The following is a 267,668-nucleotide window of genomic DNA, read 5'->3' on the forward strand; positions in this document are numbered from 1 at the left end:
GGGGAAGCAAGTACCTTCCTCTCCGCGTGTGTTTCGTTCATGGTAGATATCCTCGTACTTCATTTTCTCCACCTCCCCTCACTCTTCAGATGTATGCATGTGTTAACGCGTCTAATGGATGTGGCCAATGAGAGAGACTGTATAAGCAGGTACTGGGTGGTTCTGAGGGCTGTACTGATTTCTTGCCTGAAATGAATATTTCTGGCAATGAGATACTGAAGTTTTCGAGTGTACGTGCTACGGCAATAGACACACACAATAGAAACAATAGACACAATAAAAACACACTTCTTGGACAGAGATACGCATAATATCTGGGACCACGTGTTTCTTAATACTCTACCCCAAGAAATTAAATAAATGAGGAACGGACCAAAGCTTAAAAAAAGTACAATGTAAAACAAATTATGTTCCTCCGTACAATAAATATTACCGGCACTTATCTTACTTTGTTGTTTTATTATGTAAGTAACTATTATTTATCACTATCATCTAAAATGTCATTTTATTCACATTTGCTAACCATCAGGAATGTAGTTATATGGGACTTTAAATAAAGAAAATGTATTTGAAATTCTTTTTACGTCGCACCGACACAGATAGATGTTATGGCGACGATGGGATAGGGAAGGACTAGGAGTGAGATGGAGGCGACCGAGGCCTTAATTAAGTTACAGCCCCAGTATTTGCGTGGTGTGAAAATGGGAAACCACGGAAAACCGTCTTTAGGGCTGCCGACAGTGGGGTTCGATCCCAATTGACAGCTACGTCACCCAAACCGCGCTGCTACTTGCTCGGTAGTTCAAAGATTAAAAAAATGGAAACGTATCTACATTTTTGCGTACAACTAAGTTGTTTCATTTTTTACAATTGTTTCATAATTAAATAAAATGTGTAGGCCTACATTAATAAATATTCTTGTATTTCCGGTAAATATTCTAATGGCGAAGGAAAAATAATGTAAATAACTCTTGACTTAACAGGAGCCATGCGTTTAGACTATTTCCCATTCGCAATAAGCCCCTTTATAGCCACTTGTTATTTAAATGATTATTTTGTGACCCAATGTAGGCCTATGTAGTGTATAAAAGCACACGTACAAGCTTGCTAATGTGCGATTCACTGAAATGTTCATAGTTTCTTTCATACTTTATTGTGAATAACTAGCTGATATACTCGTGCTTCGCTACGGAATTCTACATTGTATACAGAATTCTAGGTTAGGCAGTGTACACCTTGTGAGCAAGATTAGGCTATATTATATTGTATAGAATTAACGTTACCCTAGAAACGCGACGAGGAATTCACCAAGTCTTTTCTCATATGAAGACTGGGTTAGGGATTTTTCATTGTAATGGTAGGCCCGCTTGCCTACCATCAGTCACAATCAGGTTGGGGAGTCTTCATTATAATGGCAGACACTCACTCTCCACCTGCTTTTTTACATCCTCAGAAAGACTGTCTTTGTGGTTTTCCCAAGTGAAATGAACATAGGTCATTACAATGACGTCAGTAGGAATGGCGCGATTAAAAGCAATATAAAATACTCGATCAAATGATAAAACACGCATTTTCTCTTTTTTAACGAACAGTACTACGCTGTCGATCTAACAATTCAAAGTTCCAGAGCTGGAATGACCAAGCCGCAGACAGCCGTGATCCGTGAATACTCTTAGACTGTTTTCTGGGGGGGGGGGGAGGCGTCGAATAGTGCAGAGTGCCAGGGCAATCTGTTTCCTAGGAGTACCCGATGAGCCGCAAAATTCATTTCACTACACTAGGGGGTGGGGAATCTATCTGACTTGGAGGCAAATTTTTCTTCCAAGCCAGAGAAGAAAACCCCTCGACACTGCTAATTTGGAGTAGAATTTAATAAAAGTGAAGAGAAAGATCCTTTTCTTAAGAAACGGCTCTTTTCAGGGTTGCATTTTGAATTATTTAGTGAACTGTGGTGCTGTAATTTGGAATGGCCCTAAATTGTAATTCTAGACCAGGTCATACTACTATTACTAATTGAGCCTCTGTCGAATGTGCACACTGCTCATTCAAAACAGCGCGTCAGAGTAGGGATCGAATAGCTGAAATACTATGATGAACCAGTGTGTTACGTACCAGTAGTATCAGACAATGTATGGACCAGAGGAATGGCATGCTAAAGAAAAACGTTTTCTAACTCCCCAGTTATTTCCCGCCAATATTTAGTCAGGCTGTTATACTCGGTACGCATCAGTAATCCCATCTACCGGAGTTGAGGGCGCCATAAGAGACAAAGAACATCACAACAAACAATGGTCAATGTAATGTTATTGTTGATCAATGTTGTGCGCTCTCGATATTGTAGGCCTTCACATTTAGTTTTCTTCCGTCTCTGAAATACTACTCGTATCACAGTCGGTACGGTAAAACTGAATAAAACATAAATGATCGGAAATTGTATTCTCTATAACTTTTGTTATGTAGTCCTTGTCTATAGGACCAATAACATAGGTATTTAAAAATTAAATTTTAAGCACCTACCCTAAATTACCATTTCATCCAGGGTCAGTAACATTGTTTATAGCTTAGACTATAGTTTCTTTTTCCCCGACTCTATATACCGATTTTCCTTAAATTCTGTTCACCCATTTTCTCATGGCTCGGCGTTGATGTGGATTCAGCAACAAAAATCGAAATTCATGAATGTGTGTGTTATCATAACCGGTACGGTAAAAGTGTATAAGACATAAATGATCGGAAATTTAATTCTATGTAACCTTAGTTATGTAGTATTTATCGATAGGACCACTAATAATATAAATATTTGGGAACTGAATTTTAGGTCTTCCCCTAAACTACAATTTCACTCAGCGTGACTAAAATGATTTATAGCCTAGATTCTAGTGGCTCATCCCCCGACTTTACATACCGATTTTCATGAAATTCTCTTCAGCCGTTTTCTCGTGATGCGTGTACATACATACATACATACATACATACATACATACATACATACATACATACATACATACATACATACATACAGACAGACAGACAGACAGACAGACAGACAGACAGGTCGGAAAAGTAAAAAGTGCATGTCTTTGTTACTGTGGACATGAGCGATAGAGAAATACCATTCTTTTCAAATTCTGAGCAATGTACAAACAAAATTCTTATATATATATATATATATATGGAACAAACAGAAGTAACAATAACTGAAGTGATGTAGGAGAGAATAAAGTGTAAAATAATGGTTCCACCATCCGTAACCTCGGTAGCCTACTAATTGGGTAAAATTTTCAGATGAATATTGTATCTCTCGTTGATTTTATGAATGTTATTGTTTTTTTTTTTTTTTTTTTTTTTGTCCAGATTCAACTCCGGTGAGACATAGTGTTTACAGTGCATTTGTCTTCTGGAATGGACTAGATCAAATTTGTTACTTTCATTGAAGTGTCTCAGTTTCATCCTTTACTTTGACAATATGAAACTGACTGAGGTATGAGGAACTTTACAATCTCCATTCTGTATGCAGCCAGTCCCTGTGATGAACGGTGAGAAAGTGTCCCTCATAAAGTTGGCTGGTGTATGCATTTCAGTGGGCCTGGCAGACTGTTACGTAAGTAGGTAAAAGCACATTTTGGCTTGCTGACGAAAGCAACGGGAAATTACCTCACTTCTTATTTCCCTAACATTCCTCCTCTTCATTGATGCCGAGGCTATGATAGCTGAAGTTGGACCTGCTGAGGTTCCAACCAGCTTTCAGGCTGAAGCCTAAACATTTATTGTAGTATGGTAGTACTGTTTGTAGTAGAGAAAAATAACTTTCGAGATCCTCGATAACCTGTTCAAAGAATGAGCAAAACACAAACTGCCTCCCTCTTGTAACCTGGCCTGGCATGTGTATAAGCATCTAGTTCTTGTGTTCATAATGATCGCGACACACGACTTTTAAACTGCTGCGGTCGGTGAGGCAGTGGCTTGTAGAATGCTGTGTCACGGTCGCAAGCGGATGTCCTCCACTCGCCGGCGATCACTATGACGACGAAGTCAAGTGACTTGTGATTGGCTCTCAGAGTGCGGGGCGTAAAATCTGATCCGTGACGTAATTTTTAAGTGCGAATGACTTAGGACAAGCTTGCGATGCTAACGCCATTGCGAATTGAAGTACAATGCGGTTAGCAGTGTATCTGACTCTGTGCTGCTGTGCCGCGGCTCTGCAGGAAGGTAGGTCTGTTTACTTCTGGGCTACAAAAATAACAAAACAAGGATTTTATCTTTAATCATTTCACAATACAAAATCGGCTGAATTATCAGAATTAATCAAATAACTCTTAACCAGAGCAGACGTCAAACCGCACGGCCAGAGTGTAACACTGTTTACATACATTTTTTGCCAGTGGTTTAACGTCGCACGAATACAGAAAAGGGTTTAGGCGACACAAGGATGGGAAAGGACTAGGACTGGGAAGGTGGTGCATGCAGCTTTAATTAAGACACAGCATCCAACATGTTTCTGGTATGAAAATGGGAATCCACGGAAAAATCATCTTCAGGGCTACCGACGGTGTGGTTCGACCCACCATCTCGCGAATATAAACTCACAATTACGTATCCAACTTGCGCGGTTGTATACATACATAAACGCGATTTGTGGTAAAGGGTCCTCATAGACCAGCACTCTTTTTTTTTTTTTCTGTTACTGATTCGTCGTATTCATTAGTTTTATGTGGTACCTATCCGATAATCAAAATCTGCGGTAATAATTAGAGCTGGGGATTTTAGGTGCTGCACTTTAATTCTTTTTCGCTACTAACAAGCCCAGATTAACTTCTTTTGCAAAGAAAACATAAAATGAACACCCCTAACTGTGTTTTAGTTGCACATTTTTGCACCTTTTCTCAATGCTAGCACCTTTTTGCACCTTTTCCCCCCGGGAGAGAGTTGGTCGTGCGGTTAGGGGCGCGCGGCTGTGAGCTTGCATCCGGAAGATGGTGGGTTCGAATCCCACTGTCGGCAGTCCTGAAGATGGTTTTCCGTGGTTTCCTATTTTCACACCAGACAAATTCTGGAGCTGTACCTTAATTAAGGCCACGGCCGCTTCCTTCCAACTCCTAGGCCTTTCTTATCCCATCGTCGCCATAAGACCTATCTGTGTCGCTGTGACGTAAAGCCACTGGCAAAAAAACCACCTTTTCTTAATGTCAGCTTCTTTTTCCACTTGTTTAAGACTCTTTTGGGCTCTTTTGCCGCATTTCATTCCTAAAGAAATTAAATAAGAAAAGCCGTCCCTCTGTATGCACTACTAATCGGGAGCTTAAGTATGAACCTGGTACAAACTATTAGCTTGCCGCCCTTCGTCAGCTGCTTATCTGCCAGCCTTGTTATTGTGACGTAGGTGACGATTCAGAACACGCTTTGAATGTGTGTGTGTGTGTGTGTGTGTGTGTGTGTGTGTGTGTGTGTGTCTGTCATTGTCATGTTAGCAAATAGCATAATATTACGCTACGAACATGCCCAGATTAACTTGTGTTGCCAAGAAAACATAAAATTAACACCCCAAATTGTGTTTTAGTTGCACCTTTTTGCACCTTTTCTTAATGTCAGCACCTTTTCCCACTTGTTTAAAACTTTATTTTTGCTCTTTTGCCAACGCCGAGAAAATACGTGATAGCGCTAAATAGTTTAGTGCTGGTGGCATTTAGAGCAACAGTTCAGTTCAGAGGTTCAATGTTTGTGATATATCAATAGCAATTGATACAAAAATAAAACACTAACATAATCATGTTATGCGATAGCCTATGTAGCTATGGAAAAACATGTGAAGAATAAGAAGGCTATATGAAATTTCTTAAATGGGCTGTTATGATCGATATGAAGAAAGCACTAGTGGGTATTGCAAAGCAGATCCTACAACAGAGCTTAGCCCAAAACCCTGATGTTCTGATGATGATGATGCTTGTTGTTGAAAGGGGCCTAACATCTAGGTCATCGGCTCCTAATGGCACGAACTGAGACGAAATGTAAGGACAATTAAAAATACATAATCCTCCACTGACCAGAATTCAAAACGTGAGGACGAAGAATGAATGGATAGATATGAAGTTAAAACAATCAGTGGATCCGACCCGCAATAGCCCACATTCCCAGAAACTAGCGTTACACAATAGTATTACTTACAAAGGGACTGCTTCTAAAGCACAATACCGAATCGGTAATGCTTGTAGTCTAAACGGGTCCAAAATCCAGGTCATCGGCCCCTCATAATGGTACTTATCGCTTGGAACGTAGAACCATGCTATTTGTCATGTTGCGGTACTACTGTAATCAAACGTAGCGTAGACTCGTCGTATTCCACACATTATGGTGCTACTCACAGGTAATGTAATGCGCACATGTAACACAGACTTATAGTGTTTCGCATATTGTGTCGCTATTTACAGGCAACGCAAACCTATACAGGCAACGCAAACCTATGTTGTTCTTCACATAAGTGGACTAACCACAGGGACTCGCACTATCCCGTGGTGTTCCTCACACAGTGGGTACTAATCATAGGCAAGGCAGAACCATGGTTTCGCTCACCCATGGTGTCGCTCATGTAGTATTACGAATCACAGGTACTGTAAAATGCATCCTGAGCACACACTGTCACTACTAATCACAGACCTATTGTGTACCTAACATAGTGGTACTTAGCGCTGTGAAGAGGAGGCGGTCCTTCTGTTGATTGAATCGGATAATACGATTACAGCGCTCCTCCGGTGATCTCCGGTACTACCGACGGAGGCAAAGCAGTTACGGAGCTGCCGCCTTCTATTCGCACCAGTAGTTCCAAGTGTAAAGACATAATGGGCTGTAATTTCAAACGTACGTCCATGAATGTAGGCGCCCTACAAAATCGTTGCCTATTTACACAAAAATTGATATATATCACCGATATTCCATACAATACCCCTTAACAAATACGTATAGTCATTCAGAATAATTAATGCATCCTCGCATTTGTTATCAAGAATGTGTAATTATCATCGACATACAATTTATATCCCATGTACCTGTAGGTATAAACCCTGTAGATACAACAAACAATGTATCTAAATAGATTCAGTTGTTTCTCAGAAAAGTGCAGGCCCTACCTGTGCAGAACTTACACAATATACTTCGTTTATTATTATTATTATTATTATTATTATTATTATTATTATTATTATTATTATTATTATTATTATTATTATCATCATCTGTTTACCCTCCAGGTTCGGTTTTTCCCTCGGACTCAGCGAGGGATCCCACATCTACCGCCTCAAGGGCAGTGTCCTGGAGCTTCAGACTCTTGGTCGTGGGATACAACTGGGGAGAATGACCAGTACCTCGCCCAGGCGGCCTCACCTGCTATGCTAAACAGGGGCCTTGTGGAGGGATGGGAAGATCGGATGGGATAGGCAAGGAAGAGGGAAGGAAGCGGCCGTAGCCTTAAGTTAGGTACCATCCCGGCATTCGCCTGGAGGAGAAGTGGGAAACCACGAAAAACCACTTCGAGGATGGCTGAGGTGGGAATCGAACCCACCTCTACTCAGTTGACCTCCCGAGGCTGAGTGGACCCCGTTCCAGCCCTCGTACCACTTTTCAAAGTTCGTGGCAGAGCCGGGAATCGAACCCAAACCTCCGGGGGTGGCAGCTAATCACGCTAACCACTACACCACACCGGCGGACATTATTATTATTATTATTATTATTATTATTATTATTATTATTATTATTATTATTATTATTATTATTATTTATTTATTTATTTATTTATTTATTTATTTATTTATTTATTTATTATTATGGAAATATTCTCACTACATTTTCACTAGAATGCAGTAGTTTTGATTTAAATTTGAATTCTCTTTTAATTTCTGGACATATGTAAAAAACGCGAAAGACGTGACCAGAAATATGGGATGATTATTTACGGGCTGACGGAGGAGTTCTAGTCTGTAAAACATGGCACAAATTAATCGTAAGCTCCGGGTGAAAGTGCACCTGCAAAGGATATTACTACTACCACCCGAGTTTTCATTCCATCCTTGTAGGGACGGTGGGCCTCCTAAACGGTAACGCCGTCTCTCAGACCAGGGAGATTTTATCCGGTGAAGGAAATGTTCGGTCAAAGTGAGGGGGTTGGCGTCTGCGGCCTATAATAAGAACTGTTTCGCATTCGCATTTGTGCAGGAGAATGGAAAACCCCGGAAAACCATTCTGATTACTGCCGACGGTGGGGACCAGCCAAGGAGGATATAATTCTGCCCAATAGCGATGAGGACAAGAGCCAAACAGTTGATGGAATCGGTTTCACCAGACGTGAGCTTACCGAGCAAGTGACCGCGTAATTTGGGCCACGTAGCTATCAGCTTGCATTCGGAAAATAGTTGGTTCGAACCCCACTGTTAGCAGCGCTGAAGATGGTTTTCCGTACTTTCCCATTTTCACACCAGGCAAATTCTGGGGCTTTACCTTTATTAAGGCTAGAGCCGCTTCCTTCCCACTCCTAGTCTTTTCCTATCCCATCGTAGTTGCGACGTATTAAAAAAAAACCAAGAACCGGGCGAGTTGGTCGTGCGGTTAGGAGCGCGTGGCTGTGAACTCGCATCCGAGAGATAGTGGGTTCGAACCCCACTGTCGGCAGCCCTGAAGATGGTTTTCCGTGGTTTCCCATTTTCACACCAGGCAAATGCTGGGGCTGTACCTTAATTAAGGCCACGGCCGCTTCCTTCCCATTCCTAGGCGTTTCCTGTCCCCTCGTCGCCATAAGACCTATCTGTGTCGGTGCGACGTAAAGCAACTTGAAAAAAAAAACAAGACGTGCGCTCTGTAGGGATTTCCCCGGTACAACTGCCCGATGTTTTGCCCCACTGGAAAGAAAGGAGCAATCGGAGGCGCGTGGCCATCAGTTGCTTCGTTTACACTGCACAGCATTGAACTAGAGGCGATATTTGTTATTTTCAAGTACCGTACCTTATTGATTCCAGGTACGTTTTTAAAATACTTAATTAACAACGAACAGTTCGGACTTAGGCGAGGCCATTCCACCTGCCATCAATTGATGCGCCTCACTGAGGCAATTACTAAGAACTACAATGACCGTAGACACACAGGAGTCTGTTTTCTCGATATTGCGCGTGCGTTCGATAAAGTTTGGCACCAAGGACTGATTTTTAAATTAAGGACTTTAGGTTTCCCCCCATACGTACTACAATTACTGACGAGCTACTTAGCTGACAGAAAATTTCAGGTGCAAGTTGGCACAGCTCTGTCGGACCTGCGGCCTATAGAGGCTGGGGTACCACAGGGCAGTGTGATCTCGCCGACAATTCTCAACCTCTTGCCAAAACCGACGCATGCGCAATTACATTTATACGCGGACGACACGGCGATATCCTCTGTCTCATGGCAGGCACTTAAGTTGAAAGATTACCTCCATGTAGTGGTGGGGACGGAGCGGTTCGGTTCGGAGCAAGTACTGTGACGTCATTACTTGGTTAAACCGAGTACAGAACCGAGTACAATTTTATAGCGGTAAATTTAAACTTTATATTGACCTTCTAAGCTACAGTTTACATTTATAAAGAAGATTATCAATTATTATCAGCGGTACAATGCTCCGTACTATCTATTATTGGTTATTTATACAATTTTTATAATGCAATATAAATTTAACAGATAACATAACAAACAGTGTAATTACAACTCTGTGCTTAATATGAGGCATATTAAGTAGACATAAATGAAGAAATAAACGTACAAATAAATAAATAAATACAATAAATATTAATGCATATGGATAAACGTACCGTATTCCATAATGTGATAACTGACGAAACGAAATCTAGTGCTTTGAAAAGTGCCTAAACCCCTAAACTCATATAATGTCAAACAGTTCATTTATAACTATGTGGTACGGAGTTACATGAAAAATCTGTTAAGATAACATTAGTAATGGAAATAAGTAAAGTATACAAATGAACTCAATTCTTCATCTTGTGACAAGTATTAAAATTAAGACACAGCACGTTGTACACAGACAGTATGGGAAGTACCGTTAGTGTTCTGCATTGCATGGAACAAGTGTTATATAGGAGGAATTTCCTTTCAGAAATATCAGAGTTTCAGATCGTTTGGCAGAAAGCGACGACTTTCGGTCTGAAAGAATTTGTCCAGCACATGAAAACACCTCCTATGCGGGCACAGATGTAGCAGGTACGCTAAGGTAAGCAAGAGCAAGTTCACTTAAGGGTCAATGAATATTGAAATTTCACGACCGCATTGTGTTCGAAATCGACTTTCAACCTATTAGGTCGTGTTACGTACATTTAGTACGTCTCGAAGAGATGTTAAGTACAGAAAAAAATGGCCAACCGGACACCAGTGGTATCCGAACCCACAACTCCCCGAGTTCGCGCTGGTAGCTCTACCGATTGAGCTATGTTGGCCTACTTCTTTTTTTTCTGTGAAAAGCATCTAAGCTACAGGTCTGGCTCTATCCTCTACAACCCTCAGTGACTGCATGTCTTCACATACAAAAGTACCCACTAGCCGAACTCCTATGCAACTTATTTTTTTTCTGCACTGCCTCATCCATACGTAGGAATGGAATTACTTTTACGATGTGCAACTGTATTTGTACCATGTTCTTACGATGCGCCCGTTTTATGTGATTCTATAAATTTGACGTTCCTCCACCTGTACAATAGATTTGATTGCAAATTTTACAAGTAGCGCATTTTCTACCTGGACTGTTAGTAAAATACTGCCATGCTTGGGAGGACTGTCATGGCATTATTGTTTCTTATTACAAATATCGGTAGAAAATATAGCGCAACAACTTTAAACAAAGATATGTGTAGTATAAGGAAACACAAATGGAACAGACGTCTCAGCACAGTGGTGTTACGAGTATAGACTGGCTGAAAGGTTTCCTGAAGCACCCGCAGCGCTATGCGGAGTATTCGAGTTGAACCGGTGCTCCGCTGTGACGTCACGTAAACCTGAAGAACCGAGTTACTCTACAGTTCTACTCGTTCCGTCCCCACCACTACCTCCAAGACGCGCTCTCCACTCTAGAGCCCTGGCTAGAGATGGGCGAATGATACGGAGGTTCGAGCAGGTTCGAGTCGGCCCGATACGCTACGTAGGCTTGATGCTGTATCGAGCCTGTTCGAACTGTCAGGCGAAACCACACATCGACTAAGCGGAGCGCGGACGGACCATTCGTCGTATTAAATTACTACTAGGTACACTCAGTATATTTATGTGTGTGGGCTGGTCAACACAACGTTCTCAGTGAATGGAAAGAGCATTTGTTTAAGTCTTTCTGGCAGTATGAACAATAGATTGGTAAAAACAATTTTATGGGAAGCTATTTATTTCGTTAATATGTACCTTTGCATTTTACATTTTGTCCGCTCTTCAGAAATATGTTTCTGTATAACTTTGTCGTGTTTTACAGGCTTAATGTTATTAATCATTACTTTCAAGTACCAATAGTTAACATGTTTTTCGTATGCTACGAGTTATTATTTTCTCATTAATAATTAGTAATACATTATTATAATAGACGAATTTGTTATTACTTTAGACAGAGCAGTTAATTGCCGGTAGGAAAAGGTCATGGACTTGGGACTACTTTGAAGGGCTTCCAGACAAACGAGTAAAATGCACACGATATGATAAAATATTAAAAAACTATAGCAAAAATACATCGACGATGATAAGACGCTTAAAAATTCATAATCTTCGTCCTTCGTTGAATGGCACCATTCCAAATGAGGGGGAGACACCTCCACATAAAACGACGTCGACATATGCAGGTAAAATATCCTTAATAGGCTCCGTTTTGTTTTTCGTGAATAGCACAGTGGACGGCCGCTCGCATTGGACTGGTGAAAGGCTCACAATGTCCGCCTGGACAGGGTCTACAAAGTTACTCTACTGTTGAGGTATACAGTTTATACCGATTTTACGTTCGTAAGCATTACGTTATGAAACCATCAATTTATTCATTGATTAGCAATTAGTCCGCCTGTATGGTGTAGTGGTTAGTGTGATTAGCTGCCACCTCCGGAGGCCCGGGTTCGATTCCCTACTCTGCCATGAAATTTGAAAAGTGGTACGAGGGCTGGAACGGGGTCCACTGAGCCTCTGGAGGTCAACTGAGTAGAGGTGGGTTCGATTCACACCTCAGTCATCCTCGAAGTGGCTTTCCGTGGTTTCCCACTTCTCCTCCAGGCTATTGCCGGGATGGTACCTAAGTTACGGGCACGGCCGCTTCCTTCCCTCTTCCTTGTCTATCCCTTCCAATCTCCCCATCCTCCCGCAGGGCCCCTGTTCAGCATAGCAGGAGAGGCCGCCTGGGCAAGGTACTCGTCATCCTCCCCAGTTGTATCCCCCGACCCAGAGTCTGAAGCTCCAGGACACTGCCCTCGAGGCGGTGGAGGTGGGATCCCTCGCTGAGTCCGAGGGAAAAACCTATCCTGGAGGGTAAACAGATTAAAACGGAGAAGAAGATGGGCAATTAAAGAAAACGATGCCGAAAACCGAAAAAGTAGTTAGTGGGTCGTAAAGCCAATAATGAACAATGGAGTTCTTTACTTATATGGTCATGGCCCCAACAGGAAATAAATACCTCTTGAATCCTCGCTTTAAAGCGCTGGGGACATCGGGCGGGAAAAACATTAGGCCCAAGAAAGAATAATAAGTTTATTGGCTTTACGTCCCACTAACAACTTTTACGATTTTCGGAGACGCCGAGGTGCCGGAAGTTAGTCCCGCAGGAGTTCTTTTGCGTGCCATTAAATCTACCGGCACGAGGCTGACGTATTTGAGCTAGTGATGGGCAAACGATATCCGTGTTCGAGCGGGATCGTGCCGAACCGATACGCGCCGAGGTTCGAGCCTGTTCGAAGCAAGCTTGAGCAGTCACGTTACCGAAGGCGGAGTCTGACTCGGGCTACAGCTAGTGATGGGCCTGTTCGAAGCAAGGCGGAGTCTGGTTCGAACCTCGGCACGTATCGGGTCGGCTCGAACACGGGTATCGTTTGCCCATCACTAGCTGTAGCCCGAGTCAGACTCCGCCTTCGGTAACGTGACTGCTCGAGCTTGCATCGAACAGGCTCGAACCTCGGCGCATATCGGGTCGGCTCGATCCCGCTCGAACACGGGTATCGTTTGCCCATCACTAGCTGTAGCCCGAGTCAGACTGTGACTTCGGTCACGTGACTGCTCGAGCTTGCTTCGAACAGACTCGAACCTTGGTGCGTATCGGGTCGGCTCGATCCCGGGTATCGTTTGCACATCACTAGCTGTAGCCCGAGTCAGATTCCTCCTTCGGTCACGTGACTACTCGAGCTTGTTTCGAACAGGCTCGAACCTCGGCGCGTATCGGGTCGGTTTCGCTGGCACGGGGGCTGGATGTATGTGTCGTCTTCATCATCATTTCATCCTTATCATGACGCGCAGGTCGTCTGCGGGAGTCAAATCAAAAGACCTGTATCTGGCGAGCCGAACTTGTCCTCGGACACTCCCGGCACTAAAAGCCATACGCCATTTCATTCCATTTCATGTGAAAGTCCACGAACTGGTAACTAGTCCTTTAGACTGTAAAGAGGATAGTCGCTATGGAGATTGTTTTAGCAACGTTTTAAAGGCTATGCACTCCTGTCAGTATTTCTTAAATATTAACTCGATACTTGGCTTTCTTTTATACAGGAAGGAAGAGACCAAATCAAAATCAGCTCCCTATAAGTCCAAAGGGCCACAGAGAACAAGGAAGCAAGTACGTCACGACAAGCCACTGACAGGGAGAGGCATGCCCATGCTATGTGACTGTCTACTACAGCTAGTTAATAATAGAAAATAAGTAATTGAAACTAAATGATTTATAACTCACTTAACTAAAAATAATAACAGAAACAAAACTATTTGAGTCATGATTAAATACGAATTTAACAGTTATAAAAATGCGTATAAATGATATGAATATTTTGCTTTAGCTGCTAAACAGCTGTGAGCTTGCATCCGGGAGATAGTGGGTTCGAATCCCACTGTCGGCAGCCCTGAAGATGGTTTAAATGCTGGGGCTGTACCTTAATTAAGGCCACGGCCGCTTCCTTCCAACTCCTAGGCCTTTCCTATCCCATCGTCGCCATAAGACCTATCTGTGTCGGTGCGACGTAAAGCAGTTAGCAAAAAAAATTTGGTAGGTATGCTCAAGGTGAATACACTTCTGCAGATTATTTTGCGTGTGAATTCCTTTAAATACGTTTATTCTTTCATGACGGGTCAGTAGCGCTGTAGTTTGCCATCTTGTTCGTAGGTCTACTTAAAATATATATATTAAAGGCTAAATATTGTTTACATCTACGGTCTCGCTGCCTTGAGAGCATAAAGACAGTGAATTGAACGATGAAACAAAAGTGGCGATAGATATCGTGTATGTACGTATGGATGGCACACTGTAAAAGGTCACGAGATAGTTTTTTTTTCCAAATTAATTCCTACTTTCTTATCTTTATGACAATTTTATCCCATTTAATGCACTGTAAAATGACTATTATGGTGCCCTCCATTAAAAGATAAACACTGTATGCTTAACGTAATCCTGAGTTAAAGATTACAAGGAAATATTCTCCATGCTGAAAACGTTTCTTTAAGACGAAGAAAATTCTTGACCGGATTGCAGTGAGGCAGTGTTTCTCAAACTGTTATTCCCAAGATCTATCTGAACGTGAGCTCGTGATTACTGTGTAACATCTCGTAGAGATTACTCGTAGAGATCATTAACGAGTCCCTGACTACCGGTATAATACCCAATAAACTAAAGATAGCTAAAGTGATCCCTGTATTTAAGGGAGGGAATAGACTAAATCCAAGTGATTATAGGCCAATCTCGATTTTATCAATTGTTTCCAAAATTATGGAAACTGTTGTGAAGAAAAGACTTTTGGCTTTTCTAAACAAAAAGAATTTCTTCTATAAGCGGCAATATGGGTTCATGGAGAGGTCTAGTACCGAAGTAGCTACTGTTGATCTCATTACAATGTTACAATCCACCGTAGATAATAACAACATTGCAGCAGGCTTATTTATTGATCTTACCAAAGCTTTTGATACTGTTGATCATAGTATTCTTTTAAGAAAATTACAAAAGGCTGGAATTCGTGGCCTTGCGCTGAATTGGTTTCGAAATTACTTAACAGGACGAAATCAACTTGTTACCGCGAATAAATACTCGAGCTCTGCCAAGTATGTAACCCATGGTGTCCCACAAGGTTCCATACTAGGTCCTATTTTATTTCTCATTTATATAAATGATATGTCTTCATGTAATCTAAATGGCTATATCACATTATACGCTGATGACACCAATATCTTCTATACGGGCAAAAGTAAGGACACAGTTTTAGAAAACATGCAGCAGGACATACTCGCTCTCTTACACTGGTACCAGTGTAACAAATTGACAGTGAATCTGCAGAAAATTAAATACATACTTATTTCAAAACAAAAAATCCTTTACTCAAATAGTGGTAAATTACTCATAAATGATACGGAAATAGAAAAAGTAAATAAAGTGAAATATCTTGGATTAATTATTGATGAGAACCTGACCTGGAATGACCATGATGAATACATAACTAAGAAAATCGCCCCAGTTGCTGGGTTACTAAAAAGACTTAGATATTTAATCCCTAAACACTCCCTCCTACAAAGTTATTATGCACTAGTACATAGCCACTTGCAGTACGTATGTGTAATTTGGTCACATTGTATAAAGTCTTCCCTGAATGAACTAATGGTGATACAGAACAGGGCAATAAGGAACATGTTTAACCGTTATACACCCCAGTAAAAGACCTATACACTCAGACCAAAATTCCACCTCTCAGCATAATTACAGAGCTTAATTCTGTCTTACTAATGTATAAAATAAAAAGAAACCTAATATTTCACAACACTACTTTAATAACCAATTCAGACAACCACAGATATCAAACTAGACATGCAGATGACTTTGCCTTGTAACACATCCACTCTTCAAAATATGGGAAGAACAGTTGTAAAATCTCAGCAATTCAAGCATACAACAAACTTCCTGCTGACGTAAAAATTGCCCCTACTTTAATAACTTGCAAACGAAAGGAAAAGGAAAATCTATGGAATAGATACTTCATAGGTGAAATATAAATATGTAATGTTTAAAACAAACACTCGCCCCGCTTTGTCAATCCTGTTGCATTGTTACTCACTTGTAGTATTAAGTAGTTGAAGTATCTTAGTATAATTAAGGAACTATAGAATGGAATTTTATTTTTATTTTTTACACTTTCTGTATTGATGTCTCTACTTTTACTGTTTAAGTCACCTGATTATATCATTGTAAGTATTCAGAGTTTGTAGATCCGCCATTGAATATATTATTCATTGTACAATTCCTCTGTATGAGCCTTTGGCTCGTTGGAATTAATTATTGAAATAAATATCTATCTTAAAACTACTACTAACAGGCTAATTCCTTTCCTGAAGTGGGAGGCTAGCGCCGTCACTCAAGCCAGGAGATTTGTTTTGGAGAAGGAAATTTGCGGTGAAGGTAAGAGAGTGGTCTATACTAGGAACTGTCGCGGCATTCACCCTAGCGCGGGATAATGAAAACCACGGAAAACCATTCTCAGGACAGCTGACGGTGGGGACCAGTCCCTCTCCGTCTCCCGAATGCAGAGGCACCGTTCCTCTGTTCGGTTGGTCGGTCGGAGTGAAGAGCTGTCTGACCACGGACCAGCCGTTGCCACTTGTAGCCAGGAGCCTACTCTGCAACCACCGACCCATCTTAAAAGTGTGCAAGTGTGACGCCGCACAATTCGAAGAATCAAAATACGAATATTGGTTCTGACTGCGCCCTTCTGGAAATATGCTTTGCTCAGGATTTCCATATTTACTTCGTAATAATGTTTTATATTTAGTACTCTGAAATTAAAGTAATAATATTGTGGCTACTCCAACCACTACTCTTATACCTTCATATCTTCCACACAATATAAATAACATTTGTTTGAGCGCCAGTTGCTTTTTTAAGAAAAACAACAAAATTCGGTAGAGCATACCTCTTATATCAATTATCTCAAGGCGTGAGGTGATAAACTCACATATCTGGCAATATACAGGGATATGGATCAGGAAAATATTAAATTACTGTTGCATTTCCACAATTGAGGATTGTACATGGAACTGGAATCACTTATTATAATTAAAATAAAACTGAGTTTATGACTATAATTTACGTCACAATGAACAATCATTGACGTCTTTTAATTTAACAAAAAATATATCGTGAGATTTGCGGTACTAATAAAAGGAAAGTTTAATCTAAACAAAAAAAGCTATTGGCATGAACTTGCAGTGAGATGTGATATCGCCGCTGATTACATTGTTCTTCATGTTATGAATGCATAACATGTCTGATGCTTTAATTACCTGATGTCGGCATACACCGCTGTTGAACTTGAAATTCTTGGGAAAACCTCTGAGCTGAAGTCGGGAGCCGTCTGCTGTTATCTTCTTATATAACAAGGAGTTGGCCTACATACCAAGTACGCGTGTAGGGAGCTCCAATGTAATTACGTCCACTCAATATATAATAAGAAATTTGAAAATATTATTGAAACATCTTGTGAAGTCCATCCTCACAAGAAGATGATGTTTCTTTATCAGCATAGTACCCGTCTCTGCTCGGATACAACCACCACTTGTACACCTCCTCGATGATTACAAGACCTCTTGAAAACACAACTCTTAGCTCTGACCATCACACTAAGACCACTTCTTCCATTTGATACCTCTGACTGTTTCATATGATCTGCACAATATGATCTGAACGATATGATCTGAATATGAACTGAATACCTCTCCCCACCGTTGCATCGACTTATATCACCTCGCGATGACGACTCAACTCCCTACTCACTGTTTATCCCTTCCACTTCCACATACAGTACCTGGCGAATACTGACACTAGGTCGCAATCACGTGCCCACGCACTGATGTCATCAGTCATGTGTTGTCTAAGCGTACCCAAGCGGATTGAGAATGACTAGGCTGAATGCGTCACCGGGAAATCTACTTGCACAGTTAAACATAGCCTCGATTGCAAAATACTATGCCAGCTCATCCAGCCAGAGTTACAAGCCACAGCATGACAATATGAAACCAACAAATCTCACTTACTACAATACAGAAAAATTACAAATTAATTTCACTTACCCTATGATTAAATACAATAATATACGTGATACCTAATTATAACAGTCCAAATGATGAGAAACAGAATATATAAAATCTAATGAATCGGGTTAATAATAATAATAATAATAATAATAATAATAATAATAATAATAATAATAATAATAATAATAATAATAATAATAATAAATACTGAATGGAATCTGTAGCCCTGTTGTACGGTTACAATATGATCTGCTTAAAGTTACATCTCTTCAATGACCATAGTTATTTTAATACCAGAGCTTCTTCACAAACTTTAGTAAAAAATGTGTTGCCGTTTCAAATACCATAAAGCACAGGCTGATAAATCACATCATCGTGCACTTTATAAAAGAAGACAGAATAAATGGCCAGTTGCTGTCTTAATTCTTCTCTTGCAAATATACTCAGCGTCATATCACGTTTTTTTGGACACTGAATGTCAACAGCAGTGCACCTGCAAGACAATTGTCGGCGGAGCTTGCCGTTTCCCGGCAAAATGTGTGCCGGAGGCTCAAAACAGCAGGGCTGTTTGCCCGACGTCCAGCGGTGTGCGTCCCGCTCACTCCAGCATAGAGGCGGGCTCGTTTACAGTGGAGCCGTCAACATCGAAACTGGACCGTGAATGAATGGGGACATGTGCTCTTCACAGATGAATCCCGCTTCAGTTTGCAGAACGATTCCCGTTGCACATTAATCTCGAGAGAACCGGGTAGCCGATACAACCACAGGAACATCGCGGAACGGGACCAGTATGGTGGAGATGGCGTCATGGTGTGGGGCGGCATCATGTTGAATGGCCGCACGAACCTGCACATCTTCATGGGTGGTCCGAGGAACACTGTTAACGATCGGAGATACAGGGATGAGGTACTGAGACCACATGTTCGACTCTTCAGAGGTCCGGTTGGTCCAGACTTCCTCTTACTGGACGATAATGCCCGACTGCACCGCGCTGCTCTGGTGGATGAATTTCTGGCTTGGGAAGACATTCATCGCATGGACTGGCCAGCGAGGTCTGCGGATCTGAATCCTATAGAACATACCTGGGATGCAATGGGGAGGCGGACTGCATCCCGTCAGCTTACACCAAGGACCCTCCAAGACCTTCGCATTGCCCTTTCGGAGGAATGGGATCGACTGCCACAAGAGGTCTTCGACCATCTGACAGAGAGCATGTCACGTCGCTGCGAAGCATGTGTGGTCGTTAGGGGTAACCATACACCCTATTAACAACATATTTTCTTGTGGAAGACATTGCCAAGTTTTGTTAGTTGCTATCAAAGTTGTACCTTAGCTATCAGAACCTTTCTGACACTGTTTTCTGGACAAGTTATGTGACATACGGTGTGTGATTCAGCTTCCGTTTGTTCAGCAATCCATCTGACATTCCTATCAGGTGGTATGGCCTCGTTTAGTGATTATGCTAAACTTCTAGTATATAGCGAGTTTCGGGGAGATAACTAGGGATATAACGGAGGACAGGAGTGAAGACAGATCTCCCTGAATCAATGTACAAGATCCACACATAACACTATCCTCCACCACAATAACACGCAGTTACCTACACATGGCAGATGCCGCCCACCCTTATCGGAGGGTCTGCCTTATAAGGGCTGCACTCGGCTAGAAATAGCCACAGGAAATTATTATTATAATGTACAGGATACGGTAGGTAGGCAAGAGGGAGGGGAAGGAAGAGGAGAAGTTGTGGAAGACAGGTGTGAACATGTTTTAAGGTCAAGGAAAACCAGGGCCTAGGGTTTTCCTCAGGCAGCGGGCCCAGGAGAGGTATAGGTAATAAATCGGTATGAGTCACTACAGGTAGATCAGCAGAGGGAAGATGGAGGTCCGGGAAGGTTTAGATAGGAGGGGAGGGGCAATAATAAAGGGACCAGTAGGAAGGATAAATGTAGAACAGAGGATAGGAAGAGGGAGGTGGAACAAGATAGTGAGAGAGAGAGAAAAGCGACAAGGAATTGAGTTCTGCGGGTGTCTCGGAAGTTAAGGGAGACCAGGAGAGGAGGGGATCTAATGAGGAGGGTAGGATTGAGGGTTGACTCAATCGTCAGGCATGTCGGGAAAGTGTGTGGAGGAAAGGAAACCAGGGTAGAGTGTTATTCAGGAACTACTTTAAGGCAGATGTTTAGGAAAGGAGGAGGGAGGGTAAGGAGAAAGAGATATTTTTTTGCGGTGGTACCGATATCAATAACGTAAGGCATGTAGTAGGTACTAATATAGTTGGAGATGTGTGGGATGTGGTTATGGCAGCACGGAGAAGTTTAAGGACGCAGATATTGTTATGAGTGAGATACTGTGTAGGAGGCATTTTGACAGGGGCGAAGCGTCAGGGGAGACAGGGTAGACAGCGTGTACCCTTAAAGTTTTGTGAACGAGAGACTGTCTAGTAAATTCAATTCTTTTTATAGAACATTAATTATTTCCAAATACTTTACTTATTTTCGACTCACTGTGGCAATGCTCGGGCTCGCGTCAGTTACATGAAGTACGTAGACGATAGTAGACGCTGTCCATTCTGTATATTTTCCCTTTGATTTTCAAAGCTTTCAGATAGAGCAACACTAACGCTATCTGTAGGTGCTGACTGTGGAACTATTACTTTCCTGTAGCGAGATTGCTCTACCCAGTAGACAGACTTACCAGCGTCTCTTCTTGCTCTCATTGGCTAGTATTTGGACCTCAGTTATAAAGGTGCTCTTATTGGCTACCATCTCAGGCATGCTTTAAATGTAATTAATTTGACTTTACTTTATTATAAGACACGTCTAAAAATAAAATACTGATATAATAATATTCAAATACGAAACATAGCAAACTTACACCTAATAAATGAGTGATAGCACCAAAATCCTTCAAGTACATGCATTTTCTTGGCCGCCAATATTTGTTACGGTACGGCATTATAACGGAAACGAACAGTTATAGTTTCAAAGTTACGAATGCGGTGTCAGACGTGAGAGCAAGGTGGCTAATAGGGTATGCGTGTGCTAGTGTCTTATAATAACGTGATAGGCCTAAGTGTTAATTTTTCATTATACAGTAAAGGAATAGTGAATAGTTACTGGTGATAAAATGAAAATGAATGAAAACCTACAACCTGTTTTCCAGTCATTGGCCGGGTCAGAAATTGAATGAATGAAACAGATATAGGCTATTAGTACGATGGAGTTGCCACTCCCAAAGTGATTTAGTAATGACTGATAGATGCTATGAAATGAGAATGGAGAGTGTTGCTGGAATGAAAGATGACAGGGAAAACCGGAGTACCCAGAGAAAAACCTGTCCCGCCTCCGCTTTGTCCAGCACAAACCTCACATGGAGTGACCGAGATTTGAACCACGGTATCCAGCGGTGAGAGGCCGACGCGCTGCCATCTGAGCCACGGAGGCTACTGGTGATAAAATATAAAGTGCAATTCTTGTTTTTATGGTGTGGCAGTTTATGTTTATTGATGATAGGCCTATCATGGCTTCTGAATTTAACAGTCCTGACTTCGATTCATTTGTGTACTTCAAAGGTACTTCTAGTGACATACAAAATGATTTGATTAAAGCTGTTACTGTTGCCGTTCAGGAACGTATTCGAAAAGAGATAGAATTAGCTGAATTCGTTTCTGTCCAAGCTGACGAAACTGCAGGTGTCTCCGTTAAATCACAATTAAGTATTATTGTGAGGTATTATGTTAATGGTAAAGTCGAAGAGCGGTTTCTAGGCTTTTATGACGTGTTTGCTGATAAGTCTGCTAGTAGTTTAGCTGATGTCATAATCTCAGTTCTGAAAGAATGGAACATTGATTATACCAGACTCGTATGTCATATGTATGACGGATCTACAGTAATGTCTGGTCATAAAGGAGGTGTCCAGGCAATTGTCAGACAGTCTTATCCTCATGCCATCTTCGCACATTGTTACGCCCATCAACTCAATTTGGTTCTTCTTCATGTTGCGAAATCTGCAAAAGAGATGAAATTGTTCATATGCAATTTATCTATCTTCCACACAATCTTCTCTCGTTTTTCACGTCGTGCACAGTTGCTGAGAGAGCAAGGTTTTCAGCTCCCTCATCCTTCTCCTACCCGATGGAATTATCATTCTCGGGCTGATATGACCGTGAAAAAATATTATTCCGAGTTGAAGTAGTGTGATGGGCACGGAAACTTAGCAAGGAATTAGTTAATGACCTTGTTTGGTGATTATTTCTGGATGAGAGGTACTGAAGGTCATCTCTCAATTAAATCGGTATTTTGCTCCGTAGAACACTATGAATAACTGACACAGAAATAAAAGGAGTGCACGTAGGGTTATACAGTCGGCTGTTATCCGATTTTTCTTAGTTTCAGAGACATTAATATAATATTGATAATATGATTAAATAGCTTTAAAAATATCTGTCTACCCCCTTATTTTCTTCACGCTTCGCCACTGCATTTTGACTGGAAGGTAATTGGGGATTTAAATGAGACTATGGACGTATGCTGGGATAAAGACGTGGACTACCACTAGATTTTGGTTACCACCCCGTTTTTTCGACAGTAGGTTTAGGTGAACGCCAAGTCTTAGGCTGCTCGTTCACTGGAAGCCTTTACGAGATGAGGCGACTACGTGCGTACTTATGCGACTAATCCCACTGCGTAGAGTTAAACGAAACCGCGTCCACTGCAAGCGACCTCGAGCGGCCAACTTCACGCGACTACAGCCGACAAGCGACAGATCCCCCTCGAATGGGATTTGCCGCTTGTAGTCGCCAGTACACTACGGTTCCTACAAGCACTTGATAGTCTCCCGTTGCCATACACAACATTATTAGTCTATAATAATAATAATAATAATAATAATAATAATAATAATAATAATAATAATAATAATAATAATAATAATAATAATAATAATAATAATAATAATAATAAATTATTAATAATAATATCCATATTATTATTATTATTATTATTATTATTATTATTATTATTATTATTATTATTATTATTATTATTATTATTATTATTATTATTATTATTATAAACGCTATGATTCTCGAGATATACAACGCAAACTATGGGTGAATGTTACAGAGATAGTGGATGTTGATAATGGTATATATGTGAACACCTTAGTCACCTTTCTTGACGCGGGGTCGGGGATGAAGTGGGGTGTTTTACGACTAGATGCCTTCCTGACGCCAACCTCAGTTGAGCCAAAGAAAACGATACGATGAAGGTGAATGAAACTGGGTAAGGAGACGGAAGGGATCGGTTGTGGCCTATGAATAGGAACAGTCCCGGTATTTGCCTGGAAGTGATAAAGGGGAAACCACAGAAAACCATTCTCAGAACAGCCATCGGTGGGGTCGAACCCACGTACCCCCCGAATGCAGATTTTGGTTCCATAGCCGTAGCGCGTTAACACGCATGGCTAATGGTAAGTGGTCTTATTAAATGGTTATTTATAATATATTCATAATTTCAGTAACATGCTATAATTGATCAACAGCAGCGTCGCTCTTCTGCTCAAGAAACGAAATTGGGGTCTCCAAGAACACCAAACGGCATAAGCGAAGGAAAACGAACGATTAAAAGGGTGATGACGACGAAGAAAATTACATACATACATACATACATACATTATCATTATAGACTGTTATGCCTTTCAGCGTTCAGTCTGCAAGCCTCTGAGAATTTACTAAACGACACCACAATCCTCGATTTGCAACTAGTGTTGTGGCTTCATTTAGTTCTATACCTCTTATCTTTAAATCGTTATAAACCGACTCTAACCATCGTCGTCTTGGTCTCCCTCTACTTCTCTTACCCTCCATAGCAGAGTCCATTTTTCTCCTAGGTAACCTATCCTCATCCATTCGCCTCACATGACCCTACCACCGAAGCCGGTTTATGCGTACAGCTTCATCCATCGAGTTCATTCCTAAATTAGCCTTTATCTCCTCATTCCGAGTTCCCACCTGTTTGTACCAGCAATCATTCTTGCTACTTTCATGTCTGTTACTTCTAACTTATGAATAAGATATCATGAGTCCACCCAGCTTTCGCTCCCGTAAAGCAAAGTTGGTCTGAAAACAGACCGATGTAAAGATAGTTTCGTCTGGGCGCTGACTTCCTTCTTATAGAATACTGCTGATCGCAACAGCGAGCTCACTGCATTAGCTTTACGGTACCTTGATTCAATCTCACTTACTATATTACCATCCAGGGAGAACACACAACCTAAATACTTGAAATTATCGACCTGTTCTAGATTTGTATCACCAATCTGACATTCAATTCTGTTGAATTTCTTACCTACTGACATCAATTTAGTCTTCGAGAGGCTAATTCTCATACAATACTCATTGCACCTATTTTCAAGTTCCAAGATATTACACTGCAGGCTTTCGGCACAGTCTGCCATTAAGACCAAGTCGTCAGCATAGGCCAAACTGCTTACCACATTTCCACCTAACTGAATCCCTCCCTGCCATTTTATACCTTTCAGCAGATGATGCAGGTAAACTACGAAGAGCAAAGGTGAAAGATTACAGCCTTGTCTAACCCCTGTAAGTACCCTGAACCAAGAACTCATTCTACTATCAATTCTCACTGAAGCCCAATTGTCAACATAAATGCCTTTGATTGATTTTAATAATCTACCTTTAATTCCATAGTCCCCCAGTATAGTGAACATCTTTTCCCTCGGTACCCTGTCATATGCTTTCTCTAGATCTACCAAACATAAACACAACTGCCTATTCCTCTCGTAGCATTTTTCAATTACCTGGCGCATACTGAAAATCTGAACCTGACAGCCTCTCTGTGGTCTGAAACCACACTGGTTTTCATCCAACTTCCTCTCAACGACTGATCGCACCCTCCCTTCCAAGATGCCAGTGAATACTTTGCGTGGTATACTAATCAATGAGATACCTCGATAATTGTTGCAATCCTTCCTGTTCCTTTGCTTATAGATAGGTGCAATTACCGCTTTTGTCCAATCTGAAGGTACCTTACCAACACTCCACGCTAATTTTACTACTCTAAGAAGCCATTTCATCCCTGCCTTCCCACTATACTTCACCATTTCAGGTCTAATTTCATCTATTCCTGCTGCCTTATGACAATGGAGTTTATTTACCATCCTTTCCACTTTCTCCAGCATAATTTCACCAACATCATTGTCCTCCTCCTCATGTGCTTGGCTGTTTGCAACACCACCAGGATGATTTCCTTTTACATTGAGAAGATGTTCAAAATATTCCCTCCACCTCTCCAGTAATTCCCTGGGATATATTATGAGTTCACCTGAATTACTCAAAACACTGTTCATTTCCTTTTTCCCTCCCTTCCTAAAATTCTTTATTACTGTCCAGAAAGGTTTCCCTGCTGCTTGACCTAGCTTTTCCAGGTTATTACCAAAATCTTCCCATGACCTCTTTTTGGATTCAACAGCTATTTGTTTCGCTCTGTTTCTTTCATCTACGTACAAATCCCTGTCTGTCTCGACCCTTGTTTGGAGCCATTTCTGATAAGCCTTCTTTTCTACGTTTACAGGCTGCTCTCACTTCATCATCCCACCAAGATATTCGCGCCCTTTTCCATCTTTACACACAGTTGTTCCTAGGCATTCCCTTGCTGTTTCTACTACAGCATCCCTGTATGCCACCCATTCACTTTCTATATCCTGAACCTGCTTACTGTCTACTGTTCGAAACTTCTCACTAATCATATCCATGTACTTCTGTCTAATTTCCTCGTCCTGGAGATTTTCTACCCTTATTCGTTTGCAGACAGATTTCACTTTCTCTACCCTAGGCCTAGAGATACTTAGTCCACTACAGATCAGATAGTGGTCTGTTTAATCGAAAAATCCGCGAAAAACTCTTACATTCCTAACAGATTTCCTGAATTCAAAGTCTGTTAAGATATAGTCTATTATGGATCTGGTACCCCTAGCCTCCCACGTATCGCGGTGAATAGCCTTATGCTTGAAGAATGTATTCGTAACAGCTAAACCCATACTAGCACAGAAGTCCAGCATACGCTTTCCCATTCCCATTAGCTTCCATATCTTCCCCAGATTTACCAAACACCCATTCGTATCCTTCAGTTCTATTCCCAATTCTCGCATTGAAATCGCCCATTAGCACTATTCTATCCTTGCTGTTGACCCTGACCACGATGTCACTCAATGCTTCATAAAACTTCTCAACTTCGTCCTCATCTGCATCCTCACATGGTGAATACACGGACACAATTCTTGTCCTAATTCCTCCAACTGACAAATCTACCCACATCATTCGCTCATTTACGTGCCTAACAGAAACTATGTTGCCTGCAATGGTATTCCTGATAAACAGCCCTACCCAAGACTCTGCCCTTCCCTTTCTAACACCCGTCAAGTACACTTTATAATCTCCTATCTCTTCCTCGTTATCTCCCCTTGCCCGAATATCACTTACTTCTAGCACATCCAGATGCATCCTCTTTGCTGACTCAGCCAGTTCTACCTTCTTTCTTCCATAATCCCCATTAATATTGATAGCTCCCCATCGAATTCCATTTCGTTCGCCAAGTTGTTTCCAAGGAGTCCCTCGCCTGTCAAATGAGAGTGGGACTCCATTATTCCCATAGGTCCGAGTGTTGTATGTCCGGCGCTCCCTTTCTCGCTCCACCAGCCAGCTGCACGCGCGCCTGTGTATCATTCTGCTAGCTTCGACGCGCAGCCCTCAGTGCGCGTGCCTGACCATCGAGTGTACTATAAATACGAGCTCCCTGCCTGCTTACTCGCCCACTTGCCCCGGTGTCCAGCTCCAGAATACACCCTACGTCGAGCACGGAGGCTACTCCTCTTGAAAATGTGCTTCGACCAGGTGGACTGAATTTCTGGCAGTACGAGGTTTCACCTCTGGTCACCGCTCCCTTACCTGTTTCCGCTGCCTATGTTCCGTAATTCTTTTACAAGCCATTTTCATTCCCTAAGTTATGCAAGCTCCCTTAGTTTCGCTAGGTGGAATTTCTTCAATCAATTGAACTTGCTTTTTAGGAATTCAGGCACTTCAACAAACAAGGACTCTCAAAGACATTTATGTTAGTGTGCCAGATAGTTCTCGACTATCAACGTGTCAATTCTCAAAGACTATCTTTTCAAGATAGAAGTGTATATAAAGACTGTAAACCTGTACATATTGTATAAAGACAGACTTTTCTCAAGATTCAATATTCCTTTTTGCTTCAAAATAAATTTCTGTTATTTGTGTAAATATCACAAAGTGAAGCAATAAAAGTTGTGTTTTGTAAACTTCAACCTTGGTTACAACACAACTCTATGGCGACGAGGTAAAAACGCAACCACCTACAATTCTTCGACACCAGTTGCCAACTCTATGGCGACGAGGTAAAAAAGCAACAAACTACACGTCATCAGCCCCAATCGCCAACTCTATAGCAACGAGGTAAACACGACACTACAATTCACCAGGCCCAGTTGTCAACTCTACGGCGACGTGCTCAATACCAACGACACTCCAACTAGTTCTGACACACAGCTTACCTTACTCTTTCTTGCACGCATCTTGCAATGGCTACTGCGGAACAACTCGCTACGGTCTTCCAAGCCTTACAGCAGCAACAACAACAGTTTATGCAACAACAACAGGCAGCATTAATTCAGGCTATTCAAGCTATTTCTGTCTCTACACAGCCATCAGCTATTCCTCCGTTCTCTGCTTTTGATCCGGCTAAGGAAGAATGGTCAGTTTATTTAGCCCGCTTGCAACAGCATTTCATCTGCCATTCTGTCACAGATGATCAACGCCGCCGCGCACTATTTCTTAGTTCGGTTGGCAATGCTACGTGTGAATTACTACGTAAATTAAGTCCGGAAGAACACTTATCTGAGGTACCCTTCACGCAGCTCTTGGCCCGTCTCACGGAACACTATGCCAAAGCTCCTCACATAGTGGCTGCTCGCTATAAATTTTTTCAGTGCAGAAAGCAACCCCATCAGACACATACTGAATGGATAACTGAATTGCGTGGTCTAGCTAAACCCTGCCAGTTCATCTGCTCCAAGGACGGTTGTGGTTCATCCTACACTGATTCTCTCATTCGGGACATGATAATTTTACATACTCCTGAAGACAAAATACGTTTTGACGCTGTCAAGCAGAGTAACCCTTCTTTAGAAGACGTCCAGCGTATTGCTACGGTTTATGAGCTTACTACCAAGACTGCCGCAGCCATAGCTTCTCCACACGAAGTTGCACAAGTCTCGCCTCAGGCCCGCAAGTCCTCTGCTACAGTGAACCGTACGGATAAGGCGCTCTCCACCAAGCATTCTCGCCAGGTTCCTTCTCGTAATGCTACACGGAAGCCCAATTCTAAAAGCACCTCAAAACTCCTGCCTTCCTGCCGAGGTTGTTTCAAGCATCATGAACGTCGTGACTGTCGTTTTTTCAAAGCTACTTGTGAACGATGTAATAAACTTGGACACATTAAGACTGTCTGTCAAAGTTCGCTCCGCCCTGCTAAGACTACTGCAGCACGCCGGAAGCATATACAGCCCCGCCAAGACATGGAAGTTGATCAGATCAATCTTATTCTTCCCACAAAGGATTCTCACAAAATCATCCTTCCTCTCTCATTCTCTGATCGATCTGTCGATTTTCAATTAGATACTGGATCACCTGTCTCTATTATTAACCTGACTACCTACCACAACTTAGGTTCACCTTCATGCTCTCCAGCTGACATCCAGCTCGTGACATTTAACAAGAAGAAAATTGACATCAACGGTCAAATCAAGCTTCAGGCTAGTTATAAAGGAATTCAGAAGGCTATTCTTCTTCTCGTAGTTAACAACTACACTGCATCAAACATTATGGGCATGGATCTATTTAACTTATTTGGTTTCCAGATACATGACAACATTAACGTCGTATCTACATTGCATCCTACTTCTGACGTTACCGCTCTCCTAGCGCAGTTTCCTGAAGTCTTCGACTCTCAGCTCGGAACAGCAAAAGACTATACAGCTCACATACAGCTGAAATCCGGAGCTACGCCTCGCTTCCTCAAAGCTCGTCCAGTACCCCTAGCACTTCAAGACCAGGTCACGAAAGAATTAGAAAGATGGATACAAACTGGAATTGTTGTACCAGTTACTTCTAGTCAATGGGCTACTCCACTCGTGGTAATCAAGAAACCTGATGGTAATGTTCGACTTTGTGGCGATTTTCGATCTACAGTCAACGCACAACTCGACACAGATATCTTTCCTATTCCACGTCCAGAAGACTTATTCCGTCGTCTCTCTGGTGGACAATTCTTCTCTCGAGTTGATCTTAAAGAAGCATATCTCCAGCTACTTTTAGACGAAGAATCTAAGAAATTTCTCACACTCAACACTCCTCTCGGACTGCTCCAGCTCCAGCGGCTCCCATTCGGTGTTTCATCCTCAGCGGCTATTTTTCAGCGCTATTTGGCTCAACTCACCGCCTCAATTCCCGGTTGTGCTAACTATCTGGATGATATTATTGTTACTGGAAAAGATCATCAGGAACATCTAACCAATCTCCGACTTCTTCTCCAGAAATTGAAAGACAATGGACTACGAGCGAATCTCGCTAAATGTACCTTCTTTCAGCCTCAAGTTCACTACCTAGGACATATACTTGATAAGAATGGAATTCGTCCTAGTATACAGAATGTCTCCGCGATAGTAAACATGCCAGCACCTCAGAACCTCAAGCAGCTTCAGTCCTTCATAGGCAAAGCGAACTATTATAATAAGTTCATTCCACGCTTCGCTACAGTGGCAGCTCCATTAAACGCTCTACGTAAAAAAGGTGTTAAGTTTCAGTGGACTCCGCAATGCCAACAGGCATGGAAAACAATCAACAACGCCTTAATTCAAGCTATACAACTCACTCATTTTCAGCCCGACAAGATCATCACGCTAGCTACTGACGCTTCAGACTACGGTGTCGGTGCCGTTCTCTCCCAGAAGGATCGTCATGGACAAGAACGCCCCATCGCCTTCGCTTCGAAAACACTTCATGACCATCAACGTCGATACTCACAGATAGAGAAAGAAGCTTTAGCCATCATCTTTGGTATTCGCCGTTTCAATGAATATCTTTATGGCAACCATTTCCTGATCATTACCGATCATAAGCCTCTCGTACACTTATTCCATCCTGGTAATAAGATCCCAGAGAATTCCCTCAGAAAGCTTCAAAGATGGTCCATGTTCCTTTCTGATTATTCCTATCAGATTGTATATCGAGCCACATCCCAGCATTGTAATGCTGATGCCCTCTCCCGCTTACCCGTTGGTCCTGATACTGCCTTCGATTCTCAAGAATCTGAATGTCTTCAGTTGGACATAGAACTTGAAGATACTGTATCCAGTTTTCCTATTGATGCTACCTGCATAGCTAAAGCTACGGATAAGGACAGTACACTTGCTACTGTACGTACTTACATCCGCAACGGTTGGCCTCTTCAGAGCACACTTCCTGCCCACCTGGCACCTTATCATCGTATGCAGCATCGTCTCACGACTCGTGCCGGAGTTGTATTACTAGAAGCAGGCACCATCTTCCGAGTGGTTATCCCACTTAGCCTACAGAAACAAGTTCTCGGATTATTACACCAAAGCCATTGGGGTATCTCCAGAACAAAGCAACTCGCCCGTCAACACTGCTACTGGCCCGGTATTGATGCCGCCATCGAAAAGCTAATACGTCATTGTGAGCAATGTCAAACGAATCAGAACGCCCCGTCTTCTGATCTTGCTTCATGGCCTCCTGCTACTACTCCATGGGAACGAGTTCACATCGATTTCGCAGGTCCTTTCCTCAATTCCATGTGGTTAATAGTCATCGATTCACTGTCAAACTTTCCATATGTAGTGGATATGCATTCGACTACTACAACCGAAGCTACCATTCGTGCTCTCCAGAAAATCTTTACTACAGAAGGTTTACCGCAAGTACTCATTTCGGACAACGGACCTCAATTTACAGCTACTGCTTTTCAGAACTTTTGTACACATAATGGCATTCGTCATATCCTAGCACCACCTTTTCACCCTCAATCTAATGGTGAAGCTGAACGCTTCGTACAAACATTTAAAAGAAGTATGAAGAAAGCTGTCTCTTCAGGCTTAACTAAAGACCAAGCCTTGCTCCAACTCTTAAACAACTACAGAACTCTACCCGGCGCTGATAATATCACTCCTGCACAGAAGCTCCATGGACGACCTCACAGAACTTTACTTTCTCTGTTACAGCCTCTTCCGGCCCAGCATAAGACCTCACCAACGAAGTTCTCCCTCAACGACAAGGTCTACACCAGGACATTCAAATCCAACCCACTCTGGATACCTGGAGTCATCTGCAGATCTTTGGGTCATCGTCTCTACGAGATACAGACTACGGAGAAACGTATCTGCCGCCATCAAGATCAGATACGTCTACGCTACCGCCCCTGTCCAGCTATTGATGCTATTGCTAAACCTGATAAATCTATTGCTGAACGAGCCTTAGATCATTTAATAACAATGGGTTCCTTTCAGGACGAGACAGCGCCACTCCGCCCAGTTCCAGCTCCGGACAATACAACAGAGATATCAGCAGCTCCGCCCCAGCATCGCAGTCGCCGCCAGCGCCGCCGCCGTTTCACGCCGTACCGGCGTATTTAGGAGGGGAGGGTGTTGTATGTCCGGCGCTCCCTTTCTCGCTCCACCAGCCAGCTGCACGCGCGCCTGTGTATCATTCTGCTAGCTTCGACGCGCAGCCCTCAGTGCGCGTGCCTGACCATCGAGTGTACTATAAATACGAGCTCCCTGCCTGCTTACTCGCCCACTTGCCCCGGTGTCCAGCTCCAGAATACACCCTACGTCGAGCACGGAGGCTACTCCTCTTGAAAATGTGCTTCGACCAGGTGGACTGAATTTCTGGCAGTACGAGGTTTCACCTCTGGTCACCGCTCCCTTACCTGTTTCCGCTGCCTATGTTCCGTAATTCTTTTACAAGCCATTTTCATTCCCTAAGTTATGCAAGCTCCCTTAGTTTCGCTAGGTGGAATTTCTTCAATCAATTGAACTTGCTTTTTAGGAATTCAGGCACTTCAACAAACAAGGACTCTCAAAGACATTTATGTTAGTGTGCCAGATAGTTCTCGACTATCAACGTGTCAATTCTCAAAGACTATCTTTTCAAGATAGAAGTGTATATAAAGACTGTAAACCTGTACATATTGTATAAAGACAGACTTTTCTCAAGATTCAATATTCCTTTTTGCTTCAAAATAAATTTCTGTTATTTGTGTAAATATCACAAAGTGAAGCAATAAAAGTTGTGTTTTGTAAACTTCAACCTTGGTTACAACACCGAGGCTTGCTTAAAATGTTCTGAGCTCGGTAAATTCATGAAGCAGGATGCTACCCTACTTGCACATAGTCCAAGCGAGGATCTCTCCTCTAACGGGTTATGGACCACCGGTGAATTGTATAGTCCTAGCCGCCTGAGCACAAGGAGGGCCATGACTAAGAATATGCCCGCGATGCCCACTCCCATTCCATAGCAACTGGTATCCCGACTCTCAGGACCACTTGCTAGGCCACTCAGCCGTTGCCCATGGTTCACGAACTAGGACGTGACTACAGTAACCCACACACATGAACCATCGAAGAAAAGTGCCTTGAAATAAAGAGAGCAAAATTACAATTACTTGTCGTAAGTGCCCGTAAGGACGACAGCGATTACCAATTTTTGGTAAGCCTTCCGAAGAAGGTTTCTGACAATCAAACTGGCTGTGAGAAATAATCTCCTGCACGTTTCTAAAGAAGGGGATGAATTACGTCAAACTTCTCTGCACAAGCCGTCTCCGTATAAATACACACACTTCCCGTCATCCTGAACCATCAAACCAAAACCGGAAACAAACGCTCCCAACAACACGCTTCAAGTGAAATCCGGCCCTATAGAAGTGGGCTAACTTTTCAGGTGCGTCGTAACAAACACAATGTTAAAGTGATATGTATTGTGCAGTTACAAGCAACTTTTCTTGGGGAATATAAAATATAAAACAAAATGAAATTCATTTAAAACTGCATGACATTATTAAAATTTTAAAATTTGCTTTACATCGCACCGCACGGATAGGTATTATGGTGACGATGGGATATGAAAGTGCTAGAAGTAGGAAGGAAGTGGCCGTGGTCTTAAGTACCGCCCCAGCATTTGCCGGATGTGAAAATGGGGAAACCATGAAAACCCATCTTCAGGGCTGCCGACAGTGGGGATCGAAAAAAACACAACATGTAGAGACTGTTGAATTTGGAAATAAAGGTTTTATATTTCTGTTTAACTCTTCTTACGTGAATCTTACTGATGGATGCGTACCTTTCTTATTTTTGTATGTTGCACTGACATCTTAAATTACATACTTACCGGGCGAGTTGGCCGTGCGGTTAGGAGCGCGCAGCTGTGAGCTTGCATCCGGGAGATAGTGGGTTTGAACCGACTGTGCGCAGCCCTGAAGGTGGTTTTCCGTGGTTTCTCATTTTCACACCAGGCAAATGCTGGGGCTGTACCTTAATTAAGGCCACGGCCGCTTCCTTCCCATTCCTAGGCCTTTCCTCTCCCATCGTCGCCATAAGACCTATCTGTGTCGGTGCGACGTAAAACAAATAGCAAAAAAGATATACTTAATTCGTCCTTTGATTATTTTAAAAATTCAAAGCTTTTGAAAACGTATTCAGATCCTTTACTATCGATTCTCAGTTAAACGTTTCAAAGGCGCTGTTGTCTGAGTGACATTTTGGCTATTCTTAGTCTATTGCATTCAGAATGTAGTTTCTGGATGTTTCTGGACGCATCCGATAATAATCAAAGAACTTCTGGTGGTCTTTGTTCAAATCATCGAACAGATTATGGAATTTCCCATTGGCTTTCTTTCAGCTAGTGTCAGTGGCGTAGCTAAGGGGAGATTACTGGGGGTTAGAACCCCCCCTTCCACTCATGGACGTTTTACAAAAGAAAATAAGAATACTCTTTTGAACATTCACAGAGCCATAATTGTAAAACAAACAGATCGCTTGAATCTATTTTGTAAAAAGCTTCGGAATTCGGATTTTTTGATTGCAATCTGAACATACCATTCGCTGTAAAAATGTTGACCTTGATCATATTGTTCTTGTTCTGTATTTTAATGTAAGATTTTGTAGTGTACTGCAATCTGAATATCAACATAATTCACTTGTACCAGTGTCCTTATAAAGATAATCATGCATGCGCGCACCAAACACTTACAAGCACCTCCATTATGTTCTCTCGTCATTCTGTAACTATAACCCCGCCATCGGTCGCCACTGGCTAAAGTTAACACCAATGTCTTCTCTGGCGATTTTTTCTCCGACGCCTCATCAGGTAGTAAACCTCCAAATAGTAAACTAAAGCCTTATCACCCATCTCACAGAATCTTTACCGATCTTAATATCTTGAAAACGCCTACTACAGAAACTCACACAGACCAAATGACAGCCGCGCGAAGTCGCCTGCAGTGGATGACCCCAGTCACGTATAGTCGCATGAATCAAAGTCGCTTTCCTTTTAAGCTTTCCCAGTTCTTTCATCAGGTAATCCTGGCGAGTGTCCGTGTATTGCAGCCATACTCTAATTGTGGTCTTACCAGAGAAAGGAAAGCAGCACGGTTTGTTCTGGGTGATTTCCGACAAAGGTGTAGTGTTACGAAAATGTTGCAACCTTTGGGCTGGGAAGACTTGGGAGTAAGGAGAAGAGATGCTCGACTATGTGGTATGTTTCCAACTGTCAGTGAAGAGTTGGCGTGGAATGACATAAGTAGGAAAATAAACTTGAGGGGAGCTTTTAAAAGTAGGAAACATCATAATATGAAGATAAAGAGGACAAATTGGTCCAAATATCCATTTGTAGGACGAGGAGTACGGGATTTTTAAAAAAATTCAAGGAAAATACTCGATACATTTCCAAGTTCTTTGAAGAGTTTAAAGAAAAGGCTAGGTAAACAATTGATAGGTCATCTGCCACGTGCTTGACAGCCCTAAATGCAGTGGATTGATTGATTGATTGATTGATTGATTGATTGATTGATTGATTGATTGATTGATTGATTGATTGAAAGGCAATGAGTACAACGCAGGCAATGGCTTGAGTGGCAAGGTGATCGTGGACATATCATCTTCACGGTCTGTTGTTACATTTAAAAAGAACGAAGGAGAGAGCGTCTGGATGTAGATCACTCAGCACAGCACTGGCATGGTCATGTAGATCATTTTGGAAGAAAAATCCGGATTTGACGCATCTTGCCCGACCACACTTCAATTTATCTTAACATTTAAGCTAAATCTAACAGAAACATTTCTGCGATTTTCGGATTCAATGTACGTATTCATTTGCATAGGAGTATGACACATTTTTCATTCCTTCGTGTTGGGTTATCTAATAGCTGACCTACTTTCCACTGTCCTGGTGCAATATTACCTCGTAGGCTATCCTGTCACAATACTGACAGGCTTCTCCTTCGCGTGCCTCGGCAACGCCTTCATGCGTTGCTTATCTCCACGTCTTATCGTAGTACCGTACTTAACAAGTTTAGCCGAAATATATTTACAAAGACTAAAAAGGATAAGTAGCATATCTCACCCAACGAAGCCGTACGTGTACTCAAGGTTATATACTAGCATTTTTACCCGTTCTTCGCACGGGAATTTGCAGTGGAATACACGTTTCCTTCAGCGAAGTAACATGGCTCTATTCACACGTTTAATGTGCCGTGTTAAAATGATATTTTCCTACGACAGCGCGTGGCAATAACGTGAAATATGATGAAGCTGAACAAAGTCGGGAGAGAATGAGGATTATTTCAGAATTTATTGTACGGTAGAGCACTGGCGTAGCCAAGGGGGTTACGTTCGGTACGAACAACTTAAAAACTTACGCCGAAATGTTAAATTAACGTAGCGACAAAGAATCTACTAGCAAGGCTCAATAGGGCCATACATAATTCTCCATATTTGTACTGCTTGAATAAAAGAAAAACACTTAGGATTGTGATGCGCGGGGATATTTCCCTGTAGAGGCCTCAGTATTGGGAATGTAACCGTGTGTTGACAAATGTCAAGACATGAGGAAAGGGGCAATTAGCAAGGGATTACTCAGTAGGGGGCCAGAACGTGATCACCGAGATAACGGGGGCCACGGCCATAAACAGCTGCAAGCTTACAATATTGAGTCAGATTTTGCACATCGGTTCCCGAAAACAACAATTTTCTAGGGATCCTCGGGTTGTGGCGTGGTTGAGAGATGTGCTGTTGCAGCGTTGGGAAGACTGTGACAGGATTGTGAGCTGCACTTAGTTCCTCATTTTGTGCCATATAAGCAACTTTTCTTGAAGAGGGACCGTTTTGTCACTGAGAAGTCAGAACTATGTGCATCATTGGTAAGTTATGAAATTTTTTTTTAAAATTCTAACAATAGCAAGACAATCGCTGATGCGTGCCTTAGATAGGTAGGCCTATATATTTTGTCAAATACCCGGGAACGGATTGGAACCTCAAATGGCACCATCAAAAGTGCGGGTAACTATTTTGTAATTGGCGGGCGTGATAACTCCGTTCCAATGGTTCTATCTTCTCATCAGGACGGCCCAGGCTTGAATCGCAGTCGATGCATCAAACATTTTTAAAATGGGAAGTCACGTTCTATTGATAAGGATTCTACTTAAAACACTAGATCCCGTCCCTTACCTTTCTTTATACTTTTGAGCCATAATCGCATCATTTATGGTGGTGTATTTTGAGTATCCAACCATTCTTCGGGATTACCTTGCACCTTAAATGGTGAGTGAATGCAGTGGCGTACCCAAAAAATAATTTCAGGCCAGTAGCGTGGATACAACTTTTCCTTGGAAGGGGTTGTGAAAAGATTTTTTAAATTTTTATTTAGAATTTTCTTTACGTCGCACATAAGGTCTTATGGCGACGATGGGAAAGGAAAGGGCTAAGAGTGGGAAGGAAGCGGCCGTGGCCTTACTTAAGGTACTGCCCCAGCATTTGCCTGGTGTGAAAATGGGAAATCACGGAAATCCATCTTAAGGCTGCTGACAGTGGGTTTGAACCCACTATCTCCCGGATGCAAGCACACAGCTGTGCACCCTAATCGCACGGCCACTCGCCCGGTGGATATGAAAAGAAAGCCGGTCCTACCGTGTGCGGTGACGGATCTTCAGTAGATATTGATGGTTTTGATTGTTACCACGTACAATCATAGTTTCTGTACACTTAACATAAACCGGCTGCATTATTGAAACTGTTCGTAAAATTGGTATTATCATTCTTCGTTTGTGAGGAAGTAGAATCTTCATTTAATTTGTCTTCTGCGGCCAGTATCCAGTATTCGGGAGATAGTAGGTTCGAACCCCACTGTCGGCAGCCCTGAAAATGGTTTTCCGTGGTTTCCCATTTTCACACCAGGCAAATGCTGGGGCTGTACCTTAATTAAGGCCACGGCCGCTTCCTTCCCACTCCTAGCCCTTCCCTGTCCCATCGTCGCCATAAGACCTATCTGTGTCGGTGCGACGTAAAGCAACTAGCAAAAAAAAAAAATTTGTCTTCTTATAAAAAGGAGCCACTTTGGTACAACACCCCTTGAAGGTGACTACCTTCCAGGTGGTAGATATTTCGATTACGGGAGACTCAAGGCCAATTCTAATGCACCCCAAAACAAGGCTGTATCTTCCCCATCCCATGCCTTTCTTAACTCTGTCAGTGCCGGAAATCGAATGCAGGATGCCTTAAGTCAAATTCTAAAATAAGGGGACCTAAAAGTAACCAGCTGGCTCCGCTGTGTAGGGGTAGCTTGTCTGCCTCTTACCGGAGGCCTCGGGCTTGATTCCCGGCCATGTCAGGGATTTTTACCTGGATCTGAGGGCTGGTTCGAGGTACACTCAGCCCACGTGTTTATAATTGAGGAGCTATCTGACGGTGAGATGGCGGCCCCGGTCTAGAAAGCCAAGAATAACGGCGGAGAGGATTCGTCATGCTGACCACACGACATCTCGTAATCTGCAGACCTCAGGGATGAACAGCGGTCGCTTGGTAGGCGAAGGCCCTTCGGGGCTGTTACGCCATGGAGTTTGGTTTGGGAAAGTGAACAGAGAAGGTAGCGACACCCCTGCAAGCCTCTTTATGTTCCAGCTAGTTCTTCTGTCCGGCCTCGTGCATTTAGGACAGTTGGAAAACGTACGCCTTAATAAATGCTCCTCATAAAACCTTTGTAAAATACAGACTGCATCTATTTATAACAATAATCACAAACGCCTCCTTTTCATGTGGCTCAGTTGGTTGAGTCGCTGTCCTTCTGAGTCCGAGTTTGCAGGTTCAGATCCCGGCTTGGGTCGGTGGCCTTTCAAACGGTATTAAAATGGCAACAGCTCCATGTCGTTGGTGTCTGGCACGTTAATGGAAATTATAGATATGAATATTAGCGTTACAAAACTGTAACTTTATACGACGGTACTATATTCTGTATCCCAGGCTTGCCAAGGAAAGTAATTAACAATTTGCTTTACGTCGCACCGACACAGATAGGTCTTATGGCGACGGTGGGACAGGAAAGGCCTAGGAGTGGGAAGGAAGCGGCCGTGGCCTTAATAATTAAGGTACAGGTATAGTGGGTTCATGCCCCACTGTCGGCAGCCCTGAAGATGGTTTACCGTGGTTTCCCATTTGCTATTTGTTTTACGTTGCACCGACACAGATAGGTCTTATGGAGACGATGGGATAGGAAAGGCCTAGGAATGGGAAGGAAACGGCCGTGGCCTTAATTAAGGTACAGCCCCGGCATTTGCCTGGTGTGAAAATGGGAAACCACGGAAAACCGCTAGTTGCTTTACGTCGCACTGACACAGATAGGTTTTATGGCGACGATGGGACAGGAAGAGGCTAGGAGTGGGAAGGAAGCGGCCGTGGCCTTAATTAAGGTACAGCCCCAGCATTTGCCTGGTGTGAAAATGGGAAACCACGGAAAACCATCTTCAGGGCTTCCGACAGTGGGCTTCGAACCCACTATCTCCCGATTACTGGATACTGGCCGCACTTAAGCGACTGCAGCTATCGAGCTCGGTGGTACCCCTTCTATTAAGCATTTTACATATAATGTATATTAATATTAGCTTCCGGAGTCCGCTTCATTGGCTGAATGATCAGTGTTGAGGCCTTAGGTTCAGAGGGTCCCGGGTTCGATTCCAGGCCGGTTCGGGGATTTTAATCGCGTCTGATTAATTATTCTGGCTCGGGGACTGGGTGTTTGTCCCAACACTTTCCTCTTCATATTCAGACAACATACTACACTACCAACCACCAAAGAAAGACACAACAATGATGACATCCCTCCACATTGGGTTGGCGTCGGAAAGGACATCTGGCCGTAAAATAAGGCCAAATCCACATGTGCGACACAGTTCGCACCCGCGACCCCACAGGTGTGGGAAAAGTGGGGAAGAATAAGAAGAAGATTACTTTTAGCTTCCGGAATCAGCACGAATCTGCACTCTTACTGGATCCAAGGACACTTATTTCCCTTTTTTTAGATATTCTACACCACCTATTCTGGAAGTTTGGGCACCTATCAAAATAAAATTCTGGATGAATGCCACCCCCCGCCAAACTGAAATCCTCGCTACGCTACTGCGGTGGAACTCCTGGTCCGAAGTTGTGCGCAATTCTCCGTGGTTCTCAGGTTGCATATTGTATTTCAGACCAATGGCGATGGCGTGGCGCTCTGGCGTTGAAATGGAACTGACTGCGTGTGGATATTCCTCTAGCCCTACACAGAAGGTTGCGTCGGGAAGGGCATCCAGCTTTAAAACTTCACTTAATCTGCAGTAGATAATATTGCGCATGTGCGGCGCTCTCAAGTACATCGGCTACATTATGCTTTCTCGACCAAAAGTGTGACGAGTTCTACACAGGGTGTCCTGAGTAATACGGGTCCAATGCACGACAGCTTCTGTGCTTTGTACGAATTAGAAACAGAAATGGGACCAAACACACACTTCAGTATATAACAGTATATAACAATTTTCCTGCCAGCGTCACTTAAAACACAGAGCGGACGGGAAATAGTGGAGTACTTGTTCAGGATGTGCCGGATTTTGGATTAAAATAGGGAACAATGTGTTTAAGATACGGTAGGCCTTACTTTTTGAACCATTCATGTATGGATTAATATTATGGCACTATCTTAATAATAAATTGCGTTTGTATGATCCTGTTCAAAATAACATGAGATAAGTAATTTTATAGAATATACGAGACATAAACTTGAAACGGAACGCGCGCAGCGCCCAACGATATGAGAAAGCGACTGCAACGTTGCCACTGATTAGCTTAAGGGCGTGAGTAAACAAAAGTAACACAATAGTACAGCAACAGCAACATGTATAATGCGACAGCTGCATTCAGGCAGTAAATCATTACTTAACCGTAAACCTTGTTCGTAGCTCCTCACTGCGTCAGTAGATATTCCGCGTGCATGTGATTTATAATGAAACTACTAAGTCGTCCTAGTCTTCTCCTTCCACTTCACTTCCGACGTCACTTAAACCTGACTCGTCACTGTCATCCCTCACAATAACAATAAATGGCTGCAAAGTCTCTTCTCGGATGAGTTCCTTTCGGAAATCCCCATGATAATCTCAAATGATGTACTGCCCTCAAGAACTTAATTCGTGCGGCAACTGTATCATCAATCCATCAACGATCTGCATTTAGGGTTGTCACCCAGGTGGGAATCCAATCAGTTTTAAAGAACCACACCCCTGGGGAACATGTCCCAGGGGAGTGTTGGGGCACCCCTAGATAGGTTGGTTCTGTATGAGTTGCGCCGAGTAAAAGTTGCGCCGAGTAAAATTTGCGTCGTGGAGATTCCCCGCCGGGAGTAGAAGTGGTTTGACAGCTGTCTTAAGCATCTGCTACCTGCGCTGCACCGCAGGGGGTTGTTTCCAAGTTCAAGGAATGTCTGCGAATATCTGTAGTAATCTAAAAAATATTATTCACCCTATCTTTTTTGCTAGTTGTTTTACGTCGCACCGACACAGATAGGCCTTACATCGACGATGGGACAGGAAAGGACTAGGAGTGGGAAGGAAGCGGCCGTGGCCTTAATTAAGGTATAGCCCCAGCATTTGCCTGGTGTGAAAATGGGAAAACACGGAAAACCACTTTCAGGGCTGCCGACAGTGGGGTTCGAACCTACTATCTCCCGAATACTGGATACTGGCCGCACTTAAGCGACTGCAGCTATCGAGCTTGGTATTCACTCTATCAATGTTGATTTCTTGCACATTTAGAAAACCTGCATCGTATTTATATCAGTGGGTGAAATGTGTATAACTACGTAGTTTGACTTAATTTACAAACCAAGTGTGGAAACATGGAATCAGTCCTTCAGTCTTATGAAGAATATCCACAGCCTGTTTGTAGCTAACTGACAGGGTCAGGAATAGAATGAATGAAGAATGAAACACCGCTAAAGGAAGAAAATACTGCCGAATGCGAGATCTTATGTGCTTTTGCGGACAAAGATTAATGGATGGCAAATGAAATGTAGCGAATTTGTTGAATAAAGAATGACCAGTGAAAACAGAAAAAAAAAACTGTCTCACCCTACGTTTCCCCGACATGCACCCCTTATGAAGTGATAGGGCTCAAGAATGAACCACAGCTACTGCCAAAGAAAGGAAATTGTGTGCCCTGGCGAGGCCTGTCGCATTCCCCTGGGTATAATATATTAATAAATGACAAATGAAATTGTTTCAAACAGTGATGCTGATATAAATATTAAGAAATCAGAAATAATATTTCGAATGCCAGCTTTGTCCAGCATAAACGCTATCTAAAGTGATCGTAGATTTAACCCCCGGAGCAGTGATGGGAAGCCTACGTTCCATCAGCGTCATGAAGAAGTTTTGTTATCTTAACAATAACTGAAATTTACAGTTTTCCGTCGCAAATGTTCATTCTATCAGCGTTGTTTCATTCCCTGTGGAATTCCCAAACAAGACCTCTAGTTCCTAGAATGACTAATGACCACGGCGCAAGTTTTACTGATTTTAACACGGCGCAACTTTTACTCGGCGCAACTCATACGACATCGATAGGTTGCGCCAGAAATAACCGGTACCAGGGCGCTATAAACACTCCTCTGCCCGTAATTTTTATATTTGTTGAAATGAATTATAGTATCAATTGAGAATTGTGTGTGAGAATGAGTGAATTGGTTAAAGTATAGAATTAAAAAAATATTTAGTGTGGTACTTGAGATAAGTTATCATATTAGTGGTAATAATAGGTAGCCTAATAATAAGTGCAGATTGTGAGATTGATAATTGTGTTTGAGTGATTTTGGATAGTAGGTGGTTGATTAAGATCTTTCCCTGTGACATGGCTGAGGTATTTACAGTTATTGAATTTTTCAAGATAATTTTCTTGTGATAAGTAGTGAGACCTGATTGGTCACCCATCCAGGTATCAACCACGCCCAATGTTGCTTAGGTATTGCAACTGTGCTACTTATGACCGGTATTCGTTTATAGTAAGTGGATGTGAGATGATATAACACCAATATTAATTTGAAAAGTAGCATGTAATTGCAACTTACTGAATGCACCGTCTCGGTAATTCGTAGTACCAGTGCTTCATAACTTAGGAGAAGTGCGTTGTAGCTTAAGAAGGCGATTTTAGGAAGTGGGATTTAGTTGGAGGTGAATTTATAAAGTATGACTTGGTTAGATTATTCCAGGGTCTCGGCTACTCAATCCACCGAGGTGGCCTGGATTGTTAGAGTTCTGGGTGCTGGTAAGGTTCAGAAGTAATGTGAGAAGGGCATTCATTAATTGCTTGACTGGGTTGATGGTAGCTGGGGGTAGGAAGAAGCGGTGGGCGGTTGGGGGTGGGTAGTAGCGGTGGGCGTTTTGGGGATGGAGATAAGCGGTGGTGGCGATTTATGGACTGGCTTGTGTAGATGTTTCATGTGTGACTTGTGTTTGCTAATAACTGCCTTTTTGTAGTAAGGGCAGCCAGGGAACGAAGCCGCGTGACCACCGCTGCAGTTCGCGCACCTGGTCCCGAGGCACGATGAAGGCCGCCACATTTATTGCAGCGGGGTGGTGTTCCTGCAGCCAGCTGCGTGACGGTTTAGTTTAAGGCAGTTAAAACAGAATGGTTAATGTGGTGTTTGGGGTGCGAGAGTGAAGCTTTGGGGCGAGGGGTTGGGTATGTGTAATTGTGTAGTATTGTTGTTAGGCTTCTGAGGCTTGGCTTGTGTGTTCCGTGTCTTTTTTCTTCTTAGGAGAGTGTGTTGTGGTTTGTGTGGGGGTGGAAGAGATGCACTGGGTAATTTGTGTATATATGTGTATGATGGTGGTGGGGGGCGAGAGGGGGAGGGATGGGAATGGTTTGAGTGTGTGTTTCCTCGGTTGATGGTTGGGATTGTTGTGAGAAGTCTGTAGCCATGGGGGTGGTTTGGGATTTAAAATTTGATGTAGCAGGTGTGGTTTGAGTGGATAAAAGTTTAACTGGCGGGAGTGAGGTTGTTTGAGTTTCCTGGTTTTCGGCCGGGGGATAAATAGTGACAAATTGATTGCATGTGTTGTACGGGGGATTTATAATAATTGGGGTGGGAATATTTGTGGTTTTTAGTGTTTCAAGAATGGTCTCGACTGATGCGTTCTGGCTGGGAGTGATCATGAGTGGGTTATTGTGTGACTTCAATAACTGCAAGGTGTTCGTTAAAAATAGGCGTGAGTGTACTGATTATGGTCTTACGAGTCTCTGTGGGACAAGGTCTGGATTGTTGAGGTGGGAATATGAGCATCTTACATTTTGGGGAAACTGGAAAAGTGGTATTGTTAGGGAAGCAGAAGAGGGGTACTGTGTAATCAGTCTCTTCTTGTTCTTCCTCGTCTCCCTCTTCTGAGTCCTCCTGGTAAGGATGTTGGTGTGGTTTGGTTTGGGGTGAGAGGGTTGGTGGAGGGGTTTGGTGGCATTGTTGTGTTGGGTGCAGCGGGGACTGGTAGTATCGTTGTGCTGTGTATGGCGGGGACGGTGTAGTGTATTGTGGTGGGGGTGTAAACTTGGCTGACGTAGTCTCGGAGTATGTTTAACTGGGCTTAAAATTCCGGATCCATGAAGGAAATTGTGGATTGATTTGGATGAAGCACTGGTAGGTCTAGGGTCAAACTCTCAGTGAAACGCGGTCGAGACAGGTTTAGTTTTACCGAGTCACAACGGGACAAGTCTTGAACCAGTGACCACACTGACGGCTGACAAATTGCTGTGGTTCTTGCGAGATGCTTGGCTGGCAGACTGCACTGCGTTGCGTTGCTTGATTCTGCCCTGAGAGTGTAGGCAAAAAGGGCAATAATGGAGTGGTTAATCCCAGGTGGCAGATTCCCTATCTCTCGTATACCTAGATTTTCCGTAAATGTTTCAAAGTACATGGAAATTATTGAACACTTCCCTTGATAGTTTACTCCAGTTCCTTAGTCCTCGGACCTATAAATGGATATCTGCCACTATTTGTCCTCTTAAATTCCAGCTTTATCTTCATATTATGAGTTTTCTTACTTTTCTAAGCTCCGCTCAAGCTTATTCGTCCACTAACGTAATTCAACCGGGCGAGTTGGCCGTGTGGTTAGGGGCGCGCAGCTGTGAGCTTGCATCCGGGAGATAGTGGGTTCGAATCCCACTTCCGGCAGCCCTGAAGATGGTTTTCCGTGGTTTCCCATTTTCACACCAGGCAAATAATTAATTAATTACCTTAATTAAGGCCACGGCCGCTTCCTTCCCACTCCTCGCCCTTTCCTATTCCATCGTCGCCATAAGACCTGTCTGTGTCGGTGCGACGTAAAGCCACTAACAAAAAGTCATTCAACACCATCTCTGCACTGACAGCTTGAAACATACAACACAGTGATGCTTGTTGTTTAAAGGGGCCTAACATCTAGGTCATCGGCTCATACCACATAGTCGAATATCTCGTCTCTTTACTCCGATGTCTTCCCAGCCCAAAGTTTGCAACATATTCATAACACTACCGGTACTCCTTTGTCGGAAATCGTCCAGAAAAAGTCGTGCTGCTTTTCTTTGGACCTTTTCCATTTCTCGTATCAAGTAGTGCTGGTGTGGATCCCATACACTGGAACTATACTCTAATGGGGTCTTACCAGAGACATATACGCCTCCTCTTTTACATCCTTACTACAACCCCTAAATTCTCTCATAATCATATTAAGAGACTAGCTGATGTACCCGTGCTTCGCTGCGGAATTCTAAACTGTAGGCTATACAGAATTATAGGTTAGGTAGTGTAAACGTTGTGAGCAAGATTGTATTAAGTTGCATAGCTCTTAACGTTGCCCTAGAAACACAACGGGGAAGTCACCAACGTCTTTTCTCATATGAAGACTGGGTTAGGGAATTTTCATTGTAATGGTAGGCCAGCTTGCCTACCATCAGTCACAATCAGGTTGGGGAGTTTTCATTATAATGGCAGACACACACTCTCCGTCTGCTTTTATAGATTCTCAGAAAGACTCTCTTAGTGGTTTTCCCAACTGAAATGAACATGGGTCATTACAATGACGTCAGTAGGAATGGCGCGATTGAAAGCAATGCTTTTATATGAAATACTCGATCAAATAAAAACCCACACATTTTCTTACTTTTAACGAACAGTACTACGCTGCAGAACTAACAGCCCAAAGATATAGAGCTGGAATGACCAAGACGCAGACATCCGTGATCCGTGAACAATCTTCGTCTTTTTTTCGGTGGGGGTGGGGGGGGTGGGGAGGGGTTCGAATAGTGGATAGTCCCAGGGCAAAAACTATGCCCGTTTACTTATCTGTTTCCTGGGAGTACCCGATGAGTCGGAAAATCTCAATTCACCACACTGGCGGGGGAAAGAACTATCTGACGTGGAGGCAATTTTTCCTCCAAGCCAGAGAAGAAACTACATATTCGCTGCTAATTTGGAATAAAATGAATGTAGATTTAATAAAAGTGAAGAGGAAGAAGCTTTTCTTAAGAAACGGCTCTTTTCAGGGTTGAATTTTGAGTTATTTAGTGAATTGTGGTACTATGATTTGGAATAGGCCTCAATTGTAATTCTAGACCAGTTCATACTACTACTACTAACTGAGCCTCTGCCGTAAGTGCGCACACTGCTCATTCAAAACAGCGCGTCAAAGTAGGTATCGAATAGCTGGAATATTATAATGAACCAGTGTGTTACGTACCAGCAGTATCAAAAAATGCATGAACCAGAAGAATGGCATGCTAAAGAAGAAAGTTATCTAACTCCTCTGCTATTTCCCGCCAATATTCAATTAGGCTGTTATAATCGGTAGTACGCAGCAGTAATCCCATCTATCGGAGTTGAATGTCAGCATAAGAGACAAAGAACATTACAACGGTCAGTGTAATGTTATTGTTGATCAATGTTACGCGCATTCGATATTGTAGGCCTTCACATTATTAATTGTCCTTCCGGTTCTGAAATACCACTCTTATCATAGTCGGTACGGTAAAACTGAATAAAATATAAATGATCGGAAACTGTATTTTCTATAACTTTTGTTATGTAGTACTTTTCTATAGGACTAAGAACATAGGTATTTAAAAATGAAATTTTAGGTGCTTTCCCCTAAGCTACCATTTCACTCAGGGTGAATACCATTATTTATAGCTTAAACTGTAGCTTCTTATTCCCCGACAATATACTGATTTTCATTAAATTCTGTTTACCCATTTTCTCGGGGCTCGGCGTTGATATGGACTTAGCAACAAAAATCCAAATTCATGAATATCTCTGCCACCATAGCCGGTACGGTATAATAATTTCGTGTGGCTATTTCTAGCCGAGTGCAGCCCTTGTAAGGCAGACCCTCCGATGAGGGTGTAGGTAACTGCGTGTTATTGTGGTGGAGGATAGTGTTATGTGTGGTGTGTGAGTTGCAGGAATGTTGGGGACAACACAAATACCCAGTCCCCGGGCGATTGGAATTAACCAATGAAGGTTAAAATCCCCGACCCGGCCGGGAATCGAACCTGGGACCCTCTGAACCGAAGGCCAGTACGCTGACCATTCAGCCAACGAGTCGGACAAAGTAAATTCGTGTCCTCATCCCGAGGTGGTGCAGCTCTTTTCAGGCACACCCCCATTGGAGGTGAGCTGCATGTACCATTTCAACCACAGACCAGCCCTCCTGCCAGTATTAAATTTCTGGCAGTACCGGGAATCGAACCCAGGCCTCCGAGGACGGCAGCTAATAACACTAACCGTTACGCTACGAAGGCGGACGCCGGTACGGTAAAAAGGCATAAGACGTAAATGATCGGAAATTAAATTCTATATAACTTTAGTTATGTAGTATTTATCGATATGGCCACTAATAATATAAATATTTGAGAAATAATCTTAGGCCTTCTCCTATACTACCATTTCACTCAGCGTGAATAAAATGATTTATAGCCCAGATTGTAGCGGCTCACCCCCCGACTTTACATACCGATTTTTACAAATGTTAAGGTACATGTTATGTCAATATAATACAACATTGAGGGGGGGAATGTTGAGTTTCAATGTTAACTAATATTGTAAGATTCCATGAAAGATATGCTTTATTCTTAAATGTGTTATGTAATATCCATGAACTTCATAGCCAGCTGTTCCGATGTGTGTGGCTTGTGTTGTGTTTCTTTCTAGATGTCTCCTAGTAGTTGTCTGTTAGTAGTGCAAGTATATCTTTCGTATTGAATAAATCATGTGGTTAAAACATCGAGTACCGGGCGAGTTGGCCGTGCGGTTATGGGCGCGCAGCTGTAAGCTCGCATCCGGGAGATAGTGGGTTCGAATCCCACTGTCGGCAGCCCTGAAGATGGTTTTCCGTGGTTTCCCATTTTCATACCAGGCAAATGCTGGGGCTGTACCGTAATTAAGGCCACGGCCGCTTCCTTTCCACTCTTAGGCCGTTCCTGTCCCATCGTCTCCATAAGACCTATCTGTGTCGGTGCGACGTAAAGCAAATAGCAAAAGAATCATCGAGTGGTATTAATTCGCATGTTCATCCTTATGCAGCATGATAACATGCAACAGAAGGGACCCGAAGGGGACTTATGTTCTAGAAAGCGGTCACATATTTTGACAGCTGTACATTGATAATTGTCTGCCTGGTCTGCGATATGGTGTGCAACTCTCTGCCTCAATCCTCTCTAAAAAAACCATCAATGATCGAGAAAAAGCTTCCCCCTTTGAATGTGGATTTGACCCTAAAAGCTCAGCCCGGCTCCCTTTCTCCTTACGATTCTTTTTAATTGCCGTAATTTTCCTTATTTTTGATGTAGAAATTGCTTTACTTCTTCCTGTTATCATTATTATAAATTGATCAAATATCTTATCATGATCAGTTATTAGTATAATATTTCTACTAATCCTATTACTAGGTTTATATCACGAATGAAACCAAGGGGCCTTAGAATGAGCATCTTAGGGTTGTAGTTAATTATAACATTTGATTTGCACTCAAAAAGTATTGATAATTGTCTGCCTGGTCTGCGATATGGTGTGCAACTCTCTGCCTGATATCCCCTGGCATGATCAACAGACACCAGCACGCTCACATGTTAATGGCAAAAGACTTGTGCGATGGGTAGTACTACAGGGTGTATAATTTAAGACTTCGCTCTTCTGCTCTCAGGCCGCATGAATACTCGAGCGAGCGTCATAAGGCTTGTGTCAAGCCTGGCGTGATAAGAAGTCTTGACAGTTGACGCAGCAGTTCGCTAGTAACTATTGGATTCTTAAGGTGTGCTGTGAGATTATCGCGATGGTTAAAGTACACGACAGTGCAGAGAATATATTTAGTTGAAGGTATTTGTACAAGAAGAAACCAGTTGAAATGAGCCTTCAGAAGTTCCGTAGTCAGTTTCCCGGTTCTATATTACCATCAAAAAGTTACATGCAACAGCTCGTTCACAATTGGCATAGCACTGGTTTCCTAACCAATAATAAAAAACAGAGAACGAGAACAGCTCTCACACAGGAGAGGTTAGAATATAAATAGGCAAGAATGCAAGTCAGTCCACATATATCGCTTCGGAGAGTAGCTCAGAAAATTGATATTTCACATTCGTCAACATATAATCCAAAAAATAAAATACATTTACGATCTTACCGGACTCATTCAGTGGTGAGTTCAGTTTTATTTATTTATTTATTTATTTATTTATTTATTTATTTATTTATTTATTTATTTATTTATTTGTCCTGAGCATATATATAGCTGGTGAGTCTCCACATCGAAAAGATTCCTTTAATACATTACTTTAATTACGCGAGGGTTGTTTCGTTTCTACAGGCGTAATCATGGCGCTTCTTTGAGACGATTACGTCCACTCGCCATTGCGGGCACTGATCTGGCTGTCACCGTTTCTTTGAGTATAGGAGCCTTGGTTCTCCGTTACAAAGTGTTAAATTATACCCCTGTAGCTGACTACAGACGGACAAGTCAGTCAGAACTTCAGTCTTAGATAACACTCGTATCTGGACTCTTTCTACGATACCGTAATAGGTATCGTTGACGGAGCTGAGAAGTCTTTAGAACAAAGGTGGACAAATTCAGCTCAATGACCAGCGCTCCAGCTCAGGCAGGTAAAGGAGCAGTATATGCGTTTGGACGGAAGGTACAGACTCGCAGCTGCTTGTACGGCTCCCACTTACAACTAGGAAAGGAACACATATCAAAACAGATTTAAATAGTTTTATTGTGCCTAATGTCTCGCTCTATTCAGAGCATTCGATTATGGTGAGGAAACAAAATGCGTTATTTTGTGTGTACCAATTTGTTTAATTATATTCATTTCATCAGGCTATGCGTAGGAAACATAATAAATTCCTTTGACATACCCCTTTGACTACTACCTGTATTTATGGAAATGCTGTAGGCCAACATAAATGCTTGTTTAGAAATACAGCATAAACAATGGTCGAGGAACGAACTATGCGATTGTATTACGTAAACATAATCTGCTCAACCAAGTGCAATACAATGGTGTGCCTTTGGTTCCGCCTTGACGCCGCATATGACCATCTAGCCTTCACAGGGCAAACCATTAGAAGTCAGCTGCTCTCTACTCTTACAGCACTCATGCCGTTAGCTCTAGGAGCGGGGCTCTCTCATTGCCCACCTATGCCTTAGAATGAAATAGTTTCTGTTCTTTCTTAATAAAAAGAAAATTAATAAAATGTTTTATAACATGAATCAGATATGAAGAGAGCAACAAGCCTGAGTGAATAATATTTTCTGCTTCTTGACTTACAGACAAGCAGTACTGGTTCAATGCAGCTGACAGAGAACTTGCTTCAGCTCTGAAGTGGAAGCTGAATGAAGGCTTAGCAAAGAATGTTATTGTTTTCATTGGCGATGGAATGGGGCCCAATTCTGTTACTGCTGCACGCATTTATAAAGGGAATGGAAATGAACAGGAGAAGCTGACGTTTGATGAATTTCCTCACATTGGAATGCTCAAGGTAAGATATTAGAGAGTATCTCCAGCAGTAGCTAGTCCAGAGGATGACCTGTGAGATAATTATTTATGAGTTTACTTTGCTGCTGATTTACTACATTAAGACATGAATCACCAGTATACATTATTGTACCTATTGTTCCACGTAACCTCAACCAACATTTAGCTTCAGTTGTATTATTTACAATCTGTAGTTCTGTTGGAGTGCCTACCATTTTCTCTTGTATCTTGAGGTATAATAAAACCACTAGAGTGTGCCCAGGGATTGAAAGAAATGTTGCTTATATTCTTAATGCTAAAAGCAAAGAGGTACATTAATGAAAATGTAGCAGTTTATTGAATGTAAAGGTGTGAGAATGCTGAGGATTTGGGATCAAGTTTCATAGGGAAGTTTTACCCATATTTTCATCCACTGTAGTATTCATTTTTAATTTTGAAAGTATCCCTCATGACCAGACATTTTCTTTAAGAGTAATGGTATTTCAAAATATATCTTTACCCTTAAAAATCAAGAACCCCCAAAAAAGAAGTTTGAATTAAATTAAATTTGCAGACATCATGATGACTTGTTTAGAGTCTCTAATGATGTTAAAGTCCGGTTCCTTGGCTGAAAGGTCAGCGTAGTCGCCTTCAGTTCGAAGGGTTCCAGGTTAGGTTTCCGCCTATGTCGAGGATGTTAACCTTAAATAGTTATTTCCCCTGGCTCGGGGACTGGATGTTTGAACTATCTCCAACATTCCTGTAACTCCACTACAAGAACGCACAGTTCCCATACACGGCAGATGCCGCCCGCCCTCGTTGGAGGGTCTGCCTTACAAGGGCTGTACCAAGCGAGCCGAACTTGACTACGGACACTCCCGGCACTCAAGGCCATACGATAGATACAAAAATAAATGATATTAAATTCATTCCATACATTAACATTATAAGGCTTAAGATACAATTAAGTAGATATCTGCAGTCAAGTTAAAATTCTAAGATGGCCAGTATGAGTTAGAAACCACCACACTTTCTTTGTTGTTGTACATTTTTGAAAAAAGTAATATCTATAATATTGTTGCATTTCAGAAGTACACATGTATCAGAGTTGTTATTTTATCCCTAGAAATTTTCCTCATTCAAATAGCAAAATCTTGAAAATTCTGTGTTGATTTCTTATTTCTCTCCCTCTTTCATATTATCCAGCATCCCCCATATGTTGCATCAGATTAAAACCTAGACTTTAAATTGGCCACTACATAAAATTGACCTGTCTCTTCAGATGGTATTCTATTACACATTGAGAATGATGTTTAGAATCAATATCATGTTTGGAAAATTCACTTTCCAGCCATATGTTTTCTAGCATATGGTAGCATATTATTTACCAAACTGACATGGTACCCTAAATCGTTAGTGGAGGATAATCCCCATATCATGATGTTTTCCTTCCGAGTCTTACAGTAGGAACCTAGAAGCTTGGATGGAATCGTTCATCTCTAGGGCGACAAACTCATTAAATACATTCTGAAGATATAAAGCTGTATCTGCTTTCATTGCTCCATAACCATCACTAACTTGTCCAGTTGCAGTGTTTTTTGCATCTCTTCCTTCTATTTAACGTACTTATGAAGGATTTATTTGACAAATGGTGACCTATCAAGCCCACCATGCTGTTCCCTCCCTTCTAGAGCTGAAACACTTCGTCAAAACATTTTGAGAGCTGATGTATGTATGTATGTATGTATGTATGTATGTATGTATGTATGTATGTATGTATGTATTGTGACCGTAATCATGTCTCAGCTGACTGAATATGGGTTAGTGTGCTACTGGGATTCGCTTTGTCGGCGAGGCGCGTGTGTCCTTGGCCAGGTGATAGAGAACCAGTTTCTGACTTGAAGGGGTAGCTGGCTGACTGACAAAAATTAATAAAAATAAAAGCGGGCGAGAGATAAAAAAGTAACCAGTGTGTGTTCATCTGCAATTACATCGATTAGTAATAAATGAAATATTTCTAATATCTTTGGTGGCGTGATATGCATAATTATGAAAGTACTCATGAATTATATTTTACTGAACTGTGCTAATAATATCACGTGTAAATTATAAAAATCAAAAACTGAATTTTTATTTTAATTTCAACGGTATTTCGGCTAGAATGATGGTAAAATTATGTAATCATACCCCAGAAGAATTCAGTACTTGAGTTGACTTCACTTCCGACCACGAGTGCCACGCACGATATTTAAGGCAAGTCATATGAGTACAAGCTCTCACATGCTGACATGTTCCTGGTCTACGATCTACAGTTACTTCGGATACTTCGCTAGCGGACTTCAACGCAGAACATCAGAGGAACACTATCATCAGGGATAGTGGACTCATTCCTGTTTTCGACGCTTCCTATAATTATGTTAATCTACGACTTGAGTTAGTGCAGTAAACAGATGTCGAAAGAGCAGATAACATTTTTTAAAGTACGTGTTATTCTCATCCTAAATTACGTGTGTGTTCAGGATTTGTTTTAACACATTTGTACAAGTTTCAGCAACCTCACGAGTGAACGTGGAAGAGGACCTCTACGTTATCATCGCCAGAAGAAGATGGAATTTCGTGCCATGGACTCCACGTATTTCATCATGTAGTTCTAAGCCATCGACCATCGTCGGCAGCGCCGAAATGCAGAGACTTTCACCTTAGAATGGTTGATTGAGAACCCAGACTTCCAGATGTGAAGACATCTAAATAAGTTAAGTCGACTACGTCTTATTTATATCTGTTCTATGTAGCTCTTTATTTCTACTCTTCATCTTTCCTTAGATTTGTTCTATAATATCTAGTAGATTTATTTTCACGACATTTCACTGGTATTTCTTAGATGTGCGAGAGGACATGTGGCTTAATTTGCATACTTGCTTGATTCATGACCACGTGTGGACGAGTTTGACGATGATGGTTCAGTTGAAGTTATCCATGTGTTATCGAAACCATCCTTTCTTATTGTACGAATTTCATTACGATAGTGAGCTGATCTGTGTTTGACGAATTTATTGAGGGGATATTTTCCAATATTTTTAACATTTTCATGGAAATAGGACTTTTACTTGTACCTTACACTTACGATAGCGTGTCATCAGGATATTAATTCCGGATCGAGTGTACGAATTTATTTAGAGTACATGCATGGTGGTATGTGATATTTAATGGATTAGTTAATCATCGAGACAAATTTAAGGAGGATATTACGTCTTTTTAGGACGATGATAGGTCCTTATAATTTTCATGTCTACACTTGAGTGATAATGGGTGACGATGAGTTAGGGCCGTCGTTATGTTGTACTGTACGTGTAATTTATGAGGAATTTGTACGTACGATATGAGACTTCGTGAAACTGAGTTTTTCACGTGCTAATGTAGTAATATTGTTATACATGATGTTGATCATGATATAATGGAAGTATGGAATCGTCGAGATTGTATGAGGTGTAGTTAAGATGATAATGTCTTCTGATGATAAGGACGAGTCCATGTTAAACGATGTACTCCATAATTCGAGATAATATCCTAATAGTGTTTGTGAAAGTCAATAATTCCGAGTTTAAGGTACGTGTAAATTTACTGGAAGACCTTAGGTCTTGAGAACAGATCCTCAATTAAATATTCTAATATTCAGTTCGAAACCCGGCATGCTCACTTTTCCAGGTATTTTTTTGTACTCACGTGGTGATTCTATCTTTTGAACATAATGGAACGTGTTAATAGGAGAGTGGCGAGATTGATTAACAGCTGATGGAGATGTGTAAATATTGTAGATATTTTCTTCTTTGATATTATCAGTAGCTAGTAGTAGATGTAGAGATTTCCTAGTTGTAAGACACTTATTTTCTATTCATTTGTGGTGTGCTGATGTGTGACACTTTGATAGTGTTAATTGATTGTGGACGGGATTTCCACGGTTAGGATATATTTTTCTCCATTTATTGATTTTCCGTAGGTCATAATGCTAATTTTTGTTCAGTTAATGGCCAAGTGATTATAAGTTTATTATTAGTTCCCACGAGGAGATACGTGGGAAGACGTGAACAGATATATTCGACGTCTCGAATTAACTTGTAAAAAATAAAGACAAATTCAAATTTTCATTTTTAATGTTAACAAATTTTCGATGAACTGAATTTCAATCTTATTTTGTCATGGTAGTAAAAAATTAATCTTGGATATTTCTTTATTATACACTTTATTAAAATTAATGCATTTTTACAGATTGTTCGAGGAATGATACGCAAGACCTCATTTTCGTTAAAAAGTAATTCTACTTTAAATTATTAAATGAATATGTTTTACGAAGAAAGTTATGTTATGTTCAAACACTCTGTTAGAATGATAGGGAAAATAAGTCACGTGTACCATCCCATTTGTTTGTATTTTTTGTCACATCAAGAGCCATAATAATTAACCTAAAGTAGCGATCATTTTCATTATCATAGATGTCAGGATGGCTAATATTTTATTTTTATTGAATAAATGTGTAATATGCTTTCTACATTTAGAACATTCTTATTTTCTGAACCTTATGTCAATCCTGCCACTTTCATATTTTTCCTAAGTCTGCGGTCGTCGAACTGAGCACCCCTGGGGTGTCTCTTGTTCACTGGCAGACTTAGTCGGGGACAGTATGTATGTATGTATGTATGTATGTATGTATGTATGTATGTATGTATGTATGTATGTATGTACGTATGTATGTATGTATGTATTGTACCAGGAAGGCCTAGGCCCTGGCACATATCAATTGAAAAAACTTTATTTCAGCATACAATTTCCGTCCGACATGCGAACAGCTGAGCGAAGGAACATTCCAGTACGTACCAGACTCCACGAGCGAGCCAGGCGAGGTCAAGTGACGTCACCTACCGCTTGAAACTTGCCTCTCCTAGAGACATTTCTCGAAAGAATTTTTCTTTCGTGAACTTTTTAACGCCTTAATCGATTTGAACAGAAACAACGCTAAATTGTAGCAGACATCGTGAAAGTAAAATCTTGTCAATTTCAAAGCAATCTGTCCAGTAGTTTTTGAGTTATAACAATATGATTTTAAGAAGATTGAGCACTCTCGGTCACATGATTCAGAACGCCACCCCTCCCGGCGCAGATATATATGCCACTATGTCAAGGCTGACAAGCAGTGCAGTGCAGTGCAGCAGTGCAGTATGTGTGTGTGAGTGAGACAGTGGAGAGACTGACCCTCGTACAGTCTGTCAGTGCAGTCTTGAAGATAGTACTTTCCGTCGCGTTTCGCGGAGACGAAGCTATGGGATAATCAACCGCCGTCGCACTTGTAAAAGACACCGCACCGTACTTAGTCTATCGTGCCGCGACTACGATATAATTCACAGACATTTCGAAATATAACACGTGTGAAATCATTGAATTACGAAGTCAAATATTAGATATTCACAGACTAGAACATGACGCGTGGACTTCGTTAATTTCACATAATATTGAACTACTACAATAAACAGAAACTGTCGTGTACAATAACTCTAACTATATAACTCTAACTATTCTAGGACTCATTTCTTCTAATACAGTACATCTTTGAACTGTCTCTCTTTATTTACGTAGTGTTCGTGCCATATTAGGACACGACTTACTCCAGTGATAAACTTGGTGAATATTAAGAACTTTTTCTAAGGTAATATAATATTATCACTACCAGAAAATCAGTGTTATCTGCTAGGATTGTAATTCAGAAACTGTGATCAGAGACTGTGATGAGAATTATTACACGTTGCTTTTTCAAGTGTTTGAACAGTGTATTTATGGACGTTCTCAGTGACGATTTTAAATAGTGTTTTGTGCAGCAAGGACTGTAATTATTCATTTAACGTCATAAAATTAAAATACGAACTGAACTGTGTTTGACATTGAATGATAGCATCTGTAATTACTACTCGCGCCAATTGAACTTTCCGTGTGCTAAAATCGCCTCCACAAGCAGCGGAAATCTTGGTGAAATTCTACAAGATCCAGCTACCTCAAACATCATCTCATCTATGGTACCCATCGAGGGATGTCAACGTAGTTTCTTCGTGGAACATCGAGTTCGAGTCTCCGTCCGCACTCCGCGGAATGTTCCAGACTCCCATTCTCCACATCAACATTTGTAAGCCAAATTTTCTTTACTAAGTGAGTAGTCACGAACTGACTGACTTTTTCTTATCAATCTTGAACAGTGATTTTCTCAGTGCTGCGTGTGAACAATATTTCGTAGTTTTTCATCATTTCTCGAAAGTTCATCTTTAATGATAAATCTATTTTTCAAAATTTAATATTCATATTACATAGAAGAACTCTAGGATTTTCAAGTGTTCTATATTTCAAGGCTAACAAACTAAGAAACTTTCAACAGAAACTTAAATTCGTATTTTAATTTTCAATTATAAGTGTGTGTTCATTTCATGAATTAATACTAAGAAAGACTTCGGGTGAAGAAGTGGCACTTCGTATTAGAAAGACTATAGGATCAGTGATATTTATTTATTTTTCTCGAACTGAATTCAAGAATATTTACGTTTAAACTTTTGATTTCAATGAAATATCTGAGTCCTATATCTGAATCATTCAACATTTTAAATAAAGTATTTGGAAAATGTATAACCATCTATTATTCGCCCTGCGATTCTATCCTGCTCTGTATCGGCTCTAAAATCCACTTCCACTACCTGAGATCCTTCTCATGCCCTAAACCCACGAACTTTTCCTGGTACAGTATGTATGTATGTATGTATGTATGTATGTATGTATGTATGTATGTATGTATGTATGTATGTATGTATGTATGTATGAAATACCAATTTATCAATAATATTTCATAAATTCAAATGTCACTGAGTATGGTTTGGTAGAATGCACAAAATGTATTAATGATCTTTCCAAAGTGTGCTGATTGACTATAATGTAGTGAAGTTAAATAATCTCACATTTTCTACGGTATAAATGCTAAAGTTTCTTGAGCTACATAGCAGGGATTTTTCCTGGGAATATTATTATAATAAATAATAATGTTATTTGTTTTTAGTTTCAATACTACTTTTATGGTTTATGAAGATACCGAGGTGTATTTGAGCACCTCCAAATACCATTGAACTAAGCTGGGAATGTATCCACCAACTTGAACTCAGAAGACAACTACTTTACCGTTTGAGTCACTCAGCACTGCTGGGGTATTATGACTTAGTTGTGAGGGGACATGTTGGAGCAAAGCGGGTAAAATACTTTAAGTGAAGAGACAAGAGATAAGGAAGAAAAAACATGTATGATACCTATGCTTGATGTCAGAATGCCCCCTTCTCAGTACACCACGAGCACATGCTTAACTAACATATCATGTAAATGACATATCTTTGACTTTATGAAATGGATCACAAGGTTTGTATTCTTTCCAGACTTACTGCTCAGACAAGCAAGTACCAGATTCAGCTTCTACAGCCACAGCACTCCTGTGTGGTGTTAAGACTAACTATCGCGTGGCAGGTGTGGATGCTAACGTCAAAAGACATGACTGTGAAGCCTCTCTAAATCCAAAATTTTGGACGCAATCCATCTTGCAGTGGGCTCAGGAAGCTGGAAAAGATACAGGTTAGTTGAAGATCATTCTAAGTTGCCATGGAAATAGGACGTTCGAGCCAATGCTGTCTTGTTAATGTACAGCAGAACATCACTGAAGTATTGTGCTAATACTCTACTGTAAAGTATAAACCTTCCTACAATAATTGTTGTAATTGGAAACATGTTTCTTGTAGTCAGTTTTCTGAGTGCAAAAGTTTCAAATTCAAGCATGTGACGTAAGAGCTACCATTACATTGGATTTTGCCAGTGTTATGCTGATACCTTGAAATGAATTAGGAGAAAGTCTCTTAGGTTGAAAATTAGAAGAAACTGGAAGATTAAGTCAGCATTATTGGGACACTACATCTAACTTGACGATTCCCTGTCCATCAAAATGAAAATTCCCGGAATGTTACATAATTTACATTTTACAGCTAGTGAGGTTTTTTTGTGTTAAGTTAATTTGGATAGGTTTACAGTAACAACTGCAATTGAACATTTATGTACACCATACTGTTCCTTTTCTTGGAGCCTACATCGAGATACCACCTTTGGCTGAATTGTCAACGAACTGGCCTTTGGTTTAGAGGGCCTCGGATTCGATACCCGAGTATTTTAACTGCAAATAGTTCATTTCACTGGCTCAGGAGTTGAGTGTTTGTTTGTTTGTTTGTCATAATACACTTTCTTTTCACAACACACAACGCAACATGTTACCAACCAACACAGAAACACGAAACAATTGAAACATCCCTCCCAATAGATTTGGTGTCAGGAAGGACATCCGGCCATAAAATTATGCCAAATCTACATCAAGTGCCAACCCTAATAAACTGAGGAAAAGGACAGAAATATAGATTAGTGTTTAACACACTTTAATCCTGCAGTGACTTTGCTTTTTGTGCAACTGTGCAAAGATTACTAGCTCACTGGACAAAACCACCCAATCTAGGGGAAGACCAGCTCAAATTTATTGATACGTCCTCGTAATGAAAATACTTATGCAAATAACAAAATAAATCAGTATTTCTGGCAAGTGCATGTAAGGAAAACAAAAGCTACAAACATTAACGCATATTCTACTAAACTAATAGCAGTTGGGGTGAAATGTTTCGTGTAGCACGCAGACATGGTTATAAAAATGTAATGTATGCTATCAACTATTTCTCGCAAGGCTATGGTCACATTGTCAACAGTTATATACGGTAATTTTAAAAAATAAAAATAAAGTAAACAGTAGTTTAAAACCAGCAGCTAAGCTGTTATGCCTATCACACCATCCTACACTTTTAGATGCGTTTCTAGTCAGACTGGACGACATAGTTGTATCCTGTGACGTAATTCAGAGGATTAGTGACCACAGTGCAATGGTACTCGATCTCTCTTGGGGAACTTGTAACACAAAGCCTGTAGGAATTTCTAAGACTATTTGTTGCTATGCGAGGGTAGACTCCGTAGGTTTTCAAAACTATTTGAACTTGTGCTATATTCATTGCTTAAAAGAGGGCAAGGAGATGGACGACATTTGGGAGAGTTCAAAAACCATTTTAAATACTGGACTGAATAAACTCCTTCCCAAAAGATAATTAGGGAAAATTCAAATCCGCCGTACTACGCCGCGACTATTAGGTAACGTAAGACACGGAAAGCGTTCAACAAAAGAAACAATAATGATGCGTACAAAGCGGAGTACAAAAGTTTGATGAAGTATTTGCTAGCAGAAAATAAAGTGGCTGAAGAGAAATATACCGGGTGAGTTGGCAGTGCGGTTAGGCGCACGCAGCCGTGAGCTTGCATCCGCGAGGTAGTGGGTTCCAGCCCCACTGTCGACAGCCCTGAAGATGGTTTTCCGTGGTTTACCATTTTCACCTCAGGCAAATGCTGGGGCTGTACCTTATTTAAGACCACGGCCGATTCCTTCCCATTTCCAGACCTTTCCTGTCCCATCGTCGCCGTAAGACCTATCTGTGTTGGTGCGACGTAAAAAAATTGAAGAGATATATCTTGACAATATCCTAAATAAAATTCGAAATTCCTGGGGCCCTTTTTTAATACATACGAAGAATGAAGGGAGAGAACAAGTCAATTCCTTTTCTTTGTATAGGGGAGGATTTATTGGCGGCAACAGATATAGATAAAGCGGAATTATCAAATAAGCAGTACGGAAAGGATTTTAATCCGGTGGCACAGTTATTCGGGGACAATTTTCCGAAAACTAATAATGATTTCCAAATTAAAGCTTCATTATTGCGTAAAGGTTTTTGCAAACTCAGAAAAAATTAATCTTATGGGCCAGATTCTATTTCCGGAGAAGCACTTAAACTCGGGGGGTGACGCGATCCTACCATACTTAATAAGAATCCTTAACAAATCATTGAACAATACGAAGATTCCAGACGATTGGGAATCGGCCATTGAAGTTCCTCTTCACAAATGGTGTGACAAGAGCGACTGGAATGACCACAGACCGGTAAGTTTGACGTCAATCTTACGCAAACAAATGGAGCGATTAATAGTAGATTATTTGAGGATAAATGGGACTCTTCTGGAATGATATTTAACGGCAGCATGGTTTTAGGGAAGACTTCTCCTGCGAAAGCCAGCTCTGTTCCTTATGTCAAGATATCTCGCAGACCAAAGCAGCTGGTCGACATTTTGTAAAGTACCTTGGGTTACAGCAGGGGTAGGAGGACGAGCGTTATCCTGTTGGAAAAACACGCTCTTAAATACTGCAAATAAATGTCAGAATGACCGGTTCAGTCATCAGTCTGACGTACAAACATGATGTCAAGGTTCTTGGGACAACGACGAGAATTCTCCTACTGGCAAAGGAAATAACTCCCCAGACAATACCTCCCAGTGAAATTCCAGTGTGTCGACACCACAGAGAGCTCGGTTCTAAGCACTCAAGTGGTCTCCTTCTTACCAAACTACGGCCATCACTGGTACCAGGACAGAAAAGGCTCTCACCTGAGAACACAACAGATCTCCACTCCACCCTCCAATGAGCTCTTGCTTGACACCGCTGAAGTCGCAGATGGTAGTGATTAGGATTTAGCAGCATGAACACCACAGGATGTCTAACTTGGAGCTGTCCTTCAAGTAATCGATGTGTCGAAGTTCACTGTGTCACTTTGGTGCCAACTGAAGCTTTAATGGCTGTTGCAGATGCAGTACGATACGTCACTGCCATGCGCCTAATACGGCGGTATTTCCCCTCCGTAGTGGCCCGTTTGCGGCCGGGCCCCGGTCTTCTTGAAACAGTTTCTTCCTGTGACCAGTGTTGCTAACACCGATGCACCGTGTATACATCCCTGCCAAGTCTTTCTGCAATATCACGGAAAGAACAACCACCTTCTCGTAGCCCTGGAACACGGCCTCGTTCAAATTCAGTAAGCTGCTGATACTGCCTTCTGGCGTCTCCTTAAAGGCATGTTTGACTCACACTTGCCTCACAACGTCAACACTGAACAATGACACGCTCACGAAGTGTACAGCGTGTATTTAAAGCAAACTTGCCTTGCAAGGTCATAGTAGAACTACTAGAACCACTCTTCGTCAACTAGTGGGCAAATTTGAATAGACTTCACCTTTCAGATATGCAAACACTCCTCCCGAATTTCGCTTATCTAGCATAACTCCGTCTCGGTGTTGGGATTTTATTTTCTGCCAATGTAATTGGTAAAAAGTTTAGAAAGAATATATTTGTCTTTTTTTTTTTTGCTAGGGGCTTTACGTCGCACCGACACAGATAGGTCTTATGGCGACGATGGGATAGGAAAGGCGTAGGAGTTGGAAGGAAGCGGCCGTGGCCTTAATTAAGGTACAGCCCCAGCATTTGCCTGGTGTGAAAATGGTAAACCACGGAAAACCATCTTCAGGGCTGTCGACAGTGGGGCTGGAACCCACTACCTCGCGGATGCAAGCTCACGGCTGCGTGCGCCTAACCGCACTGCCAACTCACCCGGTATATTTCTCTTCAGCCACTTTATTTTCTGCTAGCAAATACTTCATCAAACTTTTGTACTCCGCTTTGTACGCATCATTATTGTTTCTTTTGTTGAACATCAGAGGTTCAGCGACACAAGGATGGTAAAGGGCTAGGATTGGAAAGATAGCAGTCATGGCCTTAATTAGGTACAGTCCCAGCATTTGTCTGGGAAACCATGGAAAACCATCTTCAGTGATTCGAACCCACAATCTCCTGAGTGCAAGCTCACAGTTGCATGACTCTAACTGCACAGCCAACTCTCTCAGTTAGAAAGAAGAATGTGCCAGTGGTGTAATATTATGTATGTGAAGACACTATCGTTAGCAGATTACGTTCAGTTCCAAGTTATTTATCCTTCTCTTCTGTACCTGTCAATAAGAATAATATTACGGATCTTGGATACTGACATGATTCAAAATTCTTACGAAAATATTTCCAAGGACAATAACATACTTCTTCTATACAGCAGAAATAGAATTCATGAAGCATTGCAGGAAAAAGAAATAAGGGTAGTATTAACTTGCAGTAAGCAAAGATATTTAAAACAAGAACAAATGCTTTATCAAGACCTGGACGATGGCAACCTAGTCATTACCCTAAGCGAGGCATTCCGAGCTGGAATTTACTTGCATTAGGTTCGCCAATTCATGTTTCATTCCTCCTTTAGCCTACATCATCTGGGTTATCCATCCAAGTAGTGATCACGGCCAATGTTGCTTAACTTCGGAGATCTTACGCAATGCAGAGTTTCAACATGGCTGTGCCATGGGTTAAACTAGATATTATAAGATCCATATATTATTCGGTTTAGTCATCAAGCAATCTGTTTTGAACTGCATTGATGCATATTTTGTGACTTTCATTGTAAACGGCCAGAATCTAGTACATGATGATCATATTAGGTTGTTACTCGCTGATGCGTATGAAATGAAATGGCGTATGGCTTTTAGTGCGGGAATGTATGAAGACATGTTCGGCTCACAAGTGCAGGTCTTTCGATTTGACACCCATAGGCGACCGGCGCGTTATGATGAGGATGAAGACGACACATAGGCCTACACCCAGCTCCCGTGCCAGAGAAATTAACCAATGATGGTTAAAATTTCCGACCCTGCCGGGAATCGAATCCGGGACCCCTGTGACCAAAGGCCAGCACGCTAACCATTTAGCCATGGAGCCATTTAGCCATGATGAGTTTGATTGACTTCCTTAAATGCTAGTGGTTAAGTTTGTGAGTTTTCAGCTGACAGCAGAGGCCAGTCCTCGAACCACAAATTTTTTCTCATTGGTGACGAACACTGCTGAAGTCTAAATCTTGAGAGTTGCTGTTCGCCCTCGGGAATGCCCGCTAATTTCGAGCATTTCAATCCTTCGTTTCAATTCTCCGTCGTTACCAAACTTCTTAGGACCATTATAGGTAAGACAACGCCAAGCTACGCGGTTATTTGTATTAGTTTCCCAGTTAGTGGCGTTGATGTGACAGTTCTTCATGTCTAACTTCAGTATGTCCCTGGACCTTCTCTGATGTCCTCCCTGATGTCGTCAGCCACCCTTCAGTTAAGCACACAAGATTTGCTTTTGAGGGAAAAAATCGGGCATACGAATGACATGGCCTGTCCAATGAAGTTGGTGCTTCATGATCATAGCCTCAGTGCTGGCAGTATACTAGAATACTAACATTAGGTTGCCGATCTTGATATTTAAACCCTAAGGATTCTCCTCAGACAGTGTTGATTATATTTCTCCAGGCATTTTATGTGCCTTGTGTAAGTGGTCCATGATTCATAATTGCGATATTCTGGTACATATGAGGTTTAGTCTGAGGGCTGATGTTATGGTTATGGAAGACCCGTTGTTGTAGTCAGCCGAATGCTGTGCCAGCACGTCTCCGGTGACATAGATTTTCAGCATCTATATTTGCATTTACTGAGAGGTGGCTTCTAATGTAAGCAAGTACTGGATGTTTTGCAAAATCCCACCATGGACATTGATAGTAGAGTCTGGGTGAAGGCTGATGTAGAATCTGAGTCTTGTTGATGTTGAGACTTAGACCAATGCTCTCATACGCTTTGATGAATGCATTTAGAATAGTCTGTAGATCTTCTCTTGAGTTGGCCAGAATAACATTGTCATCTGCATACCGGAGTTCTAAAATATAGGTTGTAGAAATCTTGGTCTTACCATGCAGTCTACTGAAACTGAAGAAAATCCCATCAGAAATATACTCTACTAGCAGTTACCCGTGGCTTCGCTCGCGTGGATTTCGTCATCTGATAAAAGTAATCGTTCCTTGGTACTGTACTAAGATATTATCTGAAAATCCCTAAAGTATAAAAACTCACTGAAGAATTGTGTTTCATTTACCCCAGAAAATCTTTGTACACCACGTTTGTTCTATTGTCTTATGGGGCTAAGAGGCGACTTAGAACTGTAGGTGTGAGAAATAGTCTTCTCTCAAGTCGAAAACAAAAAATACATCTTTCTTTAATTTTAAAGGAGACTCCAAATACCAATTTTCACGTCTTTAAAATCTTCAATTTTTGAGAGAATTCCACTCCCTTTTCAGTCTTTTTTAAAGTGTTTTTCCCGGAAACAAAAATACGTGGTTCTTTATTTTTAAAAGAGATTAAGAATACCAATTTTTTGTCTGTAACATGTTAAGTGTTGAGACGTACTACGCTCATTTTAAAAATTCATCCCCTTTTTCAGTTCCCCTTAAGCAGATTTTCCGAAAACAAATTACCTGTGTTTCCTTACTTTCAGAGGACATTACAAATACCAATTTTCACGTGTGTAAAATGTTACCTTTCTGAGAAATACTGTAGATATATATAGTTTTTTTAAATCTCACCCTCTTTGTCAATGCCGTTCACCCCTATTACACTGGATTTTCCAAAAATAAAAATGTGTTTATTTTTTAAAAAGATTCCAAATACCAATTTTTACGTCTGTAACATCTTCAGTTTTTAAGATATAAGTATCCTCGTAAAAATTATTCAATCTCTTTTTAACCCCTTTTCACCGCACCCCCCTTAAAGGGAATTTCCGGAAACAATCCAAAACTTCATTTCTTTATGTCCAGTAGTTTTGGCTCGGCGATGATGAATCAGTCAGTCAGTCAGTCAGTCAGTAAGTCATGACAGTCATTTTGTATACTGTACGATCCCGCCCGTATGTGTGTCTTACCCTACAGTTTTCTTCCCCAAACAGTAAGTCATAATATGTTTACCATACCGACAGGGAACGAACTTTGACTTAAACGGCATTCAGAGTGTCACAGTTCATCTCAACTACCCCAAAGACTATGAATTCGTCAATAATATCGACATTTTCGTATTTTGAAGTTTCACCCCCTTCCTGTAGGGGTGCTAGGGGTTTCTTGCCCCTACAGTAATTTTTCCAGATGGTAAGTTATATGAGTATGAAATTTGGTTGAGATCTATGCTGTAACATGCACACATTCACCCGTAATCTCTGTAATTTGCGACATTTTCTCACCTTCTCATCCCCCTGTGCCATGGGGACAGAACTTGGACTTTTCATTTTTATATAATCAGCCTATATAGAAGATAAAAGCAGATAAAGTTTTAAGGAACACATCATAATCTTCACATACTGTTGGGTAGGCAACCCGCTGATCGGACTTGTCTTTCGGTTTGCTTATCTTCCCCTATTTTATTTTTCACCACTTATTGCCGAACTACCAATCAGATTTCGTTCAAACCACTTCATAATCCCTCTCAGATGTAATAAGAACAAACTGTGAAAATGTCAGCGAAATCGGTCCAGTAGTTTTTGAGTCTATTAGCTTCAAACATACCAACATCCAATTTTATATACATAGATTTCCCTGCACTGTGGTAGTTCACCCTCGGTTATGTGAAGTATGGTTCCAACAAATCGCCGTTGCCGGGACAAAACCTCCTATGTGATAATATATTTGGAGATATACTTACCCGCAGCACATACATTATGAAAATAAATGAAATGGCGTATGGCTTTTAGTGCCATGAGTGCCCAAGGATATGTTCGGCTTGCCAGATGCAGGTCTTTTGATTTGACGGCCGTAGGCGACCCGCGCGTCATGATGTGGATGAAATAATGATGAAGACGACACATACACCCAGTGCCCGTGCCAGGGGAATTAACCAATTTTGAACTGCCGGGAATCGAACCCAGGACCCCTGTGACCAAAGGCCAGCACGCTAACCATTTAGCCATGGAGCCGGACTATTATCTTGAAAATTCACATGAATGTCCCATAGTACTTATTATTATTATTATTATTTTCCTACCGCATTCCCCAAACCTGTGGGGTCGCGGGTGCGAACTGTGTAGCACATGTGGATTTGGCCCTGTTTTACGGCGGGATGCCCTTCCTGACGCCAACACTATATGTAGGGATATAATAACTATTGCGTGTTTCTGTGGTGGATGGTAGTGAATATGAAGAGGAGAGTGATGGAACGGACACAAGCACCCAGTCCCCGAGCCAGGCGAATTAATCAAAAGCGATTAAAATTTCCGACCGGGCCAGGAATCGAACCCGGGACCCTCTGAACCGAAGGCCAGTACGCTGACCATTCAGCCAACGAGCCGGACGGATGTTCCATACCAGTAGTACATTATCCATAAACGTGTGCATTACTTTTATGATTGTAGTTCTGGTTTGCCTGTAAAAGAATTTCAAACCTTAAAAGTTCAATAATTTTACAAAAAATAAACTTCGGCAGGGGAAAAATCCTATCTCCACAGTAAATAGTACAATCTCAAAAATGATGCACAGTTTCATTTATATAAGAATAAGGTACTAGAACATCATTTAAAAAATGTGCTATCTGGATTGGTTTCATGCGCTTGACATTTAGAATATTTGAATAATTTGCATACAAATATTGGAAAATAATTAATATCTACGAAACTAGTAAAGCTACATTGATCAAATTTGGTACAGATATTCGTACTAATACATACTTTGAGCCAACCAAATATTAAGGTGATATCTTAAGTTTTACAGGAATTAGAAATTTCTGCCCCAGTGTCCGTTAAGTATTAAGGTAATTCATTCACTCCAATAACTACACTCGGTGAAAAATTGATCCAATCACGAGGCATTGTCTCTGTTATCATTGCAAGTTACTTTGTCAAAATTTTACTGAAAATGAAAAGATTCTTGATTGTTCAGAAGTAGACACTTTATTCATTATTAAAAATTATTATTCTAAATTAAATTAACTCTTTCTGATGCATCAGCTGGTCCATGGCTGGTCTCGGAAATACTTTAATACTATTCAACAGTCGTAAGAGGAGCGCATAGATGCACCAGTGACGACATGAAATACTCCTCTCTGTGTGCCCCCCCCCCCCGCTAGGGGAAGTGACATTAAGAGCTAAACACTAATCACAGGAGCATATACCGGGTGTATGCATAAGTTTTTGCCGGTTTTTGTGGTAAAGAAAACACGTAATTTTCAAGGGAAATTCATTTTTCTTTATTCAAAATATTGGCCATCGGCTTCTACACACTTCGCCCATCTTTCAGGTAAGTTATGAATATCATGCCAGAAAAACTGCCTGCCTTATGCGGAAAAATATTCGTCGAGCCGTTTTCCAACTTCTTCGAAATTGCTGAAGTGCTGCTCTGCAAGCGTGTGGCGCGCTCCATTGATGCAATGAGGTGATAGCTGGCTCCAGGTTAGGGCAGTACGGTGGGTGCGGAAGGGTGTCCCATCCAAGTGATTTCAAGATATATTTCACTGGTTTTGCTGTGTGAGACGGCGCATTGTCGTGTAACAAAATCACTTTACCATGTCTTCTGGCCCATTCCGGTCGTCTTTCGATCAATGCACGATTTAAATTAATCATTTGTTGGCGATACCAGACACAAAGCATGGTTTTTAAATTGTCACAACTCAGACGCTAGTGTTTGGCGGACTCAACTTGTGTGTGTTGGTAGGTTAATGTCAGACGAACAAACTGACGTACAGTATGTGTCAAATTCATACGCTGTGGTCTGTTCGCTGGCGCCATCTCTTAGCGAAACCGGAAAAGACGTATGCATACACTAGTATTATTCATTATTTTTAATTACACAATAAGTACAATAAGTACTGAAACATACATTTATTATCTATTAAGGAAATAAAAAATTATCAGGACAAAAAAGTAATGCTGAAAGTAATGCTAATGTTCCACATCAGTAGAAGGTATTGCCTCCTCGAGCTTGGATGACAGTCTGCATTCCTTGTGGCATAACCTGCATTAAACTACCAAATGAGAAGAGCTTATCTGTGTATCGACAGCAAACAAGTACTCTCTTTTCGCCCGAAGTTCTATTGTTGAAAAATGCACAAAATGGATGTAAGCATTCTGACAATGTGATTCTCAGCATTCCAAACGAGATGCAATGTGATCAGAGACAGAAACTTGTTATAAGACAGATTAACTTGCAATGAACCAGGATATTAGGTTTGGGATGTGGGTTAAGTAATACCTATTTCTCTTCCGACTGCTACTACTACTACTGCTGCTGCTACTTGACATTGTTTATGAAAACAGTTGTTCGCGCATACCAGCAAATGCAAACACTGCTCTTTCCACTCATCAAGAAATTTGCATTTAGGAGCTGATTTTGCTGGCTTTGAATGTCATGATGACTTTCCAAATGGAATTGCATCATTGCCCCTTCCTGACTTTTATTCTGGTTTAACTATACTAAAGAGTGACTGAAGAATGCTGACCTCCTTTAATGCTATCTATCGTAGTTTGTGCTAAGGTCATGTACCACTTGTTTCCGTGAACCAGTAAATGCTCATGCATGTTCCAAAGTAGGTAATGATTTTGTAGTCATGAGGAGACAAGAGTGAATAGTATCCTCATTTTTCCAGTTGAAATAATATCTGGTGTAGGATTAAGAATGTTGATTAAACACATACCTGCTTGAAGTATACAGATTATATCTCAGTAGTTTTCCATGATTTATAAATATCCTATCCTTTGTGATCGCCTACTCCTGAGCCGAAAGTTATGTTTCTGCCACGAGTGTCAGAAGTGCGTGTTTATATTTCAGGGTTTGTGACCACGACTAGAGTGACTCATGCTACACCCAGTGCACTGTATGCCCATTCACCGGAGAGAAGCTGGGAGTGTGAAGCTACAATGCCTCCAGAGGCTAGCCACTGTAAGGACATTGCCAGACAACTAATTGAAGATGAGCCTGGAAAATCCATTAAGGTACAAAAAGTTTAAGATAGTGGATAAGTACACAGCTAAGAATGGATGACAATGTTGTAAGTTTTGTTAGGCAGCTAGGTGTACATACCACAGGGTGAGTTGGCCGTACGGTTAGGGGCGCGCAGCTGTGAGCTTGCATCCGGGAGATAGTGGGTTCGAACCCCATTGTCGGCAGCCCTGAAGATGGTTTTCCATGGTTTCCCATTTTCACACCAGGCAAATGCTGGGGCTGTACCTTAATTAAGGCCACGGCCGCTTCCTTCCCACTCCTAGGCCTTCCCTATCCCATCGTCACCATAAGACCTGTCTGTGTCGGTGCGACGTATAGCCAATTCCAAGAAAATGTGTAAATTGCACCTGTCCCGGGCTCCACAGGGCATCGATAAAATAACTAAGTTTCACAAATAAATTATTTGAATGGAAATTTGTTGAATGAGGACTTCGGCAATCGATCCTGGGCATCGAAGTCCCATCCTCCGTACCTTCATTGAATCCACAGCTAAACTCAAGAGCATACGGGTCGATCGTCTGTTCGTAAATAAACTGGGCACTTAAACTAAATATATTCAAAGTAGGGTGTTCTATGACATGGGAGGAATACGCTAACTACTAAAGGAGAAGATTTTTGTTCCCAATCAAAAACATACATTTTAATTACTGATAGAGTCGCACTGGATAAAACAAAATACACCAGGTAATGCCATAGGGTTAAACACAATAAATGAATATCTGTAGAGTGTCTCCATGTCCCGTCAGTCTCTATTATTCTGACTCTCATTTGGCGCTCCCAATATGAATACGCATCTAGATAATTACACTGATCACTGTAGAAAGGGCGTCCTCTTTCCTTATCACCAATACCCGCTGGTATCTCTTACATCGCTGCACAACAACATCTAATTAAATATGTACAAGGGAAAGTGGCACCTCTCGTGACATGAACGCAATCATTCATTAACTTGCATGGTGGTGAGGCGTTATATGAAGCATTGTTGCTCATATTTCCAATATTCATGAACATCATATCACCATATCTTGCATGTTAGATTTATTTGACTATCACATCGCCTTATAAATTTTCATCAAGTATGTCCTATCTTAACATATCATAAGGCGGTCCAACAACGTTGATTTCCTGTAAGACGCCATTAGCACAATAATACACACGAACATAAGCATAAGAATACCTGAAATTACAACAACAAGTACCACACTTCACACACAAAATGCACATAAGAATGACGACCCTTCCAGATATGTTGATAGTGACCCATGCTTGTCACTGTAACATGGGGTCGAATCCATGATACTTCGGACTTCGGGGTGCCCAATCTGAAAGCCATATATTCGATTGAATAAAAGAAAATATGGGTGGGGTCACTTTATCTACTGGCACACAGGGTCTACACCGTTGGTGTCACGGTATTTTATGCATGTTGGTCTTAATACAGTGTAAAGGGGAGCGAGCTCTATTATTATTATTATTATTATTATTATTATTATTATTATTATTATTATTATTATTATTATTATTATTATTATTATTATTATTATTATTAAATAACATTTTATCGACGACCCGTTTTCTTTCACCCTGACTATAATTAGAATCTTCGTTTTATTCTCTCATATTTCCGGCCTGTCACTTCACTCATTGTCACACGAATTATCTCTCCTTCCCCTCTGTTCTCGTACATCAAACCACATCGCACATTTAATTAGAAGAATCTATCTCACCAGGTACTTTAAATAATCCCCTAATATTCGCGTACTAATTAAATCATGGATGGAAACCCGATGTCATATCTTCGACATCATTTGGTCAGCAGCCTTAAGATTACAGGTGGGATAATATCTACATTACTAGTGAAGCATTGAACAAATTAATCTCGAAATATTCTGACGGCTTGTAATAGCTCATGGAGCTTGTGGTATCTTGGAAAGTCCATTGAAATATTAATCCCATTTTTAAATGCTTCGCACACAACAAATACTTGGGCCTTATAACTAAGCCATGCATTAATTTCCCGGGATAAAATTGTGATTACCCAGCCACTGAAGAACAAGCATAAAAAGAAACCCGTTAATAATAAGCTTCACTCCCTTCGAACAAGCCTATGGCGTTCACCTATCCTGAATTTATTTACATGCTTTAGAAAAATTATCTACTTAAAAATTTACATTTTGCATTTTATTTCTCCTTCCCCTATGCTCTCGTACATCAAACCACATCGCACATTTAAAAGAATCTATCTCACCAGGTACTTTAAATAATCCCCTAATATTCGCGTACTAATTCATGCTTTAGAAATTGGAAACGTACTCAACACTTCTGCTTGTAGTCGTCTGTCATTGGAAGGCACATATGGGATGTTTAAGCTGTCATCACTTTAGCCTTGTTAACGGAAAGTCCCCGGTTCGTCATCTGCTTGGTCCCATTCATGATGGCGTGATCTGAAAAGTGCCGTAGAAGTTCTGGGTGGCCTCTGAATGTCGCAGGCACACAAGTGCGTTCTGAACGATCCTAATCCTGGAGATTCAGGCACATAGCGCGTTCTGATCGGCCCCTCGTGGATTCAATGCACGTTCACATACACTTGGACAAACGGGAAAAATGGTTAGTGGAATACTGTTTGTATGTATTCAAAATGAATTATTAATAATAGATCCACTCATTAACTCGAGTAGTCTACCAAAGCAGCGAAAACGTTCCTGGAAATCGTTACTTCTATCCCCTTATTTGTCACATGGCACTAGTCAAGAATATGTGTTTTCTATATGAGCACTACTTATTTGACTAAACGGAACTCCCTGGCTTAATCTAGCATTTCCTATTGCATCGTATGATGTCTCTCAACACTATAATTTTCTTGATTGCGACAGGTTAATCATAGGCTACGTAGGATATGTTTACGCCTCACTTACGTAAGAGTGATTTGTTGGAAGCTTGACCCGTTCTTTAAATATATTCATGTGAGCCACCACTGTTTGTTAACCGTCTGCACTCCCATAATATGCGAATATATAAATATGAGAATTACAAGCACCTACACTCGCACACCGCAATCCTGCTGTCGTCCCGTACGATCGGATTATATTCCACGTAGAGCTGTCTGATATAAACAGACTTCACTTGAACATTACTCTTCAAATTTGAATAGAACCTGCTATTCTTCAGTATCAATGCACAACACTTGGTATACTGTGAACTATGGAGATTGCTTCGAGTACACAAACGAATGAGTGACTGAGTCGTGAATGAGTGAGTGAGTGCAAAGCCTAGCCTGGCTGTTTCTTTTATAGGTAGCTGGTCCTTTGGCAGTGGAAGTGGTAAACTCTGCCCCTTCTGAAAGATCGCTCCGCTAATAATTACTTTTCAGATTCGAGTAAGGTGTCAAATTATAGCCCATTACTCCTACCTACTGATTGAGTTTCATTCAGATCGCATCGTGGGATCGCTCGTAATCTCGTAGGCTTTCCTTCATAATTTGGCGCCTTTTTATCGTTCCATGGGGAATCCTACTTCTCTATCACACGGTCAAACCCGTAACATCTGGCTCCTATTAGCCGCATCTAGATCAAGTGCGTCATTGCTGATCCACTCGTTATGTTTTACATATTTCGGTATCATTGCTTAACATAAAATACACTGGTTCAAACGTGTCCTTACTCATAAATTTCCATAGGTTAGATCCAATCCTTTATTATTATTATTATTATTATTATTATTATTATTATTATTATTATTATTATTATTATTATTATTATTAACAAGTGAAGATCATGTGTTGGCATCAATGAATCTGCGGGGAATTAGCTGAGATTTTCTAGCTCTCGTGTTAATACACCGGGATAAACTCCGCCTTCTGACCTAAATATCCTCTTTGCGCGTGGCATGGTCTTTTCTTTCTCTCATGTCGAAGTGAGAGCGCTTTTTCGAAGACTCACTGTCCGCAGCTCTTTATCTCTCGGTTCGCGTAATGAGACCCCGTTCTCCGAGTTCCATTTGCATCCCGGGCTGGACGAAAATGCTTATTATGACACTATTAGTCGCAGAATGTCGCAGAAAACGGCATATTGTATTAGCTGGACCTCGTAACATGCCTATGGCGTAGTGATGAACGGTTACAATATACCTCGTAGAATTTAAATTAACATTCAGTATAAGTGGAACTAAAATAGTAGACAGAAATCAGCTAGTTGCGTGTAGTTGGTGCAAAAAAAGCAATATGCCAAGGACAACTACATCATCTGTGATGGTAAACATCATTGAACGTGTCAGTTTAAATAAGAGATCATTTAAAAATTACATGAGGTCAAATCTAAGAAGTGGTAATGCGGCAAGTGTGATAGTGTGAAGGGCGATCTGGTCTCAGGCCTTGGAGACATGGAATCTATAGTAAGAGAAATGCATAAACGCCTGTCCAAACCAGAAGGAACTGAAGCCAAGCAAGGAAAAATGAAGAAATATGTAACTGTTTGTGCAAATAATTGCTATGATATTAAGCGTCAACTGCACAAAATTACAGAAGACTTTAAAAACGCAATGGCTGAAGTAGCAACGTTTGAAGATATAGGTTTGCTGTCCTCGACAGGGAAAAGTCAGCAGGAGATGAAAAAGTCACCAAGCTAAGAGAGGAAAATCAGGACCTCGAGCAGTACGTCCACATGAACAAACTAGAAATTCATGGAGTGTCTCAGCTCAGTGATGACAGTGATATTGACATGTGTCATTGTCTACCCTAAAAGAGACAAGAACTCCGTCCTCCACCCTTATGAAATTTTACAGCTATCTGAAAACGGATGAACTGATTGCAGTAAGGAAGACAAGGGCAGCCCTCAGCTAACATAATTTATGTAACTCAGCATCTAAGCGACCTGTATAGACCTCAAAATCGGACATTTGGAAACAAATATCTCCACAAGATGGCTAGAGATCTGCGGAGTAATGGGTATAAATATATTTGAATAAATTGCTGTAAAATGTATATAAGGAAGAATGAAAACCATCAGTCAGTGTAAATTTAGAACATTGATGACATCAGAAAAATTACAGAGTGATGACACAAGTGTAACGGCACAGTAAAGGTATTAATGCAACATCGAAGTATCCCAAAAAGTTCTTCTATTTCACTGTTAAGCTACTGAGAACTTAAATTATTGTTTGTGTAAGTAATTTCTTATTAAAGAAACCCAGTTTGCATACAACTGATTCACACCTGGATGAGAACAACACTACCAATTCATCGAAATCTTAGAGCAAACAGGAGTACAAGAAACAAACCTGGGAAAACAGACATTCTGCTGCATGTTATAGGTCTTGGTTGTGTCAGAAACCTAGGTAAAGAGTGTTGAGGTGAACTACTATATACCAAACTATATAAGCGTCTTTTTCACAGAGAGATGGCAAAGTTGCAGATGGCTTAGGAATTTATGTTTCAAACAGCTGGAAAGTAAATGTGAAAATGAATTGCAAACCTGATCATACCTTGCTATGGGTTGAAATGTATAGAGAGAAATTCAATAATAGCAAATATAAAAGTACTGATTTAATAGCAGGATATAATCCAAGTAGGAATGATGCCATACAATTTATAACATCACATGAACATTTTCTAATTCAAACATGAATTGATGAGTTTTTACACAAATGACCAATTTAACAGAAAACACATGAACCTTCTATCTTGTTATTATTTCAAACAATGCAATAATGAATATCCAACATGTGCATGTGACACTACTTGCACTCTAAGAGATCCTGTGTCTATAAATAATCCTGAAATATGTTAATATTTTTCAAATGTCAGTTCCCATATAAGAGATTATAAAATATTAATTTTGATACTAATCTGCCAAATTACAGATCCCCATCACAATCTTCAGAACTAAAATGCCTAGAAACAAGTAATGTACATGGAAATGATGCTAGACCTGAACCTAAAAATAGCATTGAACATAACACCAAGATCATAAACGGCATGAGTATTAAGACTGACATCATGTATAATTTGTTTATCAGCCTACTACCTGACCGACTCGTTGGCTGAATGGTCAGCGTACTGGCCTTCGGTTCAGAGGGTCCCGTGTTCGATTCCCGGCCGGGTCGGGGATGTTAACCTTCATTGGTTAATTCCAATGGACCAGGAGCTGGGTGTTTGTGCTGTCCTCAACATTTCTGCAACTCACACACCACACTTAACACTATCCTCCACCCCAATAACACGCAGTTACCTACACATCGGAGGGTCTGCCTCACAACGGCTGCACTCGGCTAGAAATAGCCACACGAAATTATATTATAGCCTACTACCTATAAGTATTCAAAAACAGAAAACATTGAGTCATAGAACACATGCTAAAGCTAAGAGAACCGACAGCTCACCATGGATATCTCCTGAACATCTTAGCCTTATTAAGCAAAGTGACATTTCACTAGCAAAACCTAAAAACTCTATGCTAAAGAATAACATGGATCTTAATCAGGAATATCACAAATGTGGAAAAATGTAAGGATTTTTAAGAGGGCCTTAAAATAATAATCACTGTACTTTAAAAATTCAGGATTAATAAGAAGAACATAATGAAACAGATCATACACAGCAAAAACCAATAAAAGGTGATAACTGCATATCTCTAGGAAAAGATAACAATCAAGAAAAATGTGAACGTTTAACTAATATTTTGTTAATATTGCTGAAAGTTAGCTTCCATCCCCAAAGTGCTCCAGTTCACATGAAATCATTCTACTTATACTCATGAGCAATTGAACTTGGCTAGTAGAGTGTATCACCCCCCTTTACCTTGAAGACTGTGGCGATGTGGCGGGGCATGAACTCCACAAGATACCGGAAGCACTGGGGAGCCGTACTGATCTATGATCGGTGCATAGCTTCCCATAATCTATGAAGGTTGTTCGGAGCAGGGTCCAGGAGAGGTACATCCCTCTCATCAACATCCCAGATGTGCTCATTGGGATTGAGATCAGATCTCCTCGGGGGCCAGGCAAACATCTTCACATCCATGGAGTGCTCACCAAACCAGTCAGCCACAATTGGGTAGCGATTAGCTGTAGTAGGTGGCCTGCAGGGTACTGGAGGTGAACAAAGAAGTGAACATGGTCTGCCAGCAGGTTCCTGTAATGTTCGCTTGTGAGCAGTGTTGTCAACACACCATGCTTGTAAGCCGATAAAACTCAGCTCAAATATCGAAAGAAAGTCGGTGAAGTATAAATAGTATGCATACCCCCTTGTCCTGTTTCCTAGTACGGGATCTGGGATGAGGTGAGATGAATTTACACGGCATGTTTTATCGCCGGATGCCCCTTCTGACATCAACCTCAGTTGAGGAGCTACTGAAGATCAAATGAATGATGACCGAGCAAGTGTCTGCACAGTCTAGGTCACGTTGCTGCTTTCAGCATACATTCAGGAGATAGTGGGTTCGAACCCCACTGTCGACAGCCATGAAAATATTTTTCCATGGTTTCCCATCTTCGCACCAGGTAAATGCTTGGGCTGTGCTTTAAGTAAGGCCACTGTCACTTCCTTCCCACTCCTAGCCCTTCCTTATCCCATCGTCGCCCTAAGAGTTTTCTGTGCCAGTGCGACGTAAACCAGATGGTAAAAATAAATAAATGATGGTGAATGAAATATTGGGTAGAGGTGGAAGGAATAAGAATAGGAACTAGCCCAGCATTTGCTTGGATATGAAAACAAGAAACAACAGGAAACCAGGAAACCAGACAGCCGAATGCAGAGCATGGCTCCATAGCCGTATTGCATTAACGTGAGTGGATACTCCACTCAATAGTCTACTAATACTATGCACTGTTGAATAAAAACACAAGAAACTAAAGTTCTGAAAAGAAGGAACATCGTCAAATAAATTAAGAGCTCATGACAGAGAAATTACCTACCGGTACCTCAGGTAGTTCGTGAGAGAAAGAGATTTTACCCAGAACGGTACTTTAATTGTAATTGGTATGGTAATTCATGGTAATTGGTATTGCTTCAACTCTTACACACAGTAATTTATTTCTTAATTTTGATTTTATTTTTCTGATGTGAATAAACGGTCCTGTCACGTTCTGTCCCTTTGTAGAAATCTAGCTGAGTGAAATAACTTTATGTTTGATGGGCTTTGGTTCACGGACGCGAGACAGTCACTTGTTACAGTTTTAGAGTTATGGTCATGTTGTGTATATAGATGTGTCGGAAATACAGTCTTACCTTGAATAAATTAATTTGTTGTTACTGTTTCTGAAAATAAGAAGTGCCTGCATTTTTGACAAACCAGTCTGCCAGGTAGGTTTTCTGGTTTGAATGGAACATTAGTGGCGACCGTGACAGGACGGATTCTATTCGACGTGAAGAAGCTGTAAGCAAGTCAAGATGGAGAGACTCATAAAGTCGAGGAAACCCATACGTGCAGCATTTACGAAGACTTTTGACTCATTGATGACGGAAACACAACTCGACAAGGTAATATTATATTTAACTAAGTTAGAAAGACTGGCTGTTGAGCTGAAAGAAGCTGATGATAAAGTTTTAGACGTGCTTCTCAACAGTAGCGATGACACAGATTATGAAAGTGAATAAAATAAAGTGCAAGAATACCGCGATAAATTAGACGAAGCACGTCAGAACGTCGAGAACTCGTATGCAGTGAATGTAGCAACTGTCTCAAGTGAAGGTGTCGATGTGTTGAGTGACAATTCCAGTTCCGGTAAGAAAAAACTTAAGTTGCCTAAGATCGAACTGAGGAAATTCAGTGGTGAAGTTAAGGACTGGTTAGGTTTCTGGAGCCAGTTCCGTAGGGTACACGATGATCCGGACATAGAAAGGGAAGATAAATTCCAGTACCTAATTCAAGCTACTACGGAGGGCAGCAGGGCGAGAGACGTCGTAAATAGCTTTCCGCCTACAGCTGATAACTATGGGAAAGCAATTCAGTGTTTACAGAGTAGGTTCGGAAGAGAAGAATTATTGGTGGAGTTTTATGTTCGCGAACTGTTAGGATTAGTTATTCAGAATTTCACAGCGACTCAGAAACTCACTCCCTTGCAACTCCATGATCGATTAGAGTCGCATCTTAGGTCGCTGGAATCGTTGGGAATGACCAGTGATAAATATGCAGCCTTTTTATTCCCCCTAGTTGAATCATCGCTCCCAGAAGATCTGCTAAGAGTGTGGTTAAGAACTGCTAGTTCTTTGCCTATCAGTGAAACAGCAGAGAATCTTTAATGTGAGAAATTGTCACAGCTATCACTTTTCCTGAAGAATGAAGTGGAGGGAGAACAGAGAATTTCTCTAGCCCAAGGGGGATTCCACATATCCTCACAGAAACCGGGAAAGCAGAAGAGCAAGTCACCTCAATCTGAATCTATACCTACTGCTAGTAATCTGTTTTCTGGAGAAGCAAGAAGTTCATCAAATGGAAGCAATTGTGTCTTCTGTAAGAGAAATCATGATACGAACGATTGTTTCAAGGCACAGAATATGACTTTGTCTGAGAAGAAAAGTATATTGATGAAAACGGGGTGCTGCTACCAGTGTCTGAAACAAGGTCATACGGCTAAGGCGTGTAAAGCGACTGTGCGGTGTCAGGTATGTGGGAAGAGACACCGTGTTCTTATGTGTCCAAACTTGCCATCGAAGGAGTCGAATGAAGAGCAGAAGAAGGAGGAGCGAAGTACGGAAAGACACGGTGCTACTTTGAGCAGTCAAAGCTATGGTCAAGAGGTTTTTCTTCAAACTCTAATGGTGAAGATCCTATCCGGAAGACAAGAACGCATCGTCAGGGCTTTGATCGACAGTGGATCGCAGCGATCTTATTTGTTGGATAAAACTGCTCTGTCTGTTGGACTTCAATCCTCAGGTACAGAGACCTTAACTCATGCTTTGTTTGGAGGTGCCGAAACGGACAGGCAGTTGCATTCGACCTACCAGTTGAAGATCTGCAGCATGGATGGAAAATATTGTTGTAAGATTCCTGTGCTCAGTCAGCCTGTGATTTGTGGTGAAATTCCTAGACTCCAGAGGGGTCCCTTAATGAAGGAACTGAAACAAAACAACATTTTTATTTCTGATTGTGGTCCCAATAGACCTGAAATTGAACTGCTTCTGGGAGCTGACGTGTATGGGCTGTTACTGACTGGGAGAATTAAAACTTTGAACTGTGGGCCAGTAGCTGTAGAAACCCGTTTGGGATGGGTTGTTATGGGAAGTTTGGCGGGTCGTCATTCCTCCTGTAGCGCTAACATGTTTGTAACATCCTTGCTGACATTGAATTCTAGTGTGACTGAACTGTGGAAATTAGACACTCTTGGAATCAAAGATCCCGTGGAAAAGAAGTCCCGAGAAGAAATGGAAATTGCCACACTTGACTATTTTAAGAGTACCGTTTCTATTAATAGTGAGGGACGCTATGAGGTCAGCTTACCTTGGAATGAGAGGTTCGAAGATCTGCAAGAAAACCTGGAAATTGCTGAGAAGAGGTGCAGGTCTACTTCAGTGAAACTGATCTGTGAAAGAAAGTATCGTGACTATGATGAGGTACTTAAAGAATGGCAACAAGAAGAAGTGATAGAAGAAGTACCACTCAAAGAAATGAATAAGAAATGCCACTACTTACCACACCGGGGAGTTTTCTAAGACAACTCCACTACATCTGTCAGGCCGGTATTCGATGCCTCCAGCAAGGGTAAGGGATCTCCATCTTTGAATGAGTGCCTAGAAAAGGGTCCCAATTTACTGGAGCAAATTCCACCTATTCTGACAAGATTTCGCCGTGGGAGAATAGGTGTAGTTTCTGACATCAGGAAGGCCTTTCTTCAAATTTCTGTTGCTCAACCTGATAGAGACTTTCTCAGGTTTCTGTGGTAGGAGGATTTTTCCCAAGGGAAATTCAAGGTTTTTAGGCATAGAAGAGTAGTGTTTGGACTCAACTGTAGCCCTTTTTTGTTGAGTGCTGTACTCACTCTTCTTCTGGAGAAGAGTCCATCCGAATTAAGGAATACACCTGAAATGCTAAAGAGATCTTTCTATGTTGACAATTGTGTTGCGTCCGTTGACACTGTAGAAGAATTGATTCAGTTCATTGATGAATCCACACGACTTCTTGCAGAAGCAAAGTTCGAACTTCGAGGCTGGGAAAGTAACTGCTTGGAAAGAACTATAGGACTGCAAAGTGTTAATCCCGTTCTTGGCCTGCTATGGGATAAAGAGAAGGATGAACTGTTCTGTGACGTTCGAATGATGACTGAAACCGGGACCATCACCAGAAGAAAGATCCTGTCTATGGCCCAAAGGATTTTTGACCCTATTGGATTTTCATGTCCGTTTACTTTGATCCCGAAACTTCTTATACGGAGTAGTTGGAACCTCAAGATGGGATGGGATGATCCATTGCCTGAAGAGATGCAAAAGAAATTCAAAAGGTGGGAGCAAGAAATTCCGCAGCTTTCTGAGTTGAGGGTACCAAGACGCATAAGTGCTTGTGAAACTGAAGAAACTTGGAGCCTCCACACCTTCTGTGATGCCAGCAAAAGTGCCTATGCCGCAGTTATTTTCCTGAGAAGTGGACTGGAAGGATCTGTTCTGGTGCAACTTGTCATGGCGAAGTCGAGAGTTACGCCTCTGAAGACTTTAACAATGCCCAGGTTGGAACTTCTGTCTTGTTGTATAGGGAGCCGTTTGGCAGCCAGTGTGAGGGAGACTCTAGGTAAAGATATCCCAGAGTATTTCTGGACTGACTCTTCTACGGCCTTGCACTGGATCAAGACAAATGATTCGTGGGGTCCATTTGTCAGTAACCGTGTGAAAGAGATTAGAACACTGACGAGACAACAAGACTGGAGACACATAGCCGGTGACCTGAATCCTGCCGACCTTCCATCGCGAGGATCTTCTGTGCGATCTCTGATTGACTCCCGATGGTGGGAGGGGCCAGGTTGGTTAAAGCTGGAAGAAAAGGACTGGCCCCTATCATGTATTAATGCAGACGAAGACGAAATTCGGCAAGAGAAGAAAAAGTCGTCTCCATGCTTGGTTACTACTTCGCACCAAGACGCAGCATGGTATCTACGACGATTTTCCAAATTTACTCAGATTGTCAGACTTGTAGCATGGATACTACGCTTCGTTGCCAGAACGCTGAGGCAGATAAGATGTGAAAGCGATGACCTCACAGTTGATGAAATAGAAGAGGCTGAAGGAAGGCTTCTGAAGCTCGTCCAGACAGAAGCACTAGGAAAAGGAGAAAGTGACAGTATGAAATCACTTTGCACCTTCATTGATCGGGATGGCCTTCTAAGGCTGAAAACAAAAATTACTCGAAGGGAGTTCGATGAAAACTTCAGATACCCTATTATATTACCTTCCAAACACAGAATCACACAACTTCTGATAGAAGAGTACCATGTGAAACATTCACACGCTGGAGTTCAGATGACGTTGGGAGGGCTAAGAGAAAAATATTGGATTTTGAGAGGCAGGAAGACAGTTCGTGGAGTAATATCCAAATGTGTTACCTGAAGAAGATTTGAGTCAAACAAGATAATGGCTGAGCCTGCACCGCTGCCAAAGGACAGGGTAAATGATGCTTTAGTTTTTGAAGTAACTGGAGTGGACCTCGCCGGCCCGCTTTACCTGAAGAGTGGTGAGAAGGCATGGATCGTGCTATTCACATGTGCTGTCTATCGTGCTGTACATTTGGAGCTGGTTCTGAGTCTCTCGACAGATGCATTCCTCCAGGGTTTGAGGAGGTTTATCGCAAGAAGAGGAAGGCCTCGTGTAATTTATAGCGATAATGGCACAAAATTCAGCGGAGCAAATAGCTTGATGGCCTCACTAGACTGGAGCAAGCTAAAGGAGGTTGCAACCATTCAGAGAATCCAGTGGAAATTCATCCCACCCACTGCGGCATGGTGGGGTGGATGGTGGGAGAGTGTGGTGCAGATGATAAAGAAACTATTAAGGAGGACACTTGGAAGGGCTTCTTTGAACTACGAAGAGATGTCTACAGTCTTGTGCGACGTGGAAAGTGTGGCTAACGCCAGACCCCTGACCTACCTGTCCGAAGACCCAGATGACTTGGCACCACTGACCCCTGCAATGTTCCTGCAGGACAATCTTTCAGTTGGGGTGGCAGATCTTGACCACCTGGATGCTATAGATATCAGAAAGAGAGCAAAGTACGTCCAACACCTGCGGGAGCAGCTGAGGAGAAGGTTTCGGGAGGAGTATCTGAGTGTTTTGGTGCAGCAGCAGACTGGGAAGGTACACAAGGAACCTTTGAAGGTTGGTGATATAGTTCTGGTTGGTTCTGATGATAAAAGAAGACTGGAATGGCCTGTTGCTAGAGTGGTAGAGGTAATCCCAATACAAGATGGTCACGTGAGAGTAGTGAAAGTTAGAGTTGCAGGAAGAGATATCATCAGACCTATTCAACGAATTTTTCCCTTGGAGGTGTCTTCACCAGAGGATGTACCACATCTGGAAAGAGATAGTGATGTCAGCCTGAGAACTGACGTTCCAGCTGTAGAGCCTGCAGTCTTGAAGACTAGGAGTGGGCGTTCAGTGAATGTACCAGTTCGGTTTAGGGAGCAATCTAATGATGATAATTTTTTGGGGTGATCGTTTTGATTTTGTTGTATAACAAAAAATCAAGGTGGGAGGTATGTCACGTTCTGCCCCTTTGTAGAAATCTAGCTGAGTGAAATAACTTTATGTTTGATAGGCTTTGGTTCACGGACACGAGACAGTCACTTGTTACAGTTTTAGAGTTATGGTTATGTTGTGTATATAGATGTGTCGGAAATACAGTTTTACCTTGAATAAATTAATTTGTTGTTACTGTTTCCGAAAATAAGAACTGCCTGCATTTTTGACAAACCAGTCTGCCAGGTAGGTTTTCTGGTTTGAATGGAACAGGTCCCTCAATTTCAATATTTGCACGTGGAAGATAAAATGGGGAGCAAAATCAGCTAGTACATTGAGTGTTAAATCCTGGACATCCACAAACTTCTGTTCACAAATAGGCTCACCGGTATTTGAAGGATTATTGCATTTTATTACATTCAGGTTGCACCAATGTGCATGAATAGAACTAATTTACAAAGAAATATAAACATTTACTCATCCAAATCAGAAATGTTCTACAGAATTTAGGCACTTCTTTATTGAGGGAAGTGATATTTTCTTCAAAAATTCAGTCTTAGTTTTAGTTACCGGTACTTGAAAATTTTTATTGTGAATTACACTCAGCGTTTACATACACTTTCAGCTGAAACACTTCCTCTGATATCCAAAACCTGATAAAAGTACAAATCCAACACAATTGTCGCTATATAAATATTAAAATCGTTATAAAAGTCACCCGTCACTATTAAGAGAATTTTGTCATCGAACAACCAGAATCCTCCAAATTTAGCAACTTTTTGCCAGAGTTGGCAACACTGCTCGTGATGGACGTTGTAAGATATATCAGGGATCCCATTTTATCCCACGTGAACAGTCCTCATACAAGGATACAGCCACCACTAGCCTAAACTGTACGCTGCCTGCAAGACGGATTCATTGCCTCATGTGGTTGATTACGTACTTGTTCCTGGCCATCGGCGTATACCAACTGGTACAGGTACCTCTAATCATCTATCCAGGTATTTTTTCCCATGCTTTCGGTGCCCAATGGCAGTGTTCCTTTGTCCATGTCAGTCGCTGTGCCTTGTGACAGCGTGACATGTGTGACGTGTAATCTGTGTTTTCCACATAATATGACTTACCTCCAGAATGTTCTATTTAAGACATGGTCTTTCTCAACGCTGTCAGTCAAACTGTTGCATGCTTCCACCTGTCACATACCTACTGTTCACCAACAGTTGTTACCCCCCGTCTCTCTCTCTCTCACACACACACACACACGCTGTGACGACACTTTCTCTAAGGCCTATTTACCGAGCTCGATAGCTGCAGTCGCTTAAGTGCGGCCAGTATCCAGTATTCGGGAGATAGTAGGTTCGAACCCCACTGTCGTCAGCCCTGAAAATGGTTTTCCGTGGCTTCCCATTTTCACACCAGGCAAATGCTGGGGCTGTAACTTAATTAAGGCCACGGCCACTTCCTTCCCACTCCTAGCCCTTTCCTGTCCCATCGTCGCCGTAAGACCTATCTGTGTCGGTGCGACGTAAAACAACTAGCAAAAAAAAAATCTAAGGCCTATTTCACACCTACCCGGCTGTCGTGTGACCGATGCCGGGTACACGATTTTCAGGAAGAGAAGTGTACGAGACGTTTCATACTTCAATCAATCAATCAATCAATCAATCAATCAATCAATCAATCAATCAATCAATCAATCAATCAATCAATCAATCAATCAATCAATCAATCAATCAATCAATCCTGACCTGCATTTAGGGCAGTCGCCCAGGTAGCATATTCCCTATCTGTTATTTTCCTAGCCTTTTCTTAAAAGATTGCTAAGAAATTGGAAATTTGTTGTACATCTCCCTTGGTAAGTCATTCCAATCCCTAATTCCCCTTCCTAATAATAATAATAATGTTATTTGCTTTACGTCCCACTAACTACTTTTTTTAAGGTCTTCGGAGACGCCGAGGTGCCGGAATTTAGTCCCGTGGGAGTTCTTTTACGTGCCAGTAAATCTACCAATACGACAGCCCCGTCACAATCTATCAATACGCCAAAGCCGCTTCACTGACCTACAGTGTTTCCTAAAACGCGATGTATTTTATGACGTGGAATTGAATGAACAGAGGTACAATCAAATACAGTAGAGACAATACGCGACACACTGCGAGATATCGAGGGACAGCAATTAGAGCTCTGTCTAGCCTAGTGACCTGAAAGTTACTGATTCTGTCATAAGAGCACGTGCAGCCTATTTGTTCGTGAAGTTTTTGGGGTTATTTATGCGTTTGCATTAAGTTGACATAAGTAAATAGTAGCGTGTGTCATTCCTTTATATCTCCTGTCAATATGAGTGCAAATAAATGTGCTGCGTTTGGTTGCATATGAGAATAGACGTTTGGCGACTTCTCCGTCGCGTTGCTAGGGTAACGTTAAGAGCTATGGAATTTAATACAATCTTGCTCACAACGTGTACACTACTTAACCTAGAATTCTGTATACAATGTAAAATTCCGTAGCGAAGCACGGGACATCAGCTAGTAAAGAATATACTACACATCAAGCAGTTCCTATCGTGCGACAGAAGCGGGTGAACTGCTCACTGCCGCCACGTGGAATATGATTCGCTGTTCTACCGCTAGCGGGAATAACGCCTCTGCTGGCGTTAGACACGCCTGCCCGCTCATGGACGCGTCCACCCGCGGCGTGCAAACCGCCCGTGTAGTCACCTCTACAAATACCCCATGGTTCTGTTCCGCAAGCGGGTTTGTAGCGGGCGAACAGCGGCGTTTTACCTGCTCGTGGAGAATCAGTCTAACGCGGTGCCATGATTATCTACATATTAAGAGGACAAGCATTTACAATCTAAACTACAAATACATCATGTGAAACATAAGACAGACCTGTAATTGTGCTGATGACATGGAGTTACCCTGACTTCATCTCTCAGGCCAGCTGCCTCTATGGACTTACAACATGATGATGCCCATACTGACAGCCATATTTATGATCTTCATTCTTCTTTTAAATTAACTTATAATCTACACAGATTCTACACTCGTCTTGAGGTAACAAAACTTATTCTGATTCTTATTAATTAACCTAACACAATAACATTTGAGCAGTAGAGGCACTAAGAACCTTGTCCCCGCCACCGCAATAATTGAAATCATTTAAGAAAAGGCTAGGTAAACAACAGACAGGGAATCTGCCACCTGAGCGACTGATCTAAATACAGATCAGGATTGATTGATTGATTGATTGATTGATTGATTGATTGATTGATTGATTGATTGATTGATTGATTGATTGATTGATTGATTGATTGATTGATTGATTGATTGAATCACACATAGCAGGCAAATTTGATGTGAAATATTTTTTCTAGCAGTTTATGTTAGTCATGGCGTATGTTGGGATCAAGACGTGGGCTACCACTAGACTTAGGTTACCCCTTTTCGATGGTTGGTTTAGTGAACGTCAAGCCTTCGGCGGTTTGAGCTGCAGCCAATAGCCACTGGAGTAGCCTGCTGTGTTGTCAAGACTGCTTCACGAGCTACTACCCTGGCCTCTGCTACTGCCAATGCTCAACCCCTGATCAGTGGAGATGGTAGCCTAAGGTTTAGCAAAATAAAGTCCGGCTTTGTGGCTAAATGGATAGAATGCTTGCCTTTGGTCCGATGACCCCGGTTCAATTTTCAGAATCAACCCTCTCATACTGTTAATTCCCCTGTCTTGGGAACTGGGTATTTATGCTATTCTCGCCACTCATTTTATCCTCATTAAGTCACCACCAAGCCTATTAAAGTGCCATGCACCATTATTATTATCATCATTATTAAATTAAAATGTTGAATTTTACAGCAGCCATACCCATTGTTCACTGGCTAATTAGCTTCCTCGGGAGATCAGTGGTGGTGTCTGATCCATGATCACGGGTTCGATTCCAACCAACAAAAGAGAACACTAAACCTGAGAGATTGCATTTCATTTTAGCCGATCTATCAATAAAAAGAAACCTATATTGCTCCTATAACAGCAGTCATGCACTGTCTTCCTTCAAGGATGTAGAAGTAAACGGTAGTTGAATACCAGCACTCTGTTATCTACATAATTAAGTCAGAAGTATGAGGTGAGGAAGGGTATACGATGAGTAGCGTATGGTTGATAGTTAGCAGTCGTGACCTGACGGACCGAAGCCTAGCACGCCTATCTCCCCGGTTTCCGCTCCTGTAAGATATACAAGAACAGTAAGCTGCGCGAAGCAAGTCGAGGGGAGAGGGTCGAGAATCTGGGCAGTCTAGGCTGCAATCTCTCTCTCCGATGCCTTGCTCTCAGAAATTCATGCAACGTTTCTTCTCAGTGCTTTCAAGTTTTGTAAATGGAACAATGTGTCAGATTCTTACGTTACTATGTGCTTTATACTTCCATCATTCTCAATTGAGGTTTGGGCTTCACTAATAGCCTTGGTAGCCCGCAGTATACGCCACTGATGTTAGTATAACGCAACTTCCTAAAGAAGTCATTTGCAATACAGGGAAAAACTGAACAAGAATGTTGAAAAATATCATTCTAAGTAAAAGTCAAATAGAAGATATGCAAGTATCAAATCGGTTAGTGAAAATGAAATGTATAGTAATTTACGTTATGAGTAATTTTGTTTTTCATTCTTTCTTTCTTCTTTGAGGTCATTATGGGAGGTGGTAGGCAGTGCCTGGTGTCCAACAGCACTGGGACAAGCACTGACCCCATCGATACATGGGCTTGCTCCAGTGAGGATGGAAGAGATCTTATAAGAACTTGGAAAGAAGATAAAATATCCCGGAAGTTCGTGTCTCAAGTTGTGCAAACTAGTGAGGAGCTCGAGAATGTGGATGTTGAAAAGACTGATTATCTTCTGGGTAAATATCCTAAACATCTTTTTCAGAACTGTTGTAAGCTATAGAGTGAATCACAACACGATATCTGGATGAAGGCCTCTCTCATCTGATAAAAATGTAGCTCGAGGAAAATGCTACTGATCAATTCAAAGTCATTTCAAAGTTAATTTAATGTAGTGACACCAATCATGAAAATGTTATGTGAAATATGCTTCATTTAATATATTTCTAAGAATTATTTGTCTTTATTGCTGTTTTGAAAGCTTCCAATATTTAATGTCATTCTAACACAAGTATTTCTTTCGGTTTTAGATTCCTTGCACCTACTTTTCAGTATGCATATTAATCCTTGGAACTTACAGTAGATTATTAAATTAGTATTTATAATTCAGTTATTGAGCAACATATTAAGGATACCAGCAAGTCTATATCTAAGTTACGTTCATTTAATGTTTTAGGAGGTACCAATACATTATTTCCAGAAACTGTCCATCCTATAAGTCTCAACTTTTTGTGGTTATTCATGTAAGGCTACATTTTGGTTTCCTGTTATCATCATTATCATCATTTAATCATTTCCAGTTGCCAGGAGCACTTTCCAATTTTGTCACTATAGGTAAATTGACTTTTGGACTTTTTGTCTCTTCCTTTTCCAATATTTATCCAGCTTGTAACAGCTTTCTTCTTATCCTATAATTTCCACATCACGAATGAAGATCGGTCAATGTCCCTCAATAGGGGAGCAAGCAAGAAACCTCCACAAGAGCAGAGGTATTTCAAAACTTCAAACACATCCTTTCTTAAAAGCATGAACTGCTGGTGCTCCCTGGGGAACTAATTGGAACATCTCAAGTTAGGCTCTTGCAGAAGGTACTTCATTACAAATAAAACTTCAATATGTCAACTTCTTTCAATGGTTCTTTTCAGAGCCATTCACAGAATGTTCTTGGAATCTGTTGAATAAATGTCAAAGGACTCTCCTTCAGTAAAAGTAAAGTGCTGTCAAAGATTTTATACTCAATAGTCATGCAAAATGTCTATGTTTTATACTTTAAAATGTCCGCCTCTGCAGTATAATGATTAGCACAGTTAGCTGCCATTCTCGGGGACCCAAGTTCAATTCCTGGTACTGCCAGAGATTTAAGAATGGCAGGAAGGTCGGTGTGCAGTAAAAGTGGATATACTGGCTGTTAAGGAAACACATATTGTTAATGACAGGGAATTATTAATAAGAGAGGACAAATTCCTGGATGCACCCTAATTGCTAACATCAATCACCCATAGTATGGCATTGCCACCTATTTGTATGATGACAAATAAAAAGATGTCTCAGTTCAGGAGAAAGATGATACAGATAATATGATGACTGTGGTGATCCTGGTACAAAATGTGAGAGTTGCCAACGTTTACAAGCCTCCGAACTCCTCATGATCTAATCAGCCTCTCTTTACCCTACAACATCCGTCAATGTATATCCGAGATTACAACAGTCGCAGTCATGAATGGGGTTATTCCAAAGATGATGAAAATGGAAGGGAACTCACTGATTGGATAGAAATGAATAATATCAAGCCCCACTATAATGCAAAAGAAAGGGCACATTTGTTGAATCTGCGAGATGGGGGTCTGGGAGCACATCAGAGCTGTCTTACAATCACCAACTCAGCTGGAAGTGATACTGACAGCACTGTTTGACATGTCCTTCAATATTTCACACACTGTCAACACTCTCCAATACTCGTCTCGTATGGCCTTCACATTCCACCAGTAAAATATGCACTTGTTTGTCAGTAGAAATTCCAAAATGTGGATTGGGTCCACTTCTCTAACAGCTTGGATGAATTAATAGCAGGAATATCTGCAACCCCTAAATGTTACTCAAGGTCCATGAGGCAGTAATATCCACTGATATAGCTAGCATCCCCAGAAGATATCTCAGAGAACACATCACTGGAGGGGATCTTGCTTGTTGCTTGTTGCTTGTCGCTTGTTATTTAAAGGGGCCTAACATCTAGGTCATTGGCCCCTGGATGAGATCAGGAAAGCAGTCATCTGCTTAAGGAATTCAAAAAGACAGGAGATCATAACCTCGCTGCCAATCTTTTGGGCCATCTTAATGAAAGGAGGAGTAAAAATGGAATAATGAGACTCGAGACCTTGATTTCACATATTTGAACAGAATGGCTTGGGGTAGACCAAACGCAAAATTCGAGGACACCACCAATCTCATGTGATGACATAGAAAGGCATCTATTGAATGTATCTAAAGCCCCACAAGACAAAGACTATGAGCACTTCATTAAAACACAATCGTCTAAACTCTAGGAAGAAGCACAATACAATCCTAATTTCTCTGCTCCATTCACCACTGTGAACTTGAAACTGCACTGTCATTCACAAAATGCAGAAAGGCTGCTGGTACTAATAGAATTCATTCTGAATTTCTGCTGTACTCAGGACCTATTGTATTCGGATGGATAGTAGACCTATTCAACAAATTTGTTTGCTCGAGAAAATTAGCTTATAAAGTAATTGCAATTGAGAAACAAGGAAAGGATGGAACTGCTGTGGAGCATTTTCATCCCATATACTAAATCAGCACTGTGTACAAACTTCTGGAGAAAAATATTCTAGCTTGGATTCAAGAATCACCTAATAATCTCATTCCATCTGAACAGGCCAGTTTTAGACCTCGCAGAGGTGCTGTCCTTGGTTATGCACAGTGAAAAAGGCTTTCAGAAGAAACTGAAAATGGGGTTGTTTTCATTTATTTGTTGTTTATGATGACACAGTATGTCATGAAGAGCGCCTATTGAAGTTTTTAAAAGCAGTGATATGTAAGAACTTGCTTAGTAATTGACATTTTAAGGTGTATCAGGAGAGAACAGAATTAAATGGCTTAACCCAGGAATCCATTCTGGCTGCAATTATGTTCAATTTATATGTTGCAGACATTCCTGACCTGCCCTGCTTTATATTCCAGTGCATGGATGGTATTATAACATTTTGCCAGAATAGATTATTATTTATTATTATTATTATTATTATTATTATTATTATTATTATTATTATTATTATTATTATTATTATTATTATTATTATTATTATTATTATTATTTATTTTCCTAAAAATATTGCTACAATTTGTGGACAGCAGATGGTGAAAGAGCAATTCCCACGTACACAGAAGTGTCCCCATCTCCGTTGATTATATATAAGTTGCTGCACATAATAAAATCGGCATATCTAAAAATAACATGTCCTGACTGACTGACTGACTGACTGACTGACTGACTGACTGACTGACTGACTGACTGACTGACTGACTGACTGACTGATTGACTGACTGACTGACTGACTGACTGACTGACTGACTGACTCATCATCGCTGAGCCAAAACTACAGGATATAAAGAAATAAAATTTTGGGGATACATTTATATTAGGGTATAGATGCTCACTAAGGAGGGATTTTTGGATATTCCATCGCTAAAGGAGTGAAAAGGGGGGTGAATTTTTAAAATGAGGATATCTATATCTCAGAAACTTAAAAGTTTACAGAGGTAACACTTGGTATTTGGAATCTCCTTTAAAAATAAAAATGCGTATTTTTTTGTTTTCGGAAAATCACATTAAGGGGGGGGGGGTAAAAGGGGGGGAAATGGTTGAACACCTTTTATGAGGAGACTTAAATCCCGAGAACTGAAGATGTTACAGACATGAAAGTTGGTATTTGGAATCTCCTTTAAAAATAAAGAAACGCGCATTCTTTGGATGGGGGGAAACCAACTTAACGGACGGGGGTGGAGTGAAAAAGGAGTTGAATTCTTTTCATGAGGATGCTTGTATCTCAAAAACTGTAGACGTTACAGACATGAAAATTTGTATTTGGAATTTTCTTTCAAAGTAAAGAAACATGTAATCTTTTGTCTTTGGAAAATCCACTTAAGGGGGGTGAATTAATTGAAAAATGATTTGCATTCTTTGTATGAGGATACTTATATCCCAGAAACTAAAAATGTTGCAGGCGTGAGAATTAGTATTTGGACTCTCCTTTAAGGATGAAGAAACATGCATTTTGGGGGTGGGGGAAATCAACTTGGGGGCGGGGGCAGTGAAAAAGGAGTTTAATTCCTTTTTATGAGGGTACATATATCTCAGAAATGAAGATGTTACAATCACTTCATTCTGGGGAAATGCTATATAGCCCTTTTAACAAGGGTGGTTGATGATTGACAGAACTCTTTCAAACAGACTAACATCTTCCAAATAATAGCAGATATCGTGGATTTAGGAGATCAAATGGACTGTTTTGCGATTGACCTATCTAAGGCATTTGATAGGGTAGATCATGGGAGACTACTGGCAAAAATGAGTGCAATTAGACTAGACAAAAGAGTGACCTAATGGGTGGCTATATTTCTAGAAAATATAACTCAGAGAATTAGAGTAGACGAAGCTTTATCTGACCCTGTAATAATTAAGAGGGGAATTCATCAAGGCAGTATTATTAGACCTTTATGTTTTCTTTTATATATCAATGATATGAATAAAGAAGTGGAATCAGAGATAAGGCTTTTTGCAGATGATATTATGCTGTACAGAGTAATAAATAAGTTAATAGAGTGTGAGCAACTGCAAAATGACCTTGATAATATTGTGAGATGGACAAATGTATAGTTCAAGGTATTTACACTATCTACAGAGTCACTGTGAATATCACTGGTATTATTGTAGAATGAGTCTGTGAAGGCCGGCATAGCACAATGCCAGCATGTCCACTTCTACGAGTCTTTCTTAAAAGCCCAGTATTCTGAAGTACTGATTTTAAAACATATCCTGTGACTCAGTACATTACAGGTGTTGCACTCAATGTACAGTTTATACATTCGACTGCACCTGTTGCATATTGCACACTGCAGAGGGATAGGGTTGAGTTCTATAATGCTAGTCACCAGGGCGAGAGTCTGGCCGCTGGTAATCTTGCGACACCTCTTCCTCCTGCTCAGCATGGTCGGCTGATGGTAACCAGCTCCAAAACTTCACCGCCCTATCACGTCCAGGAATTTATGCGACATTTGTCACTCAGCAAATGCTTTTCCAGAAGGGGGTGATACTTCAGTTCTTATTCAGCATCAGCAGCTTCCGAAGGAACACTTCTTACCACAGTCACTGCACGTTTAATGATTAAAAATATAACATTACAGGGAGCACACTTCTCCATATACAGGCACGCGCCATCATCTGGTATGTCTGTCTGTGAAGGTATATGAAGAGCTACTTACAATTAGCCTCAGCAAATTTCTTAATTACTTCAGAAGATGGTGACTTCAATTGAATGTCACAAAGCTACTGTTTCCACCTTTCGACTCACTTGGGATCAGTTCAGAGTGTTCCAAGGTCTGGTCCAAGGTACCATAAAGTTCAATAGCACACCAAAATACCTTGGTGTTACCCTGGAGAGTGCCCCAGTATCTGAAATTATCTCACTAATACTGTGAAAAGTACACTTCTGAGCTAACATTATCTAGATATTCACAGGTACAACAATGGGGTGCAAGTATATCAGTACTTCATGGAGTTTCGCTTGCTTTTGTTTATTACACAGCAGAATATTGCACACCTGTTTGGCTTTGCAGTACCCGCACCAGTAAGGTTGATGTGTAATTAAATGCAACCATGAGAACTGTCAAGTGGCACATCAAGATCTACTCCACTGAATCGGTGTCCAGTCAATTCAATATCTGTCCTCGCTACCTTCGCAGAAAAGTAGCACTTATGAAAGAGTGAAGAAAACTCTCTACATGCAAAGACTGAGTGAGTGGCTGCATGGTTTGGGTCATGTTGCTGTCAGCTTGCATTCGGAAGATAGTGGGTTTGAACCCCACTGTCGGCAGCCCTGAGGATGATTTTATGTGGTTTCCCAGTTTCACACCAGGCAATGATGGGATAGGAAAGGGCAAGGAGTGGGAAGGAAACAGCCATGGCCTTAATTAACGTACAGCCCCAGCATTTGCTGGTGTGAAAATGGGAAACCACAGAGAGCCATCTTCAGGGCTGCCGACAGTGGGGTTCGAACCCACTATCTCCTGGATCCATTGACATTTACGCATTTTCAGTCTCCGAATTAAAAAAATGGGTTGTTGGTAGCTCTTGGCAAAAGATTACGAGGATGAACATGTTCACAGAGTATAAAATACCGGAAGCAAGAGTTGCTTATCACAGTAGGAGCACTTCGTGAATGCCTGCATTAATCAGTCTTCTGAGTCATACTGCTTTTGAACATCAAAAATATGTTCAGGCAGTGGTTTAAAACTCTTTGGTCTGAAGTCATCATATCCAGCTACAGTCCAGGAGTACCGAACAAAGTCTGTGAAGACTTGAGAACAGAACTGATTGTGTAGAATGCACATCAGCAAGGAAATTGAATCCCTCAACAATGGTGTGAACTGAGAGTCGTTAAGGAGGCTGTGATCTTCCGCTTCATCACCGCCTTGAACTGTCGGAAGAATAGCGCATCAATTGGCTGAATGTAAGGTGTGCACTTGGGAGGGATAAACTTGACTGTATACACCATGTTTTGAGATCGGATAGCATCGGCATGAGTTCTGTCACAATATGTCCAGATTGAATCAACCAGAAGAAGAAACTCCTTGGCTGCAGATGGGAAGTAGACATCTTGAAAGTTTTGTGTCAGGATTTGTTTTGAGATTAGGCCGGACTTCGAGGCAACTTGGATCAGATTTTGCGGATTCAGCATGTGTTGCACTAGTTGCACTCCCTGTGATGAACATTAGCGCCTACAACAGTTCTCACCAACCTGGATTTTTCAGCTACATAATTGTCAAGCACGTGAAGTTTTGAGAGCTGGCCTCTCTCCCCTTTCTCTACCACGTGACGTAAATATCGTAGATGATGTATGCCTTGCACCACACGATATTGTTTCTGTACTGTTCTGAAGCTTCATCGTTTAGTTTTCCCAGAATCCTGGAATGCAATACTCTCCTTTGCCTTTTCAAAAGATATATCACCCCACTTCTTCCTCTACGGTGGGTTTGGCAGGTAAGCAGATGCCTGGCTTCATAGCTTCTTAACAATTCTTCACTGTCAGGTTCTGGATCAACCACAATTTTTTCACAATCAGATAGGTCTTCTTCTGCACATTCATATTTTTCAATACAGTATATTGTATTTTCGTGATGTATATTATTACCATTGGTTGCCACTGTTTCATCTATCACATTGATTATGAATGCAGCTGCATTTCTCTCCTTTACTGTAATTTCTGTGAATCTCCTTTTGTGTTTGTAATGGCTAATTATATTAGCAGGATTCATTATCATACGATTACGGTGTAACGTAACTTGCTACGAAATCGATAATACCACAAACGGCTGGCTTAAATGCCGAGGTTGATGCAACGCTGATGGGGGTCACTGTTATACTGGTTTCCTCGCTCTTACACATCATATCTGTTTGGTTCCCCTATATGTCGCATTGGACACTTCGTCAGGTGGCCTTAGGTATGGCACGGCATATGTTGACCATAGCATACACTGCAAATAACTACATTAACTAGAAAAAAATGTTTACAATGACTTAAGTTACTAAAGACATGATATAACGTTAGGTATGGTCCATTGTGAGTGGAATATCGAATCTTCGTAGCTTACAGTGAAATTAGCGATGGCACCTAGTTTATACATTTTTGTAATCAGCACCTCAAACGTATTCATACAAACCACAACTCAACTGCAATTGCGACTTCAACTTGCGCTAACTCCCTTGTAAGATCAGTGTGGATACAGCTCAACAGGTATTGTACTGGTGAAGAGTGTAAACGATTAAGTACCTAAGGCATGAAGGGGTTTCTGCGGGGACAAGCCATGTAATTGTGGTGAAGTCCAAATGTTACATAACTTTCTGGAGGAATGTCCTAATAGAAGATTTCATGGTGAACTACATTCCCTTCATAGAGCAGAAGAGAAGGTCATTACTTGGATCAAGTCCTGTGACTTAGTTGTGTGATTAGGATGTTCTTGTTTTTAAATTTTGTATCTATGTTTCCTTGTATGTTGATGTATATGGTGATAATAATAGGTACTGAAGCTTGCCCTCCTGATGAAGCTGAGAAGCAGAAACAAGCTCGTTGGGGGCTGACAAGAATTGCACGTAGAGGAACTAGTATGATGAGGAGAGAGGAAGGGAGTATACGAAGATGAGAGATTGCCCTTTAATTACCGTATTGTTGTGTGATCTTTGAGTACTATCCCAGACAATATATACCTCCGTTATTTTATTTTTTGCAAATAAGTTATTCTATTTTTATTTTCATTTTTTCCATAAGAATGGCTAAGGAGCGCGAGTGTACGAACTGTGGGTGTGGCGAGGCATTGAGGCGTATGAGGGAGGAGTTGGAAAGTTTGAGGGAGATAATTAGGATTCTCACAGAAGACAGGAAGGAAGATAGGACTCCCTCAAACAATGTATAGGTTACAGTAGATGTACAAGAGGGAGGGGAAGGAAAGGGGGGAGTTGTAGAAGACAGGTGGTCTAATGTTCTAAGAGGAAGGAGATTGCAGGCTAAGGGCTCTATTCAGGATCAGAATTCAGGACAGGTGTCCGTGCGAAATCGGTACGAGTCACTCCAGGTAGAACAACAGAGGGAAGATGAGGGACAGGGAACTGTTGCTGAGATGTGTGGAAGTAGGAGGAAGGGAAAAGGTAGGAAAGGGAAATGTAGAGTAGAGGATAGGAAAAGACAGGTGGAACAGGGTCATGGGAAGGAGAAAAGGGAGGAGGAAGTAGCTTCTGCAGCTATCAGGAAAGATAGGGCTGACCAGGAGGGGAGGGGATCAAATGAGGTGGGTAGGGTTGAGGCTCTGGTCATGGGGGATTCCATCGTTAGACACGTGGGGAAAGTATGTGGAGGAAAGGGAACCAGGGTAGAATGTTATCCAGGAATTAGGTTGAGGCAGATGTTGAGGAAAGTAGAAGAGAGGGAGGAGGGGAAGGAGAAGGTGTTAGTTTTTCACGTTGGTACCAACAACGTAAGGCAAGCTGATATAAGTACCAACATAGTTGGAGATGTGTGAAATCTGGTGAATGCAGCACGGGTGGAGTTTAAGAAAGCGGAGATTGTTATTAGTGGAATACTGTGTAGGAGGGATACTGACTGGAGGGTGATTGGGGATTTAAATGAGACTGTGGAGTGGGTATGTGGGAAACTGGGAGTGAAATTTCTAGATCCTAATGGGTGGGTAGGAGATAGGGATCTGCGCTCTGATGGCCTTCACTTAAACCGCAGTGGTACGTATAAGTTAGGAAATTTGTTTGGAAGGGTAATAGGCAGGTTCATTCAGGGAAACAGGGTGGCCTAGGGAGCGGTGATAAGGGAACAGGGAACTGGAAATCAAGTGGAGATGAAATAAAATTGTTAGTGTTGAACTGTAGAAGTATTGTAAAGAAAGGAATAGAATTAAGTAATTTAATAGATATATATTTACCAGATATTGTAATAGGAGTTGAATGATGGCTGAGAAATGATATAATGGATGCAGAAATTTTCTCACGGCACTGGAGTGTGTATCGTAGAGATAGGATAGGAATAGTGGGAGGGGGAGTATTCATTCTAGTGAAAGAAGAATTTGTAAGCTACGAAAAAGTTAAAGATGAGACACATGAAATTCTAGGTATAAGGCTCATTTCTAAAGATAATAGGCAACTTGATATATTTGGAGTGTACAGACCAGGAAAGGGTAGCACTGACGCGGATGCGGAATTATTTGATAGGATAGTCGGCTATGTGGGAAACGACATGGAAAGAAATGTGATTGTAGCGGGAGATCTGAATTTGCCAGATGTCAATTGGGAAGGAAATGCGAACGACAGGAAGCATGACCAACAAATGGCAAATAAGTTAATATGGGAAGGACAGCTGATTCAGAAAGTGATGGAACCAACCAGAGGGAAAATATCCTGGATGTGGTGCTGATAAAAACAGATGAGCTCTATAGGGAAACTGAAGTAATAGATGGTATTAGTGATCATGAAGCTGTTTTTGTCGTAGTCAAAAATAAATGTGCTAGAAAGGAAGGTCTTAAAAATAGGACTATTAGGCAGTACCATATGGCTGATAAGGCAGGCATGAGGCAGTTTCTAAAAAATAACTCTGATCGGTGGAAAACGGTAAATGTAAACAGACTCTGGGATGGGTTTAAAGAAATTGTTGAGGAATGCAAAACCAGGTTTGTACCTTTAAGGGAGGTAAGGAATGGTAAAGACCCACCTTATTATAATAGAGAAATAAAGAGACTAAGAAGGAGGTGCAGACTGGAAAGAAATAGAGTTAGAAATGGCTGTGGAAGTAAGGAGAAATTGAAGGAATTTACTAGAAAATTGAATCTAGCAAAGAAGGCAGCTAAGGATAACATGATGGCAAGCATAATTGGCAGTCATACAAATTTTAGTGAAAAATGGAAGGGTATGTATAGGTATTTTAAGGCAGAAACAGGTTCCAAGAAGGACATTCCAGGAATAATTAATGAACAAGGGGAGTGTGTATGTGAGGATCTTCAAAAGGCAGAAGTATTCGGTCAGCAGTATGTAAAGATTGTTGGTTACAAGGATAATGTCGAGATAGAGGAGGAGACTAAGACCAAAGAAGTAATAAAATTTACATATGATAACAATGACATTTACAATAAGATACAAAAGTTCAAAACTAGAAAAGCGGCTGGAATTGATCAGATTTCTGGGGATATACTAAAGACAATGGGTTGGGATATAGTACCATATCTGAGGTACTTATTTGATTATTGTTTGGTCGGAGCTATACCTGATGAATGGAGAGTTGCTATTGTAGCCCCTGTGTATAAAGGAAAGGGTGATAGACATAAAGCTGAAAATTAGAGGCCAGTAAATTTGACATGCTTTGTATGTGAGCTTTGGGAAGGCATTCTTTCTTATTATATTAGACATGTTTGTGAAATTAATAACTGGTTCGATAGAAGGCAGTTCGGTTTTAGGAAAGGTTATTCCACTGAAGCCCAACTTGTAGGATTCCAGCAAGATATAGCAGATATCATGGATTCTGGAGGTCAAATGGACTGTATCGCGATTGACCTGTCTAAAGCATTTGACACGGTGGATCATGGGAGACTACTGGCAAAAATGAGTGCAATTGAACTAGACAAAAGAGTGACTACGGGTTGCTATATTTCTATAAAATAGATCTCAGAGAATTAGAGTAGGTGAAGCTTTATCTGACCCTGTAATAATTAAGAGGGGAATTCCTCAATTCAGTATTATCGGTCCTTTATGTTTTCTTATATATATATATAAATGATATGAGTAAAGGAGTGGAATCGGAGGTAAGGCTTTTTGCGGATGATGTTATTCTGTATAGAGTAATAAATCATTTACAAGATTCTGAGCAACTGCAACGTGACCTCGATAATGTTGTGAGATGGACAGCAGGCAATGGTATGCTGATAAACAGGGTTAAAAGTCAGGTTGTGAGTTTCACAAATAGAAAAGTCCTCTCAGTTTTAATTACTGCGTTGATGGGGTGAAAGTTCCTGTTGGGGATCATTGTATCTAGATGTTAATAAAAGGAAAGACCTTCATTGGGGTAATCACATAAATGGGATTGTAAATAAAGGGTACAGATCTCTGCACCTGGTTATGAGGGTGTTTAGGGGTTGTAGTAAGGATGTAAAGGAGAGGGCATATAAGTCTCTGGTAGGACCCCAACTAGAGTATGGTTCCAGTGTATGGGACCCTCACCGGGATTACCTGATTCAAGAATTGGAAAAAATCCAAAGAAAAGCAGCTCGATTTGTTCTGGGCGATTTCCAATAAATGAGTAGCGTTACAAAAATGTTGCAAAGTTTGGGTTGGGAGGAACTGAGAGAAAGAAGAAGAGCTGCTCGACTAAGTGGTATGTTCCGAGCTGTCAGCGGAGATATGGCGTGGAATGACATTAGTAGACGAATAAGTTTGAGTGGCGTTTATAAAAGTAGGAAAGATCACAATATGAAGATAAATTTGGAATTCAAGAGGACAAACTGGGGCAAATATTGATTTATAGGAAGGGGAGTTAGGGATTGGAATAACTTACCAAGGGAGACGTTTAATAAATTTCCAATTTCTTTGAAATCATTTAGGAAAAGGCTAGGAAAACAACAGATAGAGAATCTGCCACCTGGGCGACTGCCCTAAATGCAGATCAGTATTGATTGATTTGACCTGTCATTGCATTCATCTAAGTATGTGTTCTTTCCAATGTTTGTGTCTTTCTACACAAGAATTAATATTCTTCTTATTGTGAACTTTGTATGTTCTAGGTATATTTGCAAATGGTCACTTGCCATATGAACATGATCGTAACAAAGGCCCTAACGGACCACCGTCATTGCAAAACATGACTTCAACAGCAATCAAAATTCTTCAGAAGAATCCTAAAGGTTATGTATTAGTGGTAAGTATTGCCCACACATTGCTCTACGCATTTCTTCTTGTTAAGAAGGAAGCCATACTCTCCAGTATTGACTCAGTTAAATGTAAGGTAAATGCTTCTCAGTCTCTTGAACACACAAGTTCAATGTAAATATTATGCTACAAACATACCTATAAAAAACCACACTATTAAACAAGAAGAGTCAGCAGACTGGCAGCCGATTTGATTCGAGCCAGTGAAAGTTCAACTGCATTGTATGCTGGAGTGGAGACAAAACAGGACTTCATCAAGATAAGTTCCAGGTTACAAATTCCTAGGTGTATGGACAGAAATAAATATAAATGTTTCAAAATATTGAGTGTGACTTGATAGAATCTGATTATGTTGTTTTATGTTGTGTAATAGTGTGTATATTTATTCCTTGTTTAATAGGGTGTTTTCTTACAGGTATGTTATCGTGTTATATTTATATTGAACTTCCATGTTCTAGAGAGTGAAAAGCTTTTTCGTTACAGTTAGCTCTAGACATTACATTGGTAGTTTAGTTTTAAATGAGAGGATTTAAAACATTTTTTCATACCACTATTCGTGACAATATAGGCCTACGTACAGTATAACACCGATTGCGTGTGGCCTCGATTTAGTGCAAACTTGCACTTAACGGAAGAAATTTGAAGTCCCAAAAATTATTCCAAAAAGCAATGCAATTTTATATTTGATTTAAAGTAATTCACACTATGGCAAACCTGCAATTAGCGTAAGGAAATGTTAAATTTCTCATTTATTTATACTTGTTATGGTTATTGGACATTAAGAACCTATGAAAAAAGAGGTCATAAGCTTGTTAAGGATGATTCAAGGCAGAAGTGGAATTGAGAGCACAGGCACTTAGGGCTAATGTGAGATGTTACACTCAGATACTCATCCAACCGCGGCTGCTGTAGTACAACAGCAGAGAAGCCCATTGTAATGTCAATATTATTATGCACTTTGAAAATTCCTATATTAATCTGTGCTATTTCCTTCGGTTACAGTGAGAACCCTTTTACTGGTTCATCTGTTATCATGGGCAAAACACCAATATAGTTGGTCCATTATTGGACATTATAAGTTTTCCAGCTAACTCATTCCTGGTTGCCAGCGTTTCACCCCAGTATGCTAAGTTGGACTCATCAGTTGGTAAATAGCACACCTACCAAGACGCATGGCTAGTGCATACCGTGGAAGCGACCACTATGACGACCGCATATACCAGTTCTCCACTTCCCATCACCACTGTCACAACTTGTCACCCTTCACCAGTAATGTCCTCATCTCTCGCACTACTCACGACTACCACAACCCCGCCACACTCTTCCACCGCGTTGACTTCGACCACCGCTGCTTCTTCATCGCCGCCTCTACAAGACACCTCCGCAGCAGCCGAAGACCCGCCACCATCGCCGCAGCAGCAACCGCCATCCTTCCATGCCACGTTTAGTTGCGTCCTACGCGGGATTCCTCCTGACATCTCCGAACGGGCGGTCCTCCAGGAACTCCACCCTGACGGCGTTCCCGCCCGACGCGCGATTCGCATCCACAACACCAACGGCCCTACTTATATGGTGCGGCTCCAGCTTCCCAGTGCCGAAGACGTTCAACATCTCATCCGTACCGGAGTTCGTATCAACGGCCACCGCCACAAAGTGGAGCCCTCCCGTTCTCCACCCCAACCCGTTCGCTTTCCTTCAGCTAATTCACATCGTCGCCCCCGGCCAGCCGCTCCTCCTGTTCGACCTTTTCCACAAGTCTGTCAACCCCCTCCCCCACCTCGTTTCATTCCCCCACCCCTTCCGATATTCGAATTTCTACGTTTTCTTATCACTTCTCTTTCTAATACCACAGCCACCCTCCATCTCCTCACCTTGCATCCCCACCCAAGACCTCTCTTCTAACCTTCACCTTTCCCATTTTTGCACTTCACCTTTTCCCCGACCACCCTTGCACTCCCCTCTGAATATTTAATCCTTGCACACATCCCCGATACCTATAATACTATCCGCACACACATCCAAATCCCATACATCAAATTACCCTCCTCTCCATAACATCGCTTCTCCAACCTGCCGAAACTCCTGGCCAGAGTGAAGGCGTTACCTTCAGGGTGGCCCGCCCATGCCCTTCAGGGAGGGGAATGAAAGCATTTGTAGTTAGTTAGTTAGCCTCCACCGTGAATTGTTCATCGACGACACACACTGTTTCACAGAGCACATCTTGCTAAGTGGACACACTCTACGCCGTCGCAACTTCCAATTTTTGCTCGGCCGGGTGGCCTTCATCTCTATCTGCTACCTAGCCGATCTCAATCAGCTTATAGGTTGACGCTTCGCTGGCTGTTGACTTCCCCACGACCATGGCCTATTGTATCATCCCTGGAGTGGATCCAGCCATCTCCAAAAAAGACATCATTGATGACCTTCTCGCCGCTGACTTCCCGGTAGATAATGCGTACAGAATGACGGATGGCCACACCTCTACACCCTCTACGCAGATTCTAGTGCATCTCAGCGGAGAGAACGCCCTCCGCCACCTCTTCTCTTCATCTTTGCAAGAACTACGCAGTGGTGCCAACCCCTCCGTATATTCAAGCCCAGCTCTCTGAAACTCCAACCTTTGTCCCAGTTGTCCACGAGCCCACATCCTGGACGACGCTTCAGCCATCAACAATCAACACACTCCTTCCCATCAACGACCACCATTACCACCACCACGACGTCCGCAAGCATCCTTTCTTCTCTTCCTGTCACAACGGTTACCACTTGTCACTCATCAACTGTTATGTCGTCATCTATCCCAATTTCTTCGCCCACTGCCCTCCAGCAACTCCCTGCAAGCACACCGGACTCCACTTTCGCCGTTTCGCCACCAATATCCTCGCCAGCCAACACCGCAGCAGCCACCGCCCAGACATCATCGACCCAGTCGTCTGCACCGTACCCTACAGCTGTGTATAGCTGTGTGCTACGTGGATCTCCACCAGTTCGTCCTCCCCTTCCTCCAATTGATTTCATCCCCTCATCCCCCCAACGTTTGAACTCCTTCGTCTGCTCATCGCTTCTCTCAATCATATGACATCTACCCTCCATCTCCTTACCTTGCAACTTTACCCCGGCGCTTCCTTCTGAACTTTATCTCTCCCACTTGCACTCCACCTTTTCCCTCACACCCTTCCGTAAATCACCTATTGTCTCACATGTACTTCTGAATTAAATAAAGCAATTGTTCAATCCCTAGGCATAGGCACAATTCCTCTCCCATCTACTTTTTCTACACATCCTTTACCCGCCTCCTTCTTCCATCACATCTCCCCAACCCGCTCGCATCTCTTGGCCAGAGAGAGGGCGTTACCCTCTAGGTGGCCCGCCTCACCCCTTCAGGGTGGGGAATGAAAACATTTTTAAGCCTCCACCGTATGCACTAGCCATGCGTCTTGGTAGGTGTGCTATTTACCAAATGATGAGCCCAACTTAGCACACTGGGGCAAAACGCTGGCAACCAGGAATGAGTTAGCTGGAAAATGTATAATGTATAATAACGGACCAACTATATTGGTATTATAAATTTACTCATTTGGAACAAATATTTCAGGTTCCCTATGGGAATCAACATCTTTATCATATTATTTGATACATTCATTACAAAATTGAATAATCTTCTAATACCCCAAAATCAATCTATCTTCAAAACAATACGTAACACGCTTACATATTACCCTTACCGCCACCCGCGCCCACCCGACTATAGTCCCGCATCTACCGCGCTTCCCCTTCCTCCTACTTAGCAACTCCGCCCCGCCACCGTCCCGCTCTCTCAGAAAGCCCGTCCCTCGATATCAGTCTGTCAGTTCCTCCCCGATACACCTACCATCAACTTGGCACGTGAGATGAGTCTTCCACCATTTAGCACTATCTTTTCCGATATTTACGTAATCCTAACTCGCGTCTTATCCTTCTTATAGGTTCCGTCTTGGTTCACGACCGTTCTAGATCAACCACTGTATTTACAACTTGCTTCGTAAGATCCTTTCATGCACTATTTCAACAAGAACCTCGGCTATTTTACAGTGTTCAACCCATATCACTTAATATGATATAAATAAACATACAAGGGGACAAGCCGATATAAAAAGAACTTTCCAATAAAACACTTTGCTTGTCAATATCAACCTGCAGTGACATATAAACTTTATTTGTTTGGTTATATTGGGCATTGTACTAAAATTCTTCATCTGTTAAGTCCAAGTTGAAGCCCTATTAGAATACTCTACATTCTGTTGTGTATATACTTGTGAGGAACAACTTATGACTGAGTGTTTGTTTTAATTCTATTAACATGTCAAACATAGCTACAACGCCTCTTTAAAAATTAATCAGACTGTTCAACAGATTAAAATACGAGAGATCAAAAGTTGATCATTATATTTTACTGCAAAAAACAAAATTTCTTTTTACATGTCATTCCTTTTAAATACAATTACTAAGGTGTACACCTTACTAAAATCTATCACTATTGTATTAATGACTACCAGCTTATAGATGTAAATATTACTTTAGTTTTAATATGTATATTTCTAATTTTACTATTATGATATTATTATAAGGGTCACGATCAATGTATTTTATTGTCTTCGTATAATTTATCCTAGGCTGATGATGACATATAGTTTTGTCGAAACTGGTACCAAAAGTTCATAAACGTGATGATTTAACATAAATGTAAAACAATTTCACGTAATATATAGTATTGAAAAGGTGGTCTTATTATTTGCTTTGTTTATTGTAAACTGACTGAAGAAGAGAAAAGGTACGGCTATTTCCAGCAGGATAGTGCAACGGCCCATGCGGCGCGTAGCTCTATGCGACGGTTACGGGAAGTGTTCGATGATGATCAGATCATCAGTAAAGGCTTACGGCCCCCTTATTCGCCTGATTTAAGCATATGTGATTTTTATCTATGGGGAAATCTTAAAGGAAAGGTTTACAGGAATAATCCTCGAACTGCAGAAGAATTAAAAGTTGAAATTAGGAACATCGTGCGTTCTATCGGTGTCCATGAACTACAAAGTGTGTTTCGAAATCTCATTACAAGATATGAAGCTTGCATTGCACTGGAAGGAGATCACTTTCAGCATCGTCTGTAAATATTGATGAGTTCAGTTTAATTTCCTAGTTGATTTATTTAGTTATTTATTTGTTTATTTATTTCTTTATTTATTACTGGTGAGTTCAGTTTAATTTCCTAGTTGATTTATTTATTTGTTTATTCATTTACTTATTTGTCCAGAGCATATATGTAACCGGTGAGTTCAGTTTCATTTAGTTTCTATAGGCGTAATCATGCCGCTTTTTTGAGCCGACTATGCCTGCTTGTCATTGCGGGCACTGCGCTTGCTGGCTCCGCTTCCCAGCGCGCCTAATCCTCGGCGCTCCGCTCTGAACTTTTAAATTAATCACTCTCTATAGATGATATGAGTAAAGAACTGGAATCACAGATGAGAATATTTGCAGATGATGTTATACTCTATAGAGTAGTAGATGAGTTGCAGGATGTGAACGACTGCAGGGGGACCTAGACAATGTTGTGTGATGGACAGTGGACAATGGTATGATGGTAAATGGGATGAAAAATCTAGTTATAACTTTCACCAAGAGGTAAAGTCCTCTCAGTTGATGGTGTTGATGGGGTGATACTACTTCATAGGGAGCACACTAAGTCCCTAGGTGTTAATATAAGGAATGGTCTTATTAGGTTAATCATATTAACAAGGTTATTAAGAAGGGTTACAGATCTCTTAACATGGTTATGAGAGTATATTCTGGGGTTGTAGTAAGAATGTAAGGGAGAGGGCATATAACTCTATGATAAGACCCCAATTAGAGTATGGTTCCAGTGTATGGGATCCCACACTTGGACTACTTGATAAGAGAACTGGAAAAGATCCAAAGGAAAGCAGCACGATTTGTTCTGGGTGATTTCCGACAAGAGAGTAGTGTTACGAAAATGTTGCATACTTTGGGCTGGAAAGGCTTAGGAGTAAGGAGACCAGATACTCGAATATGTGGTACCGGTATGTTTTGAGCTGTCAGTGGAGACGATGGCGTGGAATGACATTAGTACACGAATAAGCTTGAGCGGAGATTTTAAAATTAGGAAAGATCATAATATGAAGATAAAGTTGGAATTCAATAGGACAAATTGGAACAAATATTCATTTATATGGCAAGGAGTACACGATTGAAATAAATTATTACGGAAAATATGCAGTAAACTTCCAAGTTCTTTGGAAACATTTAAGAAAAAGCTAGATAAACTGTTGGTAGGGAATCTGCTGTCTGTTCAACAGCCCTAATTGATTGATTGATTGATTGATTGATTGATTGATTGATTGATTGATTTTCCCAGACTGAGGTAGTTATGCATGCACCTTACAATGGTGATCAAGAGTTTTCTCAGTTAAATGTCTGAGTGTGAAAATCAATCGTTGTTTTTCCAGCTGTCTGTCAACTTCTGTTCTAAGTCTCATCTCATTACTTCATGAGTAGATTTTCACTGGTACACTCAATAGGGTTCAATGGTTATGGCACCCTTCAGTTATCACCCTTTTTGAAGATTGGGATGAAGACTGAGATGCTCCAGTCTACAGGTATTTTCTTGTGCTTCCATGTTAATTAAACTAACTTACATGAAACAGGAAATCCTCCCCAACTTCTCCCAGGAATGTTACCATTTCTGGTGCAGTTCAATCATGGCTAGCAGCTCTCACCAGCTTTATCATTTTAATAGCTGTTCTTAGGTCGTGACAAGTAATACATTCTGCAGCATTTGGTTGCAATTCTTCATAAGGACCATCCTCTCTTCTCCTTCTATATCTTCTTAAGTCAATAATTTTCTGAAATTCTGAATCTCTATCATTCCATAATCTGTTCCTTATCAGTCAGGAGGTTCCTTTCTTCAGACTTAATAAATTTTGGAGAGCATTCCTTTTCCTTCTGGAGATATTTCAAGACTTCATGGAACAATTTTTGTTTTTCATAGTGTAACTTCTCCATGATTTTTCCAAACTCATCCCAGGAGCTGTTCTTGACATCTTCCACTGTTTGATTGGTGATGATCCTCTGAGCTTTATATGCTCCATAGTCCTTAGATCTCCCTCTTTCCAAGTATTTCTTTCATAGTGCTTTCTTCTTTCTTAGATCAGGTTTAAAGAAGTCATTCCATCGTACTGTCTGCTTCCTTCTTTGTCCAGATCTTGATATTCCACAGGTTTCCTTTGTCGGCTTCGCCAGAATGGACAGTCCAAGTTTCTGATGACTTACTGACTTAATTCCTATTACTTCTGGGTGGAGCATAGGGCACATACAAGAGCTCTCCATCTGACTCAATTTGCTGCCACAGTTTTGATGTTCTTCCAGGACTTCTCAACTGATGCTGCCTCCGCTTCATCTTTTTGACGCCATGTTATCCTTAGTCTCCCTCTTCTTCTAGCCCCTTGTGGATTCCATTCAAGAGCCTGTTTTGGAATGCTGTAAGGACCTTTACGTAGTGTGTGACCTATCCATTTCCATTTACGTTCTTCTATCTGGATTTCAGCCTTGTGTTGTTGGGTACGCTCCCGCAATTCCTGATTTGATACAATATCTGGTTATCACACTCCTAGGATGGTTCTTAAACATCTGTTAATGAAAGTCTGGACCTTGCGTGTTATCTCTCCAGTCATCTCCCACGTCTCACACCTGTAAAAGAGCACTGATTTCACATTTGTCTCGAAGATCCTCAATTTAGTCTTTGTTCTCAATTCTCCGGACTTCCACACTGGCCAGAGCTGGGCATAGGCCCCTTTGGCCTTGTTTACCCAATTTGAACATCTTCATTTGCCCCTCCACTTCTAGAAATAATACTTCGTAGGTAACAGAAGTTGTTAACTCGCTCTCTCCCGTTCTCTAATACCAGTGGGTTCATGTTCATGGCATTGATCCTTAGCTCCTTTGTCTTGGCAATATTTATTTTGAGTCCCACCTTTTGTGCTTCCGTTTCGAGGTCTTTCATTTTCTCAGTCATATGTCTAAATGAGTGAGATAATAGCCATACATCATCCGCAAAGTCCAGATCTTCCAGACGATCCGTCATACCCCATTGTATTCCTCTCTGCTTCCCTTCAACCACTTTTCTCATGACCTGATCTAATGTCAACAAGAACAGCAAAAGTTAGAGCAGACACACTTGTCCCACTCCCAACTCTGTTTGGAAGGGCTCTGAAAGGTCTCGATAATGGTCCGCTTGGCAGGTGGAACCTCTGTATAACATTTTTACCATGTTGATTATTTTCATTGCAACCCCATGCCCCTGCATCGCTCTCCAGATTGCTTGGCGCTGTACACTATCAAAAGCTCTTTCAAAGTCAACAAATGCCAAGTACAGTGGAAACTGATATTCCATGGACTGTTCTTCTATAATTCATAAGCTATTTATTTGGTCTATACAGGATTGGTGTTCTCTAAAAACTGCCTGCACTTTCTGGATCATAGCCTCCATTGGTTCTCTCAATCGCTTCAGTATAATTCTCGAAAAAAATTTACTTGGTATAGACAAGAGTTTAATTACTCGTCAGTTGGTGCAACAAGTCAGATTCCCCTTCTTTGGTAGTTTTATCAAAATGCCCTTCTTCCAATCCTCTGGGAGTGTCTCCGTCTTCCATATGTCTTCGAACAATGGCAAAAGCATCTCAGCTGTCAACTCCATTCGACACCTCCATCACAATATTATCCACTCCAGGTGCTTTGCCTGCCTTGCAGCTTTTCAGTGACTATATGATCTCGCTCTTCGTCGGCAGGTTGATATTCACTCTCAATTCCGAAACCTCTCGATAGTCTTCCTCTCCTTGATCCTCCTGTACCATAATTTTGTTTAGCACTTCCCTGAAATGCTCTTTCCATCTTGTCATTTGTTCTTCACTATTCATAAACTTCTTACCTTCCTTGGATTTAATTGGCCTGCGCTGATTGAATTTCTTTTGAGACAGTGGTTTCTAATGTTGTAAAGTTGTTTGAGCCTCCTTTAAATGCTGCCTCCTGCACCAAACCTGCTAAGCTATTTACCTGATATCTTCTATCATTTCTTACTGCTTTCTTTATTTGGTGATTCAGTCCACTGAACTGTTCTATCAAGCTTCTTTTCTTTGTTTCATCTTTGCAATGATTTAGCTTTGTTTTGATCTCTCTTCTCTCTTCTTCCAGGTATTGTCTGATATCCATTTCTTTCTCCTGTTTTGCTTGAATCACAATAACTCCTCACTTGTATTCAGACAGGCTGATTTTATCCTTTCCCATTTTCCATTCACTCTTGTATTATTTGGGCCTCCTACTGCGTTATCTAGATCAAGTGAACTGTACCTATTCTTCAGCTTGATTACAAAATCCTTTTTAACTTCAGCATTTTTCAATTTCTTGACATTGAATTTTCTCTTTCCACTTCGTTTATTCCTTGGGTTTACTGCAGCAATCTTCATTTTAACTTCAGCTATTATCAGGTGGTGGTCGCTTCCACAATCTGCGCCTCTTTTGTTCCGAGTGCCTAAGAGCGATTGTCTCCACGTCTGGCTGATTGCAAAGTGACCAATTTGATTTTGTGTTCTCTCATCTAGCGAAACCCACATTACTTTGTGACATGTCCTGTGAGGAAAAATTGATCCACCAATCAATAAATGGTTATTTAGGCAGAATTCAACAAAGCGCTCTCCATTGTCAAATCACCCATTAGCATTTTGATCTCTTTCTTCTTAATCTTTGTCAGGACACTTTCAAGCTGTCCATAAAAATGGCCCCTCTCTTCCGGCTCTGCTGTTTCTGTTGGTGCATAGCACTGTACCACATGAATATTTCTAACTCTTGTCTTGAACCATGCTCTAACGTTACGGTCTGAAACAGGGTTCCAGTCAAGGAGGCATTTTCGTACTTCTCTTGCAGGGAGGTGAGAAGAGTAATGGATCAACCCTTAGCCAGGTCAAACGGGATCACTCCTTTAAAGAGGCAGCCATATTGTTCGGCACCACGGCTGGCTGGGGAGCAGTGTGAACTAGTTGCTAGTTGTTAGTTTGTATTCACCCAATGAGTTACCTGTGATAATTTGCCCAATTTTGTACCCTATCATACCGGCACTCACTGGTACAAGTAAATAATGCCGTGAAATAGCACAACAAAGAAAAATATTTAAACAGGAAACGTCAATACTCACCAAATGCAGCAACGAGACCGTAAAGCAGAGGCAACTCGGATCGTAACTTAGCGGTTTTCACAGTGGTAGATAATAGAAGAATGAAAGAAAAACACTGCTTAATTTCTCTAAAAAAACTATATTGTTTAATTGCTGTGATTTAAAAACATTAACACATGATAATAGAACAAACCTACATTGACTAGGAGGTGCACTTCTAAAACACTATCGAAATTGCTTAAAGGTCAATAAATTAATAAAATAAACTTTGAACTAAATTAATGTAACAATAACTGGTTTAACAAAATAGATTGGATTTGAAAAACCAATAGATACTTGGAGTAGAGTGACGTCGTTAGATTTCAAAATTAATTAAAGTTAAACTTGAAAGAAAATCAAATACAAGGTAGTTAAAGACAAGAATGTCCAAGATCATATCTATTACTGACCGTCAGAAGGGCTCAAGAAGGTACCTTAAACTTACAAGGATTTACTTGAAAATTATTATTTAAAAAGAAACCTCTTTCTCCAGGAATAATTTGTACATCAGGTGAAAATATGGTAAGGTGAGACCGCGAGATACTTCTCTGAAACCGGTTCACAACGGATACAAGTAGAAACTAATTAACACGCCCGGAACGCATATCCAAATCGGAAGGCGCACGTCAAACCAAATAGACACTAAACAGGGCACGAAATGACCCATAAAAATCCACCACACTTCAAAATAGGGGAAGATAGCACCCAGGATGATAACGTGCCCACCAAATCAGAGATCAAACATTAGTTAATAGGGCAAGCAGCTTAAATCAAAACAGAGTGAGCACACATTAAATCAAATGGGCATTAAACGCCAGGCAGCTCAATCCACCAGGAAAAGCTCCCGGAATTAAATCACAGATTACTTAGGAAGAAGAATAAATAGCCCACAGCTCTCAACATAAATACACGCACGTCACCAATTAATTTTCAAGGTCCATAATAACCAATCATTTTTCAATTACCTGGAACAATAGTCCCTATGGGCGACAGCAACCATAGTAACGTAAACAAGATAGAGCGTTACCCCAGAAATAAGGAAATATAACAGCAAGGGAAAACAAGGACAGGAAAAAAATTAATCAGAAAACAGATTCCGATCCACAGGGATAATCTCGCAATCTCATACTAATTAAAAGATAGCATTACATATTTCCTTTTTTAAAATCAAATTTACATTACTCCAAACTTCTTTAAAACCGTTGAAACAGGAAAAGTCTTTTAGCCGATAAACACTTAGCCGAAAGGTATTACTCCCACACAGATGCGGATAAAACCGAGCAGTCAGTAAGCCGAAAGTTTTCTTATATAATGAAATATTCAAGCAGGCTCGAAATGAAGGATTACCAGAATAGGAGATCGTAGAACATAGTAATGTCCACGAATTAAGTTTGGGTTTCGAGGCGATTCAATCCAGCTCCAGTAGAAAAATTAAATAATATATGTTTGAATAACAGAACTTACATTTGGTCCAAGAAGCCCAGATAACGCATGGCGTCAGATATAAAAGCAGCTTACTTACATTCTTGAAGAGCTCAAAACAAGTTAATTAAATAATGCACGTCCACTCATTTGAGGAAAATATTAGTAATTAAAGGAAAAAGCACTTTAGGGCCGTAGCCCCGTATTCATTACACGTTACCCAGGCATATTGCGGTGAGTAAATGCTCTTTTGAAGAGCGACAGCGCAAAGCTTGCAAACAGCATGGCTCCCGACAATGCACTGAACCACGCCAGCAAGGCGTGGTACACCAACAGAGCATAGGGCTCGCTAGCGGACCAAGTCAAACTCGCTCCCAAGCCGGTCTGAGACCAGACCAGAAAAAAAATATCAGGGAAGAAAACAAAAGAAAACACATCATATATATAAACGATGGCAGTTACAATTAGCGACCAAAGTTGCGCCGAAAAAAATTAAAACGGAGTAAGTATAAGATTCCTAAGTGATACCGTACACATTTCATTGGAGAATTGCCCAGGTCTAAAATGTTGATGGGGAAGGCTTAAATCGTCTCCCGACGGGCACAAATTTAACCATTGTTTATCATGGGTCTTTTCTCGTAGGTTAGTAGATATCAAACATAGACACGCATGTTTATTTTTCATGGACAGAACGTCATTGTTTTAAAATCTGGATTGGTGTAGGTTCCCCAAGAACCCAGACCGTCGGGCCCTGTGGACGAAGGCAGTTAAAAGGAAGTGGGCATCTGGTATTCATAGTGTTATTTGTACGGAGCACTTTAGGCCTGACCAAATTAGTGGTAGTCCACATATTTATCCGGGCCGAGACTGAGGGAGAATGCCTTTTCGAATGTATTCCCTGCCCATCCCAGTTACTTACAGCCATCAGCGCTTAAGGTAATTATCACTTGAGGACTTACATTAAGATAGTCGTTGATATGCTTTATTGTTCCATTTTGATGACATTTAAATAATAATGGTTTGCAGAAAAGGAAGGAACCACAATCGAAGGATGTTGACACACTCGAGCCAAGTAATATTGTATTGTAGCGGGCTGTCTGTGCCATTAATACTGCTCAGGTGCAAAAGGTGAGAACATTTCCTATATTATTACAGGAAGAGCTTTGAACACAATATACTCCTATCATAGTTTGTTGGTCCCCAGTTTAACTGATAATACTGTTGTTCATTCATTCAGGATGCTCAATCCCCGGATGAAGAACATGGAGAAAACTTCGAACATGCACAGTGTCAAAAGGAAAGAAGGGAAATGGAAATTGATAATTAGGAAAATGGGGGCTTCATTGAGACATGCGAGAATGATCATTAAAAATTTAAGAAGAAGGAATGCTAGGATGAAAAGAGAAGGCTTCAACTATGAAACCTTTATTTCACGTCTTGAAATCACAAAATTTAATTACAAATGAGTGCGCTATTCAGCTTACTGATATTTAAGGGGTTCGACTAAGACACTTATTCAGAGTGAAAAATGAAAACATCCAGGGAACAGAATTTAGACAACATTTCACCAAAGTTACATAGATCAAAGGACAGTAATGCTCACAGTTGGACTGTGATTGCAGTGTTTGTTCTTGTCAGTTTGTGGTCTGTGAGCGGCTTTAGCATTATCAAAAGTACAGTTTTTATATGTTATTATTTTGTGTACAGTGTAGTATATTATAATCAAATGCCTTGTGCTTTAATAGGAAGAAAACACAGTTTTAACCGCATTCTCCCTCATTCGGTAGCGTACTGTTGTGCCGAATGGGCGTGGCCTCAAGGGCTTCCCCATCCTGCGAAGTGGGCCCACTTTCAACACAGGCTAGCTGTAGTGAAGGACCACTCCATTACTCTTCTCACCTCCCTGTTCTCTTGTCAGCAACAGTCCCACTCCGCTTTGGTGGTCATCACCTTCTTCCTTTCCTGAATATAACAACGTTTTGCCATCTCTCAACTGATGCTCTCCAAATCCATTCCATCGTGTTTCACTCAGTCCATGCACCATAATCTTATAGCGATCCATTTGCTTTGAAATCTGCTCCAACCTTCCTGCTTCGTATATTGTTTGCACATTCCAGAAACCAATTCGAGTCCGAGTTTTCATTCCAAAAGTTGTCATTAAGATATCTGTCCAGTTTACTTTTGTATGTGTTTCTTTAATACTTGATTCTCGGGTGTGAAAGTTATTAGTCCACAGCACCCAAAGCCCCAGTGGAGGGGCTGCCTCCTATAACATCTAGGCCTGCTGATTTTCTGTCAGGGTTTCTTCCCTTAGCCTTTAGAGAACCAACTCCCTCTACTACAGGGCAGTAGCTTACCAGAGACCCGTTAGCCGCTATTTTCAATGTTCCTGTAAGGCCTTCACAGCTACCGTGGTAGTCCCGGGGCACACGAGGTGTCCACTGTACTTCACCCTTACAGGCATTCCCCTAGTTCTAACATTGTCAATCTCCCATGACGTGGACGAGGGGTTGGACTTATGGGAGACGAGTTTCTGATGAGGGAATTAGGTTTATCACGCCAACAGAGCATATAAAAAAATTATATCTAAGGCTTTCCAGGCATTCGCTCTATGAAACCAGTGTTGTAATGCATCAGAATGATCTTAAAATTCACCCAGGCTTCCTCTAGATCTTCTGTTGCTACGTTCTTGATTCTCTGAATTTCTTGGACTATAGAATCTTGATTATGGTTCCTGGTGTATAGATCATTTAGTTTATACACTTTGATCTTGTCCCTTCCCTTTTGTTTCTTCCTCTCCTTTCTTTTTCTCTTGAAAGTAACCAGTACAATTGTCAATAAGAGTTGGTCATTGTCGATTTCAGAACCCCTTATGACCGTAGCATCGCACACAGATTTCATCTGGCTTCTCTTCACTATAATATATTCAACGATGAATTTCTCATCTTTAGATGGCTCGACTTGGGTGTATTTGTGAATGTTCTTATGGATAAACGCAGTGTTAGCAATGACCAATTCATTTGCTATAAATGAGTTAAGAACATCCTGTCCTTCGTTACCTATCACGTGCTCCCAACTTTCCGGTTCATTACCAGCACATCCATTCATATCTCCGATTCTATCATTCTCTTAACATTTGTTTCATCTGTTGTCCGCTATAACAGTTTGAAGTACTCGTCCTTCATATTCACATTTTCATCTTAATTTGGTGCATATGTTGTGATGAATGCCATATGTAACAGGTCTTGCTTGATTTTCATGACCATAATCCTCTCAATGATAAACTTTCATCCTTTTATTGTATCCAGATGATCCTCGGTGACCACAAAACCTACTCCTGTTCGTGCCCTATCACCCATTTACTCTTTCTCCTCACTGTACAGAAAAGTCACATAACCTTCCAATGTATCAATTCATCTTCATCCCAGTCACAGCAAGATATTTCACTTTTGTCTTCAGGATTTCGTTAACCATTTCAACCAATTCAACCTTCTTTCCATTTATGCCTCGAACATTCCATGTACTGAAATTCATAGCCAGTAATCCATGCCAGTTTCATTGTCATAGAATCTATCCAGTGTATTTCTCTCTTTCTGTTGCAATAAGGGATAATTCAGATGAACAAGTTATTAGCCCATTGCACCCTAGCCCAGGGAGAGGCTGCCTTCTAACTGCCCTAAACTGTGGGATTTTCTCTCTGGGTGTTCTCCTAGTGTTTGGAGTTCCTCTCCTAACTGCAAGGCAGCAGGTTGCCTTCAACACCAGTTATGCTGTACCAAAACCTATCTTCTCTGGCATCCCTGCTGTAGAGGACTTCATCAGAGCCCTGTTAGCCATCACTTCAGTAGGGCCTTCACAGCTACCATGTCAGTTCCAGGGCACGCTAAGTCCCCACTGTACATTACCCTGGATTTGGGAAGTTAGCACAGGGGTACTTGAGAAAACTTCAGTGATTCTGAAGTTGAAGATGGCTCCAGTTCTTTAGAAGATGATAATTGCTCTGAATGGAGCCTCCGTGGTTCAGACGGCAGCGCGTCAGCCTCTCACCGCTGGATACCATGGTTCAAATCCTGGTCACTTCATGTGAGATTTGTGCTGGACAAATCAGAGGCAGGACAGGTTTTCCTCTGGGTACTCCGATTTTCCCTGTCATCTTTCATTCCAACAACACTTTCCATTATCATTTCATAGCATTTCTCAGTCATTCATAACAATCACTCTGAGAGTGGCGACGCCATTGTCCTAATAGCCTTTATATGGTTCATTCATTTCATCCCTGACCCGCTCGCAGACTGGAAAAGAGGTTGTAGGTTTTCAATTTTCAATTGTTCTGCCTAGATAACCTGCAAGCCTACCATGCTAATTTTATGAAGTTTCCGCATAATTTGACAAGTGAATACGCACAGGAACATTGTACATTATGAACATTCAGTGTTTGTGTAAGCATGTCATGGTGTTTATTCCGGCCTGAGTTTGCAAAATAAACTGTTTTAGCCTTAACCTTTTTAGGACCAGGTATATTCAAGGAGGGTGTGCCTAAGAAGACCAGCTTTTTAGCGTGTGGTATGGCGAAAAAGACCAAGGCGTTCGAGGCATATTTTTCACATCTCCATTCAGAATCCTGTAACTTAGTCTGTAATAGTTTTCTTCGCAATTTTTCAAAATCTTCAATAAGAGTTGGTCACTGTCGATTTCAGAACCCCTTATGACCGTATGAGATTTAAACAAAGGCAGTTTGAACAAAATTAATATTTCAAAATAAACAATATTTTATATATACACTAAAAATATATTTTTTAATGTTGAAGTGAAATATCTGTAGCTTCTAAACTAAGCAAAATTTATGTATGGTAAATGTATTACTTACGTTCCATACTTCATTTTCCGTGTTATCACAAATTTTATTTGAGTTCGGATTGAAATTAACTAACAAAATATTGTTATTGTCAACTTGATCTGAAGTCTAAAAATACAGCACAGCAGTAAGCACACATTGTTTGCCTACACTTTGTAGATACAAATCCAGAACCTCTGAATAACACCAACACACACCTACAATATAACACACTGAAACGGACCAATTATGTTTTAAAATGTTTCCAGTTGTTTTCCACACTTACAAAAACTTATTTACAAATATGTTTTGCAATGCACACACGATGGCATCCTCCTTGACATTTGGTACACACAGTTCTTCAGCTGGTCCTATAAAGGTTAAAGATGAATAATAATAATAATAATAATAATAATAATAATAATAATAATAATAATAATAATAATAATAATAATAATAATAATAATCTTATGACGTTAGGAGACAAGTAACCTAGTGCACTCTTCTCAGTCTTATCATTTGTTTGTTTGCTTATTTACGGTATCTCCTTTCCAAGTGGATAATTATTTTGAGTGTTCTCCGTTTTGAATGATACAGCCATCGCCTTTGTAAATAATGAGTGTTTCTCGCAAACGTATGACAAGTTGCGAATTGTAGGCAGAACTCGACAAGAACTCTGACGATGACTTGTTAGATTTATCAGATTTCTGGTAAGGAGATACCGTAAATAAGGAAGCAAACAAACGATAAAATTGAGAAGAGTGCACTATGTTACTTGCCGCCACACGTGGGTTATGTTGAAATGGCAACAGCAGACTGCACAGCTCGGCGATAAGTTTAGCGCGGGCTGGGGAGTATGAGGTGGCGCTCTGCATTAGATGTGCTGCACTGTACTTGTTGGTGTTTATTTCGTGCTTTGAATCTCATACTCAATCAAACTTTAATCTAACAGTCCCAAAAGATCTTCAAGACACTTAATATAGCATCATAATGTTCATGTGTTAAAATATTTAGCCTACATGTATCCTTTTATTCCATTGACGAAATATCGCCAGCTGATCCTTTTAGCCAGTGTGGCCATTGACGATATATCGTCAGTTGGTCTTTCTCACAAGGATTGTCACTGACGATATATCGTCAGCTGGTCCTATAAAGCCGCGTTCACACTAAGACGATAGATAGATAGATAGATAGATAGATAGATAGATAGATAGATAGATAGATAGATAGATAGATAGATAGATAGATAAAGAATGGGTGAACCCTGCCTTCGCAGGGCTCCATACGTAGGTCTGTGAAGACCCTTTGTGTCCCTTAAACGGGTTTGCCTAGTCCAGCCCTAGTGCTCCTATAAAGGATACCAGTGTCCGGATGTTGGCATTCCTGATGTCTTCCAAGCTCACGAAATGTGAGCCAAGGTATCGATGTCTAGTGCTTGCAAGAGCCTCGCACTGACATAACACATGCGCGGAGGTCTCCTCCTCCCTACCGCATCTTCTACACATCGGATCCTGGCTGATTTTCATGATATGTAGGTGTCTCTGTAAGGTATTGTGGCCTGTCAACAGTCCAACTACCATTCGCATTCTGGCCCTATTCAAATTTATCAGGACCTTTTTATAACTTTGGCTAGGCCCTTTGATAAGTTCACGTGCCTGCCTTGCTATAGTTAACCTCTTCCAAATGTTTAAGTGCGACTGGTTTGTCCACTGGGATATTACCAGTTTCACGCTTCGGAGTGGCACTCCCAGGAAGGGCTCTGGTCCTATGAAAGGACCTTTTGAGCCTTGTTTCGCTAGTGTGTCAGCTTCTTCACTTCCACTGATACCTGTGTGCCCAGGGACCCATAATAGGGTAACCGAGCTAAGTTTACACAGCTGATCTAACATCTTTTGGCATTCCCATACCATTTTTGATGTTGTTTTAACTGCACATAGTGCTTTTAACGCTGCCTGGCTATCGGTGCAAATGGTGATGCATCTTCTGTGTCCAGGCATGTTCCATATATATGCAACACAGGCCAGTATTGCGTATACTTCGGCCTGGAAAACAGTAGCGTATTTACCCATAGGTATGGAGAGCCTTGTCTTAGGCCCCCAGACCCCGGCGCCTGTGCCCGTCTCTGTCCGCGAGCCATCTGCGTACCATGTACAGCCCCCAGACCTAAGACGGGCCCCAGCATCCACGGCCCACTCCTCCCTTGTGGGTATCACCACTGTGAACTTATAATTCAAATTAAAACTAGGCTTCATCAGGTCCCCGATCATCATTGTCGTAGAGCAGGTCTGGTGAAGCCTTTTAAGAATAGAGGCATGACCTCTATTCGGATTCTTGAAGGACCATCCTCTGAGTGACCAGAGGCGATAGGCACTCATTCCCGCTATGTCCTTAACATATAAATGTAAGGGAAAGACCTAGGATGGCCTCCATTGCACATAATGGTGTAGTATCCAGTGCCCCTGTTATTCCTAGACACGCAAGTCTTTGGACACTGTTTAACTTGGTGGTCACAGTTTTAGTCTCCGAACCTGGCCACCAGACTAAAGATGCGTAGGTGATCGTGGGCCGTACAATAGAAATATAGAGCCACTGGACCACCTTAGGTCCTAGGCCCTAAGTCTTTCCGACGGCCCTCCGACAGGCCCACATAATCTTGCGAGCCTTATCCACCTTATGGTCTATATGTTTCTTCCAACTCAGTCTTGCCTCAAGGATTACCCATAGGTACTTAACTGAGGTTGTCTTAACTAATTTTTTCCCAAATAGGAAAGGCCCTGACAGACCGTCTAGCCTCCTCCTCCTCCTGGTAAATACCACGAGCTCCGTCTTGTCGGGATTAACCGACAAGTCCGTGTCGTGGCACCATCTTTCCACCCTACGTAGGGAGCTCTGTACGAGCTCTGAAACCGTACTGGGGAAATTTCCCAGCGCCATCAGGCTAATGTCATCTGCATAGCCTTGGGCGTAAATTCCTCCAACATTTAACCACTACCAGACACCATAATGTTGGTGATAATACTCCTCCCTGTGGACACCCCCTGTCTATATTAGCTCTCAACATTACTGCGTTGAGGGTAAACAGAAATTGACGGCCCTGCAGCGAGGCCATAATCCATTTTATGAGCATCCTGCTCACTCCTCTTCTCTCTAGACTAAGTTCTATGGAGCCCAAAGATGTGTAGTTAAAGGCTCCTTCTATATCTAGGAATACAACCATAGCAAGTTGTTGCTGATCCAAGGCACTCTCCACCCTAGAAACTAGCTGGTGTAATGCCGTCTCAACCGACTTCCCTGGCTGATATGCATGTTGATGAGGATGCAGGGGACAGTCTCTTAATACTTTCTCCCTGATATGTCTATCCACCAGTCTTTCCAAGGTCTTAAGAAGAAAAGACGTTAGACTGATGGGTCTATAATCCTTAGGTCTAGTATATGAAGACCTTCCGGGTTTGGGTATATACACTACCTTCGCCTGACGCCACAAGGCGTACACGTACCCCATAGTGACACAGGCTCTAAAAATTCTGACCAAGTATGGTATAAGGACCCCATCCGCTTCCTGAAGGAGCGCCGGGAAGATCCCATCCATTCCTGGGCTTTTGTAGGGAGCAAAATATTCTAATGCCCACTTCACCCTTCTTGGGGTAACAATCTTTGCGGCTTCCTTCCAGCCACTTCTAGCGGGTCTGAAGGATCCGCTCGATTCTACTTCACTATTCGTGACTGCTGAACCTGGAAAGTGGGCATCAAGCAGTAAGTTCAGGGTCTCCCTCTCTGTGGATGTATATTCACCCGAAGGTGACTCCAGTGAGCCCAACCTTGCCCCTCCATCCAAGGTTAGAATTTTATGAAGCCTTGCCGCTTCATGTTGACTTTCAATGGAGTCACAAAACTGTCTCCAAGATTTCCTAGAAGCCTTTTTGACTTCTGACTTGTACCTTCTTTGTGATTCTTTATAAGAATCTAGGCTTTCTTGATCCTGAAGTTCCCTGTATTTATTCCAGAGCCTTCGTGTGTTTCTCCTCAGGTGTTCAAGATAGCTATTCCACTTGAAGCTTCCTGTTACTCTTTTTGCCTTAACAACTGGGCAGTTTAATTCATAAGAGGTAACCAGTGTCTGTGTGAGAAAACTCACACTGAGCTCCAGCTCCTCTTTGTTCTTAATTATATTTGAGGGTCCTCCTTCCAGTCCCTTCCTCACGTCCTCCCTGAAAGACGTCCAGTTGGTTCGTCTAGGGTTTCTATAAGGTGGGATCTCGAAGGAGCCCTCTATATGAAACACAATGTGTCTATGGTCTGACAAGGAAGGCTCCAAAGAAACTTTCCAGTCTTTAAATTCCTGTATGATTCGCATGGAACCCAGGGTAAGATCTATGACCCCCTCACTCCTGTTATTGATGAAGTTAGGGGTATCACCTATGTTCATGATCTCAAGATCAGTTGTACATAGAAATTCTATGAAATGCTCTCCCCTTTGGTTTGTGTATTTACTTCCCCAAATGCTGTGATGAGCATTGGCGTCACATCCTACAATGAGGTTTAGTCCTTGTTTCCTACACTACATCACCAGTCTCTTGAACTCCTCCGGTGGGGGTGGATATTCAGAGTCTCCTGGGAAAAATGCAGAACAGACAACCAGGTCTCTTGGCTGTCCGCCCTCTTCATATCTCACTAGAACTGCTACAAGGTCTCTAGTAATGAAGCCTGGTATAGCCCAAGCGTTATGATCCTTAACTAGTATACATGCTCTAGGCTTTTCCTCTGCTACTCCACTGAATAGAGTGAAGCCTGCACATTTTAGTCCCATGATATGCCCCTGTCTAAGCCAGGGTTCTTGTATTAGGACGACCGAAAACCTGCCTTTCTGGATACTTCTGATAAGTACCCTAGAGGCCGCTATACAATGTTGTATGTTTGCGTGTATGAAAGTAATCATTCCTTACTTTCATGCAATACTTTACCTTATGCGGTCTCCGGAACGTGCAGCTCCGTCTCCCGCGATGAATCTTGAGGCTTGGCTGGCCCTGGTTCCTGACCGAGCTCCCGCTCTTCGCCCCGGCTGGTCTCAGTGTTGTCTGTGGTGGGGTTGGTCCTCTGCTTGTCGCGCTTGCCCTCCACCAATGTGAATGTAGCAACATGCACCACGCAGAAGATCTTCTTCCCCACTTTCTCCACATCTCTGGAGTCCATGCTGACCACAATTCGGACACCTCTCTTCTCCTCCTTGCGGTCGTAGACCCTCCAGCTGTTGGGATTTAAGCCATGGTTCTGGTGTGCCATTCTTCCTAAAAGGACGTTATTGTCAAATGGTTGTCCTGGTATCCAGACCATGATTCTCTTATAGGAAAGGAGTTTATCCATGCCCATAATTGTGAGCCTGGCTCCTTCCCACGGTTGTATACCTGTAACAAGACTAGAAAGCCATGCTACAGTCTCATCATTCTCTGGGATAATGACGGCCGCACCTCTCGACAGATAGCAGCCCAGGAACTGAGGCTTAATGGGCCCCTGCTCCGGAAGCTCGTCTATCAGGTTGGTGATAGCCTCCTCCACAGATTCCACCTGTTTCTCGGTTAGCTGCTAGTCAGGATATCCTACAGGTACTATGGCCATCCTGATCCCAGCTTTAGCTATCCTAGCATGCTCCACCTTGGGTTTTATGTGGGTCTGCCGATCTTCTTCTGGGGTTGCCCCCTACAGAAGTCGTTTCCCCACTGGCATCTTGGTGGGTGGAGTCCTTTGTGCCCTAGAAGCAGAGCCCTTTACAGAGTCCCGCCTCTTGTGCCCACTGGATCCCCCCCACAGTCGTCGCTGTCGTGGCAGTAGAAGGCCTCTCAGCTCCAGGAGTTAGGCCCTCTTTGGCCTGCTCCCGGGCCTTGAAAGCCTTCTTATACCTCCTCTTCTCAGGGTACCTCCGAAGAGTCCCCATCGGTTGTTGCTGAACTGTGTTCCTCTCGGAGGCCCCAGAAGAGCTCCCCGGTTTATGGGTAGCTACGGTACTCATTTAGGTCCCACGAGTAGCTAGGGAAATATATGTCCGCCCAGGCAGAGCCCCGCGTACCCGGGTAAGGCTACTTACTTCAAGAGGGCGCCAAGTATCTCGAAGGCTCCATTCAGGACACATCTCCCATGTGCCATGCACCCCATCGGCACGGGTCGCGTTACACCTTAGGGTTGGGTGGTGCTTTAGCTTCCTCCTCCTTGTATACCGAATGGTTACCCAGTAGGGCTCCATTCGGCATCGCAAGAAAGGAGCTACTGGTCCCCCTCACCACGCAGAGGATCTTCAATTGAAGAGGGTAACCAAAGTTAACCCCCTACAATTGTAAACACACACGAGGGGGCACTAAGACGATATAAGATAACTGATATATCGTAAGCGATATACGATATGCGACACGCACAGACAGATACTTGAAATCTAAAGGAAGGCGATAAAAAAGGTTCACAGCTGCGCGATTGCACAACATATCGCAAGTGACATATCTCTCGAAGTGCAGCTTGCTAGTCTCTTCAGCGATTAGTATCGTACGATATTTCGAGCTGTGAACCTGACGGGAAGAAGAGAAGACAATTCTGTAATACCTTTCATTAATTTAGTGGGACTGATTGGTACAACTTGTAAAAAAAAGAAAGTAAAAAGTTATCAAAATAAAACTGATAAATTTTATTAATAGGCCCTACTACTTTTTATATTCATATCTACTTAGGCCTACCTTATAGCAATCAGAAGTTTTTATCTGAAGAAATGGCCTTCCTGAAGGCTGTATCTTTTTTTTTCAAAGGTTCGTGACACTAGGCTTTTCAGAAAATGAAAGTTTTCAGAATTAATTGGATAAAACGCCTTGAATTTTGATTCATGTTGAGACAGCTTTCGAGAAACAACAGCCGAGCTATGGTGCAGGTTGGTAAGATTGTGGGGATGTACCCAGCAGCGTATACCAGTCCAACTCTCGGCCACCTGGATTCCTCGCTGCACACCCTCTTTTCTGCACAACTTATAAGCAAAGAGAATGTTTGTAAGGAGCGGTAAGGAGTCTCGATTTCAGTAATAGCCGTGTGAGCGCTAAAGGTGTGGTTTGTCTGTGCCATCTGTCGGTTCAGTATTCAACTAAACTATTGGAATGGCTGCAATAGCCAGTGAAAAATACCATATATGCATTATATTATCCAGTCCAACTGTAATGCGATTAATATAATGACCCTATTTATTTTATTTTCCCGTCTGCTTTATTATTACCATATATATTTTACCGAACTCGTACGCTCATGTTCATCGACAGTACTGATTATATAGGCTACTTGCTGAACGTATTTCTAATTATTATGAAAGGTGTTGTCAATATAATTTGAGGTTTGGTATATACATAATTCCTAATGATGTTGACAGGAAGGAAATAGGCTATCCATGTAAGATCCATCTGCGGTGTTAAAAGAAACTTCTTGAAGTAAATTTAAAAAAAATAGGATATGCTACATATAGCATACGGTACTTGAATAATATTTTATATTGATTTAAAGGTGGCGTCCGCGGTATGTTCGATCTCTAACCTAAATCCAAATTCGCTAGGAAATAGTACCCGACAGAAATGCAAATCGCCGGCTATTACCGCCATTCTAATAGTTTAGTTTTAGTTGAATGCTGACAGATGGCACATACAAAACACACCTTTAGCGCTCACGCGGCTATTACTGAAATCTAGACTCCTTACCGCTCCTTACAAGCATTCTCTTTGCTTACAAGTTGTGCAGAAAAGAGGGTGTGCAGCGAGGAATCCAGGTGGCCGAGTGTTGGACTCGTATACGCTACTATGTATCCAGTATTTCCGTTCTCTTCTCATCCTACGCCTGAACCAATAAGCCACTAGAACGTTTAAACTCATATTTGTAACTGATGTAGTAAGAATTGTATTCCCACCAAATTTTTATAGCCCAGATCGCGCCGATTTATCGCCCATAACCTTCCTAGCAATATATCGTCGCAATATATTCCTTACTATATATCACTTATCTTATACCGTAAATATGAGTTTAAACGTAATTTAATAAATTTCTTCATGTAGCAGTGTTGATAAGGTCAGATAGCTAGTTATGGCACATGAAATGAACAGATTGGTACAAAAAGTTACGTGATATTGACTGAAAAATTAGTGTTCCCATTCACTCCAAATATGGGGTCAATAGGAACAGATACTTAAGTGTCCCGTCTAAACCTATTCTCCTCATACTGGGGTGAAAAGGAACACCGAAAACCTTTAAAAATGTTATCTAAGATCTGAAAAATGCATAAACAGTAAGAAATAATACAATAAGGTAATTGTCGACCTAAAACATGCTCCAAAATGTTACCATACCGGTACGTGGAAATTTACATCGAATTTTAGGAGTCCCCTTCTAAAAAGATTAGGGTGGTGTACCACACCAACAACGCTTGCCTTATCAATTTCACAGACATTTTTATGTTCGGGCCACTTAAAAATTTGTCTGCTCTCAACTTTAGTTGGCACATACAGTAGGCCTACCGTACTTCAGAAACGTTACTGTGAAGCATTCATAGTCCAACACTGGTGACTGTTTCAATTTAATAGTATTGCTCTGAAGAATTTGGGTGATTTGATTAATGATGTGGATGGAGAAGAAAAATCTACCATAACCCAGACACCTACAACTCATGCTTTCTTGTACACACCTCTCATTATTTTTTCAACCGGATGTAGTTCTCAGTTGCAGTCCTGCCTTAGGTGTGATTTAGGATTCTGATTCTTGCGTCCTTTGGTTGGGATTGGCAACTTTCTTTTACTAGCATGTTTATCAGTAGGAACTTCATTTTATTTTGAGATCTCCTTCTGCTGTTGCTAATCATCTGACAGATATCCTTCTTGGCTATCATTTTCCAAGTCGTCAGCTTTCACACTCTGACCAGGACGAATGTTTAGCTTTCTCTTTCTAATTTTTACTGTCCCAGGACTGAACCTCATATCATTGAGTACAGAAACAATGCAGTCATCAGTGATACCAATGTTTCCTTCAACATCATCCACCGTTTCTTCTGCTGATGAACGGGGCAAGCGACTTAGAATACGGTGTCTGTTCTGTTTAGACACATTCGTTGAGATAAAACATTTTCATGACGATTAAGGAAACTGAGTGCAAAGTCATAACCTGGCATATTGTTCCTGATCCTCTTCACAGTAACTCCCATTCTATCAAGGTAAGCCTTAACAATACAGCGGAGGTCGTTATGCATCAAATGGATAATCAGAGGAGAACACATCACCAGCTGATCAACCAAATGCTTTTCAGTATCTAAACAATGTCTGTCCAACTTTTGGTTATATTTCTATTCCTCCTTCACTTTTATTATATTTCATACGTCTGTTTAACACTGTTGTAGGAATCGCATACTTCTCTGAACATTTTCTGTATGATGATTCTCTTTTAATATCCTCTAATGCAGCAGAAAGTGTTTCCGGTGGGTCTTTCCTGTGGATTTTGACCCTCTGATCTGGTTTACATTGCCTTGGCATCTTTCTTCATCAACTGGAATACAGATAAAATAAGGGATAGAATTACCGAACAGTATTTATATGAAGACTGTATTCACATTTAATCTCATTTTACACATCATCTATGTGTTCCCATTCACCCCATTTTTCAATGATTTTGTTCACTAATTGTGCATAGTGTTAACGTAGAAAAGTGTGCTTGTATGTCATGGTAAAATTATGTTTAATTGTATCAAAACATGGCATAGTTACTTATTCAAGACATTAAAAGCACTTACCTCCACGTGATTTTCTAATCCAGAAGAAGATTTTATGGTCTTTAATAGCTATAAAAAATTCAAGGTTTCCTTATTGGGCACTATTGTTGCTACAAGTTATTGTTATCCTTTCAGAGCACCTAGAAATGGCGGGAAATAAGGATAGGAAATATTTTGGGTGAAAAAATCCCACTGAACTGCTTTACATACGATGCAAACCTTCCATAAAATAAATTCCCTACTGTGCGTTCCCTTTCACCCCCATGTTCCTATTCACCCCATTTTACGGTATCGCCTTAGTGTGAACTGCGCCTAAGGGTTAAGAACAGATAGCAGTATAGCCATACATTTCCAGAAAAATAAATATGAGTAGAGGTATGTGACCAGCTAAACAAATTTGAGTGTTAAGGATTAAAATGATGAGTTAAACAATTTACAAACTGAGACTGAAGTGATTTATCATTTACTGGAGACTGTCAAAGGGACCTTTCATTCCACTTTCTCTGTTGTAGCATCGTGCTGTCAATTTCTTGTTGTTGACAAATTCCCCCAAAAACCCATCCAGAAGACTAAAAGAAGTTTCTGAAGTTTGATCAACACTAAAATCACAGAACCCAAGAAAATGTTCAACAGGAACTTCTTCTCAAGTAATGAGTCTCAACACAATGGAACATTGATTGCTGACAGATGTCTGTTGTATTATCAACTTAAATAGAAAAATAAAAACCAGGTGTTAGGAATTTTGCTTTTCATGTGGTCTTCTGCCGGCCCCGTTGTGTAGGGGTAGCGTGCCTGCCTCTTACCCGGAGACCCCGGGTTCAATTCCCGGCCAGGTCAGGGATTTTTATCTGGACCTGAGGGAAAACCTTTAAAAAACGTTATTTAAGATCTGAAAAATGTATAAACATTAAAAAGTGTTACAAAATGTTACCATTCATGGAAATTTACATCAAATTTCATGAGCCCATTCTCAAAAGCTAAGGGTGGTTTACCACAACAACAACACTTATCAGTTTCACAGACATCTTCATATTCAGGCCACAAAAATTTGTCCGCTATCAACTTTAGTTGGCACATACTTCAGAAACTTTACTGTGAAGCATTCATTGTCAACACTGATGACTGTTTCAATTGCTGTGAAGAAATTGGGTGATTTGATTATGATGTGGATGGAGAAGAAAAATCCACCATAATCCAGTCACCTTCTTCAATTCGTGCTTTCTTCACATACATACCTCTCATTATTTCTTCATCTGGATATGCTTCACAGTTACAGCCCTGCCTTAGGTGCGATTTAAAATTCTGATTCTGGTGTTCATTGGTTGGGATGGGCAACTTTATTTTACTGGCATGTTTATCAGTAGGAACTTATTTTCTTTTGAGATCTCCTTCTGCTGCTGCTAATCATCTGACAGATGTCCTTCTCGGCTATCATTTTCCAAGTCGTCAGCTTACACGCTCTGACCAGGAGGAAGGTTTTGCTTTCCCTTTCTAATTCATACTGTGCCAGGACTGAACCTCATATCAATGAGTACAAAAACAATGCAGTCATCAGTGATACGATTGCTTCCTTCAACATCGTCCACTGTTTCTTCTGCTGATGAACGGCCACTTAGAATACAGTCTCTGTTCTGTTTTGACACATTCGCTGAGATAAAACATTTCGGTGACGGTTAAGGAAACTGAGGGCAAAGTCATAACCTGGCATATTGTTTCTGAACCTCTTCACAGTGACTCCCCATCTATCAAGGTAAGCCTTAACAATACATCGGAGGTCGTATGCATCAAATGGATAACCAGAGGAAGAACACGTCACCAGCTGATCAACCAAATGCTTTTCAGTATCAAAACCAAACAATGTATGTCCACCTTTTAGCTTCATTTCTATTCTTTCTTCACTTTTATTATATTTCATATGTCTGTATAACACTGTTGTAGGAATGCCATATTTCTCTGAACATTTTCTATATGATAATCCTCTTTTAATATCCTCTAATGCAGCAGAAATTGTATCTGGCAGATTTTTCCTGTGGATTTTGCCCCTCTGATCTCGCGTGTATTGCCTTGGCATCTTTCTTGTTCAACTGGAATACAGATATAAAAATAAGTGATTGAATTACCGAACAGCATTTATAAGAAGACTGTAATCACATTTAACCTTCATTTTACATATCATGTATGTTTTCCCATTCACCCCATTTTTCAATGATTTTGTTCAGTAATTCTGCATAGTGTTTACGTAGAAAAGTATGGTTATATCTCATGGTAAAATTACATTCAACTGTATCACAAAATGGCATAGTCACTTATTCTAGACGTTAAAAGCACTCACCTCCATGTGATTTTCTAAACCAGAAGAAGATTTTATCGTCTTTAATAGCTATAAAAATACAAGGGTTCGTTATTGTGCAAGTGGAGAGCTGGCGTGGAATGACACGAGTATACGAAGAAGTTTGCTTTCTTTTGCTAGTGCCTTTACGTCGCACCAACACAGATAGGTCTTATGGTGACGATGGGATAGGAAAGACCTAGGAGTTGGAAGGAAGCAGCTGTGGCCATAACTAAGTTACAGCCCAGCATTTGCCTGGTGTGAAAATGGGAAACCATAGAATACCATCTTCAGGGCTGCCGACAGTGGGATTCAAACCCACTATCTCCCGGATGCAAGCTCACAGTCGCGTGCCCCTAATCACATGGCCAACTCGCCTGGTACTAAGAAGTTTGAGCGGTGTCTTTAAAAGTAGGAAATATCACAATATGAAGATAAAGTTGGAATTCAAGAGGACAAATAGGGGCAAATATTCATTTATAGGAAGGGAGTTAGGGACTGGAATAATTTATGAAGGGAATTGTTCAATAAATTTCCAGTTTCTTTGAAATCATTTAAGATAAGGCTAGGAAAACAACAGATAGGGAATCTGCCACCTGGGTGACTGCCCTAAATGCAGATCAGGATTGATTGATTGATTGATTGATTGATTGATTGATTGATTGATTGATTGATTGATTGATTGATTGATTGAAAAAACTAACAAAAACTAACTTTCACCCCCATGATCCTATTCAACCCATTTTACGGTATTGATTCTGGAGTTCTAACAGGCTTTGCAATATTTATAATGCCAGGAGTTCTTTGAAACTGCCATGATTTAGGGATGAAACACACTTACCATGTCCCTGAAATACTAGTTTTTGTTTGCTGAAGTACTGTACAGCATTAATTATGAGCTGAAATAAAAGTCTATATAGACAAACATTTTCATTAAGATGAACAAGAAACAACCTTGAGCTTTCCCTGAGGGTGTCAGTAATGGTGTTTCTGTTCTTCAGGGAAGTGTTGACCAAAATCTTTACGCTCATGTAGAGCTTGCATTATATTATTAAAATCTGAAAATTCCTTCCTTATCTAGACATTACAATTATTGTTGCTAAAAGGCAAGAAGTACAACAAAACAATATTTCTAGGACAGAGCTACTGCAGAGCCAAGAAAAATTTAAAATGAACTCTCTTTATAATTTACCTTTATTTCTCTCCCATTTTTCAAGTTAACTGTCAGGGCATTATAGGTTTTCCAGTGATCAAAACATCCTTTCTGTCTTTATCTTCCCATTCTGAAAACCATGTCTCTAGTAAAACACACAATATATAGTTAACTGGAGTCATAATATCCTACCGCATACCACTTATGAATTACATCACAGCAGTCTCTAGCCACGGTCAGGTTGTGCTAAATGCAGCAACACTGCAGCTCACCCATTCAGCCGACTAGAGTGCCGTACGACTGTATGTGAGACATTCTTCACGCTTGTATATTTTGACAGCTATTTCCATTATTATGATGTGAACATTTTATAATCATGTTAGAAAGATGTGCAGTGCTGGGATATGTAAGCAGCTACAATATTTCATTAAAATCAGGACAGGATAGTTTTTTTTTTTTTTTTTTTTTTTTTGTGATTGCCTAATGTTCCTGATCTCCGTAGTAAGTAGATTTGTTCCATTCCATGCATAGACTGAGTTCAACAAGCAAATTAGTAGTATGTTCGAAACATTTTCAGGACAATAACTTGAGCTTTACTGGAACATATACCGTATCTATAAAGATAGAAAGTCATGTTTCAGTAAACTTATGTAAAGTATAAATAACAGTGATTTTAGCGTGTAAATGCATGTGAACTGTGGGTGCCTCTTGAATGAACTTTTTACTGGATAAATCTTCTAACTTTATAATCTATAGAAATTCTTTAGTTGCAGTAGGGAGTCAGTTTTTGTCTCTCATAGATTTTTGTATTAGTTATGTTTTTAGGAAAAGTTCCAACTTTTGTTGGAAGACTCTGAGTGAGAATTGTGATGACAGTTGCCTAAAAACGTTGGACATTTTACAGAATCAGATTGGTCCCAATTTATGAAAACTCCAAAATGTGGGTTGTCAACAATTTGCCTTATATGCAGAGTGCAAAGTGCTATGATGTCTTAATATTGTTATTTGCATGCCCTTGATATGTGAAAAGATTTTCCCCTTCTTTTGAAGTATCTCCTTCAGAAAAAGGCAATACAAATTTCTTTAAGCAGATTGTTCTATTTTCTGAGAGGAAAAAGTTGTGAATCTTCAAGTTGATGAAATTCATGGAAAAAAGAACTGTAGACTATAAAAATGGGCAATTGTTTGGGATTACTGGGAATAAAATAGCATTTTTAATCCCTTCTGCCTTTGGTCATTTATTCTGGTTAAACAGCTTACAAGGTCAGATTTGGCAACAGTGTGTAAAAATGTCTTACGGGAAATACATTTATGTGGATTGAAAACATTGTGCCATAACTCACAATAATGTAATTAATCTTGTAATGTTTCATGAACAAACTAAAGATTTAGGAAGTACAGTAGTTATTCTTTACTAACTGAAAACAGTACCACAAAAAATTTTGTTCTCTACGACAGTGTGTACGTATTCAGGAATATTTGCTGGGAAATAATTCTTAGAAAAGTATAAGAACAAAAGGAAATTATGGATATTGCCATCGTCATAAGTTCATCAGGCAAACTAATATGGTATGTTATAAATAAAGAAGTTTTTAGTAATGTTGTATGGTCACATAGTCAGGATGTCCGACTCATTGGCTGAATGGTCAGCGTACTGGCCTTTGGTTCAAAGGGTCCCGGGTTCGATTCCCGGCCGGGTCGGGGATTTTAACCTTTATTGGTTAATTCCAATGGCTCGGGGGCTGGGTGTTTGTGCTGTCCCCAACATCCCTGCAACTCACACACCGCACACAACACTATCCTCCACCACAATAACACGCAGTTACATACACATGGCAGATGCCGCCCACCCTCATCGGAGGGTCTGCCTTACAAGGGCTGCTCTTGGCTAGAAATAGCCACACGAAATTTAAAAAAATAGTCAGGATGGACAGCCAGAGACTCACTACAAGGATCTTCAACACTGTATCTAGAGGGAAAAGCAACAAATGCTAAATGGATGAATTTAATTCGGAAAGACCTACAATACATAAACATTGATCACATTGACATTTACAACCAAGATAAGTTCAGAAAGTTAATCAAGACATCTGACTCTCTCCAGTCACTAACAGCTAAATCACTGCATCCAGGAGTAGGAGTGAAAGGACTCAAGAAAGAAAAGACATCCATAGCGCTAGAATGAAGGAATACTGGGCTAAGAAGAAGAAAAAAGCTCACCAGAGTTACGAACCACATGGTCCATTGTAGGCCTAAACAAAGAGGAACAAGGATAAGAAGAATAAGAAATAAGATTTTAATGATATTTATATATTTGTTTTGTTGATTGATTTTTTATATGTTAAGTTTATGCTTACAATACAATGTTCACAGTAATGTAGGTCAACACTCATTCATTTCTAGAAATAGAACTCAGGTAATTAGAGTAGGTGAACTATTATCCAATCCTGTAACCATTTAGAGGTGATCACACAGGGACGCTTTATTGGACCTTTATGTTTTCTTGAAATACAAGTAGCTGGTACTTGATTTTATCCTCATCTGTGTCTAGTTGTCCGACTCATTGGCTGAACGGTCAGTGTACTGGCCTTCAGTTCAGAAGGTCCCGGGTTCGATTCCCGGTCGGGTCGGGGATTTTAACCTTAATTGGTTAATTCCAATGGCACGGGGACTGGGTGTATGTGTTGTCTTCATCATCATTTCATCCTCATCGCCTACGGGCGTCAAATCAAAAGACCTGCACCTGGCGAGCCGAACATGTCTTTGGACACTCCCGGCACTAAAAGCCATACGCCATTTCATTTCATGTGTCTAGTTAATGGATGGCAACCAGCTCCCACTGCAAGATTGCTGCATAGTGTAGGCCAGGCCATGACTAAAGACAGCTGTGACTATGTGCAGTACATAATTATAACTCACTACAGTTAGTCTCTCAAGAACACCCACAGAACACAAAAAGCTCAATGGACTGGCCAGCAATTGAGCCAAGAATATGAAAGAAAACTTGTGGAAGGCGGTGTGGCCTTCACATAGTAGTAGAGTAAAGGATTTTACCAGGCCTTCTGAGAAGGGAATAATACGTGGTTTCTGAAATTATCTCTTTGATTCAGTTTAATGATCTTTCAAAGACAACACACTTGAGGGAATACAATGTCATGATTGTTATAGCAACCAACTGTTTAAAGTCATTGTAAGGGAAAGAGACTCCTGGGCAGCAGTTGTACCTTTCCATCTGAAATCCTGGTGAGCAAGGTATAGAACGAGAGAGAAAGAGGACAAAGAAACAAATAGCTGTGTTCCTTTCTGCCAGATAAGCCACACATTGGTCTAGCCGTGACTTGAGAGGCATTGTGGTTCTACAGAAATAGGTTCCCAAATTGAAAAGTATATGCTGGACTACATTATCGGTAAATTATTTTTTAGATTTTAGGGGAAGGTGAAGAGGCCCTTTACCTAATGATTTATTGTTGAATAGGATAAACACAATGACAAGTCAGTGTGGGAAGAAAACAGTGGAAAGAGGGGATGAGGACTAACTTGAAAACAAAGAGGACAAGGACAATCTCCACATCTTCATACACTGCCATCTTAAAATACTGGGCTCTCTCCATTTCACTTAGTTTGTTTCCCACACTTAATTATGGCATATCTCCTACATTTACCTTGTGTGAAAATGGGAAACCACCAGTATAATGAGAATCAAGCTCATCATCTCCTAAGTTCACAGGTACAACAAAATTGTTCCATGTGTAGGAGACATAAATATATTTCTGTTTGCCTTGATAACAGACATGTAGATACGTATACAAACACACCTTCTAGCGAGAGATAATTAACCTTGCAACCACATTTCAGTTCACCCATACTACAATACGAGTTATTTATCTGGTTCATTTAGGACTAAGAGGTTGCCAGATATCGCAATTTTCTCATGAAAAGGCATCTGTTTCCTCACCACCTTTGTAAAATACTATACTATGCTATAAACAAATAGGTCTGTTTAAATATCCACAGTCATAAACCATTCATATAAAATTTCATCAAGTTGCTCCAGGTTAGGTTTCTGCACAACACATTATCCAGTGACTAATTTGGTTTTCACCATGCTGTCGTGTCATTTTTATCCTTTATAATATTAAATAGGCTAATAATAATGCTATTTTCTTTATATCCCACTAACTACTTTTACAGTTTCCGGAGACGCCGAGGTGCTGGAATTTTGTCCGCATGAATTCTTTTACGTGCCAGTAAATCTACCGAATCCAGGCTGACATATTTAAGCACATTCAAATAACATTGAACTGAGGCAGGATTGAACCTGCGATGTTGGGGTCAGAAAGACAGCGCCTCAAACGCCTGAGCCACTCAATGCAGCATTTATAATTTTAACATCACTCCTCTACCTGCACCTTTCCGTGATAGTGTATAGGATGATGAAACAGTGGCACAATGAGGGAAATAATGATGAAATTCAATAGGTAAAGGTTACACTGCATCATCCTGGCAGACATTTGAAGAATCAATCAATCAAGAATTTTCAGTACTGTCTGATAAAACAGAAAACTGAAATGTAACACGTGATCATTTTGTCAGTTAATCAAGCATTCCCTGATGCAAGCACACAGCTGGATAAAACAGAATTTACTATAGTACAAAATACAAAATTATGACCAGAATGATTAATAAGAAGATAGTTTTTGAATCATCAATTGACAAGAGTAGACAAGTTTGGGAGGTGACAATAGTGAGTTAGGTGGTGCATTATGTTGCTGTTTTCTTTTCCTTTTTTAACAATTTGTTTCACGTCACACCGACACAAATAGGTCTTATGGTGACAGTGGGATAGGAAAGGGCTAGGAGTGGTAAGGAGTGGCCGTGGCCTTAATTAAGGTACAGCTCCAGTATTTGACTGGTGTGAAAATGGGAAACCATGAAAAACCATCTTCAGGGCTGCTGACTGTGGGGTTCGAACCCACTATCTCCCTGATGCAGGCACACAGCTGCGCGCCCCTAACTGCATGGCCAACTCGCCCAGTGGTGAGTTAATGAAGGTTCTTTCAACCTAGTGAGTAAGTGATCATCTTACAATCAAATGAAGCAAGATATCACCACCACCACCACCACCACCACCACTACTACTACTAGTAGTAGTATGAAGTGTCACAAGTTGTCAGAGTCCTTCAAAATAAAATGACTACTCAGATAGCATGTTTTTTGCTATTTGCTTTACGTCGCACCGACATAGATGGGTCTTATGGCAATGATGAAACAGGAAAGTCCTAGGAATGGGAAGGAAGCAGCCGTGGCCTTAATTAAGGTACAGCCCCAGCATTTGCCTGGTGTGAAAATGGAAAACCACGGAAAACCATCTTCAGGGCTGCCGACAGTGGGGTTCAAACCCACTATCTCCCAGATGCGAGCTCACAGCTATGCGTCCCCAACCACAAGGCCCACTCGCCTGGTGATAGCATGTTTTACTATCAACAAAATTCATCAAAGCTACACTGAAGAAAATGGAAATTGCAACACCCAGAAGGAGTGGTGCTACATTGCTGCAATTGAACATGCAGGACAAGTGTTTGGTTTTGCTTCGATGATTACAATTTTAGGTCCCTCTGACCACAAGTTTGGACAACAATCAATACAGGAATGAGCTGCAATACATTGATGAATTTGTCAAGGCATGGAGTCAATAAGGCTCTGGATCGTTTCCTGAGGAATTGTGGCCCATTCTTGCTGCACTGCATGGGTCAGTTGTTCCAGAGTTGTGGGTGGCTGAGGACGGTTGGCCAGTTGTCGACCCATCATGTCCCACACATGCTCAATAGGACTGAGGTCTGGGGATCTGGCCATTCTGGGCCATTCTAAGGTTGTGATGTCGTGGAGAGCTTCTCTGGAGATGCGTGCAGTGTGAACCCGGGCATTGTCCTGCTGAAACATCCCATTAGCAATGTTCGCCATCATAGGGACAACCACTGGATTGAGTACCCTATCAACGTACTGTCGAGCAGTCATAGTGCCCTCAACAAGCACTAATTGTGATTTCACATTAAAGCCAATAGTTCCCCAGACCATAATGCTTGGTGTTGGCCCTGTGTGCCTCAAGACAATAAGATCTGGGCGGCGCCTTTCTCCAGTACCTCAGCGCACACGATTCCGGCGATCAGTGCGGGCAAGACAGAAGTGCGATTCATCACTAAAGACGACCCTATGCCATTCGTCGACCCACGTCGATCTTTCTCAACACCAGGCCAGCCTTACACGTCGCTGTTGTGGGATCAATGGAACACCTTCTGCAGGGACATGGGCTCATAAGCCTGCTGCACGCAGGCGATTACCAACTGTTTGTCATGTAACGTGGGGTGTCACAGCTGCTCGAATATGCGCTGCTATTGCATGGGGTTCTATCCGGGACATCCGAATGATACGGCGATCCTCTCTCACAGTTGTCTGTTGCGCTGGGCCTGTGCCAGGTCTACGAGTGTGGGTACCTTTATTTGACCACTGCTGCCATACATGTTGTACCATAGATGCCTGTTGGCCAACACGTGCAGCGACAGTCCTTAGAGATAATCCAACCTCACACAGCCCAATTATCCGAGCCCTCTCAAACGGCGATAGTTGTTGATAGCGTGCTCTTCTCTGTCGTTGAGGCATGTTTGCCGGGGAACACTTCACTGCACAGACTGCAAGTCAACTACGCTACACCAGAGTCCGTATAATTGGAGTTGATTCCTCTGCAACCAATCACGTGGGGAGACCTGTAGCAACAATCCAATGGAACTGAAACTTTGATCATTTACATACCTACATGGCATCATTCCATATCTTGAAAATCAACACAAACAACCAATGCCTTCATGGTGTTGCAATTTCCATTTTCTTAAGTGTATTATATACAGTTATTTACAAGTACACTCAAGTTAGAATTTTCCACTTCATGCAAATTGTACTTGTTAACTAGGCTGACCACACAGCACTCCAGCATGTTGAACTCCTGCTCTACATTGAGGCCTCTTACAGCACGATGTCATCCATAGAGCAGTTCACTCCACAAAAGGCACAAACCCAGCCTACTGAGTTCACTTGCACTAAGAACGAGCTTGCTGACTCACTGACCAAGCCAAAGAACTCTACTTTCACTCTGAACTGAGGTCTGTGTCATCCAACCGAGCTCGATAGCTGCAGTCGCTTAAGTGCGGCCAGTATCCAGTATTCGGGAGATAGTAGGTTCGAACCCCACTGTCGGCAGCCCTGAAAATGGTTTTCCGTTTTTTCCCATTTTCACACCAGGCAAATGCTGGGGCTGTACCTAAATTAAGGCCACGGCCGCTTCATTCCCACTCCTAGCCATTTCCTGTCCCATCGTCGCCATAAGACCTATCTGTGTCGGTGCGATGTAAAGCAACTAGAAAAAAAAAGGTGTCATCCAAGACTGACTGACTCCTGGGCCTTAACTAGACCAGCAGAAGATTCTAGCTGACGCATATTGCAGTTTCCACTTCTAGATCATTCTGGGCATCCCTTCACTGTTACCTCTCTACCAGATGGCCCTTTTGGTTCATCCTGTTGAAACAGGTCTATGGAATAGACTGTAGACATTGTTCATACCATGTACTCAACACATACATAATATCTCCTATCCTAAACTAAAAGATGTACAATTTAATGTTTCGAATGCCAGAGCACCTCTTATTGGTAGAACTAAATTACCTACCCCAGAGAAGCATTTTCTTTCAGGAGGATGAATATCTTTAGCAACAGAATTTCAAAATAAGATCACTCAAGTTTCTGTTCTTGTTGTTGCCAACATTGTGCTCAGAAAGGCAATTTAGTACAATATTTTCAAAAGCAGAATCTGTGCTGTGATATGTCTCATGTATAGACATCAGATATATATGCTTTATAAATTTGCCAATATAAACATGCAACTATGGTGCAAAAAGTAGTGAAATATGCATTTAAATATGCACTTATTTTCATGCTATTGAACACTTGTATGAAATGCAAAAATAACATTCCTTTACATGCGATTCACTCACACCAAAAGATAAAACCATGATCATGAATAAAAAGGTGAATGAAGAACAAGAAACAATCCACTCTTACAAACAATCCATGCATGTTTTTGGGATGTATCACTCTATCAGTGTTCACTGTTAAAACAATATGCACACTTCTCCTAGATAAGACACAGTGCGTTATATGATAAATCATAAATAGTAAGTTTGTAAGAAAACCGTGTAAAAGAATACAAATGTGAAGAAACGCACTTAAATACATCTTCCTATTTCATTTTACACTGCACACCCTACTCTTCCTGTCCATAATTTGCTTTGCAGTAAATTACGACAGTCATCTCCAAGATTTCTGGTATAAATCTGTGGTGTTTGTCAGTTAAAACTAGCTTCAATGCAGAAAATGATCTCTCTACATCTACAGATGTGATAGGACAGTACCTAAATTTGGGAGCGAGTATAGGTGTTGAACATTCTGGTAGATCCAAATTATCAGTTCCAGCCAAATAATTGTCTTAGCCCAGATTTCGTTTAAGGACATATATTGTGTGCAGACAGAGTCCAAGGTTTCCTGGGATACGCTCTATTTCATGCTTCACGTTCTCCATAAAGTCTAATGAATCACCTAGACACAATCCATGTGTTTCTGACTTCTTCATCGGTTCTGGTATGATTTGTAAGTGTGTCTTGAATGAGTTCACGGCATTAATTACTTTACATTTTGTTGAAGACTGTCTGTAAAACATGTTAAAATATACATAATAAAAGTCAAAAACATGCACAATAAATCCAAAATTTGAAATGTATGCACTAATCTCAGATATATGCAAATATGCATATACATGCAATATTAAACTTAAAACTGAATTGCTGGGCTGAGTGGCTCAGATGGTTGAGGTGCTGACCTTCTGACCCCATTGAAGCAGGATCGATCCTGGCTCAGTCCGGTGGTATTTGAAGGTGCTCAAATATGTCAGCCTTGTGTCGGTAGATTTACTGGCACGTAAAAGAACTACTGTAGACAAAATTCTGGCACCTCAGCATCTCCAAAAACCATAAAAGTAGTTAGTGGGACGTAAAGCCAGTAACATTATTATTATTATTATTATTATTATTATTATTATTATTATTATTATTATTATTATTATTATTATTATTATTATTATTATTATTATTATTATTATTAAAACTTAATTATTCATCCAGTTTCAATTTCATATGCACCTCCTTGTTGGTTTTGGAGGTCTATATATTGGTAAACAAAATATGCATTTGCATACAAATCCGTTGTCTGCTCATGTACTGTCAACAGCAATATTCAATAAAGAATTTAATTTGTGATTTCAAAAAATCATTTTTCTCCTGTTTAATAAAGATATTGCTTATATATGTTTTGAGTGCCAGAAGATGACTAATGATGTTAGGAAAGGAGTGACAAAAATTTGTAGGACTTCTATAATATCAAAGTGCTTTTACAGAGAATTGTATAGGATTTTTCACCTATGTAACAGGGTAATGTTTAAAACTACACATAATCTTTTGATTATTACATGATGTATTGTACTGTATTTACCCTTCCTTACTTTATTTTTCTTTCTTACTTTGGTAGGTGATGATTGCAGGTGGAGGGAGGATTGATTGACGTGGCTCATCACCGAGGTCTTGCTCGACACGCCCTCAATGAAATAAAGGAGATGGATGCTGCTGTACGTGTAGCTGTGGACAGTACTGGGGTACAATCCGACACTCTTATCATTGTGACCAGTGACCACACCCACACGCTGTCTATCAGTGGTTATCCAGAGCGAGGAGCCAGTATAGTTGGTAATCATTTTGAGAACATTTTGCATGCCATAACAATCTTTCTTCCAGAAATGAATTTGATAGGTGATATTTGCAGGTGGAAGGAGAAATGACTGATATGGCTCACCACCAAGGTCAGCCAAGTGATAATTTTCAAGTGGCTTGGAATGAGACAGGTTTCTAAATCTCAAATCTTTGTTAAAATTCTCTTTAAAATGATTTAAGACACGAGAAAATGTAGAAATACTGCATAAAATAGAGACCTTTGCAGAATTTTCAATTATCTGCCACAGTAATAGGAGGATGGGAATATACCTGTGGGCATTTTTGTTTTTACAGTAATTACTCATCCTAGTAAGTAGTAGGGAAAAGGCAGTTCTGAACCATGGCGGACATTTGAATTTTGCTGAGTCAGCAGTTTTGATCGATGCAGTGTTAGCAAAGGTCAGTGATGTCTGACAACATCATGACGTCACTAAGGTCGTGACCTTATAACCTAACCTAACCTCGCAGGCTCCATGGAAGAGCCCATCGGTCAAATTAGTGACCAGTTTTGGAGGGGTTCACCATGGACCGTCCTTAGCTCCACCAAAATTTTGGGAGAGAGAGGGATCTCCCCTTGGACCATCTCTTGGTCCACCAAGAAATTGCCAGTTTCCTTAGCTGCCCTTAGCTGTCCTCCTCCTCAGGCTTAATACCCAATGGGGTGGACTGCTGGTGACCAGCAGTGGTCACTCTGCTCAATCTGAATAGTAGAGGATACAGAGTGCACTAGGTAGCTGTATGGGAAGGTAGAGGGTCTATAGATGGCAGTACAGTTCATAAGATGGTAGTGTGGAGGGGAAATAAGAGTTCCTTGTGTTCATTTGTTTGTTGACAGATGGCAGAAAGAGTTCACTAGTTTGTTCCTAGAAAGCACAGCACATGCAGGAAGAATTCATTTGTTTATCGCTCAAGAGCATGTGACAGTATGCAAGAGGAGCTTATTTTGAAGAAATACAGATGGCAGTATGTTTTGAATGATGACAGCTGTTAAAGAGTGCACACATTCTGAAGTTGACAGATGAGAGAGGATACTTCATGTCAAAGATGACGATAGGATGTAAATGGGAGCACGTATATTTTGAATGTTGACAACTGATAGATTGCATTTGAGTTAAAGATGGCAGTATGTTTTGATACAGGGAGCACGTATTTTAAATGCTGACAGCTGAGAGAGAGTTCTTTCAAGAGCGCACTTTAAGTTATATCTGGGTATACGAACGCGTTCACATACGTGGATCTGCAGAATGGACTGCACAACTCATCAAACGTCTAAATGTGTAATTATCTCTGTTATCATAGTCAGTATGAGAAAACATAAGACTGAAATTATTGCAAATTGTATTTTCTACAACTTTTATTAGGTAGTATTTTACGATAGAACCGTTAATAACATGAATATGCGAGAATTAAATTTCTTGACTTTCCCCTAAACTAGTATTTAAACTAGCATGAATAAAATTAATCACAGCCCATACAATAGCACTTTAATCATAACCTTCATATTCTGTTCAGTCATTTTCTCACAACTTGGCATAAGTCTAAATTAGGAGCGGTTCTACTCTTAGGTCACACAGTCACTTGACCTTCCTCTTACTATTGCTCCTTCAACTCATTGCAAGAGGCTAATTTAATGTGGCATTAATCTTGCACTGTTTATGTAGACATGTCAGCAACATGTACAATATGTCTTATTAATAAAGATGATTATGGTATTGTAAAGGTGAAACATTTGTTGTTAAGATTTTGACAAATTAATACTTTTTGACAATACGGGCTCAAATATGAAATTTATTACATGCAATGTTGATGCCAGCCAGGCAGATAGAGCAAACAAATATTTAAATCTAAAGACCAAAATTGTGAAAATAGTTAAGGACATTCATTTCTTAAAAAAACTGTCTCAAAGAGAGACTCGTCCCTAATTTTTTTAAATCTGTTCAAAATAAGAATGTTTTGTCATACTAGCATAGAAAGACACAAGAGAATTCAATCAATCAATCAATCAATCAATCAATCAATCAATCAATCAATCAATCAATCAATCAATCAATCAATCAATCAATCAATCAATCAATCAATCAATCAATCAATCAATCAATCAATCAATCAATCAATCAATCAATCAATCAATCAATCAATCAATCAATCAATCAATCAATCTACTGATCTGCATTTAGGGCACTTGCCCAGTTGGCAGATTCCCTCTCTGTTGGTTTCTTAGCCTTTTAAATGATTTCAAAGAAATTGGGAATATAATTGAACATCTCCCTTGGTAATTTATTCCAATCCCTAACTCCCCTTCCTATAAACAAATATTTTCCCCAATTTGTCCACTTGAATTCCAACTTTATCTTCATATTGTGATCTTTCCTACTTTTTAAGACACCACTCAAACTTATTTGTCTACTAATGTCACTCCACGCCATCTCTCCGCTGACAGCTCGAAACATACCACTTACAAGTTACAACTCTCATATTTGTTCCGTATTGAAGTTGACCATATATCAAGAATATTACAAGAATATTTAATAAGACCATCTATTCAATACATACCAAGAATCTTATCGTTAAACATTTACATAATACTATAGAGTCTTATTAGCTACATGTTTCACCCTCTATCAGGGGCATCGTTAGCCTTAACTCAACCTTAAAGTCATTGGTCTTGGACCTTAACAATCTTTGTAAGATATAAAGTTTACAGTTCATAACCTTTTTAACATCATGACATCTTAAAACGAACACACTAGAAAACATTTAACATATATGGACAGAACAGATGATGGTGGAAACTAGTGATAAAGTATACTTTTCTTAATTACAATTTAGAACATAATCAGTCCTAACTTATGTGGAGTGTAGAATGTCTAAAATACCAAGAGTCAACAACAGCAGTAAGTACATGCACACCTATCCCACGATGAATAGACATTCCAACTTGGCAGGCATAAATTTCTTACACTTCATTTTATATTTTTACAGATACTAAATATGTCCAACAACACAAAGTGAAGAAGGAGCTTTCATGCTAATCAAGCAACATGTAATGACATTTTAACAAAATAGATAAAATAAAGGGAAGCACGTTGTAAGACTAACTATCTATCCATAATTGTACACAAACTCTACTAAGTTTTATGGTAAAATTATAAAATTTTAACATGGACTGCAAGCATTCAAACATAGATCGACGAAGTCCCTCATCATCAGATACCAGACAGCCACCTTGACTTCAACATAAGCGTTTACATTACTACAAGAAACTTACACCATCATACCATCAGTAGACAAATACAGCTGATCATATGATATAACATAGTTACGTAAGTACAATATGCCATATGAACTCATTTGTGCCTCAAAATGTTTTATTCCATCTGGCTATAAGTTTCAATGTGGGATAGTGAACATTTATAATTTAAGAACATTGTATTTTAAAAACATATATCATCCATGTACATAATAGTAATGCTAAGTTTTTATTTCTCATATCATTAACGTAGATGATCGCAGCTAGGACGAAGAATATTTGCAAATTGACAATGTACCTATACTATGTGACATTCTGATTGTGTCAGTGATGTTTTAATTACATGTTGTATTAGTCAGCTGAAGATAACCTTCACAAGGTCGAAACCCGTACTGTAAAATAACAATACATAAATAAAGTATTGATTAGGTGGAAGCTTCAAAACTTCATATCTGTGAACACAATTTACTTTTCAGTTTACTTTGCACTTATTGTCCGACTCATTGGCTGAATGGTCAGCGTACTGGCCTTCAGTTCAGAGGGTCCCGGGTTCGATTCCCGGCAGGGTCGGGGATTTTAACCTTCATTGGTTAATTCCAGTGGCCCGGGGGCTGGGTGTTTGTGCTGTCCCCAACATCCCTGCAACTCACACACCACACATAACACTATCCTCCACCACAATAACATCCGACTCGTTGGCCGAATGGTTAGCGTACTGGCCTTCGGTTCAGAGGGTCCCGGGTTCGATTCCCGGCCGGGTCGGGGATTTTAACCTCGATTGGTTATTTCCAATGGCCCGGGGGCTGGGTGTTTGTGCTTTCCCCAACATCCCTGCAACTCACACACCACACATAACACAATCCTCCACCACAATAACACGCAATTACCTACAAATGGCAGATGCCGCCCACCCTCATCGGAGGGTCTGCCTTACAAGGGCTGCACTCGGCTAGAAATAGCCACACGAAAAAAAAAAACCACAATAACACGCAGTTACCTACACATGGCAGATGCCACCCACCCTCATCGGAGGGTATGCCTTACAAGGGCTGCACTCGGCTAGAAATAGCCACACGATATTATTATTATTATTATTATTATTATTATTATTATTATTATTATTATTATTATTATTATTATTATTATTGCACTTTTTCTTTAGTTCATTTATATTTCCTTCCTTTTTAGGCCCATTTTGCCAACATCATTAGCCAAGATTAACTTGTGTTATTCAACGTAAGTCCACCTTTCTTCTATTCATTGCAAGAGACTACTTTAATGTGGCATTAATCTTGCATTGTCTATGTACACATGTAAACAACGTGTTCAATATGTTCACAATACTGGGATAACTACATGATTAATTTATTTTGCATAGCTACTCATGTTGTATTACATTTGTTCAATTCCATGCAAGCAACAATATTTTAACCCGTGCAATAACTGGACTTTGTGATTCACATCGTATTCATGTTTATGTTATTTTATGACTCAAGATTGACAAGACACTAATACGCCACATCACAAGATTCATAGACCTTTTATCCACTGATTTTATTGTGTCCTTACCATATTTTCAAAGATTTCTTGTGTGACTGAAGATGTCCTGAAAGAGGGACGAAAATGAATCTTCAATATAGTTTAACGTAGTCTTATTAATAAAGACGATTATGGTATTATAAAGGTGGAACATTTCTTGTTAAGATTTTGACAAGTTAATACTTTTTGACAATATGGGCTCAAATATGAAATTTATCACATGCAATATAGAGGAAAGGTTTCACACAGGTAGAGTGCACTGCACTGATGATGTGCATGAGTGCTTTATCATGCTGGAACCACATTTCATCTCATTTCAAGAGGAATATTGATGTCTTTAAAACCTCATCTGGTGATAAGATCTTCTTACAGTGTGAGGATTTCCCTCTAACCAAATGTGCATATTGAGGAAAACTGAAGATGCACCCTTCATAAAACATGCCTCATTATTATACAAAGCGCGCTGCATGAAGTTTGCGGGTTGACTAAGTATCCATTCACAAAATACTCCCCACGGTTGACAATCTCTTTCCAGTAATCATTACACATGCTGCAGATGGTATGGATATTACAAATCTTTCCTTAATGCTCGTAAGATGGTTCAATGGGACACTCGTGCCAAGGCTGTGTTTCATTGACTACTCCTGCTGGGATCCTTTTCTACAAGTTGTAATATTCTCTCCTGCGCACAAAGAGTACGTCATGTCCAATAGGGGCAAGAGTGGCTATTACATTCCCCGAGTTGGCTATTCTCTGTATGGCTACTAAAATTGTACTTGTGTATGGAGCCCTTCATTACGGATATCATTTTGTGTACACTTGAGCAGCTTTTCTAGTGATGTGTTGTACTTCTTCATACATTAAGATCATATCTAAATACTCCTGTCATGTGTGACATGTTGCATGGGCATTAGGTCAATGCCTCCTTCCTTTACAATACTTCTACAGTTCAACACTAACATTTTTATGTCATCCATACTTCTTGACTTCCAGATCCCTGTACCCTTATCATCGCTCCCAAGACCAGTGGCGGTTCGTGGCTGTAAAGTATGGTGAAGAGCTATTACCCGTTCGGTTTCGAGCGACAGATTTAGGAAATTCTTTCTTTCTTTCTTAATCTGCTTATCCTCCAGGGTACCGCTTCAAGGACAGTGTCCTGGAGCTTCAGACTCTGGGTTGGGAGATAAAACTGGGGAGGATGACCAGTACCTCGCCCAGGCGGCCTCACCTGCTATGCTGAACAGGGGCCTTGGTGAGGATGGGAAGATTGGAAGGGATAGACAAGGAAGAGGGGAGGAAGCAGCCGTGGCCTTAAGTTAGGTACCATCCCGGCATTTGCGTGGAGGAGAAGTGAGAAACCACGGAAAACCACTTCCAGGATGGCTGAGGTGGGAATCGGGCCCACCTCTACTCAGTTGATCTCCCGAGGCTGAGTGGACCCCGTTTCAGCACTCGTACCACTTTTAAAATTTCGTGGCAGAGCCGGGAATCGAACCCGGGCCTCCGGGGTGGCAGCTAATCACACTAACCACTACACCACAGAGGAGGACAAGATTTAGGAATTACATGTTTTTTTGGTTGTTTTGTACTCATACCTCGTACCTGTGACTGACGGAGGGTCCAGCACGTGACCACAATTTATTGAATTTAATGTTTCGTCATGACCACGAAAAGCTAGTTCTTGCTTACTTAAATAGAGCACTGCATCAATTACCAACTGAAGGAAAAGCCTATTTAAATGTAAATTTTCACTGAACTGTACAATTACAATATACAGTCTGGCATTTTCCTTCAGGACATCAGAGATCGTATTTCGGTTTGTTTCCAATGTCTTGAAATCTAGCTGCTGTATTTTATGTTTTGCAGAGTCTCAGTGCTTATGTAAAGAACGTGTTATGTTCAAAAGGGCTGAAAATCCTTCTTTATTCCAAACGTTATTTTTATTGATAAAATGCAAGCAGGCCCAACAAAACAACTTCTGTAGAGCTGGAGAGGAGCATAACCATGGAAATTCCTTAAACCACGATCGTTTGAAACTAAGATTGTAAGATTTACTGGAATGTTTCACTTCTTTTGTAGCACAAATTTGCAGTGATTCAGTAGGGCGATCAAAACGTAAAACTTCATTCTGATCTTCGTTTCTCCAACGTGAAAATGGTGTTTATAATAAAATGCACACTATGTCATAAATATGATACATATTTAAATAAAACAGCACAACACTATGAATGAACCACAATGCGTAAGTACTCGTACATCACACAGGATGACGCAGGGAAGACGAAACATTCCGCTCTTCCGACAACTTCACTAGCACATTCCGCTATGTGGAAAGTACGCGGGTGACATCACGGTCGTCATGGCAACCGCCAAGGCCAAGCGCTAGGAGGGAGCACTTGGGAGGTAGAGGCAGCTGCGGAATCTCTCGTCTTCACTCAGTCTCACTGTAGCCGACAGCCGGCGCTTTTGTGAGTTCCCCTGGTTCTCATCAGGTGATGAGGTGCTCCAAACGCCGTACAATAAAACATTTTCTTTCCATAAAACCAACAAATGTCATAAGAAAAATAAATTTAAGTAGTTCATTATGGTAAAAATAAGTGGTGAAGTGGCACTTCACCTACTTCACCTGAAAAGCCGCCCCTGCCCTAGACCATCCCGTTTCCCTGAGTGTACCTCTCTATAACCCTTCCAAACAAATTTCGTAACTTATACTGTATGTACCACTGCGGTTTTAAGTGAAGGCCATCTGAGCGCAGATCCCTATCCCCTACCCACGCATGTTCATGCATATTGTTCCTTTGAATGTCTTTTTCTGCTTGTTTGATAATGTCCTTATTGTATTGCCTCTTAGTGCTTCTGATGATTCTGGCAGTGGATTTCCCAGCTGTTAAGAAGTTTGTGTAATTAGCATTGCTCTTATTACTGTTCCACTTTTGCCATGCTTGCCTTCTCTCTATAATTACATTGTCACATGCTATGGTCCACCGTGGATCTTTGTTTCTTCTAGTTAATGGGATGGTTTTTGTGGCTGCATCTAATATTGCCTTCTACAGTTTTGGCCAATACTTATTCTCCTTATTGACAGTTAAGGTCTTGGTGTAGTCACCAGTATCTTTCAACAGGGTCGCATTGAATCTTGGAATTGTCGACTTTCTGCAGCTTGCATCTCTATGCCTTGTGATTGGAATGAAATTAATTTTGACCATAGACAAGTAATGGTCTGAGTCAATATTTGCACTTCTTAGGACATTGACATTTAGCACTTTGTTATTTATTCTGCTAATGGTGATGTGGTCAAGTTGGAACTCCCCTAAAATGGAGTTCGGACACCTCCATGTCTTTGCTTTCCCGGGCAGGCATTTAAAAGGAGTGGACTTAAGGACTAGAATGCTGTTTCTGCATAGATCGATCAGTCGCTCTCCATTTCTGTTGGTTCTCTTGTGGGCTAGATATTCCCCAACTATGGTCTTGAATTTTCGCTCTTTCCCGGTTTGGGTATTGAAGTCCCCCATTAGGATTGTTGTGTGAGGTTTCAGTATCCTGTCCATTATCTCTCCCAGATCTCTCCAGAATTTTTCAACCAATTTTATAACTTTTCTGTTGGTATCATTTGTTGGTGCATGGAAGTTGACAATCGTGTATACCTTGTTGAGAGTTCTGAAGTTTAAAGTGGATGTTCTTTCATTAAGAGATGAGAAGGAGATGACAGAGTTGATAATTTTGTTGTTGACTATGAAACCCATGCCCAGATGTGGCATATTTTTCATCACTCTCTGACCTGGATTTCCCTCATAGATCCTATAGCTCTATGATTCCATCACTTCTTCATCTATAAACCTAGTCTCTTGCATTGCTGTTATCTGAATGATATATTTCGTTAGGATATCTAAGATATGTTTTTGTTTATCTGTCTTTTTTTTTTTTTTTTTTTTTTGCTAGTTGTTTTACGTCGCACCGACACAGATAGGTCTTACGGCGACGATGGGACAGGAAAGGGCTAGGAGTGAGAAGGAAGCGGCCGTGGCCTTAATTAAGGTAAAGCCCCAGCATTTGCCTGGTGTGAAAATGGGAAACCACGGAAAACCATTTTCAGGGCTGCCGACAGTGGGGTTCGAACCTACTATCTCCCGAATACTGGATACTGGCTGCACTTAAACGACTGCAGCTATCGAGCTTGGTGTTTATCTGTCTTAAGGAGGGAATTGATATTGATCATTGCCAAGTAGTTAATGTTTCTTCTTCTTACATGAGGGTGCAGGCTTCCCAGAATCCTTTTTATTGTTTGCTCCATGTATACAATTACAAAATGATTTTGTATGGTTACCCAAAGGTAACGAGTTGTTAACTATCAAGGTTGTGAGCCATCAAGCCCTCAACACCGATCTATTCACTGACCCAGTTTCCCGCTGGGGTTGGTTACCTTCCACTAGGTTGCTCAGCTTAGCAGGGGCACCTCGTGCAGGTTATGTGCTGGAGTTGGCATGAAAGAGGCTAGTTGGATTCTCTTGCTGAATCCAATATATGAATGTTGCAGACGACTAGCAGCAATGCATTTCACTCCCATTTGCCCAGAGCCACAAAGTCTCCTCTTAGGTTGATTCCTAGGACCAATTTTAATTTGTTATTATGAATAATTAATTTGTTAATTATTATTTAACTTGTTTTTTATTCAAAGATCATCATTGTTTGAGAGGCAAGAATAGTTATTATTAATGTTTAATGACTTCTGCTTTGTATTTAAAATGAACTGGGCTGGTTAACATTATCAAGGCTCACAAAATAAGGTATAATTTTGGAGCAGATTTACAGACATGAAAAGATGATCATCGTTGACTACATCCTGCATGAACTGTGATAGTAATTTGGTCTTCTCTGCTCATCATGATGGTCTGAAAAGCACCTGGTCAGCATTGTCAGTTCCACATGGTTGATAGGCGTTGTCAGTAGGTGCCTGTGTTGAAAGGCCCTTTACTTGAGGAGTTGTTGCTCGCCTCCAACAGTCTATGATAATGGTATAGTCGAAAATCCCTTGGCGGAGTTGTTGTTCTACTTCCTTCTGAGCAACCTGGCTTATTTTTGTTGAATTACGTCAATATTGTGAACAGCTAATTTGGTGTCACTAGTAGAGTTATGAAAAGCTTCCTGTGAAGTTGTCGGTAATACTTTGCTACCTTACTCGTAGATTATATTGGCTGTTTAGTGTTGCTAGTAGAGTGACAAAAAGTCTCCTTGTGAGATTATCAGAATGCTGTACTAGTTACTATCTGGCTGGATAACCATTAGCTATCCTGGACAGGCCATCAATTTAGTTTTTGTAGCTTAGCTGTATATTTATTCTGTATTGTAAAGCTATCAGATATGTGAAAGTTCACTATCGCGCTGTGTGGTATTCAGTCCAAAAAAAAATGTGAAGTCAAGTTGATGTTAGTTATTTCGAATAAGATATAACAGCCTGCCATTAAATACAATAATCTAAAATCCATGCCAATCCAAATTTCAGGGTCCAGAGTTTAGACCCTGATGTAGAAATGTGAAGCAAGATGATGTTTCGTGAACAAATCGTGGTTAGCGACTAGTTGATTACAGCTTATCTTCTCTGTCTTATATAGTATTGTCAAACTGGTTTCACGTGTCAACATCTTACAAATATGTTTTTGACAAGGGTGACATATGATGTCCATATCTTACAACAAAAAATTAGTCAGACATGTATGCAGGCTTATTGTGACATAGTGAGGAAATCATTGTGACATAATGAGAAATACTATGTGAGACATCAATAAGCTTTTGGCAGTAAGTTGTAATTGGAAACCAGCCTCTTATCTTATTGATTGTTTACATAAAGATAATTATGAGCCAACTGGAAGTGAAGCAACTTACTGTGTATTACTTGAGAGAATAAGAATTAATATTTAAAACTCAAAATGCCAGATAGACTTGACTATTGGAGTCAGAATGTTCATTGGCTTCTGTTAGTGCCGAGGCTATATTTTAATAAAATCATAAATTTGTACGGTTAATGATACAACGGAAATAGTGTCCAAACTTGAAGACACAACGCCTGTCTTCAACTTACAGCGTGGGTGAAATAAACATTCATTTATAGGACGAGGAGAAAGGGACTGGAATAATTTATCAAGGGAAATGATTGATGGAATCTGCTACCTGGGTGACAGCCCTAAATACAAATCATTGATTTATTGATTGACTATGACCTAGGGTATCAAAGATCAAAGGCAATATTACAAGTTTTGTGAGTATCTCCAGTTCATGACAGACATGACTAAGCAGAAAACAATGAAAATATCTACCTACACAGAACTGGATGTCAAATCAAAAAATCAAATCAAAATCAGTCGCTACTGATCTGCACTTAGGACAATCGCCCAGATAGCAGATTCCCTATCTGTTGTTTTCCTAGCCTTTTCTTAAATGATTTCAAAGAAATTGGAAGTTTATTGAACATCTCCCTTGGTAAGTTATTCCAATCCCTAACTCCCCTTATTATAAATGAATATTTGCCCCAATTTGTCCTCTTGAATTCCAACTTTATCTTCATATTGTGATCTTTCTGACCAGAAGGTAAACAAGTATCTGGTATGCTACGTACCAAACAGGTGCAATGCTTTTCTTCTTCAAAATATTTAAAATGGAAGGCAATTTAATGCATCACCTGGTGATCATCTGGTGGGCTAATGAGATTTAGGCAATCATTAGATACTGTATATTAAAATCATTTAACTCAATAGTACACTGACTGACAGAGCAAATGCAACACCAAGAAGGAGTGGTTCGAAAGGGATGAAAGTTGGGAAAAAAACAGAGACGGCACGGACGAATAATTGATGTTTATTTCAAACCGATATGCAGGTTACACAATGCGCATGGCATCGACTCAGTAGGATGTAGGACCACCGCGAGCGGCGATGCACGCAGAAACACGTCGAGGTACAGAGTCAATAAGAGTGCGGATGGTGTCCTGAGGGATGGTTCTCCATTCTCTGTCAAGCTTTTGCCACAGTTGGTCGTCCGTACGAGGCTGGGGCAGAGTTTGCAAATGGCGTCCAATGAGATCCCACACGTGTTTGATTGGTGAGAGATCCGGAGAGTACGCTGGCCACGGAAGCATCTGTACACCTCGTAGAGCCTGTTGGGAGATGCGAGCAGTGTGTGGGCGGGCATTATCCTGCTGAAACAGAGCATTGGGCAGCCCCTGAAGGTACGGGAGTGCCACCGGCCGCAGCACATGCTGCACGTAGCGGTGGGCATTTAACGTGCCTTGAATACGCACTAGAGGTGACGTGGAATCATACGCAATAGCGCCCCAAACCATGATGCCGCGTTGTCTAGCGGTAGGGCGCTCCACAGTTACTGCCGGATTTGATCTTTCTCCACGCCGACGCCACACTCGTCTGCGGTGACTATCACTGACAGAACAGAAGCGTGACTCATCGGAGAACACGACGTTCCGCCATTCCCTCATCCAAGTCGCTCTAGCCCGGCACCATGCCAGGCGTGCACATCTATGCTGTGGAGTCAATGGTAGTCTTCTGAGCGGACGCCGGGAGTGCAGGCCTCCTTCAACCAATCGACGGGAAATTGTTCTGGTCGATATTGGAACAGCCAGGGTGTCTTGCACATGCTGAAGAATGGCGGTTGACGTGGCGTGTGGGGCTGCCACCGCTTGGCGGCGGATGCGCCGATCCTCGCGTGCTGACGTCACTCGGGCTGCGCCTGGACCCCTCGCACGTGCCACATGTCCCTGCGCCAAACATCTTCGCCACAGGCGCTGCACCGTGGACACATCCCTATGGGTATCGGCTGCGATTTGACGAAGCGACCAACCTGCCCTTCTCAGCCCGATCACCATACCCCTCGTAAAGTCGTCTGTCTGCTGGAAATGCCTCCGTTGACGGCGGCCTGGCATTCTTAGCTATACACGTGTCCTGTGGCTCACGACAACACGTTCTACAATGACTGTCGGCTGAGAAATCACGGTACGAAGTGGGCCATTCACCAACGCGTGTCCCATTTATCGTTCGCTACGTGCGCAGCACAGCGGCGCATTTCACATCATGAGCATACCTCAGTGACGTTAGTCTACCCTGCAATTGGCATAAAGTTCTGACCACTCCTTCTTGGTGTTGCATTTGCTCTGTCAGTCAGTGTATTTTAATGTAGCAAATTACTTCACATCAATACCTTTTTCACCTCATTTGCCCATTATCCACAGTTTCTCTACTCAAAATTACCAGAGATAATCAAGAGTCTACTGTATACTGAAGTTACCACTCTAGTCTGTGTCAAATGGGAAGCTGATTCCATTGCGGTCATTTTTATGGAGTAAAAATATTTTGACCCGATGCTAGTGATATTTACCAACCAACCCCATGGCACTACAGCCCTTGAAGGGCTTTGGCCTACCAAGCGACCGCTGCTCAGCCTGAAGGCCTGCAGATTACGAGGTGTCATGTGGTCAGCACAACGAATCCTCTCGGCCGTTATTATTAGCTTTCTAGACCGGGGCCACTATCTCACTGTCAGATAGCTCCTCAATTCTAATCACATGGGCTGAGTGGGCCTCGAACCACCCCTCAGGTCCAGGTAAAAATCCCTGAACTGGCCGGGAATCAAACCTGGGGCCTCCGGGTAAGAGGCAGGCATGCTACCCCTACACCACGGGGCCGGCTAGTGATATTTAACGTAGTGAAATTTTCCACAGAGCATAGCACATTGAGCAGGTGAGGTAACTCAACAACATGACAGCCACTTGAGTGGATAATTCTGAGAAACCTCTCAAGGCTAAAACGCTTCCCATTGCATATGTTTGTAACATACCGTATATTAGAGTTCAGTTTTACAGCTTGACATGTAACAGAATTACAAGCCATTAACAGAGTCTGTGAATCCAGTTCAGTACAGATGAAAATGCTTGTTGAAATGGGCAAGAGATAGGAATTATTGATGACATCAGCCAGTGAGACAGTGGCTTATAGATGTACCAACTATCACAATTAAATAGAGGACCAGTTCGAGGAAGAATTCTTGGACAATAAAATGGCATGGTCATTAAATAGAACAATGAATATCTGCAGTTTTCTAGTCTTCAACCTGATGAGCAGAAGTATGGAAGAACAGGGACATGTTACCTTGATGCTTGCCTCAAAATGATAGTTTGAAGAACTTTGTGCACGCAGCATCCTAAGGAACAGCAAAAGTCAATCAATTGCAGGCACACAACAGAGCTGCACTGTTGCTAGCCTTGAAGATGGTTTTCATTGGTTTCACATTATTATACCAGGTAAATATTGCGGCTGTACCTTTTCAAGTCCATGGTTGCTTCCTTGCTGCTCCTAGCCCTTTCTTGTCCCATTGTTGCCATATAACCTATCTGTGTCAGTTCGACGTAAAGTAAATTGTTATAATATTAACAACACAATACACCAGCTCAAAGAGAGTTTTCAGAGAAACAGAATGTTACAGACATGGGGGCAGGGGATATCTTTAACTTGGTAGTTGGCACATGAAGCACTGTTCACTTGGAACATGAACACAGTGAAAGAAAAAAGAGATACCAACAGCAACGAATATGAAGAGGACTGTCCTGTCACAAACTTGACATTTAACATAGTTTAGACATCACAATATACCAGTACATAAGAAAAGGTTGAGAGCCATGACAGATAGACAGCTGTACATTTATATCTGTTCTTAACCCATATTTCTAGCCCTTTCTATCCATCACTAAATATATTGAGTAGAAATTCTTTCTCTTTTCAGGATTGGCTGGAAACTCCAAAATAGATAAAATACCATATACATCACTAAATTATGCTACTGGAGATATGTATGCCTTCAAATACACAATAAATGAGAAAAACAAAGTGGTACGCCAGAATCCTCTCCAAGAAGATTACACCAGTTTCGAGTATCATCAGCAAGCAGCTATATTAACAGATGAAGCATTGCATGGTGGGGGAGATGTTGCAGTCTACGCAATTGGTAAGATATTAGAGGATGAGTTTTTTTTCCTACTTATTTTTTTTTGGGGGGGGGGGCAATGCTCGCTCCCCCCACGTGGCAATCGACTCTATTCTACATTGTCTCTGACAGGTTATTAGTTCTAAGAAGAGAAAGATAGCAGGGAGGAGTGGGAGTGTGATACTACAGGAGTATCTGCCTGTCCCCATGCTCAGCATGTTACCAGGCCAGATGTGGTGATGGGTATCAATAGTGATGTAATCGGGTAATAACGGTCAGGACAAAATCACATAGGCAGAAATAGAAAGATGCCTGCATGTAAAACCTGACATTTTGTAGATAGCACATGCAAGGATATAGTTCTTGAGAGGTCCAGGTAATTGCGATAGTTGGGAATAGGTATCATGCACAAATCATAAGCCTATTCCTTGCCACTCCAGTTATTCAGGGGATCAGTCCAGTCCTTCTGGGCACTGCTGTGACTAGCGCAGGTCTTGCCGGTTGCCAAGCCATGCGGCAATAGCCACTAGGGCCTGTCGCACCGCCCAACTCCCCTGGAGTCCCTCGTACCCAGTCTCCAATCCCGAAGAATGAGGCCAAGCCCGGCGAGGCAGAGACCTGCTGGATGGATGCAGAACATGGCGCCGGGCCTCTTTCCCGTCTGCCCGCACCATGGCTGTGTGGCCCCCCGTGCAGTTGGCGCACACCGACGCCTCCCTAAGTGTAGCGCAGGCTGTGTAATGATGATCACAACCACAGTGGTTGCACCTCACTTGAAGCCCACAGATGACCTGACGGTGGCCCCACCTCAAACAGCGGAAACACTGCAAGAGCTGCTGAGGGGGACGTTCTGTTCTCACCTGTCTGCCGTTACACGTTGAGGTCCACTCCTGATTGGCTCCTCATTTGGCTGCCTTCCCTGTAGCAGTCCTGGGTTGCAGCTGGTTGGCCCTCTCCTGGTGGACTGACATCGTTGTCGTCTTCTTCTTCTTCTCCCTCCTGGTCTGGGGACGGCATCTGCTTCCTGGCAGTGGTGGTCTCTTCTCGACAGGGGAAGAGGTCACGTCCTGGGGGAGTTCCTCTTCCTGGCCTGGTGACCGTGGTGTGGCGGGTGGCCCCGCTGCAGGGCCGTCTTCTCTCTCCTGGCTGGCGTCGTCGTCACTTGTTGCTGGCATCTCTGTGCATTCCCTGTCCTGTAGGGTGCATATGGTTGTTTGCATCGTGAACGAGGTGGTAGCAGGCCGGGCCTGGGTAACAGCCTGTGAACGCCCAGGGGCGTCCGTGTCCATGCCGCATTCTGCCGTCCGTTGCCTTCCTGGTCTGTGCCCGGGTGGTTGGCCTTCCCTGGGTGGCCCGGGCAGATGGTGGACATTCCTGGTTGGCGGCCTTGTTGGTCTGCGTGTACTTTGTGAAGTACAGCAAATCAACCTAGGTCGCACCATCGCAGCACTCGGGAGCGCTGCCATCATCCTCAGTCCTCCAAGAAGCGTGGGTCCGTTCCCACCTGCTTGTGCCTCTGCCTCCTGGCTGTCTGCGTCCCGACTGTAGATGTCCCCTGTGACATCTGGGTGGCTGTTTCCTGGCTGCCGATGCCGGTAGGACAGCTTCTCGATCCTGGTATTCGGGTGACCTGAAAGTAAAGAGAAAAGCTCCTCTCGTAGCGGCTGATCTGGCCTGGGTCCATGGGGTGAATGATTATCGCCCAGTTCAGGATTCCATGATGTCGTTGGTAGAGAGGTCCTTCCCTGCAGTCCCCTCTAGCCTAGTGAGGAGGTCAATGATGAGGTATGCGTCCCTGTAGGGGTCGCTACCCGGTCGGTACTGCACCAATAGAGCAGGGAGGGCCATGTTCAGTGGAACGGTCCTGTAAGAATAATGTTATTTGCTTTACGTCCCACTAACTACTTTTTAAGTTCTTCGGAGATGCCGAGGTGCCGGAATTTAGTTCCGCAGGAGTTCTTTTACGTGCCAGTAAATCTACTGACACAGGGCTGTCGTATTTGAGCACCTTCAAATACCACCGGACTGAGCCAGGATCGAACCTGCCAAGTTGGGGTTAGAAGGCCAGTGCCTTAACCGTCTGAGCCACTCAGCCCGGCGAACGGTCCTGTGGTAGACCCAGTGAATAATCTTCCCCACTGCTTCGTTGAAGTTCTCTGGTAGGTCGTCTCGCAGTTCCATCATTCCTGTTGCTTCCTGCAATAAAAACCTGAAAAAGAAATAGCACTAAAAGGTGCTTCCTGACAAGTTCATACTGCGTACTTGAAAGTACACAGTAGACAATGCTCTTTTGGAAATGTACCAACAAGTACAGCTGCCTGACTAGTACTGGGAAAGTAGAGATTGCCTGGCGAGGAGAGAGAGAGCAAGTGAGAGGAACACGTCCTTCCACTACGACAGTCAAGCTTCTGAGTGCACTTTCTTCTTATTCTTATTCCATGAAGCATTATATCACTTTGAAGTCTTAACCCATTGCCATACTTTAGCGGAACCTTCCGTCATGCGACCGTAGGAGGTAACATACTTTGACGGACACTATCACGGGTAGCTGGTCAGAGAGATTTATTCAGTTTGTTTTGCAGCCTACCCGATTGATGTCAGATGTTACCTGAAGCTATTTTCTCTGTGTTACCCATGCCGCGCCTGAATGCCGCCATGATTGTTTACAACTAGCAGCAAACTGAGGTGCTTTTTATTTTTCGTATTTCAGCTCCGAGTTACTATTTACACAGAGAAAATAGCTTCAGGTATCATCTGACATCAATCGGGTAGGCTGAAAAACAAACTGAATAAATATCTCTGACCAGCTAACCGCGATAATGTCCGTCAAAGTACGTTACCTCCTAGGGTCACAGGACGGAAAGTTCTGCTAAAGTATGGCAATGGGTTAAGACTTCAAAGTGAGATAATGCTTCATGGAATAAGAATAAGAAGAAGGTGCGCTCAGAAGCTTGACTGTCGTAGTGGAAGGATGTGTTCCTCTCACTTGCTCTCTCTCTCCTCGTCAGGTGATCTGTACTTTCCCAGTACTAGTCAGGCAGCTGTACTTGTTGGTACATTTCCGAAAGAGCATTGTCTACTGTGTACTTTCAAGTGTAGTGATGTTGAAAGTGAAAATGATTCTCTGGAGAGTGAAAATACTTCTTCTTCTTCAACTGACAGTGATGAAAGTGGTTACAATTTCAGTTCCGAAGTGATAGTGCCAATCAAAACTACAGGATAAAACCAGAATGCAGCATGAGTGGGTGAGAACTCTAGTAATGATACTTGGAATCAAGATCTTGTTCACAATATACCTGTTTCTGTAACATGCAAACCAGGGTAAAAATATAGAAACCGGTACTCAAGAATTATTACACAGAATGTTACTTGAAATGTTTCCAAGTTTACCTTACAATGATCGTGGAAGAGAGATGAGTTCAATACGCCCACCAGAGACCATCCCGCCTGCCCCTAGAAGTACATTTACTTTTATAACAAGAAATACTGTTTTAGACGCCATACTCCATTGCTTATAGTGGTGATTGGTTGACGTAACGAAGAGGATGACGTCACTGTCACCTAGGATGAGGCCGAGAATTTGTTACCAACCATTTCCACACTCCCTTCGAGAGGATCTTTTCTATCGCCACGGCACATACTATCCGCACAGCAAGAAAAAAGGTACTTTAGTAGTTGTAACCTATATTTGCACATCCAGGCCAATCTGTGTCATGAGAACAGTGGCCCCTTCAGGGCCACACTCCCTTCGAGAGGCTCTTTTCTATCGCCGCAGCGCATACTGTCCGCACGGCAAGAAAAAAGGTAGTTTAGTAGTTGTAATCTATCTTTGCACATCCAGGCCAGTCTTTGCCATGACAACAGTGGCTCCAAACCTGGTGAGTTTCCTGAGCTGGAAGACAAGTTGCTTCATTACATTACAGAGTTGCGAAATGATGGCCTTAGTATGTCGCACAAGTTGCTACATTTCAAAGCACGCAAACTAGCTATTAAAGGATGAATCAGCTGCTGGGATCTGAAAGTGAGCTGGGATTGCATCCGTAGGTTCATGATACAAAAGAGATTGTGTCTGTGAACTTAAAAATCTCTCTGCCATAGAATGCCAAGTGATTTCAGTGACAAAATCATAGATTTTCATCGCCATGTGATAGCAATGTGGAAGAAACACAATTAACTCTTATCTCAAATTGGCAATGCAGATGAAACCCCAATAAACTTCGACATGCCATGCAACACCACCAACAACAAGAAGGGAGAATCTGGTGTGCTTGTAGGTACAACTGGGTGTGAAAAACAGCGTTGCACTGTCATGCTAGCAATAACTGCAGATAGAAGAAAATTGCCAGCATACGTTATTTAAAAAAAAAACAGTGCCTAAAGTGAAGTTTCCCAAAGGCATTCATGTATGGGTTCAAGAGAAAGGCTGGATGGGAACAGGTCTTGACCAGGACTGGGTCTGTACGGGGTGGAGAGCATGGCCAGGGGCACTGCTTCGACATCAAGCAATGCTAGCGTGCGACAGTTTCCATGGACACTTGGTGGGAGACACGAAGAAACGTCTTCAGGAAATGAGAACTGATCTCATAGTAATTCATGATGGACTCGCACATTGTCTACAGCCCTTAGATGTTTCTAACAAGCCTTTCAAGGACAACATACGTAAATTGTATGCCAAATGGCTGGCAGGATGGGAGCATGAGCTGATGCCAGCAGGCAAAATAAAGAGGCTGCTAGTTGAACTTGTGTGTGATTGGATTATGCGGGCATGAGTTATGGTGTTGACAGATGTTATTGTGAAGTGTTTCTTGAAGACAGGCATCACATATGCATTAGACGGAAGTCAGCATGATGCAATATGGGATGGTGACCAGAATGATGCATGCAAAAATAGCTCGGAGACTGAAAGCAGTGACAATGAATAGGGTAAGTATGCCAGTTGTCTTGTTTCAATAGCCTAATGCAAATTTTATGTTTTTTTCGGGAATACAATCTTTTGTACACAAATCCCCACATATATCATGCACCGAAAATGTTCACACTTATTTTTTGTCAAAAAAGTGTGAGTTATGTGTGAGTAAATATGGTAAGTCACTGATGTGGATTCAGAAAAATAAAACATGGAATATGATACCGTAAAGATGCCCAGTAGCCTACATCTCAAACTTTAACTTTCAATAGTTCTGATTAGCATTTTTCACTTATGCAAACCTTCCATATCTGCTGATTAGCATTAACACCAGTAATCACCATTTGTATGTACGGGACAGCAAAATGTAATGTCCCCTGTGTCTATTGTTTATTCATTACATCTGTTGGCTATTTCTCTGTTGGTTTCCTTTGTTTGTGTGATAACGTTAGTGATTTTCATGTTAATTATTTTTTTACAAGCCCCCAGGCCTCCTTTTCTTGCCCCTAGCCCAATGGTCTTGTCACTAGCTGACCAATGATTTTGTCACTAAAGTACCAGTGGCATTGACCACCGCCTTCAACTCGGTAACAACATGTAAAAACTATGCGATTCTTGTTCACATTTATTTGTACATTATGCCCACAACTTTCACAAACTCTGGTACTTGAAATCAAATCATGACATTGATAAAACTGTAATAAAGTAATTAATTGTGAAATCGCTAACATTATCACACAAACACAGGAAACCAATACAGCAATAACCAATAGGGGTAATGAATAAACAAAAGATACAGGGTACATAACAATGTGGTGTTTCATACACACAAGTGGTGAATACTGGTGTTAATGCTAATCAGCAGATATGGAAGTTTTGTCGATGTGAAAAATGCTAGTTATGATAGTATTGCTCTGAGCCGTCAAGTTGTTTGCATATTTTGAAGAGAGGCAAATTCTTATTTAACAAAGAATGAATTGGTGAACTCGACAAACATTAACCTAGTTACAAGGAGAAATTTCTATGGGGCGCGTTGTTCCATGGGATAGGAGACTATTGTATTTATCCATAAAACTACAGTATTCGTACTACAGGGCTCATAATGTAGACCTGTATAAGATTTGTGTTTTGAACTCATATTTGTTAATATTGTTTTGTGTAATTATATCTCTATTTTTCAAGGACACACAATCATTCTCTGCATTTTTCTTTCTTTAGTAGAACAGTCTTTGAATAATATCCACATGACAATGTACTCACAATTTACCTACAGCTGTAATAATTATTCTATATGATAAAATTAGGGTTTCTCTTGATTTTTAGACAGTAGAAGTCATTTTTTTTCATAGTTATAGTACATGAAAGTGACCCCTCAAATATACTGTAAATGTCCCAAAAGCCTTCGGGCCAGATATCCAGGTATTCTTGAGAAAATCAACTTTTAAAAAATCCAAATGTTACAGATATTTTTACCTTAAAATATACATAGAATGTAGCATAAGTAGGAAAAAAAAAAAACATGCATGCAGCAGGACTTCAAACACCCTACAGTCAGGTGCTACCCACATACTTGCTTGTCACTTCATTAACATGCATGCAGCAGGACTTCAAACACCCTACAGTCGTGTGCTACCCACATACTTGTCTGTCACTTCATTAACTTCCTAATTGTCACAAAAGCAGATAAAGGGAACACAACAGTTCTAATGAAAAGAGATGAGTATATAGAAATCAAACAAACAAATTCAATAGCAACAATCGAATACAAGGGATTCAGTGTGACCCAACAAATAAATTTTGAAACCAGATAAATCAAGCGATCAAGAAAACAGACCTTATTCTCACAAGAAATATTCCAAACTCCTCACGGGGTCCAAATGGCAGTGTTGTGCTATTATGTTGTCACGTTCACTACGAGGCTACACTCCGCACACTATAACAGGACAAACACGACTGAGAGAATATGGGGTTCAGGCACTGGCTGTGTTTATCTTGTGGTTACGCCGCTAGTCAAAGTAGGTAACACTCCATTCCTATACAGAGCGAACGCATAAGGTTGGTAGGTGCATATGTCGTGCGATTTGCGGTCTATTTCCTGTTGCCCTGCTTGCTCATAACTTACGCTTAACTTTTGGACACTAGGACTGAATGCCCATTTGATGCACCTCTGTTTTCCCCTGTAGTGTTGTGATGTCTGCAGTATACTTCAAGCATTGCTAATATACATACTATTTGTTTCCTGCATTTAAATTCCTTAGTGACAGTTGACAGTGTGCATGTTGTTATTATGGTTCCAAAAGTGGAGATATCCAGAGAAAAACATGCTGCAATTGTAGCACTCAGACAAGCAGGTTTATCAATTTGCAAAACTGCAAAACAATGTAGCATGTCTATAGGGGTAGTTCAATACACCCTTCACTGCCAAATGACAACAGGTAGCAATAAGGACAGACCACGACTAGGACAACCTCGTAAAACAACTAGAAGTGATGATAAATTCATGCATAATTGGTAGAAATAAATAAGAAACAAGTATCTGTTGCAACAGCAAGAGATTGATTGACTGATTGAAGCCAGCTTGAAAGGATGTGTGGCAGCAAGGAAACCCATAAATAAAATGGAGAGACTCGAATATTGTAGAAAACATCATAATTTGACACATGAAGAGTGGAAGAAAGTGTTATTCACAGATGAATTGAAGTTCGAGACTTTTGGAACCAGAAGGAGGGTATTTGTTTGCCGATGTGAAAGAGGAAAGGTGGCCTAGCAGTGCTTTCTACCTATAGTTAAACACGTTGGGGGTTCTATTATGGTTTGGGGGTATTTTGCAGGAGATAAGAGTTGGAGACATTGTGAAAATAGAAGAAAGTGTGGATCAGAAGCACTACCACCATATACTTCAGTATCATACAATACCATGTGGATTGGGCTTAATAGGGAAAGGGATACAACAGAATAATGACCCAAAACATCAGTCAGAGTTCTGTAAGAAGTACATTGCATAAAAGGAAAAACAGAAAATACCGTACTGAAAGATATGATCTGGCCATCCCAAAGCCCAGTTTGTAATCCCATTGAAATGGTCTGGGATGAAGTGGACAGACATATCAGAGAAGTTCATATATCCAGCAAGGAACATCTCTGGAATGTTGTTAAGGACGTGTGGAATCATATAGACTCAAAATACCTACAAAAACTGATTGACCGCATTCCTCGAGTTTGTGAGGCAATCATTAAATCCAATGGAGGATGCATTGATGAAAGTAAAATATAATTATTATTTTTGTATTATATATGTTTAAGTTTATATCATTATATTTTTGGAGAAATACATTTTGTTTTGTGTTTATATCTGAAATATCGGATAACAGTCATGGTGTATTGAAATTAAGGAGAGGAAGGGTATGTGCACTAACGTACCAATAGAAGAAACAATTCATTTTTTAGAAAACCATCTAAAAAACTCAAAGCAAGAAACAAACAAAATAATTAACCTTCTAAGAACAACCTTAAACGGAAACAGTTTTGCATTCAATGGCGAGATCTATTGTCAAAACGAAGGGTTAACCATGGGCTCACCATTTTCAGGAATAATAGTGAACATATTCTTAATTAACAGTGAAGACAGTTTCTTAACCAACCAACTATCTAATGGGATATTACACTGAAGCAGATACGTATGTTACATAATACGCATATAGGACAAATGTGTAGCACTTAATAAACATATTGAATTCCTTACACAGGTCATTCAAATCCAAAGTGGAACCAGAAACTAACAAGATCAATTTTCCAGACTTCATAATCAGCAGAAAAATGAACAACTCCGATAAAAAATATACAGGAAAGCCATTCAGACTTCACAGACAACAGACAATGAATCCAACCACACAAATATGGACAAATTAGCAGGCTTGAATACAATGATACACAGAGCATATTCATACCAATGAGCACAACACATTTAAAAAATGAAAGAGACAATAAAATAATTACAAAAGAAAACCACCACATACCTGACACAGATACTGACTGCTAAAATGTGTCTGCAGCTCTCGTTGTCGCTATAAACCAAAGGTAATGGATCAGTGTGACTTGAGCAGATGTGCAGGATGCCTCGCATACGTATGCGAGAACCGTACCATCAAATGAGTGAGTCTGAAAGAGAGCACATTATTGGCATGCGAGAACGTGATGCATCCATCCAGGAAATGCTGCTCGTGTGGGAGGAAGTATGTTGACAGTGCAATGGGTGTATACAGAATGGTTCACAGAAGGCTGTAGAACACGATGAGATGGGTCTGGTCGCACCACCCAGACACCCCCCGAGAAGATCGACACCTCATCTATCTGAATGGCATTACAGGACAGATCTGCCTCCTCCACGGCTCTGGCACAGCAGTGGAACAGTGTAACACATCGTACACTATCAGGAATGACCCGTTTGTTATGGTCTTTGACTAATATACATAAACATGCTAGACTGCAATAGTGTATGGAATGAAGTCACTGGGGACAGGAATGGCAGCAGATAGTGTTTTTGGATGAATCCAGGTTCTGTTTGTTTGAAAATGAAGGCTGCATTTTGGTTCACTGTAGAAAGGGGGAGAGGCATCACATTGATTGCATTCACACAAGACCGAGAGTGTCCACTCAAGGCCTTATGGTGTGGGATGCTATTGGGTACAACTACAAATCACAGTTGGAGCATGTCCAGGGCACTGTGTCCAGTTTGACCTATGTGAAAGACATCCTGTGACCCGTAGCCATACCCTTTCTGCATGACACCCCAGATGCCATATTTCAGCAGGATAATGCGCGACAGCATGTTGCTGCAAGAACACGTGTCTACTTGTTGTCACAGGATGTCAGACTGTTTCTCTGACCCGCCCGATCACCGGACATGTCACCAATTGAAAATGTGTTAGATATAGTGAAACGATGGGTGCGGCACTGTGACCGAATGCCAACCACCAAAGATAAACTGTGGAACCAGATGAATGCAACATGAATGACTATCCCCCAGGACGCCATACGCACCTTATATGCGTCAATGCCATCACGCATGGAACAAGTTATCAGTGCCCATGGATGACCCAGTGCCTACTAGGCAACAGGACACATGCTGAACCTAGCTGACTGAAATGCTAATCGTTTCTGCAGAACATACTAATGAACATATCCTGTGAATATGAACTTCCTATCTCTAGTCTTTCAAGGCATTCTGTTTTTTTATGAATATGAGTGTACATAGTACTCAATTACATGAACAAGAACACGTACAAGAAGAGAACATTTTGAAAAAGCAAGGTCCAAAAATTGCTTTCATAATCAACAACATGCTATAAAGATACATCTACAAATGCAACTTAAACAAAACAGACCTTTTCTCCAAATCAAGAGTTTAGGACGTCAGATGTCAAGAATTGAACTGCAATGTCACTTATATAGGCCAGGCAGAAAAGCAATTTCCACACCAGATACAAAGAACACAAAGTTGTTGGATGCAATCAGCATTCTGCCTACAGAGAACATGTAAATGACAGTTCCCACCATTTCACAGAAATCAACACAGACCTAAAAATTTTACACATTGAAAATAAAAGCAAATCATGTAACATTAAGGAGGCAATAGAAATACACATTACAAAGATAGCCAACCAAACCAATCTTCACCGTCACACACATCTGAAAAATTCTGCCTCCTTGTGCTCTTCTAAATTAATTTGAATATTGGTCAAACAACATCTCACACTATTTTTCATTTGCTATTATTTAATCACACTGAAGGTTACTCCAACACAAAGTAAATCTGGAATGTGGGTTAGATTATACCTATCTGCACTAAATTCTTTCACTTTAGGCAGTGGCTTACCACTCAAGATTGTATTGTAGGCTATTATTTCATCACTAAAAGTAAAGTCATACAAAGTACCCTTTAATTTTAAGGCTCAGATTGTCATGACCACTAAATAACATTATAATACATAATATAATTTTGAGGATGTTAGGTCGTGTAATACTTACTGTATGCTGATGTGTTTCAAACCTGCAATCAAGATTGTCTTCAGAACAATAACAAAGATGTTAGTGGCAGCTGTCACTTCATAGTAACTAGATTCAAGATAGAGAGACCCTGTTAGAAATGTAGTTCATTCCAGGACCTCCAGAGTCAAGGAGGAAAAATGTTAAAGTCTTAAGTATGGAGAGTAGCCATGATCTACTCAGTATTTATCTGTCCCCTTTATTAAAATCATTTGGGTGTTTAGCAATTTCTATCGCCTCACAAATTACCAGGTATAAGTTGTTTTTGTTTACAAATGAGAGAGGTTGCATCAAAAATGATTTTATGGTCACTATGTATGGTACCTTCTACTAAATCAGATTTATCTGGCTGGCAGAAACGTAAGTTCCTCCGATGTTCCTTAACCCTCATTCCTACCTACCAACTGTACATGTTTGGCCAACATAAACCAACCCACAGGAGCAAGGAATGATATATATTCCAGCCCAGTTTAAACTAATAGGATCATTAACAGATCTCAAGCAATTGCCTATTTGGCTTAAAGATGGTCTTGATATTGTGCCTTCTGAGAATATTGCCAATCCTATCCATGAAAGATTGTACGAGGGGGGGGTCAAATATAAACGGGATTTTATTTTTTATTTAAATTCGTTTATTGATAAACACAAGGCAATTACAATTTAATTTTCCAAATAGTTTCTTGCTTTGGAAATGCATATTTCCCAGCATATGGGCAGCTTTTTTGATGCCCTCATCATAAAAAGAACAGGGTCGTGTCACCAGCCAGTTGCACACAAAGTCTTCCACACTCTCGTCATCATCAAATCACTGCCCTCCTAGAACTTCTTTATGCGGTCTGAACAAATGGAAATCGCAGGACAATAAGTCCGGCCTGTAAGGAGGATGATCAAGTGTAGTCCAGTGCATTTACTGTACCTTGGAAACAGTTAGAGCTGCAGTATTGGACCGTGCATTGTTGTGGAGGAGGATGACCTGTCGATTCGGCTGGTCTCGTCTTTTGCAGCGATATGCAACTCTTGCCTTGTTCAACAGCTCACAGTAGTAAGCAGCACTGATTGTACGTTGCTCATGCAAAAATTCAATTGGCAAAATGCCTCGCCAATCGGAGAAACGGTTGCAAAAACCTTGCCAGCTGACAGTTGAGTCTTGGCTTTCACTGGTGCTGCCTCCTCTTTCCTCTGCCACTCCTTACTGGCTTGTTTGGATTCGGGAGTGCAGTGGTGGACCCATGTTTCATTGCAGGTGATGATCCAACTGTAAAATGCATCACCTTCTTCTGCAAACCTTGCTGTAAGTCTCTGACAGACCTCCAAACGTCTCAACTTCAGATTTTCAATCAAAAGGCGAGGGACCCATCTGAAACACACTTTACAGATGTGTGGATTGTTTGTGATGATTGCTTGACAACTCCTATAACTGATTCAGACTTGCTCTGCAATTTCTGATACTCTCACCCGTCGATCATCATCAATAACATCTTTATCCGCACAAATATTTTCATCTGTAATGCTGGTCCGAGGACGGCGATCATGTTACTGATCTTTCACATGTTCTTGTCCTTCCTTGAACTTTTTATGCCAGGCAAACACCTGCATCCTTGACAATGTTTGATCACCGAACTGTGCAGTCAAACTCTGGCAGATTTCTGCCACTGTATCTCCTTCACAAGCAAGAAAGTTTATAATTATGCGTTGCGCAGTGGAGGGGTGCGCCTGTTGCTCTGACATCGTGAGCGTTACTGACAAAACGGTGGGAAATATCTTACCGCACACACTCCCCACTCCTAATGGTCCCACCTAAGCATAGCAGAAGTGCGAGGCCAGTCCCACCAACTGTTGATGCTCAGGAACAAAAATCCTGTTTATATTTGATCGACCTTCGTATGTATGACAAGAAGGCCAGACACAAAGGATGAGAATCACGTGACAGTCTGTCTTTTGGCTTAGGATGTAGCACTTCATCGATCTGTTTCCTTAAGTAGCCATTGCTCAGGAATGTTCTAGTTAGGAACTCAAGTTCACCTTTTAACTTATTCTCCTCACCATCCTCCCTTGCTTGGCAAATAAGGATGTTAAGCACAGCACTCTTTTGGCAAAGATGGTGGTGAGAGGACCCATGAGGATATCTATTACTATGAGTGGGTTTACAGTGAACCGAATGACCTTAAGTTCTATCTGATCTCCTAGAAATCATAACATCCAAAAACAGCAAACATCTTCCACGTTCAGTCTCTATGGTAAATTTAATGCTCGGAGTATGCTGTTGAAGTGAACTAAAAATATGGATGATTGGCGTTCACCATGGGGCTAGATAACAAATGTGTCATCGACACAGTGCTGTTCAAAATCTTGCATAAGGAAATTAGCAATGACTGGTGGCAATAGTGATCCCATAGCAACAGCATCCATTTGTTCATATATTGTACCATGAAAACTGAAATATGTGGTGGTGAGGACAAGGTGAAACAGATTAACAATGTCACCAGGAAAGATTTTCTCCAACAGAGACAAGGTGTCCATGATTTTAACCCTAGTAAACAGACACACAACAACAAAACTGGCTAGAATATCACCAGGAGAGATATGCAGATTGGATAAAATGTCAACAAACTGCAATGAATTCCGGATGGATGCCTCATTACCTGTGTATGGTTTAAGAAGTTCTCTATGGTATTTAGCCAGATTGTATTACTGACAATAGGTTTACTGGGAATTGCATCTTTATGGATCTTATAGACCATAAACATAAGGAACTGGCCTGCAGTTGTAAACCACGAGAAACATTGAGCTGAATGCCAATTGTTATCTAACACCTTTTTTGGGGTCTTTGTAAGTGGTATGAAAATTGCTTCTTCTTTTTTTTTTTTGCCTATATATGTGACATTACAGTTTGGTTTTTGACATTTGAGTTCATAAACTCTTTAATTCATGAATTAATAATTATGCATTCATTTTCTAATACACATAAAGAAAAATGGACTATAGCCACATAGACTAGAGCCCCCTCTCTCGACATGTTCGTGTCAGCAAGCCAAAGTCCAGGCCACTGACCGGGAATCAGTCCACCTAGTACACTGGACATAATGGACATGGAGCCTGAGCTTGTTTTAAGATAAGTACAGAAAACATTCTCAAATTTACTAAAGTGTTGATAACAGACTTCTATATTCATATCAGTTGTCATACTTGTTCAAAATGTCATTGACAAATTTATGCAACGTAAATAATATTGTAAATTTACATGCGTTGTTAACCTGGTGTTACTCACTACGTGTTTATGTGCACCACCTACTCATTAGTGAGTGCAGCACGCGCCCAATGTAGTAACTATGGTATGCTAATAGTGAATACGAAATATTTTAAAATGTCAAAATTAATGTAGTTATTTAATTAGGAACATAAATACTTATATATATATATAAGCAGGTTTTAAGCAGGACAGTAGAACGAAACATCTTCACACCGTTTTTTTTTTTTTGCTAGTTGCTTTACGTCGCACCGACACAGATAGGTCTTATGGCGACGATGGGACAGGGAAGGGCTAGGAGTGGGAAGGAAGTGGCCGTGGCCTTAATTAAGGTACAGCCCCAGCATTTGCCTGGTGTGAAAATGGGAAACCACGGAAAACCATTTTCAGGGCTGCCGACAGTGGGGTTTGAACCTACTCTCTCCCAAATACTGGATACTGGCCGCACTTAAGTGACTGCAGCTATCGAGCTCGGTTCTTCACGCCTTGGTTAAATAACAATGATCATTCAGGTACAGTAATGTGCACAATGTTCAGTGTGCTGCAGCAACATCATGCATTCGGTGTGCGAAAAGGGATAGTGATGGTAACTGGATGATGACTAATTATATGCTTTGTATGTATACTATGTATGTACAGTATGTATACTACTCAGAATTGTGGTGAAATGCCAGTCTTAATGATCAAAACTGTGTCTTCTTCCTTGGAACTTGCAGAAAATTCTGTCCCAAAATTATGATCATCAGTTTCGTTCCAGTCACTGTCATGGTTGAAGTTCACTTCTTCTGTACTGTCATCTGACATTGATCAATTGATGCCATAATGACTACTACAACTTCATCACCAATAGTCACTGTTTCTTACAATGACAGGTTTGTTAGTATTTCGGGCAAAACTCGAGAATAATACAAAACTTCACCGACTGCAGAGAATGTGAAAACGTGTAACACTGTTATTTGGTAGCAGAGTTCAGCTCACCAAACATGCAGTGTGACAATTCATAATGAATTGACGTTATTGTCTATGAATATGATGCAAATGCTGTGGCCTCTCTCTTCCTAATACTCAAGTTTGAAAGATATAGGTGGTGTCCAAAGCTCATGGTATACAACATTTTCACAATGAGTCAAATACTGAGCAAGTGAACACTGTGCTCACAGTGTGAATAACCGTGGGTTAAAAGTATTTTGATAGTGTTCTTGTAGAATGAAACATGTCATTCTGTTAACAAGACTTTTTTTTTTTTTTTACAGGTATGTAATAATGTTCTAAATGTTACACTTCATGTTTCAGCAGACTGGAAAAATGTAAATGTTTATTTCAATTGAGCTGATACAGGAAAAGAATGGCTTCCTTCTTAACCTGTTGGCGAGTGCGCCAAAGGACAGTCAATAGAGTGAGCATGGCATTTGCTGTTTGGTCCCAAATGAGGGAGCACAGCATTTGTCGTTTTAGGCTAGTACTGAGAACTTAAGTGCTTGACGTAATATGATATCTGGAAGTGTTTTTGGAACTTTCTCAGTTATTTGAATAGTGTCATTTACAAATCCTAGTTCTGTATGTTGGTGGTCTCTAACAGGAATGCATACAAAGGGCACTAGGAAAGTTTTGCAGTGTGAGTGAACGGTTTAGACTTTTTCAAAATAATTTCCACCACACTCAGTACACTTCTCCATACGTCCAAACCAGTCACTGAACCAACTCTGCCACTTTTCTTCATTTACATTTTCACACTCTTGATCCCAAGCTGCCAGAGGCTCCTTGTTGGATGCAAAACGCCGCCCTTTCAGCTTCATCTTCATTTCTGGGAAGAGTGCGAAGTCACATGGGGAAACATCAGGACTGTATGGAGGGTGATCATGCACAGTCAACCCTGATCTGGCAAGAAAATGCATTGTTACATTAGCACGATGTGCTGGAGCATTGTCATGATGCAAGAGCCAAGTGTTGAGCCGTGACCTTAGACGGAGCTGGTTGAGAGCCTGGATGACCTGAGGCAGACAAGTCTCACTGTACCACTTCACAGTAACTGTCCTTTGTGTTTCTAGTACAATCCCAGTCAGGATACCCTGTTTAGTGAAGAATACTGCAATCATTCTTTTCTTCACTGACCTTGATTTTCGCACAGTCACAGGAGTACCCTCATCTTCAAACAGCCACACCTTGTTCTGGGATTTTGTTGGGACATCGTAATAATAAAGCCAAGTTTCATCATCTGTAACGATGCTATTGACGTTACGCGAAGTTCCATTTTCAAACTGTTTTAGCATTTTTTGGCACTGTTTCACTCGATGTGCCCTTTTGTTTCTTACATGGAGATGGTCGTGTAGAACTGAATGAATAGCTGGCGCAGGGATGTAGAGGGTCTCTTCTACCTGCTGATATGTCAACCGCCTCTCTTGCTGCAACATTTTCCTCACAGCTTCAATGTTTTCCTGAGTCACTGATTCAGACGGTCCCCCAGAACGAGGATCGTCTTCAACCCCAAAATTTCCCCTCTGGAGCTCTTTGTACGAGTGTAAAATTGTTGTCCGATGTGGACATTCTTTCCCCAGCACAGGAGTCATTTCCTCCAGGCACTCGTCGGCAGTTAATGCCCGAGCAAAATTGTAGTGGATAATTGTGCGCTATTCACCTTTAGACCACAGTGACATTTTAATTGCTTTCAATTCCACTGCTTGGTAACAACTGATGTGAAGGTCATGCCTCGCTGTCTTCTAGACCAGTTTTCACCCCTCTTTTCATCCCTCACCATAACAGGGGTGTCCAGCCAACCGTTTCTGTGTGTTGAAAACCTTTCCTAGTGCCCTACTCACTACAGTGTAAGAGTTCGGTGTACTGTTAGCTAGTGTTCAAATTGCCGCTGCTGTAGATAGTTGTTTGTGCTCTTCGTAGCTGTAAATATTTTTAGTTTTTGTAAATATAACTGTGAATATTTTTTTCTTTTGTAAATTACAAGTGATGCTATGAAGTTTCTGGACACTTTACTGCTAAAAACAACGGATGGAATGTTGCACGTCCGATTGGAGGTGGGACACAAGATCCGTTACGTTTCAAAGGTCGCCATCAAAGAAGTGTAAACTTCTCAGTCAATGCTGTATGTGCTAACACACTACCCGATCAGGACAGAAGAGGAAAGAAACGAGCTACGAGTGTTCTACTTGTGAGGTCGCTCTCTGCATACATCCTTGCTTTGAACAGTATCATCGGGCAAGTTAGCTATGCAGTTAGGGTCGGGCAGTTGTGAGCTTGCATCTGGGAGACAGTGGGTGAAGATGGTTTTCCGTGGTTTCCCATTTTCACACCAGGCAAATGCTGGCCTGTACCTTAATTAAGGCCACAGCCATTTCCTTCCTACTCCTAGGCCTTTCCTATCCCTTCGTCACCATAAGACCTATCTGTCGGTGCGAGGTAAAGCAAATAGCAAAAAAAAATATAATAATGAACTGTATCACACATTAAAAAAGGTTGGAAATGACAGTGTTTTTTTGATCCAAAATGTATTTTCATGTCTCTCGAAGTAAAAAAAAAGTTGTAGTAAATAAGTTCATTGTAATTTTCTTTTAAATTTATTACTCCCCAGAGGTTGTTTATTTGTCAAATACGTACTTGGATGTGGCCATCCTTATTGCATGGCATAAGCCTTGCGCACTCATCAAAAGGTTAACATATTAGCATAAAACAATTCTTTTATCAGGGTAATTATTAAGGTCTGAAAGCAGTTAATACAGATGTTATAAAAGATTTACCTGGGTCAGCCAAAGTAGCTGAGTTACCACATGATATTAATGATCAAGGAATTCTCTTAATTTTCTATACTCCCGAAAATGAACATTAATCTTCTTTTTAAATGTTCAGGTAAGAAAGCTATCGGGAGTGAAATATATGTCAGGGAAACAGATGGAGAGCAGCAATTTACCATGTAAACAAGCATGGAAGAAATACACATACAAGAAAGACATGGGCTGTAGCCGAAATTTTGAACTCGTGTCTTTCTTTTCATCTCAATCAAAGTATCAGTACACTTTTCATAAAGCCTACCTTGGCTTCCAGAAACTGGTTATGTAGGATATATTGTTCAAGGTGACTGTCTCCCAAGAGTTAAAAAAATACTGCATTTCTAAAATCCCCAAACCATACTGTTCACAACTTCCTACAACAGTCTTTTCTTCTGATCTCCAATATTTATGATACGTAAGTTTATGCTGGGCTTTCTGACATATAATGTGCCTCTTTCTCTCTAACAAAGGTATATATCTGCTAGTTTAGTCAACAGAATATTAGATGACATAGTAGTGAATACAAGTCTCTTGTTAAATTAAGAAATAAGAGGCTTACTCTTACATGAAACTTCAGTCAATTCTTAACATCTGGGACAGAAAGCTTCAAAATATCAGATTTAATCTGTATACGCAACAGTGAGTTAACAACGTATGAAGAAATATGCTGTTTTTTAATCACACTGACAACAATAGAGAAATTCCATAATTAATCTATGTTCATAACAGTGAGTAACCATCAGTTGTGGTAAATTATGTTCTATAATTGAAGCATGTGGCCAAATAAGGGTCTGTGTTACACCCGCCGTGTTTCGAGTTATGAGCTTGAAAAGGTCAGAGAGCTTCAGTATGCCTGGTGATAGGCAAGTGTGCACGTAGACCCTTATCCCACACAAGCTAATTCTCTAACGTAACTTGTGGAAATCCCATCCATAGACCTTACTCCACCAAATACTCAACATGGGTAAAAATGTAACATAGACCTTTATTTGGATGCATGCTTCAATTATACTAAATGCTTCTTCCTGCCATCACCTATCTGCATCTGACAAGAAGTCACGGCAGCTGTGAGCTTGCATCCAGGAGATAGGGGGTTCGAACCCCACTGTTGTCAGTCCGGAAGATGGTTTTCCATGGTTTCCCATTTTCACACCAGTCAAATGCTGTGGCTGTACCCTAATGGCGCATACGTAGCAGCCATGTTTATCCCCCGTACCTCTTACCCCACACCACGCAACTTCTCATCAGACTACCATAGTACCAAATGCTTAATTCTTCATGAAAAACCTTCCAAGTCTCCAGTACCTTGGTTACAATTTCAGCACTCTTGCTGCTGGATGCTTAGTAGTAGCTAACACACTTCTCTCCTATATCTCCTGATAAGTTATTAGAATATCCTAAAAATTATGTTGAACTAGAATTTTGTTGAAACATCTTAATTGTTCTTGAATTGTAAAGGAACAAAGGGGCTATTATTGATATTGCCTAGAAATTTGTTTGGTGATTACTTCTAGAAAACCGTGGGCATAATCACAAGACCAATAGTCATATTAAACTACCTACCGTACTTGCTTCCCATAAAAATAAAAGGAAAAAATGAAAAAGAGAATATTTAAGAAGTCTGGAGATGTTTCCTTTGAGATACTGTTGTTAATAAGATGGGCTTATAATATGAGGGTCCTACTTGGATAAAAGATAACATGACTTATTTCCTTTGTTAGAACTCAGATTTGTTGTGATCCATGGAACTTAAATTCTTGATTCACAAGAAAGCAAGTTGTGAAAGATCATGTGCTAATAATTTAAGATATTTTGATCAACATTCTCATGTTTTATTGCAGATAACAGAGTAATATTTGATGTGGGATAGTCAAACCTTGTAGCCTCTAATTAATTGAACATGACAGAAGCAGTTATAATTCTAATTGAGCCCTCGTGCTTTTTAGCCTTTTGCCATGAAATTCCTTTGAACTCTATTTTCCTTAGCTTATTTCACACCATTCATTGTTGTTTCTTGAATTCAAGAAATATTGTGTTTCTGTTAAGCAGTCACAACACCGTATTTTATGAATGACATATATCCCTATCTGTGCGCGAACACCATGAAGATTGCCTAACCAAGATAGTAAAGGGATGCTTAGTTCACTTGAAAAGATTTCCTTTGAGATACTGCTGTGAAAAAGGTGGCATTTTAATATAAGGCTCCTGTTTGAATACAAGATACCATGAGTTATTTCCTTTGTTAGAACATCAAATTGTTGTGATCGAGGGAACTAAACTTTTTGCTTCACAAGAAAGTGAACTGCGCTCAATGGAGGCAAAGGCTTCCACTATTTGTAATATCAGCACTTGGTGCAATAGAATAGTTAGCTCTATATCCGGCCGCCTTTGCCCCCAAGTATTTACCTGGTAGGCCTACTCATTTTTTATGAAGGCTGAATGAACCTCAAGGCCATGTGCACCTCTGGGTTCTACTCATAATAAGAAGCCCAAATTTACAAGAGGTTATTAGAAATCTCAACCTTCAAGAATAAATGTGGAAGTTTGAAATTAATCAAAGAACAAGGAAGAAGATGACTTGTGCGCATAGTGCTCTGCCCAGCAAGGTTAATATGCAGTAGACCACCATCTCACAATAATAGATAAAAAAAACCCAGTTGATTTGTGGATGAACTTGGAAGAAAGTTGTGAAGGTTGTACATTTCTAAATTTCTAGGTCATTCTGAAGTACTAAAAATCAGAATCCTTCAAAATGGCATAACCAAGTAGATCATCACATTCTACAAACTTTACACAATGTATTGATGTCATTAGTTTCGACTGCACGAGCAGCAGCAGTTGTTATAAATAGGCTTCTATTTCGATAATGTGCCTTCATTGAATTCCTTATTCAAGAGAAAATTCCTGCTGTCTAAATTCACCACATACTTCATTGTGCATATGGGGATGTATGCATGAATGTTAGCATTTCAAAAATGGAAACAGGACATCCAAGATCAGTCTCGCGGCAGTTGCCCTCAAACTGCCTCCACTGAACGCAAGACAGAAAGAATCGACAGCATCATTAATGAATATAGAACATATAACTATGGATACAGCTGCAGAAAAACTAGCAGAAGGGCACATTGTAGTGCAGGAAATGATTGTAAGTTTAGGCTTTCAGAAAGTTTGGAACTGCTAGGTTCCATGTTAATTGATAGAAGATCACGAAGTTCCAAGAAAAGTTATCTCTCAGTATCTTTGTTAGAGATATCAAAATGAAGGAGATGAATTTTTCTCAGATATGACAACAATTGTTGAAAGTAAGTTCCATTATTATGGATCAGAAATGAAATGGCAGAACATGGAACGGCACCATTGGAATTTGTCAACAAGAAAAGAAAGCAAGGACGGTGCAGTCTTCTGGGATGCAGAGGGGTGCACTGTGGTTGAATGTCTTGAAGGATGGAGAAATCATACATACTTTACAAGCTCCATCATCCGCTGTGCACAAAATGCCCTGAAAGGATTTTCATCCTCCAAGGTACATCCACCCTCGCTCTGCTCAGTTTACCAACAAGGAAATTAAGAAAATGGGGTGGGAAATTCTGCTGCACCCTGTTTAAAGTTCTGACATGTCACCCTCCAACTACAATCTCTTTGTTTTTGTGAAGAAGCAGATGCAAGGTATTCACTACAAGATGATGGAAGGTATACAGATACTCTGTGCTGTATCAGAGTTCTACTACAAGGATATTTTCAAGTTTGCAAAACAGTGGGGAAAGTGTGTCCAGGAAGAAACCGATTATGTTGAAAAGTGAAGAAAAGTTTGTAGCATAAGTTGTATGTAGTTTTCAAATAAATAAATAAATAAATAAATAAATAAATAAATAAATAAATAAATAAATAAATAAATAATAATAATAATAATAATAATAATAATAATAATAATAATAATAATAATAATAATAATAACAATAACAGAGTTCATATAAAATTTTTGCTCATTAGTTCCACTACAACCCTTGTAGAAACATATTCTGGGTAAGATCAGCTTTACAGTCTAATAGGAAGATATGTAATGGACAGTCAAGTCCATTTTTCATGTTATCTATAATATCTATAATTTGGAAACTTACCATACTGTTTTCTTTCAGGACCAATGGCACACCTGTTCCAGTCCACCCATGAGCAAACATACGTTGCCCATGTTGTTGGCTATGCTGCTAAAATAGGTCCCTACAGTTATAAAAATCACCATAACCAAGGTGCATGCTCTCATATGAGTCTACTGTTATATGTTATATTAATCATAATAAATATTTTCTAGGAAGTTAAGCATGAATCTTACGAACTTCTTGTAAACTAACAGCAAATGTGAAAAAAAATCCCTATGTAGCCCTAGTTCCAAGAGATCAAAATGATTCTCACACATACCAAACATTACACAATAATTCCCCTCTAACAGCAATGCAAGCCATAATTCTTGAATGGAAACAATTGTAGATGTGTCAAGCATCAGTCAACAGAATGAAGTTACATGCACATTGCATCTGGTGGGGCAGCTGGGTGAAGATTGTCACCGATGTCAAAGACCAGGACAGTCAAGATTCTGTCCACTCCTACATATACTCAATGGAGGACAAGAAAGTGCTATGCTTTTTTAAATTTTTTATTTGCAGAGTACATTTTACAGCTACATAGAGCATATTTCACTTGTAGGTACTGTCAACAGACGAATTAACAAACGTAAACTTTCATGATAAAATATTACAAATGTAACAGATGAGTAACAAGATCAGGTACACAGCTTATTAATAAGAACTGTCTAAATCGAGATCTGTGAGAATGTCCATGTTCATAGCCAAGTCATCGTAGGTAAAGACGGCGGTATAACCACTTCACACTACCTCATTCTTAAGAGATTACTAACACTACTCTGGAATAAAATTTTGCTTGAAGATATATGATGCTTTTGTTTCTTATCAATAATATTAAAGAGAGCTGGAAGATGAATAAGAATGTATTTGCCAAGTGTGGTTTATGTGGAGAAAGTCTTTGACTCTGGTGGAGTGGGAAGGAACATGGAGAGAGAACAGTGAGACAAGATATTCCAAGCGGTAATTCCCATTGAAGATTCCATAGAGGGAACTCAGGTCATTTGTCTGTTGCCTAACGTGCAGCAATGACACATTTATCATCCTCAATACCTGCTGCGTAGACCAAATTCTAAGCATGGGGTTTCTATTTCTTACAGTTACAGCTCTGTCTAATTGCCTAATATTGGACAGTAAGGATATTATCCAAATCAGAGACCAGTAGCTCAAGAGAGGTTAAATGGTCATGAGGAAGAAGAGGTAAAAAGCACTGGGATCAGAGATTTCTGTGAAATAGTACAGAATTCCTAGCAATTTCATAGCCTCAGCTTTATAAGTTTGTATGTGACTCTTTAATTGCAATTTGGTATCAAATACTACACCTAAGACCCACTGTTGATTAACTAGAGTAATGGGCATATTGAGTAAGTAATATGATGTCAGTAGAGGAGATTTCCATAGGGTTATGGTCAGTTCGAGAGGACGTTGAATGAGGGCTACGGAAGAGCAGCATCTGTTGGAATCCTGATCACCCTAAATATCCTGCAGTCATCAGCAAAGAGTAGGGTATTTGCTGTTTCATTGAGTTTAGATGGCAGATTGTCCAAAAACAAGGAAAACAGCAAAGGACCAAGAGCACTCTCTTGTGGGACAACAGAATTGTCTGGTAATCATGAGGATGATGTGCCTGATATTACCACTCTCTGCCAACGGTTATGTAGGAAACCAGCAAGAAGAGTCAGAAGACTGTCATGTATATTGAATCATTCAGAGAGTTTATGGCGCTATAGGGTATGATCTGCAGAATTGGAAGCCTTTAAAATGTCTATGTAGCAGATATCCAGCTGTGATTTAGCTACAATGGCATGTTATGCAAAACTATACAGAGTGGCCAGCTTTGTTAGGCAAGAGATTCCTGGTAAGAAACCATGCTGGTTGGTTGAGCTATAGGTTGAGGTGAATGTCAAGAGATGCTGGTGTAAAATTTGTTCAAAGACAAAGAATAGTGTGGGAAGAATAGAAATTGGTTGGTAATATGAAACGTTGAATTTGTTGGGACAATATTTCCAGGTCATAGGAAAACAGCCCATGGCAAAATACCTGTTAGAGAGAGTGACACAAAGGTTGTTGGCAGTATTCTTCAAGAAATGAGGACCTACAGCATAGGGACTGGTAGCTTTATTTGTATGAAGAATTTGAAAAAATGTTTTGAACTTTACCTAATGTGGTAGTCATCTGGCCCGTTTCTTTGATGTGAGTGCTACAGCCTGCTAGTCAGAGGCTGAGACGTTATCTACCTGACGAGTTATGGTCCCAGCAACTGGTAGCTGTGAATCCCTCTGTTCTGTTGATTACCTGTTCTGTGTGAATGCTGTACCTTTAAGTGCTGAAGCTTTGTAATCCGTGTTTGTAGATATCTATATATATAAAATAACTTGTCCTGAGGGAGCCTCCGTGGCTCAGACAGCAGCACGTCGGCCTCTCACTGCTGGGTACCGTGGTTCAAATCCCGGTCACTCCATGTGAGATTTGTGCTGGACAAAGCGGAGGCAGGACAGGTACTCCAGTTTTCCCTGTCATCTTTCATCCCAGAAACACTCTCCATTCTCATTTCATAGCATCTATCACTCATTATTAATCACTTTGGGAGTGGCGACCCCATCGTACTAATAGCCTATATCTGCTTCATTCATTATATGCCTGACCCGGCCAATGACTGGACCTGACTGACTGATTCATCAAAGCCGAGCCAAAACTACTGGACATAAAGAAATGAAATTCTGGGGCTACATTAATATTACAATGTAGGTGCTCACTAAAGAAGGAATTTTTGATATATGGTTGCTAAGTGGGGGTGAATTTTTAAAATGAGTGTATCTATATCTCAAAAACTGAACAGTTTAAAGACATTAACATTGGTATTTGGAATCTCCTTTAAAAATAAAGAAACACACGTTTTCCTGGTTTTTTTTTTTTTTTTTGAAAATATTCTGTTAAGGGGGTGAAAAAAGGGTTGAATAACTTTTATGTGGATACTTATATCTCAAAAACTGAAGACGTTACAGTCATGAAAACTGGTAATTGGAATCTCCTTTAAAAATAATGAAACACATATTGTTTTGTTTTTGGAAAATCTACTTAAGGGGTGGTGAACAGGAGTGACTAAGGGGGTGAATTTTTAAATTGAGTATATCTCAAAAATGTAACATGTTACAGAAGTGAAAATTGGTATTTGGAATCTCATGTAAAAGTCAAGGAACATGCATAATTTCTTTTCTGAAAATCCACTTAAAGGAAAGTGTTGAAGGGGGTAAATTTTAAAAATGAGCATATATACAGTATATATCAAAACTTAACATGTTACAGGCGTAAAAATTGGTATTTTAATCTGTTTTAAAAATAAAAGTATCACTTATTTGTTTGTTTTCGGAAAGAACACTTCAGAGTGGGGGGCGGGGTGTAAATAGTACTGAAAATGGGGTTGAATTCTTTTTATGTGGATACTTTTATCTCAAAAAACTTAAGACGTTGCAGACATGAAATTTGGTATTTGGAATGTCCTTTAACAATAAACACGTATTATTTCTTTTTGGAAAATCTACTTACGGGGTGGTGAACAGGAGTGACAAAGGGGGTGAATTACTAAAAATGAGTATATCTCATAAACGTAACAAGTTACAGACGTGAAAATTGAAATTTGGAATCTCCTGTAAAAGTAAAGGAACATGCATAATTTGTTTTCAGAAAATCCACTTAAGGGGAAGTGTAAAAAGGGGTAAGTTTTCAAAATGAGCATATATACAGTATATATAAAAAAACTTAACACGTTACAGACGTGAAAATTGGTATTTTTAATCTCTTTTAAAAGTAAAATTAACACGTTGAGCCCTTATTGAAGTGCTCATTTAATTAATCAGTCATTTATTCGAATGCACACGGAATATTTCATTTTTATTAAATACTAGTAACTGGCAGGGAACGTCTACATTAACCAGCACATGTCGCAATTTCTACAGGGAGCTTGGAGCTCGGGTTTGTTTGCTCGCCAGCTAAGTTTAGAAGGTGGAATTTCAACATGACGTACGCGAAGCAGAACAGGGAAACAATAGAACTCCAACGGACAACATTTCGGAAACCCGGCGAGAGGCTAGAGAAGCCTGCGAGAGACGTTTGAAGTTAGCATCACGAGCGCGATGTGCTGGACCAATGATACGATAGCGTCAAGGTTATCTTGGCTAGGCATTGATCTATGTAGGTGATGGCCCCGATCGAGGATACGTCGGCGTCTTCGAGGAAGAATGAATAAAAACGATGACCGTGCGAGTTAGCTACCCTTTTATTCAGCGAGATTCTGTGCAGGTAACATCGTGAGAAGAAGTTTTTACTTACGCGAGTGATCGTGTGGGGACTTGTAAATTTTGTTAGTAGACGCTCAGTCTGCATCTAATCTATTCAAGTTTTCTAAACACTGGGAGAATGGCATTTAACTTTCAATTCCTAACGGGAGAGAACAGTTTCATTTAATCATTTCAAATGCATAGTAGCCTGCCTGTGTAAATAGTTTCTGGAGGGCATAAACTTTAATATTTCTAGTCCAGCTTTTAAATGGAAAATATTTGACCTAGTTACGGGATTAGATAAGAGAAGTTGTTCCGCGGCTGAATGGGAACTGGTTTCACAGTCAGTGAAAATTACCCCGGCTGTAGTATTCTAGTAACTGGCTGGTTTAATCTTGACCTAGTTTCTACATCTTGAACGAAGGAATGTTTTAGACGACATCCAGAAGCAGAAGGAGCGACGGAAAATACATCACTTTTCGACGCCAGAATGGAGACCAAAGGACTGATCCAAGTCTTTTCTGAAGGCATCATCATCGAGATGGCTGGCTAAAACACGATGGGGGCCGGCTGTTCCTGAAATGGCTGGCGATGATAAGTAAACGTAGATGAGAGCAGAATTTTCAATGTAATTGTGTGAGTGTGAACGTGTGTTATTGTTACCAAAAGGGACGGGTTAGCTTTAATATTTAATTACAGTAAATTCTGCTTTGTGTGAAAGGACTAGGTCTTATTTAAAGTAAATGTTAGGAAGCTTGTTATTGTAAATATAACTGTAACGTAAATATGGACCGTTTGCATAAGGTCGCAGCTAGCTTTCATACATTTTATTCTGATTTCTTTAGCTGAGTGGTTAGCGTCATTTCTTTTACGAGTCAGTTTCTTACTTCTAGCCTCATGTATTATTTTTTATTTGTTTTACTTTGACGTTTGAGACGCAGTGTACGTCTCGGGGCTTAAATGTAAATAAGGATTCAAATTAAAGTCAGGAAGGACTAGACTAAAGTATTATTAATGGGAACTTAAAGTGTACGGAAATATGCCGTCACGTTTTCTGGGATTTATTGCATGATGTGTGAATGAGAGTGTGTGAGATGGTGGAGTTTGGATCCACAAATTTTGATAGCGTCATCTTCACGACTCTTTTGTATATCAAGATTGTAAATTAATAATTGAGTCACGGGTTCCGCGAATGCAGTTTCGTATTTCGAGTTCAGAATATTAGAATATATTTTCTGTAAAATTTATTATTATTTTATTATTATTATCAATGCGAGTTTCTCGAGTTGTTGGATTGGGATATTTCAGTAACTTTCCGATGTTCAGACGTGATCGATTGTCTATGTGGCAATTTCTTAGTTTCAGTTTATCATATTTACTACAGAGTTGGCCACTTTATTATTCATGTTTAACTTTGAGCGCGAGTGCTTTGATTTGTGACCAGAGCTGTCTTGTTTTCATTTCATGCGAGCGTATGTTAGACGACGTCATTTTATATACTTTTCCAGATTCGGCAACTTTAGGACATGATATATTATTTAGTGTGATTTTGAGTAAGAGGACGCGTTCATCTGAAAGGCCTGCATTGTTCTTGATTGTGTGACTTGCCACGGGTAGACTGTTCAGCAGCGTGTGTAAAGGGTTGGACCCTGTGTTTTGATGTTTGCTGCATTATTTTGGAAGACGGAATCTCCGCTTTGAGTCATTCCGCCGTGTGTTGGTGGGGGTGATATGTTTGTCTGCCGAAGAGAGTTTTATTTCAGCGGCCTACACTTCGTGATGATTTTATTGGGTTTGTCTACGTCACTATGTGCTGCCGTAGACGAGTTTCATATCGCGACGTTTTGTTCGGATTTTCTTTCAGGATATAACCGCGCTGATGGATCTTTGTGTCATGTGATTTATTTCAGGATACAACGTTGAATTATGTGTTGAAAGTTAAAGCCTACTGTGTTATTTTTTGTCAATTTGTGTCATGTAACATATTTCAGGAACCTGCGTTGAATAGGAAGTGTTACTTAAAATGTAATTTGTTTCATTATATTTTTCTATCGAGGCTTTGAGTGAATGAGAGTTGCGTAAATGCCGCAAGCTTTTCTTGGTGAGCCTTGGAAAATATGACATCATGTTTTTGTTTCTTTGAGTGTGTATATTTGCCATTTGTGTGATTTTGATTTGTGTGGTTCCGATCCACATTGTTTGTTATGCTCATGATTCTGGGTGTATATATTTGTGCATAGGATGTTTTACCACTCAGCGTGTTACATTTTGTACAGTTAGATTAGTTTTGTCTCCTCTTTTTGCGCATTCAATCACGCCTTTTTTAAGGTTAGGGACCCCCCCACTGCAATGCCAAGTGTGCAGGAAAGGGGAACGTACTCATCTACAGTTCAAAGTGTTAACAAAAATAAATCCAAGAGCGTGGTGCGAGCACGCAAGCCCAAGGTGTAAAATGAATGAAACTTCAAGATTTGATTTGATATGTTAAGTATGTGTGCCGGCACACGTTGTACATTTGTAATATATTTTTTAATTCTCAAGATGGACTTTAATAAACTGAAAGAAGAATTGAGTCATGTAAGAAATTTGAATCATTTGATACGTTTGCTTTTGTCATACTTTCTTGTTTATTTTAATAAACAAATTTCCTCCATAACTGACGTCATGCTTCGCCTTGCTTTATTTGTAGTTTTTTGTTGACCTCATCGCGTCCATATTTAGTTATATGTTTCCCATAAAATCCAGGGTGTATACATTTTTAGGGCATTATGTTTATCATAGTTCGGACTGAGCACGCCCGGGATCGGCTGACTAGCCTGGGGCAAATTACCTTGGTGGCAGAAACGGGAATAACGTATTTGTTTGTTTTCGGAAAAAAGCACTTCAGAGGGGGATCTAAAAAGGACAAAAAGAGGGACTGAATTATTTTTATGTGGATACTTATATCTCAAAAACTGATTAATTATAGGCATGAAAATTGGCATTCGGAATCTCCTTTAAAAATAGACACGTACTTTTTGTTTTCGGAAAATGCACTTAAGGGGGTGGGGTGGGTGAAGAAAAGTGAACTTAGTTGAATTCTTTTTATGGGGATACTTATACATCAAATACTGAAGATGTTACAGATGTCAAAATTGGTATTTGGAATCTCCTTTAAAAATAAGGAGACACGTATATATTTGTTTTCGGAGATATCCTCTTAAGGGGGTGAAAAAAGGCGAGAAAAGGGTTTAATACCATTCTGAAGATACTTATATCTCAAAAACTGAAGATGTTACAGACATGAAAATTTGTATTTGGAATATTCTTTTAAAATAAAGAAACGCGCATTCTTTTGTATTCGGAAAATCCAATAAAGGGCGGGTGAATGAATTTAAAATGAGTTTATTCTTTATGTGAGGATACTTATATCACAAAAACGAAGGATGTTACGGACGTGAAAATTGTTTTTTGGAATCTCCTTTAAAAATGAGGAAACACGCATTATTTGTTGGACCGGGGGTAGGAATAAACTGAAGCGTGGTTTAAAAGGAGTTGAGTTCTTTTTATGAGGATACAAATAATAAGTGGACTTAAAACTCTAAGGGGTTTTGATTAGGGGATGAGAATGATGAAAAAAATACTGTATACGTTTAAAAGGAACCGTTTGAATACGAAGTTAAAATGTCAAATGATATCCTAGGTATTAAATAACAGAAAATTTGAAACAAATTATCCCCTCAGAGAGTTAAATGCGGGTTAAGATCCGAAAACAAATCTATTAATTCCTTCCTCCGAAATGGTTCAACGTACGAAGACAAAGTTCCAAATAGCGATATATATTTTAAATTATAGGCGTGAATTAGGAAATATTTTTAAACGTTCCTCCGCTAAAGTGTCAAATGAACTAAATAGGGAACATACATGATCCGGGGTTTTAATTAAGCATGTGCTAATCTGATTCGAAATTTCATGCAGAATTCAAAAATGTGATCAGGATGTAGAATTAATAACACCAAATGTGATAAAAACCCAAATTAAAGTACGAAAATGTCACGTGACGCATGTACGCGATCTCATTGGTCTGACGTTATCATACAGGTTGGCCATACTATGAGACGAAATAACACAGTGTGCTGTGAGAAACACGATACACTTCACGTATTTCTACTTCATGTTAGAGTCTGGTATAGTTAAATTCGGTGCCTATGTATTGTATAATAATCTGAGTGTTATAATTTGCACTTCAAACGGATCCTGCAGACAGTGAGGCAGAAAAGTTATAAATGGTTAGTTCCGATGTACATCGCATACCACCGCGAAAATATATATTAATGTGGCAAAGGACCGTAAAACACGGAAGAAATGGATTTTGGCAAGCCGGAGGAATGCCGGTGATATGTCGGAAAAGTATACTATTTATTACTGTGAAGGTCATTTTAATGTAAGGTGAATTTGTTTCAACTTTTAATCACCTTTCCATGAGTGCTATTCCAATGGTAAAACTTTAAAGTTAAATCTATGATGCTTTAAGTAAATGCATCAATTACATCTTAGAATCTGAAAGTATTAAACAGTGCACAAGTTAATGCTGATTATTGAGGAATTCTTCAAACCTAACCCAAGTTTTGGATGATCCATGTCAAAGTAATAAATCAAAGGGTTTATGAACCAAATTGTCAGCTCTAATTATACACATTCATCTTGACATGTGACAGTTATTTTTTATTTCTTTATCGAAGAGCTTACATTTGTAAAGAAATTTAGGTTACAACTAAATACTCTATGCTATAATAAAAAGTCCTCTAGGTGTGTACATCATGAAAAAACAACGTGATTTTAACAAATGTATATCTCTACAAAACCAATTCTTGCAGGCTGGGGTGGTCTCAGTCTTGAGTTAACCATGCTCACTTATAGTAATTATCATAATATTAATGAAATAAATATCATAATTGCACACTTCAGTAAAATTCATTAATGGTACTGCAAATAACAGTGATGTTCGTGTTTAAAATATTGTCCAAACAGAGCCTAATTTTCAGGTTATACATGCCAAATCAATAAACCGAAGGGTAAAAGTAACAGCACCCAAAGGCATTGCTGTACTGAGTGATTAAAATGTCACCAAGACACTGTTCTTGCTTGATATGCTCAGCTTGTGGAAAACTAAATGTAACTAATCTTATTGGCTTTACGTCCCACTAAATACTTTTACGCTTTTCGGAGATGCCGAGGTGATAGAATGTAGTCCCGCAGGACTATTGACAGGAGGCTGATGTATTTGAGCACCTTCAAATACCACCGGACTGAGCCAGGATCGAATTTGCCAAGCTGGGGCCAGAAGGCCAGCGCCTCAACCGTCTGAGCCACTCAGCCCGGATTGTGAAAAACTGGATGAAGTCATATTTAACATTTTTCTCCAAAGGTTCTACTCATTAGCAAAAGACTTTAAAAGATTTTAGAACTAGATGTAGTTTCTGCTTATATACTCACCAGAAGATGCAGCTCAGTCAGTCATGAGTCATGGCATTCTACTCGTAGGTACATTCTTTGCAGCACTGTTCCTCATCCAGCATTAGTGAGACTATATACTTTTCTGTATCTGACCTTGTGCTCAGGACATACTTTGCATTTTAGTATACATTTCCCACTTCATCGCTTCACTTGAACATAACCTAAAGTACTGTCACCAATTTCATCTGCCAGCACTCTAACATGAATATAGGCTAGTGTATTGTTCAATATATCTGTAGAAAAATGAACTAGACATTTAATGTTTCTTTTTCATGCGTCTCGGAAGTAGGAGGCCAGTTGCCCCAACCATAAATCTATATTTTTTGAGAAATGATAGATTATAAAACTATAATATTGTAATGCTACCTATATTTTTATGTTAGTGCTGAAGTCGGATCTGTTACTTTAGTAATGGTGAAAACTCGAAAATTTACTGTTATTCTCTAATAAGGGAATCACTCTAGAAGCAAAAGGCAAAGGTGATTTAAGTGATTTCTATCCATGTTCACTGTAATCCTAATGCTATGTGTTACAGTACATTGCACGTATATACAAAATGCCACTTACCAGTTTGCTTTTGATCTGCGTATTTCTGCATCCACAAAACAGTCACTATTTTTCAAGAATGATGGCATCTACACATGGTAGATTGGCTGACTATGCTTTTCTGAACCCTTCTTATATCATTTCGAAATTATTCGCGTTCACGAATAATAAACATTCGGCTTTTAGTAGCAGCTGATGCACAATGTCTGGTAGAGATGGATGAGGTACTGGGTCGTGACGTCACAGCCAGCCGCTTACGTCAGAGGACGTTTTACTCTCCTTGCGGAAAGAGATTTTTAAATATATTTTGACTGGTAGAAAACAAGGCAACTTACCACAATATAATATGTTTACATACTATTTCATTGGTGTACTTTTCAAAAACAAATATTTTGAAAATTACGCATGTTCCCTGTTGTTCATCCCTCCAAAACCGTTTGGTGTACAAAGTTGTAATTTTACGAGATAGTTCTTCTTTCATGTTCTAGGTGAAACATACCGTATACTTCAAAACATTTCTCCCTGCGAGGTTTAGATGGTAGTTGACTCTCAAAAAAATATCCGTACTTCCGAAACCGTTTCGGGCACGAACGTAACTTTTTAATGTAGGGTTGTCTTATTTCTGCTCGACGTACAAATTCAAAATTTCACAGGTTGGTCGCTTGTATGTCCTAGGTGTTAAATCAGATATGGTTTAAAACTTCAAATTCTTCCGTACGGGGTTCAAGTGAGTGGTAGATTATATAATAAATAACCATTTCCCCAAAACCGTTTGCCGTATGAACTGAGGACATGTTTTACAGTCTCAGCTGACAATGGACTCTCCATAATGTAAAACTTTGAATAATAACTTTCATATTGAAAACGTAGCGAAGCACGGGTATCTTGCTAGTCTATATATATATAATAACATGTCCTGACTGACTGACTGACTGACTGACTGACTGACTGACTGACTGACTGACTGACTGACTGACTGACTGACTGACTGACTGACTGACTGACTGACTGACTCGCTCACTCACTCACTCACTCACTCACTCACTCACTCTTGCCGAGCCAATTGTATGCCAAAAGAAACCATGCACAGAAATAGAAGAAACTACTAAGGATAACTGGACATAGAGAAATGACATTTTGGGGATACATTTATATAAGGGTGTAGGTGCTCACTAAGGGAGGATTTTTGGATATTCCGGCGCTAAGGGGTGAATTATAAAAATGAGGATATCCATATCTCAAAAATTTAAAAGTTTACAGACGTAAAATTTGGTATTTAGACTCTCCTTTAAAAATAAAGAAACAGGTATTTTTTTGTTTTCATAAAATCCCATTAACGGGGGGTGAAAATGGGGGGAAAATGGTTGAACACGTTTTATAAGGTGGCTTATACCTCAAAAACTAAAGTATTGAAACATGTATTATTTTGTTTTCGGAAAATCCAGTTAAGGGGCTGAAAGGAATTGGAAAAGCGGGTGAATTTTTTTAAATGAGTACCGGTATATCTACATTGTATGTCAAAAACTTAACATGTTAGAGAAAAGAAACTTGGTATTTGGAAAGTCCTTTAAAAATACAGGAACATGTACCTTTTTGTTTTCGGAGGAGGCACTTAACGCGGGGTGAAAAGAAGTGAAAAATAGTTGAATTATTTTTATGAAGATACTTATATCTTAAAAACTGAAGATGTTACAGACGTGAAAATTGGTATTTGGAATCTTCTTTAAAAATAAAGTAACATGTATTTTTGGTTTCAGAAAATACACAAATGGGGTTGGGGGTGAGGGAAGGACTGATCAAGGAGTTGAATTCTTTTTATGGGGATACTTATGTATATCTAAAAAACTGAAGATGTTACAGATGTGGGAATAGGTATTTGGAAACTCATTTAAAATAAAGAAACATGTATTTAACTTATAAACTTTGGGAATTTTCAGAGAATGTCTTAGTACTATGCCGAGGAACGATTATTTTGATCAAATTACGAAATCCACGCGAGCGAAGCCACGGGTAATTGCTAGTACAATACAAAGTATATCAAGCATTAAATGTCACTGAGCTTCGCATACAAGTGTTGCTGTCATTAATTTGTTCCATAATGTAGAACGAGTTATGTAAAAACAATGCCCGAAAGACAGTACGGGAATAGACCAGTTCTGTGCGACAAAATTCTGGGAATAGACACAGTTCACCACAGATTCTCAAAGGATCCTGTATTTTGCAAAACTTGATTGACTAAGTGTAAAAATGTAAAAATGCACACGTATGCAGCGAAAACTTTTCTACCTCTGATTATGAAGATGACTTGAAAATTAGTTTGTTAGGATTACCTCTAATAAAAATACTGAAGTCAGGTGCTATTCCATCTCTGAAACTACAGGTCATGTGGAACAACAGGATACAAGTAATTTAAATTGAGCTTTGTGACTTAAAGTAAAGAAAACTTGTTTAGCTGTCTTGGAAAGACTGGAAATTGTATGCCAAAAGAAACCATGCACAGAAATAGAAGAAACTACTAAGGATAACTCCACTCAAAAACTGGATAAGAACTCTTCACTATATTCATTATGAGAAATTACTCCAAAAAAATGAATCTTTAAAGAAAGCAGGTAACGGTTTGAAAACAACCTTGAATGTTTTGATAGAAGAACAACGAAAACATTTTAAAACAATCTATATACACTGACTGACAGAGCAAATGCAACACCAAGAAGGAGTGGTTCGAAAGGGATGAAAGTTGGGGAAAAAACAGAGACGGCACGGACGAATAATTGATGTTTATTTCAAACCGATATGCAGGTTACACAATGCGCACGGCATCGACTCAGTAGGATGTAGGACCACCGCGAGCGGCGATGCACGCAGAAACACGTCGAGGTACAGAGTCAATAAGAGTGCGGATGGTGTCCTGAGGGATGGTTCTCCATTCTCTGTCAACCATTTGCCACAGTTGGTCGTCCGTACGAGGCTGGGGCAGAGTTTGCAAACGGCGTCCAATGAGATCTCACACGTGTTCGATTGGTGAGAGATCCGGAGAGTACGCTGGCCACGGAAGCATCTGTACACCTCGTAGAGCCTGTTGGGAGATGCGAGCAGTGTGTGGGCGGGCATTATCCTGCTGAAACAGAGCATTGGGCAGCCCCTGAAGGTACGGGAGTGCCACCGGCCGCAGCACATGCTGCACGTAGCGGTGGGCATTTAACGTGCCTTGAATACGCACTAGAGGTGACGTGGAATCATACGCAATAGCGCCCCAAACCATGATGCCGCGTTGTCTAGCGGTAGGGCGCTCCACAGTTACTGCCGGATTTGACCTTTCTCCACGCCGACGCCACACTCGTCTGCGGTGACTATAACTGACAGAACAGAAGCGTGACTCATCGGAGAACACGACGTTCCGCCATTCCCTCATCCAAGTCGCTCTAGCCCGGCACCATGCCAGGCGTGCACGTCTATGCTGTGGAGTCAATGATAGTCTTCTGAGCGGACGCCGGGAGTGCAGGCCTCCTTCAACCAATCGACGGGAAATTGTTCTGGTCGATATTGGAACAGCCAGGGTGTCTTGCACATGCTGAAGAATGGCGGTTGACGTGGCGTGCGGGGCTGCCACCGCTTGGCGGCGGATGCGCCGATCCTCGCGTGCTGACGTCACTCGGGCTGCGCCTGGACCCCTCGCACATGCCACATGTACCTGCGCCAACCATCTTCGCCACAGGCGCTGCACCGTGGACACATCCCTATGGGTATCGGCTGCGATTTGACGAAGCGACCAACCTGCCCTTCTCAGCCCGATCAACATACCCCTCGTAAAGTCGTCTGTCTGCTGGAAATGCCTCCGTTGACGGCGGCCTGGCATTCTTAGCTATACACGTGTCCTGTGGCACACGACAACACGTTCTACAATGACTGTCGGCTGAGAAATCACGGTACGAAGTGGGCCATTCGCCAACGCCGTGTCCCATTTATCGTTCGCTACGTGCGCAGCACAGCGGCGCATTTCACATCATGAGCATACCTCAGTGACGTCAGTCTACCCTGCAATTGGCATAAAGTTCTGACCACTCCTTCTTGGTGTTGCATTTGCTCTGTCAGTCAGTGTATATAAAATAAGAGTTTTGTCTGTACATAGCTTAGAATTTGAAAAGAATGGTATTTCTGTATCGGTCAAGTCCACAGTAACAAGGAAATGCACTCTTTACTTTTCCGTCATGTCTGTCTGTCTGTCTATCTGTACACGCATCACCAGAAAACGGCCGAAAAGAATATAATGAAAATCGGTATGCAAATTCGGGGAATAAGTTGCTACAATCTAGGCCATAAATAATTTTACTCACACTGATAGAAATGGTAGTTTCGGGGAAGGCCTAAAATTTAAATTTCAAATATTTATATTGTTAGTGGTCCTATCTCAATAAAAATTGGTATGTAAAGTCAAGAAATACATCACTACAATCTGGGCTATAAATAATTTTATTTGTGTCGGTGCGACGTAAAGCCCATAGCAAAAAAATAATTTTATTCACGCTGAGTAAAATTGTAGTTTAGGGGAAGGTCTAAAATTTAATTTTTAAATATTTACGTAATTAGTGGCCCTATCTCACTGATAATTGGTATGAAAATTCGGAGAAATAGCCACTACAATTTAAGCTATAAATAATTTTATTTACGCTGAGTGAAATGGTAGTTTAGGGGATGTCCTAAAATTTAATTGTCAAATATTTATATTATTAATCGTCATATCGATGAATACTACATAAACGAAGTTATATAGAATTCAATTTCCGACTATTTATGTCTTATACATTTTACCGCACCGGCTATGATAACATAGATATTCATGAATTTGTATTTTTGTTGCTAAGTCCATATCAACGCCAAGCCACGAGAATTTAATGGAAATCGGTATATAGAGTCGGGGAATAAGAAACTACAGTCTAAGCTATAAACAATTTTATTCATCCTGGATGAAATTTTAGTTTAGGGGAAGGCGCCTAATATGTAATTTTTAAATACCAATATTATTGGTCCTAGCGAAAAGTAGGCCTACTACATAAAGAAAGTTGTAGAGAATACAATTTCCGATCATTTATCTTTTATTCTGTTTTACCGTACCGACTATGATAAAAGTGGTATTTCAGAGTCGGAAGAAAACGAAATGTGAAGTCCTATAATATCGAAAGTGCATAACATTGATCGACAATAACATTACATTGACCATTGTTTGTTGTGATGTTCTTTGTCTCTTATGCTGCCTCTCAACTCTAATAGATGGGATTACTGCTGCGTACCGAATATAATAGCCTGACTGAATATTGGCGGGAAATAGTCGCGGAGTTAGAAATCTTTCTTCTTTAGCATGCCATTCCTCTGGTTCATACATTTTCTGATACAGCTGGTACGTAACACACTGGCTCATCATAGTATTCCAGCGATTCGATCCCTACACTAACGCGCCGTTTTGAATGAGCAGTGTGCATACTTTAGGCACTTGGTGGTGGTGGTGGTGGTGGTGGTGGTGGTGGTGGTGGTGGTGGTGGTAGTAGTAGTAGTAGTAGTAGTAGTAGTAGTATGGCCTGGTCTAGAATAACAATTTCGGCCTATTCCAAATTATAGCACCACAATTCACTAAATAACTCAAAATTCAACCTTGAAAAGAGCTGTTTCTTAAGAAAAGCTTCTTTCTCTTCATTTTTATTAAAATCTACATACATTTTATTCCAAATTAGGAGTGAAATTGGGGTTTCTCCTCTGGCTTGGAAGAAAACTTTGTCTTCAAGTCTGATGTATTTTTCCGCTGCCAGTGTAGTGAATTGATATTTTCCGACTCATCGGGTACTCCTAGGAAACAGATTAGTAATTGGGCATAGTTTTTGCCCCAGGAATCTCCACTATTTGACCCTCTCCGCGCCGAAAAAAACCGAAGAGTGTTCACGTATCACGGCTGTCTGCGGCTTGGTCATTCCAGCTCTGGAACTTTGGACTGTTAGATTGGCAGCGTAGTGTTGTTCGTTAAAAGTGAGAAAATGTGTGGTGTTTCATTTGAACGAGTATTTCATATGAAAGCATTGCTTTTAATAGCGCCATTCCTACTGACGTCATTGTAATATATGTTCATTTCAGTTGGGAAAACCACTCAGACAGTCTTTCTGAGGATGTAAAGAGGCAGGTGGAGAGTGAGTGTCCACCATTAAAATGAATTTCTTTTTGCTAGTTGTTTTACGTCGCACCGACACAGATAGGTCTTACGGCGACGATGGGACAGGAAAGGGCTAGGAGTGGGAAGGAAGCGGCCGTGGACTTAATTAAGGTACAGCCCCAGCATTTGCCTGGTGTGAAAATGGGAAACCACGGAATACCATTTTCAGGGCTGCCGACAGTGGGGTTCGAACCTACTATCTCCCGAATACTGAATACTGGCCGCACTTAAGCGACTGCAGCTATCGAGCTCGGTATATTAAAATGAAAACACCCCAACCTGATTGTGGCTGATGGTATACAAGTGGGCCTACCATTACAGTGAAAATTTCCTAAATCAGTCTTCATATGAAAAAATATTATTGGTGACTTCCCTTTCGCGTTTCTAGGGTAACGTTAAGTGCTATACAATTTAATACAATCTTGCTGACAACGTGTGCACTACCTAACTTAGAATTCTGTATACAATGTAGAATTCCGTAGCGAAGCACGGGTACATCAGCTAGTTACTGATAAAAATGGGGATCATTTCAAACGCATTCAAAAGTATATTAGTAGACACTATTTCTTTTCTTTTACAACTTGCTTTACGTCACACTGACACAGATAGGTCTTATTGTGACGATGGGACTCGAAAGGGCTAGGAGTGTGAAGGAAATGGCCGTGGCCTTAATTAAGGTACAGCCCCAGTATTTGCCTGGCGTGAAAATGGGAAACCACGGAAAACCATCTTCCGGGCTGCCGACAGTGGGGTTTAAACCCACAATCTCCTGAATACTGGATACTGGCCGTACTTAAGCGAATGCAGCTATCGAGCTCGGTACACAAGAATTAAAATTAGAACTATGCATCATTAAATGTAAAACTCTCTTTTGGCTCGCCCGACTGTTCACTCCTACACAGATGTGGTCCCTGGGACATGCAGAAAAATGTACTTGATGGACAAGCGAAGACATTTCCCATTCAATAATGATAAGAGCCTTATCTCCTAAAGCCTACAACTTCTGGAAGGATGAGCTTGGATTCCCTTTGCCCTCATCAACAACTTTAAATAAGTAGTGCGCCAAGTTTAGCAGTTGACCTGGTATTCTTGATAAGTACTAGTTGGTGTCAAACTGTAATGAAATGAACCCTCAGCTGTAAAATGTTGTGTTCTGTGCTTTAATGAAATGCACATAAACAGCAAGGTTGTTTATGATGTTGGAATGGATCAACTTCTTGGTCCTCATTTGAAAATTTGGGTAGGTCAATGGAAACAACCAATGTATTTTGATTTTGATAACACTATGAATCGATCATTTCCTTTCAAGATCATCAACGCTGTAGAATCTTCAGGAATTAAAGTATTAGCCATTGCTTCTGAAGGAAGCAGCAGAACACTGTAGAAATAAGTCGAAATATCAACACAGAACACATATTTTATTAATAATTCAGACCATGAAAGCAAGGAATGGGTGTTTGGGGACATGCTTCACTATATGAAACTCTTAAGGAACCATTAATTTATTTCATCATGGTTAGGAAAAAGACAAGAATGATGCAGAAGAGAAATTCCGATATGAATCTTATCTAGAAGAAATGTGCATGTGTGTAGTGCACTTTGCGTTTATCAAGAGCTACCAGATCTATTAACAGGGTATCAAAACTGACTTTCATTAGCATTTACAGGTTAGAAGATGAGCGAGTGTCTTCAAATTCTTCCACGATTTCTTCGGTACCGTACGGTATTTGTTTTAGCCGGTACACCTTAAGTTGGGTTGTTGAATGAGGCTGAATTTAAATTAAGTTTATCTCAACTCAATATATATAGTGAAGCCTAAAAAGAAAAAAAACTAAAGCGGGCTGCTTGAAAATGGGATAAAGCAAATTCGTGGCCGCATATGACAAAGTATGGGACTCTTGGGACTCACCTTGTTCTAACGAACGTGTTCAAGGTAACTAACTTTAAAATTTCTCCCGGTCTGTCTGATGTATGAGGAAAAACAATTATTGCATTTGAAACGATAAACACCTGACTTCGTGAAAATGTTTTATAATTAAACATTACATGTATTTTCTATCAAGGATCTATATTGTACTGAAAAACATACTGTACCGGAAACGGCGCTACGCGAAAACCAGTTCGAAGTAAGTATGTTAAACTTCGCGCGAGGTGGAAGATAGGCAGCCCGCCGAACTCCCTGACGTACACAGCCGTGACGTAGCCGCTTCGAGTGAGCTCCACACAGCCAGGCGTGACCATATATGGTAATGTCCCGACCCATGTCTAAAAGTCTATTTGGCGTTAAGATATTGTTTTTTTTACACCGCCAACGTGGAGGCCATCGTAACAGATGCTATCTGTCAAACTCTCGAAAAAATCCACCGTGTACTTTGGGAGTTATAGAGGTTGGTAATACCCACGTTTCTAGATGCTTCGTCAAAAACAGGTATAAAAGGAGGGCGATCCAGACTACAGATTCAGTGTGTTACTCCAGCGTCTCTGCGATACGGGTGACAGGTGGAGCTCTACGAGTGCGGCAGACCGAACCTATGGTCGGACGGGACTTTGCTTCTCGAGTGCTCGGTTCCAGCGGATTTAAAACTTTATAAATTTTCTTAAACTGCCATGTTACGACTTGTGTTTCAGTGACTAACTGAAGGAACCCAGAATTTCTCTCGTGAGTGTTGTAACTCTTCCAAGTGCTACATTTGAACTTGTGTTTGAACTTGTATTTCGTAAACAGACTTTGGGAACATAGAAATTTCCCGAGTGTCATATTTGAACTTGTGTTTTGCGACAAGTTGTGGGAATATAGATCTTTTCTTATGAGTGTTGTAATGTTCCAAGTACCACGTTGAACTTGTGTTTCGTGACGAACTGTGGAAACTTAGAGTATTTCCGAGTATTACGTTCGAACTTGTGTTTCATAACAAATTGGGGGAATATGGAATATTTTTTGAGTGCCGCATCTGAACTTGTATTTAAATTTGTGTCATCGTAACTCACTGTGGAAACATAGAGTACCCATGTCATAACTGAATTTGTGTTTTCCTCTCGTGAAATTCCGAGAGAACATAGAACTTGTCAGTGTCATAATTGAACTTATAATTTATAATTCGTAATCATTCTTCACGGACAGTGTTAGCCTCTTTCCAAGTACAGTTTAACTTTAATGATCATTTAATGACATTGCTAAGCAGTCTTAAAGTACACGTAATTTTGTTTATAGACGGAATAGGACATTTCCGAGTGCCATTAAATTTGCTTAATTTATAACGAGCGTGCTAATGTGTCCTGAACTTGCCTGAAGTGTGCATCTTGCGCTCAATATTGTGTTCTAATCATAAACTGACGAGATCAGTAAGTTAGGAACTGTGATGATAAAGATTAGTGATCTAACAGAACATTCCAGTCTGCCATGCCAATGTTAGCAAACTTATGTCGTGAACTTGACATTATAAATTGTACATTATTTTCCCAATTATTAATTCGGCTGACATCTAACACGTGGTCAGATATTCAGTTCAATCGTATTACTTTCAAGTGATAATTTATAAACATTTGTGATTCAGCGAGGTGTTTGAATCAAGATTCGAGTGTCAATTTCATTAACGTTTGACATATTCCACTTGCCATGAATGAATGCAATATTTAATGGTCAATGTTAATTTATTAACAGTGCTACAAGTAGGTTGAATGCCATATGGGGGCTTGTGTGTGAGTCACGCCTCACCTTTCATCAATATTGTCGTGTGAGATCGAACCCCGCACCGTGTGCACCTAGAAATTTGAGAACTCCCAGATCCTCTAAAACTTCGAGAAATTCTAGAACGTCGAGAACTTCACATCCAGGACGGGCGTGGTTCCTGTCCAGACCGTGCCCAGTAACCATCCCGGAGTCCGGAGATTCCAGCCTGCTACAACGCTTCAACTCTATTTGTACGAAAGGTAATGTGAATTGTTTTCAATGAACAATAAAACTAAATTTCAAAAGAAATATAAGTTCAATGAACTAATACCTCTCTCTGTACCAACTCCAATGTTTACATGCCTCACCCTTAAAAATAGTCCATGCTCTTCAATCAGTCAATACTGATCTGCATTTAGGGCAGTCGTCCAGGTAGCAGATTCCCTATCTGCTATTTTGCTAGCCTTTTCCTAAATGATTTCAAAGAAATTGGAAATTTATTGAACGTCTCCGTTGGTAAGTTATTCCAATCCCTAACTCCCCTTCCTATAAATGAATATTTGTCCCAGTTTGTCCTCTTGAATTCCAACTTTATCTTCATATTGTGATCTTTCCTACTTTTATAAACGCCACTCAAACTTATTCGTCTACTAATGTCATTCCACGCCATCTCTCCGCTGACTGCTCGGAACATACCATTTAGTCGAGCTGCTCTCCTTCTTTCTCTCAATTCTTCTCAACCCAAACTTTGCAACATTTTTGTAACACTACTCTTTTGTTGGAAATCACCCAGAACAAATCGAGCTGCTTTTCTTTGGATTTTTGCCAGTTCTTGAATCAGGTAATCCTGGTGAGGGTCCCATACACTAGAACCATACTCTAGTTGGGGTCTTACCAGAGAATTATATGCCCTCTCCTTTACATCCCTTACATCCATCCAGGCTAGCGTCAGCGGCCCCCAAAGACAGACAATTTTTCCCGGTACAATACACGTAAAATAATGGAGAAATCTTCGAGAGTGTGAAGTCAGTCATCTTGCAGTTACTGCACTGTAAGCATATACAAGCAAAAGTATATATTGTAGGTTTATGAACAGATTTTTTTAAACAGCTATTAGAATGAGGCTTTGGAATTATAAATAGGTATCAGTGTAGTAGTATGATGCGGCAATAGCACGAATTAAGCCAGACCATAAAGTATTGTACCTGAATTACTCAAGCGCTGCCTAGTGCTGTCAGGCTGATGACATCAGACATCACTTCAGCGAGTCAAAATATTCCAATCCACAGTGGACCAATTATACTCGGTAGGATTTTGTTGGAAACTGTGTCAACAGGAGAGTGTGGTTGGTTTTGTGAAGAAGTGGAGAAGCTGAGAAGAAATACCTGTTGAAGAGTTCATTGTGGAAAGCCATTGTGGCCCTTCTTGTGTTGATGAGACTCCAATAGCCTTTGGGATTGCTCCAATGGCTGTGTCTACGTGAATCTCGTAGTCTCTTCTGTCCACAAACCTCACGTGTTGGCAAATGTTAACAATGGTATTGTGAGTGCGTGGATTAGAGAAATCTTTCCAGAGGCACCAAGCACTCTTCTTATTACTTAGTATTAGTGCGGTCTCTTGTGATATCCAGTGTTGATATTTGTTGGTAGAAGCCTGTTGTGCATGAACAAAATATTAAATTGTAGCTAGCAGCCAGTCATACAACAAGCCAACAGCGGACTTGATGTCAGCTGTTTCCAGAAAGGTACAACATATTGCAGCTCAGTCAGCAAGGCCCGGATGTAGGTATGGCGGAAGGATGTCTGTGAGGTTTTGAAGATCGGTGGTTTGGAAGAAATGTAGCATCACGGGACTCGTGGTCACAAAGCAGAATTTTTCTGCCTTGGGTTATTGTTTAAGTTCTAATGAGGAGAGCATAAGATCCAGGGTGTTGGGCCAATGGGTTGGTTACCTAATAAACGCTTTCATTCCGAGGCCATTAATGAAGATGTCTATAAAGTATGTGTCGCATATGTTAGCTGACACTCCTGAGTGGGAGAGAACCAATTTGTAGACGGGTTAAAACATCGCCTATTAAAATTAATTTACCATGAGGGAGAGTTGTGAGCACCAAGTCCAGGCATTATTTGAAGTAATAGAGTGGGCTGTTTGGAGGCCTGTACTGACATCCTGCAAGTACAGATTATAGAGAGAAGAGGAACTCCACCCACATTAACTCGGTTCCCTTTGAGATTCGTTCTTCATTCAGACGGTAATGCACTCTTCACTGTAAACAGGAGCACGATCACAGTAAAATATGCTGTAGTTAGCTCTGCGTGTGATTGTTCATTGTCACTAGCCCTCGAAAGTCATGTTTCGGTCAAGTCGATCACATCAACTTCAATTAAGTCTGATGAAGATACAGTATGCTCTTGATTATACGGTTTGCGGATTAACAGTGCATATTTTCGCCTTATTAAAAATAATGTAATAGTAATTGAATACATTTGAATTTGACAGTTCAATCAATCAATCAATCAATACTGATCTGCATTCAGGGCAATCGCCCAGGTGGCAGATTCCCTATCTGTTGTTTTCCTAGACTTTTCTTAAATGATTTCAATGAAATTGGAAATTTATTGAACATCGCCCTTGGTAAGTTATTCCAATCTCTAACTCCCCTTCCTATAAATTAATATTTGCCCCAATTTGTCCTCTTGAATTCCAACATTACTTTCATATTTTGATCTTTCCTACTTTTAAAGACGCCATTCAAACTTATTCGTCTACTAATGTCATTCCACGCCATTTCTCCGCTGACAGCTCGGAATATACCACTCAATCGAGCAGCTCGTCTTCTTTCTTCCAGTTATTCCGAGCGCAAACTTTGCAACATTTTTGTAACACTACTCTTTTGTCGGAAATTACCCAGGACAAATCGTGCTGCTTTTCTTTGGATTTTTGCCAGTTTTCGAATCAAGTAATCCTGGTGAGGGTCCCATACACTGGAACCATACGCTATTTGGGGCCTTAATAGAGACTTATATGCCCTCTCCTTTACGTCCTTACTACAATCTCTAAACACCCTCATAACCATGTGCAGAGATCTGTATCATTTATTTACAATCCCATTTATGTGATTACCCCAATGAAGATCTTTCCTTACATTAACACCCAGATACTTACAATGATCCCCAAAAGGAATTTTCACCCCATCAACGCAGGAATTAAAACTCAAGAGGACTTTTCCTATTTGTGAAACCCACTACTCGACTTTTAACCCCGTATATCATCATACCATTGCCTTCTGTCCATCTCACAACATTATCGAGGTCATTTTGCAGTTGCTCACAATCTTGAAACTTATTTATTACTCTATACAGAACAACATCGTGCGCAAAAAGCCTTACCTCTGATTCTACTCCTGTACTCATCTTATATATATATATATATATAAGAAAAAACCGTCCAATAATACTGCCTTGAGGAATTCCCCTCTTAATTATTACAGTGTCAGATAAGGCTTCGCCTACTCTAATTCTCTGAGATCTATTTTATTGAAAAATAGCAACCCATTCAGTCATTCTTTTGTCTAGTACAGTTGCACTCATTTTTGCCAGTAGTCTCCCATGATCCACCATATGAAATGCTTTAAAGAGATAAATCGCGATACAGTCCACTTGACCTCCAGAATCCAAAATATCTGCTATATCTTGCTGGAATCTTACAAGTTGAGCTTCAGTGGAATAACCTCTCCTAAACCCAAACTGCCTTCTATCGAACCAGTTATTAATTTCGCAAACATGCCAAATATAATCACAAAGCATGCAACGCATGTCAAATTTTCAGCTTTATGTCTATCACCCTTCCCTTTATACAAAGGGGCTACCATAGCAACTCTCCATTCATTTGGTATAGCTCTTTCAACCAAACAATAATCAAATAAGTACTTCACATATGGTACTATATCCCAACACATTGTCTTTATTATATCCCTAGAAATCTTATCCATTCCAGCCGCTTTTATAGTTTTCAACTTTTGTATCTTATTGTAAATGGCATTGTTATCATATGCAAATTTTAATACGTCTTTGGCATTAGTCACCTCTTCTATCTGGACATTTTTCTTGTAACCAACAATCTTTACATGCTGCTGACTGAATACTTCTGCCTGTTGAAGATCCTCACATACACACTCCCCTTGTTCATTAATTATTCCTGGAATGTCCTTCTTGGAATCTGTTTCTGCCTTAAAGTACCTATACGTACACTTCCATTTTTCACTAAAATGTGTATGACTCCCAATTATGCTTGCCATCATGTTACCCTTAGCTGCGACCCACAAGGGAACCAACAGGGCAGAACCGCAGCACACCCGCAAATGTCAATCCCCGCTAGGTCCAGTTTTGTTGAGAAATGGGAGTGTTGTATCTCGGGCGCGCTATGTCGAAAAGGAACAAGTTTTACAAAATGAAACGAAATGAAATGTCGTATGGCCTTTAGTGCCGGGATATCCCAGGACGGGTCCGGCTCGCCAGGTGCAGGTCTTTCTATTTGACCACCGTAGGCGACCTGCGCGTCGTGATGAGGATGAAATGATGATGAAGACAACACATACACCCAGCCCCCGTGCCATTGGAATCAACCAATTAAGGTTAAAATCCCCGGCCCGGCCGGGAATCGAACCCGGGACCCTCTGAACCGAAGGCCAGTACGCTGACCGTTCAGCCAACGAGTCGGACGGTTTTACAAATGTTACAGAGTGATGAGAGAGTTTACGTATATTGCGTCGTGACCGGATATGGGTTCGGAGAGAAGACAGAGTAAGGAGGGTGATTGTATTGTTGGCAGAGAAGGTAGTAGACGGTTGTGGATATCTTAGTTATAGAAGTGGCAAGAAGGCGAAGAAGATCTAGAATCGGGAGTGGCGAAAGAATGGTTGTGGTGGAGCGGATGGATAAACAGCCTGCGGAGGGGGGGGGGGGGGGGTTACGGGACTGATTGGTGACGAAGGCGGGGAGGCAAAAGGAGGGTTGCGGGTCGGAAGGGGCGGGGAGCGTGAGTGTTCCACTTGATGGTGCCGACGACGGAGGCGGACGCCAGAGGTGACCAGTTGATGGACGTCGTCGTCGCAAGGAAGGTGGAGGCGAACCATGAATTTTGGGCCAAGATCGTTGTAGATACTGTAGACTCGTTGAGCTGAGATGCCTGCCGTGTAAAGTTCGTTCATGATATCCTCCTCCGGAATGGCAGGGTCCACACCTCGGACGACACAACTCGGCGACGGAAGGGGATGTTTGGCCGTGGACAGGACGACCGCCCGTCCTGCAATGGTTGAGTGAGTTGTGCCGGTGGCATCCGTGGAGGTGGAGGGTGATTGCTGGAACCTGGGAGGGGGCAGGGGCGGCCGTACCTTATGTGCTGAAGCGCTGCAGCACATCGCCTATTGAATACTGTACTGTACAGTGCATTGAAAAAGACGTCAGCCAAAGAATAAGCCATTATTCAACTCCCCTCACAACCAGACAACTACTGGTGCGCTCCACGCCGGGTGCTGTGCGATCACAGCTCACAGAAACCAGGAACTCTGCCTTTTGCGCATGCGTGCCGAACTTTTCCGATACAAAGAGAATGTGTTCCGATCGGTTCCGGCAGGCTGTGGAAACAACAGCCAAGACATCACTTCACAGCGATTCTTCGTTCTACCACAGACACCACTTGCACTAGGCACACTTACATTACGAACGATATGAGAACGTGGCAGCTGGAACCCTCTTGACTCAGCGGTAGTATTTAACAGAGGATCGCTCAAAGCAAACGGGAAAACGAAATACTATAGAGCTGTTCGCGCCAGGTCTTTTAATACCAAAGAGGATAGAATACTACCAACTTGCCTATTCCATAGTCCCATTTGTAAATCGATGAACTATAAAAATTGTACTTTTTATGTTGTCAAAATAAGGACATGATATTGTGATTTTCTTTAATTAATATGTCTAGTTTATAAATGACACTATAAAAACATAACATATAATTTTGCATTACGACGTTGCTGGTTTTATTTCAATGCTGTTGGTAACATTGGGAAGTTCTGTTTTTGCGCGCTCACACCAAGTGTTTGAGATCGTGAATATTTTGCCATTGCATGTGTTATTGTGTGTTTAATTATATAGTTTTATAGTTTTTTTTATGAGGAATGTGTATATGTGTTGGGGTTGTTTGCGTGTTTGTTCAGTGTGGAAAACTCAGTGGAGAGCCTCTTGAAAACCACATACCGATATGTTTGTAAATATTTTTATTTTTGGAGTGGGGATGGGTTACAGCACACAACTGATTTTCTGCACCAGCCGCCACTGGGAGGGGGAGTAGATAGGGGGGTGACAGCCGTGGACATAATACGGGAGGAGTGGCTGGTCGTAGTAGTAAGACTAGAAGTAGAGGGGAGAGTATGGGCAGAAGTAGTGATAGTAGTAGTAGTAGTAGTAGTAGTAGGAGTAGTGGCAGTAGGGGATACGGGGGCCGAAGTCGAAGTGGGGGCCGGTGGGGGCGGCGCTGGCGCGTAAAGGGCACGTTGAACAGTGAGAGGGGGTTCGGGAAGGAAACACAGTTGGTTTAAGATACTCTCAGGAGTAGACACCACTGGGTACAGGCAACTGGAGATGGGTGCGCCTCTGTTGATGAAGGGCACCGCGTCATCTAGTTCTCTGAAGAAGACCAGGACATCCGGTGAAGTTTGACCAGACGCTTTATCTTGGAGCCCGACAATTTCCTTAAGTGGGACAAGGCAGCGGGTTAGTTCACTGTGTATAAATTGGTCCGTAAAGTATTCAGGCACGCCTTTGATGAGACAGTGTACATGTTGAGGAAGGTGACAGCCAACGAGGCGTCTGCCAATAGAGTTATTCTTGGGCCGGCTGAGATAGCGAAGAGAGGTGGGCCACCCAGCCGCAAAAATGATGAGGCGTGACGTGTCGGTAGTGATGGTTGAGGCCATTGTGTAGGCTACTTGGAGCCACTGGCAGTGACAATGCACTATGAGAGATTTTGCCTCATTACCAAAAATTGATGCCTGTCTGGCCATCGGATGATATGTATGTTGATTTCCATAGGGAATTTGAAATATTTGTCCCGAATGAGTTAATTTATAATACCAATATAAATGGTTCGTTATTGGACATTATAAATTTTCCAGCTGACTCATTCCTGGTTGCCAGCGTTTCGCCCCAGTGTGCTAAGTTGGGCTCATCAGTTGGGAAATAGCACACCTACCAAACGCATGGCTAGTGCATACCACGGAGGCCACTGAGTAGGCTACATGAAGCCACCAGCAGTGCCAAACCACTAAGTGTGAAGACCATGGGTGTGCGTTACCTGAGACTAGTGTCATTATGTGACGAATAGCGTGGGTTTGTATTACCAGTGGTTGTTACCATAATGTATCATACAACGTGGGTGTACAATGCCTATGATTAGTAGGTTTTGTGAACAACACGTTGCCTGTGATCAGTTTCACTTAATAAGGGACACCACGGGAATACCGGCACCCGTGATTAGTCACACTATGTGCGGAGCACCATGGGTCTGTGTTGCTTATGAGTAGTACCATTATGTGCGAAATACCATGGGTTTGTGTTACCTGTGCGTGATGCCATTGTGTGTGACATACGATAGGTCTACATTTCCTGTGATTAGTACCACCATTAGAGAAACACCATGAGTCTACGTTACCTGTAATTAATACCACTATAGGAGGAACACCGTGGTTCTACCTCCCAGGGCCGGCGACCTCGATTTTGGACCCCATTAGATAATAATGCATCATCCCAGTAATTCAGGCTTTGTGAATTGGATTCACTGATTGTTTTTGTTTCACTATTATTTTTTCATCATCATTCGTTTTAGATTCTAGTCAGTGGATAAATTTTGAAGTTTTAATTTTCGTTTCGTTCACCTTTTACCATTAGGAGCCGATGACCTAGCTGTCAGGCCGCTTTAAACAACAAACATCATCATCATCATCATCATCATCATCATCATCATCATCATCATCATCATCATCATCAATTCTTCGTCTTCTTCTTATTTTCCTACCGCTTTTCCCACACCTGTGGGGTCGCGGGTGCGATCTGCGTCGCACATGTGGATTTGGTAATGTTTTACGGCCGGATGCCCTTCCTGACGCCAACCCTATATGAAGAGATGTAATCACTATTGCGTGTTTCTGTGGTGGTTGGTATTGTAGTGTGTTGTGTTGTGTGAATGTGGAGAGGAGAGTGTTGGGACAGACAGAAACACCCAGTCCCCAAGACAGAAGAATTAATCAGAAGCGATTAAATCCCCGACCCAGCCGGGAATCGAATCCGGGACCCTCTGAACCAAAGGCCAGTACGATGACCATTCAGCCAACAAGTCGGACTCATCATCATCATCAAAAATAAAGTGTGAAAATAGCTTTGTCAATACATGGTTGTTCATCCAAACCTGAGAAAATCTGTTTAGAACTTTAGTGCCAAAGAAAAATGACGGATTGATTGATTGATTGATTGATTGATTGATTGATTGATTGATTGATTGATTGATTGATTGATTGATTGATTGATTGATTGATTGATTGATTGATTGATTGATTTATTGATTGATTGATTGATTGATTGATTGATTGATTGATTGATTGATTGATTGATTGATTGATTGATTACTACTGTAAGAAGAAAATTCTGTTTAAAGTCACATGTGTTGCAAAGAATGATTTCAACACCAAGTTTAAAGAAAAACATAATAGAAAATGTCTCAGCTTAATTCTGGGGTGAAATAGATGAAGACAAAGTGGTTTTTCTATAAAATGTCATGTCCCCATACAAAATGCATTTCAAGTATTCCAATTATCCAGATGTTGCCTTTAAGGATTTTTTAATGTGTGTGGTAAGTAACTTTGACATAGGACTTACGTTATTGTTATGGACAAGCTATTACCGATGTGAAGAATAATGGTCCAATTACTTTGCTGGTGTTTGTAACCTCTACCTGCCATTTATATTATCTTAAAATGGCGACATCTGTACAAACCACGCCTGTGAACAAGTTAATAATGAACATTAATGCTGGCAACTCTTTCAAACAAGTCTGAATAAAGTTTGCAGTGCAACAATGGCCTAATTCAAATGTTTCACCTTCAAATAATGAAAACTTTGACAAAACTCGAAGAGTCTAACACATAAAAATACTCTCATATTCCAATATTCTTGCTTCTACAATTATTGTATACCTACCAGCAAGATATCCGTACTTCGCTACGGTTTTTAACTGAAAGTCATTTTTCAAAATTTTACATTTTGGAGAAAGTACTGTCGACTGAGCCTGTAAAATACACTCATTTCGCACGTCAAACGGTTTGGGGGAATGATTATCAATTTTCTTATCTAAAACGCATTATTTCAGTGGGCTTGGCAGACTGATATGCAATAGCAACTTCTGGCTCGGTGAGGAAAGCAACTGGAAACTACCTCACTCCTCATTTCCCTAGTACGCCTCTTCAGTGATGCCTAGGCCATCTATAACAGCTGATGGCGGAGCTGCTGAGGATCCAACCAGCCTTCGGGCTGAGGACTAAACATACATAGCCTACTAAACGCATTTGAACCCCGCACAGAAGAATTATAATGTTTTTAAACCTTATATTATTTAGCATTAAAGATGTAAAAGCGATCAACCTGTCAAATGTAGATGTACGTCGAAGAGTAATGAAGGAATGAATGTTTTTAAGCGGTAAGAAACCCTCGTGTCCTCGTCCCGAGGTGGTGCAGCTCTTTTCAGTCACACTCCCCTATAGAGGTGAGCTGCATATACCATTTCAACCACATACCAGCACCCCTGCCATTCTTAAATTTCTGGCAGAACCGGGAATCGAACCCGGATTCTTGAGGACGGCACCTAATAACACTAACCGTTACGCTACGGGGGCGTACTTTTTAAGTAGTGAATGTTTTAAAATCATTTCTAACATCGAGGACATAGAAGACTACCCTTCATGTAAAATTTTTGGATCGTGCCTCATACTGTTTCGGAAGAATGGATATTGTGTTTTTGAGAGTCAACCACCATCTAATCTCTTAGGGGAGAAATATTTTGAAGTATATGATATTTTATATCTAGAAGATGGAGGAAAATTACAAATTTGTATGTCAGACGCTTTTGCAGGGATAAACAATTTCGTTTGTGGAGATAACCCCATTTAACACCTTAGGAGTGGGATGTTTAAAAATATTTTCTAATTCACACTTACGATTTAATATATATACCGCTATTTGGAATTTTTTCTTCGTATATTAAACGGTTTCGGACGAAGGAATAAAAATCTCTCTTTTCGGAGCTTAAGCCCCATTTAACTCTCTAAGGGCTTAAATTTGTTTGTGATTCTGTTATTGAACACCTAGGATACGATTTGAAATTTTTCAACTTCGTAATTCAAACGGTTTCATAGAAGTGAATATTTTTGTATCGTTCCTCATCCCCCAGTCCAAACCCCTTAGGGGTGTATTGTTTGAAAACCACTTCTTATGCAAAATCTAAGACATAGAAATTAGTGTGTACAGAGGGCAACACCGATCTTTAATAAAAATCGAGACGAAGCCTTTATTATTAGGCCTACTATAGGTATTAAGCTCGTGGAAAGTGATTAGTAATTTGAGAATTTTAAATTTTTAAATATACCGAGCTCGATAGCTGCAGTAGCTTAAGTGCGGCCAGTACCCAGTATTCGGGGTTTGCGCCCCACCGTCGGCAGCTCTGAAGATGGTTTTCCGTGGTTTCCCATTTTCACACCAGGCAAATGCTGGGGCTGTGCCGTAATTAATGCCACGGCTGCGTCCTTCCACTTCTAGCCCTTTCCTGTCCCATCGTCGCCATAAGACATATCTGTGTCGGTGCGACGTAAAGCAACTGGTAAAACAAAAAATAAATATACATTCAACGTCCGCAAGAATTCGTAGGTACCATTAATGGTATACAGTCTCAAAAAGTGTTCCTCCAGTTGTGTATCAAGTTCAAGATTATTTCAGTTAAATCCCTGAGTTTTACAAATAACTTTTTTGGGCAATAAAGAAAAGGAGTCAGTTGAGTACCTTGGCTGTTGTGGAGGCAATTTTACAAATTCAACAAATTCTACATAATCCTAATCCTTATATTTTGAATTATGTAATATTTGACACCTACAACATCCAAAGTTCTTGTAAACTTTCAAATTCATACGACAAACGGTTTGGAGGAATGAATAATTTTGTCATAAGTCGCCCCCCCCGTAGACAATACCTCTTAGATGTGTATTGTTTTAAGACCTTTTCTTATTTAAAATGTAAAATATATAGGAGCAACCATCGTGTGCAATTTTAACCTCGTATATCAAAAAATTAATATCTATGTCATCAAGCCGCAAACTCCAGTAAAAAACCCCATAGGAATACATTCTTTCAAGACCAATTCTCATTTAAAATCAAAGAGGTATAAGAACAACATTCAAGTGAAATTTCAATCTCATATGTCAAACGATTTCAGAGAAATGTACCGTTTGTCATCAGTCATCACCCCCAGTCAAGACCCCTTATCGAGCATTCTTTTAAGACCAATTTTTATTTGAAATCTAAGATGTTGAGGAGTAATCACTATGTGAAATTCCAACCTCGTATGTCAAGATATTTCAGAGAAATTGATATTTTTGTAATCAGGCCTCATTCCCACCCCTCAGTCAAAAACCCATTAGGGGTGCATTGTTTAAGACCACTTTTTATTTTAATATTTATTACATGTAGGAGCAATCATAATGTCAAATGTCAACCTCGTAAGTATGTCAAACAGTTTCAGAGATTCGAATATTTATTTTGTCAGGTCTCTCGGTCAAAACACTTTAGGGGTGTATCATTTTAATACCACTTTTTATTTAAAATTTAAGACATGTAAGACAACCATCATGTAAAATTTCATGCTCGTATGTCAAACGGGTTAAGAGAAATGGTTATTTATGTCGTCAGGCATAACCCACCCCCCAGTCAAACATCCTTACGGGTGTATTGACTTTTATTTTTTGCTAGGGGCTTTACGTCGCACCGACACGGGTGTATTGATTTAAAACCATTTCTTATTTAAAATCTCTTACATATAGTAGCAAACATCATAAAATTTCAACCTCATATGTCAGTCGATTTCAGAGATATGAATATTTGTGTTTTTAGGCCTCATTCTCACGGTCAAGGACCGATAATTCGCCGGGCACTGATAGCGCACCACACACCCACCTTCACATCGTGCAGAGGTCTCGGCTGTAAAATGTGCGGGTTGCCTGTATCCCAGATTTTATTGTTCTGTGAATTGACATATCCACTCAAATGAAACCAGGCTTCATCGCTCATAAAAAGAAAGTTCGGATCCACAATACCTTCGTGGACACTATTTATTAGCCAATTGCAAAATCGTATTCTTGCATTGAAACCTGTAGGCAGTATGTAATGGACTGAATGAGTCCGATAAGATCGTAAACGTAACAATTTTGTTGCATTACGTGCTGAAGAAGGTGAAATACCACTTTCCTGAGCTACTCTCCGAAGTGACTTATGTGGACTGACCTGGAGTCTTGCCTGTATATCTCCTAACCTCTACCGTGTGAGAGCTATTCTCCTTCGCTTCTTTTTCTAATTGCTTACGGAATCGGCACTACGCCACTTGTAAACGAGCTGATGCATGTAACGTTTTGATGATACTGTCGTAGCGGGGAATTGTCTACGGAATTTTCGAAGGCACCTTTTAACTGGTTTCTTGTTCTTGTGCAATTAACACTCGACCAAAAATATTCTTTGCTCTATAGTGTATTTAACCATCGTGATAATAACCTCACACAATTCTTATCTCGCCGTGTTGACAGAAGCCATATGGCGCTCGCTCGGGACTTCCCACGGCATGCGAGAAGTCCGAACAATTAAATTATTCTCCCTGTACTTGAAAAATGTTCCAGATTATGTCAAATTACACTTTTTGTTAATATTATTATTATCAACAGTTTAACTTATTCTTAAATTAATACCTATTATTAAGAAATGTTAAGACATTTATGTAGAAGTTATGTGTATACAGTTCTACTAATAACTGAAATGTTAGAACTTATCTTAAAGAAGTGCTGCTCTTTTAGTTCAGTTAGGAGTGCATTGTGGTGCAATGTGCTGTTTGCGGCATTATGCCAACTGGCTTCGTTGTCTTCTTCGTCTTCTTTTTCTTCTCGTATTTCGAATTGTTTCGGATATAATTTATGGGATGCTTAATAAGCATTAATGAAATTATATAATTTAATGGAATTTTAATCGTTCTATTTCACCGATCTCGATAGCTGCAGTCGCTTAAGTGCGGCCAGTATCCAGTATTCGGGAGATAGTAGGTTTGAACCCCACTGTCGGCAGCCCTGAAAATGGTTTTCCGTGGTTTCCCATTTTCACGCCAGGCAAATGCTGGGGCTGTACCTTAATTAAGGCCACGGCCGCTTCCTTCCCACTCCTAACCCTTCCCTGTCCTATCGTCGCCATAAGACCTATCTGTGCCGGTGCGACGTAAAGCAACTAGCAAAAAAAATCGTTTTATTTTACTCGTATGTGACCATTTAGTGGAGTATGGAACGTTTTAGGTGTGTGTGTGTGTGTGTGTGTGTGTGGTTTTTGAAGTTATTCTGGTTGGCTTTTTCACGATGTGTATTTCTGTTGCCTCTTTTATATCAAATTTCTTTCTAAAATTTCCGATGTGTAATATTTTAAGATCTGTGCTGATGTTTGTGACGTGTTGGCTGTTGTCATCTATGTGTTCACACAGGGCCGACTCTTTGTTGTATATCGTCTGTGTTCTTTGTACCGGGAGTGGACATTACGTTTTGTTGGGCCTATATATGTGAGATTACAAATTGTTCTTTGGCATTTGTGTTCATATTGTCCCCTTCTTCGGGTTCGCTCAGTCGGCGGAGCGAGAGTCCCAAAGGGTGGACTGTTCGCAGGGCCAACTTGCTTTTACGGGACCGACCGACAGAACATTTATATTTACAGGGCCATTGGTGACTGGATAGGAGACATAATGTTGAATGAAAATCAGGACAAAATAACAACAATGTTTATTAAAATAATGAAAACTCAGTCTGGACAAATGCAAAAAAACATAATACAATATTTCACCAAAATAATTCAATTCATTATTGCTTGTGAACAAATAAAATGACTGTGAGTCCTTGCATGCTTCTCGGTTTCATTTGATTCCATTACTTCTTCAATGAAACTCCCTGCAACATTTTACTCTGCGACATTGAATTAATCATGTGATTAGCAATGCTATCATTTTCAATTGCATCACAGGTTTAGAAAATTCTCAGGTAAATTACTTTAATACCTCTTTGAGAAACTTCACTATCGAAATTGCATTTACTTATTTAAAAAATGTTGTTAAAGATTTACTTTACCACACTTGTGAAAAATCCTTTCTAAATCGTTTATTACCATCATGAATTTCTTTAGCTTATTCTTAATAAGTTCTGCACAAATCACTTTTGGAAAACTCCTTACAATGTTTGAGATCGTCGTCATAATTTTGGAAAACTCTTTACCACTTCGAGAAACTTCTTTACAATGTTTGAAAATTTTGAAAAATCCTTTGGCGAACTTCCCCTCTCTCGTAGACTTCGCTCGACTGTATTCCTTTATAATTCTTAATAACGTCCTATCTAACTAGTATTCTATGGATGGATAGAGTATCACGCAACACTATGTGGAATCAACAACAACAATATCAATGCATCATCAATCACTTCAAATACACAAATATAAGCATTCCTGGAATGATGTGGGTAAATGTCATGAAATAACATAATTCTAACAACTGTTTATAAGTAGATTTATCGCACTATAGAACTATATTATTATTATTATTATTATTATTATTATTATTAGTATTAGTATTATTATTTTATTGTAACCTTCTCTTCCTCTTGAATTCGGTTGAAGATCCTTACAACATTACCTGACCATAATGAGAACTCATGACTGTAGCATAAGATGGAATAGGATAACAAATTTTTATCTCGATGAATAATCACCACCACTAGAAATATGCGTTTAAGAGCCTCGAGAAAATAAAATAATGATTAAGTCGTGCATTATTCATATCAGTTGTTGAGCGAAGAACAAGAACTATTATTAGTCCCTAAATCTTTTCATACCATCATAAATCACTATCACCACCATCACTCAATATAATCACTGTGATCCATTATAATCATTATGACTGATATGCACCCTAGTGGTCCCATATCGTCAATTCATCAAAATTTACTATCACAATGATCCCTTAATTTTTCTCAACAACTTGTTAAAATTTCCCGACCTTCATTATTATTATTAAAATTCTTTTTTTATTTCCTACAATGGCTCCTAGAACGTTCTCTCGATGAACTGTTCCTATTACTCGTCGATTACCTTGTCAACTCACTGGCAACAGGGATTACTCATCACCGAATTCGAAAAAAAAAGAAACCATTATTCCAAGAAAATGCAAAGATAGGACAATATTGAAATCACAAATCAACGAAGGAATGAATACTCTACCATCACCATTAAGTACAACATTACTAAAGAAACTATATTCCTCTAAGCAAGAATACAATCTACTAGGCATCTACTAAAAGAGAAGAAATTTTACAGCGGTACTTATAGTTCCGATGAGAATTCGTGGCGTCGGGATGCTGCTATGGGCGTCGGCGTCCTCTTCCTCAGCTATGATGGTTTAGTGTACAAGGTCATCGTGTTGGCGTGCACACAGGAGTCTAATCCATCATGACTATGGCTACGTCCAGCATCGTCGTATTACTCCAGCAAAGTTCCGGAAAATTCCAATCCTTTCCTCGTGTTCGTTGCATCTTGGCTGCTAGGTTTCACGGAGATAGCTGAAACTGAAATTCTGCATTAACAATAGGATCCACACTAGTTGTAACTCACTAAATTATTCACAACACTTAACTGGTGCAACGATGTATTTTCAGGTCCAGGTTTACTACCAGCTTCGACTTCCAAACACATTCACCTAGTTACGATACGTCTTAAAGCTGACAAATAATATTACTGGTTACTACGATGCTTAAAGGACAGATTACTTCTCGAATATTCCCTTAAGATCGTGCCTTTCCTTTATACTGTCCAATGGAACATTCCATGAGTTTCTATTATAAAACTCGGCTTCAATAAACACACGAACTGTCTGCGGTTCAGCAAGTTCCACACGGGAAAATGTGCGGCTGTAATAAACTCGCTGAATACTGCATTGAGCTAACGACAAGATGCACGGGCACTCAGATAACGCAATGGTTGTGCCATACGAGAATTATACAGGCATTAACGTCGTCTGCAAATACTCTTCTTTTCCGTAGAGAATGCACTGTTCATCTTCTCCGTAAGAATACGACTGTACGACTATCTTCAAAATTATTCTGTTCGTCGTTTCGTAAGGTACTCTTCTGTCCTGTTCGGTGTTTCACAAAGGACTCTTCCTCGACTTTGTTCTAGAAAAATCCTAAGATTTTCTAGAACCTTCCTCTATTTCCATTGGCTGTTGGCCATCATGCGCCGTGATTCGTCTTTCACAGCTGCGAGTGGATTCTTCGAGAATAATACTCCCCTCTCGTCTGCCGGTGTGTCAGGTGACGTAACTGCGTGCACTGGCAGCCTTCAACAGCTGTTGACCTAATTTCGGCTGGCTCCCAACGGCACGGTAACAGCTGATACACGCGCTCTCGTAAACCAAAATTCCGTAATAAAATGTTTCCATCTTTCCCAAATTAACTGAGGCACCATTTAGACGGGTACAATATATTCCTGAATTTGAAAATAGTATGTTTTAATTTATATTGCATAGACTAGTTTGCTTTTGTAATGAGGTTTTGTCTGAATACTAATTTAAAACGTTACTTCTTGATCATGTTAGCTCTTTTGTACATCTCTTTGTTAATGAAATTGAGAACTACATACTCATCGTGGCGTCTGCTTTTTTCAGTTTACGTAGTTCTTTCGTTAGTTCTTATCCAATTTCTCATTTTATTAATATCCTTTCTCTTAGCATTTTCTTGAGTAATATGTTTACACTGCAACATTGTGCGCTTTTGGAAATTGCTCTTTCTCTCGTGGGACATGAGTCTGTATTTTTTGGGAGTGCTTTTGGTGTTACTAACTTATTTGTGATAAGTTTTCCTTTCTCTTCTTCGGCGAAGATGAAATTTGCTTTTTTATGCCTGGTTTTATGTAGCTCTGAAATTTATTGTTTGGGTCGCGTTTTATCTCTTTTACTCCATCGTTAAATAATTTGATAGTTCTTCGTAATTATTTGTGTTTTTATCATTACGGCCGTTTTGTCTCTTATAAATATGACCATTGTGTTCTTATCTGCTTTTGTAACGATTATATTGTGTTTTGTTTTGCCTTTAACGGTTATTAGTAATGAGCTTTGAGTTTTGAAATTTGGCTGGTTGCTGAATTTTCTAGTTCGATGAGTTTTAGTGCTTCATTGATTGCTACGTTCCTTACATATTCATGTCTTGTGGTTATGAAGTCGCATGAAATTTTAATGTCAGTTGGGGAAAGCTACGATAAGATCTAGGTTTGGAATTTTATCTGTTTCCGGAAGATAGGATAGGAGTGGTAAGGGTAAAAGCTTACCAATAGATGGGTTAGAGTAATTGATGGATGGACTGAAGGCAAACATAAAAGGATAAATTAGGAGGGAAGAATCCCAACATATATACTTTAGTAAAATGCTGTAATAATTAAGTCATTTACAATAAATATCAAAATCAAAATCAAAATCTCTTTATTTGCAAATGAGGTGTTTACCTCGGTGGCAAATGGTACACTAAAATACATTATTGTCAAGCACTAAATATTAAATTAACAAGAGAATAAAATTTTCCTATAATACAATATTATATAATTTACGCTAACAATTTTTTCTATTAAACACACAGCTCATCCTTAATAAATTTACCTTGTTTACAAAATTCTACTTATATCTCCTGTACTACTTACAAATACAGTCATCTGATATACAGTACGTAGAATTACTTCAAATGATACTGTACAACTGGTATAAGATTAAAATTTACATTGCATTTATTCACTTTTTCTTTCTTTCCCCATTCTGGAACCTAAGTAGCATAACGATCTGCTGCGTCTTAACCAGAGCCCCTTTTACCACCACTTTTCAGAGTTCCTGAAGGGCCTTCACAGCTACCGTAGCAGTCCCAGGGCCCTTGAAGTCCCCACTGTACTTCATCCCTACAGGCAGTTCCCTACTTTGGCTGTCCAAACTCCTTAGACCAGGGGATGGAATTAATTTATTCACACACATTTTTTATTTACATTAACCTGCACTGGTCGAATGCCCTCTAATATTTCATTTATTTTCTCTGTTGCTGTTTATTCTCTTCTTGAATATCTGTACAGATTTTGGAAAAGGATCAAACACTACCCCTGGTAAAATGTTCCACTCCTTCACACCCTTCCCAATGAATGAAAATTTACCCCAATCGCTTCTGCTAAAATTCCTTCTAATTTTATATTTGTGGTCAGTCCTGCCGATATAATTATTTTCCAACTGAAGCCTCTCACGGATATCTCCCCATGCTTCTTCTCCTGTATAGCCTCTACATAATTCTATAATTCTAGTTTTCTCCCTTCTTTTACTTAAAGTTTCCCACCCAAGTTCCTTTAACATTTCTGATACACTACTCTTTCTCCTGAAATCCCCTGTTACAAATCTTGCTGCTTTCCTCTGCACACAATTTCTTTTATTAGGTATTCTTGGTGAGGATCCCAAACACTGTTTGCATATTCCAATAATGGACGAACCATATTTAAGTAACTTTTTTCTTTTAATTCTTTGTTGCATCCTTTAAATAGCCTCATTATGACATGTAACGATCTGTATGCTTTCCCAACAATGTCATCCACATGACCCTTCCAGTGCAAATTACTTTCAAATCTTACACCTAAGTATTTGCACTTGCCATCTTTTGGGATAACTACCCCATCCAAAGTATATTCAAATTCAGTTTTAAAACTCCTGTTTGTAAATGTTGTAACAGTTGATTTGCCTCCATTAACCTTCATATTATTCTCTTCAACCCATTGTTGGATACTCTCAAGGTCTCTTGGTAATTCTGAACAATCCTCAATGTTGTTTATTTCCCTATAAACAATTATGTCATCTGCATACAATCTTATTTTTGATGTTATATTGTTCCCTAAATCATTTACGTATATTAAGAAAAGTAACGGACCGATTATACTATCCTGTACAATTCCCTTCCAAACTTTCTCTTCCTGCGATACGTTAATTCCTACTTTGACTTTCTGAACCCTTGAATTTAGAAATGTTTTTACCCAACGTGTAACCCTTACGTCCAATCCTATTCCCTCCAATTTCTTTAATAATATTCCATATTCCACTCTATCAAAGGCTTTGGAAAGATCTATGGCTATGCAATCTAACTGGCCTCCTGAATCTAACTGATCTGATATGTCCTGCTGAAATCCCACCAGTTGTGCCTCACAAGAAAATTTCTTTCTAAATCCATACTGGCTCCTCACGAACCAATTTTTATCATCACATATCCCGCTGATGTACTTTGATATTAAACTCTCCAGTATTTTACAAACTATACTGGTCAGGCTGATTGGTCTGTAGTTCTCTGGTTTCCTTTTATCACCCTTTCCTTTATAAATTGGTATTATTATAGATTCCTTCCATTCCTTTGGTATTACACTATTATTTATGACATAGTCAAAGAGAGGTGCCTTTGCTGGCAAGATGTAGTGTTTACAGTGCACTATGTCTTCTGGTATGGGCTAGAGCAATTTTGTTACTTTCATTGATCTGTCTCAGCTTTATCCTTGGCTTTGACAAAATGAAAGTGACTGAGGTATGAGTGATGCTAGTAATGCCATTCCTTCTGCAGCCAGTCCCTGCTATGAATGGTGTGAAAATATTGCTCATAGGGTCGGTTGGTGCATGCATTTCAGTGGGCTTGGCAGATTGATATGTAATAGCAACTTCTGGCTCGGTGAGGAAAGCAACGGGAAACTACCTCACTCCTCATTTCCCTAGTACGCCTCTTCAGTGATGCCCAGGCCATCTATGACAGCTGATGGCGGAGCTGTTGAGGATCCAATCAGCCTTCGGGCTGAGGACTAAACATACACATACAGTCAAAGAGAAATCTTAAATAAGGCACTATGTACCACCCCATTGTCTTTATCACCTCCCCAGTAATTTGATCACTTCCTGCTGCTTTTCCTTGCTGAAGCAGTTGGATTTCTCTGAAAATATCTTCATTTGTGAACGAGAAGCTTCTTGTTTCCCTCTGTGTCTGTCCCTCTGTAACTTCTGTTTTGGTTTCCAACTCCTGATAATCATCTACTGAATCTCTAAATTCCCTACTGAAGAGGTTTGCTTTCTCAGTATCTGTTAAATAGTGTTGACCCCCTTCTCCCACCATTGTAGGAATTTGGATTTCTTTTCCTTTTTGATTCCTGATGTATGAATACAGCTTTTTCCATTTTCCTTTGTGGTCATTACGCTCTTGAAGAATGCCATTCATATAATTCTCTTTTGCTTCCTTTTTCACTCTATTCAGTTCCCTCATTAGCTGTTTTCTACTTTCTCTACTCTCCCTACCTTCTTTGATTTTCCTGTTTACTATTCTACATTTTTTATATTTTCTTATTTCCCTTGTATAATAAACAGGGTCTGAGGTCATTTTACCCTTCTTAACAGGTACAAATCTCTTCTCTCCTTCCCAAACGATTCCTTTGAATTTAGCCCAAAGTGTATCCACATTACTCCCTTCACTTATCCAACAACTGAATTGTGATTTAAGGTAAGTCCCAAATTCATCAACTTTAGTTTTTCTGTACAATTTCTTGCCTTGTGTGACCCTCTTATTAAGCCTTTTTGGTACCAGTCCTACATCCATTATTGCAGCCTTATGGTCACCTATTCCTTCAATTACCTCAGTTTTATCAACAATTTCCCATGGTTTAACCAAGAATACATCTAGTAAGTTATTGAGACGAGTCGGTTCTTGTACTACTTGTGTAAATCCTCCCTCCCAAATTAACTTATTTGCCAGTTTCTGTTCATGGGCTTCACTTGCAGCTCCATTCCATTCAGCCTCATGCAAGTTTAGATCTCCCCCAATTATTACCACATCATTATTATTGTTTTTATGAGTATAATCTATTATTTTCTCAAAGATTTCCATGTCTCTTTCCTCTCTTCCAGGCCTGTATGTTCCTATAATTCCCACCTCCTTCATATTATCACAAATTAATTTTATCCCTAATATTTCTTCCCTTTCATCGGTAAACCATTCATGTGAACAATATGTTTCCTTCACCAGAATAAACAGCCCCCTCCCTTTTTATCTCCTCGGTCTCTACGATAGACTGTGTACCCTTCTGGAAATACTTCTCTATTACCTACCCCTTCTCTCAACCACGATTCCACTCCTATCACCACATCAGTCTCATAAGATTCCATCAATGTACTGAATTTTAATTGTTTATTTACTACACTCTGACAGTTTACCAAGAGCAATCTCAGAACCCCTTCCTCCCTAAAAATTGACTGTTGCAATTGGGTAACTTGAAATTCCTTAATTTCCTGAGTTTCATTTTCTAGTTGGCTGAGCCAGCTTGAAGTACAGCTGGCTCTTTCTACTAGTTTTCCTGGTCAGTATTATAACTCAAGGGAGTTGCCTTTTTTACAGTACATATCTTATGATTAATAAAATCTAGAACAATATTTGCTATCTTTCGTTTACCTGAATTGTTTAGATGAAGGCCATGCTTTGTGTAACAGTGTCTCTCGAAACTGCTGCTATCAATTACCTGTGTATTACGAAAATATTTAGAAATATTAACCATATCTGTATTAACTTTGTCCACTTCAATGTTCACACACGAGTCTCTAATCAAATCATGCCTGTGGGGCACGTTCACTACAAAGATGTTAGTGTGAGTCAGCTTACCTAGTGTACATTTAAGTTCAGAAATAGCATTCTTAGCGTCGTTGTGAGCTACGTCGTTCGTCCCGCCGATGATCACTACTGCATCACGACTTCCGAGATTTCTTGCCGCCTGCTCCGTGTTTTCCAATACCTTCTTTATTGGGGCCCCAGGATAGATGACTGCCGATGCTGCAATATCTTCATTGACCATTTTCTCCGCAATTCCCCTCGCCTGGCTATCACCAAATATAATAATGTTCGACACTTTCGCCGGTGCACTGTGTGGGATTTTAGGCCTAACTTTGCCGCTTCTCGTAACGGATTTTGCGCTATACGTTTGACTGCTTCCTATACGGATACCTTGCGTATCGCTTACTTCCCTCAGGGCTGAAAATCTATTTTTGGTGTCAATCACAAAGTTGTCCTTATTAAACTGTACACTTTTCCTCCTAGAATCTGAAGCAACTTGACACCACGCGCTAGAATTCTCGGAGCCACCTGTGTTCTGAGTGTTTACTGGTACCGGTACTTTCGATTCCAGTAAACGAACCTCTTCCTTTAAAATCTCATTCTCCGCTTTTAATGCTTGTAAATCCTGTTGCAATAAAGAGAAAATTACAAGTACATTATCATTACCTCCATCCTCCAAGTAATGAGACGCCAGCGATTCGTTGACCGCTGTAGGCCTAGGTTTGCTACCGCTATTCAAATTGCTCTCGCCACAGCTAACACAAGTCCAAGTATCTTCATTTTTAGCAAAACCAGCACTACATATACACTCAAAATGGTACCAAATTAAACACTTTTCACACTGGATACCATTCTTCACTCGCTTCTTGTTTATCCTCTGGATGAAATCATTAGAAAGAGTTAAAAATTAACAAGAAAAGAGTGACTTCATGACTAGATAGAAAAATATGTAAGATTTGATATTAACAAGATAAGAAAGCAGAAGTTCGCTGAACGTTGTAATATTAGGAGTGAAAGGAATTTTACAATTACAGTTATTAAATAAATAGGTCGGAATTACAACTATATGAACGCTAACGCGGAGAAAAGGAAAACATTTAGTCCGTAAATTCACTTGAAAATGTCCGAAGCGAAAGATCTTCAAGACACAGTAGTTACTTAATTGTCTTTAACCAGAAATACACTGACTGACAGAGCAAATGCAACACCAAGAAGGAGTGGTTCGAAAGGGATGAAAGTTGGAGAAAAAGCAGAGACGGCACGGACGAATAATTGATGTTTATTTCAAACCGATATGCAGGTTACACAATGCGCACGGCATCAACTCAGTAGGATGTAGGACCACCGCGAGCGGCGATGCACGCAGAAACACGTCGAGGTACAGAGTCAATAAGAGTGCGGATGGTGTCCTGAGGGATGGTTCTCCATTCTCTGTCAACCATTTGCCACAGTTGGTCGTCCGTACGAGGCTGGGGCAGAGTTTGCAAACGGCGTCCAATGAGATCCCACACGTGTTCTATTGGTGAGAGATCCGGAGAGTACGCTGGCCACGGAAGCATCTGTACACCTCGTAGAGCCTGTTGGGAGATGCGAGCAGTGTGTGGGCGGGCATTATCCTGCTGAAACAGAGCATTGGGCAGCCCCTGAAGGTACGGGAGTGCCACCGGCCGCAGCACATGTTGCACGTAGCGGGGGGCATTTAACGTGCCTTGAATACGCACTAGAGGTGACGTGGAATCATACGCAATAGCGCCCCAAACCATGATGCCGCGTTGTCTAGCGGTAGGGCGCTCCACAGTTACTGCCGGATTTGACCTTTCTCCACGCCGACGCCACACTCGTCTGCGGTGACTATCACTGACAGAACAGAAGCGTGAGTCATCGGAGAACACGACGTTCCGCCATTCCCTCATCCAAGTCGCTCTAGCCCGGCACCATGCCAGGCGTGCACGTCTATGCTGTGGAGTCAATGATAGTCTTCTGAGCGGACGCCGGGAGTGCAGGCCTCCTTCAACCAATCGACGGGAAATTGTTCTGGTCGATATTGGAACAGCCAGGGTGTCTTGCACATGCTGAAGAATGGCGGTTGACGTGGCGTGCGGGGCTGCCACCGCTTGGCGGCGGATGCGCCGATCCTCGCGTGCTGACGTCACTCGGGCTGCGCCTGGACCCCTCGCACGTGCCACATATCCCTGCGCCAACCATCTTCGCCACAGGCGCTGCACCGTGGACACATCCCTATGGGTATCGGCTGCGACTTGACGAAGCGACCAACCTGCCTTTCTCAGCCCGATCACCATACCCCTCGTAAAGTCGTCTGTCTGCTGGAAATGCCTCCGTTGACGGCGGCCTGGCATTCTTAGCTATACACGTGTCCTGTGGCACACGACAACACGTTCTACAATGACTGTCGGCTGAGAAATCACGGTACGAAGTGGGCCATTCGCCAACGCCGTGTCCCATTTATCGTTCGCTACGTGCGCAGCACAGCGGCGCATTTCACATCATGAGCATACCTCAGTGACGTCAGTCTACCCTGCAATTGGCATAAAGTTCTGACCACTCCTTCTTGGTGTTGCATTTGCTCTGTCAGTCAGTGTACATAAGCGTTGGTGCGGACAAAAAGGAGTCCGAGACTCTGTTGTCAATAATATTACTTTAAAATGCCTGCAGTGAATATTCAAGACACTATTATTTGATAGTATTGCACTGAAGCTTCTTAAAATGATTGAGATTGGTTGTAATATCTGAATATCGAATTATTTGGAAATGGTGTCGGTTTATGGAATTCTATTACTGAACTTTATATTCTTTGGCAAACAGCAATACGTACAATGTATTGAAAGGAACCACACAGCATCTTGAGAAGTGGCAGTTGATAGGCGTCGGCGACGTTCTTGTAGACGGTGGAAGTAAAAGCCTCAATCCGAGCGTAGAGAAAGACGAGGTTAAAATCAAACAGGTTGCTGCATGTTGACCAGGAAGCTGCTGCCGCGGCCTTGAAGGTGCGTTATAGCCGCTCTTTAAAGTGCAAGCAGCTGGACGGCATGAGAGTTACGGTCAAAGTTGTCCCGAAGTTAACGAATAGACAGTCCCACACGCCCTGCGTGTTAGCTATGAATAGCGTAGATTTCTAATAATAATGAATAATGTTATTTGCTTTACGTTCCGCTAATTAATTTTAAGGTTTTCGGAAATGCAGAGGTGCCAGAATTTTGTCCCACAAGAGTTCTTTTATGTGCCAGTTAGCCTAGCGACAAGGAGGCTGACGTATTTGAGCACCTTTAAATACCACCGGACTGAGCCAGGATCGAACCGGCCAAGTTGGGTTCAGGAGACCAGCACCTCAACCGTTTGATCCACTTAGCCTGGCGCGTAGAGTTCTATCATGACCGGCTTCTTGAAGAGCAAAAACAAATTAGCACGACCAGCGTGACGTCCAATGAGTGAGATACGGCCATTGTGTCGTGGACATCGGCGAGAGACGAGGCGAAAGGCGACGACAAGCGCGTTGTGGCCGAATGACACAGGAAGACTTTTTTAAATTTCGGGGGGCCCACGAAGTCCGCTCCCCCCGCGTGGCAATCATCACTAATCAACATTGCGTCCGACATGCTATTAGTTCTAAGAAGAAAGAGGTAACAGGGAGGAGTGGGAAATGATACTGCAGGAGTATCTGCCTGTCCCCATGTCAGACATGCTATCAGGCAAGTTTTGTGTTAAAAAGGTGGTGTTAAGGCGTGGTATTAAGGGTCAGGAATAAAACACACAGGCGGAAAAAGAAAGAGCCTATATCTAAAAACTGACAACATTTTGATAGCTCGTGCAAGGATATGGTTTCTGGATAGGTCCAGGTGATTGTGTTAGTTGAGGAAAAGTATCGTCTACAAGTGTCATGAGCCATATTCTTGCCAGTCCAGTTATTCAGGGGATCAGTCCTTCTGGGCACTGCCGTGACTAGCGCGGACTTTGCCGGTTGCGGAGCCATGCGCCAATAGCCGCTAGGACCTGTTGCACCGCTAGGTCTCCTTGGGGTCCCTCGTACCGGGTCTCCGATCCCTGAGAATGATGCTAAGCCTGCGAGGTGGGGGCCTCCTGGATGGTGGCGGGACATGACGCCGGGCCTCCTTCCTCTCTGCCCGCGACATGGCCCGGTAAATGGTATGGTATTTACTGAGCACAACAGTCATTCATCTCAGATACATGTTCACAATGCTCGGTCCCATGCACAAACAATTTACAACGAAAAGAAAAAACACGAGACTCTTTGGGCATGCCATGAGGTCCATCAGATACTCAGGAAACGTGACACTCCCTAGGGAGGGTCACCACAGCAGTCTTCCTCAGTCCCTATATGTCACGTCCATCGTCTCCGGTGGATATTAGAAAAACAAGATAAAAAGTAAGAAATAATAACGATAAGAAGAAGAAGGATAAGCTTACGTCCTACTACTACTGTCCGGCCGTGTCATCCCCCCTGGTGAGAAAAATGGCCCAGTAAATGGAAAACTACGATGAGAGGCCGGGTGGCCTCCCGTGTTTTTGGCACACACCGACGTATCGTTAAGTGCTGCGCAGGTCGTGTGTTGGTGATCACCCCATAACGGTTACACCTCACTAGGAGCCCAGATCTATTCCGTCAGTGGCCCCACCTCATACGGCGGAACCGCTGCAAGAGCTGCCGAGGGGAACGTACAGGTCTCACCTGACTGCCGCTACCCGCTGAGGTCCTATCCTGATTTGTTCCTCGGTTGACTGCTGTCCTGAGAGCAGTCCTGGGCTGCGGCGGGACGGCCCCCTCCTGGTGGGCAGGCGTCGTCCTCTTCCTTCCGGTCCAGGAAAGGCGGCGTCTTCCTGGCGGTGAGGGTCTCTTCTATGCGACGGGATGGCCCTCTCCTGTGTAGCTTGGACTACGTCGGTATTAACCGCCTTATGCCTTTGCCTCATTGGCCTCTGGGTGGTGGGTTCGCTGGTGTCGGTCTCGGCCCACCTCCTGAGGACGCCGGCGTTCATTCCTGGCACTCCGTCCCTCCCTGGTAATCGGACGACCTGAAAAGAGTAGAAAGCTCCTCCTTCACGTCGCGCATTCGCTTCTGGTCGTGATGCCTGATGATGAGGCCTCCTAGTGGAAGGGTCTGTCGAGAGCCTCTTGACTCAGTGGAGAGGGAACTGTATCCTGCCCAGGACTAAGCCCCGTTCAGAAGATACGGGGCGCCTCGGCCTGTAGTAGACGAGCAGCGCCTCGTAGTGCGGTAAGGTGAGCCCTCGGGGAATTGGAAACCGTTAGGGGGCTCCATCTCCACATCGATCTCCAACGCCTCCTGCTCCGGCTCTGGTGCCGGCGTCTCCGGTTCCGTTTTGTCCTCCAGCGCTGGTGCAGGTGGCCATAGGGCCTCTTGGATTAGGCGCCCTAACTCGCATATTGCCTCCGTAGCAGTCATCTTCATTTCCTAGCTGCCCTCGATGTCCGCCGTCGTTCATGTAGGTGCCTGAAACGCACTTTAAAATTAGCGCTGAGATGCGCTGGTAGACAATGGTCTGTTTGTGTACATAGTAGAGAATATGCCGTATTCTGAGAATTGCACTGGAAGTATAAATACTGTCTTTTCCTGCTCGTACTAACAAGTACAGTTGCCTGACTAGTACCTGGGAAGTACAAATAGCCTGGCGAGGAGAGTGACTCAGCGGGAAGCACGTACCTCCACTCACTGTGATTTCCAAACTCGTCCTCGACACTGCAAGAGAGTGAAGTGCTATATTTACACCCAGTAGGATGAGTGGAGCTATAACAAGAAACGAAGATTGTGCGAGTTAGAGAAACCAGTTACTAATATAAAGTTATACACAAATATACGGAAATATGATAAATATAAGGTTAGCGTGGTTGTCATAAACTGATAAGGAATAAGCTAGAAAAGAGCAAATAAGGAAAATGACGACTGAATGACGTAATAAGAAACGTCACAGTGCACAAGTCCATTGACCAATGAAATTTAAAGTATGGAAATCTCGAGATCGATACAATTTTCAAGCGAAAAAGGCCATCAGTAACTTAAATCATAGGGCGAAATACAAACGCAAGACTAAAATAGACAAAATAATATGCAAATTTACAAGGAATGAGACTTTTTGCTAGTGGCTTTACGTCGCACCGATACAGATAGGTCATATGGCGACGATGGGATATGAAAGGCCTAGGAGTTGGAAGGAAGCGGCCGTGGCCTTAATTAAGGTACAGCCCCAGCATTCGCCTGTTGTCAAAATGGGAAACTACAGAAAACCATCTTCAGGGCTGCCGACAGTGGGATTCGAACCCATTATCTCCCGGATGCAAGCTCACAGCCCGCGCCCCTAACCTCACGGCCAACTCGACCGGTAAGAATGAGACAAGAGAACACGTCAAATGGAAAGGTACTGTGACATTAACTTAACTTAAAGAGGGAGTAAAAAAATGAAAGATTTAACAATAAAAAGAAAATTTAACATATTCGCGCATATGCGAACATCAGTGATTAGTTGTTTCATGTCTTCCGTGTGACGTTCTTGGCAGTTAAACTTGAAACCTTTTTCTAACAGATTTGTTTCTTAATTTTAAAAGTTTGTGATCGTACATGACAACGCCCGCCCCTTCATGGGCATCAGTACAGATATTAAAATAATACACATCAAAAATAATATAAAATCATTAAACATTAAAGAGGCAATATAAATGCACATTGCAAAAATGCCGACCAGAACAACCTCAACGGTCACACACACCTAAGAGATTCCTCGTTCTTTACTAAGTTAAATGTATTAATTCACTAATGGTCAAACATCCCCTACATTTTCAAAACAATTTAAAATAGGGAAATAATAACTATTATTATTATCATTATTATTATTATTATTATTATTATTATTATTATTATTATTATTATTATTATTATTATTATTATATTATTGCCTCTATATGCAACGAAGTGGCTGTGTTAATAGTAAGGCAGATGTTTCAACGAAGGGACGTCCTATTGGAAGCCAAGGACGGCAAACTAACCACAATTTCCGAGACACATAGCCGTAGGCCTACAATTACCTCCAAAATATACTGCTCTTCCCTAGAGGCGAGGTTGGATACCATTTCCTACTCAAGCACACTCACTGAAAGGGCAAAATTTCAGTTATGATCTTCTAAGGGCCGGTTGCATAAAAGTTAATCTGAGTTCAACCACCCGAAACTGATCTCCAGTCAAGCTGAACTTAGAATTTTGGTTGTATAAACATTAATCCAAGATCATGTCTTCTTGATGGAAGATCAAATCTGACTGGTGAATTTTCTCAGATTAACCTGGTTGAACTAAGTTCAGCAGAAGGAATATAATTATTATTTTTGTGAGAAATAAATCTGTTTAGGTGTCTATGACATAATAACGAAGAAAAATAATAAATAGGCCTACTGTTGATTAAATAAAATGATAAGTAGGCCTAATGCTAATTGTAATTATTTGAACAATAATCCTACTATTAACAAGTTGTTTGTTCTCCACTGTTTTATGCTTAGGGCCTATAAGTTATGCTATTTTCAGATTTCAGATTACTCTGACGTTTCATCCGAGAATGGAGAATTTGAACTCCAAAGAGCTCCTCGCGTGTTTCAACATAGAAGGAATCCCTTGTTAGAACTAAATGATCGACAATTTAAAATACGGTTTCGATTAGGAAAACGTGTAGTTGAAGAACTAGAACAAAGATTACATCTACAATTAAGGACACAAACTAAACGAAATCATGCACTGAATCCAATGTTCATGATCCTTCTCACACTAAAGATTTTACGCAACTGGAAGCTTCCAAATAGTAATTGGAGATGTATTCAGTGTAAATAAAGGAACTGCAAGTAGGACTATACACAAAGTCACTAGAGAGATTGCAGCTCTAAAACCTCAATTCATCAAGATGCCTGCTGAGGAGGGTGAAGTAAGAAGGACATATCTTTTTCCTCTTTCTTAAAATTTGCAGTACGCGTCTTCTTGTTACTCATCTTTCTTCTCCATTTTGCGGCTTTGTTTACGTATCGCAGACAAATGAATGTCGAATGGCGTCGAGAATTGTCGATCGTTTCTATCTAAATCGCATGTTCGATACAACTCGATTCGATACAATCGCAATTATCTCTCTTGTTTAGCGATGTTGTCAACTCTGTTTCGACGACCTTAGATCAAAACTGAACTTGGTTCAGTGATCTCAGATTAGTGTTATACAACTCACACAGAGAAAAGAACGAAGTTCATTTCCGATCTTCGATCAAAACTGAACTACAGTTAACGATTTTTATGCAACCGGCCCTAAGTGTACCGCCTCATGTTGCGAGCAAGTGACTAAGAATTGTTTGCATTACTTTACGATATTATGGAGTCTAGTGGATATGTACTGAAACCGTGCAGTGTCCTGTACTGCTCAATGGCAGTATATGCATATTTCTACCTAATTAAAAATCATTTCAGAAGTCACGTTATTTGTAGCATGGTGGGCAAAAGGAACGTACCCGGGAATCGATCGGCGTGTGGCCAGGACCGGACATGCGAAAGAGGGTCCGGCAGACAATAGAAAGAAGAAGCTGATACCAAACCCTACGGAAAAAGTGCTCTCTCTCTCTCGTGCTCTCTCTCTCTCTCTCTCTCTCTCTCTCTCTCGTCAGAGTGAGGAATAAGACGCTACGCAACAAAAAGTCTAATACGCCCAAAGTTACTTGGGATCCACACTAACAGAAGAAACTTCCTGTTTTTCCTGCATGTTTCACGAGTGCCAACGTCGAATTTTGGCGCGCATAAGTATGTGATATTCTGATAAAGACATAAAAAATATGTAGGGCACATCAGTGAAGAGAGATGAATGTTCCGTGTATTCCAGACTAATAATAATGTTATTTGTTTTAATACCGACACGAGCCTGACGCATTTGAGCACCTTCAAATACCACCGGACTAAGCCAGGATCGAACCTGCCATGTTGGGGTCAGAAGGCCAGCGCCTCAACCGTCTGAGACACTCAGCCCGGCTATTCCAGACTGAAAATATGGAATACTTTATTCACGGGTCGAATTAAGGTCACCAGATGTTCAGCTGTAAAGTATTGCCGAAACATGTGAATACACCGCGTCTACAAGCCGGATATTCCGCCCAAAGGTTAACTCCATCCACGAAGGGACGCGGGGGCTCTAATTAATGGCGAGAGCTTGATTACATAAAAACTGCCGATCGATCTACGGCCGCACTTAGCCCAGGTGAAGGAGTAACTCGAGATCTATAATATGTTCCCTTTAAATACACTGAAGTCCAGTTATTAACGGAGCCGATTCCCATAATTAAGTGTGACAGAGCCTCCAACCTCGAGTGCCGGCGAGCTGGAAATAAAATGAAGTGCATATGGCCGACCCTGGACAGTCTCGCGGCAGCTAACAAAGGACGAAGTTATTGCTATCGCAATCGTAAATGTTATAACCCGGGAGTGCACCTTGTGAACTCTGTATGAGGAAACTTGAACAATAGCCAATTGAGCCTAGATTCTATGCATGATAAAGTAGGCTGCTAGAAAAAAATGTATAAACAAACATCGGGAACCTACTAGAACAATGCTGTCATAAGGTATGGCCGGTTAGCAGTCAGCTGGCGTCATAAATTCATGGCAGAAATTTTGGCGGCATTATTGCGGCGATCAGGACTATTCGGCGATTCTGATCAAGGGTTTCTCGAGTCTATGAGTTCCTTGCTTGTAGTATTAAATAAACGTGGCCCGCACGTGTCTAGAGTGACCCGTTTACATAAGGGAAACTCCTTGTTAAATTCTGTGTACCGGGCGAGTTGGCCGTGCGGTTAGGAGCGCGCAGCTGTGAGCTAGCATCCGGGAGATAGTTGGTTCGAACCCCACTGTCGGCAGCCCTGAAGAAGGTTTCCCGTGGTATCCCATTTTCACACCAGGCAAATGCTGGGGCTGTGTCTTAATTAAACCACGGCCGCTCGCTTCCCATTCCTAAGCCTTTCCTGCACCTTGGTCGCCATAAGACCTATCTATGTCGATGCGACGTAAAGCGACTAGCAAAAAAATCTATGTATGTGTCGTTTTGGCCAGAGAGGAATGCGTGTGGAGTACTGGAGCAGTGACCTGCGGGATTACATCAAGATTGGTAGCCGCTGAACGACTCTATTCAACATGAACTAATACCGGCGCAGGTAAAATGCTGATTCTTCCATGTACAGCACTGAGAGATGAACGAGTAAACGCCGCAGTATCAGAGCAAAGCGGATTCTAAATCCGCTGAGTCAGAACATTTTTTGCTGAGTCAGCACCCGAAGTCTAGTAGTGTAGCAATGCAGGATCCAATGCAAGGTCATTGACCCCTAGTATATTAGGTGAGGAATGTCGATTTGCGGATTTTGCATAAGAGAGCGAGCCTAACCTCACAGTCGCTATCTTGAGGGGCCTAACCTTACTTTAACGGCTAGTTGCCCTTCCCGACACCAAGGAGAGCGAGCGTAATCTCACATCCGCCATCTTCAAGAGACTATCCTTAGTTTTACGACAAGATGCCCTTCCCGACGCCAATTGCACAAGATGGCGGCTATACGCAGCTCCTTATGAGACGACCTAGGGGCGCTTGCGCAATATGGCGGCTATACGTACGCTCTTATGAGATGGCCAAGGGGCGCTTGCGCAAGATGGCGGCTGCTCTTATGACATGGCCCAGGGACCTACTGCGCAAGATAGCGCCTATACACAAGCTCTTATAGAGAAACATAGCTGAGGGGCCTACTGCGCAAGACGGCGGCTGTACACAGGCTCTTATTGAGAGAGATGACACCTATGGGCGATTGCGCAAGATGGCGGCTATATACGGCTTCTTAAGGAGAAAGATGCCGCCTATGGGGATTGTACGAGATGGCGGCTATACATGGGCACTTATGGAGAAAGATGGCGGCTATACATAGGCTCAGCTATACATGGGCTCTTATTAGAACGCCTAGAGCGATAAGAAATACATTGGTTATATTTAAGCCCCTAGCAGTCGAATAAATTATCGCATAAACATGTAACTTGAAATTCCGGTTCGGAAATATACCATTTGAATCTGTTGGCATGGGTTATAAGTATGTACTCATGCGGAAAGTAAAATTAAACAGAACGCCTAGTGCCATAAGAAGTACTTTGGTTACATTTAAGCCCCTAGCAGTCGAAAAAATTATAGGATAAACATGTAACTTGAATTTTCGGTTCGGTAAAGTATTATTTCAATCTGCTGGCATAGATTATAAGCATGTAGCTCATGCGGAAAGTGAAATTATACAGAATGCCTAGGGCCATAGGAAATACATTGGTTACATTTAAGCCCCTAGCAGTCCAACAAATTATCGGGTAAACATGTAACTTGAAATTTCGGTTCGGAAAAGTATTATTTCAATCCGTTGGCAAAGGTTATAAGCTTGCAGCTCATGCAGGAGCGAAATTAAACAGAACGCCTAGTGCCATAAGAAATACATTAATTATCAGATACACATGTAACTTGAAATTTCAGTTCGGAAATATACTATTTGAAGCTGTTGGCATGGGTCATAAGCATGTAGCTCATGCGGAATGAAGAAATACATTGGTTACATTTAAGCCCGTAACAGTCAAACAAATTATCGGATAAACATGTAACTTGAAATTTCGGTTCGGAAAAGTATTATTTCAATCTGTTGGCATAGATTATAAGCATGCAGATGTGCAGGAGGTGAAATGAGCAGTTCACGTAACGCTATAAGAAATACATTGGTAACATTTAAGTCCCTACCAGTCAAACAAATTATCGCATAAACATGTACCTTGAAGTTTCGGTTCGTAAATATACTATTTGAATCTGTTGGCATGGGTTATAAGCATGCAGCTATTGCGGGAAGTGGAAAAAAGAGTTCGCGTAGCTCTATAAGAAACAATTTGCTTACATTTAAGCACCTAGCAGTCGAACAAATCATCGGATAAACATGTAACATGAAATATCGTTTCGGAAACATTATTTCAATCTGTTAGCATAGGATATAAGCTTGTAGCTCATGCAGGAGCGAAATTAAACAGAACGCATAGTGCCATAAGAAATACATTGGTTATATTTAAGCCCCTAACCGTCGAACAAATTATCGGATAGACATGCAACTTGAAATTTCGGTTCGGAAAAATATTATTTCAATCTGTTGGCATAGATTATAAGCGTGTAGATGTGCAGGAAGTGAAATAAACAATTTGCGTAGCGCTATAAGAAATACATTTGTTACATTTAATCCCCTAGCAGTCGAAAAAATTATCGGATAAACACGTACCTTGAAATTACGGTTCGTATATATACTATTTGAATCTGTTGGCATGGGTTATAAGCATGTAGCTCATGCGGAAAGTGAAATAAACAGTTAGCAGAGAGCCATAAGAAATGCATTGCTTACATTTTAGCCCCAGGCAGTCGAACAAATTATCGTATAAACATGTAACATGAAATATCGGTTCGGAAACATGTCATTTTAATCTGTTGGCATAGCTTATAAGCTTGTAGCTCATGCAGGAGCGAAATTAAACATAACGCTTTATGCCCCGAGCCGAAAAAGATCGTGCTACACAAATGATAGGGAATCGAACTCAGGGGTCACATCTTATCAGAAGGGCAAAAGAGAAAACTGACTCTTCCTGCTCCTCCTTCTGTTCCTATGGATAAAGGGCTAAAGACTTCTTATTAAAAGGGGAAAAGGGTAACATGACTCTTCCACCTCCTCCTCTTTCTGCTAGGGATAAAAAACGCAAAAGGGCTAATGGGCCAATGAGGTAAAGGGCAAACGGACGAGGACAGCGATGTTCAGTTGTTAACATTTCCGCGCCCACGTGCTTAAAGATGGTAGCTGTTATCTTGACAGATGTCAAAAAAGCACGTGGATTTTAAATTCCGCGCCACGACGTGCATAAGGTGACAGCAATGAGGATTAGTGTCGTAAAGATGGCAGCAGTGAGGTTAGCGATGCTCTATTGTCCTCAAAAGTGAGGTTAGGGCTCGAAATTTTAAACAACATAACATAGCTATCATTCTTCGTTTGCTCTTTATGCCATTAGCCCTTTAGGCTGTTAGCCCCTTAGCCCATTAGCCTTTTAGCCTTTTAGCCCATTAGGCCGTTAGCCCTTTAGCCTTTTATCCCTAGCAGAAGGAGGAGGAGGTGGAAGAGTCAATTTACCCTTTTGCCGTTTTAGTAAGAAGTCTTTAGCCCTTTACCTCCATTAGAATAGCCCATTAGCGCTATATCCCTTTATCCCTAGCAAAAGGAGGAGGAACAGTCATTTTCCCTTTTTCCCTTCTAATAAGATGTGACCCCTGAGTTCGATTCCCTATCATGTGTGTAGCACGATTTTTTTTCGGCTCAAGGCATAAAGCGTTCTGTTTAATTTCGCTCCTGCGTGACCTACAAGCTTATAACCTATACCAACAGATTGAAGTGATATGTTTCCGAACCGATAATTCATGTTACATGTTCATACGATAATTTGTTCAACTGCCAGGGGCTTAAACGTAAGCAATGTATTTCTTATAGCGCTACGCGAACTGTTTATTTCACTTTCCGCATGAGCTACATGCTTATAACCCATGCCAAAGAATCCAAATATTATATATACGAACCGAAATTTCAAGGTAAATGTTTATGCGATCGTTTGTTTAACAGCTAGGGGCTTAAATGTAACCAATGTATATCTAATAGCGCAACGCGAACTGTTTATTTCACCTCCTGCATGAGCTACATGCTTATAACCCATGCCAACAGATTCAAATGTTATATATATCTGAACCGAAATTTCAAGTTACATGTTTATCCGATAATTTGTTCGACTTCTAGGGGCTTAAATGTAACCAATTTATTTTTATAGCACTAGGCGTTCTGTTTAATTTTGCACCTGCATGAGCTACAAGTTTATAACCTACGTCAACAGACTGAAATAATATGTTTCCGAACCGATATTTCAAGTTACATGTTTATGCGATAATTCTGTTCGACTGCTAGGGGCTTAAATGTAACCAATGTATTTCTTATGGCACTAGGAGTTCTGTTTAATTTCACTTTCCATATGAGCTAGATGCTTATAACCCATGCCAACAGATTCAAATTGTATATTTCCGAACCGAAATTTCAGGTTGCATGTTTATCCGATTATTTCTTCGACTGCTAGGGGCTTAAACGTAATCAATCTATTTCTTATGGCACTAGGCGTTCTAGTAAGAGCCCATGTATAGCCGAGCCTACGTATAGCCACCATCTTGCTCAATCGCCCATAGCCGTCATCTTTCTCCATGAGAGCCCATGTATAGCCGCCATCTTGTTCAATCGCCCATAGCCGGTATCTTTCTCCATAGGAAGCCGTGTATAGCCGCCAAATTGTGCAACCACCCATGGCCGTCATCTTTCTCCATAAGAACCTGTGCATAGCCGCCATCTTACCCAAGCGCCCCTAGGCCGTCTCATAAGAGCCTGTGTATAGCCGCCATCTTGCGCAATAGGCCAGTGGGCCATCTCATAAAAGCCTATGTATAGCCGCCATCTTGCGCAAGCGCTCTATAATCCATCTCGTAAGAGTCTTGTATAGCCGCCATCTTGCGCAGTAGCCCCCTGGGCCATCTCATAAGAGCAGCCTCCATCTTGCACAAGCGCCCCTAGACCGTCTCAAAGGAACCTATGTATAGCCGCCATCTTGCGTAAGCGCCCCTAGGCCGTCTCATAAGGAGCTGTTTATAGCCACAATCTTGTGCAATTGGCGTCGGGAAGGGCATCTTGCCGTAAAACTAAGGATAGTCCCTTCAATATGGCGTATGTGATGTTAGGCTAGCTCTCTTATGCATCAGGAAGGGCAACTAGCCGTTAAAGTAAGGTTAGCCCCTCAAGATAGCGACTGTGAGGTTAGACTCTCTATCTTGTGCAAAATCCGTAAATCGACTTTGCTCACCTACTATACCAGGGGTCAATGACCTTGCACTGGAACCTGCATTGCTACACTAATAGACCCCGGTTGCTGACTCAGCAAAAATGTGCTGACTCAGCGGATTTAGTTTCCGCTTAGCCCTACAACTCTCCGCCACGGGCTCCCCGTGGAAGGAAAATGATCACCAAAATAGGTGAGTAGATGTCGAGTTTGTACTTAGCATGCACTCAGCATCTTCTTAATGACATAAATATTGTAAATAATGCATGCCCTTATATTGAATTTGATTTTTCTCTTGTCACGTTAACGTAAAATAGAGAGAGCTAAATTTTGCGGACTAAACCCCATTTTTTCTGGCTAGTATTTCGTGAGGATTATTTTCGTTACTAGTGCTTTGTAAATATGTTATTGTGTATGGGAGACAATGATAGGTTAGCATTTTGAGAGGTAGGATGGATTTAAGGGTGAGGAGTGGGTGAGAGTTATCATGTCCTAGATTTGCTGTTATTGTCAAATGTGGTTGTTATGGGAGAAATATACAACCGGTCGCTCGAAGGTTTCAATCACTGCATGCTTAAGCTGACACATATAATAGTGGATAAAGCACGATTTATTTCAAGAAAGTAGAGTTCTGACCTTGATAAAGACTTAACGATTTCACATAGTTCCCATCTGGAGTGTTTCCTTCTTTTTTGTGCGAAACCAGTGTGAAGTGTAGTGGGTTCCAGGAAGTTGAGTGAGTGATAAGAATTAATGGCAAATGGGGAGAAAATATCTGATTTGAGATAAAGGTCAGTGACAGTTCTATGCCCAAGGAACTATGATACACGATATGAGAAGTAATGAGAAGGCCGAACGCCAAAAACAGTCTACGATGGGATATGAATTAAGGTATGCGAATGTTATAATGCTCAAGGTAATCGACGTGAAGAATGAGAGAATAGAGAGTAAATTAATATTCCTTGGGAACTATGCGGTGATACGAAATAAATGAATTGGTGCGATATTAAGTGTATCCTAGGAGGAGAATTAGCCGCTGGAATTATGACAGGTATTGCCGTGGCAGCTACTGAATGGAGAAGTGCCGTTCGACTCACCTAGTCAAGCACAATAGAACGGAAACTTCGTTCTTCCCTCCGTGCAGAGCGACGTGCCGTGTTATTGTAGTTAAGTCCATGGACCCCTAAATTCCACAATTTTTCTGTCAATAGTTCCGTTTAAGAACACTTGTGTTAAATGATAATATGGTAACAATAACTGGTAGTTAAGAGATGCTCTGTGTTAAGCTCTCACATGGGGCAGAAGAAGTGTGTGTATGTTTTTCTTTCAGGAATGCCTCTTTTGAACATATCATTCTTGTTCGGTGTATTATTTAATTTCTTTGGGCCCAAACAGGGACGATGTTCATCGTTGTGAGTCTTGGTGTCAGGATATGCGGGAAGTTCGGAGAATTTTGCTCAACTTCGTGTGTTTTATGTAAATATTTTGTGTACTCATGTAGCGTAAAGACCCAATTGTACGTGATAATAAGAGAGTATAAAATGTAGGAGACATCTTCTCTGGTGATAAAAGACAATTATCGACAGAAAGACAAAAAAGACAAGATTATATTTATTGCCAGACTTCAATTAGAGTAATTTGTCCGAGGAAGTCTGTAGTGTACTGATACCATAGAACGCCACTCAGGCAAGCCTATATTCACCTATACTCTCTTTCGTGTAGAGATTTTTATTATGACAATGTAGTTTACTCTTATATCGCAATTCAGTACCCAATAAATGTTTTCGTGACCCCATTACATGATTCTTGTAATTTCTAATGGTGCTAAGCAGTATCCAGTGAATAGTTGAACCAAAAATCCTACTTTCACAATAGACAAGACTCGATCTTAAATATTTTTCTTATTTATTTTTTCTGGAACGTCACCACCCCCACTGTGGTCGTGCGATGGTAAAGTAGGAGGAAGGCGGTTCGAAGCCCGTGTTGGCGGCTCGGGTCGATCATCGATATACTCTCATCCGTGGCTTTTTATCACGTTACACAGCCGGGTTATGTTCAGGTCCCCTAGTCAAGCCCGGTAAGGGTACAGTACACCAAATATTGAAGGTGAATGCTTGCTTCATATACGGTCCAATCAGACAGTGGGTGGGAAACTAACGATTAGTGGGAAACGTTTAATTTTACTGTTCTCCTTCGGGGAAGGGCCACGTTACATGCATCAAAAAACTCAAATTATTGTGACTTACGTGCGGCACCATGCCAGACCCGACTTATTCATAACTTATAAGTGTAACCTGAAATGGGAAGATATTAAAAGGAGATATGAATAGGAATTGTTTGAACATCAAAAGGCTCATGATTGGAACGACAATCACAAGAGTGTTTCAGCTGAAGGTGAAATACATTGCAAGACTTCTCGTAAACATAAAAATTACATGGATCTGTCCGGTCTCACATGTATTCCGTCGAGTGGGTGAAACTGGGACTTCTCCACGTGCATATTTTGATATGGCTATAGAAAGAAACAATCTCATCTTATTGATTCCATCATCTGTGCTGAACTCCCTGACACTGACACACAACTTGAACTTTTTGTTATCGTGAAATCCAATATGATTCATGGATCCTAAAGGGCTCTTCATTACAACATTCCATGCATGAAAGACGGGCAATGTTCAAAGACTTACGCCAAGAAGTTCAACAAGGAAACTCAAACAACGCTGGGCACCGTACGTACCTTACTCTGTCCTATCCTACCCTACCCTACCTACACGCGAAGAAGCCTGAATACGGAGGGGCTTTCTTCGAGACGATTTGTAGATAAGGAGCCATCACTTGACAAAACAGTTATATCTATCAAATATTTGAATGTATGTTAATAAATGAACAGATTAAGCCAGGTCCACAGTACTAAATGGGAAGGACAAGATTTTGCAGTACCAGATAGGAAGATAGAACAGCAATTCTGAAGCAGTGTGGAGAATCATTTCCTCCCAAATCCATGGCAGGGTCGACTGCGGTGCAGCTGGCAATCCACCTTTGACCCGATAATATCCAACTTGGCGATCCACCTGCTATAACACTCGCTGCTTTCTTCAGTCCTTGCAGCTGCGATGACTTTGCCTTCACTTAGCTGTACCCTAAGGTTCTCTCATACAACACATGGGACGTTAACAAGTTTTCGGAAAGAAAGGTGCTCCTGAGCAGAGACTCCTGATGTGAGGAAGTCAAATGCCAACGATTGAGTCAACACTGTTCCAATGAACGAAAGGAAGTGCTTCTACTTGTGACTAGTATTTAATCACATGAGAGGGCGCGCACCCTACCAAGTCCTCAGAACAGTGAGTTATGTTCACTCTGATTGCCGATTGGAGTAGAATACTCTTGGACTCCTTCGAGACGACTATCACTGGGAGCAGTCTCTTGTAGACTGCAACCTTTTCAGACTCTCCCAAATAACTAAGACAGAATTTCATCGTAATCTTAATCTTCTTCTGTGAAGTGTCCGACCCCCTACAACTGTGGATAAATTTCAGAGATGCCCTCTCTGATGGTTATTAGCATGAAGCCAGACTCACAGACGCTAAAATCAGTTGCAATAACTATATTTATAAACGGACTAGCCCTTGAAACTGAACTGCTGCAATTATGCAGAGAAACTGGCGGACACCTCTGACCTACATTTGTTTCCACACCCCGGTGCCACTGGAGACACTGGCAATGGGTATTGCGCCCGAAGAACTAGTGACAAAGTCTAGCTGCAAAGTTTCTTCAACGCCAATGAACCTCCTCTTAAACGTAGAGCAGATGTCTGTCTAGGACACAGTTTTACTTTTGGAATCACCAGGTGGTACAAGGAAAACTTTTCTAATTAGATTTTTCAATTTGCTTTACGTCGCACCGACATAGATAGGTCCGAAGATGACGATGAGACAGGAAATGTCTAGGAGCGGGCAAGCGGACTACTCATTCCGCATTTAAGTCGAAACACAATTTAAACTACGGTGATCATCTGCGTGCAATGTAAAAAGGTGGACTGTGCTTAAGGAAAGTTATTATTTTTATTGTCTGGGACGATAACTCAATGTCTCATGGAAAAGCCCATGAGCCCTCCAAGATCTGCATGGCAATGATAATTTGGGTGACAGTTCTAGTCTCGGTTGACTTTCAGTAAACGCGGCCAGTCATACCAAGAGGCACTCGCACTGATGAAGTCAGAGAATCAATGAAGAGCTGGCCAATTTGGTCTTATGTGAAGACTCTCATACATGCAACAAACACGTGGGTCTGAAAATCAGGAGACGTTGAGGTGCAAAGATTTGCCGACTTCAAATTACAGGGGTAGGCAAGCAAAGCTACAGGGATTAGTTTGACTTCACCCTGCTTTTCCCACGGTCAGTAGTACGCAGGGTGCTCCCACGAGGGTTTTCCGCACGCTAAACGGGAAAACAGTAAGCGTGGTTTATAAGGAGGTGATCCCAGAAACCAACCGGGAGATCGTATTACCTAAGAAACTGGGGATCAAGGTGGGAGGGCTAATCTTGAGATTGTACTCAGACATCGGCAACCTTCAGACCAAATTTTTGAAATTGTACTGCGAGGGAGCTATCCTCGCTCCCAGGAACGCGACTTATGAAACTATCTACAGTAGCCGTTCACACGTTTCCATAACAGAATAAATAACATCTGTCAATTGATATTTATTTAATTTCAGGGGCACCTGAGTTTAAGCTCGTAACGGTACATGCATACTATCTTCTTGAGTTTCTGAATTCCCTCAGCCCTCATGGGATGTCAACAAATAAACTTCCACTGAAAGTTGATTCTCTCATCATGTGCCTCAAACCTGAATTCCCCTTCTGCATAATGCTGCAGATAAGCAAGCTAATGGCAAGAACTGGAAGCACCAGTAGATGTGAAAACAGTTACATTCCTCGCACTCAAATGGTATCTTAGAAAAACCCCATTGCTTTTCTGAGGACTGAGTTCCTGGTGAAGCTATGCTTTGTGACGACCTTCAAATTACAGGGGTAGGCAAGCAAAACTACAGGGATTAATTTGACTTCACCCTGCTTTTCCCACGGTCAGTAGTACGCAGGGTGCTCCCACGAGGGTTTTCCGCACGCTAAACGGGAAAACAGTAAGCGTGATTTATAAGGAGGTGATTCATGACACAGCCCATTGACTAACAGTGCGGGGGGGGGGGCGTTGGTTGGCAGGCTGCTAAAATTACAGTATACAGCAAGACATCATTAATCTGGATTCATTCCATGTCACTGCTGTCCAGATCAATAAAGGCCGGGATTAATTAAAATAACCTAAGTGCATAGCAGAAGGTACATTTAAAAATATACCCAGAGACGAAACACGTGTATTCGCTTAAAATTAATACTAATCTATACTAACAAATTGGAGGGTGTGGTCTTTGAAATTGAGGCACAAATCTGAACATTTTTTCCACACAATGGAAACCAGTTTTTCCTTCATGATGACACAGTTTTTGTGGACTGTAAAGTTGCTTTAAAGTCAAAATTACTTTTTTACAAGTTGCTTTACGTCGCACCGACACAGATAGGTCTTATGTCGACGATGCGATAGGAAGGGGCTAGGAGTGGGAAGGAAATGGTCGTGGCCTTAATTAAGGTACAGCCCCAGCATTTGCCAGGTGTGAAAATGGGAAACCACGGATAATCATCTTCAGGGCTGCCGACAGTGGGGTTCGAACCCACTATCTCTCGATCACTGGATACTGGCCGCATTTAAGCAACTACAGCTATCGAGTTCGGTAAATTACCTTTCAACATCGAACCTCCAGAAAGTGTTGAGCTAATTTTTCAAGATATTAGGAACGTAAGGAAATATAATTGACCAAGAACATAATTTTGACCCATTGATTTTAAAAATACGGTTGACTTGCTTCACCTGTTTATTGTCCGCTTCCGCAGTGTAAGGATTAGCATTACATACAGCCATCTTCGGGGATCCAGGTACCACCAGAAATTTAAGAACGTTAGGTACAAGGGCTGGTATATGGTTAGATAAGATAATCCCGTAATCTCGGAAAACATAGATCCTGGAAAGGATATCGTTTATTTTAATCATACCAGGTGTCCACAAATTAAGTTATGGTAATCAGTGTGATACAAGACGGGTTGTAATGACAATAGGAGTCTCCGTAATTCTGAAGTCAAAATGTTCTTTCGGTAGAATTGCGTTGTTGCAGCTCCTTGGCTGTTTCTTCGTGACGCATGCCGATTCCTCTTGTGAAGTGAATCTTCGTTGTAACGTAAAGAAAGCTGAATTTTTCGTTTGAAACCTAATGCCTACTGGGAAGAGAGACCGAGTACTACTAGTGAAGAGGTTGTATCAGAAAGGCAGCAACGCTACATTGCGGGAATATCACCGACAGAAACAGCAGAGAAGGGGGTCCAATGACAAGTAATGGGCTGAAGGAAATGATTGAGAAATTCGAGGAAACAGGTGAATTACGTGTCGCACCAGGGAGAGGATTGCGGCCAATCCCAACGGATATTGTTGTTGAAGTTGCTGTAGCTGTAGTAGACCATGCAGCACATTCTTCCAATTCTCTAACCAGTGCTCGAGCAGCGTCACGTGAATTGTCGCTACTCCGGTCAGCAGTTCACAAGATTTTGCGGCGTATTTTACACTGGTATCCTACGAACTTCATACTGTTCACAAATTGAATCCCCAAGATGATGGACAACGCCATGACTTTGCCCAACGGTTTCTGGCACGCGTGGAAGTGGAATATTCTCTGGTCTGACGAGGCGCATTTTACTCTGGAGGGTGCAGTGAATGCGCAGAACTGTCACATATAGGGTTCGTTTCATCCAAACGTTTTTCAGGACTGTTTGGTGTGGTTTTACAAGCTCCTTCATTCTCGGTCCGTGTTTCTTTGAGGAGACGACCCCTCGTGGGGCTGTTTAGTGTGCAGTGATATCTGTGCGTTATAGGGAACCCCTTGTGCAACACGCAATTCCAGCTTTGCAGGAACGCAACTGTGACCACACCGTTATTTTCATTCAAGATGGGGAAACACCACATATCGTTCGCCAGGTGACAGAATTGCTTCGCCGGGCTGAGTGGCTCAGACGGTTGAGGCGCTGGCCTTCTGACCCCAATGTGGCAGGTTCGATCCTGGCTCAGTCCGGTGGTATTTGAAGGTGCTCAAATACGCCAGCCTCGTGTCGGTAGATTTACTGGCACGTAAAAGAACTCCTGCGGGACTAAATTCCGGCACCTCGGCGTCTCCGAAAACCGTAAAAGAGTAGTTGGTGGGGCGTAAAGCAAATAGCATTATTAAAGAATTGCTTCCATAAACCTTGGGTAACGACCGCATTATCTCTAGACATTTTCCAGATGCGTGGCCTTCGAAGTCCTCCGGCCTAAATCCACGTGAATTCTGGTTGTGGGGATATTTGAAAGATAGTCTCTGTCAGGGACATGTCCGGTCTCTACCTGATCTAGCACACAACGGCATGACACTCTGATTTCACCCGATATGCTGCGGGCACATGTCGACCATGCAGCATGCTGCCGAGATCGGAGGCCATACCGAACAGTGTTTGTAACCATAAATGATGACAAACATCCCAGAACCAACGTTACCATGTGTTTGATCTTTCCTAGTGCTGGCAGAGGAGGCAGTCCCCCGAGTGATTGAATCGGTTGCAGCAAGTGAAGCGCTCCACCGGTATTCTCCGGTACTACTTCGGAGAATTGCGGTGGTATGCGGAGGGAGGCGGAAGAAACGGAGCGATCGTGCTCTGCTCATTCGACAAAACACTCCTTCCTGTCAGTTGTGCGTGTGACGGGTGAACTTTCTGGCACTGTTACCTTCACTGTGTAGCTAATGCCACGAATACCATCAGTTGTTCGGAATTTTTTCGATGCAGAAGGCGTTCAAAAAGAAATCTGCCAAGTGCAAATTATGTGTACGTAGTTTTTCAACGGGAGGCGGCACATCTAATTTATTTGCTCATTTAAAGAGGAGTCATAAGCAGTGTTTGGAACCAACAACTGAGCAAAGTAGCGAGGTGTACGCCCCAGGCAGTGAAGAGCATAAGCGCTTGAATCGGAGTTTGGCTATGTTTGTTTCTATAGATACTGTACGCAACCGCTCGAGATTGTCCGGAATGAAGGCTTCAGGAAGTTTGTTAACGATTTAAACCCGATGTATGAACTACCATGTCACCGAACTCTGTCTGAGGTAGGTGGAAAATGAACTCATATTGCACCATTTATCGTACAGTATTACAATTAACAGCCAGCTATTTCTGTGATCGATACCTATGTTATATGTTTGCTTAGGGAATTCTAGGCGAAATTTACGACGAAGTATGTATGTCACAATAGAAGTAAAAGTAAGATTAGGCTTGTAAGTTTTGAAATGTTAAACCCAAGGTATTGCCGAACTATGGTTTATAAAAATAAATTTGCTCCAGGCCTTCTAGCAACGCTGCTAGTGTTTGTTTCCAAATTTTTCTTCTAGGCAAAGTACTGTTGCAAGCCATAAATTAAAACATCAACAGTTAGAGTCCGGTTAGCAGCCACTCTGGCTTATTCAGTACCGGTACTGTTCGACCCGATGGAACAGTCAGCTTTCAATGATGCTCCGTCTCCTCGAGGTAAAGGGCCAACTCATAGAGGCTCAGTCGGAACTTGCGGATGCGCCGCAAGCGCTAACAGGTGAGAATTACGAATACAGTGTAATGTACTGAAAACCCTGTCTTTTTGTAAGATTTAAATATAATGTGTGACCTCAAATTTTTCCACCTGACGAATGGTTGACCTTAAAGGAGTGCGTAGCAATTCTAGACCCATTCGAAACGATGACTACCATGTTATCCGGAGAACTAGTGATGGGCAACGCTCTCGCTCGAGACTCTCGAGACTGACATCGCAGATACCGAGACTCTCGCGAGAATCTCGAGACTGACCATCCTGTAGTGCAAGCTGTGCGACGTACCAGTAACTACGATTGTAAACTTAATAGTATATCATTGGCAGTTATTACGTGAAATAACGTTCTCATATGAAAACGTGTGAGCCAATACATTTTGTCAAAAGCTTTGAAAAGTACTGCGTGTTCAACTATGCACCCCTTAATACCATTAATGAAAAAGAAAATAGAATGTCAGTATCTTCAACTGTTCACGACTTATTTGGAGTGGACGTCTTAGATGAATAACAATGCATAATTTGTGAATAACTGTAGATAGGATGTACACCTACTTGGATACTGGAGGCGTGCATTATTCGAACCTGAGACGGGGAAGATGTGTTTTGCTACATATGCAACCCCTATTACCCATGAGTGGAAGGTGTAATCTAATATGCCCAACTTTGCTCCAATTCTTTCAGCAGGGCTGATGGGCAACGCTCTCGAGACCGATTCTCGTGTGCTGCGAGCTGTGCGACGTCCTAGTAACTACGAGTGTAAGCTTGATAGTTATCATCAGCAGATCTCATATGGAAACGTGTGTGACGATAAATTTTGTCAAAAGCCTAGGAAAGCACTGCATGTTGAACTATGAGCTCCTTAATACCATTAACGAAAGTGAAGACAGAATGCCAGTATCATAAACTGTTCACGAGTTATTTCAGGTGGACTTCTTAGCTGAATAACCCGTATAATTTGTTAATAACTATTATTAGGATGTAAACCCACGTGGATGCCTCACAATCGTTGTCGGTAGGGTAGCTCCTTGTGATTTAGACCGGGCCGGAGGTGTTCTCTGACTATCCCTCCTCATTTATATTGTGTGTTTTTAAGTGTCGGATCATCCCAGAAGTATTTCTGCTGACGTCCTTTGAATAAGCAACACAGCGGACTGTGCTATGTGATATCTCTTCAAAATAACCGACATCCACGACTTACGTTGCGTTTTGGACATCGTCTTCAAGTTGTCGCGTACAACTAGACACAAGTACACGGTCATATATCGAAGTACCTAATTATGACGCGAATACTTTATAATATTGTAAGGAATTATTTCCTTCGCCACCAAAATATCGGTAAACAAAAGAAGTGGTCATATGTTATTGAATGTGGGGTCTGATAACCATGTACACCTACCTGTCGAAAAAATTGGAGCAAACTCAAGCATTTTAGATTACACATTCCACTCACGCGTAATGGTGGTTTTATATGTAGTAAGGCGCATCTTGCCTCGTCTCGAGTTCGAATAATGCACGCCTCTAGTATCCAGGTACGTGCACCTACAGTAGCCGTCAGGTTCTCTACTTAAACCACTCATTCGTGTACTTACTAATGCATACAATGCTAGAATGCGTATCCCTTATAAGTATGTTATACTGCGTCAAAATAGACCTCGGTAAAATGAACGCACTAGTCGCTTGTTGACACGTACTTACGACATTGAGAAGGCCCGTGGTTGGCTATTCGTATACTCGGAACAAACACTCAGCTCCGACTACCTGTAGGCCTACGACACGCTGTTCGCCACACAATACGGGGACAACGCTCTCGAGATCTCTCGAAATTTCTCGCGAGAAATAGTGCCTGCGCTAACCTCGAGAAATCCCGAGAAATCTCGAGACCTCGTCTCAGACTGCCCATCACTACGGAGAACTATACACCACGTGTTCTCACGTGATCCCTTTGGTGCAAGGGTTACTTATCCCCCTTTCTACGGAAGTAGAAAAACCAGCTACCACTGTGGGACAGATAATCCTCGAAGCAAGTCTGGCAGCCGTAACAACGCGAATTGCATATAAAACTCTTTCTTTGAGAAGGGCGGCACATTTTCTTGATCCTAGGTACGAAAAGGATGGATTTGGAAAACCAGATCATGCAAAAGCAGCAAGAAAACAGGTTAGTTTGACTTTTTTTAATGGAACAAAAGCACGATGTGTTCACTGTCTATATAGCCTATCCCTTTCACAAAACCAAGCATGTGACAATTCTTCAAGTTGAATTCGAGCTAAAGACTACGATCCAAAGGCGTGATAGGCTACAAGCAACAGCAGCAGCAGCAGCAGCAGCAGCAGAAAGTTCTGCATCGTTGAAAGAAAAGCCTGTTGCAGTAAGAAACGAAGGCAGACGTAATCTGTTAGCGTTTCTGGATGCAAAGCTGGCCAGAAGCGATGTGTTGCGACGCCTAGGTCGAATACCACGATACTCCTGAGGCAGTACGTGGAATTAGAACCAGATCAAAGGTTGACTGACCCTGTCAAGTACTGGGCTCAAATGGCGAACCAATCTAATCCGCTTCATGAAATAGCTGGATACCACCTTTGTACTCCAGCTACCTCTGTCCCAGCGGAGAGAATGTTTTCTGCTGCCGGACAAATAATCACAGCAAAAAGAAATGCTTTATCGCCAGAACGAGCAAACACTTTGCTTTTCTTACATGGAAACTCTAAATATTTCTTCAAGTAACGTATGTAGCCTTGAACTTCCTTTCTTCTTGATTGAAACGTTTATTTATTTATTTGTTTGGTGTATGGCTGTGGCTCCGAAGTAATTGGTGTATTTATTATGAGACTCCCTGTTTATAACATACTTCTCTTTAATATACCAAAAAATTATGAATTATTGTTACATTAAATGATGTATCGGTATTATATAATGCACGGTAGTTTCTTCATTCAAAACAACACTACTACCGGGCGAGTTGGCCGTGTGGTTAGGAGCGCTCGACTGTAAGCTTGCATCCGGGAGATAGTGGGTTCGAATTCTACTGTCGGTAGCCCTGAAGATGGTTTTCCGTGGTTTCCCATTTTCACACCAGGCAAATGCTGGGGTTGTATCGTAATTAAGGCCAAGGACGCTTCCTTCCAACTCCTAGGCCTTTCCTAACCCATCGTCGCCATCCACTAGCATAAAAACCACTACTACATATTTTGCTTAAAAACGGTACCATACGTAACAGTCCAATGGCTTGGCTGCGTTGACACTACTTAAAATAGGTCATACTAAAACTACTCCACTCCTACCGCTCCTTTCCTTGCATAACGGTTTTAGCGGAGGAAGCGGAGGCAACGGAGGTAATCGGAGGGATCGATTCATGTTGCGCAAACAATTGCTCCGCACCTCCCGTTCCTTTCCCAGCACTAATCTTTCCTGCCTTTCTTCTGTGACCCCTAATATTGCTTAGAGAGCCATATTTTTCGCCTGGTGGCAAAACTCGGAACTAACAATTTTTGTGGCATAATTCATGAGCGAATTGCTTAGTTAGCACATCTACGAAATTTCAGGCTCGTACGTCATTACAGCCCGTGCTGTACCACGCTGAATACCATAACTTTAATTGTGGACACCCGGTACTTCGCGATACATGCAATTTACAAAGGTTAATGCTCTATAGCATTATTGCAAAACTTACAGTTAAAGGCAAAATAAAGAATAAGGAGTCCGGAAAAATCATTAATCAACATTTACATCTGTAAGTGATTTAGAAATTGAAAAGAGGAAGAATGGCCTGAAAGGTATATTAGAAACATTCTTGAAAGAAATGACACTTCTCGAATACGCTATAGAACTCCATCAGATAACCCAGAAGCATGACCTCTCCTCCCCCCCAAAAAAAGGGCACCACAGTAGTCATCTCAGTCCCTCCATACCATGTCCGGTTCCTGGAATGAATATTAATATTGAATGTCGAAAGTAAAACAAAAACCTGCAGACTAAGGGAACTACGTCCTTAACTGTTCTACACTTCAACGGAGTTAAATAGTCTAGGTTGCCTTAGGCGTAGTATTCTGTTACTAACTAGTAAGCATCACTTCTTTCCCTACCGCAGAATTATGAGCAATGTATGTTCCAAAAAATGGGTGCTGAGTCAGCATATTCCCGCGGGTCATTGACCCCTAGTTGAGTAGTAATGCTATGTCGAATCTGGAATGAGGCCATTGACCTCTAGTTCAGTAGTGAGGCTATGTAGGTTCAAGACCACTGAATGCGGAATAACGTCATAACCTTGCGTCCGAAAGCAAGCCTAACCTCAGACTCCATTGGAGGGTACTAATTGGTCAGGGAATGATCTAGGGTGCTTTTGAACCCCAGGTGAGGTTATGACGTCATACGCATACGCACGAGGTCAATGCTAACCTCACTGACCAACCTGGAGTCTTTTGACCACTAGGTGAGGTTTTGACGACATACCCTTACGTACGAGGGCAATGCTGACCTCACGGACCACATTCGAGGACCTGAATCGGGCGGGCACCCTGGGAAGAACCGAGTCGGAAAGGTCACGGACCTCTTTGGAGGAGCCACAAATCGGTTAGGGGCCCTGCATATGAGGTTAAGACGTCATTATGACGTGTAAACTTAAACTTGCGCACGATCGGTAACCTAACCTCACACACAGGCTTAGCTTGGAGGAGTCCACTCGGTTAGATGACTGGTAGTTTAGATTATGACGTGTTAACCTAACCTCGCTATGAGGAACGCAAACCTAACCTCAGACGGGTTCCCCTTGAAGAAGCCGAACTAGTGAGGTGAATTGTACGTGTGTTAACGTAACCTTGGCCATGAACGGTAATCTAACCACACACGCTATTTGTCGTCTCCCCCTGAGAGTAGTGAGCCGTGACGTAATAAGCGCGGGCGATTTAAAACTGCACGCTTATCTTTATATAACCGAACGCACAGGCCTTCCCCTGACAGAGCTGTGACGTCACAGCGTGGGTGATATTGAAATGCGGACTGCTGGCTCAGGGTGCATGACGTTATAACCTAAAGTGTGTCCATTCGTTGCCCCGTTTCTCCACGGTGTCGCGTTTGTGGTGAGATGGATCTTTCAAGATTGATTTTTATAAACGGATGCCCTTCCTGACGTCAACCTCATCAGGGAAGATAAGTTGAAATGAATGACATGCTATATGATAGTAGGAAGGGAGATGGTAAAACCCGGTAGTGGCACATAACTTTCTCCTGTAGAATAGCACCGAGAGGTCTGCTCAAGTCTTTACGTTACCATCCGACGAACAAATAACCATCAACAGCGTTATATGCCATCACTCCATATGAGCACTGCGTAGAGGATTCGAATTTAATCAAGGCCTTTTGGGCACAAAATGTAGTAATTAGAAATTGTATAACAGCTGAGAATCAAACACATTGTAATACTTTGTGTAGTTCTATAACAGCGGGACTGAGCACGTGCCACACTAAGGTCACACTGTTTTAACATGCAGCGATCATGTCGACATGGTAATGCATTTTTAGACTTGTTCGTTTTCAAGGTCATTCTCTAGTAAATGTAGGCCTTTCTATATGCTATAAGTGAGAACATTTTCTTTAGTCTTTTAAGATACTGCGATAAAGAGTAGAACGCTTTGTTCAATCCTGACAAGAACATTAATAGTTGATGTACAAAGCTTTAAAGTGAACGGCAAAACATTTGTGTTCAAAGAGGTGGCTGTGCTGGATTGCAGTGTGTTGTGGGCGCCAAAACTCGTCAGTTTAGTATTTAGCCCAACATTCCTGCAATGTTCGCAATCATATGAAGATAGAAAACAGACACAATGAAGAAAATAGGTTAGGTCTACAATGGGGAGAAAAAAGGATACCTTATCGCTTTCTAGCTATGATCATGAACGCTCATTTGTCAAGAGCAGAATTTTTAAAGTGTTGCGAAAAGAAGGAATGGCTGCGTCAGTATCTACCATCAACATGCGAAAGTATCGACATGCATGAATTAGAATATCGAACATTTAAAACACTTCTCAAGGAGCATAGTGGAGAAACAAACAGTTTTCACGCAATGTATGCATGCTCTATGATTTGTTGTGTCGCAGTACATGTCGGGAGGTGAACAACACATGTAAATTGCAGTGTCGAAATGCCAAGAATGGGAAAGAAAATTTGTAGAGTATAGTCATCATGTTATTTCTGTCTGATACTAAGTGTAACGCAGTTGAAAAGGCAATTGTAAAGTTTTATGCTTGCAGAACGGAACTAAACACTTTTACTGAAGAGTTGAATTCATTACCAAAGGCATTTTTGGTCAATGTAGCTTCGAATGCAGTAAGGAAGGTCTGGGATAAGGTGCCTCGTGAGTGGACTCAAGATCCTGGTTTGTCAGAGCTTCGAACGTGTAGTATACATCATGAACAAGTGAGTTTAGCTAACAAACCTTCAGTGAGACAGTGCCGTATACGTCAACTCATTAAACTGTATCACGAGCCTAACAGTACCGAGTTATCTTCGCTTATAAACACTTATCATGGCTGCGAGAAGAGTAAGCAAGCTCTCGTAGAAAAAGGAGAAAAAACGTGCTGGGAGAAAGGTGAGGAAGCATGCTGGGCATTGACCCATCAATAAAGTGATTGATCTTCTTTTGAGCTTCATCTGCCTTCCTACCAGTACTGTGGACCTGGAACACGACTTTACGTCCACTTGGCACGTGGTGATCCTGGTATTAATATGTTAGATGCAGCCTGCAAAGAGCATGACATTGCTTATCGTCAAAACAACCTGAACTAAGACGTGTAGCTGTTGAAAGTCCACTTCGTAAAGCTATGCAGCGTGTAACGTCACCTAATGCATTAAACAGCGAAGACAGTAGAAATAATCTATGAAAGAAAGGACAGAACAGATTCATTTGAAGAAAGAAAAATGTATATATACTAAAATAAATACGATCCGTTAAACAAAATGCAGGTGTTGTTTCATTTTTAATATTAATCCTACCCTACACTATGTCCTAAATTAACTAGTAGTAATAAAGTTGACTTGCAAGATTGAACTTGTCTTTTGCAATAGAAGAAAGGAGGGGGAGAGTTTCCAGAATAAAAAATTCAAGTCTTAAAGTGCATCCTCTTTATTAATCCATGAATTGAAGTTATTACATTGGAATCGACAGGAAAACGAGAGAAATAATAAAACACACCCTGCAGACACCATCTCAAGAAATAATTCGCTAGAGAAATCTCTGAACCATTCCAAATAAAGACAGGAGTCAGACAAGGAGATGGATTATCACCCATCCTGTTTAACATTGTATAGGAGAAAGTCATAAGAACCTGGGAAAACTCTCTGAAAGTAGAAGGCATACAGGGAATTAATCTTGGGCGCAAGGGACAAAACTTGGAAATTAAATGTCTGGCTTTTGCTGATGATCTTGCTCTCTTAGCTCAAAACAGAGAGGATGCCCAAAGGATGCTGGGGCTTCTTCATGACATTGCTAAGAAAACAGGTCTCAGTCTCCAACGAAAAGACGAAGTACATGGAGTACCGACATCAGGGAGAGAAAAGCATGAAAGTGAAGTGGGGAAAGGTTAGAAGAGTAGAAAAGTAAGTATTTGGGAGAACTGATCCAATCCAATGGACTAGACAAGGAGGCAAACAAAGAAAGAGCTAGAAAATTAGAACTGGCCTATAGACTGACACAGAACAGGTAAATAAACGGGCAATATCCTACAAAGCCAAAATTAAACACTACAACGCTGTTGTAAAACCAGAGGGGCTGTTCGGTTCAGAAAGCCTTATATTAAATAAAAAAGGGGAACTTAAAGTAATTGAGAAGAAGGAAAGAAAAATTCTTAGGAAAATTCATGGACCTCAGAAAATGACGGATGGTACGTGGAGGAAAAGGAGAAATGAGGATCTCTACAAGTATTCCGAAAAGATCACGGACACAATGCGAAAACGAAGACTGAAATTTTACGGATATCTCGTCAGAATGAATGACAACCGCCTGACTAAAAGGATATTTAAATATATAATTGGATTGAGGAGGTCAACGAAATGGGTGGAGGAGGTTAAGAAGGACGTAGAAGAATTTAAAATAACATCAGAATTGATCCTCAACAGGAAGAAGTTCAGAACTCGAGTAGATGACCACAAATTCCATGAAGAGCAGCGGAAGAACAGGCCCAAATTTATAATATCTGAGGAGCAGAGAAAAATAAGGAATGAACGAATGAAGAAGTTGTGGGAAGAGAAAATAAGTTATTAAAACCAAGCCATTTGAGATATAGTTTATTTCCACAACGAAGAATAACACGTTCGGTTAAATAGTGTTCAGGATGTTTTGTTTTCTGCAGTTCTTCGATGTAGAATCCCCCTTCAGTAGGTTGTCCTGAAAAATCGCGAAATATATACGTAACTGAATTAGTAAGCTTAACACTCTTGATACGTGTCTGCGATAGTAAGTGTGACGAGCTGGTTTACGTAACTCGTGTGCGATGCTTGTCTTTACGGGTGAGGTCTTATGTTGACGAGCCATTACTGAATAATACCCGCATACCGTTGTTCTCTCTATCTATTTCTAGAATTTCTGATTCGTGACATGTGTGACCAGCATCTTGCGAAGCTCTCAGAAGTTGTAATAGTTCTACGGTTTAAGTTAGGGTCATTCCAGTATCTTATGTCTACATACGGCAACAAAGGCTTGTCGATAACATTAAGACCACGTGCAGTCGGTTCATGTGTCGGAAACAGCTTAGAACTTGCGACTCTTACTCGTATTTGCATTTACAGCTTCTGTCCTCTTGTAATTATGTCGTGTTGCGTCAGTGGCATACTTTTTAAGATCATCTTGTGAAATTGTATCCTTGTCAGGTATTCGTGAGAAAAGAAGTTCTAAAAGACCGTTAGTAGGTTTATAGGTAACACCTTTTACGATGATACTGTTGGCGTTAATCTTAACATTTGCATTACCTATCCAGAAACAGCCATCTTCACACCGAATACCGTAGGTAGTGGCAGTTTGTCCTGTAAAGAGATTTCTATATAAGGAGCACAGCGAGATCCATCGATATTTTGATACAAGTCTAAAACTGATTACGGTACTCTGGTGTGATCATAACTACAGACGAAGAAGGTTGATGTAGTAGGCGTTTCAACAATAACATATGCAGTTACACACTTAACTCGCTTAGATGGTGAAGTATCGTTAAGTTCTTCCTCATCCTCCTCTTCACCTCTGCTTCTCTTCCTCATCCTACTGTTCTTCTTCCTGAGGCTTTTCTTGTTCTTGCTTCTCCTTATCATGAGATGTTTGCATAGAAATAGAACTTGTAGTAGACTTGGGCAATGAAGTACAATTAAAAATGTGTATCAGTGGTGTACCTAGTTGAGTTTTCAAAAATAAATCAGTGTCTGCTTGAATACGTTTAAGCTCTTTGTATTTTCGTCGAATATTGTTTGGAGCACGGATTATATGTTGTGTAATCTCTTTGTCGGATGTTGTCATAATGGCGTTTTTTGACAAAGTGGAGTCTGTAACTCTGTGTTGATCCATATAAAATGATCAAAACCCATGCGATACCGTCCATAATGAACATTAATATTTTCATCAATAACTAAAAAGCCGTAACGATGTGATGACCAGCATACAGCACACATACATTTAACGTCATTGAATGTCATGAGTGTTAACATGATCATCATACACATATCACATGTTGCGCTCATATTGCCGGAAAAGGACAATATTTACGTTGTCGCGTATCAACTGCTTAGGCACACCAGAATAGGTTTGACAAATACATAAAATCTACATATTTATGTCGTCCCATACTAAAGTATGCACGAATAACGTGTCGCTGTTCTATAGCGACATCGTCAAAGATCATAAGAGAATTGGGAAGCACATCATCCGGTGATGGTGCTTCCTCATATGCATCAAATTGAAAATATTTCAAACCAACTTTATCCAGATTGTGCATTAAAATTTGTAGAATATTATTTAATGGTTGATAGAGTGACTGCGAAAATGTAAATATTCTCTAAGCGTATGCCATTTAAAGAGCTAATGAGTGTGAGTAAAAGGTTCGACTTCCCGCAATCCCGATGGGCCAGTCATAATACATCGAATAGTAGAAGGAAACAACGTTCCGTGATGTCTTTCTGTAGTTGTACCAGAACTAGGTAAGATACGCGGCACTATGTCACTGACAGATAGTGTGTATTGCTGCTTTATAATCTTCATGGTAACTGAATAATAAAGTAGCCCATAGTAATATATATATATACATACATACATACTGTGCCATTTCACCGTTCTATAGTTACAGTATTAGGAACAAAAATGGCGTTCCAGCCATTAAAAGATCAATATGAACGCAATTAACATCGGTACGAGCCGAAAACATAATCCTTTCAACCGGTAGTCACCGAAAGAACCATTCTTAGAAGGCGGTGAGAAAAGAATGACAGAAGCGGATTATTTAAACTGATTATTAAAAAAAGAGACTTCCATTAGAATACTAGACTCAATCCAGCACTGCAGCAAAAAGGACGGAATCGAGTAAAGAATCCAGCCGGTTATCTGATTTTATGATCAATTATTGGAGGAAAATTAAATCCGCGGCAGCCCGCTCAACGTCAACTGTATAGATTGACATACATGCGCGAAATTTAAGACCAGCGTTAAGGAGACGTCAAGTCTTGTTCAGCTACTACGTCACGGTTGGATTTGGAAGCATTATATTTTGTCCGATACTGCACACCGTAGAGAGCAGAATTCAATCAGCTGTAAAGTGCAATTCCAAACTTCACGGAAGAATTACATCCGTTCAGCAAGCAAGAGAATTGACAAATAATAGCACATTTAGAGCTGTTATAGCCAAACTAGACGGCTTAGAACACATATATTCCTATATCATTGGCAGTACGAAACGAATTGCAGCATGTCAATATTAACTAATGAATTGTATTATTCTGTTCCTGACGTACTAGAGACCACTATGATGTACTAAAAGACTAAGGCAGAGACTACTCCGGCTATGGTGGCGCTTCACGAGATTGATGACCCAGGAGGGTTGGTAATCAGCTGAGAGGACGAGATGGACCCGATTACTAAGCCGAACCATGGAGCGAGGCCTACCAATTCCCGATGAACAACAGCGAGATGGGAGATTCGACCCAATAAGCAAAGTTAAGTCCCCTGTGAGTCGTTTTTCGTAAGTAGAAATCTTTATTTTTGGCTATGTGTGATATGATTTGTGACATTGTGCGTGCGTAGATAATATTCAAGTGTAGTTACAAGGAAGTAGGTATTCATCTGAAGTTACCGTTAATCCCATAAATAGGCGTACAATACCAGTGAATGCCGTTCGCAAATTTATCAATGTGATGCGAGAGAAAGTGATTGATATTTTTAAATCGTTGTCAGTGAAGTCTTAGAGTATTATATGAAGGTTAATATACATGTGTGATGGCTTTAACAGAATAACAAGCTTGGAGATCGTATTTAGGGAATGTTTACGACGAAGTATAGTAATACAGCTTTGTATTGTGATACACCTTTCTTTGATACTATGACGGTAAGGATAATGTTTTTATATGTGTAGGTTATGGCACATATGCAGCGTATTTGATGAGATGAGTGCCTGAGACGCACTAATATAAATGGTACGTGATATTTGAAGCGATAAATGGTGAATGAAGTAATAATATGAGTTGATGTTTAGTTGTGATGGTGAAAGTTATTGTTATTTGAAAAGTTGGTCATAGTATTCTTCTGAGAGATGATAGTATGTGTAAAATGCGCATGCTAAGGTGTATATATTGAAACGTACTGTTTTCAATTGATGTTTTTATTCCCTGATACACAAAATAGGTTAGGATACGATCTCAATGCCATCAATACAGAGGTATTAGAGTATGTAGAATCATAATTTGAGCCGAGAGGCGAATAACGTTAATATTTAGGCCTTCACTGACTTATGTACGGTCATTTTTGAGTACTCTCACACACGGTAACTTAATTTATGATTTTATGGGAGCAGTTTGACACATCACTGGTGACTTAGTCATTCATATATGGACTTTTAGATGAAGGTAGAGTCTTCTAGTATACCAATTTTTCCACTTGTGGTATAATTTGTTGGAAAGTTAGTTAAATACACTTGGCAATGCTACATTCAACCAGGTACGCACTTAAATTGAATTTCAATCATGGATTAAAATAATAACTGAGTGATTTAGCCACATAAGCCTTATGATAGTATTAATTTGAGATTACTTACGACTTACAGTGGACTTGAATTTGCTTATATGGAGATCAGACATTGTGAAATATGAAACAAACATGAAAATTTTCAAACTTATTAATTATTTGAAGTCCTAAGGAAACAAACATTGCTTTCTCACACGATTTTCTACTGTGCATGGACACGGATGTTAAGTTTTCTGCAAAGTGATACTCATTTAACTAGCCACATGTGAATTAAAGATTAAATGATAGAATTTTTGGTAACTTTGAGGAGCAATCCAGCTCACTAAGGAAAGATTCCAGATATTAATTAATTAATTAATTAATTAATTAATTAATTGTTTATTGGTTATTTTCACTGCGTTTTCACATTCTAATTTGAAACTATAATTTGAAATGTTATATATAGTAGGGAGTATAGTTTTCTTTTCACTTTAACCAATTGGATGCATCTAATTATTTCAACTATATTTAATATGTTTCATCTGATTATATATATTTTAATTTTTCTTTTTCATTTGATTTTTACGGACATTACCTAACTACAACATAATATTTCGACAGGCCAGAATTAGTGTGTCGATGATTAAGGCCTGGTTTTCAATTACTTGTTAAAGGTCTTTCAAACCTGTTTTCCTTTATTGCAACAATCACAACGTATAGAGATGCTGATAGCATTATGAGACTGTCTACGTTATATGAGGCAATTTCTAACGATATTTTACATAATATTTAAATGATACTTAGACTGAATTGCCAATAAAAGCTGAGTAGTGAAACTATAAAATTATTTTAATGCCTACTTAGAATAAGAGCTAGATATAAGGCTATAGTAACTTATTTTCTGATTGCGATTTCGGTAGCAACTTGCACGAATTTCTTGAAATGCCTTAATAACCTTGATTTTGCGATAAATTTCGGCGACATGCGAGTATGGTATCCGACTGATAGCGTGTTGGAGACGTCCTTCTGCGTAGGTTGAGATTTACCATAGGCCATCGGCATACTTTCTCACGCGGAACCCACAACCCAGCAATGTTAAACAGAAAGAATCGATTATCAAGAGCTAGTCTGGAACTCATGTATCCTCACCTGGACGCGGGAACGGTGCAATACATACACACATACCAGGTGGCTTCCGAACGCCGTACTTTCTACTTATAAATGCCCCGCATGCACAAATGATGAATGGGATGTCTACCAACTGATTTTCACAGGGGAACTACTGCTAGCAGGCAGGTTACGTCATAATATGAAGAGATAAGAAACGGAGTGTCGCTCGCAGCATGTTACTCAGCGCTGCCTGTCGAATGCACCCCTTGCATGAGTAAACATCGTTTTCGACTGCATAGTTCTAGGCTGGTGTATGGTACAGCCGCACTATATTTGCTGTCTGCATAACGGCAATGGCTAGTGTGATCAGCGGCGGTGAATACATAGACATTATTTTAATCTGGACAACCTGGTCGGAGTGCAACAGAAGCTCCAAACAGACGTACGCCTTCTACACACATATTTCGCCGAATAGTATTCGTTTTTGTTCCATACAACAAACTCTTTTATCGAGTTGAACGTCTACGCGTGTTTAAATTAATAAGTTATTAGATTTCATTTACTGCATCTTTGGCGTGTCTCCAAACAGTAGCGGCGGTTATGGGGTGGGGTGAGGGACAGTCGCTCCCACCCCCACTTTGTAGAGTAGGCCTAAATATGATATTATGTTCCACTTTAGCCAGCTGGAACTAGGAATTATTTTTAAAAAGCTATTTGTACAAGCCTTGTTGTCTTATATGCTAAATCTTTCCTTTATTGTATAGCGCTACGGCAAGTAGTGGAGACTTTGCATGTGCTGTGAGGAAGGGTAGTTGGAGTACATTTTTTGCCGAGGTCGTGGCCACTGAGTCATAATTCACCAGCTTGCCGCGCGCATTCGTCAGTCTGGCAGTCTCTATATTGTCTGTTAGTTTCTTAGTGTGTACTCAGATACTAAATGATTATTAATTATTGCGTAATCATGCCGTGCATGTATGTAATTGTACAGGACAATTTGGCCGTGGGGTTACGGGGGCGCAGCTGTGAGCTTGTACTCGGGAGATAATGGTTTCAAATCCCATTGTTGACAGCACTGAAGATGGTTTTCCGTGGTATCCCATTTTCATACCATGCAAATGCTGAGGTTGTCCCTTAATTAAAGCCACGTCCGCTTCTTTCCCATAAGTTTTATCTGTGTCGGTGCGACGTAAAGTCAACTGTAAAGAAATGATATACTTAACTGCAATTGTAATTTCAACGGAGAGAATACCAACTTTACTTACACCGGACTAAATTATTTCGTTTGTATTGTGTTATTTTATATGTAAATGTAATTAACCGGCCCCGTGGATTAAGCCTATTCGTAATAATAGATTTTTTGAGATTTTGATTCAATGCTGTATAATAAAATTTTCACCAGGTTTCACAAACATACTACGGGGCGTTTACTTAATAAATAACATAACAGAAAGAAATAATTTAGAAACGTTGGCGTTAGCTCCCGCTGAAATACGATTACAACTGAATTTTTTTTACAATTGGCTTTATGTCGCACCGACATAGATAGGATTTATGGCGATGATGGGACAGGAAAGGGTTACGGGTGGAAAAGAAGCAACCGTGGCCTTAAATAAGGTACAGCCCCAGCACTTGCCTGGTGTGAAAATGGGAAACCACGGAAAACCATCTTCAGGGCTGCTGACAGTGGGATTCGAAACTATCTCCCGAGTGCAAACTCAGAGCTGCGCGCCCGTAACCCCACGGCCACCTCGCCCGGTACAATTAAATAAAAGTACGGCATGATTATGCAATTAAAATCATGTAGTATTTGAATACTCACTAAGAAACTAACAGACACTAAAGAGACTGCCAGACTGATGAATGCGCGCGGCAAGTGGGTGAATTAATACTCAGTGGCCACGACCTCGGCAAAAAATATGTACCTCTACTATCCTTCTCCATTACTTGCCGTAGTGCTATACAAATTGGTTAGCCGCGACGAACAGCATTTTGTGCGAATTTCCGTCAATAATTATGTTAATAATTAAAGAAAATAAACGAAGGAATTAGCAGATAAGATAACAATGTTTGTAAAAACAGCTTTTTAAAATAATTCCTAGTTCCAGCTGGCTAAAGTGAAAAGAAAATGTAATGTTTGCTCCACAAAGTGGGAGGGGGCGACTTACCCTCCTCGCCCCACCCCCTAACCACCGCTATTGTTTGTAGACACTCCAAAGATGCAGAAAAGGAAATCTAATAACTTATTAATTTGTACACGTGTAGACGTTCCACTCGATGGAAGAGTTGCTTGTATGAAACAAAAACTAATGCTGTTCGGTGAAGTACGTGTGTAGAAGGCATACGTCTGTTTGGAGCTTCTGTTGCATTCCGACCAGATTGTCCAGATTAAAATAATATCTGTATTCGTAGCGGCTGATCACACTAGCCATTGCTGATATGCAGACAGAAAATATAGCGCGGCTGTACCGTATACTAGCCTAGAACTATGCGGTCGAAAACGATGTTTACTAATGCAAGGGGTGCATTCGACCGGCAGCGCTGAGTAACATGCTGCGAGCGATACTCCTTTTCTTATCTCTTCTTATTCTGACGTAACCTGCCCGCTGACAGTAGTTCCCCTGTGAAAATCAGTTGGTGGACATCCCATTCATCACTTGTGCATGCGGGGCATTTATAAGTAGAAAGTACGGCGTTCGAGAGCCACCTGGTATATACACCTAGTCTAGCCATAAATACTGTTACAACTTAAAAAGTGAAAAATGCAAATATTATGAGAAGTATTTAAACTTGCTGTCAGTATGTTGTTCTTACAGCCATTCTTTAACAAATTACCAATCACTTTTCGAAATGGTCACCTTTGGCACTGATACAGACCCTGAGTATTTGTGGCCACTCGTCTATGGCGGAACAGCGGACATCCAAGAGGAAATCCGGCACTGCTGACAATAAGGCACGCTTTAAACTTCCAATGATGGGGTGTTTCTTCTGGCAGACGATGCCCTCAAGCACTGACCACAGTCGGTAGTCCAAAGCGTTCAGGTCCGGACTGCTACTGAGCCAATCTTCAGTTGAAATGAAGTCCGAAACATGAAGCTGAAGCCACACTTGAGTTGACCTAGCCTTGTGGGCTGGAGCAGAATCCTGCTGGAAAATCCAGGTTTGGTTTTGTAACAATGTGCCACTTAAGTTCTTCCCAATAGGCTCCAAAACGGTGCTTTCGTACACTCTGGCGACGGTTGTAACACACTTTTCGCAGAAATGTAGCTGGGTGGTGCCAGAATAACTAACCCCCTCCACCACACCATCACAGAGGAGGGATGACGGGCCCTCTGAACTTTCGGAATCTTTTTAATGGCTTCCCGAGATGATGCATAAACCCTGTCGTTTTGCACATTGAAAGATTATTCAATAGTGAATACATTTTCATCGGTGAAGGGGATGTTTCGATGACCATTTCGTGTAACGCTGCAGGAGACGTAGACATTCAAGCACTCTCAGCTTCTTTAGGCGCGCGTCAAGGTAATGTCCTGTTCGTCGGCGATAAGCCCGTAGTCCAAGGTCCTCTGACAGAAGCCTTGACATTGACCATTTTGAAATGTTCATTTCACGGGCCATGATAGCCTGATTCCGCACCGCATTTCTTCGAATACGAGCCGCCACTGCCTTTTTTTTGCTGCTGGAGTCCTGACACTGCGTGGGCGACCCTCCCTCGGACGATTCTTTACAGTCCCGGTTTTAGTTTATCGCTCAATGGTCCGGTACACAAACATACGACTGATTTTCAGCTTTTGCAGCGTCTTGAAAATGTCACTTGGAGATTTCCAACTTTATGCAATGCTATTACTGCAACACGATCTTCATTATCACCCCATTCCATGTTGAAACCTGGAGCTAGATGCTTTGGTTCAAGGTTGTACAGTGTGTGTGTCAAATGTTTGTAACAGTATTTATGGCTAGACTAGGTAAAATAACATGTCCTAACTGACTGATTCATCACCGCCGAGCCAAAACTACTGGACAGAAAGACATGAAATTTCGGGGATACATTTACATTAGGGAGTAGGTGCTCACTACAGGAGGATTTTTGGATATTCTGTCGCTAAGGGGGTGAACTTTTAAAATGAGGATGTCTATATTTCAAAAACTTAAAAAGTTTACAGACGTAAAAATTGGTATTTGGAATTTCCTCTAAAAATAAGGAAATACGTGTTTTTGTTTTCGGAAAATCCCATAAAGGGGGGTTAAAAAGAGGAAAAAGGGTTGAACACCTTTTATGAGGAGACTTATCTCTCACAAACTGAAGATGTTAATTTTTAAAAGACTAGATCTGCAAATTATCTCAGAAACGTAACATATTACAGATTTGAAAACTGGCATTTGGAATTTCCTGTAAAAGTAAAGAAACAAGTATTCTTTCGGAAAATCCACATAAGGGGAACTGAAATAGGGGTGAATGTATAAAATTGGCATATCTACAGTACATCACAAAAACTTAACTGTTGCAGACGTGAAAATTGTTATTTGGAATCTCCTTCAAAAATAAGAAAAAACGTATTCTTTTGTTTTGAGAAAAAACACTTAACGAGGAGTGGGGGTGAAAGAATTGAAAAATTCGTTTAATTATTTGTATGAGAATATACAACCTGTGACAAAGTTCGGTGAATAGTCCTGTACTATCAACATAGATGAACAATGCACGACAGTGACCTTACTGTCCTTCGAAATAGTCCCTTCCCATAACTATGCACTGCTGAGATCGGCGATACATGTCCTGGAAACTTTGCAAGAAGGCTTCCTTTGGGATGGTGTTCAAAAGCCTCGTCAAGTTTCGTTGGATGTCAGGAATATCGTCAAATCTCTTTCCTTTCAAAGCGAGTTTGATGCTTGACTTTCCGACTCTGTCCTTTTTCCGACGAGGGTATCCCGGAGAATGCCATTCCATGCTTTGCCGTTGCGTTTCAGGGTCGTACCACGCTTCATCCTCAGTGACAATACAGTTCAAGAAATTTGGTGTCGCATCCGCCGTTTCAACATATTCCTGGGAAGTCTCTAAACGTGCCTGCATCTGATCGTCATTCACGTGATGTGGCACAAGATAACATATTTTCCTCTTCCCTAACTTCTGGGTAATGATTTGTTGCACGAATTCACGGTTAATCCGCAGTTCATCCGCTATCATGCGCACAGTTAATCGCCGATCGTTCGTGATTAATGTCTTCACTTTCTCAATGTTTTCGTCACTGACGGCGGTCGTCGGTCTTCAGTTACGGGGGTTGTCAGAAACACTTTCCCGGCCTCCTTGAAAACGGGCGAAAACTCGTACACACACTTCAAGGACAGTTCATGATCTTCATAAACATGTACCAGCAACGCACGCGTTTCTTTCGTTGTCTTGCCAACCTTAAAACACTTGATCTTTGGTCGTTCATGTTCCTGTTCACAGTTCAGAAACAACACAATAAACACGCACTGTGTCAAACAGGTCTTACACGGCACACACACGATGCTCAACTGAACAACGTTGGGAGCAGGTGGTCAAAACCTGCTGCTACGCAGGTGCAGCGTTGAGAGTCACCATTGCTGCCGGATCGAACGTTCTGACTTCATTCTCCGAACTCTATAGTCACAGGTTGTATATATACACACCAAAAAATCTAAAGACGTTACAAACGTGAAAACTGGTATTTGGCATCTCCTTCAAAAATAAATATGCATTTGGGGTCGAGGGTAATCAACTGGTAGAGGGGGTTGAAAACGGAGATGAATTTCTTTTACGAAGATACATATATTTCAAAAACTGAAGATGTTACAGTCGTGATAATTGGTATTTCGATGCTCTTTTAAAGAAACGGGTACTGCTTGTTTTTCAAAAATACACCTAAGTGATGAGTGTGAAAGGTCGTGAAAAATGAATTCTTTTTCTGGAGAAACTTATATCTCAAAACTGAATTTTACAAATGTGGAAATTGGAATCTCCTTTAAAAATAAACACGCTTTTTTTGGGTGGGGGGGAACTAACTTAACGGGCGGGGTGAAGGAGGTGAATTCTTTTCATGATATACATATCTCAAAACTGAAGATGTTACAGACTTGAAGATTTTTATTTGGAATTTTCTTTCAAAGAAACACGTAATCTTTTGTCTTTGGAAAATCCACTTAAGGGGGTGAATTAATTGAAAAATTAGTTGAATTCTTTGTATGAGGATACTTATACCTCAAAAACTAAAGATGTTAAAGACGTGAAAATTAGTATTTGGAATTTCTTTTAAAAATAAACAGGTATTTGTTTCCCGGAAAATCGACGTAAGGGGGGAGGGGGTTGAAAATAAGTAAATAAGGAGTTGAAATATGTGTATCTTAGAAAATGAATCTGTTACAGACGTGAAAGTTGGTATTTTGAATTTCCTTTCAAAATAAACACATTTTTTTGTTTTCGTAAAGTCCACCGAGAGAAAGGTGGAAAGAAATGAAGTTGAATTATTTTTATGAGTATACATTTATCTCGTCCCGGCCCGCAGTGTGGGGGAGGGGAACGCGTCCGCCTGTTACCCGGCGGCCCCGGGTTCGATTCCCGGTTAGGTCAGGGGTTTTTAATTGTAAATGATTAATATCCCTGGCCTGGGGACTGGGTATTTGTGTCGTCCTTAACGTTCCTTTCCTCACATTCAACACTACACTTCCTCCATTCCAATAACACGCAGGTTCATATCACATGGTGCAAGTAGGGGCAAAAGATCTATATAGGTCGAATCCCCGAACAAATAGCATTTAAAAATACATTTATCTCAAAAACTGAAGGTGTTACAGACGTACAGACATTACAACTCCTTTAAAAATATTGAAACACGTATTTTTTATTTTCGGAAAATCCATTTAAGGTGCTGAAAAGAATTGGAAAAGCCGGTGAATTTTTAAAATGAGTACCGGTATATCTACATTATATGTCAAAAACTTAACATGTTAGAGACAAGAAACTTGTAACATGTACCATTTTGTTTTCAGAGAAGGCACTTAACGGGGAGTGAAAATAAGTGAAAAATAGTTTAATTATTTTTATTAGGATACTTATATCTTAAAAAACAGAAGATGTTACAGACGTGAAAATTGGTATTTGGAATCTCCTTTAAAAAGAAAGGTGTATTTTTGTTTTGGAAAATACAGTTAGATGGGGATGGGTTTGGGGAAAGGACTGATGAAAGGGTTGAATCATTTTATGGGGATACTTCTCAAAATCTTAAGATGTAACAGGTATGGGAATAGGTATTTCGAATCTCATTTAAAAATAAAGAAACATGTATTTATCTTTTCGGCTTGAGAGAAGGACTGTTTCTCACATGTACAGTTTTATGTCGCGTGGTATTCTTGGCCCAAAAGGTAATACCACAAACTTGGTTTACAAAGAATTTCTGGGGTAAATGAAACTTAATTTTTGGGTGAGTTTTTATACTTCAAAAATGTTCAGATAATGTCTTAGTAAAATGCCGAGGAACGATTACTTTGATCAAATAACGAAATCCACGCGAGCGAAGCCGCAGATAATTGCTAGTATATATATGTATCAAACGAAACAAGTACACTAGAGTCCCGTTAATCCGAACCACGTTAATCCGAAAGTCCGGTTAATCCGAACTGAAAATTTATTTTTTTAAATATCTTTATTGAAATGAAGGAACTTATAGAATGAAGATTTACTTGCATTTTGTTAGTCATATTTTACTACAATAACTTAATGGAAACATAATTACTCATCATAAACCATCAATCACTGGTCATTTATCTTCACAAAGTCTGTTAGTTTCTTTTGTCGTAGTGATTGGAACCTGCTCGAAGATGCAGTGTTAAACCATCGTCTCATAAACATCACATCAGTAACTGCTAAAGAATGGACATTTCAAATTACAGTATGTACTGTACTGTATTGTAGAAACTATTTTCCTCAGACAGTTGAGGCGCTGACCTTCTGACCCCAACTTGGCAGGTTCGATCCTAGCTCAGTCCGGTGGTATTTGAAGGTGCTCAAATACGTCAGCCTCGTGTAAGTATATTTACTGGCACGTAAAAGAACTCCTGCGGGAGAAAATCCCGGCACCTAGGCGTCTCCGGAAAACGTAAAAGTAGTTAGCGGGATCTAGAAACAATATTATTATTATTAGAAAATAGTTTCCGATTAATCCGAAAATTTCGTAATCCGAACAGACTCCGGTCCCAATTAGTTCGGATTAACGAGACTCTACAGTAACTGTCAGTTCATAAATCGCTCTTCACGAGTAAATTCGTGTACAGAATGGTGAAGCAACCACATGAAACGTTATGAAGAAAACTAACACTGTTGGATGGAAAAAAATTGTAAATGCTGCACGAAAAGCTACTCGAGGGGAATACACTCCGCGAGTAGCCATTACTAAGGCACTACGAGCAGCAAGAGCGAGAATTTCTCCAAAGTGCAGAGCCATGTTTTGTATACGTGCACGAGTTATGCCTGTACCAAAACGAGGATTTCTTCCTGCGCTGTTTCCTGGACTAGCAGCTTTAGGGTCTTTGCTGGGTGGCGCTAGCATAACATGAATAGTATAATCTATTTTCAAAACTTAATTTCATAAACAATAAATGTTTCGTTTAATTTGAATGTTGCAGGGGGCACTACAATTTTGGAAGCATGCTACCTCTTCACAGTAAGATGTTATGGAGTACAGCAACCTCTTCGGCAATATAACCAACACTGTAGTATAACCGGTAGTAGTTTGTTTAATTTTGTAAATAATTACACAATAAATCTTTCATTAAATTTATAATGTACTACTTATTGCATTCCCTTTCCCTCCTCACACCAATCAAATATTTTCAAGCCATCACCATTTTATTTTTTTGGAAATGCAGCAGGCTGAAGAAGATCTAGTTCTGAGAATTTACAGAAGGCTGAGGTATTCAATCCGCATTATGTAAATATGATCGAACCTGCAAAGTTTGCGACGGAAGGCCAGCGCCTCAACCGTCTGAACCATTCAGCCTGGCAGGGTAAGGTAGGTGGTGGTATACAATTTCTAATTACTCGATTGTGTACCCAAAAATCCTTGATTAAATTCCAATCCTCTCCGCAGTGCTCATATGGAGTAAAGGGTACATAACGCTGTTAATGTTTATTTGTCCGTCGGATGGTGACGTAAAGCCTTGAGCAGACCTCTCGATGCTATTCGACAGGAGAAGGCTATGTGCCACACCCAAGTTTTACCCTCTTCCTTCCTATTATCATATATCATGTCATTCATTTCATGTTGTTATCTTCCCGATGAGGTTGACATCAGGAAGGTCATCCGGCTATAAAATAATCCATCTTAAAAGATTCATCTCACCACAAACTCGACACATTAGAGAAACGGGACAACGAATGGACACATGTTAGGTTATAACGTCATGCACCCTTAGCCAGCAGCCCGCGTTTCAAAATCACCCACGCTGTGACGTCATAGCTCTGTCGGGAGAAGGCCTGCGCGTTCGGTTATGTAATGATAAACATGCATTTTTAATCGTCCGCGCTTATTACGCCAAAGCTCTGTCACTACACCAAGGGGTAGACGGGCGAAGAGCCTGTGAGTGCGTGAATAATCCGTTTTGCAGTAACATGCAAATCCGCCGTCAGAGTGTACCTTAAGCTGATGTACATGCGCACTAGCTATTCCCCCCTGTTTGTGTCTCTAGCGGGATCTGGAAGTCTCTTGATTACAGTAACTCACGAAGTCGCCGCGAGAGCGCACGGATATGTCTGCAGCGGGATCTGATAGTCATTTATCACGCTGTAACGTCACAGCTCTGACAGAAGGCCTGCAGGTTCGGTTATGTAAAGATAAGCATGCATTTTTATATCGCCCGCACTTCTTAAGTCACAGCTCTGTCAGTACTCCAAGGGAGAGACGGCGAAGAGCGTGTGTGAGGTTAGGTTACCTTTCGTGGCCAAGGTTAGGTTAACACACGTGTTAACCACGCCTACAAGTTACCTCACTAGTTCGGATCCTCAAAGTGGAACACGTCTAAGTTTAGTTTGGAGTTCCTCATAGCGAGGTTAGGATAACACGTCATAACCTCAACTACCAGTCACCTAACCGATTGGAATCTTCCAAAGAACGCCTGTGTGTAAGGTTAGGTTAGGTTAGCGATCGCGCGCAAGGTTAAGACGTCGACGTCTTAACCTCATCTGCAAGTAACCTAACCAATTTGTGGCTCCTCCATTGGCGCCCGATCGATTCGGCTCCTCCAAAGGTGTCCGTGAGAGTTTAAGCTTGCTGTCGTACGCAAGATTATGACGATAATAAATAAATAAATAATAATAATAATAATAATAATAATAATAATAATAATAATAATAATAATGTGTGACTTAATATAATCTGATGACATTCTTTCAAGAACGAACGTGTCATCCTGTTTTTAACTAATGGTATCTTTTCAGGAATGGTTAGTTTCTTTTTTTACGAATTCAATTTCACAGATTGGAGAACCTCACAATTATAGACTCAAACTTAGCGTTCAATTTTGAAAAGCACTATCACGACATGCCAAACACCATGTTCAGTAAACTTCAATGGCCTATTGTAGAAACGGTGACTAGTTTTAAGCCTTAGACAACTTTTACCTACACAAGGTCTAAGTTACGCACAATGTTCCATTGGATAAACAGTGTTCAGCCGGTGTTTTGCTAGACGTCGTTAAAAGTTTCAATATTGGTTCGAAAATGGAAATAGGCCTATGTTCCATGCAACTCTTCGCCTGTCGCCATCAATGAAATTCGTTCGTGCGCGCGCCGGACGACAGTTTTCCTACATATTACGCAAATATGAGAATGCCTTGCTCTCCAATAACGATATCGCTTTCGGTGGAAATTAAATCTCATAACATTGTCGAGACTAAAGCGACATGCCACCGTACGAGGAAGTGTAGCTTTAATTATAGCGTCGTTACAGTGAGTAATCTAAATGGCATCGGCAAAGAGATGAAACTATGGTAGGATACTGTGTAACCGAATGAGATGTACGGGCCATATAGATGTAGCTTGCATTCTGGAGATCGTAGGTTCGAAACGTACAATTGGCAACCCTGAAAATTGCTTTCCGTAGTTTCCTCATTTTAACAGCAGGCAAATACTGGGACTGCCATTATGGCCACGGCTCTTCTTTCCCAGACCTTGCCTTTTCTTATTTCATAGTTAACGAAAACTTATCTGAATTTGTGCGATGAGTATCCTAAAAAACACCCACCCTCCCAC

The 267,668-nt window shown here is 40.9% G+C and overlaps 1 protein-coding gene across 1 annotated transcript; it reads left to right on the forward strand.

The window, feature by feature from the left end:
* Positions 1-4,070: 4,070 nt before the first annotated feature.
* Positions 4,071-177,444, forward strand: Alp12 (Alkaline phosphatase 12). Its single transcript, XM_067141137.2, has 9 exons — positions 4,071-4,209; positions 50,721-50,929; positions 58,356-58,548; positions 69,579-69,742; positions 88,080-88,293; positions 100,619-100,752; positions 140,160-140,361; positions 154,955-155,176; positions 177,269-177,444. Exons 1-9 carry the CDS (start codon positions 4,155-4,157, stop codon positions 177,439-177,441), a joined length of 1,566 nt encoding a protein of 521 aa, XP_066997238.1. The 5' UTR covers positions 4,071-4,154; the 3' UTR covers positions 177,442-177,444.
* Positions 177,445-267,668: the final 90,224 nt, after the last annotated feature.

This window comes from Anabrus simplex, chromosome 2 (genome assembly GCF_040414725.1).
Source record: "Anabrus simplex isolate iqAnaSimp1 chromosome 2, ASM4041472v1, whole genome shotgun sequence".
Taxonomy (NCBI): Eukaryota; Metazoa; Arthropoda; class Insecta; order Orthoptera; family Tettigoniidae; genus Anabrus; species Anabrus simplex.

What these genes read in the sequence shown, in the direction of transcription:
- Alp12 (XM_067141137.2), top strand. Translation starts at nt 4,155, where the DNA reads ATGCGGTTAGCAGTGTATCTGACTCTGTGCTGCTGTGCCGCGGCTCTG. An exon ending in AGCCTGGAAAATCCATTAAG is followed by an intron (nt 69,743 to 88,079) that starts GTACAAAAAGTT and finishes TTCTTCTTTGAG; the next exon opens with GTCATTATGGGAGGTGGTAG. An exon ending in AAAGACTGATTATCTTCTGG is followed by an intron (nt 88,294 to 100,618) that starts GTAAATATCCTA and finishes TGTATGTTCTAG; the next exon opens with GTATATTTGCAAATGGTCAC.